This window comes from Halichoerus grypus, chromosome 13 (assembly GCF_964656455.1).
Source record: "Halichoerus grypus chromosome 13, mHalGry1.hap1.1, whole genome shotgun sequence".
NCBI lineage: Eukaryota > Metazoa > Chordata > Mammalia > Carnivora > Phocidae > Halichoerus > Halichoerus grypus.
The window spans coordinates 67,029,039-67,233,291 of record NC_135724.1 but is presented as its reverse complement, the minus strand read 5'-3'; the positions used below and the strand labels follow the sequence as shown (position 1 = coordinate 67,233,291).

The 204,253-nt window shown below is 51.5% G+C and overlaps 11 protein-coding genes and 1 long non-coding RNA gene across 31 annotated transcripts; 6 read left to right on the top strand and 6 right to left on the bottom strand.

Moving 5' to 3' along the window:
- Positions 1-21,453: 21,453 nt before the first annotated feature.
- Positions 21,454-57,847, top strand: CRKL (CRK like proto-oncogene, adaptor protein). The gene is made up of 3 exons (XM_036104342.2): positions 21,454-22,298; positions 35,204-35,669; positions 54,185-57,847. The coding sequence occupies exons 1-3, from the start codon at positions 21,988-21,990 to the stop codon at positions 54,317-54,319; spliced, it is 912 nt and encodes a 303-aa protein (XP_035960235.1). The 5' UTR covers positions 21,454-21,987; the 3' UTR covers positions 54,320-57,847.
- A 7,704-nt stretch (positions 57,848-65,551) lies between these two features.
- Positions 65,552-79,777, top strand: AIFM3 (AIF family member 3). 5 transcript variants are annotated; one of them, XM_036104310.2, is made up of 22 exons: positions 65,562-65,612; positions 67,528-67,590; positions 68,103-68,278; positions 72,112-72,325; positions 72,550-72,659; positions 72,849-72,958; positions 73,054-73,098; positions 73,326-73,422; positions 73,498-73,610; positions 73,903-73,989; positions 74,402-74,493; positions 74,604-74,734; positions 74,845-74,960; positions 75,061-75,132; positions 75,214-75,277; positions 75,884-75,960; positions 76,063-76,180; positions 77,395-77,493; positions 77,779-77,854; positions 78,396-78,500; positions 79,162-79,182; positions 79,410-79,777. In XM_036104310.2, the coding sequence occupies exons 3-22, from the start codon at positions 68,248-68,250 to the stop codon at positions 79,447-79,449; spliced, it is 1,818 nt and encodes a 605-aa protein (XP_035960203.1). In that variant the 5' UTR covers positions 65,562-65,612; positions 67,528-67,590; positions 68,103-68,247; the 3' UTR covers positions 79,450-79,777. The 5 variants fall into 5 exon arrangements, with proteins under 5 accessions (XP_035960204.1, XP_035960203.1, XP_035960206.1 ...); XM_036104311.2 differs by lacking the exon at positions 67,528-67,590 and having other exon boundaries at positions 65,552-65,612; XM_036104313.2 differs by lacking the exon at positions 78,396-78,500.
- On the bottom strand, positions 78,052-80,504 carry LOC118543363 (uncharacterized). The gene is made up of 2 exons (XR_013443427.1): positions 80,074-80,504; positions 78,052-79,074 (listed from the first exon to the last, which is right to left on the bottom strand). It is a non-coding gene; the product is annotated as an uncharacterized LOC118543363 (long non-coding RNA).
- Positions 80,505-80,640: 136 nt separating this feature from the next.
- LZTR1 (leucine zipper like post translational regulator 1) lies at positions 80,641-97,268 on the top strand. Of its 3 annotated transcripts, XR_013443426.1 has the most exons (22): positions 80,641-80,925; positions 81,397-81,459; positions 84,377-84,433; positions 86,107-86,186; positions 86,541-86,649; positions 87,129-87,212; positions 88,213-88,270; positions 89,827-89,966; positions 90,870-91,071; positions 91,363-91,518; positions 91,661-91,771; positions 92,150-92,242; positions 92,424-92,519; positions 92,600-92,765; positions 92,960-93,129; positions 93,315-93,471; positions 94,242-94,368; positions 94,464-94,613; positions 95,224-95,329; positions 95,416-95,496; positions 95,750-96,051; positions 96,131-97,268. XR_013443426.1 is itself a non-coding variant. In XM_036104304.2 (21 exons), exons 1-21 carry the CDS (start codon positions 80,726-80,728, stop codon positions 95,864-95,866), a joined length of 2,478 nt encoding a protein of 825 aa, XP_035960197.1. In that variant the 5' UTR covers positions 80,641-80,725; the 3' UTR covers positions 95,867-97,268. The 3 variants fall into 3 exon arrangements, 2 of the variants coding, with proteins under 2 accessions (XP_035960197.1, XP_035960196.1); XM_036104304.2 differs by having other exon boundaries at positions 93,360-93,471; positions 95,750-97,268; XM_036104303.2 differs by having other exon boundaries at positions 95,750-97,268.
- THAP7 (THAP domain containing 7) lies at positions 97,269-100,542 on the bottom strand. The gene is made up of 5 exons (XM_036104341.2): positions 100,445-100,542; positions 100,193-100,272; positions 99,602-99,757; positions 98,908-99,048; positions 97,269-98,715 (listed from the first exon to the last, which is right to left on the bottom strand). Exons 2-5 carry the CDS (start codon positions 100,270-100,272, stop codon positions 98,151-98,153), a joined length of 942 nt encoding a protein of 313 aa, XP_035960234.1. The 5' UTR covers positions 100,445-100,542; the 3' UTR covers positions 97,269-98,150.
- A 1,271-nt stretch (positions 100,543-101,813) lies between these two features.
- On the bottom strand, positions 101,814-110,313 carry LOC118543355 (tubulin alpha-3 chain). The gene is made up of 5 exons (XM_036104319.2): positions 110,023-110,313; positions 105,686-105,908; positions 104,665-104,813; positions 103,665-104,345; positions 101,814-102,190 (listed from the first exon to the last, which is right to left on the bottom strand). The coding sequence occupies exons 1-5, from the start codon at positions 110,023-110,025 to the stop codon at positions 101,894-101,896; spliced, it is 1,353 nt and encodes a 450-aa protein (XP_035960212.1). The 5' UTR covers positions 110,026-110,313; the 3' UTR covers positions 101,814-101,893.
- Positions 110,314-111,740: 1,427 nt separating this feature from the next.
- LRRC74B (leucine rich repeat containing 74B) lies at positions 111,741-128,447 on the bottom strand. 7 transcript variants are annotated; one of them, XM_036104330.2, is made up of 11 exons: positions 127,995-128,447; positions 127,227-127,369; positions 126,659-126,791; positions 125,508-125,714; positions 121,327-121,436; positions 120,034-120,149; positions 118,775-118,853; positions 117,077-117,172; positions 115,002-115,049; positions 114,780-114,910; positions 111,741-111,870 (listed from the first exon to the last, which is right to left on the bottom strand). In XM_036104330.2, the coding sequence occupies exons 1-10, from the start codon at positions 128,143-128,145 to the stop codon at positions 114,800-114,802; spliced, it is 1,194 nt and encodes a 397-aa protein (XP_035960223.1). In that variant the 5' UTR covers positions 128,146-128,447; the 3' UTR covers positions 111,741-111,870; positions 114,780-114,799. The 7 variants fall into 7 exon arrangements, 5 of the variants coding, with proteins under 5 accessions (XP_035960223.1, XP_077916805.1, XP_077916806.1 ...); XM_078060679.1 differs by having other exon boundaries at positions 111,741-111,866; XR_004921038.2 differs by having other exon boundaries at positions 114,780-115,049.
- A 1,260-nt stretch (positions 128,448-129,707) lies between these two features.
- On the top strand, positions 129,708-139,634 carry P2RX6 (purinergic receptor P2X 6). Of its 3 annotated transcripts, none has more exons than XM_078060677.1 (12): positions 129,708-129,862; positions 130,643-130,793; positions 132,101-132,172; positions 135,085-135,160; positions 135,362-135,455; positions 135,542-135,622; positions 135,708-135,849; positions 135,939-136,048; positions 137,366-137,459; positions 137,549-137,614; positions 137,795-137,872; positions 137,960-139,634. In XM_078060677.1, the coding sequence occupies exons 1-12, from the start codon at positions 129,807-129,809 to the stop codon at positions 138,041-138,043; spliced, it is 1,104 nt and encodes a 367-aa protein (XP_077916803.1). In that variant the 5' UTR covers positions 129,708-129,806; the 3' UTR covers positions 138,044-139,634. The 3 variants fall into 3 exon arrangements, with proteins under 3 accessions (XP_077916803.1, XP_035960216.2, XP_077916804.1); XM_036104323.2 differs by having other exon boundaries at positions 129,711-129,940; XM_078060678.1 differs by lacking the exon at positions 135,085-135,160 and having other exon boundaries at positions 129,711-129,940; positions 130,666-130,793.
- Positions 139,616-144,398, bottom strand: SLC7A4 (solute carrier family 7 member 4). Of its 2 annotated transcripts, none has more exons than XM_036104309.2 (5): positions 144,325-144,398; positions 142,614-143,635; positions 141,494-142,134; positions 141,119-141,227; positions 139,616-141,011 (listed from the first exon to the last, which is right to left on the bottom strand). In XM_036104309.2, exons 2-5 carry the CDS (start codon positions 143,593-143,595, stop codon positions 140,821-140,823), a joined length of 1,923 nt encoding a protein of 640 aa, XP_035960202.1. In that variant the 5' UTR covers positions 143,596-143,635; positions 144,325-144,398; the 3' UTR covers positions 139,616-140,820. The 2 variants fall into 2 exon arrangements, with proteins under 2 accessions (XP_035960202.1, XP_077916802.1); XM_078060676.1 differs by lacking the exon at positions 144,325-144,398 and adding an exon at positions 144,149-144,260.
- A 70-nt stretch (positions 144,399-144,468) lies between these two features.
- Positions 144,469-170,162, top strand: LOC118543357 (tubulin alpha-3 chain). 2 transcript variants are annotated; one of them, XM_036104326.2, is made up of 6 exons: positions 144,469-144,575; positions 158,477-158,741; positions 165,426-165,648; positions 166,521-166,669; positions 166,989-167,669; positions 169,817-170,162. In XM_036104326.2, the coding sequence occupies exons 2-6, from the start codon at positions 158,739-158,741 to the stop codon at positions 170,111-170,113; spliced, it is 1,353 nt and encodes a 450-aa protein (XP_035960219.1). In that variant the 5' UTR covers positions 144,469-144,575; positions 158,477-158,738; the 3' UTR covers positions 170,114-170,162. The 2 variants fall into 2 exon arrangements, with proteins under 2 accessions (XP_035960219.1, XP_035960220.1); XM_036104327.2 differs by lacking the exon at positions 158,477-158,741 and having other exon boundaries at positions 144,486-144,575.
- A 1,337-nt stretch (positions 170,163-171,499) lies between these two features.
- MZT2B (mitotic spindle organizing protein 2B) lies at positions 171,500-179,000 on the bottom strand. Of its 2 annotated transcripts, XM_036104344.1 has the most exons (4): positions 178,772-179,000; positions 178,413-178,561; positions 177,308-177,487; positions 171,500-171,762 (listed from the first exon to the last, which is right to left on the bottom strand). In XM_036104344.1, the coding sequence occupies exons 1-4, from the start codon at positions 178,933-178,935 to the stop codon at positions 171,605-171,607; spliced, it is 651 nt and encodes a 216-aa protein (XP_035960237.1). In that variant the 5' UTR covers positions 178,936-179,000; the 3' UTR covers positions 171,500-171,604. The 2 variants fall into 2 exon arrangements, with proteins under 2 accessions (XP_035960237.1, XP_035960238.1); XM_036104345.2 differs by lacking the exon at positions 177,308-177,487 and having other exon boundaries at positions 178,772-178,993.
- An 875-nt stretch (positions 179,001-179,875) lies between these two features.
- SMPD4 (sphingomyelin phosphodiesterase 4) lies at positions 179,876-202,167 on the top strand. 3 transcript variants are annotated; one of them, XM_036104306.1, is made up of 20 exons: positions 179,876-180,034; positions 182,191-182,274; positions 183,697-183,783; positions 184,376-184,518; positions 184,669-184,744; positions 185,307-185,415; positions 185,523-185,575; positions 186,035-186,186; positions 188,033-188,165; positions 190,628-190,699; positions 193,955-194,041; positions 196,539-196,684; positions 197,422-197,512; positions 198,132-198,232; positions 198,660-198,823; positions 199,262-199,467; positions 199,812-200,045; positions 200,267-200,398; positions 200,526-200,654; positions 200,749-202,167. In XM_036104306.1, the coding sequence occupies exons 1-20, from the start codon at positions 179,960-179,962 to the stop codon at positions 201,076-201,078; spliced, it is 2,604 nt and encodes an 867-aa protein (XP_035960199.1). In that variant the 5' UTR covers positions 179,876-179,959; the 3' UTR covers positions 201,079-202,167. The 3 variants fall into 3 exon arrangements, with proteins under 3 accessions (XP_035960199.1, XP_035960200.1, XP_035960201.1); XM_036104307.1 differs by lacking the exon at positions 193,955-194,041; XM_036104308.2 differs by lacking the exons at positions 179,876-180,034; positions 182,191-182,274; positions 183,697-183,783 and having other exon boundaries at positions 184,386-184,522.
- Positions 202,168-204,253: the final 2,086 nt, after the last annotated feature.

Sequence of the window (204,253 nt, the reverse complement as noted above, 5' to 3'; positions counted from 1 at the left end):
AAGGGCCAGAGAGTCGATGTTTTAGGCTCGTCAGCCAGTCAGTCTGTCACAACTACTCAGCTCCTCCATTGTAGACCAAAAGCAGCCAAAGACAATATATAAATGAGAGTGTGTTCCAATAAAGCTTTATTTATGGACACTGAAATTTAAGTTTTATATATTTTCACGTCACAAAATCTGATTATTTTGATTTTTTTTCAATCACTTAAAAATGTAAAAACCACTTAGTTGGGGCGCCTGGGTGGCTCAGTCGTTAAGCATCTGCCTTCGGCTCAGGTCATGATCCCAGGGTCCTGGGATCAAGCCCCGCATCAGGCTCCTGCTTGGCGGGAAGCCTGCTTCTCCCTCTCCCACTCCCTCTGCTTGTGTTCCCTCTCTCGCTGTGTCTCTCTCTGCCAAATAAAGAAATAAAATCTTTAAAAAAAAAACAAACCACTTAGTTCACAGGAGGTACAAAATATGGTGGACTGCACTTGACCCGTGGGCCGTAATAGTTGGCCATTCCATTTAGAGTGCCACGAGGTACCCCTAGGGGTGGGAGGATGACGATGGCTGGCCACTGTATTCTGCAAGTGGATCCCATCAGGGCTTGTGGCCCCTCTAAACACCATAGTTCACCAAGAAAGGAGAGCAGGCCAGCCTAGCCTTGGCTCCACTCTCTTGCCTCCACATTCATATCTGACCACAGGCATAGGAATTGCTTCTAGATCCGAAAGCTCTTAGAAGGCACCTGGAGCCTGGACTAGGCCATCTTGAAAATCATATCTGTCAGTGGCCTGGCTGCCTGGATCCCAAAGGCCACTCTGGCTTAATGGATATCACCTCTGGGCATCATTATAGATAAGGAATGCTCAGGATCTGAACATAGCAGTAGACCTTTCTGGGAAGACGGTGAGGTGTTACATAGAAAGAAGCAAAAGCAAAAAAATCAAGGTGGCTCTCATTTGGGAGCTGCAGGTAAAGGAACAGCTAAGGTTTGGGTTGTGGGTGGGCAAGACATGAGGGAGGTAGGCAGGTCCCAGATGAAAGGCATTATGGGCCATATCAAGGAGTCAGAGAACACTGACCTTCCTTCCACGACAGGGAGGCACTGACAGAATCTAAGCAAGAGAGTGACATGACCAGATTTGCATTTTGAAAGGACCATAAAGATGAATCACAGCATTATTTAATAGAGCAAAAAGGCCTGGAAACGACCTCATTAAGGAAATGATAGAAGAAATTGTGGCTCACCCCCAGCTACGGTAGACAGTTGCAGTTATGGAAAGTTTCCAGAGCATATAGGATGATGCTTGCAAGATTTACATTATGGGGAAAGAATGGACATAAAATTGATTATGCACTATGGTCCCAATTTTGTGGGAAAAGCAAACCAATATGTATATTTCAAGGGGGGAAATCACCCTTAGGTCAGTGAGGAGAACAAGCTGGGAACAGGCTAAAGAGAACTCTGTAATGGTTCAGGTTCAGAAGAAGGGACCCACACTAGAGCATGACAGGGAGTGAGGAGGGGGGTGGGCCCCAGTGAGCCTTAGGCAGGGCAGGCTTTAGTGATGGATTTGCCAGTGAGGGAGGCATTGAAGATAACAGGTTTCTGACCACAGGAACTAGTAGCAGACGGTTTTAAGGAATACAAAAACACAAGCAAGTCTGGGGTTATGGGCAGAGGAAAATGAATTTGAAGAGCTTTGGGACATCCAGACAGATTGCAGGTGCTGGGCCAATGGTTGTGCACAAAACAGGCCAAAACCCCTATTCTCAGGGAACTCACATTCTCATGGGAGAGAAGATAATACACAAGAAAACAATTAGTATGCTAGAATTCACCATGCAGGACTGGGGCTTGGGAGAGAGGTGCAAAGGACCTGGGAGTTATCAAATTATAGGTGGTGATTAAAGCCGAGCAGGTGAAGGAGAGGGCCCGAGGAGAGTGAGAGGAAGCTATGACTGAGCCCTGGAAATAGACACTAGACGCCAGAAGCCTCGAGATGTTGATCTTTGCACTTGAAATTCTCCCGGAAGAATGACCCAAAGCCTAGGCAGGAGTCGACTCAAAAGTAGGCTCAAAGCAGGGAGTGAAGCAAGTCGTTACAGATGTGCGGGAAACTGCTTACCTGACAGAGGCCCCCAAGGCCAGAGAGGAACCTTCGAGACCAACAGCGCCTACGGGCCACTTAGAAATTAACTTAAAATCCAAGTTCTGCTGTGGGTTGATTCAACTTTTTTTTTTTTTTAACGTGTTTTGTTTTCAAGTTTCCGTTTTTGGAGATAGGCTAATGCTGATCATGTCATCCCACCACTTAAAAAACCCTCTGTTGGCTCCCACTGTGGTTATGACAGAAGTATCATTTAGGGAAGCCAGTTGGCCAGCTGAGGCGGCACATGACAAACCTCCATGGCAGCAGAGATGGTGGCCCCTGAGTCCACAGGCCCAGAGGTGGCTTGTCTCCTGCGGATGCTAACCAAAATCACAGAGACTTTTAAAATGAGAAGGAAGTCCATAATTATTCATGTACAACAAGAAATGCAATCATCAAACCATTTAAGCTAGGATGTAAGCTCTCTGAAGCTGGGACTCAGAGCATTGTGCCTGGCACAGGGGAAGCATTCGGTAGGTTTTTATTAAGTGAATGGTTAAGAAAAAAAAAAAGAAAAAAAGGTAGGAAGGAAGGCAGGGAGAGAGAGCAAGAAAGTGAAATTCTTGGCCAACAAGTAGTGAAAAATGCAAATCAAAACTACAGTGAGGTAGATATCACCTCATGCCTGTTAGAATGGGTATTACCAAAAAGACAAGAAAAAGCAGGTGTTGGCGAGGATGTGGAGAAAAAGGAACCCGTCTGCACTGTCGGTGGGAAGGTAAATTGGTGCAGCCACTACGGAAAACAGTATGGAGTTTCCTCAAAAAATTAAAACTAGGGGCACCTGGGTGGCTCAGTCGTTAAGCATCTGCCTTCGGCTCAGGTCATGATCCCAGGGTCCTGGGATCGAGCCCCGCATCAGGCTCCCTGCTCCGCGGGGAGCCTGCTTCTCCCTCTCCCACTGCCCCCGCTTTGTTCCCTCTCTCGCTGTCTCTCTGTCAAATAAATAAATAAAATCTTTAAAAAAAAAAATTAAAACTAGAACTACCATATGATCTAGCGATTCCACTTCTGGGTATTTATCCAAAGGAAATGAAATCACTGTCTCGAAAAGATATCTGCACCCCCATGTTCGTAGCAGCATTATTTACAACAGTCAAGACATGGAAAGAACCAAAGTATCCACTGATGGATGAATGGATAAAGAAAATGCAGTGTGTGTGTGTATACATGAAATGGAATAGTATTCAGCCAAAAAAAAAAAAAAAAAGGCAATCCTGCCATTTGTAACAACATGGATGGGTATTGAGGGCATTATGCTAAATGAAACAAATCAGACAGAGAAAGAAAAATATTGTATGACCTCACTTAGGCATGAAATCTAAAAAATACCCATAGAGACACAGAACAGTTTGGGGGTTGCCAGAGGTAGGGGTGGGGGATGGGTGAGATGAGTGAAGGTGGTCAAAAGATACAAACTTCTAGTTATAAGATAAATAAATTCAGGGCGCCTGGGTGGCTCAGTTGGTTAAGCAACTGCCTTCGGCTCAGGTCATGATCCTGGAGTCCCTGGATCGAGTCCCGCATCGGGCTCCCTGCTCAGCAGGGAGTCTGCTTCTCCCTCTGACCCTCCCCCCTCTCATGCTCTCCCTATCTCATTCTCTCTCTCAAATAAATAAATTAAATCTTTAAAAAAAAAGATAAGTTCTGGGGATGTCATGTACAGCATGGTGACTATAGTTAACAATACTGTATTATATATTTGAAATCACAAGAAAAACATAACTGTGAGGTGATGGATGTTAACTTACTGTGGTAACCATTTTGTGATATATACATGTATGAAATCATGTTGTACACCTCAAGCTAATACAATGTTATATGTCAATTATATCTCAATAACACTCGGGAGAAAAAAGTGAAATTCTCATCAGAACTGAAAACCCTGTTCTCTGTAGGAATGCTATTGAGGAACCAGGTTAAAATCCGATGATGGCTTAGTTCTGATTCCTTCCCTAGACTGAGCACCACCAGGCAGAGCCATACAATATTCACCCTCGCATCCCTAATCCCAGTTCCCAGAAGATGCTCAGCACACCATGTGTGCTGAGTTTATTCATCACATAAATGTCCATTATCTCAGGATCTTAGACAGGGCTTCTTTTTTTCTGAATTTTAGTCCACATTTGCTGGAATGGCTCCCAGGAGTCATTTTTTCTTCTTCCCAAAGACAAAGCCACAGTCTTGCTTGGTCTAAGTCGGGCATGGCTTGCCCCATTCTTGCTGGTGCTTGCTTTAGGAGTGGACATGTGACCCAATGGGGTGGGGATGGGAAGGGGAATCTCTTGGAAGATTCCTTGAGGAACTGCTCTTTGCTCTTAAAATGGGACACACACACAAAAAGTAACAGTCCTTCTTCCACTGGGCATTGTCATGACTGGGTGTGAGGCCTGGGTGGTTGCAGACATCGAGACACCACTGAGAGAACAAATGAAGCCCAAATCTGACCGTGGTTAGAACCAAGAAAATCAGAGAGAAGCAGACCTAGGGTCTGGAGATCCTGCATCTTGAACTGCCCTACTACAGACTTTGTGTTATGGGAAATGGCAAATGCCCTTACTGCTTATACTATTTTGAATCAGAGTTTCTAATTATTGCAACAGAAAGCTTGCCTGGATAAGATGGTTATAACATGAATGGCTGATGAGTAGACTTTTTTAAGATCCTTGAGTCACTCCAGTGTTACAGATATAGACCAATCGATCTGATTACCTAACCCCAGGAAGGTTAGGCTGACCTAAGTTGTGACTACCTTTTTTTTTTTTTTAAGATTTATTTATTTTAGAGAGAGAAAGAGAGAGCCCACGCTCATGTGAGAGGGGAGGGGGGAGGGACAGAGGGAGAGGGAGACAAGCAGACTCCCAGCTCATGCTTGACCCTATAACCCTGAGATCATGACCTGAGGCAAATCAAGAGTCAGATGCTTAACTGACTGGGCCACCCAGGCACCCTGAGTTTTGACTACTTTTTGAATAGGCTTTGCATGAGGAATGGAGTGGGAGGATCCTAGGTGATCTGGGGGTTTAAACAAAAATAAGGGGTGCCTGGGTGGCTCAGTCAGTTAAGCATCCGACTCTTGGTTTAGGCTCAGGTCATGATCTCAGGATCATGAGGTCAGGCTCCACACTCAGGGTAGTCTGCTTGAGATTCACTCTCTCCCTCTCCCTCTACCCTTCCCCCCATGCACATGCATGCGCTCTCCCTCTCTCTCTCAAATAAATAAATTAATTAAAAAAAAAAAGATACTTCCTCCCTCAAATAGAGATGGTTGATGCAAGACTCATAACATGTAAGCACATGTAGGCAAAGATTTCTAGTTCTGGCTCCTACTATTACAGAATGACCATCCTGCCTCCTGTGATGGTATATAAGTTATATAGCATGAATGCTACGGCTATTCGTTGGAAGTTATTTTATAATGAGAATCAAACTATTAGTATTACTGAAAAGGTGGGATCTCAGCTGTAGCTCAAGTTTTCACAGGGTCAGTCACCACTGTCCTACCAATCATGGAGGGGAAAAGATGTTTCTCTCAGACGGAAAACAGAAACTGAGTAGGAAAGCCCCAGAAGGGGCAAGTCTCATTGTACGTTAATTGTACCATAACTGCCGATGGTGGTCCTTAAATAGATGAAAAGATACTCAATCTCACTCCTAATATGAGAAATGCAAAATAAAACTACTCTGAACATTTTTTTCACCTGTAAGATTGGCAGAGATCTAAAAGTTGGACATATAATTTCACCAATGTCCAGTTCTCCTCTACTTCTGAGGATATGGGGGATCCAAGTCCCTGGTCCCCCTTCACTGAGGCTTGGCATGCGACTCATTCTGATCCATAACTCTGCAAGCAGACTTAACATACTTTCCTCTGGGCTGAAACATTTAATAGCCGGTGTTCTTAAATGAAAGAAATTCTCCAGTTCTGTTCTAAAACTCAACTACCAAGGGAGAAGATCAAGTGTTCCACTTGGTGTAAGCCTCAGGATGGTGGAGCTTCCACCAGCCTGGGTTGCTGAGTTGCTGCTCAGAGGAACACTGCCCTGTCCGCAGTGTCGTGTTAAGTCACTGTTGCATGCGCTCCGCCTCCTCTGAAGCAATGTCAATGAGGCGACGGGGAAGTAGGCATTCTTTAATGTTACTGCGGAAGGACAAAATGGTATGATCTTCAGGGGGGGAAATTTGACCATATGTATAGATGTGCATTTATCCTTTAATCTGCCATCCCACTTTGGGGACTTCATTCTACAGAAATATGTGCTGTTGTAGACTGAATGTTTGTGTCTCCGTAAAATACATGTGATGGTATTAGAAAGTGGGGCCTATGGGAGGTGATTAAGTCATGAAGGTGGAGCCCTCATGAATGTAATTAGTGCCTTTTTTTTTTTTTAAGATTGTATTTATTTTTTTGTCAGAGAGAGAAGGGGGGGAACACAAGCAGGGGGAGCGGCAGGCAGAGGGAGAAGCAGGCTTTTCGTTGAGCACGGAGCTCGATGTGGGGCTCAATCCCAGGACCCCGGGATCATGACCTGAGCCGAAGTCAGACGCTTAACCGACTGAACCACTCAGGCGTCCCTAATTAGTGCTTTTTTCAAAGAGACCGCAGGCAGCTCTCCCCTAAGCCCACCTGCTCCCACATGTCAGGTGTACTCTCGCCTTAATAAACTTTCCTGCCTGCATGGCTCATCCTCAAAAAAAAAAGAGAGAGACCCCAAAGAGCCCCCTCACGCCTTCCTTCGGCCATGTTGAGGACACAGGAACCAGGGAGTGGGCTCTCACCAGACACTGAATATGCAAGTGTCTTGACCTTGAATTTCCCAGCCACCAGAACCGTGAGAAATAAATTTCTGTATATAAGCCACCCAGTTGTTGGTAATTTATTATGGCAGCCTAAACCGACTAAGACACCTGCATATATGTGAAATTATAGGCATACAAAGTTATACTTTGAGGCACTGTTTATAATGAGAGTTTGGGAATGCTCTGAATATCGGCCTACAGAGACAGGTTAAATAAACTATGGTATATCTTCATAGTGGAATAGTATGCAAATGTAAAAACAAACAGCAAAAGAGGTCTCTACATACTGATGTGGAAATGTTTCCAGGATATATGATTAGGTTTTTTGAAAGCCAGATGCAGAAGAGTGGATATAATGTTTCCTTTAGTGGAAGAAAGGGGAAAATAATTTTTTTTTAAGTAGACTCCACGCCCAACCTAGAGCCCAATGCGGAGCTTGCACTCACTACCCGGAGATCAAGACCTGAGCTGAGACCTAGAGTCAGACACTCAACCAACTGAACCACCCAGGTGCCCCAAGAAAAGAAAACATTTTTATTTTTATTTTATTTATTTATTTTTATTTTTATTTTTTAAAGATTTTATTTATTTATTTGAGAGAGAGAATGAGATAGAGAGAGAGCATGAGAGGGGGGAGGGTCAGAGGGAGAAGCAGACTCCCTGCTGAGCAGGGAGCCCGATGCGGGACTCGATCCTGGGACTCCAGGATCATGACCTGAGCCGAAGGCAGTTGCTTAACCAACTGAGCCACCCAGGCGCCCACATTTTTATTTTTAAAGATTTTATTTGTTTGACAGAAAGAGACACAGTGAGAGGGAACACAAGCAGGGGGAGTGAGAGAGGGAGAAGCAGGCTTCCCGCCAAGCAGGGAGCCCGATGCAGGACTCAATCCCAGCACCCTGGAATCATGACCTGAGCCAAAGGCAGACGCCTAACGACTGAGCCACCCAGGCGCCCCTGTTTTGTTTTTTTAAAGATTTTATTTATTTATTCATAAGAGACAGACAGAGAGAGAGGCAGAGGGAGAAGCAGGCTCCCCGCTGAGCAGGGAGCCCGATTCGGGACTCGATCCCAGGACTCTGGGATCATGACCTGAGCCGAAGGCAGACACTTAAGCATCTGAGCCACGCAGGCACCCTGTTTTGTTTGTTTTTACGCCGTTCAAGTGATCAAATGTTCAGCAAGGTTTAAGAATCACTGTTTTATGCCTCAGTCTCAGATGAAACACGGGATCAGAGAAGTACAGTTGACCCTTGAACAACACAGGGGTTAGTCAAAAATTCTGTGCAGTCAAAAATCCACATATAGGGGCAGCTGGGTGCCTTCAGCTCGGGTCATAATTTCAGGGTTCTGGGATTGAGCCCTCCATCGGGCTCCCTGCTCAGAGGGGAGCCTGCTTCTCCCTCTCCCTCTGCCCCATCACTCCCACTCGTGCTCTCTCTCTCTCTGTCTCAAATAAATAAATAAAAAATCTTAAAAAAAAAAAATCCACACATAACTTTTGACTCCACAAAAACTTAACTACTGGGGCACCTGGGTAGCTCAGTCAGTTAAGCGTCTGCCTTTGGCTCAGGTCATGATCTTAGGATCCTGGAATCCAGCGCCACATCAGGCTCCCTGCTCAGCAGGGAGTCTGCTTCTCCCTCTCCCTCTGCCTCTCCGCCCCCCTCTCCCCTGCTGGCTGTACTCTCTTTCTCCCTCGATCACTCTCTCTCAAATAAATAAAATCTTAAAAAAAAAATAAATAAGAAGAAATCATTAGGAAGGGGAGCCTGAGTGGTTCAGTTGATTAAGCATTTGCCTTCAGCTCAGGTCATGATCCCAGGGTCCTGGGACTGAGTCCCACGTCTGCTCTGCGCTCGGCAGGGAACCTGTTTCTCCCTCTCCCTCTGCCCTTTCCCCCCCACCCCCCCTTGTGCTCTCTCTTGCTCTCCTCTCTCCTCTCTCTCAAATAAATAAACAAAATCTTAAAAAAAAAAAACATAAGGAAGAGAAAATACATTTATAATACTGTACTGTATACATCAATAAAGATCCACGTGTAAGTGGACCCCTGTAGTTCAAACCTATGTTGTTCAAGGGTCAACTGCATCTTTTGTGTTGTGGGTGTGGGTAGTTTTTGGTCTTTGCTCTGTGTTCTAGAACCTAACTCTGGTGGCTCAAGTTCCCCCTTATGGATGGAATACTATCCCTAGATGAAGGAGCTCCATCTGGGCGGGATAAATGTTGATGGTGCTGTGGGATGTAGCCAGGGATCATGTGCCAGGCTGTCTGAAATAGGGAGCTGGCCAGACATAGAGATGGAGTAAGATGCAAACAAACACTGAATGTAATTATCAGGGGTGTGAGATGGTAATGATGGGCCTTTTTCAGGGGAGAGAAGGTCTGTAGAGGTTGTGGTAGTGACCCTAAAAAATCCTAAGTCACACTGGGAACAGGACAGAGACACACATTCCATATGGAAGATGGCAAACAATGTCTCAGGGGCCAAATGGAGCCCCCTAACTTTTTGTATGGCCCATGGCCAAAGAATGGCTTTACATCTTTAAATGGCTAGGTGGGGGGCGGGGAATGAAAAGAAGGATATTTCATGACACATGAAAATTATGTGAAATTCAAATCTCAGGGTCCATAAAGTTTTATTGAAATAAATCTACACTCACACCCACGGAAGAAAGCCACGTGTTGTTTAGGGCTGCTTTCCTACTACAGTGGCAGAGCTGAATTGTTGTGCTAGAGACTGTGTGGCACTCTCCTCCCGTTGCATGGCTGCTCGGCTCTGCACCCGACAAATTGCAGTGACGCAGTTTATAACTCAACAGAGCTCCAAATGCCATGTGTTGTCTTTGCGCCACGGCATTTTATTTTTTTACTGCCCATGCACATCCATCGTGAAAAGAAGAAAAGCAAACTCTGAATATCACACTTCCAAGGCAAAGTGGAGGGTGGATATTTTTGGGTTTTGAATTAAATGACAAGGCATCGGATTTATCATACAGTGACGTTGTATCTGTGCTGAAAGAACGCAATATACATATCAACCTACAGTCATCATAGTGTCCCCAACTCACAGGAAAACAACAGTCAGAAAAAGAAAATTTGAGATGGAATGGCTCATAGCTCATCAGAATTTCTTCACAAAAATATATGAAAATGAAGTTGCAATCAAAGTGATTTCCAAGTGGCTCATCTGTTAGCCAAAGAAAGCTCCTTACTGATGCTGAGGTAATTAAATTGTGTCCAGAGAAAATACACTCATTTTAGACTCTTAGTCATTCAGTGAGAACAGTTGCTCAAAGATTAGAGGACACTGGGAGCATCATCAGTAGTCAAAACAAGACAGGTTCCGGTTCAAGATGGTGATACAGGAAGATCCTGAACTCACCTCCTCCCACAGACATACTGAGTCTATAGCAACATATGGAACAATTTCTTCTTAAAAAAAAAAAAAAAACCAAAAAACAAAAAACTAAAGGCTGGTTGAATGACAACTATTCTTCAGGCAAACGAGAAGAAAAACCACACTGCAGTGGGTAGGAGAAGCTGAGAAACAATCTCGCCATAAACCCCACTCCTAGTGCAGCAACCCACAACCAGTAGAAAACTCAAAACTCCCTGAGGAGCAAAGGGTTTGAACCCCATGTCAGGTATCTCAACTTTTAGGACCTGCACCTGAGAGACAAGCCCTCAAAACACCTAACTTTGAAAACCAGTGTGGCCTCCTTCCCAAACCCACAAGATTATAGCAATCTGAGAGACAATGGCTCTTAAAGGACCTGTGTGCAGGCTTGGACTTACCCACCCCAGAGTCTAGCTCAGAGGCAGTCCATAGAGCCCAGACTTAAAGGGAGAGAGGCCCACCTGCTTATATTGAAGGGTAGGCCTGAGGGGCAGGCAACTAAGTAATTTTGCACACACATCTAGGAGCATGCTAGAGTACTCTCTGGGATGGAGACTGGTGGGTGCCATCTTTGCACTCTCCCTTTGCCATGCTCCAGAGTATCCTCCAGAAGGAAGCTTTTACACCTGTCAGGCTCAGGGGACACCTACAAACTACCTGGCTCTGGAGGCCAAGAGAGATTGTGTTCCTGGTCCTATTGGACTGTAATAATCAGGGTCACTCAGAAAGGAGCGCATAGCCCTGTTTGGCACCCTGATTTTTGTGTCTGTTGCCAGGGGACACCTCTACATTGCCTGGCTTTGGTGAGACCTATGCTGCAGGATCCCACAGGACTGTAACCAATGAAGAAAGAGCTCTTAAAAAGCTACCACCCCTGGGCACAGCAAGAGGCAATGGATGCTGGAGCTGTCTTTCTATGAAGGAGGCCTAGTAGCTAATCATCATGGGATTTTTGCAGTGATGCCCAGGAGTCACTGCCAGATCACCTGGCCAGGAGGGCTTATGGATGCAGTCCCATGGGACTGTATATATATGTGCACATTTTTAAAAGCTGCTGCCTGAGGGTCTGGCTTTCAAACAACCTGAGTCTAGGTGCTAAGATCATCCTCAGTTAGGGACACTGACAGGTCTTGACAAAACTTCAACTACTGGGAGGTATTAGAAATATAATACACTGGGCGCCTGGTTGGCTCAGTTGGTTAAGCAACTGCCTTTGGCTCAGGTCATGATCCTGGAGTCCTGGGATTGAGTCCCGCATTGGGCTCCCTGCTCAGTGGGGATTATGCTCTGACCCTCTACCCTCTCATGCTCTCTCTCACTCTTTCTCTCAAATAAATAAATAAAATCTTTTAAAAAAAGAAAACTGTGATCAATTAAAAAAAAAAAAAGAAATATAATACATTGCCTGGACAAGCACAAAGGTTTGGGAGACAACAAAGAGCTGGGGCAGGTTTGAATGACAGACCTACCTCCTACATGAGGCCATTCTTTCAAGACTGGCAGAGGGGGCTGTTTCATCTACCATACAGAATCAAACAGAGTCAAGCAAAATGAAGAAACAGAGGCATATATACCAAATGAAAGAACAAGATAAAACCTCAGAAAAAAAAAACACCTTAATGAAACAGAAGTAATTTACCTGATAAAGAGTTCAAAGTAAGGGTCACAAAGGGCTCACCGAACTGGGGAGAAGAATGGATGAACATAGTGAGAATTTCAACAAAGAGATGGAAAATCTAAGAAAGTACCAAATAGAAGTCAAATAGCTGTAGAATTCAATAACTGAACTAAGAAATACACTAGGACTTATCACCAGACTAGATGAAGCAGAAGAAAGAATCGACTGGAAGATAATGCAGCAGAACTCACTCAATCAGAGCAGCAAAAAGAAAAAAGAAAAAAAGTAAAGACAGCATAAAGGAGTTATAGGATAACATCAAAAGGACTAACATTTGTAGGACTCCCAGAAGGAGTCAAGAAGAGAAAGGGGCAGAAATCTTTTTTGAAGAAACAATAGCTGAAAACTTCCCTAACCCAGGAAAGTAACCAGACATCCAGATCCAGGAAGCCCAAAGAGTTCCAAATATAGTGAACGCAAGGGGAGCCACACCAAGACACATTATAATTAAAATGTCAAAAGTTAAAGACAAGGAAAAAATATTAAAAGCAGCAAGAGAAAAACAACTTGTTTTGTACAAGGGAAACCCCATTAGACTATCAGCAGATTTTTCAGCAGAAGCTTTGCAGGGACACTGACAGGTCTTGACACAACTTCAACTACTGGGAGGTATTAGAAATAGAATACGCTGGGCACCTGGGTGGCTCAGTCAGTTAAGCGTCTGCCTTTGGCTCAGGTCATGATACCAGGACCCTGGGATCAAGCCCCATGTTGGGCTCCCTGCACAGTGATGAGTATGCTTCTCCCTCTCCCTCTGCCCCTCCTCCCCGCCCATGCTCTTTCTCTCTCTCAAATAAATAAATAAAATCTTTAAAAAAGAAGAAGAAGAAGCAGCAGCTTTGCAGGCCAGAAGGGACTGGCATGATATAGTCAACGAAAGGAAAAAAAAAACTTCCAACAAACAATGCTCTACCTAGCACAATTATTCAGAATTGAAGGAGAGATAGTTTTCCTGACAAGCAGAAGCTAAAGCACAAGCTTGCATCACCACTAAAAAGGGGCTTATAAGAAATGTTAAGATGAGGGGCGCCTGGGTGGCTCAGTTGGTTGAGCGACTGCCTTCGGCTCAGGTCATGACCCCAGGTGCTGGGATCAAGCCCCGCGTCAGGCTCCCTGCTCAGCGGGGAGTCTGCTTCTCCCTCTCCCTCTGCCTGCCGCTCCCTCTGCTTGTGCTCTCTCTCTCTGTCAAATAAATAAATAAAATCTTTAAAAAAAAAAAAAAAAAGAAATGTTAAGATGAAAAGAAAAGACCCTAACTAGTAACAAGAAAACATGAAAGGAGAAATCTCACTGGAAAGGTAAATATATAGTAAAGGTAGTGAATTAATCACTTATAAAGCTAGGATGAGGGCTAAAAGAGGAAAGTAGTAAAAATTACCATGATGACCATAATTGGTTAAGGGATACACAAGATAAAATGATGTCAAATGTGGGCCGCCTGGATGGCTGGGTTGGTTTTGTGTCCAGCTCTTGACTTCAGCTGAGGGAATGATCTCAGGGTTGTAAGATCGAGCCCTGCATTGGGCTCCGTGCTGAGGGTGGAACCTGCTTCAGATTCCCTCTCTCCCTCTCCCTCTGCCCCTCCTCCTCTAAAAAATAAATTTTTAAAAAAGTAAAATGTGACATCAAAAACATAAAATGTGGGGGCACCTGGCTGGCTCAGTCAGAGGAGCATGCAACTCTTAATCTTGGGTTTGTGAGTTTGAGCCCCACATTGGATGTAGAGACTATTTAAATAAATAAATAAGAAAAAAAAAAAAATAGGGCGCCTGGGTGGCTCAGTTGGTTAAGCGACTGCCTTCGGCTCAGGTCGTGATCCTGGAGTCCCTGGATCGAGTCCCGCATCGGGCTCCCTGCTCAGGGAGGAGCCTGCTTCTCCCTCTGACCCTCCCCCCCTCATGTGCTCGCTCTCATTCTCTCTCTCTCAAATAAATAAATAAAATCTTTAAAAAAAATAAAAATAAAATTAAAAAATAAAATTAAATAAATAAATAAATAAATAAGTATTTAAAAAACTTGGAAAAAATGGGACAATTATTCACATTCTTGTCATTCTGACAACATCAGAAAACTTTAACACGCGCGCACGCGTGTGTGCGCATGCTATGTTGGTTACAAGAAGGAAAGGCAAAGTCATCTGTAAATCTAGATTATATTCTGCTATAGCAATATTGAAGTCCCTCTGGCCAGAAGAAGGACATAGGTAAGATGTTCCTGACAAAAACAAAACAAAACAAAAACCCAAAACCAATGATTTTGAGTGATTTTCCTTGATGATTATCAATGGGACGAGAGATGTTACCAACAGTGCTCAGTTGCTGTTGTTTGAGGTGCCAATGCCAAGTTTGAAGTCATTGAAAAATAAGGCTCTTTGAGGAATCTGCATGGAACAACAATAGGCAAGAATATTTTCCAAAAAAATTGAGAAAACACTAATTAGATACAACCTGAAGGGGAATCTGCTAAGATGTGTTAATTGATGGAGGTAAAACTTTGTGAAGCAGGAAAAGGCTTAGTTGGATAAATTTATAAAGCTCTAGAAGAGATAAGGCCTTTAGAGCCTATGGTTATTCGTTGGACTCAAATTACTCAGCAGGAACTAATTTGCAGAAAATATTTGCATCTATCATGTGTTATTGAACTAGAATTATCAATAGTGAACTTCATTTGCTCTTGTATTTACCCATCATCAGGTCGATGAAGTTTTGTCAGATAGAAGCTGAATATCATGCCTTGCTCTACTTTACAGCATTTTTTTTTTAAAGATTTTATTTATTTATTTGACAGAGAGATAGCACAAGTAGGCAGAGAGAGAGGGAGAAGCAGACTCTCCACTGAGCAGGGAGCCTGATGCGGGGCTCGATCCCAGGACCCTGGGATCATGACCTGAGCCGAAGGCAGCCGCTTAATTGACTGAGCCACCCAGGCGCCCCTCTACTTTACAGCATTTTGATGGCTTAGCAGTACTAAAGTTTTACTGCAGTTTTTTTTTTTTTTCCAGCTCAGAGCCAAGATTGAAATGTTTCAAAAGAGAGAATCATCCAAACTGTCATTACTGAATAACTGGAAATTAGCTTTCGCTACAGGCTTGATAGTGTTTCTCAATGAATTCAAGCTAAAATTACAGAGCAAAACAGTGCTTGTATGTGAAATGTGTATTGTAGCAGTCATTTTGACAATAATGTTTTGAATCACAAAGAATGTAAAACAGCTTTTTATACACTTCCTGTAATGTCAAAAATTAAAACAAGAAGCAATATCTCCAGACCTTGATGTCAAGTGCAATGGAAATTTCCACATTTCAAAATCCATTTAATTGTGCAATTGAGGAGCTTCCACCTAACCTTCAAATGCAAATGACTAATCTGCAATGTAACAACAAACTAAAAGGCAAGATCGAGCCTTTTATCTAACAGAATCTAACAGAATTCTATAGATGCCTTCCAACAATAAATATGCTCAATTAAAATCATGCTCATGGACTGATAGCAGTATTCATAGTACCACTTGGATGGAGACATTTTCTTTCTTTTTTTTTTTTAAAGATTTTATTTATTTATTTTTTTGACAGAGAGAGACACAGCGAGAGAGGGAACACAAGCAGGGGGAGGGCAGAGGGAGAAGCAGGCTCCCCGCCGAGCAGGGAGCCCGATGTGGGGCTCCATCCCAGGACCCTGGGACCATGACCTGAGCCGAAGGCAGACACTTAACGACTGAGCCACCCAGGCGCCCCTGGATGGAGACATTTTCAAAGATGAAATATGTAAAGTCTCATTACAGATCATCATTCATAGCTCAATATGTGATCATAGGGAATACTAACCTTGATCCTAATCAAGCAAAATATCATCCCAAAGAATTCCATTCTTCTCATTTGCATACCTGGATGATAAAAAAGTTATACTCAATCACTATTCTATTTTGAATTTAACACATTTGTACGAATTTTTTTCTCTTGTTACACAAGTACCTACATAATACTGTTGATTTTCCTCTTGGCCTGAAAAGCCTAAGATATTTACTATCTGGCCCTTTACAGAAAAATCTGGTGTGTCTCCCCCACCCCCTGTGTAAAGAGTTGAATGGAACTGATTTCTCTGAGCTAAGCTAAGTCCTCTAGTGGAAGGATCATCCCGCTCAGAATTTTACTAATGACATTCCAGAATGCTGTCCAGCCCACAAGTAACTAAATGACAGGAAGAACATGACTGCACTTTAAAACACTAGACTAGGGGCACCGGGCTGGCTCAGTCAGAAGAGCATGTGACTCTGGATCTCAGGGTCATGAGTTCAAGCCCCATGTTGGGTGTAGAGATTACTAAAAAGAATAAAAATAAAACTTAAAAAAAAAATCACTAGAATAAAGTGGGCCAATGCTTTCTGTAGTGGCCAGTAGAGCTTCTGGATATGGCAGCTAAACCTAGTTCAGAGAGATCACTCTGGGAAAGAAGTGATTATTAAGTTGATATTTTAGATAGCGTGGTATGAAAAATTATAATGGGGATATGAACATTATTAGTATTGTAGTAGCAAAGTCATAGGAGGGAAAAATCATCAATGAGCTTTTTTGTTTTAAGGAGATAAACTTAGAAATATATGTAAAACAAGGAAGAATAGTGACTGAGAGCAATTGATAAGAGAAAATTTATTGCATAGGAGGAAAAGATCTCAAAAAAATAGGTTAATAAATGCAGTAGAAACTCAACAGGTCAACCAATCCTTGTGGAGAAAGCGTCTGAGAACTGCTGACCTTATGAAGTCAGTGAAGTAAATATATCAAGTATCCACACCTACATGGTCATGTCTCTTCTACTCTCAGAATTATTGCTGGAAAAGGATCAAGGGCAGGAGAAAAGGACAGACACTTGTTCTCATGTCCTTGGTAAGGCAGCAACATAGGAAGACTGCCTGGCCTTAACCGTCACCAGAGGGATTGGACCTGCCCAAATAGGGAAGAACAAAGTCAACAGTAGGTCCCAAGGCTGTGCACTCTCTCCAGAGGCAGCCTCAGGGCCAGGAAGTAAGGAATCTGGACAAGTGCTTGAAAAGCCTTGTTAGTCCTTTGAGTCTAGACTGTAATTTTCTTTTTTTCTTTTTTTTTTTTTTTAGATTTTTTATTTATTTATTTGACAGAGAGAGACACAGCGAGAGAGGGAACACAAGCAGGGGGAGTGGGAGGGGGAGAAGCAGGCTTCCGGCGGAGCAGGGAGCCCGACGTGGGGCCCGATCCCAGGACCCTGGGATCACGACCCGAGCCGAAGGCAGACGCATAACCGACTGAGCCACTCAAGCGCCCCTAGACTGTAATTTTCTTAGAAGAAAAATAAAATGGCATCCGGAAACCCTTGGAATGAGCAAGATCGGGCAGAATTACAAATCTTTATGTTACAGCGCCCCCCCCCCCCACCTTTTTTAAATGCTTCCTTGTTTGTTTTTTCTAAGATTTTATTTGAGGGAGAGAGAGAACACGAGTTGGGGGGGAGGGGCAGAAGGAGAGGGAGAAGCAGACTCCTCACTGAGTAGGGAGCCCCATCCCCATCCCAGGACCCTGAGATCACAACCTGAGCTGAAGGCAGAGGCTTAACCGACTGAGCCACCCAGGTGCCCCTAAATGCTTCCTTGTTGCTTCTCCATTCATTTCCGTTTTGTTATATCTTAGCATCCAGAAACATTTTTTGGATTTTTTTTTTTAAAGCTTGTCTCAGCTGTGCTAAGGAAGAGTAAAGAAAAATACTTAAAAAATTTTATTGTGAAAAATCCCAAACACATACAAAAGTAGAGTACTATGTTAACCCTCCCCACCCTGCCCCAAACACACATCATGTCACCTACCTTAACCTAGTTACCAACACAAGGACATTTTTGTTTCTACCTTTCTCCAGTCCACACTCCATTCCCCAGTGGACTATTTTGAAGCAAAAGGAGAGACATTTTGATCCATCTGTAAGAGAAATTTTTCAAGAGGGGATCATGGCACTTTGGCAGAATGACGGTTGTTATCTGAAATCCAAACTGGGGGCAAATCCAACCACTCTTCTGTATTCTGAGACTGATAATTCCTTCCTGGTGCTAAAATTTACTTTGGAAGACATCAGTTTCCTGATCAGCAAAACAAAGAAAATGGACTAAATTATAGGCAGTTGTGCGACAGTAAAGTGCGACTTCGACTTTGAGTTAGAAAACCTGGCTTAAGAGTGCCAGCTCTGCCCCCTGCAAATTACATAATTTATGGTAGTTTATGTCAGCAAGTCACTTAACCTCTCTGAGCTTCTGGAACATTTATAAAAAAGCTCTTCATGGGACTTTGGTTGGAGTAAGTAATGTATTATGGGAACTTTTGTGAATTGGAAAGCACTATATAAATTAGGTATTATTGAGTTCTGCAGTTAAGTAAAAGATGACTCAGATTTGAGTCTGCAAATTAGAAAAACATTGACACAATTGAAGGGGAAGCTGAAAGGCACAATTTAATCCAAATGGAAGCTTGTCTTGAACACAGGGGTTGATACAGGGCTAACCATCAGGTCCAAATATTTATTTTAGTTATTATGCTAATTAACAGGAAATAGTGACACAACCTCTTTACCTTCACTACAATCAATCTTCATTTTTCTCTGGCTTCTTCTCATCTTTATCCACCTACAGCCAAACACTATTTATTAAGTATATATTATGTGCTGGGCACTGTGTTAGGCCCTGGGAATACAAAAAGTAAGAGTAAAGTAGGCAGGCCTCCAAGATGCTCAGATTAGGAAGGGAGTGAAGCTTATAAGCAATCACAATGGAATGTAATAAGAATTTAGGCTGTGATAAAAAAAAAAAATGAAATCTTGCCATTTGCAACATGTGGATGGAACTAGAGGGTATTATGCTAAGCGAAATACATCAGTCAGAGAAAGACAAGTATCATATGATCTCACTGATATGAGGAATTTGAGAAATAAGATCATAGGATCATAGGGGAAGGGAGGGAAAAATGAAACAAGACAAAACCGAAGAGGGAGACAAACCATAAGAGACTCAATCTCAGGAAACAAACTGAGGGTTGCTGGAGTGGAGGGGGGTGGGAAGGATGGGGTGGCTGGGTGATGAACACTGGGGAGGGTAAGTACTATGGTGAGCGCTTTGAATTGTGTAAGACTAATGAATCACAGACCTGTACCCCTGAAACAAATAATACATTATATGTTAATAAAAAAAATAAAAAAAAATTTAGGTTGGGACCACAGTGTTTGCATAGAAATCATAGGATGTGGTCAGATTTTGTTCTACTTTTAGAATATATGTGTTTCAGAGTCACCAATAGGCAAGTGACTCCTAAAGCCTTCATGATTAGCCTACCAAAGGAGAAGCTGTAGAGAGATTAAGGGATGAGCTTCTTCTACACATAGAGGCTGGAGAGAAAAGTGCTATCAAAAAACGACCAAGAGGGGCGTCTGGGTGGCTCAGTCGTTAAGCGTCTGCCTTCAGCTCAGGTCATGATCTCAGGTTCCTGGGATCGAGCCCCGCATCGGACTCCCTGCTCAGCGGGAAGCCTGCTTCTCCCTCTCCCCCTCCCCCTGCTTGTTTTCCTTCTCTTGCTATGTCTCTCTCTGTCAAATAAATAAATAAAATCTTAAAAAAAAAAAAAGACCAAGAAAGTGTATTTGGAGAGGTAGAAGAAATTATGTTAGTGACCCAGAAGCTTAAAAAAATAAAAGTTAAAAAAAAAAGAATTCCTGAGGCGCCTGGGTAGTTCAGTCGGTTAAGCATCTGCCTTCTACTCAGGTCATGATCTCAGGGTCCTGGGATGGAACCCTGCATGGAGCTCCCTGCTTCTTCCTCTCCCTCTGCCCATCCCCCCTGCTCATGGGTGCGTGCTCTCTCTCTAATAAACAAAATCTTTATTTTTTTATTTTTAAAAAAGATTTTATTCATTTTAGAGAGAGCAATAATAATCTCTTATATGATGTTTAATATATGTCAGGCACTATTCTTTTTTTTTAAAGATTTTATTTATTTGAGAGAGAAAGAGAGAGGTATCAGGCACTATTCTAAGCATTTTACATGTATTAGCTTGTTTAATATATGAGCCATGGAATGATTAAGTAATTGGCCCAAGGTCACCCAGCTAGTCAACTGGGAGCAGGATTTGAATCCAAACAGTTTCAAATTTTGTGCTGTTCAAATTGTACCTGAGAAAAATACAACATGACAGTATTTGGGGGTGGGGATGAAAACCTGCTTATGCTGAGTAACAAAAGGCACTAAACCTTGACACTTCCCCTTTAGTTTACCCTAAGATGGATATCACCCATCACCCTAGAATCTAGTATATGTTCAACCTGAAGGCTGCAAAGGGCCAAAATGAAAGAACATTGACAAAGGGATCTAAGTATAGGTTTGTATTGCCTGCGTCTCCCTTTTTGGACATGCTTTCTTGTCTGTCCAGTTCTGGGAGTGGTGCTACCAATAATCGGTCACCAATAGCCTGGTGGTTTTTCTCAATAGTCATTTATTCAACAAATATTTCAGCATCAGGTCAGGTCCAGACATTGTGCTAGGCCCAGAAGTGAACAAGACAGACAAGATCCCTGCTTTTTAAAAAAAATTTCATTCTACTGCGGGGTGCAGGGCGGGGAAACAGGTTACAAGCACCTGGCGGGAACAAGGCCAGCCAGGGGGAATGCGAGATTAACTCAGAGAAGCAGCAGAATCCGGAACAGACGAAGTCTTCAAGCCACGCCCGGAGGAGTCCGCATTTTACTTGTACCAATTAAGCGCTAATGATGGCCAGATTACACCAGACCGTAGACCTCCTAGACCACTTAATCCTGTCGATCCAACCTTCACAACCCCCCATTTGTGCTTGTCGAGTCTCCTGGCCACTCTGGTTCCCTTAGCCTATCAGGCCACCTCGGGTCTAGGTCAACTCGTCCCTAACTGCTGGTCACCGCAGCCCCTGCGGTCATCTTCCAGAGCCACTTGGACCCATTGAGGCCTGTCTACCCGTAGATTTCCCCCAGAGCTGGTCTCCCTGGGCCCCTCGGCCAGCCGGGTCACCTCAGTGCCACGCCTCCAAGGCCAAAGATTCTGCATGCACATTACGCTTTGTTCGCGGAGCAGGTTTTCGAAAAGCCGCTCCCTCTCGACTCCAGCTGTTTTCCTGCAAGAGCGGGGCGAGCCCACAGCGGCAGCGCCCCCGGCGGCGCACCGCAGCCCAGGAAGGGAGTGGCTGCAGCCACCACCTCCTCCGCCGCCGCCACCCCCGCCTCCTCCGCCACCCCCGCCTCCTCCGCCACCCCCGCCTCCTCCGCCACCCCCGCCTCCTCCCGGAACGCGGGAGCGGCCGAAAGCGGCGCACGCCCAGACCGTCACGACCGTGCTCCTGATTGGCCGCGCCGCGTGACGTCACGGGGAGGGCCCGGGCGGCAGCTGGGAGCCAGAGCCCGCGCGTGCGCAGATCGAGCGCGCTGAGCGGAGGGGGGAGGTGGCCGGCCGCTTCTCCCGCGTCCGCCATTTTGTTGCTGTGGCTGTTGGGAACGGGCTGGGCAAAACCGCCTCGGAGGCGCGACGCTCTTGGGAGTCCGGTGCTTCGTGTGGCGGCGGGGGTCCTTGCAGAGCCGTGGGGGGCGCGGAGTCGGCGCGTTCCGGGCCAGGAGTGACTGGAAGCACCCCCGGTACGCCGGGCAGCCCGAGAACCCCGGGGCGGCCTCCGCTGCGGCTCGGCTTCTCCCGCCCCGACCTCGGGCTGTGCCCTGCATTCCCCGGGCCGGCTCCCTCCGTGAGGCGGCCCCGGAGCAGGCGGGCGGCGGCGGAGGATGCTGCGGGCCCGGAGCCGAGAGGAAGGTGCTGGCTCGGCCCTCTAAGCGCGCCTCGAGGTGTGCCAAGAGGCCCTTCCTTGGCCGCAAAGCCGTCTGTCGGGCAAAGGCGTCCAGAACAGACGAGAGCAGCCGCCGCCCCGACCCGCCGCAGAGCCCCGGTCCGACACGATGTCCTCCGCCAGGTTCGACTCCTCAGACCGCTCCGCATGGTACATGGGGCCGGTGTCTCGCCAGGAGGCGCAGACCCGGCTCCAGGGCCAGCGCCACGGTATGTTCCTAGTTCGCGATTCCTCCACCTGCCCCGGGGATTATGTGCTGTCTGTGTCCGAGAACTCGCGGGTCTCCCACTACATCATCAACTCGCTGCCCAACCGCCGTTTTAAGATCGGGGACCAGGAGTTTGACCACTTGCCGGCTCTGCTGGAGTTCTACAAGATTCACTACCTGGACACCACCACCCTAATCGAGCCCGCGCCCAGGTACGCGAGCGCCCGCGCTGCCCGGGCGCACAGCCCACTCCTACCGCGGAGGGTCGAGAATGGCAGGGGTGGTTCGCTTGGGATCGATCGAAGAGTGGGGGGTGGAGGTGTGTAATTGAACCCTTTTCACCCCATTCTGAACCAAATTCTTTTCCAGAAGGCTTCTGAACGGAAGGCTAGTGTCAGGATCTGGGTCGCTGGATGAGGGGATGCGTTTTAAACATGTTTAACGGCGGTTCATAGTTAAAATGCCCGCTTTTTGCTTTTCGTCACGTTATCTATTTGGGTTATCCTACTAAAGAAGAGTTTTTGTTGTTTTTAAACCTTTTTTGGACCACAGACTTCTTTGAGAATCTCAAGGAAGCCATGGCATTTCCCCCTCCCTAAAAATGCACGTACACACAACTTTACACACCATTCAAGGTTCTTGGGATCCCTGGTCCAGTTTAAGAACTCTTGGACTGCAGTCTTTTGGAACTAACAGCCGACAAGTGAAGATACAAAACTTTTAACAGTGAAATATCAGAACTATATATTGATACCTTGGTGCCAAGTTTGAATTACACCAGACATCTTTTGTTTTATAATTACAGAAATTTTAAAAGAAGATGCACTGGCTTCAGCGAGGACATATTTTTGAGTTTTTATATTATAGTTAACCCCCAGGCTGGACCACTAATAGGCCAGAAATCTATTTGATTAAATTCTGAGAGGGAATAAAGCTAGAATGTTCATTACTAAAGGAAATTTTTGAGCTACACTTTAATTCTATTCTAGTTTAATTTTAGATGTACATTTTGTACATCTGTAAGTCTTAATGATTTAGTAAAGTTAAGCATCCAGCATCCTCTTTTCCAAGTAAAATGCATTATTTTATTCAATTATTTGCTTTAATTTGTCTTCAGTGTTTTATCACGTTTCTTTTATTTAAATTATGCCAAATTTGAACTGAAGAAATTGCCTGGAATTTTTTTAAATGAAAAGTATTTTACTGCCCATTTTGCTTCTTGAACTTATGTTTTAAAAGGATAGGGTGCTCATTTTTGGAATGAGGTGTTTCTGACTTTATAGATTTGCTGAGATGTTCCTCTGAGTTTTAACCATTAAAAGCTATAATAATTAAGGAGCACCCACTGGATGCGTTAAGTGTTGCTTCCATGGAGTAAGAGAGAAGAAACAAAGCCGTGATAGTATAATGACTGTAAGATTAACTGCTGAACTAAATGGACTTTAAAAACTGGGAGAAAGTGATTATAAATCAAATAGTGTATAACAAAGACCTAGGCACCAAGAATCTGATTAGTGAAATCTCCAGGTCCCCAAAGATGCTGGTAGTTGGAGTCAACTTTGAGCACAGTATATTCTGATATAAGGGGTTGGAGAAAATATTAGAACCAACTATAATGAGATTTTTAGTATGTTTAAGTGAATTACTTCTCCAACTCGTGGAGGTGAATTAATATCATTAATTTCAGGCATTTATTAAGTCATGCCATGTACAAGGCATTGTGCTTGCTTTGAGGTGACAGGTATTATAATAACAGCTGTTTCAGAAAATGTTAGTAAATGGTTTGATCTCCTTCTAGAGAGAGAAAAAGGAATATGCTGCAGTAGCTTCCCATTACCAACAAAAACAACTCCACATTTTTCATACATGTGTCTTTCCAGATACCAGACATAACTTTCTGTTTTGGATGCCTATCCTCCCCCCACTCCCCACCTTGTTCTTCCTTTAGTGCAGTCCCGCTAGGCAGTTCATTTAATCCCTGGTAGCCATCCCTGCCTACTTCCTCACACCTTTGTACCTTTGCTCCAGCTGTTGGCTGGGCTGCTGGCTCTAGGTTGACTGCTTAAACCCCCCCCCCCCCATCCTCACCTATTGAAATCGTAACTGCTGTTCCAGGCCCCTCAAATAATAGGGCCTTTCCCTGACCCTCCCACTTACACGAAGCTGTAATTGTTTCTCCTCCTCTTCACTCTCTGCCCCAGGCATGTTGTAATTTAGGTTTTTATTTTCTGTTGGTATCTCGGACGATCACAATTCTGGTTGAATTAGATCCAGACTGGATTTACTTTCTTAATCTTTGGATTTTCTCCCCTGAGCCTGAAATTCGAAGATTGGTTTGATAGGTTTTCAGCCTTTGTAGAAAACTAGAGGTACCCTGTAAAGCCTTGGCCAAATGCAAGTCAGTTTAGTGCCTCTTCACACCCCAAACAAGATATATTAAGTGGTTTAGGCATCAAAACTGAGCTCTTAAGGCCAGAGTTTTGTGCCCTTTAGCTAAAAGTTCGTGTTTTTTTAATTTTGCTTAGTGAAAAATAACTACGACTTCCTCAGAATTTAAGGACTGGTGCTTGTTTTCTAGTCTGATCTTTTTTATTGGAATGTTCCTCAACATTTATATTTTTTTAAAAGATTTATTTATTTGAGGGCGCCTGGGTGGCTCAGTTGGTTAAGCGACTGCCTTCGGCTCAGGTCGTGATCCTGGAGTCCCGGGATCGAGTCCCGCATTGGGCTCCCTGCTTGGCGGGGAGTCTGCTTCTCCCTCTGACCCTCTCATGCTCTCTCTGTCTCATTCTCTCTCTCAAATAAATAAATAAAATCTTTAAAAAAAAAAAAGATTTATTTATTTGAGAGCGAGAACAGGAAGAGAGAGCATGAGCTGGGGGAGAGGCAGACTCCCCGCTGAGCAGGGAGCCCAGCGTGGGGCTCTGTCCCCAGACCCTGGGATCATGACCCAAGCCAAAGGCAGACACTTAACCGACTGAGTCACCCAGGCATCCCTAGTTTTATATTTTTATTCAAGTATTTACAAGAGTTATATCCCAGTGATGGGGACTGAGAACAATGGATGGCAGACGTACTTTCTCCATAATAGAACTTCTATTTTATTGAAAGAGACAAACTAAAAGTAGGAAAATAAATAAAATACAGGATTAATAAATGCTATGAGGGAAATGAAGCTGAGCAGAGAGAATATAATAGGAGGGACCTACCTGATGTAGTGTGGTCAGGGAAAGCATGAAGCTACCCAAGGGTAGGGAAGAGGCAAGCCTTGGGAAGGCCTGGGCTAAGAAGCGGGGGAAGAGCCTTCCAGTCATAGGGAAGAGCTTAGATAAAGTCCTGAGGTCAGGAAGATAGCCATTGGGTTGGGAGTGTGGTACTTAAATAAAGGGGTTCTATGAGAAGAGTTAGGAGATGTAATGGTCAAGATAAGGAAATTGGATTTTATTTAAAGTGCAGTGGGTGCCATGGAAGGAGTTTGAAGCACAGGAGTGATACGGAGTTGTCACTGTTATCTGGGTGCAAAATGATGGTGGCTGATGGCATATATGTCACAGGTCATATAGACTGATGTAGAGCTGTGACTTGGAGGTGCCTGTTTTGGAGTTAAGATTGATGTTGCTGATGGGAGGGGGGATGGTGAGGGAAGAGAAAGGAGGAAACAAAGATGACTTGGTACATTTGTAACTTTGTGTTCTCTCAGTTTATCTTATTAATTGCTTTTTGTATTTGTGGTGTTCCTGTGGTGGGTTTTATTTTTATTTTTTAAAAGATTTTATTTATTTATTTGACAGCGAGCACAAGCAGGGAGAGTGGCAGGCAGAGGGAGAGGGACAAGCAGGCTCCCCCCAGAGCAGGGAGCTCCATGTGGGACTCGATCCCAGGACCCTGAGATCATGACCTGAGCCGAAGGCAGACGCTTAACCGACTGAGCCACCCAGGCGCCCATGTGGGGGGTTTTAAATTTAACCCCCCAAAAGTGTCATATCGTATCATATGGCTTTTGTTGATTTTGAGTGATTCTAAAGGGTTCTCTTTCAGCATGTGGGTGTAATTTTTTTTAAAGATTTTATTTTTATTTATGCGGGGGAGCCAGTGCCGGAGAGGAGCAGAGGGAGAGGGACAATCAGACTCCATGAGGAGCCAACAAGGGGCTTGATCTCAGGACTCTGAGATCATGACCTGAGTCGAAACCAAGAGTCGGACACTTAACTGACTGAGCCACCCAGGCACCCTAGATGTAGGTGTAATTTTTATATTACAGTTGATCTGATAAACAAAACCTGTGGCGGTTTTCACCTCCAATTTATTTGAGTATAAATATTTTTAAGATTCTGTTCATTAAGTTAATATTCAGGTAAGTGCTAGTGTTTTTTAATTTAATGGAGTTGATTTCCAGTTTAACAACAGAATGTTTCAGAAGGTTCCTAGGTGGATTGTTCATTTATTTATTTATTTTTAAGATTTTATTTATTTTTTGACAGAGAGAGACACAGCGAGAGAGGGAACACAAGCAGGGGGAGTGGGAGAGGGAGAAGCAGGCTTCCCGCGGAGTAGGGAGCCTGGTGCGGGGCTCGATCCCAGGACCCCAGGATCATGACCTGAGCCAAAGGCGGACGCTTAACGACTGAGCCATCCAGGCGCCCCTAGGTGGATTGTTTAAATATGAAATCCATTTTCCTGTGGTTTAGAAACTGTTTTGCATAGCTTGCTTTGCTTATATAATTCTCTAGTTTTAGCTTATACAGCTATATGAAGGCTAGGAGAAAAAGCTAAGAAGTAAAGTTTTTTAACTGAGGCAAGTGGACCCTTAGAAAATCTTTGATTTTTGTCAGCAGACAATGCACATCTCATGTACTTAGTAACATGGAACTAACATTGAATCAACAATTCCTGTCATGTTCTTGAGAAGGTTACTGGTGTTGAGATTTTTTTTTTTTTTAAGATTTTATTTGTCAGAAAGAGAGCACAAGCAGGGGAAGCGGCAGGCAGAGGGACAAGCAGGCTCTCCACTGAGCAAGGAACCCAGTGCAGGACTCGATCCCAACACCCTGGGATCATGACCTGAGCTGAAGGCAGATGCTTAACTGACAGAGCCACCCAGGTATCCCTGGTGCTGAGATTTTTTAAAAGGCCATTTCCATGCTATCTGCTTTGGTAGAGTAGTTGAAAAAGGATGCCCAGCTTAACCTGAGTGCCCAGAGGAGGACCCTCCCACCTGTAAAGCAGAAGCCAAGCCCTGCATGGACCAGAGGATGCCATGGGCCACACGATCACACCTCCTTCCACATCCCCTGTTCTAAATATTTGAGGGAACTCAAATCTGGACTTCTAGAATTAGGAGTGGGGGAGAAGGATTACCAGTAATTTTGATTAGCATAGAATTTGGCACTGTGAATAAACCTTTGATTTTCCTCTTACCAGTAGTTTAAATCATCTAAATTTGATTCAGATGAGATACAAGAACATGGTCATTATGCTGGGAATGGAAGCTTGCCCAGTTGAGTGGTGTTCCCATGGCATGTAAAGTACTGGTAGCCATTTGATTTGTGACTTTTCTCTTAAATAATATTTAAGACTCAAATTTTTAACCTTAGAAAGATTTTTTTTTTTTTTAACCTAAAGAGTTGGACTAGATTATTTCTTTTTTTTTTTTTTTTTAAAGATTTTATTTATTTATTTGACAGAGAGAGACACAGCGAGAGAGGGAATACAAGCAGGGGGAGTGGGAGAGGGAGAAGCAGGCTTCCCGCGGAGCAGGGAGCCCGATGCGGGGCTCGATCCCAGGACCCTGGGATCATGACCTGAGCCGAAGGCAGACGCTTAACGACTGAGCCACCCAGGCGCCCCTGGACTAGATTATTTCTAGGTTTCCTTCAGGCTGAAATATTTTAGTTGTTCCTGGTAAGTAAAAATGTACAGTGCTTATTAGTGGGAATTCAGGTTATTTTAGAGTCTGAGCTGAGATCATACCAAGTAAGGTGGGGCCACTAAGCATGTGGCAACTAGTCTGGAATGATGACTGAGAGCATGAATGGAACAGTGGTGAACTGAAGAGGCTTGGACGGCAAACTAAATGGCATACAGGATTTCTTTGTATACAGAATTAAACCAGATATAGGGAATTGGGAGTGCTGAAGTTTTTGTGTTTTCAGAAGGAGGGGGAAAAAAAGGATAGAAACAGGAATGGGAAATGCTTCCCTATGTCTTTGATATTTTATTTTTATTAGCAGGAATTTCACTGTATTGAGCCTACTCTACACCAAAGCCCAATACTAGACTCAAGGCATATAATGGGAGTAAATCAAGTTAAAATAGAATACCTTGGGAGCTTAAAAGCAAGAATGATCAACTGAGGGGTCAGGGAAGGCTTGAAAGAAGAGATGAGAAGGAGGGGAGAAAAGGTGGCAGTGCCTGCTGGGAAAGGCACAGAGTTGTCATTAATGTGAGTGATGGGCAGTGAGGTAGGAAGGAAGAATAATGCTAAATTGTGAAGGGTCTCCTGTGCTTTGTGAATGAGTTTAACAGTGGGAGCTGTCTAAAGCTTTTGAGAAGAGAATTGCCATGGCCAGTTACACTTTAGAAACTGTTCTGGTGTGGGACTGGGTAGGGAGAGAGTCTAGGGTGTGGGACTAATTAAGGGCTGTTAACAGGAGAAGGAATCGTGAGAAGCCAAACTAAGATCACATGCTTTGGGACTATAATGTAAAAACTAACAGTCTTCGCTGGGCAATTGCATGTAGACGGTGAGGAAAGAGGTATGAGTTCAGGGATGATTCAGTGGTGTCTTGAAAGAAGAGAAGAGAATTGATCAGGGTGAGGAGGGATGATTGTTTTCAGTAGGGAGACTCTTTGAGATGCTTACTGGAAGCCAAGTTTAGCAGTCTGATGGGTTTGTTATTGAGAAGAGAGTTGGGGGCTAAATAATGTAGATTTGGGAGTCTAAACTTAGATGGACTATACAGAATGAGCAGAAGAGCTGTGGAATGGGGTGGAGAGGTAGCCACAGGCATAGAAAGAGCTGTAAGTGATGGTGTGAATATCTAGGGATGGAAGGGTGAGGTCCTCAGTATTAAGTGCCATTTCACTAGAGGTTTTTAGCCAGTCTTCTTAGAATTGATTCTCTTATTGGGGCGCCTCGGCGGCTTTTAGTCAATTGAGCATTGGACTCTTGTTTTGGCTCAGGAGAGGGGGAGGAGTGTCCTGTTCCTGCTGGGGGCGGGGGCGGGTCTGCTTGAGGATTCTCTACCTCTGCCCCTCCCCCCACTCATGAGCACTCTTTTTCAAATAAATAAGCCTTTTTTTTTTTTTTAAAGATTTATTTATTTGAGAGAGAGACAGAGAGAGCAGAGGGAGAGGGAGACAAGCAGACTTTCCAGTGAGCAGGGAGCCTGATGCAGGGCTCGATCCCAGGACCCAGAGATCACGCCCTGAGCCAAAATCAAGAGTTGGGCGCTTGACTGACTGAGCCACCCAGGCACCCCAATAAATAAGTCTTTCTTTCTTCCTTTCTTTCTTTCTTTCTCTTTCTTTCTTTCTTTCTCTTTCTTTCTTTCTTTCTTTAAGATTTTATTTATTTATTTGACAGAGAGAGAGACAGTGAGAGAGGGAACACAAGCAGGGGGAGTGGGAAAGGGAGAAGAAGGCTTCCTGGCCGAGCAGGGGGCCCGATGCGGGGCTCGATCCCAGGACCCTGGGATCATGACCCGAGCTGAAGGCAGATGCTTAACGACTGAGCCACCCATGTGCCCCTAGAGAAGTCTTTAAAAAGAATTGATTCTCTTACCTATTTTGTTTTTTTTCCCCAACTTTTTACTGTGAAATATTTTCATACATACAAGAGAGTATGTATAGACATGTGTATAATAAGAAAATTCATCAATACCCATGTGACCCCTTTAAAAAACTAGATTACCAGTACCTTCGAAATTCTCTCAGAAGTTGTATTCCTTCTTTTGCGTGAAGGAAATTTTAAGCTTAGAAGATATTAATGCTCAGGTTTAAAGAAAATGTTTTATCTGTGCTTTATATATGAAGCTGAGAATGCTTTTTACCTAAAGGAGAGGGGGTTCATTGACATTAGGTAGGAAAGGCCAATTTCCAGTTAGTCATCCAGGGCCTTCCTGCTCAGTATGCTGTGGACTATAGGCACAAGACAGGGAGAAGCATGGGTCTTAGAATATTTGAATGGGCTTGGAAAACTCTTTGTATGTAAATTTTATTTTTATTTTTTTAAGATTTTATTTATTTGAGAGAGAGCGCACGAGCAGGGTGAGGGGCAGAGGGAGAAGCAGACTTCTCGCTGAGCAGGGAGCCGGACTTGGGGCTCGATCCTGGGACTCCAGGATCATGACCTGAGCCAAAGGCAGGTGCTTAACCGACTGAGCCACCCAGGCACCCCTCTTTGTATGTAAAATTTAAAGAGGAGTTTACAGGTGCTCTTTTACAGTTTTGATCAAGGAACAAATCGAAATGAGAAACAATGAATTGTTGCAGTTTTATGTTACATATTACTTTGGGCTGTGGGACCTAATAGAAAGGGCAAGATAATCTGCCCTGGCATCATCATGGTTTCATGTCTATAGTGGAACTAATGTGTAATTTGCAGGGAATTTTGATGAATACATGAGTTTGAGGATATGGGGTGGAAGACTTTGAATTTATGTCAGGGATGTGGCTGGGAGATTGGTTTGATGTGAATTTAGGGGTATCTGTGTATGTACTAAATTGGGAAATGAGCCCTACAGTCACTCTAGCAGTATAATGGTGGAGAAAGTATAAGCTATCCTCCATCTTTGTCACATTTGCATACATCTTCCTTACCAGGGAAGTATTGAAAGTTGAAAAGCACCCTCTGCTCTTTTAAGCCAGTAATATAGACAACGAATCAGCAAACTTTCAATATGGGGGCAGATAGTAAATATTTTAAGCTTTATAGGCCGTATATAGTCTCTCACAGTTTCTCAACTATGCCCTTACAGCACAAAAACAGTCATAGACAATACTATAAATGAGTGAGTTTGGCTGTGTTGTAATAAAACTTTATTTACAAAACCATACAGTAGGCTGAATGGCCCATAGGCCATAGTTTGCGGGCTCCTAGGCCAGACTCAGTTTTTGTATAGTGTCCTGAAGCTAAGAATGGTTCTTCTATTTTTGAAAGAGTGTATTTTAAAAAAAGAAGACTATACAACATAGGCCATATGTATAGTCCGCAAAGCCTCGAACATGTACCAGCCTTTTAGAGAAGTTTGTCAACCTCAAGGGCCTCGCCAGCAAAGCTCCTGGTCTGTGCTTATAGGAATGAGTCGTGTGCCCCGTGAGGTATGGGGAGGCTGGGGAAGGGACCGTTTGAACCTTCGGGCCTCTAGTCTTTTTCTGATTTAGAACCAAAATATGTAAGCCTGTCTTCAACAGAATCTTTCAATTCCAAAGGGGGCGAGTCTTCAGCTTCTAGTGCATTGCCTCCTTGCCTGTTCTCCTGCCCCTTAATAGAACTCACGCCTTCCTTTGAGTGCTCCTTGACCGTATCAGCTTCTGTCATGGCATATTAATTACTCGTTGTGCTGTGTTTTTGTCTTCTAGTCTCTATGCTAAATTGGCAGTCTTCTAAGAGCAAGAACTTGGTTTTAATTCATTGTCTGTCTCCCAAGTTCTACACTTGATCTTAGCCAAAAGGCCGAGAAGCGATTGTCTCCCAAGTTCTTAGTGTGTAGTAAGTCTAGTGGATACCTGGGTAGATGAATTTCGTTAGTGTTAATCCCCACTGAAGCTGTATTAGTGTCCTCATGATTTGTATTGTAGAAATAAATGCTTTTAACTTTTTAAGTATACAGATAATGAAATACCCTTGGCTGGGGTCTGAGATGGAACTGATTGTGCTTTTAGTAAAATATGAGATTTATGTAGTAGTACCCAAACTTTTCACAGATTGTCTGTGGCCCTTGAAATAGGGGCAGAGTGTACCTTAAAGACGGTAGGGGTGGGAGCTAATTGGATGCTCAGTAACAACCAGGAACTATTGTGCATGTTTCACATACAATCTGACGTTAATTCCCATGCAACTGAAAGACGCGAGGTTTATTCCCGAGGCTGACTAGCTTAGAGGTTATGAGTAAGTACTCTAGAACCAGACTGCCTGAGTACAAATATAACCCTGTGTTGGCATTGGCTTCCTCATCTGTAAGATGGGGATAATCACAGGATTGCTGAGAGGATGAAATAATTTAAAGTCTATATAGACTGCAAACAGTGCCTGGCATAGGTAGAAAGTGTCAACTCTATTACTGTTGCTACTCCTGCTATCTCTTTTCAAAACGTATTGATATTAAGCAGTTTGCCCCTCAGTATCATGTTGTTGTTAATAAGCAATAAGATCTTAGAGGGTTTTTTTTTTTTAAAGATTTTATCTATTTATTTGAAAGAGTATATTTTAAAAAAAGAAGTTTTTTTCAGAGAAAGAGTGCGAGTGAGCGCAAGCAGGGGGGAGCAGCAGAGGGAGAGGGAGAAGCAGACCCCCTGAGATTTTAGAGGTTTTAAATCAAGCTCCTAATCACTGTGGCATAATACATAGACTGCTGTTAATTCAGTTGTTAGTATACTATATTAAACTAGTCATTTACATTTTAAAGATGTAAGTTTTGCAAATTATGAAGACTGCCTTTTGGAAAGTAGTGTGTCAGTGTGTACCAAGGGCCATGAAAATGTCCCTGTTCTTTAATCTGGAAATCTAGGCTTTACAAAAAATCTAATATTGAGATGGTTCAGTTGGTTGGGCATCCGACTCTTGGTTTCAGCTCCGGCTGTGATCTCAGGATCGTGAGATTGAGCCCCAGATTGGGCTCCGTGCTGGGCGTGGAACCTGCTTAAGATTCCCTCCCTCTCCATCTCCCCCTCCCCCCATAAAAAAATTGAATATCAAGAAACTATATTCAAAATGCTTTGTGATGTTGATGATCGAATAGGGAGAAAGAAAAACTAAATATCCAGAAACACAGGGATGCTTAATTGCTGCAGGCTCACAGAATGAAATGTTATCCTGACATAAAAGTAAATGATCATGTAGACCAGTGATATAGGGAAACACCTGTGGTGTGATATTAGGTAGAAAAACTGCCATGGGCATACACAAGACTCTTTTAAGAAAGGCATAAAGTTTGGGTGCCTGCATGGCTCAGTCTGTTAAGTGTCCAACTCTTGGTTTCAACTCAGGTCCTGATCTCATGGGTCATGAGATCCAGCTTGGCTTTGGGCTCCACGTGCAGCGGTAGTCCACTTGGATATTCTCTCTCTCTCTGCCCCTCTCCCTGCTCATGCAGTCTCTCTCTCAAATAAAAAAATCTTTTTTTAAAAAAAAGCCATAAATTTGGCCAGTGGGAGGGGTGAAAAAGTAGTTATGACGGGGCAGGAGCTGTGGGTTTTTTTTTTTTTTCTCTTTCTTTTTTGGGGGGAGCTGGGTATTGTTTTTGTTTTTTAAGATTTTATTTTATTTTTAAGTAATTTCTGTACGCAACACAGGGCTTGAATTCAGAACCAAGAAATCAAGAGTTGCATGCTCTACTGACTGAGCCAGCCAGGCATCCCTTGTTGTCCTTTTTTGCTGAATGTTGTAACATGGTGATATTTTTATAAAGGAAAAAAAATTAAAATATTTGAACGTAATTATATGCAAACAATGAATCATGGAACACTACATCAAAAACTAATGATGTAATGTATGGTGACTAACATAAAAAAATTTTAAAAATATTTAAACATAAGAGATCGCGTTGTTATATGAAGTAACTTTTTAGATCATTAATTGGAGGAAAGAAAGAGAGTGGACATGAGTTAATAGACGATAAAACAGGGGCACCTGGGGGGCTTAGTCGGTTAAGCAGCCGACTCTCAATCTCGGCTCCAGTCATGATCTCAGGGTCCTGGGATTGAGGCTTGTGTCGGGTTCCCCGCTCAGCAGGGAGACTGCTTGAGGATTCTTACTCCCTCTGCGCCTCCACCCACTTGCACACACTCCCCCCACCCCCAAATAAGTAGGTAAATAAATGATCTTTTTAAAAAAAGATAAATTGGAAACCATAGTCAGTGGTTAAACAGGCATTTCCTATTTTTGGCTTACTCTCCGTCAAGGCTACTCTAGAACGGGGCTCTGGTGATGGATGGTTCTGCAGGCAAAGTCACTTCAGAGGTGCGAACTCTTTGGATGAAGCCCAGGGTTTGTTACTCTGGTGTGGATTCTGTGCTTTAGAAAAGTTAAGTGGTGGAGGGAGCTAATGGTAAAATAGTTTTTTTTCCCCACAAGTTGGTGTATTTGCAACTTCTCAGAACATTTCTTAGGTGAAGAGAGACTGCTATACTTCTTTTGCAGAAGAGGCATTACAGATGGGGTGTTACTGGAGAGCAGGGACTGCACTTTTATAACTGACCCTGGGAGGGCATTCTGTAGCTTGGCAAATACAGGCTGATCATCTTGAGCATAGCAGAGGGGTGTGGTGGTGTCTGGACTGATGCTTTGATGAGAGCTCTTGCCTGTGAGTTCTGCAGTGAAAAGGTCCCTGTGTTTTCATTTTGGTGCTCAGATGGTGATTTCTGCATAAAATGCAATATGGGTTTGTTTCTTTGTTTGTTTGTTTTTAATTTGACAGGCGTATAAACCCTTTTCTGGTTTTTGTATTTTGAAGGACACAGAAACTGAAGCCTTTGTCATTTTCTCTCTGGATGCCCAGGGAAGTGTGCAGGAAGCATGCCATAGATTAGGACCAGGAGGAAAAATGTGATGGCTGTGACAGGGTCCTAAGGAAGGCAGCTACTGAACTTACTCAAGATTTTAAATATAAATTCAGACCAGTTGTATCTCTGTGTAAACAAAAAAACAAAAAAAAACTGTATTCCTGTGAAACAGAGATGGTGTGTGTGTGTATGCACTTGACATGTGATTTAACAAGGTCTATTCAGGCAATACTAACTGCAGAACATAAAATAGTGTGACAGAACCTTCTTAACTACTGAGAATATAGCAAGGGAAATAATTCATTGTAGAGGAGAATGATTTATTTAAAAGTTTGACAAACACTGGTATCGAGTAAGATTTTTCTCTTAGAGTTAATTTTCTTTCTCTCTGAAGGTACCCAAGCCCACCAATGGGATCTGTATCAGCACCCAACCTGCCTACAGCAGAAGAAAATCTGGAATATGTACGGACTCTCTATGATTTTCCTGGGAATGATGCTGAAGACCTGCCCTTTAAAAAGGGTGAGATCCTGGTCATAATAGAGAAGCCGGAAGAACAGTGGTGGAGCGCCCGGAACAAGGATGGCCGGATTGGGATGATTCCCGTTCCTTACGTTGAAAAGCTTGTGAGATCCTCACCACATGGAAAGCATGGGAATAGGAATTCCAACAGTTATGGGATCCCAGAACCTGCTCATGCCTATGCTCAACCTCAGACCACAACTCCTCTACCTGCAGTTTCCAGTACTCCTGGGGCAGCGATCAACCCTTTGCCATCCACACAGAATGGACCTGTCTTTGCCAAAGCCATCCAGAAAAGAGTACCCTGTGCTTATGACAAGACTGCTTTGGCATTAGAGGTAAAATTTACAGGGCTGGTTTTTTGGGTCTTTTTGACATTTGGTTTTCATTTTTAGTTTTAATTTTGTTTCTGCAGAGTAACGACTGCTCACTTAAAGTTCTGTTCAGGGGAATAAGATAACTGGGTGATTTTGGAAGATCCACTGTGAGTGTCCCACATGACTCTTGTCCTTTCCTATCCTTGTTTTTCCCAAGGTGTAGTCTCTCCTAGGTTTAGTCTCACAGTAGTTGGTTTTCTTTCCAGTGAGAAAAGATGATGGTTAATAAAGACCCATGACCTAGAGACGAAATCAGCATACAGGTAGACACAGAGCCACTTGTACAGGTCCATATTTCTGACATCCTGATTAGTTGAGGAGAAATATGAATAAACGTCTTAAAATTCCTCTTCAGCTAGGAAGAGATAAAAGTTTAAAATATCTCAGACCGGGGTGCCTGGGTGGCTCATTCAGTTAAGTGTCTGCCTTCTGCTCAGGTCATGATCCCAGGGTCCTGTAATCAAGCCCCACGTCAGGCTCCCTGCTCAATGGGGAGTCTGCTTCTCCCTCTCCCTCCACCCCTCCCCCTACTTGTGCTCGTGCATGCTCTCTCTCAAATAAATAAATCTTTAATTAAAAAAATATGTATCTCAGACCTTACTTACCAGATTTATTTTTTTTTAAGACTCTTGGAAAGCTTAGCATGTAACTGTGGCTTTCTGAACCAAGAAGTCCTGAAGACCAGTGTTGATAAGCCTGTTGAGGGCGTAAAACTGTGTATCACAGAAAGTAAAAGTTTGATGAGACATCCAATAAACCTGGAGTGACCATAAATGAGCACAAACCCCAGAGGAAGAACAGAAGGATTTGAAAAATACATTTTTTGGGTACCTGGGTGGCTCAGTTGGTTAAGTGTCCGACTCATCACCTCAGCTTGGGTCTTAATCTTAGGGTCATGAGTTCAAGCCCCATGTCAGGCTCCGTGCTGGGTGTGGAGCCTACTTAAGGGGGAAAAAAAAAGATTTAAAAAAAAATTAATAATTTTAAAACAGTCCTATGTATTTTTCATGTTATTTTTTACGAGGTGTAAAATACGTGCAGTGAGATGGGCCCTAAATATTAACATCTCAGAACATGGAATTTGATGCCACAAATCCTAGCTCTTTTATTAGTAGGTAAGTTGTGAAAATGCCTTGTGAGCCACAAACTACTAGGTAAATAAGTATCATTATAATATGATTACAATTGAATACTCTTTGTTGGTATTATCAAATTGCATAAATGTTGGAGAAGCTGAGATTAAGCTAGTGATTGTTTTTTGTGCGTTCACCGCAAGGTCAAAGTAGGGCAGGGTTGGGAGACCGCCCAGGTACATGACAGAAGGATGAAGTAATGGAGCCTGTTGCTTCAAAAAGCAGAACTTAACCCATAGAACAGCCTGTCCACAGATAAAAGCTAGCATTGATTTTTGTGTGTGCTGTTTTTTCCATTGGTTATCCTCCATTTTCCTTGGATGAGGAGTAATGTCCGAGCGAACTACACCTGAAGGTTTGTTGCAGAGTCTGATTACTTCTCCCTCTCACGTTGGCTGTAAAGGAGTAAGTTTCTGGGGCTTGTGGCAGGGACCAGGTCTAGGCAGGAGCCACATGCTTTTAATGCTTCCCAGTGGAGGAACAGGAAAGAAACCAGACTGAATCCTGGCTGAATGGGCCTTCCAGCTTTCTCATCCCCACACAGACCTGCCCCTGCACAGGTGTACACCCCTAGCCTAGTTCACACAGCACCCTAAAATTACGTGGGGTGTTCTGGGCTCTAAAACCTTCCAGTTTGCATAGTGATTCCTGCCTTTTGAGGCATTTTCACATCTGTTGTCTCATCATAGGAGTGGAGAGCTCGGATTCGGAGAGTTGTTGTGACTCACATGTGTTCGACACACGGGGGTTGAGGCACCCAGTCAGAATTCCAGTCCATAGAGGAAGTCAGGAATTGGGCTCCTACCTGAGCTAGGGTTTAAAGCCTCACTCCATTTAGGCCACCTGCCTGTTCACCTCTAGCTCTAAGATGTGTGTGCATTTTAGAAACCTGTATCTCCTGTGCGTTGCTCAGAGTGTGCATAGGGGGGATTGTAGAGTGGAAGACCAGATACTATAAAGGGGATCATTTATTTTCTTATTTTAATAAGATTTATTCATTTATTAGAGAACGTGGGCGGGAGCCGGGGCGGGAGTGGGGGACACAGAGGGAGAGGGAGAATCGTTGAGCAGACTGCCCACCCAGCAGGGAATCCCAGCACGGGGCGATCGCAGAAGATCTCACTCAGATCCCTGAGGTCATGACCTGAGCTGGAATCAAGAGTTGGCTGCTTAACTGAATGAGCCACCCAGGCACCCCTAAAGGAGATCATTTAGAGCTTGGTGAGCAGATATGTGGGTAGGTGCCTTAGACCAGGATGAGGATTAAAAGCCTGGCTAATGATGGATATTGGGGCACCTGGGTGGATCAGTTGGTTAAGCGTCTGCCTTCAGCTCAGGTCATGATTCCACCATGCTGGGATTGAGCCCTGCGTCAGGCTCCCTCTCCCTCTCTGCCCATCTGCCCTGCTTGTGCTGTCTCGCTCTATTTCAGATTTTTTTTTTTTTTTTAATTTATCTGACAGAGCGAGAGAGCACAAGCAGGGGGAACAGTAGAGGCAGAGGGAGAAGCAGGCTCCCCGCTGAGCAGGGAGCCTGATGCGGGGCTTGATCCCAGGACCCTGGGATCATGACCTGAGCCGAAGGCAGATGCTTAACCATCTGAGCACCCAGGCGCCCTTGCTCTATTTCAAATAAATAAATAAAATGATGTATATTTTAAGGTAACCCACATACTTGGCCGTTACGCAGTTCTTGTTTCTCAGACCCCAGAAAGAGGTCTCCACACCTTAGTCTCCTTGTGACACTACCCCAGCTGTGTAAGTCTCATCAAAGGCTTGCTTTGGTGTTTCGCCAAGAGTGTAAGGGGGACCCAAGTAATAAACTTTTGCCAAATTCCACTTAATAGTATTTCTCATTCTGTATATTTAAATGAGACTTTTGGCTATAGCATAAGTAAATAGTTCTATGAGCTGCGTTATCTTCTAAAACTTAGTGCGTGTCTGATCTTGTTAAAAACAACTCTCTTGAGACTTTTGCAATTAGGTTACCAGGAAAAGTATTAAAATTAAAATAAGAAAGGTGAAATAAGTAGGACAAAATGTGCCAGTAATGGAAGCTTCCTTATTTCCCTTGATGGTATTAGTGAGAACGATGAGGGCTTAGGTGAACTTTATTTCATGAATCATTTCACACTTTTTTTCATAAAACTTGATTTTCAAAAGAACATTCCTACAAGTAAAGAGAGATTTTATTTTATTTATTTTTATAGATTTTATTTATTTATTTATTTGAGAGAGCACGCACATGCATGCGCATGAGAGTGGGGTGAGGGGCAGAGGGAGAAGCAGACTTCCTACCGAGCAGGGAGCCTGATGCAGGGATTGATCCGGGGACTCCAGGATTATGACCTGAGCCAAAGGCAGAGACGTCCAACCGACTGAGCCACCCAGGTGCCCATAAAGAGAGATTTTTAAAACAGGTCTGTGTTTAGCCGTTTTTCTCTCTTGCTTACACTCTTTTCAAGTGAGTTGATGCTTGGGATTTAATTTGAAAAGGAATACTTGGTATCTGGGGTGTGGTAAAGCAAGATGGTCAAGGAAAGATCATGGACCTGCATTCAAGTCCTGGCTTTTCATGGTGTGATCTTGGGCAAGCTACTTCAATTCTTTTGAGTCTAAAAGGCACCCTTGTTCTGAAAGTTGATGTGAGTTTGTTCATTAATCATCCATTCATGCAACCAACCTGTGAGGGATGTCTTGTAGGTCCCTACCACCAAGGTGCTTACCACCTAGTGAGAGAATAGAGACAAACCAGCAATGTGGTAAGTGCTGTAATAACACAGAGTAGGAGGGAGAGTGGGGAAGGGCGGGGGTAGGAGATGGGAGTGTGGGTATTTGTCTGGGAAGTCTTCCTGGAGGAGGTGACCCTTGAACTGAGTTTTGAAGGATGAATAGAAGTTAGGTGGGTGAAGTGCAGGGAGACATTCCTGGCAGAGGGAAGAGCTTACATGAACAAGACTTAATACCACCGAGTAGCTGCAGGTTGGTTAGAGTGTGCAGTATGTTGGGCAAAAGCAGCAAAAGACAAAGCAGAGGAAGTGGGCTGTCGCCATGTCATCAAAGGGCTAGGCTGAGGAGACGAACAGTTTTCTTATGTTGCCTTCACTGAGGCATAAAATAGCCAATTTCTCACAACTGATGGAGGTTCTGAAGTTTGCAGGCAACTTACCTTTTTATTGATGGATTTTTAAATAATTTAGAGCAAATGCTTGAATCTCCCTATGATATCATTCTCACACACTTGTATTCCAATATAGTTTCCTGACTAGAAAAAAAAGGGAAGAACTTTCTTCGCATTGTCCTTAACTCTGGGGCTGCATACCTATGATTATTTGCTGTGTGAAAATTTGTATCCAGGCATCTAAATGGAACCTAGGTGGAGCTTTCCCCTGTGGTATGGATTAAGAAAACAGTTGGTGAGGGGTGCCTGGCTCAGTCAGTTAAGCATCCAACTCTTGATCTCGGCTCAGGTCTTGATCTTAGGGTTGTGAGTTTGAGCCCCACGTTAGGCTCTACACTGGCATGGAGCCTACTTAGTTTAAAAAAAAAAGTTGGTGACAGTAGGGATCTGTGGGAATCAGAGTCAGCGGAACAGATTCTGTGGAGGAAGAATAACATTTTCTTGGCCTGCAAGTGAGGCTTCAGGTGACTCAGGATGGGGAAGAAAGGCAAGTTGAGTAATAGTTAGATCATTCAGTCTGCCCATCTTCCTAATGCTTTTAGCTTTCTGCAGCATCTAAATCCATTGGCCCTCTGGTCTCAACTTGGGCTCCAAAAACACTCCTTCAGCAAAGGTTTACTGAGTACTTACAATGTGGCAGACATTGTTAAGGAGTTTGGAGTTCAGTAGTGAGAAAACAAAGGTCTCTGTCCTTGTGGAAGTTCTGGAATATAGTCTGTGAGTGGTTCCTTTTAGCTCTCCACCAGGGAGAAACAACTACGAGTCCCCTTCCTGTATTTGCTTAGCCCGATGTTTGCACTTTAGTATGTGACCATACAGTTATCCCTCTTCAGGTTTGGGGTGGGGGGGGTGCGTTTCTTTTTGTTTTTGTCATACACCATCTGTACAGTTATCTGAATCTTTTAAAATCCTTGTTATGTCATCTGGCATATTGATCACCCCCCTCAGTTTCATGTTAGCTGCAGATTTCATAAAAGCACGATCCAGATCTTTGTACTAAAGTCCTCCTCTGCAGCCTCTCCTGATCTACGTAGCGTATCTAAAAAAAGATAATGAGGTGGTTTTGGCATGACTTGTTCTTGGTTGAGCCTGTACTGCCTTCCAGATACCATCTGTTTGCTAATTGCATTCAGAATTTTGTCCAGGTTTGATTTCATGCTCGCCTTTTACATTTTATAAGATCTGCCATTATCCCTCTTTTAACAAAACCAAGAAACTTGACCCTTCATAGGTCTACCAGTGTCCTGTGTTGTAATGTTCTCTGGCAGGTGACCAGAGTTGGACTCTCATTCCTGCTTGCCGGTGTGTTTGGTCAGTACTTAGATATCTGTCTTATCAGTATAAGGACATCCTTTCATCTTTGGCGCATGTTCTTTTTTATGATGCTCAGAGTTCTTTGTGTGAGTTCACCAGCATTCTCAAGATACTTGCTGTTCACTCCCATTGGGGTATTCTGTGATTGTGTTCATATTTCTTCTTGGATTGTCTTCTCCCCATTTTGAAACCCCTAGTCACTGGATTACATCTGGTTTCTGAATCTTCTGAATCTTTCTAAGGCCCATGGCACCACTTCCTTCACTGACTGGCCTGGAATTCTCAGGTTTCTACTTCAACCACTTGGTTTTGCTTCATTGGTTAGAATTAAATTCACATTAGCAGTTTCTTCACTGATTCTTCTACTGACTGAGATCAAGTTGTGTGCAAAGCAAAACTAGGTTTCAGTAGTACTAGCTGTACTTTTCAGCCTCTCAGGGATCATCTGTGAGTTCCTCTGGCTGTGTCACCCGTAGTATATATCCATCAGTGATGTCAGGTCTGTACATGCTCATCATCAAACATCTGAATCAGCTCTGGAGATCTGTACAGGGTCATAGCCTCCTAACGTGACAGGGCCACTCTGTCTTACCTCCTGTCACATTCCATCAATGATCCCCCTTCTCACCAAGGTTTGTCAGAGATGCCCACAAGCTCATATTCACCTGTTAAGTAAGAATCTCAGGGCTTTTCATCAGGACTGACAGGCTCCTTCTCCATCCCTCTGTCATTGATGTTTGTTGGTTTTGCTTAGCAATATCTAGTTTTATGAATTTGACTTACTCTACTTCTTGTGTACCAAAAGTGTTTTTTTCCTTAATCACAGTGCTTTTTCAAAAGTAGGAATCTTTAGAAAGTCCTTTAGAATTTTTTCTTCTAACATATCATGTTCTCTTTGGGTTGTGAATTAGAGAAGATTATCTCTAAAAGGTTTTTGTTCCTCTTCCTTAATGTGTAAGTTGGGTGAGAATATCATGAAATTGAGGCCCTGGCATGGTTCAGGCAAGGCCTGTCCCAGCCTGGTCATTATGCTGACCATAGTTTTCTGTATGTGGTAATGGTTGTTGAGTAAGAAGAACCATCAGCCAGGGGCTTCACAGAGAGTATTTTAGTTAGTCCTTATGGCTGCCTTATGGGGTAGTTGGCACCAGTCCCATTTTACGTAACCCTTAGAACTTAAGGTTTGTATAAATTTGTTGATAGTCTCACAGGTGGTATGTGGCAGAGCTAGGACTCAGCCCACAGTCTTATTTTTAGACAGCATTATTGAGATATAATTTATATATTACACGATTAACCCATTTAAACCATACAATTCACTGGTCTTGGTATGTTACATTCTTTTTTTTTTTTTTTAAAGATTTTATTTATTTATTTGAGAGAGAGAATGAGATACAGAGAGCATGAGAGGGGGGAGGGTCAGAGGGAGAAGCAGACTCCCTGCTGAGCAGGGAGCCCGATGCGGGACTCGATCCAGGGACTCCAGGATCATGACCTGAGCTGAAGGCAGTCGCTTAACCAACTGAGCCACCCAGGCGCCCTACATTCTTTTTTTTTAATTGTAAAATTGCATAATGGAATTTTTCTTTTTTTTTTTTTAAGATTTTATTTATTTGACAGAGAGAGACACAGCGAGAGAGGGAACACAAGCAGAGGGAGGGGGAGAGGGAGAAGCAGGCTTCCCGCCAAGCAGAGAGCCTGATGCGGGGCTCAATCCCAGGACCCTGGGATCATGACCTGAGCCGAAGGCAGACGCTTAACGACTGAGCCACCCAGGCGCCCCTGGAATTTATTTTTTTAAGTGTACAATTCAGTGGCATTAGTTACATTCATAATTGTGCAACTGTCACCACTATCTATTTCCAAAACTTTTGCATCACCCCAAACAGAAACTCTGTAACCAGTAAGCAGTAACTCCCCATTCCCCTCTCCTGAGGCCCTGATAAGCTCTAACCACCTTTCCATATATATGAATTTGCCTATTCTAGATATCTCATATAAATGGAATCCTACAATATTTGTCCTTTGGGTCTGGCTTATTTCACTTAGTATAATGTTTCGAGGTTCATCCATGTGGTAGCCTGTATCTTCATTCTTTTTATGGCCAGATAATATTCCATTGTATTGATATACCACATTTTATTTATACATTCTTTAATAACATCAGAGTTATTTTCACCTTTTGGCTATTGAGAATAGTGTTATGAACATTCATGTACAAATTTTGTTTGAATACCTGTTTTCAGTTCTTTGGGGTATATACCTAACAGTGGAGTTGTTGGGTCATAATGGTAACCATATTGAACTTTTGGAGGAACCACCATAGTTTTCCACAGTGGCTGCACCATTTTACAGCAGTGCACAAGGGTTCCAGTTCTCCATGTCCTCACCAACACTTACTGTTTTTCCATTTTTAAAATTTTGATTTGCATTCTATAATTACTAATGAAGTTGAACATCTTTTCATGTGCTTCTTGGCCATTTTTTATATCTTCTTTGGGAAAATGCTCAAGTCCTTTGCCCATGTTTTAATTGCATTGTTTTTTATTGTTGAGCTTTAGGAGTTATCTATTCTGGATATTAAATTCTTATCAGATACATGATTTCTAAATGCTTTTTTTTTTTTCTGTAGGTTTTCTTTTCATTTTCTTGATAGTGTGCTTTGATGCACATTTTTTTTCTTGAGATTTTATTTATTTATTTGAGAGAGAGACCATGCACACGAGCAGGGAAGAGAGGGAAAGGGAGAGGGAGAAGCAGACTCCCCACTGAGCAGGGAGCCCCATGCAGGACTAGATCCTAGGACCCTGAGATCATGACCTGAGCTGAAGGCAGACGCTTAACCAACTGAGCCACCCAGGTGCCCTGACGCACATTCTTAATTTTGATGAAATGCAACTTACCTAATTTTTCTTTTGCTACTCATGCTTTTAATGTCATATCTAAGAATCCATTACCAAATTCAAGGTCACAAAGATTTACCCCAGTGTTTTCTTCTAAGAGTTTTATGGGTGTAGCTCTTATATGTAATTTGTTTCTCCATTGTGAGTTAATTTTTGTATATGGTTTGATGTAGCAGTCCAAATCCTTCCTTTTGCATGTAGAAATCCAATTGTACCAGCACCACTTTCCTCATTTGAATGAACTTGGCACTCTTGTCAAAAATCATTTGGTCCTAGGGGCGCCTGGGTGGCTCAGTTGATTGAACGTCCAACTCTTGGTTTTGGCTCAGGTTGTGATCTCATGGGTGAGCCCCATGTCAGACTCCATGCTCAGCGGGGAGTCAGCTTGAAGATTCTCTCTCCCTCTGCCCCTCTCCCCCACACTCTCACATGTGCTCTCTCTCTCTCTCTCATAAATAAATCTTTAAAAAAATCATTTGGTCATAAATGTGTTTACTTCTGAACTCTCAGTTCTATTCCGTTGGTCTGTGTGTGTGTCTGTGTGCCAGTACCACACTGTTTTGATTACTATAGCTTTGTGTAGTAGTTGTGAAGTCAGGAAGTATGAGTCTTATACTTTGTTATTCTTTTGCAAGATTGTTGTAGCTATTCAGGGTGTCTTGCAATTCCATGTGAATTTGAAGATCAGCTTTTCCACTTCTGCAAAAAATGTTTGAATTTTGATAGGGATTGTATTGAATTTGTAGATCTGTGGTTAGTGTTGATATCTTGATAATACTAAGGCTTCCTATCCATGAACACAAGATGTCTTGCCATTTACTTAAGTCTCCTTTAATTTTTTCCAGCAACATATTGTAGCATTCAATGTACAGGTGTTTTACTTTGGTAAAACACACTATTAATTTATTCCCAGTTACTCTTTTTTTTTTTTTTTAAGATTTTTATTTATTTGACAGAGACACAGCGAGAGAGGGAACACAGCAGGGGGAGTGGGAGAGGGAGAAGCAGGACTCCTGCCAAGCAGGAAGCCCGATGTGGGACTCGATTCCAGGACCCTGAGATCATGACCTGAGCCGAAGGCAGATGCTCAACGACTGAGCCACCCTGGCGCCCTATTTTATTCTTTTAGATGCCACTGTAAATGGAATTGTGTTTTGGGTTTTGTTTTGTTTTGTTTTTTAAGATTTTTTAAATTTATTTGTCAGAGCAAGAGCACAAGCAGGGGGAGCAGCAGGCAGAGGGAGAAGCAGGATCCCCGCTGAGACAGGGACCCTGTTGTGGGACTCCATCCCAGGACCCTGGGATCATGACCTGAGCCGAAGGCAGATGCTTAACCAACTGAGCCACCCAGGTGCTCCTGTGTTTTTGTTTTTTAAGATTTTTTTTTTTTTAAGTAATCTCTACATCCAGCGTGGTGCTCAAACCCACAGCTCCAAGATCAACAAGAGTCACATGCTCCACCAACTGAGCCAGCCAGGTGCCCCTAAATGGAATTGCGTTCTTAATTCTGAAGAATTACTGGTTTATAGAAACACAACTGGTACTTGTGTGTTGATCTTGTACCCTGAATTTTATTAGCTCTAGTAGCTTTCTTGTGGAATCTTTGGAATTTTCTATATATAGGATCCCGTCATCTGCAGATGGAGATAAGTTTTACTTCTTCCTTCCCATAGCCCACATTCTCTTGCATCACAGCATACTGGCCTGTGATACCTTTAACCCCTGGCCCATCTTAAAATAAAATCCCTGTTTTCATAAGAAGTGTTAACTGGTAAGCAGCCCTCTTAAATCGAGTTGCTGCCCTGAAGGATAATGTAAATTTCAAGGAACAGAACAAGTCTTCAGTATTAAAAACCAGTAAGTAGCACTGGTTGTAGGGGAGAGTGCATGAGACTACTTGACTGCCACTCAGGGCACACGGACAAGGAGGGTTGTAGCCCTTAAAAGCCTCTTAAGCTCTGGGAGCTTTGATTCAGGTACTGGTGCATGGAGAGCACAAGGGCAGGTGTTAAAACAGGCGACGACCCCAGGCAGCTCCATGAGGGCAGGGCTGTTGTCCTCTTTGTTCTCTGTTGTATCCTTACGGGGCCTGCCACGTAAATAATCACTATTTGTTGAACAAGTAAATGAATGAAAGCCACAAACCACAGAATTAAAACTGCCTGGTGGTTGCAGGACATGGGTTTTTGTTGTGTTTTATACCTTTTTTGGGTTATGGGCCCCTTTTAGAATCTGATGAAAGCTTTCTCCAGGAAAACAACATACATTAATGCACTTACATACAATTTTGCGTATACTTTTGGGATGTTCTTTGATTTCTTTTCTTTTTTTTTTTTTAAGATTTTATTTATTTGACAGAGACAGCAAGAGCGGGAACACAAGCAGGGGGAGTGGGAGAGAGAGAGAAGCAGGCTTCCCGCCGAGCAGGGAGCCCGATGCGGGGCTCGATCCCAGGACCCTGGGATCATGAGCCGAAAGCAGACACTTAACAATTGAGCCACCCAGGCGCCCCTGTTCTTTGATTTCTGAGACACATTCATGTCACCCAAGTTAGAACTTCTGATTCCATTGTAACCCATTGTGCTCCTGATTTTATTTCTAATATAACCAGAGAGTACAATCTGAAAATATCCAATGGGGAAAGGAGACTGATTGGGGAAGCAGAGAACTGCTGTGGCAGCCAGTGCTTGGGCCCTCCAGGGCTTTGACTGCTCTTGGAATCAGGTGCCAGAAGTCAGGCAGTAGAATTATTGCCAGAGCCCTTCTGTTTATGCTCTGGACAAGTAGAGCTATAGGAAACCATCGCTAACATCAGGAAGTGCCCTCTTCCCTTCTTGCATGGTTCTCACTAGACACAAAGAATGGGACTGACTAGTGTCCTACCGATGTGTGCTTAATTTTAGAGTTGATGTGTACACTTCCCAAGTGCTGAGTGCAGCCAGGCACAAAGATAATAGTGTGGCAGTTCTTGTAATGATAAGGATTGTCATGGGGTGACATTTAGTAAGGTATGTGTCTCTTGATCTGTTGATAGGATCAGCCACATATTCCAGGCTTAGAGTGCTCTTTGAACTGAGTTGATATCCATCAACTTTGAGGTCAGTCTGCTCTCTGAAGTGAGTGGTTCTTTGGGCCCAGTCCTACCGTGAAGCCAGAGGAAGGGCATTGTACCAGAATCGGGTGTGATGAGAGGAGCAGCAAGATGGCATTTTAGGATCTGAGTCCAAGCATTCTTTAGTGGAGCCGTGAAGAAGCAGGTCCACAGCCAGGCCTGTAACTGTGGGCAGCCGGCAGCATAACACAGCCAGGGCATCTTTCCTGTGTTGATGTTCTAGGGCTTGTTCCCCATGGGAAGGGCCTTGGACTGAGCTAGCAATAGCATGAGGAATGACATGCTATGTTTTGACATGTGAGAGCTCCTGCAAGGCCAGAATGAGGCATTAATGGTCAGGTGGCCATCAGATGTCTCTCATCCATTCTCTCTTTCTAGCCTGAACCTTGACTTATCTCTACTAGTCAAGGTTCCCTGGGTCAGAGCAATAGCTCTCTGCTCCTGTGCTCTGCAGCATGGACTCTCAGTACTGTTTTTCTTCCACCTGCTGCTTTTTAAACTGTTTATTCTCTGACAAACATTCATTGAGCACCTGCCACATCTGGACAGTAGATTATTTATTGTCTATCCCACAGTGAAGACAAGAGGTTCCTTGAGGATGGGAACTGAGCTGCAATAGATACGCAGTAAATCTTATTAAATTGATGATGTAGAATGGTGTGGAAAGTATCCTGTAAAAACTGTGAGAATCACAAGTTAATTAGAAGGCATGAAGTTTGAATGTTCTTGGCAGTTTTCAATACTTGGCTCATCATCTTCTCCATCTTCCCATTGTCTTCCTCAGCTGCTTGGTATCCATCACAGTAATTTATTAGACCCCTACTTTTCAGGCCTGCCCCTTCTCTCCTCTCATTCTAATGTATGGCATCCTTCCCATCCCATCAGTTTTGAGAGGACCCATGTTATTACTAACAAGGTTGAAACCCACTTTAAGACAGTGCTTCTCCATGCTGATTCCAGTTCTTCCCAGCATGCTTCCAGAGGGCAGTGACCAGCTGGGAGCATGAGCATGAACATGGATGTGGGGGTTGGGTTCTATTCAGGAATCCCCACTCTGATAACCACTACCACTTACTTAGCTGGGTGTCCTGGTTAACAATTCCCATGTAGTACTTCATTTAGTTATTACAAGAACCTTTCTTTGTTTCTTTTTTAAGTTTTTATTTATTTATTTGTCAGAGAGAGAGCGCGCACAAACAGGGAGAGCGGCAAGGCAGAGGGAAAAGCAGGCTTCCTGCTGAGCAAGGAGCCCGATATGGGACTCGATCCCAGGACCCTTGGGGTCATGACGTGAGCGGAAGGCAGATGCTTAACTGACTAAGCCACCCAGGCATCCCTATAAGAACCTTTGAAAGTCAGAAGGAAATTGAGACTTGGACAGCTTGAGCAGTTTGCCATGGTCACATAGGGCATCCGTCTAGTTCCGCCCCGCACCAAAGTTCATAGCACGAGCCACCACAGTGCCACTTTATACCTGTTTTAAGCATACAAGAGATTGCTTACGCCCTGTTGTTGTAGATCTTAGACCTTAGTTTTAGGTAGGTCTGATATTCAAGTTGTATCTTTATATATTCTGAATACACAGTATAGAACCTAGCCCAGTGCTCTGAGTAGAATCAGTGCTCCATCTGTAGTGGCTACTGCCTGGAGATCCTTCCTGCTCTCATTGTCTGCATGTGCAGCTGTATAAGGTGGTTATAAGGCACCTTGGGTTGTCCTTAGGATTTTTTTGATTTTGATCAGGGGGTTGACTGCATGTCTTCAACTGTGAAAGAAGAGCAGAGGTCCAGGGTTGCTTAGGACCAGCTTGACGATTCTGGGCAACAGCATTTTAAGCTGTGCAGTTGTAGAATTGCATTCACATCATGTCCTTGCGTCTGTCATATCTGGGAAAGAGCTCGGCAAGTTTGAGAAACTGAAAGGAAGCCAGTGTAGATTGGAGGGGAGGAGCAGAGAGGCGTGAATCGAGGTCGGAGGTGGGAGGAGTCAGGACTCAGATGAGGCAGAGCCTCGAAGATTGGAGTTTGGATGTTGCTCTTATGCAGAGAATAGGTGTTGGGAGGTTTAAAAGGCAGAGCAGTGACCCAGTTCTGTTTGTCTTTTTTTTTTTTTTTTTTAAGATTTTATTTATTTATTTGACAGAGAGAGACACAGCGAGAGGGAACACAAGCAGGGGGAGTGGGAGAGAGAGAGAAGCAGGCTTCCCGCCGAGCAGGGAGCCTGATGCGGGGCTCGATCCCAGGACCCTGGGATCATGACCTGAGCCGAAGGCAGACGCTTAACGACTGAGCCACCCAGGCGCCCCTGTTTGTCTTTTTTTAAAGGTCTGTCTTCTACTGTCCTTAGACCCATGTGCCTGTCACTTCTGTCCTCTAGCACCTTGCTCCTCTGCTTGGCCATCTGTCCTCAGCAGATGGGGGACATCAACTTACAGTTTTCTCCTCTCTCTGATTTTGCAGACTTCTCCAGAAAGTAGTTTACAAGAGACCTGTGACATGGAGTGCAAAATAAGCAAAACAAATGTCCTCCTTCAGAGAGTGCCATGTGGTGTGGGTTGGGGGCGAGGAGGTGACCATGGTAGAGCAGAGAATGGAGCCTCCTTGGGCAAGTCTGCCAGAATCCTGGAGAACAAGACACCTGACTTCACAGAGCCTTGCTTTCCACAAATGCCAAATGGGAAGTACCCACCTAGTAGTAGTGTTACTTTATAGAATACCACAAAAAAGAAGAGCCGAGCAGCAGGGAGTGAGAAGGATGGGTGAAGTCTCCTCCTTCAGGTGCCATAGAGCATCGGAGGGAGAGAACTGGACTTGCGCTGTTGACTTTCCTTACTGAAATGGTGGGAGCGATAGCCAGAGTGGGGTAGGTAGGGTCTGGATGTGGGAGAGCAGGGTGATTGGGAGTTGGGCTGATTGTGCTGGGGTGACATTAGATGACAGAAGGCAGATCAGGGCAGGATGGCTACACTGGTAGAGCCAGGTAGTAAGAGGCTGGGGAAACCAGGGAGGGGGGCATTAGCAGGGGGTCAGAGCATATTCCTTGCCACCAGGCTGGAGGGATGCGCTCACTCAAGATGTGGGAGAGGGCTGCCCCAGGCCAGGTTTTCAGGAAAGTGAGACTTTGTTTTCTTTCACATTTATCAAACATCAGCCGGGGCAGGCTAAGATTACAGACTTCAGGCAAAATATATGCTCTCTGGGCATCTGGAGTCCAGTTGAAGATAGAGAAAGCATAGATAAAATGACAGAATTCCAAAGTATTTTTTGTAGGACATCAAATGAGTGGATCAAACAAAAACTTAAGTTGCAGGGCCTAGTATCTGTCAACAATACTCATCAGCCCCAAACTGTAGCTTTGTCTCTTCAGTTCCAGCTCATTCTTGCCTTAGCCTTTTTTTCTTCTAACATCTTGGCAGAGTTTGATCTCGCTCTGAGTGCCAGCCTACTACCTACAGACTGCCCAGATGCCCTAAGGCCATCGTCCCTTTTTTTTTTTTTTTTAAAGATTTTATTTTTTATTTATTTGACAGAGAGACACAGCGAGAGAGGGAACACAAGCAGGGGGAGTGGGAGAGGGAGAAGCAGCCTTCCCCGCCGAGCAGGGAGCCCGATGCGGGGCTCGATCCCAGGACCCTGGGATCCTGACCTGAGCCGAAGGCAGCCGCTTAACGACTGAGCCACCCAGGCGCCCCCCCCATCGTCCCTTTCTATAGCAGAATCCACCTGGGTGTTTGCTCACCTGGTTCCCCTTCCCTTTCGTCACAGAATCCTCTCTCCAAATATATACCCACACATCCTCTTTCTTGTCCTTGCCTTGTTGTATGTTTATTTTAATACATTAATTGTATTTTCTTTGTGATTATTAGCAGTAACTAGAAGTTAATTTAGAATGGTATCAGGAGTTTTCTACCCATGACTTTTATTTCCTATTTCATCATTTAAAGATTTATATATTTATTTTGAGAGAGAGAGAGGAGAATGAGTGCACGTGAGTGCAGGGAATGGCAGAGGCCGAGAATCCTCAAGCAGATTGAGTGGAGCCAGATGCGGGGCTCCATCCCATGACCCGTGAGATCATGACCTGAACTGAAACGAAGAGTCCAACACCCAACTGACTGAGCCACCCAGGCGCCCCCCATTTCATTATTTTAAAAATAAAGACAGGGGCGCCTGGGTGGCTCAGTTGGTTAAGCATCTGCTTTCGGCTGAGGTCATGATCCCAGGGTCCTGGGATCGAGCCCCGCATTGGGCTCCCTGCTCAGCGGGGAGTCGGCTTCTCCCTCTCCTTCTGCTGCTCCCCCTGCTTGTTCTCTCTCTCTGTCAAATAAATAAAATCTTTAAAAATAAATAAATAAAATAAAAACACAAATAAAGACAGAGGCAATCTGTTTCTTAGGTGAAAGGGAGATAAGGAAAGAATGTTTTACATTGGAGAGAAAGGCCAGACAGTGAAGCTCCTCATCTCGTTGGCCTCTTTGTGCTCCAGACATGAGACAGCAGGTTCCTGCACTGAAAGGCTCAAAGAGGCCAAGGGTCTAGAGCAGGTGCAGTGCAGAGTGTGAGGAAATTGAGGAATGTGATCCGTCTGCAGGTGTCTAGATTTGTAGCATCCTAGTAGCTCCTGCCCGCAGAAGGTTTTTCTCTTCTTACCTAGACCCGATTTTAATTTGCGTGTTCACTCTCATTATTGTATCTTATGTTTGTGCTTAAACGTTATTTTTTTTAACAGAATAAGATTGGACGTAAACCATTTTTCCAGGTTTCCATCGACTTCAGCTTCCAGCTACATGATTTCTACAAAGTCTACTGTAACTCAAGGTTCTCATTCACATTAGAACTTCCCTTATATACAGATCCGAAAATTTTCATTATCAGAAACAAATATCATAATTAGGGTTTTCCTGTTTTGTGACTTCTGTATGGTAGGAGAAGAATATGTAAATTATAAAACTCAACTCCTTGGGGGGCACCTGGGTGGCTCAGTCAGTTAAGTGACCAACTCTTTTGATTTCGATTTTTCAGTTTCGACTCGGGTCATGATCTCAGGGTTGTGAGATAGAGCCCTGTATCAGGCTCTGCACTGTGTGTGGAGTGTGGAGCCTGCTTAAGATTCTCCCTCTTCCTCTGCCCCACCACTCCCATGCATGTTCTTGCTCTCTGTCTCTCTCTGAAAATAAATACATAAAACTAACTCCTTGGTCCACTTTATAAAACATGAAATTTTTAATAATTATCAATATTTGTATGAGTTTCCCAGGTATGAATAAAAAAGACATTCTCTTTCTACTATCTATAAATTAAAATATTATGACTTGGAGAAAGAGCAATACTTGGGACTCCAAGCATTAATCATAAAATAATCTATTATCAAATCCATTTACTCTGTCCCTCAAGTTGTTACTTTCCTTTTAAGACAAAACCAGAGAAAACGTGTTTTCAGTTGTAATTTTTTTCCACTGAGTATTTTACAAATTAATTTTTTTTACAACTTAAATTTTAATGCAAATCTGAAAAATAGAATGCTCAGTCGTTACCTTTATTTATTTATTTATTTTTAAAGATTTTATTTATTTATTTGACAGAGAGCGAGAGAGACACAGCGAGAGAGGGAACACAAGCAGGGGGAGTGGGAGAGGGAGAAGCAGGCTTCCCGCAGAGCAGGGAGCCCGATGCAGGGCTGGATCCCAGGACCCTGGGATCATCACCTGAGCCGAAGGCAGACACTTAACCGACTGAGCCACCCAGGTGCCCCATCAGTCATTACCTTTAAATTTTAATTGTTCGGGACGCCTGGGTGGCTCAGTCCATTAAGCATCAGCCTTCAGCTCAGGTCATGATCCTGGGGTCCTGGGATCGAGTCCCATATCAGGCTCCTTGCTCAGCGGGGAGCCTGCTTCTCCCTCTGCCTGCTGCTCCCCCTCCTTTGTGCATGCTCCTCTCTCTGACAAATAAATAAATAAAATATTTTTAAAAAATAGTAATAAATTTTAACTGTTCAACCATCAGAAGTGTTTCAGTTGAACCTGTGACATGAGTTTGAAAATAATTATTATAATCTAATCTATAAATACATGAGTTGGCTTTTTACATCCTTTCCTCTATACATATCTAGTACTTGGCATTTTATTTTTGTCTCAGAACGTCTCGTCATAGAAAGTCTAATTCTTGGGGCACCTGGCTGGTTTATTTGGTGGAATATGCAACTCTTGGGGTCATGAGTTCAAGCCGTACATTGGGTCTAGAGCCTACTTTAAAAAATAAAAATGTTTAAGAATTAATTCATTTTTTTTTTAAGATTTTATTTATCTATTTGACAGAGACACAGTGAGAGAGGGAACACGAGTGGAGGGAGTGGGAGAGGGAGAAGCAGGCTTCCCCCTGAGCAGGGAGCCTGATGCAGGGCTCAATCCCAGGACCCTGGGATCATGACCTGAGCCGAAGATAGACGCTTAACAACTGAGCCACCCAGGCGCCCCTAGATTTTTTTTTTAATACACTTTTTTATGTGATTTCACTTTAACCATTCTCAGAGAGTTAAGTGTTCATTTCTATCCTGTTGGAGTTAGTAATCAATATGGGGAGAAAAAAAGGCTGCTTTTGTTCTCAGAAGCTTAATACACGTTCTCACCAGCTGAGGATGACACTGGGCTTACTGGTAGCACCTTGTGTCTTTGGCACTGCTTGATTTTAGGTTTAAGCATGGAAAAAAAATAAATCCTTAAAAAAATCTATAGATTCCTTTAGATAGAACTGTGTGTATGGCTTAAAGTAAACCTTTTTTTTTTTTAGTTTGCAGAGGAAATGCTGACTTTGTCTTCTTTCTCCATCCTTACAGGTTGGCGACATTGTGAAAGTCACAAGGATGAATATAAATGGCCAGTGGGAAGGCGAAGTGAATGGGCGCAAAGGGCTTTTCCCCTTTACGCATGTCAAAATCATTGACCCTCAAAACCCTGATGAAAACGAGTGATTGCTGTTGCCTGTTTCCTGCTGCTTCCTTGTTCTGCCTGTCATAGTCTCCTTTGAAGTGGGAAAGCATTCTCTCTCCTAGGCAGGTCACACTGCATTGCCGATGGTCAGCTTTCTGCAGAGTGGCGGTCTCTCATACACATTTGGAATGCACACAGCAGCTGCCTGGGCATTTGTATCATAGTCGTATTGTCAAAGAGTAGCAGAGTTTAGAGTTCTTTTGGATCATAAACTGGAAATACTGGTGGAAGCACACAAGTGGAGAGAAGTTGACGAGGAAAGGGTCTGTCTTCTCATCACTGCCCTGTTTGTACTTGTGACTGATTCTGTCATGTTCATCAGATGGAGCTTGAGGCCATGGTGAGACATTGCACGTTGCTGTTTCATAAAGCAGTGGCTCAGTCGCCATTTTGTTCTTCCTTTGAAGAACAGAGCAAATGAACCGTAAAGAAGAGGGAATTCTGTCCTAAACTCCCCAAATCTGGCTCTTCTTTTTTCCTTTTTGGTTTGGTTTTGGAAGACTTAATTAGACTTGTGTGTTCTGAACAGGTTTTTAAGTAGCAGGTTGGATTTTTGTGATAACTGTAAGGAATGACACATGCCTCTGAGCTTCCAAACTGACGCTGCTGTAACTAAAGGAATATGGGGGGGAAAAAAAAAAACCACCACCACCACCCTGAAGCAGAGGCTTTTATTGTCTTGGTTGCCAGTTGTACCTGTTTTGCCGTTATAGCGAACAGCCCACAAAAAAATCAGTCATAGTTTGCCAAGCTTGTGTGCGTGGCCTCTTGGATTACGTTGTCCCCAAAAAGCATCGGGGGGGGGGTGATTTGGGGAAGGCTTTGCTTACCTTGTTTGCCAGTGATGACAGGAGCAATGGGGGGAAGCACTTGGCCAGTTTTCTGTCCAGTGTTTCAGTGAATATACCCCTTTAAGGTATAGGAATTAAGTTTCTTTAAAAAGTGAAGTTGTTCATAGAATCATTGAATTCATTAATGAATCTTTAAATCCTACTCACTGAGGCCCACTCCTCGCTGCCGCAGCCCAAGCTCACAGTCCGCCAGAGAAAGATGGTGCTGTTCATACTGGTTCCCCAGGCTCTGTGTCTGTGACGCTCCCAGGCAAAGAAAATGCAAGCTCTGGAAATTGGTTCATGCCTTTGATGTCTAAGATTTTAGTGACTAGGGAGAACCATTAACCATTTAGCAATTTGATGTTAACATTTCCTTGTTAGCTAAAAGAGGGCTATTCATATAAGCCAGCTTGGTACAAAGGTGTGGCTGATCCCTCATCTGGTGCACATAGCAGTCTAGGATTCTGGAACCTTTATGCAGTTCAGGCTGCTCTCCCTTCTGGAAACTGGTGAAGACAGGCCTCTGCTCAGAATGAATACAGCAGACCTAGAAATGTAACAGCCACCTAATGACTGATTGCATCATTTGCTGAGCGGCTGCTTTAGCCACGACCCTGTCTCCCAAGGGTCTTGGGTTTTGAGTTAGAGCAATATATATATGTACCGGTGACCGAACCAGCAAAGCAACCATTTTTTCAATCTCTTTAAATCAGTATTCCATTAGGCAGGTAACTACCATATTAAAGAATCTTGAAAATGTTCCTGTGACAAAGATAATGATCAGTTGGAAAAAATATCACTGTGGCTGCCCGTCTGTGGTTTTCCTGGAAAAAATGCAGCCTGCTCTCCCTAATCAGTGAGCACTGTGGCCACCTCTTGCTCTGAAGGGGCCTCTCCATTGTGTTGCCTCTTATTCTGAGTTCAGGCCCAGCCCAGCTCCCACAGCAAGTGGCACATGCGTGGCAGCATTCCCATGGTCTGCCTGGACACAGCACTCGCCTTGCAGCCGGTGACCCGCTACTGAGGGGGTTGGCCAGCAGAAGGTGGAATACATGCCTTGTTCAAAGAGGGCACAAACCTTGAGGCTTTTTTAAACCAAGTTTAGCTGAGGGGCTTGGCACCTTTTGGTGACAGTAGTTGGTTCGGAGTACAAGAAGTGTATGGTCATTTTGGAAAGCAAGATTTCCCTTCAGCCATCCATGTCTGCTGACCTGTAGCAAGACCCGCCTCTTGTGGAGCACTGCAGAATCAGAGCACCCCACAAACCTACTTTGGCTTCGTAATAAATCTGCTTGTCACTTCAGCCCATGTGCATGTCTCCAGGGCTGCCCAGGAGATTGGGAGCCCAAAATAAGGTGAGCCTTGAGTTCTGAACTCTCGAGATACATGTGCCAAAAGTAGTACCTATTTGACTTAGGACCTTACTAGTTTTTTCATCAGGCAGGGAGATTCTCTTCATCACACTAAATATACAAAAACAGCACCCTCGCCTCAGCTTCGTGCCTGGGTTCCCCAGTGATTGGGGAAGACTTCCTGTTTCAGAAAGCAATGCGAATCTTCCAGAGGAGCTGCCTTCCCTCCTTGGTTGGTCTCCTTTTAGGATTGTTCATTATTGCTCCTTGTTCTGCCCTACTGTGTGTCACTTAAGAAAATATTTGGATGTTAAATTAACTCACTTGGGAACTGAACAAATTATGAACTAAAGGGCATTGACAGTTTGACTCAAAACTTATTTATCCTGAGAAGGACCTCCAACACAGGAGTCATCCTTGTCATTTCTTTGTGGCGTGGTACCACCTGATGGCACGGTGAAAGAGGAGCACGCGTCGACGAGCTGGCATTTGACAACTTTGGTCACCCAGACAAGACACCTGTGCTCATGGATGGAAAATGGAAAGGGGGGAAAGACAGCTGCTCCCTCCTTGGAGCTCAAGGATCGCTGGCTCCGTGCTAACTTTCTTTTACAGCTGTTTACAGACAAGACAGGCCAGGGCAGACGGCCACTGCTCTTGTAACGTTTGCTCAGAGGAATATGACCATTTTATTTTTGAAAAGGGATGATGTGTTTTTGTGCCAGGTGTTTATAATTTAATCCTTTAATATTATGTTCATTAACCTCTTAAAATGAGTGACTTTTTGATTGTTTTAACACAGTACCTAAGACTAATGCTTTCTGTGGACACCACTGAGCTCTGCCTCAAACTCCACCCCCTGGGACCAGAGACCTCTGTCCCTGGTTAACTGCTATCCATGTGGAAACTGAGCTGGTTGTATATTCTAAAGGAGTAGAAGGACAGTTCCTGAGACAGGGTCGTTGTCTCTGCAGGAGGAACAGTGGCCTTGCTTCTAGACGGTCTTCACTGTGTGTTTTAAAATGACAACAACAACACAAAACTTTTGACCTGTAACTTAAAGATCATAAACTTCAGGCAATAATATTTTCTGTGTAAGCTTTTAAAATTATTTTTGGGGATCATAGCTTGTTTTATTTTGTGCTATAAAATTAACAGTATTAAATGACTTATATTCTTAGAACATTGAGTGTCTTTTCTTAACAGATTAGTGCCTTTTTATTTTTGTATTCATTTTACGCTACTGGTCCCGGCATCAGAACCCTTGTTTCCATGGCCTGTTTGTACGTTGTCTCAATAAAACTTGCATCAGCCGGTGGTGGCAGCGGCGGCTTTGGTGTTTCGGTGTGTCCTCAGTGCTGCCTGCAGGCTCTCAGCCCACGGCAGCCTCCCGAGCAGTTCAGCACCTGGCGAACGCCTGTGAAACGCAGAAACAACTGGTGCTCCCCCCCGGGGTGCTGCGTCTTGCAGCCCAGCCCTGTCATTGCCCACCGCAAAATAGGTCTTGGCGTGGGTGCACTGGCCCTTCCCCACACCCGGGGCCCCCCTCCAGAAGAGAAGCAGCTGGCTCCCAGTGTGTGAGCACAGTGGGTGCTGCGGGGGGCTGGTGCTCGGTCTTGGCCTTCGGAAGATGAAGCAGTAGTTCTCACGCTTTACATCACCAAGGAAAACCTGGATGTTTTCCCTTCTAGGCACCTGTTTCTGAAGGCTTCTGTTAAATATTTGTCTAGCACAAGCTCCCCAGGGTTGAAATGGTTTGAAGTGAAAGTTCTGGAAAACAAGCAGCCTCATCCCAAGTTAGGGCATGATACCTGCTTTGTACGTTCTTTGCTGTTCCTCTCTCTATATTGCCTTCCTCGTGAACTCCAGGGACCTGCAGGTAGACAGCTGGGGGGTGAGGGGGGACAATACCGATTTTCCTGACATCCCCTCAGCCAGAGCCCCGTTCCCACACGTATTTATGCGTGTATTGAGAGGTCCACATTTCCTTGTAGTAAAACCTCTGGCAATGAGTTTCAGGAAGTGACACCAATCCCTATGTATATAGAACCATGCTGCTAAAATGTACTCCCTGGCTCCTACTTTCAGGATTCTGCAGAATTTGAAAGAAAAGTTTGTCTTGAAATACTAAAACCGTTAAACCATGCTGGAAGAAACCGTGCCCTAGAGACAGACACCTTTGAAGAATACTTTGAAAAGGTTGTATTTTGATCAGCAATACTGGGCTGGGTTCCTCCGTGGCAGGGAAACCCCTGGAAATGGGGCCTGGTGTGGGGGGCTGCTCCCCCACCTTCCTCTGCCCCGGCGGACTCAAGCCTTGCTCCTATCACAGGCAGAAGATAGACCACAGCTCCTTGGCCCAGGACTTATGAGCGCCGGAGGCGCAGGAGTGAGGGGTTTCACTGGCACAAGTAGTTCTCAAACTTGGCTGCATAATAGAACCCCCCGGAGAACTTAAAAAAAAAAACAAACCCAGCATCCAGATCCATGAAATCAGAATCTGGGATGGGATCCCCAAGGTCTCCACTGTGCAGCGCGGGTGGAGGGCCCTCGGAGTTGATGAGACCAGAGGGATCAAGGAAGGGCAGGTCACTCGAGGTCTCAAGTCAGCAAGGGATCACGGGCTAAGACAAAGCCAGGCACGCTCCAGCCCTGAGCTGCTCCCCTTGGCCTGGATTACATTTGCTTACCCTCCCCCAGGCAGTCAGGAAGCCTTCCCGAACCTGCCCTGGGCTCCACAGCGGCTCCCACTGTCGGAAGCCATCTTTACATCTGCACCACGAGCTTTCCAGGACAGGATAGGGGTCCCCTCTGTGCTCCACCTCAGGTTGCCAACACCCGGGGAACCAGGGCGTGTGCGTAGACTGCAATAGCAGGGTCAGGTCTTGACGGGGCTGTGGCAGAGAGTCCATTGACTAGGCAAGAGAAAGGGCCTCCCAGGACACAGGCCAGGGAGGAGACTGCCTGCAGAGCCCAGCAATATCCCGGTTTTTGCTGTGGAGTGAGGTTTCAAGATCTGGGCAATGGCCTCTGCTGGCCGCATCAAGGCTAGCTTAGCAAAGGGGGGAAGGTGGGAGAGCAGCCCCCCACACCAGGCCCCATTTCCAGGAGTTTCCCTGCCACGGAGGAACCCAGCCCAGTATTGCTGATCAAAATACAACCTTTTCAAAGTATTCTTCAAAGGTGTCTGTCTCTAGGGCACGGTTTCTTCCAGCATGGTTTAACGGTTTAGTATTTCAAGACAAACTTTTCTTTCAAATTCTGCAGAATCCTGAAAGTAGGAGCCAGGGAGTACATTTTAGCAGCATGGTTCTATATGGATTGGTGTCACTTCCTGAAACTCATTGCCAGAGGTTTTACTACAAGGAAATGTGGACCTCTCAATACACGCATAAATACGTGTGGGAACGGGGCTCTGGCTGAGGGGATGTCAGGAAAATCGGTGTTGTCCCCCCTCACCCCCCAGCTGTCTACCTGCAGGTCCCTGGAGTTCACGAGGAAGGCAATAGAGAGGAACAGCAAAGAACGTACAAAGCAGGTATCATGCCCTAACTTGGGATGAGGCTGCTTGTTTTCCAGAACTTTCACTTCAAACCATTTCAACCCTGGGGAGCCTCTGTGAGCACTCCCCGCCCCCGTTTTATGGGTAAGACCCTGGGGTGGAGGGCCCCGGGCGCCGTCCAGCAGTGCGCAGGCGCGGCCGCCACACACCTAGAACTTGAAGGCGTCCTGGACACCAGGCCCGGCTGCAGCGCGTACCCAGGCGCAGCCGCGTCACCTAGACCCCCGTCCACCGCCTCGCTGGCCGGTTCTGGGGACCACTACCGCCGCGCCCTCAAGACCCCTTACATCCGGCCCCACCACTGTCCACGCCGAGCCGCTGCCGTCGGTCCCCGGGGCAGGCGGGCAATCACGCGGGGAGGGATGGAGAGAGGGAGGACCCTGCGCGGGGTGAAGGAGGACGTAGAGCTCTGGAGCCCCTGGAGCCCCTGGAGGCTCCTCCCCCTCCCTCAGGTCCCAGAAACGGTTTGCCCCTTCCCGGACGTTGTCCAGAGCGCATGGCTCCCGGGTGAGCCAGGTGAGTCCCGCTCTGCGGGGCCCCGGCGGCTGCCGAGATCGCGGGCTCCGGGGTCCGGGCGCTGGTCGGGGCTTCCTGGCGGCGGGGGCGAGGGTCGGGTAGGGTGGCGAGCTGGAGCGGGGAGACGGGCGTGAGGCCCGGTGGCCGTCAGCGCTGCCCGTTTCCGGACGGCTCCCAGGGCTCCTGGGCTCTGGGCCCTAGGTAACACCTGTGCCCTGGCGGCTCGGGAGGGGAGGGGCGGGAGCGTCTCAGCCCCGCCCCCGCTGGGATGGGGGCGGGCACTGGCGGAGGGGGCGGGCACTGGCGGAGGGGGCGGGCTGGGGGCGTGGCCGAGGCGGTGCGCTGGGAGGACAGCCCACACCCACCCGCCGGAGAGAGCCCTGCGGAACTTGCCGTGCAGGCTAAGGGTCTGAGGAAGTGGCTCACGGAAGGGCGAAGGCTCTCTGGGCGCCAGGAGCTGCCCAGCAGCCAAGTCCTGGAAGGAGGGCGGGAGGGAGTGGTCTGTCCAGTAACTGCGGCGAGGACGGGCACCAAGAGGAGGGGAGACCTGGGCAGGGGCTGCACCAGACCCAGTGAGCAGAGGAAAGGGACCCAAGCCCCAGTGCCAGCCCTTCGGGAATGGTGGTTTGCAGCCCACCTGAGCTCCCAAAAACAGCTCCAGGAGTTTGGGGAATTCCACTTTGGCATCAGGGTTGGAGGAAAAACATCCATAGGATGCAGCCTTCAAAAGATGGGTATCGGATGAAACGTATCCTTCCACTGTCCAGTCCATTCTCCAGCATCTCCCTGTTTCCAGTTTATTATATATTATATATATTTCCACAGTTATTCTGTAAGATACAAGCATACCGGAATACCTCTGTAAATATCCTTTCTAAATGTTTTCTCTACACAAATGTAGCATAGATTACTTACTGTTCCACACCTCGCTTTATGTCCCCAATCTGTTTTAAAGATTTTTGTGAATCCACATATGGAGGCTTTGTTCTTTTTCACTGCTGTATAGTACTCCATGATATGGATGAACTGCCACTCATTCAACAAGCTGCTAGTGATGGACATGGAGGTCCTTTCCAAGGTGGTCAGGTGCATTAAAATGAGCTGCTCCAAGTGGAACCGCTGGATCAAAGGCTCTGGGCATTTGCAATTTTGAGAAGTGTTCCCAAATTGCCCTCTGTAGGGATTACCTTAATTTACACTTTCGCCAGCGATGTATAAGAAAAATATTTATAACATTTTTACAAATGCTCTGTAGACACCTTTTATGGCTGAACAATATTCCTTCATGTGGCTGAGGGAGCTTAAACTAGCACATTTGTCTTTGAGGGTGTGGAGGTTGTTGCCAATCTTCTGATGATAGAAAACCCACAAGTCTAAGTTAGGGCGGCAGGGACATGGCCCACCTTCCAGCCCTCCAGCTTACTCTGGTCCAGTCTTCACTCCAGGTGTCTCCTGACCTCCTGGTCCCTCTGCCTCATTCCAGTCCAATGCCAGTCCTAGTTGCTGGTATGGTTTTTTACTAAAGACACCTGTGACGAAAATCTCTCACCCAACTCCTCTTTGGGCCTGTAACATACCTCCATGCTATCTGTGCCCCTGCCCAGAACTCAGCACTCATGCCACACAGGACAGAAGGATGCCCTTCTCTCTGGTGAACTCCTAAGGGCCTGTCTCTCCTCAGTCCTTGCCACCTCCTAGGAAAGCCCTTCTGAACTTTCCCTCCCTCCGTGAGGACTGGAATTAGGACTGGTTACCCCACAGCCTGGGAACAGGTCAGTGCTGACAGCAATTCAGCAGCAAGGTAGGGGCTGAAGAGGTCAGTAGGAGCTGAAGCTGGCCTCCCCAGAGTCAGAGAACCCAGAAGGAGCTGAGGACATGGTGTTCAGACACGGTTTGTGTAGACCAAACCGGGCTGGGGGGAGGATGGGTTGCAGTAGCCAGAGCAAGTCAAGAATGAGGTTGGGGTGCGGGGTTTGGTCCAGGCTCCCCAACCTGGGGATCCCCCAACTTCTGCTTCCATATGACTGAATCACTGTGAAGCTGTGGGCACAGCCTGCCTCAGCTCTGGCGTTAGCTGTGCTGTATCAGCCCCCCAATATTTCCTGGGAATCAGTTAGTTAAACTGAGGTCTCTGGATCTGAAAATCCACTTAAGTCTGGCAGGGAAGAGGGCTCTACTGTCTCAGCGGCTGCCCTCAGAATCCCAAAACTCCCAGAGGCCCTGCTGGCCCTCAGACTGGCCTCCAGGGGGCGCCAGTGTCAATCCCAATGTTAAGCGTGGTCGCTGTGTCACGTTCCAAAGGATCATCCTGCACGGGGCGCCCCGGCTTCCAGGCCCTAGGCTGAGGCGGAATGGCGAACAGGGGAAACTGACAGGAGGGGGTAGATGAAAGGAGAACAGAGAGTCTTGGGCAGGGATCTCTCTCTCTCTCTCTCTCTCTCTCTCTCTGACACACACACACACACACACACACACACACAAACACACACACACCTGCTTCTCAAACCTTGGCAACTCCTTTCCATGCCTTTGGAGTGTCTGTTGGGTCTAGGGGTCTCTCAGCCACCTCAGGTCACCTCACTACATCTCAACCTGGGGCTCAGTTTCCCTCTTTAAGATTATCATCCCGGTGGGTATTCTCCAGACCAGATGTTATTGCCTTGTTAGAATCATCCTTGGGGCAAGATCGGGACCTCAGACTGCCCAAACACCCCAGAAACACCACCCCCAAATCTGAGGGCCCTCTATGAGGCAGCACTCCTTTTTTTTAATTTTTAAAATCTTTTTTGGGGGGCGCCTGGGTGGCTCAGTCGTTAAGCGTCTGCCTTCGGCTCAGGTCATGATCCCAGGGTCCTGGGATCGAGCCCCTCATCGGGCTCCCTGCTCAGCGGGAGGCTTGCTTCTCCCTCTCCCACTCCCCCCGCTTGTGTACCCTCTCTCGCTGTCTCTTTCTCTGTCAAATAAATAAATAAAATCTTTTAAAAAAAAACTTTTTTTTAACTTTAAAAACAGATTTTTATTTATTTGTTTGAGAGAGAGAGAGATCACAAGCACGGGGAGTAGCAGGCTCCCTGCTGAACAAGGAGCCCCATGCGAGACTCAATCCCAAGACCCTGGGATCATGACCTGAGCTGAAGGCTTTTGCACAGCCCCCACATTGACCTGTTCCCCAATCTCATCTCTGGCACCGCACACTCAGCAGCCCCCACCCCACTTCCTGAGCACCTTCTATTTCCTGTGGTTCTGCATGGTGACCTGGCAGCCTCATCAGGAGGGCACTGCAGTTACCCCCATGTTTTCTGGGGAGCCTGGGGCACAGGGGTTCACTGACACAAATGGGTCCCTGAGCAGGACTCGAACTCTGCCCTGGAGACTATGGGGCCTTGGCCAAGCTTGGCAGGCCTCGCCCCTCCCACGGCTACCCCTCCACTTGTAAGCCCAGCGCAGCCTAGCCAGCCTGCCAGGATTCAAGTCTCTGCTCTGCCACTCACCAGCTGGTAGCCTGGGGGAGTCCCTAACCTCTCTAAACCTCAGTTTCCCCAACTGTAAAATGGAGATGATACACAGAGAAACTTCCTCCTCAGGCTGTTGTGAAGAAAAGGAATAAATCCATGGCACTGTCTTCCCGGCTAAGGGGGCTGGAGTTGCAAGGTCAGCAAGTGTGTGGAATGGGGGCTGGGTTTTGGAGGCCGAGGGCACCAGGCCCAATACACCATCTGTCCAGTGATGAGGCCTTTCCTGTGGCACTGGCAACAGTCACACTGTGGAAACCACACATGTGGCCACAGGGGGATGGTCTGAGCAGAACCACACGTCCCCTCCAAGGTCTGGGCCCCACATCCACCCGCATAAGTGTGACCCATGCAGGCCCCCCGATCCTGCCCCTGGGTAAGACTCCGCCTTCTGAACTTCTGCATCTGTAAAATGAGGGGGAGTTGTGTTTGTCCCCCTGGGGAGGGTGGGTCATAAAGGACTTCCTCTGAAGGCCAGATCTCCCTGGTGCAGGTGACTCTCTGCTGGCTTTGTCATCCTTACAGGAGAGCTAGGCCTAGAAAGGAGAGAAGTGGCAAAAAAGAGAAGCCAACAGGAGCCGCCAAAGGAGCACTAATAGGACAGAGTTGGTGGGCCCTGATGTGTTTGATGATAGATGTGACATCGCTTCCCTGGAAAGGGTCTTTCATTCATTTCCCACCTACTCACTGAGTCCAGGTTTGCCGCAGGTGCAAGCTCTACCTGAACACACTGCAAAGATCAGGACAATCAGGACAGTGAAACTCCAGGTAACCAGGAGCCAGGGTATTGGGGCCTGATCAACTCTGAGTCCAGGAAGGCTGGTCAGGGAGGGCTTCCTGGAAGAGGGGACACAACACCAGGGTGCATCATGATTTAGAGGGACCCAGGGAGTTCTGATATAATGACAGGTGGGAAAAAGAAAATGTAATAAAATATAATTTAAGATAGACCTTATGAAGTGCGGGGAGAGGGGAGGAAGCTAGGAGACCGAGGAGACTGAGACCCCAAAAGGAGTCAAGGTACCTATGGGGCAGTCGCGAGTGATTCGGGTTTTCCTTCTTGGGGAGGTTACTTCGGATGATTCAATTCCCACCCCCCACGTCACTCCGCCGCCCAGGATTCGAAGACTTCGGAAAGAAAGAACAGGAACAAGAATCAGACCCGGTGCGCAGCTCAGCTTGGCGCCCCTCTAGGGTCCAGAGGATCCCCGGGAACCCAGACCCCGCTGGGGGCGTCCACGACTAGAAGGGCCCCCAAATGCCTCCCCCACACCCCGCCACCCGCATGCGGACTCCGAGGCCACCGGCCCGGCCCCTGACCCGGGACCGACCCCCATCTACCAGCAGGGACCCGGCGGGGCGGTGCTGGGCGCCGCGGGCTCTCCGGCCGCAGTGTCGCCGCAGCGCCGGCCCCGCCCCCGCCCGCTCCTCCCCCCCTTCCCCCTCCCCGCGGCCGCGGCCCCGAGCGGCTCCAGAGCGGAGGCCCGCGCCGAGCCCAGGTGAGCGCCCGCCCCGGGAACCCCAGCCCGCAGGACCCCGGCCCCCGACCCCGCCACCCCCCTCGGCTGCGGGTTCCCGGCCCCGCTGCCTCCGTGCCCCGGGCCAGCGGGCGCGCTCGCACGTCTCGGACCCGTGGCCGGAGGGATGGGGGCTGGGGTAGGCAGCCGGAGAGGGAGAGAGACAGGCTGGGGGCCGAAGCGCCTCTCTTCCTTCTCCCCTCCTCGGCCCGGGCCCTTCCCCGCTCGCCCTGGCGCCCTACTGTGTGCCTGGCCCCCTTCCGGGGCCGCCGGGTTTGGTGAGGACACCTGGACGAGCGGGAAGGCCGCTGGAAAGGTCTTCCCGGATAGAGGGGACTGCACGTGCAAAGACAGGGAGAGTGCGCGGGAGGCTTGCGCCTGAGCCCCGCGGGGGAGCCGGTGAGGGCGGACACCCCTCAAACTTGATTGCCATTCCGAGGAAGGCTGGAAGCCTCTGAGGGCTCCAACTGGACAGCACCCCCCCCCCCCCCGTTTCTGCCCAGCCTGCACTGGCCTGGGGGGATGGTGTCCCCGTGAATCAGGACACAGGCTCCTGGTGGGTAGTTAGCGCTTGGGCACGGTTACAGCTTTTCAGCACTGTGTAGCTTGTGGGCAAGAGACAGCACTCCACCAAATCTTGGGGGTGCCTCCAGCTGCTCCGCAGGCAAGAACCTTTGCCTTTGAGGCGGCAGGGCTCCAAGCCCGCCTGCACACAGTAGGCCTGGAGAAGGTTCAGTCCCCAGCAAATCTCTTTCCAGGCCCAAGGCCCTGGAGGGTCTAGGACCCCTGGGCACCTGGGAAGGGAGAAACTGCCCAGACAGGGACCTGACAGCAAGTGGGGGTCCCACATTTTCAGACATCTGTGGCCCAGCAGGTGAAGCCTGAGGCCAGGCAGGAAGGAGGTGGGCAGGGCTGAGCCCGAGGAGAAGCCGGGATCTGGGGAGGGCCCCCTTGTGCCCAGGGAGGGGCCAGGCAGGGCAGGGGTGGCCAAGTCTTACAGATCCGCCTTGGTGATGAGTGGGGGAAAGAGTATCGGGATGCCCAGGTGGCCTTTGGCTGTCACTGTCTCCTGAACTGTAATGGGTGCCTCTAGCGCAGGTAAGATCAGATGCCAGGCGGTAGATGGTCCTCCCCAACTTTTCCTCTTGGCCCCCTTGTGCTCAGGCACCCACTCAAAGCCCTTGCTGGGATCTGGGCAAGACCAAGTAGACCTCAGCCCCACCTCAAGTTAGACTTCAGGGACAACTTCCAGGGGACACAGGGGGGATGACAGTGGGATGGACTGGGGGGAGGTCATTTGTAAACAAGGCAGCTACACCTTTGTCCCAGGCCTTCCAAAGTCCAGTCTGTAAGCTGCATCTTCTGGAAGGCCCACCCTGTGGCCTTGAGGACTCTTTGGCTGCAGGGATCTCTTTGCTGATCTGGTGACCTCTCCCCCAGCCCTGTGGCTTGCAGGGTGATATGGGGGCTTCCTGGGTCCCTGCTCATCTTGAAACTAACCAAGGGGGGAGGGAGGGAGGAGGTCACCTGGACGCCCCTTCCTGCTGCTTGACCTTGGCAAGCCCTTGGCCTCTCAGTTTCTCCATCTGCTGTTGGATGTGATCGCAGCACCACAGGCCTGGAGGGCATTTGTGAAGTGGGGGCTGTGTACAGGGTGGGAGCTCATGGCTGTTGGGCATGGGCTGTGTGCCTGGCCTCCCTTTCCCCCAACCTCATCAGGCCTGGGCTGGCCGCCCACTTCCGTTCACCATGGAGCTGGGTTTCCCTGGGGACCAGTGGACTGGCCCAGCCCAACCCCACCCCACCCCCCAGCCTCTCCTGGCCTCACTCACACTGGGAGGAGGGGTGGAGGCTGGGCGGCCTCTTGGACCCCTGCCCCCTTTGCCCTGCCTTCCAGGGCTGGGAAGCCTCCATCCACTGCTGGGCTGGGAGGAAGAAGCAGTGGTTGCCCCTGGAGGAGGTGGGTATCCGGGGGCTGCCAGCCAGAGTGGGGGCCAGGGCCCAGGAGAACTAAATGTCACCCCCATTGTAGGAAGGAGAAACCCCAGGATCAGGAGGGCTCTGATCTGCCTGAGGGGACCTGGGTTTGGACCCCAGGCATGGTGGCCTCCCTGAAGAATGGAGGGTCCCAGAGCTCCCAGGCTGCTGGCTTTCCAGTGGGCTGCAGAAATCAGGATTTACCCCACAAGGCAGCTGTGGGGCTGGACCTAAAAGAGAGGCTGAGATCCGGAGCAGAGGGCCCCCTAGGCAGTAGGCACAGCCCACAGGTAAAAATGGGAGGGGAGAGTGAGGGCCTCAAAAGGGAGGTGACTCCAGGGTCCCCTACATGCAGTGGCTCCCAGCTCAAATGTGTGCATCTTCCGGAAGCCCCCCCCCCCCGACCCACCCAGTCTGTCTCTATCTCTCTGTATCTTTCCCCACAACCCCCATCAAAGCCCTGGTCCCTACAGATGCCCCTTGTCTCTCCTGCAGGTCCTGGTGGCAGCTCCAGCCGGGATGGCAGCTCCAGAATCTCTAAGGGCCATGGGGAATCCAGCCCCACCTCCTGGGGCACCCTAGGCCTCCCACAGCCTACCATCTGTGTATCTGCCCCCCATTCATCTGTGGGCCACTCGCCATGGGTGGGTGCTTCTCCAAGCCCAAGCCAGGTACCTCCTCTCTTCTTGCCTCATTTTCCCCCACCCCTTGCCTCATTCTCTCCTCCCTCCCTCCTCCCTCCCTCCCTCCTCCAGCCACCTTCCTCCTCCCCCTCCCCCCTCTGCCTCTGAAGTAGGTCAGGCTGGGCGGCAGGCTGCTCTGAATGTTAATTCCCTGCAGGCAGGAGGGGGTGGGGGGCCTGGAGCATTCTCTTGGCCCCCCTCCAATGGGTCCCCCTCTTTATTTGGGGCTTTGGGTGCTTCTGGTGGGAATAGCAGCTGAACCTTTCTCAGAAAGTAGAAGTTAGGGTTCCTCCGGCTCCAGGATAGGGCAGGGGGGCCTTCCCCTTAGGACTGGGGAAGAGGGACTCCGAGGACACCCTCAGCCACTGGGTGACCCAGGGCATGCAAGTTACCTCTCTGAGCCTCAGTTTCCCTCTCTACAAAATGAGCCTGACCTCTCGAAGTTGCCATGAGGGTGGAGTGGACAGATCACAGCCCTCTTCACCTCTTCTGATGCCCTGTGTGACCTTGGGCCGAGTTTCCCCATTTGTGCAGGAAATCCTGCCCTGCCTGGCCCAAGCGGCTCCAGCCCGAGGTGGGGGCCTCCTGGGTGCTGAGGGAGGCCTGGGTCTGCTCTCCATGGAGACTTCTGTTGGGCTCTCTCTCCAGCCCCTATTTTCCCTCTTCTTTCTTCACAACCCTCAGGAAGGCAAAAGAATGGAGGCGTGTCACAGGGGAAGAAATGGAGGCCCAGAGAGGCCTCTCTAGTGCCCAGTCAGTGCCCCACCCACCTGCCACCCGGGCCACCCTGCCCTGGCCAGCTCCACTTATACCTGATACCCATCGGCTCCATTACCTTGAAACACATGAGCCTTTTCTCCTTTTCCTGGGTCTGAGGGAGAACTTGGGGGCAAGAGGAGACCTTTAATGCCCTGCCAGGCAGAGGGAATGCCCCGCACCTGCCTCGGGGGCCAGCTGTCCCTCCCCCCAGGCCCACGGCGTGGGTACCCAGCCCTGGGCCCGATCCCGCCACCCTTTCTGGCTCCACGTATGACTTGGGCAAGTGATGGCCATTGTCTTGACCTCAGCCTTCCCCCCCACCAGAAGTGGGCAGGAAAATGCTAGCTGGTCTGGGGAGACCAAGAGCAGAGGATACCACCTGCAGCTTCCTTTAAGGGACCTCAACAGGCTGGCCTGCCTGAGACCCCTGGCCCCCAGCTCTCAGGTCAGGAGTTGGCAGCTCTCACCGCCCCAGAGGCAGTGGTAAGAACTTGCATTCTTGAGCCCAAATCCAGCCCTGCCCCTTCCTGGCTGTGTGGCCTCGGGCGGCTGACTTCACCTCTCTGAGCCTCTGTGTTCTCATGTATAAGTGGGGCTAACAATTTTGCCCCCCACCCCAGCCCCATGCGCTTGTCGTGCTTAGTTCAGGGCCTGGCACACAGGAAGGAGGCATGTGCAGAACGTTATTATCCCCTCTTTTGGGAGGTAGGCTCCCTGCTTTCAGGACTCCCCTGTAGGGCTATGACAGGAAGGCAGGAGCTTAGGCCCCAGGCACCCACACTGGGCAGGTCAAGGGTGAGGTTCAGGGAATTTCAGGGTGTGTGAGTGAGAACATTTGCACCATAAAAGTTCAGCTGGGGTCAAGAGGGGCTACAGGGAGACCAGAGCAAGCCAAAGCTCTTTGTGCAAACTCTTTACCTTCTATCTTGCTTGACTCTGGCTTGGAGCACATCAGCACACATTCCTGAGCTCACTCCCCATGTTCCATTGGCTCCGTGTTTGTGGTAACAAGTGTTCCGGGCCAGACCCTGGCCAAGCTCAGAACTAGGAAGAAGTGCAGCTCTCTTGGCATCTAGTCGCTTGCCTTTGATTAGGCCACAGGTGCCACTTAAAGGCTTTCCCTTTTTGCCATGGCTGCCAGGAGGCTCACAGCTAACCAATAAAATGCTACTACCCAGCGTCATCTGTTGAGCTTCTACTCTGAGTTACATATATTAAATCCTTTGGCATTCACTATCACCAAAGAGGTAGGCACTGTTCTCTCTGTTTTATAATGAAAGCATTTGAGGTCCAAAGGGGATAAGGCAGGGGCCCATGGTCACATGGGCTCCTGGGAATCATGAGGCTAGGGTTGATCTGGCTCTGTGGATCAGCAGAGACCCCCTCTCCATCCACCTTTCCACTATTGCATCTGACTTAATGGCTTCCTGTTAAGACTGCATCAGCGAGCTCCTTGGAGCCTTCTGGAAGGAGGTGGAGGATGCAAACAGTCTGGCTTGGCTGTTATCTGGGCCCCTGCCAGGCTGTTCCTGTGAGCTTCCTCTCTACAGTTCACATAGCTGGTGTCAGCTGAGTTGGGAGTATTTTCCTTTTGAATTCTTCTCAAAACATTCTAACACCATTACATAAAGTACGGAAAATGAAGGCAAAGAACCTACCCCACCCTCAACACCCCCTCCCAACCTGACGCAACAGCTTCAGCATGGTGGTGGGCTCTGGGGCCCTTCCTGCCCAGCTGGAATCATGGAGCTGACCTTCACCCCTGCCCCCTGCCGTGCCTGGGCCAGGCTAAGGGCTGGGACTTGAGGATCAGGGGGTGCGGGCCTGCCTTCCCGGGCTCCGGGCCAGGCCAGGGTGGGAGATTAGCATGGCACGAGATGAGGCACATGCCAGGAATGGGCAGCCGGAGGAGGCAGCAGCTGAGTTGTCCAGGTGGATGGGCAGGAGTGAGCCAGGGCTGGGAGGGATGGCAGGCCGAGGGAGCTGCATAGGCAGAGGCCCAGAGGTGTGACTCCGTGTTCTCTGTTTCTGGAGGGTCAGGTCTGGGGTGGAGGGGATCAGAGGTGAAATGGGGAGAGGCCTGGAGGCTCCGGTGCCTTGGGAGTTGGGAGAGGCACCTCTTGCTTCCTCACTGGGCCCATGCTGTGCCAGGGGCTTAGTGTCCATCACTCAGCCCAGGAGGCCGGATTATCGCTGCTAAAAATTCTGTTTATTGTTCCCTTCTAATTAGAAAAACACCCCAGGCACATTGTAGGGAATGTAGAAAATGCAGAAAAATATAAAGACAAAAATGACAGTCTCTGGCTAACTGCCTGCTAGAGTGGGCCCCATGGGCACTCTGGGGAAGTGTCTTCCATGTGGAGGCTTCGAGAGGTGGGCCCCGCGCCCCCTCTGCACCTACCCCTTCAGGTGGGGTTCACGGCCAAGGCCCCAGACCCCTGCACATGAAAACATTTAAAACCCAGGGCTTGGCAAATGATGGATTCTTAAATTGGTGAGCATAGCTATTTTAAGAAGTTGAAAATATATTGTGTACATTTTTTTTTTTTAATTAAAAAAAAAAACAAACCTCAAACCTACGGGAAAGCTGCAAACAGAACAGACTGTCTGTTTGCCGTCACCCAGATTCACTGGCCGGGAAATGAGCCGCACCCAGGTTTGGACGCCCTGTTCTCACTTGAGTCAGACTCTACACGTACCCTGATCCTTCACGGATGTCCCTGCCATCAGGGACCACGCTGTTGCAGTCCGAGCAGGGCTCAGGGCACCAGGGTTCTTTCCCCCCACATAGATTCTTGGAGAAAAGGCAATGTCAGGGTCAGAGTGCCCCCCCTCACTCATTTGTTACTGAAAAAGAAAACATGCAGAGATGAACTCACCCCCCTGCTGCCTCTGTTCTGTTTCTCGCCTGTTTTAAGGCTCTCTGCTGATGGTGCAGGGGCTTTCTGGAAAGGTGGAGGCACGGAGGAGAGCTCACTCAAAGGGCCAGCGCCAGAGCTGGTGAGGTAGGGAAGGGGGTGGCCCGGGCGGGAGGCTCATGGTGCTGCGCTGCCCGCCCACAGTGGAGCTCAAGATCGAGGTGGTGCTACCCGAGAAGGAGCGGGGCAAGGAGGAGCTGCTGGCCGGCGGGAAGGGCAGCCCCCGGGCCTACCAGGGCAACGGCACAGCCCGCCACTTCCATGCCGATGAGCGCCTGCCCGCCCCTCACCCCTATCCCAGCGCTCAGGACTGTGTGGAGGCCGCCGTCTGCCACGTCAAGGACCTCGAGAATGGCCAGTGAGTGCTGGGCCTGGGGGAGGCGGAGGGCCGTCCGAGGGCCCAAGATAGGAAGGCAAGATGCAGGCCTTGGATGGGGTGGGCTGGGAGGCCTGGAAGGGGCCCTGACCGGCGCCCGCACCAGCCCCCACCATCGTGGCCTCTCCCGGTCTGGGCCTGCTCCCCAGAAAGCTGGACTCTGGGAAGGGGTGCCCACCAGAGGTCTGAGTGCAGCCCCTCCCCAGGATGCGGGAAGTGGAGCTGGGCTGGGGGAAGGTGTTGCTGGTGAAGGACAACGGGGAGTTCCACGCTCTGGGCCACAAGTGTCCGCACTATGGCGCACCCCTGGTGAAAGGTGAGCTGTCCCAGGACACACGGGAGGTGGGGCGGGACCTCCCTGAAGGGTGCTTGGGACCACCTTGGACCCTCAGGGTCTCATCTATCAGTGGGGTCTCCTGGGCTGTGGGGAAGAGCCAGCAACTGCTGGGACACAGGAGAGAGGGACTGTTGCTGGTGGCCCCAGCCCAGCACCACCCTCCCCCAGGCGTGCTGTCCCGTGGCCGGGTGCGCTGCCCCTGGCATGGTGCCTGTTTCAACATCAGCACCGGTGACCTGGAGGACTTCCCTGGCCTGGACAGTCTGCACAAATTCCAGGTGGGGCCAGGCGGGCAGTGGGGTGGGAGCCGGGGAGTGCAGGGCCGGGGACGGAGTACCCCAAAACCTGGTCCTGAGCAACACAGTCCTTGCAGGTGAAGATTGAGAAGGAGAAGGTGTACGTCCGGGCCAGCAAGCAGGTGAGGGTGTGGCTTGGGGCTCAAGCAAAAGGGAGAAGTGAGGGGAGCATCTTGGCCCAGGGGTCAGCATGTGCAAAGGCCCTGTGGCTGGGGAACAGAGTAAAAGGCTACATGGTGGGGATGAGGCTGGACTGCAGCGGCAGGACCTGGCCTGCTGGGATGATGGCACAGGGAGGATGTCCACGACTCCAGCTCCCAGCTGCCTTCCGCTCTCCGGCCACCCCCAGGCCTTGCAGCTACAGCGAAGAACCAAGGTGATGGCCAAGTGTATCTCTCCGAGTGCTGGCCACAGCAGTAGCACCAACGTGCTCATTGTAGGCGCAGGTTGGTGGTGGGGTTATGAGGGGCAGGGTGGGGTGGGGGAGAGGTGGTCCCTGACCCACAGCACCCTCCCCTCAGGTGCGGCTGGCTTAGTGTGTGCGGAGACCCTGCGGCAGGAGGGGTTCTCAGACAGGATCGTCTTGTGCACGCTGGACCGGCACCTCCCCTATGACCGACCTAAGCTCAGCAAGGTGGGAGGAGGGGCAAATGGGGCCCAGGCAGGGCCCAGACTCCGAGCCTTCTGGGCACAGTCAGGCCCTCTCAGCATTCTGCTTGTCGCCCCTTGGGGATCTGGCCGGCTGCCCTCTCTGCTTGTGCCAGTCCTATCTGTGGTACCCCCAGAAAGATGCGGGCTTGTTGACTTCTATCCCGCAGCCCCTGTGTGAATGGGGCCCAGCCCTACCCTCCCTAGGCCTCGGGTCCTTTGTTGCAAAATGAAACAATGGCCACCTGGCCTTATCTCAAGATAGCTATCTCCTGCAGTCCCTGGACGCCCAGCCTGAGCAGCTGGCCCTGAGGCCCAAGGAGTTCTTCCGAGCCTATGGCATCGAGGTGCTCACCGAGGCCCAGGTACCGGGCCAAGGCTAGGAAATAAACCTGGGAAGGCTTAGTGGGAACCACAAGTGATGTGAGGCCATGTGGGTCCCTGGAGGTTTGGCAGGGGGTGTCCTACCCTTTTGGCCCTGCTGTCCAGGCACCCCCGGGGCGCTCCAGGCCTGGAAGACAGCATTGGATCTTCTTCCCGGCAGGCTTATGGGCACATGCAGAGATCTGCTCAGGGCTGGGACGGGAGAGCGTAAAGATGGCTTTGAGGGAAAGGTGGTGTCTGAAGTGTAAAGAGGAGAAGCCAGGAGGAAGGACCACCCAGGTGGCAGGACCAGCCCCTGTGGAACCTTCTGTTCGGAGGGTCTGGCAGGAGCTGGGAGGGGCAGCCTGGTTCAAGTCCACGCCCAGGCCCACACTCTGCCCGGCGGGGTTACAGGTGGTCACAGTGGACGTGAGAAACAAGAAGGTCGTGTTCAAGGATGGCTTCAAGCTGGAGTACAGCAAGCTGCTGCTTGCACCAGGGAGCAGGTGGGAAGCTGTCTCCCCGTTGTCCCCTGCTGGACGCTCGGCAGGGCACCAGCCGGGATGGGAGGGCTTGGGGTGCCGGGAGCCCCTCACTGATGCTGGCCACGACTCAGCCCTAAGACGCTGAGCTGCAAAGGCAAAGAGGTGGAGAATGTGTTCACCATCCGGACCCCTGAAGATGCCAATCGTGTGGTGAGGCTGGCCCGGGGCCGCAACGCGGTGGTCGTGGGAGCTGGCTTCCTGGGTGAGCAGCCAGGGCTGGTGGGGGTGATGGTCTGTGATGGCTGGTCCCGGGGCACTAGTGGCCCTGGGAGGTGCAGGGTGCCAGCCTGCTGTCCACCACCCTGGCCCCAGGGATGGAGGTGGCTGCCTATCTGACCGAAAAGGCCCACTCAGTGTCTGTGGTGGAGCTGGAGGAGACGCCCTTCAGGAGATTTTTGGGGGAACGTGTCGGGCGTGCCCTCATGAAGGTGAGCCCACGCCGGCACCCAGCGCCTTGGAACCCCAGGCACCCAGCCCAGCCCCGGCCATGCTCTCATCCATGGCCTTCTTGCCCACCTGCTCTGACAGATGTTTGAGAACAACCGGGTCAAGTTCTACATGCAGACAGAGGTGTCCGAGCTGCGGGCCCAGGAGGGAAAGGTGGGCCCTTCTTCCTGCCCCCCTCCCTCCCCTGTTCCCAGGAGCTGGGCTGACCTGCTCACCCACGCCCCCTCCCCACAGCTGAAGGAGGTCGTGCTGAAGAGCAGCAAGGTTGTGCGGGCTGACGTCTGTGTTGTGGGCATTGGTGAGTGGGTGGGCAGGCGGGTGCCAGCGAGCGCCTGCACATGCTCCAGGGTGGCCTTGGGCCAGTCCCTTCCCCTCCCTGAGCCTCGGTCTCCACATCTACAAAATAGCCCCCCCAAACCGTTCCCACTTCGCAGGGCTGTCGGGGAGTGGGTGTCGCACGTGTAGCCAGGGCTTGGCACGGAGGACGTTCCCAATGACTGCTGCCCACAGATACCTGCACGGCCTGCCCCATGGGGGCTGCAGGACAGAAACAAGCCTCTAACTGGGCCCTGCTCCAGTTGAGGTGCCAGTCTGGGGAGGGACAAAGCTGGGAGGTGGCAGCATAGGAGCTGGGGAGGTTTGGCATGCCGACCCCCCCCTTCCGGGGGGCTTCGTGGAGTCTCTCAGAGGAGGTGATAGCTGAGGCTGGGTGGGAGGCACGGCAGTCTGGGGCGGGGGATCCAGGCAGAGGGGACAGGACACATAAAGGCCACAGGGTGGGCAGCCCGTTGGACGATCGGTCTGGGGCTGGACCGCGGTGAGGGAAGGGTGTGGGTCATGGAGGACAGTGAAGCGGGAGAAGGGAGGGACCAGGGAATGGACATGGTGGCCCCTGTCCTGTCAGGTGCGGTGCCCGCTACGGGCTTCCTGAGGCAGAGCAGCATCAATCTGGATTCCCGAGGCTTCATCCCTGTCAACAAGGTGGGGCTGGGCGGGGCGGGCAGGGTGCTGGGCTGGAGGTGGTGGCAGGTCCGGGCCAAGGCCCCTGTCCCACCCACAGAGCCCCGGGGCCTCTCCCCACAGATGATGCAGACCAACGTCCCAGGCGTGTTTGCAGCTGGTGATGCTGTCACTTTCCCCCTGGCCTGGAGGAACAATCGGAAAGTGAATATCCCACACTGGCAGATGGCTCATGCCCAGGGTATGATCAGCCCCCTGGCAGGATGGGGGCTGAGAGGCTGAGACCCTGGGGACAGCCTCCTCCAGGCCCACCCCCAGTTGTTGGCCTTGGGTCCTGGTCTCTGGGTAGCCTTTCAAGGCTCGGTGGTGGCCTGTCTGACCAGCTAGCTGACACAGCAAGCCCTGTGGCCCATCCATAGACAATCCCCCCGCTCCGTGCCCTCAGGACACCCCCTCCAACTAGCCACAGTGTCCCACCCACCCCATCCTTCCACCCACCTCTCCTTTCCTTTTATCCTCACTAACCTGTGCAGTCACCCAGGGAGAGAAAGGGATTTAGTAGGATATGGGCCACCTTCCCATTCAATGTTTCTGTCTCCTTTGGGCCACTCGACTGGTTCTGTGAACCCAGTTGCTTCATGCTGGCCCTTGGGAGGCAGCCACCTGGGCCTGGAAACTGGGCTTAGTGGGGAACTGAGTGCCCCCACCACACACACACTTGGTGGTCACCAAGGCCTGAAGCCTCACTTACTGTGCATACCTGCTCTGGGTCCCTAAGATGTACATGCCAGCAAGTTGGCTGCCTCATGGGGAGAGCCAGCAGACTCCCCTCACTGACCTCTCCTCCCTGGCTTCACATTATCTGAGCATCTGCTACCTGAAATCCCATTCCTGGTACCGATTTCTGTTCAGGTCCAAGGCCTAAAGTTGTTGCTGGTTGTAAGGAACCAAAGGCCAAGTATAATTAAGGTTTAACTGGGAGGGTCTAGGCGACTCTCACAGACATCCAACTACCAGGTCCAGGGGGGCCTCATATGAACTGGGAAGCCACCCACGCTATTCTCTGGGGCCCTGGGTGTGGCTGTCATCCCTGCTTCCCTGGGTACTTGGGCCCCATTCTCCTGCCCCCCTCTTCATACCTGATGTGTCTGATTAGTTGTGTGCACACCCACAACCCCACAACCCCAGGGAGCAGACCATCCAGATCTGGGGCACTTCATCCAAATTCTCTGAGAAGCGATCTGAGTGACTGGCTTTGAGCCAGGTGTCCCCTCTGCACCGATCAACTGCAATCGAGGGTGGGCAGTGGGCTGAGCAATGATGCATTACTTGACCTCTGGGCAGGAGAAGGAGGGGGAGTAGCCCCACATGTCAGAGGTCCCCAGAGAGCTCTGGCAGGCAGCGTAGGGGTGGTGAGGGCTAGGATCGGGGCTCTCACAACCCTGGGTCCTACAGGGCGGGTGGCGGCCCAGAACATGCTGGCGCAGGAAGCGGAGATCAGCACCGTGCCCTACCTGTGGACAGCCATGTTCGGCAAGAGCCTGCGCTACGCGGGTAACGGAGGGGCGCCGGACAGGGGCGGGGCCAAGAGCATTTAGGGGTGTGGCTAAGGTGTTAGCCGAGTGCAGGGGTGGAGCTTGGAGGTTAGGGCGGGGCTATGAGCATCCTAGGGGCGTGGCCACGTCCGCCGTAGGAAGAGCAAAAACTGGTTGGGGGCGGCACTAAGGACCACCTAAAAGGACAAAGGGAGCGGGGTCTGGCAGGGGGGTTCAGGGAGGATTTAGGAGGGCACAGGGCGCTGACCTGGCGGAGCCCCACCCCCTCCCGTTCGGCCCACAGGGTACGGAGAAGGCTTCGACGACGTCATTATCCAGGGGGATCTGGAAGAGCTCAAGTTCGTGGCTTTTTACACCAAGTGAGAGCAACGGGGTGGAACGCGGCGCGAAGCAGCGGGAGCTCGGTCGGGAAGGGGAGCTCATCCCAGAGGAGCTCTGCTCCAGTGGAGGGGACCTACCTGAAAGGTGGACCGAGTGGCCAAGGGAGGCAGCTAGGCGGGAGACCCTCCAAGGACCAGTGAGGAGGCGGGGTAGTATTAAGTCCAACAGCCACACATTGAGGCAGGACATTTTATCTTCAGGACAGCTCTTTGAGGTGGGTGTTGTTGACTCCCACTTTTACACCGAGGGAAGTCACACAGGTAGAGAGTGGTGATCCCAGGACGGGAGCTCAGCCCTGAACTCCGCTGAGGAGGAAGGCTGGAGCCTCCGTGGCCTCTAGAAGGAACCCCAAGCCCATGTTGGGCCAAGCAAAGCAAGGAGCGCTGGGTGCTCAGGATATTCCTGTTGCCCTGGGTAAGATCCCTCTCTGGGCCCCAGCTGAAGAGGAGTGCGTCAGGGTCTCCAAGAAGGAAGGTCACTGCTGGGCAGTCCTCAGGCTCAGTTACTCTGTCCCTGCAGAGGCGATGAGGTGATTGCTGTGGCCAGCATGAATTACGATCCTATTGTCTCCAAGGTAGCTGAGGTGCTAGCCTCCGGCCGTGCCATCCGAAAGCGGGAGGTGGAGTGAGTGTGGGCTTCAGAGGTCTGGTGTGGGGGGGGGAGGTCCCCCAAGGGACTGGCCCTTGGTAGCCATCCACTCCTGTAGCCCTACAGAGCCTCCCCCTATTCTTGGTCCACACCAGTCTATGCGGCATCAGGACTATGGGGTGGTGTGGGACAAGGGTTGTGGTTTACGAATGGGCTGGTTATTTGTGCTCTTGGGGAGAAAGAAGGGGAAGAGGCTGTGTCCCAGGGCAGGGCCAGTGCTATGGGGAGGGGTCGAAGCCCTTGGTCAAAGCCACTGCTTGGGCAGTCACCTGGCCTGGGACACCCAACTGGATTTGGTTGTGTTGGGACTGGCAAAAGCTGGGGGGGGGGGGCGGGGAGGCAGATAGTTATGCCTCTGGGGACACCCTGCACAGAGATGTTGGGTGGTTGTTTGGTGTTTGGGGGACACTGGATGTCAGCCATTACCCTCACCCCAGGATGGTGCCAATGGGAGTCACCCTGTGGGCTCGAACTGCCTACAGAGAGGCTCCTTCCCCTGCCCAGGGACTGGGGAAAGCTTGGAGGCCACAGTACAGGGGTAGGCCTCAGGCTGGAAACGAAAGAAAACCAAGAGGGAACATGATAAATGACATACTCTCTCCCCGGCCTTCTCTCTCTCTCTCTTGCCTTCGAAAAGGCTGTTTGTGCTGCACAGCAAGTACGTGGTCCTCTGTCCTTCCTTTTGACCATTCTGAGCCTTTCCCACCTCAGCCCAGAGCCTGTACCCCATGGACTTCCCCTCTCTGCCTAAGTACCCATTCCTGCTGGGCACCAGGGCCTGGCACAGAGCAGGCCCCCTGCTGTCCTCAGGGATCACCTGTTGATGGTGCCGAGTGGGTAACCTGCTGTCTTCTACCCTGACTCCTCCTCCCCTCATTCCTGCAGGACCGGCGACATGTCCTGGCTCACAGGGAAAGGATCCTGAGCTCGCATGCAGCAGACTTGGGCAGGCACGCTTGGGCACCAGGGACAGAGGCCAAGCCCTGGGGGCAGGTGCCAACCTCCAATTTCCCAGGATTCCCCAGGGCAGAACCTGAGCCTTCCCAGTGCTTGCCTTCGGTTGCCTGGCTCACCTCCAGAGAGGCTTCTGCTACCTCCAGGAGATGCTTACCCCCCAAGGCCTCAGCTGCCACTGATGGCTGGCAATGGAGGCAGGACAGGCCTATCCTCTTCTCCCTCTCTTGAGACTGGTCCCCTGCAGGACCCTGCAACATATTAGACATTATCTTAAAATTAAAACGCACACATTTGCAGATCTGTGTGACTTCCATTGTAATTGGACAGACACTCACTCTTGAGGGAGAAAGCACAACCACACAATGCTCAGTGCCACACCAGTTTGGCCTATGAGCACTCAGCAGAGGTAGCAACTGATTCTGGCCCTGGGGTTAGGGAAAGCTTCTCTAACCAGTGTCTTGGATCTGGATTTTGAGAGAAGGGCACTCCAGGTAGAAGGGATAGCACGTGCCAAGGGTTTGAGATGGGAAGTGCTTCTTCAGAGGTCAGAGGCGGCTCGCGCTTGGCAGTTCGGGGGCATGTGCCTACTTACGGCTGGAGGGGCTGGGTCCTGAGACAGCCCATGCTTTTCATGGCAGCCACAGCTCCCTGAATCCCCATTTCGCAGGTAAAGAAAATGAGGCTCTGCTATTAAGTAAGAACGAGAATCTAGAGCCTCTGTGCCACTCTGCCTCCCAGTCAAGAGGAATGCCGAGGGGGAGACGCGGGGGGCAGAAGTGGGGGCGCAGGCAGGAAGGGGATAGTCGCGCTCCCTCCTAGGCCGCTGCAAGCCCGGAACCCTCCACCCGGGATCCCAAGAGCGGCGGACGGTGAAGGCCGAGTCCCCGGGTAAACAGGGCATGCCGGGAAGTGTGGCCCATCTCCGGGCGGCGTGGGCCTGGCCGGCGCCGGGGAAGTGCAGTCCGGACGGGGCTGGAGACTGGACACCGCCTTCACTGGAAGGGAAATCTGGCGCGCGTACTTGGTGGGACACGCTTCCCAGAGGGTCACACGCTCCCCGCTTCCCAGAGGTTGCGCTGGCCCGCGGAGTCACGAGGAGCGCTAAGCTTGCCGGGGAGTGCGGCGCAGGCCGGAAGTGTGCCGCGGCGGCACAGGGCTCGCCGGGAAATGTAGTCCCTCGGCGCAGCCCGGGGCGGTGGCCGCACGTCCCGCGGACCCGGTGGCCGATCGGGCGTGGACCCGGGATGGCTGGGCCGGGGGTCTCGGGAGGCCCGATCGGGGCCGGGGCCCTGGCAGGCAGCGCGCGGTCCAAGGTAGCCCCGAGCGTGGACTTTGACCACAGCTGCTCGGACAGTGTTGAGTACCTGACACTCAACTTCGGGCCCTTCGAGACAGTGCATCGTTGGCGGCGCCTCCCGCCCTGCGACGAGTTCGTGGGGGCCCGGTACGGCGGAGTTCAGGGGCTCTTGGGGGAAGGGGGGGTGTCTGAGGAGGTCCCGGGGCGGGGTCCAGGGGCCGAGGCCGGGGCGTGGTGTCCAAGAGTGGAATCTGGTCATAGGGGGTGGGGAGGAAGTGGTGATGTCCAGGATGATGTCGAAGGCAGAGGAGGGGGTTCTGAGGGAGTCACGGAGCGGGGTGGCCTGGGGCAGGGTACTAGAGTTAAGTTGTGTTTGTGGGTCTGGGGCTGGGGTCCCAGGTGCCCTGCAGTGGGGTGGAGAGTCCAGAGAGTCCCAGGGTAATGTCAGGGTCCCCGTATACAGGTGGTCCTGGGGTACTTGTGGAATTTACGGATCTCTCACGATGTTGGCAGTTGAGAGGTGTTACCTCATTTCTGCAGCAGCCTGGGTTCTTAGTGTCATTCCTCCCCCAGGAGGGTCCCGGCCTCACTGCCACCCATCCATTCGTTTTTTTCCAGGCGCAGCAAGCACACAGTGGTGGCCTATAAAGATGCCATCTATGTATTTGGTGGAGACAATGGGTGAGTGAGCATGAGCATCAGGGTATTTGGACCAGAGAGGGAGAAACATGGTGGCTCTGACTGGCTTAGCTAAGTACTCAGCCTCAGTTTCTCCATGTGAGAGTCCCTACCCTCAAGACCGTTGGCACAGCATTCAGTGGGTAGCACATGCTTGGGACACAGAAATGTGCCTCTTGTTCTGAGTGAGTGGACACAGCCTTGAAAGAAACACATCCGCCCTGGCTGCCACCCTCCCCAGACACTTTTCCTTCACTGCACTTCTCTGGGGGCTTTATCAACACGCTGCACATGGCAGCGTTTAGAGGACAGTTTTATTTATTTCCCATATTTTCCACTTTTTGTAAAGGTTTTCCCACATTGCTATAAATTCCTGGGAAACAACTTCCCTGACAATGACCTCGTGTTTTGTTGGTGGGCACACCTCCATCCCATGAACCATTCCCACTAAAGTTGTGGACGGTCTCCTTTGGTGAAAGATAATGGCTGAGCTAAACCTTTCGTTTGTGTAGCTGTTTCCTTCGGGTGGCGTTCCCCTAAGACCCATTCCCAGAGGGAAAGAGCTGTTTTAGCTCTTATCATGGGCTGGGCCATGTTAAGTACTGGGTGTGGGCATAGCAGACATGCTTGGAGAGGAGAAGGGGGCCTCGTCTGGGCAGGGAAGCCTTCCTGGAGGGGTTGATGACCTGAAAGATAAGTCGGAGTGAATCAGGTAAAAGAGGAAGAGTGTTCCAAGCACAGGGATCAGCATGGGCAATGGCCCGGAGGTTGGGGAATGCAGAATGGCACCAGGCCTGGAGTCTGGGTAGGGCTGCCCTCCCTCCATTCATTCATTGATGTGGTCAGGAAAGGCCAGGGTTGCCCACCAGGGCTCTGGGAGTCTTGGGAGCCTGCTAGATGTGGGGCTGAGGCTTGAACTCTGGTGTCCTGGATAGACCGGGCTCAGTTCAAGTTAGAGCTTTGTGATTTTGGGCTCGGGGATGTGGCTTAACCACACTAGCTGCACCCTGGTCTCCTCCTCTGTATGTGGGGTGGCCACATGCCCTGCTTTGGCAGCGTGCTCCTGGGGGTCAGCGAGCGCAAAGCTGGGAAGGGCTCAGGACGGAGGTTGGGCTGTACTGCGGATGCAGTATTTGCACGTGACCGATTCTGCCCATGAGTCCGTCGCTGCCTCTCACTACAGCACTTGGCCTGAAGCCCAGAAGGGCTGGCCTCTGATTGGTTCTGCAGCCTTGGTCTTTCAGGACTCCCTGGGGGGGCTGACTTGGAGCTGGTGGGGTACGCAGGACCCCATGAGGACCTGCAGACTGGGCAGGATGGTCTCCTCCGGCATGGACGCTGGCTTCCAGCCTGTCTCCCCCACAGCGTCTTTCCCCATGAGCAGTCAGAGGGATCCATTTGGAAATGCAAGTCTCAGTGTGTTCTTTCTCAGCACATAACCCCGGGATGGCTCCCCTCCCTCTGATTAGGAGCCCGAGCTGTCCTGGTGGTCCGCGGGGCCCTCTACACTTGTGCCCGTCCTGCTCCTCTGCCCTTGTTTTGCACGGCGCTGGGCCACACCAGCGCCTTGCTGTGTTCTGAGTGAACCAAGCGTCCCCTGCTCGGGCCCTTGTACTGGCTGTTCCGTCCTTCCCACCCCTTCCTGCCTCTCTTCGGAATTTGCTGTGAGTGAGGCCTTCCCGAACGCCGGGGCCAACTGGACCAACCGTCGGCCCTCCCCTCCCCTTCTGCACCTCTTGCTGGCTCCATGGTAAGAGCACAGATCGCACGGATCATCTCAGGGTTATCTCAGAGCACACGATGTTTGTTACCACCAGGGCAGGACCTGTACCCAGCACACGGACAAGTCAATAAATGCATGTCCCATGAAGGAATGAACTAGGAAGAGGCATCTGCCCACAGATGTCCACTGCAGCCTTGATGACAATCCCCCAAACCAGGAAAGGCCGGGGGTCCAGCCCAGGGCAGGAGGCGAGCATCCCTAGCAGTGTTCTGTAGCAGGTGCAGTTGGCATGTCAGCTGTATAGCAACAAAGCAGCAATACTTTTGCTACAATGTGGCGCCAAGAAACAGGATACAGATTTGTCTCACTCTGGGTGCAACTTCGTAAAGGTGGACTGCGTACAAAGAAAGATGGCTTCCTGCACTATCCGGGAGGGGGAGGGGGGAGAGGCGGAGGGGGAGGAGGGGCAGATGGGAGAGGGGAGAAATTACAGTCACAGCTCTGCTTCCCAGCTCCTGGCTTCCTGACCGCATGGTCTTAGGCAGGCCCGTTATCTCTCGGGCCCCTTCCTCTTCTGTAAATGCAGGTGGGGAGCGCAGCCCCCTGATGCAGACTGAGGGAGAGGCCTGGCCTGTAAGGGGTGCTGGGCTCCTGTTGGTTGACTCCCTTCTTCCTTCTTACTGACAAGGGCCGGGTGGTAACATGCAGGTCCTGGTAGGTGGCCAGTGGAATTTGTTTTCCATTTTATTGTATCTTGAATGTAGTTACGTTGGCTTTGCAATAAAGAGGCGGAAGGAGGATCAGAGAGGAGGAAAGGAGCCTCCCCTGAGATGTGGGAAGCTCTGCATTGTGGTGGCAGAGCCTCAGAGAAGGGGGCGCTGAGACATGTGAGTGGAAGTGGGAGTAGCGGTTCTGGAGCCTGCCGTGAGGTGTGCGCCCTCAAGCAGCCAGGATCATGCTTTGGACCTGACCCCAGGCAGGTGGCTCCCACGTGCGTTGCCGCCCTGGTACCCGCACCAGTTGGGGAGCGTCCTTTGTGGTCACTCCCTGGTCCCTCGGGCATCAGCGGGTTGCCTGGCCCTGGCTGAGTCCCCACAACCGCCCCACCCCCGGGCTGCAGTGTCTGTCTCCTGGGTCCTGGAGAGCAGACCGGGACCAGCCCAGGACCGACCCCACCTGTCCCTGGCTGTCTTTTAGGAAGACCATGCTCAATGACCTCCTACGGTTCGACGTGAAGGACTGCTCCTGGTGCAGGTGGGTGGCCTCTGAGCCCCAGCACCCCCCCCTCCCCCGGTCCTCAGATTCTGCCTCCGGAGAGCCCTTCAGTCACCCAGCCAGTCTCCTGGGCCAGGAGCTGCTATGGGAGGTGACACGGGGGCCGGGGTGGGGGGGGCATCGGCTGATGGGTCCTTCCAGGACCGACCCTGTGCTGCTGCAGGGTGCTGCCCAGGGGCTGGCAACACTGTCTATCCTCCCCTCCGTGCCCCTGTGGGGCCCATCCTCTGCCCGGGTAGTACCCCACATGGGTAGTGGGCCGCGTGCGAGCCCTGGCCGCCTCCCACAGATGGCCCTCCCGGCTGTGTGGCCTTGGGCGAGACACCTGCCCTCTCTGAGCATGGCATATTTGTACCCATCTGCTCCAGTCTCCAGCCCTGCCCACGGGGCAGCTCTCACTGAGGGGGAGAAAGGGATCCCAGGATTAGGAGGTACTGGGCTTCCTCCTGAGCTCTGCCATCTGCTTGTGCAGGAGGGGCGCAGAACCACCGAGTCACCTTGGGTGCCACACTCTGGGCAGGAGCTCTGTGTGCATCCGCCAGTCCCCTGAGTCCCCCGCTGTGGTGGGGTCTCACTGCCCCCCTTTGATGGAGGCGGACGTAACTGAGTGCTGGGATTGCCATAGAACTTTATGTCTCATTCCTCTCATACTTGCTTTTTTTTTTTTTTTAAGAGTTTATTTATTTATTTGACAGAGAGAGACACAGCGAGAGCAGGAACACAAGCAGGGGGAGTGGGAGAGGGAGAAGCAGGCTTCCCGCTGAGCAGGGAGCCTGATGCGGGGCTCGATCCCAGGACCCTGGGATCATGACCTGAGCCGAAGGCATACGCTTAACCGACTGAGCCACCTGGGCTCCCCTCACACTTGCTTTTATAATATAGACAGTAGTTACAGATTAATTTTAAACATCACCTTAAAGACTGTACAATCCTTTACTAATAATTGCTTAAGGACAAAACACTGAAAAGGAGCCGCTCCAGGAAAGCGGTATAAATGGGTTTTTAGTTCAATAAGGAAAGCATGTGGCCGGCTGCCGCAGGTGGGACCCAGCGCCGCTGAATGCGCCGTGGTGCGGCTCAGTCCAGAGCAGCGGGAGGCCCGAGTCCCTCTCTGCTGTTGAGTTCAAAAAGCAGATGTTACAAAATACCTACCGCATGACTCCATTTACAATACAGAGGCATCAATATGCATAGGAGAGGTGTGTGTGTGTGTGTGTGTGTGTTGGGGGGGGTGACCTAAAGGTATAGATGGTGCTTTCTGGCAAGTCTTAGTGCTGGTTTTGTGCTTTTTCCTTATCAGCAGTTTTTGTTCAAAGTTTCTATAACGAGGGGCGTCTGGGTGGCTCAGTCAGTTAAGCATCCGACTCTTGGTCTCAGCTCAGGTCTTGATTTCAGGGTCGTGAGGTCAAGCTCCATGTTGGGCTCCACACTGGACCCACGTGGAGCCTACTAAAAAAAAATAAAAATAATATAAAGGTTAAAAAAAAACGCTTTCTAAAAAAATTTCTATAATGAGATAGATATTGCCTACAAAATACAAAAATGAAAGGAATCCTGGGGGTGGCAGGGGCTCCCCTGTGTGGCGTGGACTGCACAGCTAGCTGACCCCTGCTGACTGCCCCCCCCCGTGCCTTGTTTCCCCCCGCAACCAGGGCCTTCACCACCGGCACCCCGCCGGCCCCCCGCTACCACCACTCAGCCGTTGTCTATGGGAGCAGCATGTTTGTCTTCGGTGAGCTGCCTCATCTCCAGGGCCTCTGGGTTCCTGCACTGGCCTGGGGACCCCTTTCCCTAACTGTCCCGATGTCGCAGGGTTGGAATGGTCCCCCGCCCCCGTGACTGGGCGGGAGGGTGGCGCACCTCCCTCCTCTGTCACTGCACCAGGGGCAGGGAACAGGGTTCTGCTCATTTCTGTGTCCCCAGAGCCTAGTACGGAGTCAGGCAGGCAGGAGGTGCTCCCCAGGGTTTATGGAGGGAGTCCCTGAATACATCTTAAATGAGGCCAGATTCTGCCCCCACCTCCTGGGGTTTGAAGCCTCTGAGATGCTACCTTTGGGTATGACAGTTTCTCCCTCTCTCTACCCAGGGGGCTACACTGGGGACATTTATTCCAATTCTAACTTGAAGAATAAAAACGACCTTTTTGAATATAAGTTTGCAACTGGCCAGTGGACGGAGTGGAAGATTGAAGGACGGTGAGAGGCTTCGCTGAAACCTTTGGGGGTGTCCCAATGGCTACTGCACTGGGTCCCCTGTAGCCTTACAGAAGAAGAGCCCGAGGCCCAGAGAGGCCTGAGTTGTGCTCACTCCCAGCTGTGCCTGTCTGAGGCGTCCTCCCTGCCCTTAGATTCTCTCTTTTCAAAGAGCAGAGGGGGCCCCAATGGACTGCTGATGGGTGCTTCTCTGGTCCTGTTTTGCCAGGACTCCCTCCCCCCCCACTGTTTGATATTTTGGTGTGGCTGGGAGGGGGCTTTACCCCGTGGACATCTGAATTCCTCATCCCCCGGCGCCGCCTCGCGAGCTCAGCCTCATGACGCCCAGCTGGCATCCCCAGAGCCCCGGTGTCAGCAGATGTAGGCGCAGCAGCCCTGGGGTCCCGGCCGGCCTTGTGGGGCTGTGAGGCTCCCATCTGTGCTGGGTGGCCTCGCTCCTCACCCCCCACCTCGCGCTACAGGTTGCCAGTCGCCAGGTCCGCCCACGGCGCCACGGTGTATAGTGACAAGCTGTGGATCTTCGCTGGATATGATGGCAATGCCAGGTAGGTGGTGCCTGGCCCCAGCGCCCCCCCTCTGAGCAGCCCCGCCAGTGTCCTGAGGCCTGCAGCGGGCCTTCCTGGCGTGCACGGGAGTGAGGGGATGGAGGTGGAGGGCACCTGAGCAGAGCTCCCGCCCAGCCCCGCGGAGGTCAGAAGGATTGGCACCCCGGAGGCCCCTCCTGGGGGTGTCCGAGGGGGCGGCAGGCCTGGCCCACGTCCATGCAGCTCTCTACGGCTGTGCTGGTCTCCATGGCAACAGGTGTCATAGCTGGGTGTCGTCAGAGCTGTGGGGTGGGGGGTGGCCCCCTGAATTGCTGGGGTGAAAATACTCAGGCCCACAGTGAGGAGGGACCCTGAGGGGCTGTGTGAGCAGGTGGCGGCAGCCGCAGGTCTCAGACCCAGCCCCTCCCCTGTAGACGACAACCTAGGGCTCCTGCCCGTGTACCAGGCCTTCTCCTCATTTTAGGAAATTGGCTTTGCTGCATTTTTCTGATTATAAATTCCCCAACATCTCAGCGGCATAGAAACTTCAAGGGGTGGGGCGCCCGGCTGGCTCAGTCGAAAGAGCGTGCCACTCTTGATCTCGGGGTTGTGAGTTTGAGCCCCATGTTGGGTGTAGAGATTACTAAAAATAAATTAATTAAAAAAGCAGCAGCAGCAGCAGCAGCAGCTCCAAGCGGTGGCAATGTTAGTGGTGGTTTCGGCGAGTGTTGCCTCTTTGAAGTCCTCTCCGAGCCCCAGGGGTCAGCCGAGTGAGATGGACCCTGCCACACTGGCTGGACACTGGGAATGAGGCCATGCATTCCTGTCTGGGCTGGGGGGGCACATAGCAGGGACATAGCCCCCCTGCCCTGAAGCTCCCACCTCATGGCTGCTCCCTAGGCCCCTGATCAGAGTCATGCGCGATGTGTCCTTCCCTGGAGCCATCCCTCCTGGCTGGGCCCAGGCCCACCCTGCCACCAGCCCCAGCTGCAGAGCTCCTGACTCCCCCGTCCTAATGCAGGTTGAATGACATGTGGACCATTGGCCTCCAGGACCGGGAGCTCACATGCTGGGAGGAGGTGAGGGGTTTGGGATGCCAAGGTGGGGCAGTGGAGACAAGGGAGGTGAGGGGTTTGGGGGTCAAGAGTGGGGTGGGGGAGGCAGGGAGGTGAGGGGCTTGGGGGGCTGGGGTGGGGCAGGGGAGGCAGGGAGGTGAGGGGATTGGGGTCCCAGAGTGGGGCGGGGGAGGCAGGGAGGTGAGGGGTTTGGGGGTCCAGAGTGGGGTGGGGAGGCAGGGAGGTGAGGGGTTTGGGGGCCCAGAGGGGGGTGGGGAGCAGGGAGGTGAGAGGTTTGGGGGTCCAGAGTGGGGTAGGAGAGGCAGGGAGGGGAGGGTTTTAGGGGGCCGGGGTGGGGTAGGGGAGGCAGGAAGGTGAGGGTTTTGGGGGGCCGGGTGGGGCAGGGGAGGCAGGGAGATGAGGGTTTTGGGGGGCTGGGGTGGGGCAGGGGAGGCAGGGAGGTGAGGGGCTTGGGAGTCCAGAGTGGGGTGGGGGAGGCAGGGAGGTGAGGGGTTTGGGGGCCCAGAGTGGGGTGAGGGGGCAGAGAAGTGAGGGTTTTGGGGGGCCAGAGTGGGGCAGGGGAGGCAGGGAGATGAGGGGTTTGGGGGTCAAGAGTGGGACAGGGGAGGCAGGGAGGTGAGGGTTTGGGGGGCCAGGGTGGGATGGGGAGGCAGGAAGGTGAGGGGTTTGGGGGTCCAGAGTGGGGTGGAGAGGCAGGGAGGTGAGGGTTTTGGGGAGCCAATGTGGGGCAGGGGAGGCAGGGAGATGGGGGTTTGGGGGTCCAGAGTGGGGCAGGGGAGGCAGGGAGATGAGGGGTTTGGGGGTCAAGAGTGGGACAGGGGAGGCAGGGAGGTGAGGGTTTGGGGGGCCAGGGTGGGATGGGGAGGGAGGGAGGTGAGGGGTTTGGGGGTCCAGAGTGGGGTGGAGAGGCAGGGAGGTGAGGGTTTCAGGGAGCCAGTGTGGGGTGAGGGAGGCAGGGAGGTGAGGGGTTTGGGGGTCCAGAGTGGGGCAGGGGAGGCAGGGAGGTGAGGAGTTTGGGGCGCCGGGATGGTGCAGGGGAGGCAGGAAGATGAGGGGCTTGGGGGGGGCCGGGGTAGGGACTGCTTTGTTCCCCTTGCCAAAGCCCAGCCTTGTCCTCAGCCTCACCCTCCTTGCCGACTTCCTGCCCGATTCCCGCAGCACTTACCTAGTGACTAAAGGCTCTGGGCTTCTGATGGCAGCATGTCCGGTGACTGGTGCAGCTTGGGTAGAATCCACCCTTATTTGAACACCGCGAGTTGAGCCTGCTGGCGGGTGTCCTGCTCGCTGCTCTTTCTGGGCAATCTGTCTGACTGCTCCATTGTCTCCCCCCTGGGGTGTCTTTCCCTTGTAGTGATGATTTTTAGCCTCAACTGTTAGAAACTGGGCCCATGTTGGTTGGGCAAGGTGGGGCTTTACGCTGTTCTACAGAAATTAATCTGTGAACCCTCACTCACGGAAGAAGTTTCAGGAGTGAAAGTAGTCCCGATTCAGCAGGGTAAGTCTCGGCCCCGAGCACCGGGTCCCGGGAGGCTCTGGCTGAGCTGCCTTCCCTACCGCAGGTGGCTCAGAGCGGCGAGATCCCGCCGTCCTGCTGCAACTTCCCGGTGGCCGTGTGCCGGGACAAGATGTTTGTGTTCTCGGGGCAGAGCGGAGCCAAGATAACCAACAACCTCTTCCAGTTCGAATTCAAGGACAAGACGTGAGCACCCTGGTGGTGGGACCCGTGGTGGGCACCCGCGTCTGTGGCACAGCAGGGCAGGCTGGGTTTGGGGGGCCGGGGAGCTAGGAGCGAGGAGATGTGGGTGCCCTCAAACTGCACAAGCAGGCCCCTTGGGGTGTGGCTGCGGCTGAGCAAGATGGGGCTTGGCTGGCCTCTGTCCAGTGTGGAGGATGGCTCCTGCCCGGCGAATGGCCTGTTCAGTGCCACCGGTCACAAATGTGGCTGGTATAGATCTCATACCGTGGCAGAAGACAAGGGGGGTGCTCAGGCCCTGACAGCCTCCAGCCTGTGCTGTCCTTAGCTGCAGGCCAGCCCTCGTGATGGGGACCAAGCCCCAGCGGTGGCGCAGGCCGGGCATTGGCTCTGGGGAGGGAACAGGGAGCTTCTGCTGCAGGTCAGAGAGGCTCGGGAGGGGACTTGGAGGTGCCCTGGAGGCCAGAGGTGTGGGCTGGGAAGAGAAAGGTCAGGACATCCCAGGCAGGGGGAGTCCCGCTGCCACCCACCCACCTCTCCTGTCCTGGGCTGGCCGGGCCTGAGAGGAGAGCCACGCTGCATGCAGGTCTGCGTCTCCATCCTGGCCTCAGTGCTCACAGCAGTGGGCCACAAAGAGGGCTCAGAGACAGCGGGAACAGATGTGGAGAGGTGGCGGACATTGGGCCACCGCTGCTGCCTGCTTTATGGCTGGGGGACAGAAGGGGGCTCAGGCAGGGCTGGTGCCAGAGCGAAAGGGGATGAGGGGCATTGGGCGTATGCACTCTGGCCCTCCTTTGAGCCGGCTGGTCGGCCCGGGGCCTGCTGTGGGGAGGCCTCAGGACCCAGGTGGAGGCCGTGGGGGAGCAGGAGCCCCCACCCTGGCACTGGTTCACTGTCACGGGCCCCCAGGTGGACGCGCATCCCCACGGAGCACCTGCTTCGTGGCTCCCCGCCCCCCCCACAGCGGCGCTACGGGCACACCATGGTGGCCTTTGACCGCCACCTGTACGTGTTTGGGGGCGCGGCGGACAACACGCTGCCTAATGAGCTGCACTGCTATGATGTGGACTTCCAGACCTGGGAGGTCGTCCAGCCCAGCTCCGACAGTGAGGTGCGTGCTGCCAGGCACGGTGGCCACCCTGGGCCCCTGTTCTCCATTCTCGCAGCCTGCGGGCTTGTAACACTTCCCGTCATGTCTGCACGGTGCCGAGGATGTTCTCCCAGAAGCCCACCCTGTTCTCCCTGAAGCTCCCCCTCTGAGCCATGCCGCGAGGGCCCTCATCCTGTGGCTCCGCCCCTCCCAAACCTCTCGCTCTTGAACAGGGTCGGCAGGAGGTTGGTGTCTGCTGCCTTGCCTGGCCCTGGCGGACTGGTCCCACGCCCGCATGTCTCTCCCCTCCAGGTCGGCGGGGCTGAGGTGCCAGAGCGAGCATCTGCTTCCGAGGAGGCGCCTGCCCTGGCCTCTGAGGAGCGCGGTGGCTTCAAGAAGTCCCGAGATGTGTTTGGCCTGGACTTTGGCACCACCACAGCCAAGCAGCCTGCCCCGCCGGCCTCCGAGGTGAGGGTCGGCGCCCTGACCGCTCTCCATCACCCCCCCACCATGCCAGTCCTGTGGTCAGCCCCTCTCACAGATGGGGAGACTGAGGCTCAGAGAAGTACTTGTAGGGGTTACTTATCTGCCCCCCCTCCTTTCCACCCAGCTGCCAAGCGGAAGGCTCTTCCATGCGGCCGCTGTGATCTCGGACGCCATGTACATCTTCGGGGGCACCGTGGACAACAACATTCGCAGTGGGGAGATGTACCGTTTCCAGGTGGGGCTCATGGGCTGAGTACAGGGGGGCCAGCCAGGGTGGACGGGTCCCAGATGATGGAAACTGAGGCCCAGTGGGGGTGGGGGGTTTGTCCGAGGCACCAGAGTCAGGGCTGTCTGGGCAGAGTCTGGGCAGCCCGCCCGAGGAGTCTGGCAGACGGGATGGGGGACTCTAGGCCGAGGGCAGTCTGAGGAACCTCCGTGCAGGGAGGGGGGGGCGGCATTGGGGGCTCACAGTGGAGTCCGCGGAGGCCTGGGAGCAGGCTTGGGCCAGGGGTTGGAGTCGGGCTGAGCTGGGCTGGAGATGCGTGGCCCGGAGGAGGGCAGGGCCTGGGCCAGTGGTGGCTCCCTGTGGCAACACTGGGGTCTCCTCTGGCAGTTCTCCTGTTACCCCAAGTGCACGCTGCATGAGGACTACGGGCGTCTGTGGGAGAGCCGCCAGTTTTGCGACGTGGAGTTTGTGCTGGGCGAGGTGGGTGCCCTCCCCATGCCCAGCCTGCCCGCCATGCTGCAGGGTGGGGGCTGTGCACCGAGGTGCGCCGGCCTCCCGCTCGTGCCTGGAGCCCCGGACCCCCTCCGTGGGCTGGCCGGGCCTCCGTCCCTGCCAGGAGGAGGGTCCCGTGCTCCCTACCGAGGCGTCGTTCTTGCTACAGAAGGAGGAGTGTGTGCAGGGCCACGTGGCCATTGTCACAGCTCGAAGCCGCTGGCTCCGCAGGAAGATCGTGCAGGCGCGGGAACGGCTGGCCCAGGTGAGGTGCTGCCCAGCCCCCTCCGGCCAGGGCGGCGGCATCCACGGGGCGCCCCTGAGCTCCCCTTCCTCTCCCTGCAGAAACTGGAGGAGGAGGCAGCCCCGGCTCCCAGGGAGGTCCCTGGGGGGGCCGTGGGGGGGGCCCGGCCGCCCCTGCTGCACGTGGCCATCCGCGAGGCTGAGGCCCGGCCCTTCGAAGTGCTCATGCAGTTCCTCTACACGGACAAGATCAAGTACCCGCGGAAAGGTGCACTGAGGGGGGGGGAGCGGGGAGGGGGGGCAGGTGGGCAGCCCGAGGCTCGGGGGCCACGACCACCCATGGCCACTCGTGTGGTGGAGTTGCTGCCTGATGTCCCAGAGCCCCGGACCCTGTCCTCCCTCCTGCCCTGCACCTTGTCCCCCTCCCCACGTCCCCGAGGCTCAGGGAGCTCTTGGCTGCAGGCCACGTGGAGGACGTGCTGCTCATCATGGACGTGTACAAGCTGGCACTGAGCTTCCAGCTGTGCCGCCTGGAGCAGCTGTGCCGACAGTACATCGAGGCCTCCGTGGACCTGCAGAATGTGCTGGTCGTGTGCGAGAGCGCCGCCAGGCTGCAGCTGGGCCAGTTAAAGGTGCGGGCCCGGGGGGCACGGCCCGCCCCGCCTACCGCCGCCAGCCCCTGTCCCCCGCTGCCAAACTCCCCCCCCACCCCCCGCGGCGGCCCCCTGTGCCCCCTACCGCAAGCCATCCCAGCCAGGCCGCCGCCCCGTCGGCCAAGGCCTGACCCTGCCTGCCTGCTCCGGCTTGTGTGTCCCAGGAGCACTGCTTGAACTTCGTGGTGAAGGAGTCCCACTTCAACCAGGTGATCATGATGAAGGAGTTCGAGCGCCTCTCTTCCCCACTGATCGTGGAGATCGTGCGGCGGAAGCAGCAGCCGCCTGCCCGCGCCCCCTCAGAGCAGCCCGTGGACATCGGTAGGGACCCAGGCCCCATCCCTGGGGGCAGCACACGGGGATGGCATTCGTCTTGGGTGGAGACGGGAGCCACGGCAGTACCCGCCTGGCCTCCAGCGTGGGGTCTGGGCGCAGGGGACCCGGAGTGCTCCTGGGGCTCGGGCAGCCAGCCAGCTCACTGGAGGGAAGATGCCCCGCCCCACGGGCACCGACCGCGGCTGTGCGCCTGAGGGCGGGCAGTCTCCTGAGCCCGTTTCCGGAGGCCGGCACGGGGCCCCTGTCTGGCAAGGGTGGCTGCCCTGACTGACCTCAGCTTTGAGGGCTTCCGTCCGGAGCAGCGTGCTCAGGTCACAGTGACTAGTCGCTGAGCTGCTCTTCTAGGCGCGCCCGCCCTTGGGGGCCTGATGAGGGGTAAGCGCAGTCCGAAGACTTCAGACGTTCCTGGTGCCTCCCTTGTCCCCACCTAGCCCGGGAAGGGACAGCACTGTCTCCTTCATCCCCTGACTCCCCAGGCCCTGTGCTGCCTCTGGCTGTGGGCCCTGGGTGACACGTGGCGGGACACAGTGTTTGCCAGGCCCAGAGGGGGCTCAAGCGCAAGGGTGGGGAGAAGGGCTCACAGATCAGACTCTGGGGGGCGGGCCGGAGTAGGGCCTCTGGCCCCGGGGGCAGGTTTGTTCAGGGCAGCAACATGGGCAGATGTGCAAGCAGCAGTACGGTGGCTCAGGGTCTGCTGGGGGGCGGGAGGCATCTGCTCAAGGCCCCTCCACACTACCCCCTGGCCTCCCCACCAGGCACATCTCTGATCCAGGACATGAAGGCGTACCTGGAGGGAGCAGGTGCGGAGTTCTGTGACATCACTCTGCTGCTGGATGGGCACCCGAGACCGGCGCACAAGGCCATCCTGGCCGCCCGCTCCAGGTGGGTGGGTGGGGGGTGTGTGGTGGCGGGCCTGGCCAGGCCCCCGCCCTGCCTGCATTTGCTGAGAGCCAGGACTCCCCCGCCCCTGTCTGCAGCTACTTTGAGGCCATGTTCCGGTCCTTCATGCCGGAGGACGGCCAGGTGAACATCTCCATTGGGGAGATGGTGCCCAGCAGGCAGGCCTTCGAGTCCATGCTGCGCTACATCTACTACGGTGAGGTCAACATGCCGCCCGAGGACTCTCTGCATCCTCCCCGCCAGGGGCGCTCCCAGGGCCCACCTCAGGCAGCTCTGGAGACCGGCAGGCTGGTCCTGGCTTCCCTGGTGCCTGGTGCTCTCCCGGGGCTCCCTGAACAGATTGGTCGGCGGGCACAGAGGGGTCTGCAGCCAGGAGGGGTGGGTGGGTTCTTGACCCTCATCACTGCCCAGACGAAGGGGTTGGTTAGCGTTGTGTGTGACAGGTGAGTAGCCGCCATGGAGGGATTCCTGATCGTGTCACTTCTTGGGGGTCTGAACTGGTGCGAGATGCCTTTCCGAGCTCTGTGAGGCCATGGTCTGTCCTGCGAACGGGCACGTGGGTGTTTTCTTGGGAGAGGCTTCCTGCGTTTTCTTCGGGTCTGGACTAGGGTCTTCGACCCCGAGTACTTCAGAGTCTGTGTAGAGAGCGAGTTGGATTGGAGCCCCAGGCCAGTCCCTTGTGCTGGGGTGGGTTTCCTTGTTCTGAGCAAGCAGGAGGGGCTCAGGTTTCCTCGGCCTCTGCTGGGCCTGGGGCTCCAGCTGCACCCTCCCAGGGGAGACGGGCAGGTGGCGGGAGGACGAGCTCCTTGGGCCGGCAGCTCCTTAACCAGCCCCCAGCTACCTGTTTGCGGCCCCCTACTATTACGGCTTCTACAACAACCGGCTGCAGGCGTACTGCAAGCAGAACCTGGAGATGAACGTGACGGTGCAGAATGTACTTCAGGTAGCTCACTGGCGCCCACGGGCCTCCCTGAACCTGGGCGGGCGGGTGAGAGAGGGAGCAGTCCCTCAGGGAACCTGCCGTTGCAGATCCTGGAGGCGGCTGACAAGACGCAGGCGCTGGACATGAAGCGGCACTGCCTGCACATCATCGTGCACCAGTTCACCAAGGTCAGGGCCCTCCCAGCCCCGCGCTCGCCGCCCACCCCTCTTCCGGAGCCGCTTCCCCTTGGCCTTGCCTTGGCCAGGTGCGGGGTGGGGTGCGTGGAAGCTGCTCATCTCCTGCGGCAGGGGGCCCACCTCCTTCCACTCGGAGTCAGCCGTGCCTGGGCTTGGTGGAGCTCCGGGGAGACCCTGAAGCCCACCCCGGCCCTCCCATGAATCCGGTCCCATCCCGTTTGGGCCTTCTGCTTGCCTCCTGCAGGTTTCCAAGCTGCCCACACTGCGCTCGCTGAGCCAGCAGCTGCTGCTTGACATCATAGACTCCCTGGCTTCCCACATCTCCGACAAGCAGTGCGCGGAGCTGGGCGCTGACATCTGAGGGCCCACGCGGTGCTGGCCCACTCGAGAATAACCATGCCTGCCCTGCCCACTGCAGACTACGCTGGCCATGCTGAGGCCCGAGGCAGAGTGCTTGGACCTGCCGGCCAAGGGGCAGGCTGCCCAGAGCCTCCAAAGGGAAAGGGGACACGGGGGCTCTGCCCCATTTCACTGCTGAGGACACAGGTCCCACAAGGAGTGGATGGTGAAACAGGCCCCCCAGGTGGAACCCTCTCCTCGGGTGGAGGCATGGGTGGGAAGCCAGGGCCCAGCAGTGGGAAAGCCCACCACGGAGCTGGTGTGGGGCCGCCCATCCGGCAGGGACTGTGCATGGCTTGTAGATCTGGCCACTGGGTCCTAGTGCCAAGGTCCCTCTGACGGGAGGGGGGGGCTACACAGTACCCCCTCACCTTCACCGAGGTTGCTGTAAGGGCCCCTACTATCACCTGGAGCTTGTGGGTGGGCAACAGTAATGGGCACGTGGAATCTGACTCCAGATGAATTTTGGGGCGTGAAGGGCCCTGAGTCAGTCAGCTCCTAGCCTGAGGGGCCAGCCAGTCTGGCCTGGGCCAGGCTTCTAGAGGGGCTGCAGGATCCCACCCCACTGTGTGCACATCAGGGGCCCCCAGCTGCGCCAGGGAGAAGTCAGTGAAGATGCCCCCAGGTCCCCATCTGTCCCTAAGTATTTATTCTTTGTCACAGACATGCCATTAAGACCACAGTAGTGCTAATCCACTACACACACCTCATGGGCATAGTCCCTCCCTGAGCTGAGGACGGATCAGGTGGCCCAAGTGCTTGGGACCGGCCAGTCCTGTCCAGTTCTCTACCCATGTCAGCAACTCCTGGCCCCATCTGGGGTGACCCAGTTGTGGGGGGGTGGGGGGAAGACTGGGGGGAATCCAGGCTAGCCCCTCCCCTTCGAGGGGAACCCTGGAGCCCCAAGGCTGCCTTGCCCCCGCATCCTTCCCCATCCCCCAACAGAAGGCCCTAGGAGTCCACCCTAACGCAGAAAGCACTGTTCTGCCTCCTTCCTGGCAACAAGAATCCCAGGGACCCTTCTACCCTGGCTACCAGGAGGCTACTTTGGGGGAAACAGTCCTTCACATCCTCTTCCCAGTTGTGCCCCCACGCAAACATGGCACCTGCCTCTCCTCGGCCCTTGAACCCCAGGTGCTGTGTACAGACGGATGGGGAGCCCCAGTGGCAGGTGGGCACCCTCAGGCAAGGGGAGTCCATAAAGCCGCCAGCAAGCTAGGAAATGGCCCAGCGCAAGGTGAGCCTCTGTGAGCCTGGAAACCCCAGTGAATGATCTGCAAACCCTGCTCTACAGTGGACCCTTGTAACCGGTCGCTTGACTTTCTCTGATAAACATATGAATAAATGAACTTACACACCAAGGATCCTAGAAAGCCAATTTCAGAACATTGTGTGGCACTTTCCAGGACTAGGGAGAATTCAGCTATGCTCTTGGGGCTACTGTGGCTGAAGCCCAGCAGGGAGGTTACGTGTGCAGTTAAAACCAGCCCGCACCGAGCCGTTTGCCACCATCACAGACACAGGGAAGCCTACGTTCCAGTCAATTTGAAGACAGTGGGGACTCAGGGTGAGGCCAGGATTGCTGCCCCCAAGGCTGCCTCCAAGCTTCCCCACCTCTTCCCAGACCTCTGGGGACTAGAAGTGTCATTGCTGGGCCCTGACTACTTGCCAAGCATACAGCGCCAGGTCAAAAATTGCTGTCTTTGTCCATTTTTCAGATAAGCCAGGCCCAGGGGTAAGGGGTAGCTGGTCTGCAGGCTGGGGTTGAAGTGCCGTACCGTACTGACTTCTGGGCAGACCGGGCCAGTGGATGGAAGCCATGCAGGTGTCCTTGCAAACAGAGTCTAGCCTGGGTTTCACGAGTGTTTTCAAAAAGACGAGACTGCGGAAGTCTGGGCTGTTTCAGGTACCAAGGAGAGGAGGGTTCCTGGTGCTGCCCCTGGCCTCTGCTCACACCATCCTGTCCCTCAGAAAACCCTGTGGGGCCGAGAGTTGCATGAGGAGGGGCGGGCAAGAGCTGCACTTCTTGCTCTCCACAGCTGAGAGCTCAGACTCCAAGGGAGGGGCCCCAGCCGCAGCTAAGCCAGATAGCAGGGCCTCCTAGAATCCACTTTATTATGGCATCTGGCAGGTCTGGTGGACACAGCTCAGATTGAGTCCTTTTCCAGGCAGATTCCGAGGGAGGAAGAGGCCGACGCCCCGACAGGCAGCCCTTCAAGGGAGCCCTGGGGCCAGCAGCCCCTCCCTCACGCCATGCTGCTGCTCAGCTGCATGGCGAAGTCCTGCACGTGCTCCTTCAGAGTCTGGCGGGCATCTGCCTGTGCCCGCTTCTCCCGGGCGCGCTCCTGCTGCAGCTTGCTCAGCCGTAGCCGCAGGCGCTGCTCTCGCCGCTTGCAGGCCTGCAGCTGGCGCTGGGCCTTGTCCAGGGCATCGAGTGCGGCCTCAGCCCGCCGCTTCCAGAGCAGGGCGCTGCCCACCTGGTAGCTGTGCTCATTCTGGATGTAGGCGCCGGCCGGGGGGGGCAGGCGCAGCATGTAGGCTGAGGGTGAGACGGGCCGTGGCTCGAGGGGGGACGGCTGTCTGTCAGGCTCCCGCTCCGGCGAGGGCTGGGCGCTGCAGCCTGCTTCATCTGCCTGGGCACCCAGGGGCCCCAGGAGGTCTGCGAAGGGGCTGCTGAGGCCAGCCTCCAGCCTCCCAGTGGGGGAGGCAGGCAAAGCAGCAGGGGCTGAGGCCTCTTCCACGGGAAAGCAGGTGACATCAGCAGGTGGAGGTGGAGAAAATGGAGTCGTGGGCCCTCGGCCCTCAGAGCAGCTGAGAGAAGAGAGAGAAAGAGACTAATAGGCCAGGCCAAGGCCTTGCCAGACCCCACTTCACCAGCCCACTGAGCCCACTCTACCAGCTCAGAACCCTGTCCAGCAAGATTGCTGGCAGACACCCTAAATAAACCCCAGTCTCTCAGACCTGGGGTGGGAGCAAGGCACCCTCCACCCACAGCACACATACCGCTTCCTGCATCGCCGGAGCCGGCTGACGTCAGGGGGGCCAGGTGGATAACTGTGCCCCTTGGTCTTGGTTGTCCGACGTAACTTGGAGAAAGATTCAAATATCGTGGGAACTGCCCCCTCCTTCAGCCTGTGATACCCACTGTGGGGGAAAGCAGCCTGGATGAGATGGAGAACACATACTGCCACCCAGGGCAACCTGCAGGGCACAGAGCTAGCATGCCCCCAGCACCCTGGACCAGGCTCTCCCATGCTAGCATTGTGGGAGGTGGGTAGACATGCTGCAATCACTTAATTTAGGGAATACCAAGTTAGGTAGAGTTACACCCATTCTCTTCCCTGCAGGACTCCTCAAAGTGAAGGTGTGTAGAAAGGCTGCACCGGAACTAGGCTGACCAGCCAAAAAGAAAAATTTCATTGTGGACTTGCTGGGAGGACTTGGGTTCTAAGGAACAGCCTCTGAAAAAGCTAATGTTTTTCTCCCTTGTCACTGGCCCAGTTATCCTGAGGGGATGGGTCTTCCTGTCACTGAGGTACAAAGCTGGGAAGAGGCAGCAACGCTGGGAACCAGGTCTGTCTTGTCCCCCAGCCAGTGACTGCAGGACCCTCCTCCTCTGGTCCTACAGCTGCCCCAATCGGCCAGCTACTCTGATGCTTCAAACCCTGCCCCAGCGATGGCCGCCAACGGAGCTCACCTGATTCCCACCAGCTCAAAGCAGTTTTCCTCGAAGTGTTTGGAGCAGAAGTAGATGTACTCGGAAGCCGGGTCCCACAGGCCCTGGCCGCTGGGGTCCAGCCGCTGGCAGTTGGCCAGCCACAAGCCTCGCCTCGGGTTGTCCTTCTTGGGAAGTCTGCGGAGCCACAAACCAGTGAGCACCAGGGTGTCTGCAGCCCTGGGCTCCAGCTGCCCAAGCTCTCCAGGAGGCAAGGGCTGGTCCTGCACATGCCGCCACCAGACCTCCCTTCAACTCCGGGTAAACACCGTCCTCCCAAGCCCAGATGACGAAACTGAGGGCTCAGGGAGAGCAACTTCCTTAGTATCACCTAGTAGGTAAGAGTCACAGAACAGAAGGCCCCAGGCTCGTGGATCTCCCGTGCTTCCTCTCCCATCTAGACTCAGTCGCACCGGCACCGCCCCCTTCACCCTTTCCCACCTACAAGTACAAGCCTCGCGCCAAACAGAGGAAGGCGCACGCGCAATCGTGGCTCCACGGGAGGGGGGGGGAGGAGGGGGACGGGCGCATGCGCCCGTGAACCTTCGCGCGCCAGCACGCACGCGCGCTGACCTGTGGAAAGAGATGCCGCGGTTGCGCGTCTCGCGCGTGTCCCGTGTGCAGCAGCCGGCGGCGGAGCAGTGACGCGGCATCTGGGGAAGAAGCAGGAGCTTGTTCGTGGGCGGCTGTCCAGGCCCGCAGGGGCCTCACGCCCCCAGCCGCCGCTCCGCTCCAGGCGGCCTTGGCCTGCCGGGTCTCCCCCGGCCCGATCTCGCCCGAGCCCCGTCCCAGCCCGTTCTCCTGACTCCCGTCAGCGGCACTCACGATCTCGCCATTGCTGCGCCGCCGAAGTCTCGCGAGGAGTGGCGCGCGGTGGAAGTTGGTACCATAGAGACTCGGAAGAGTGAGGCGCTGGCCGGAGGGGCGGGGCGGGCCCCGGAAGCGGCGGGAGCGTAAGGTCGCCGCCGGGTCTGCGCGGTTCCAGCCTCCCTGAACGCCAGCGCCGTCGCACACGTGGGTCCCTCTTTGTCTTTCGGGGTAACTCCTGGCACCCAAGCAGCGGCCTCGCTTGGCGTCGCAGAGTCCCGGCCTGCGGGTCTGGCGGCGCGGCAGCGGGAAACCGGCAGGGTCCTGGGACCCATGCTGGCTCCCGGGAAAGACTAGACTGCAAGAAAGGAAACTCCAGCGAGAACAAAAAGGGGCCAGGGTGCGTGATCAAAAGAACCTGACAAAGTCCAGTGCTCACAGCTTACTCCGGGAGAGGTGCCTATAAATTGGATGGGTGGGCGGTGGGCACAGATCACATTTTGGGAAAATGTAATGGGCAGAAGGCTCTGTTGTAGTTCCTTCCGGCAGGGAGGCGGCCGAGTTAGGGATAAAAACAAAGGCCAAGGGCTGCCTGGGTGGCCCAGTCGGTTGAGCATTCCGCTCTTGGTTTTGGCTTAGGTCATGACCTCAGTCAGGGTCCTGAGATGGAGCTCCACCTCGGGCTCTGCGCTCAGCGCAGTTGACTTGGGATTCTCCTTCCCCCTTCCTCTGCCCTTTCTGCTTGTGATCAATTTTTCTCTAAAATGAAGATGAATAAATCTTTTTTAAAAAACCAAAGAGGGGCGCCTGGGTGGCTCAGTTAAAGCGTTTGCCTTCGGCTCAGTTCATGATCTCGGGGTCCTGGGTTGCCTCAGTTTGGGCTCCCTGCTCAGTAGGGAGCCTGCTTCTCCCTCTCCTTCTTCCCCCCACTCGTGCTCACTCCCTCGCTCTCTCTCAAATAAATAATAAAAGAAAAAATTAAAACAAACCAAAAAAACCCAAAAACAAAGGCCTTGCTGGAAACAGCCTCAGTAAAGGAGTTTGCACTAGGGTGGGGCTGCCTCCCTGGGCCCTCCCACAAGACTGGGTCAAAGTAGCCACTCCACATTTAGAAAAACAAACCAGATTACTATTCCATTTTCCAAAGGAACATCAAGAATAAAAAGATTTAAGAATAACCAAAGCATTTTTCCTAATTCCCTCAGCCATGCCTTTTGAAGCCGCCTTTCTAGAGGTAAAGGGGTAACTAAACATAGACAAACATGCTTGGCTTTTTCTGAGAGGAAACATGTTTTTCCCCCTGGAAATGCACTTGGAAAAAGCAGGTATCTGTATCGAGAATTCTGTCAAGGTGCAGCACAAGGGACACGATGCTTCAATACAGAAACTTTAATAGGTAAACATATCTTGTAATGTTACAGTGGGGGCAATGCGATACAAAGGGATGGTTGCCAGATGCACTCCCATTCAGTATTCTTCCCCTTCTTCGGCCTCTGCTTCCACGGAATCCACACCCACCTCTTCATAATCTTTCTCCAGAGCTGCCAGGTCCTCCCGGGCCTCAGAGAACTCCCCTTCCTCCATGCCTTCCCCCACGTACCAGTGCACAAAGGCCCGCTTTGCGTACATGAGGTCAAACTTATGGTCCAGGCGGGCCCAGGCCTCGGCAATGGCGGTAGTGTTGCTCAGCATGCACACAGCCCGCTGCACCTTGGCCAGGTCACCCCCGGGGACGACGGTGGGGGGCTGGTAGTTGATGCCCACCTGCGAGAGAAAGGGAACATGTGAAGATTATAATGTGACCTCAGAAATGGTAGTGTTTTTTTTTTTTAGATTTTATTTATTTATTTGACAGCACTAGCGGGGGAGCGGCAGGCAGCAGGAGAAGCAGACTCCCCGCTGAGCAGGGAGCCCGATGCGGGGCTCAATCCCAGGACCCTGGGACCACGACCTGAGCCAAAGGCAGATGCTTAACTGACTGAGCCACCCAGGCACCCCAGTAGCTTGTTTTTAAGTCACTTTAAACCCATCCAATTTTATGCCCTCAGAGATGATCTGTGTCAAGGTATCCGACACAGACAAAAGTAGGGGCTGACAGGGCCAGACAGGTTCAACAACAACTGTGCAGTTACAGGTTAAGCTACAGCCATTCCAAATGGGACCAGATGACACACATTTCTTCTGCTGCTCATCATTTTCAATCTGGAATGACTGGAACATACAACTCTCCAAACACCTCAGGAAATCATCAGGACGTACAAATGCAGGGTCCAAACTTTGTCAAGTGCAGAAAACCAAGGGTGAACAACCACTTTTAACTAAAAAGAGGGCACAGAGTTCTCAAACTCAGGCGTGGTGAGGCACTTAGCTGCATAATCACAATAGGTCAAGAGCCTGACATTCTGTTATTTGGCTTCCAATTTTTCTTGGCAGACGTTTCATTGTGACACTAAACATAGTTGAAGGAGCCACCTATTATCAATGTGATTTTATGTATGAGGCAGCATTCCCAGTGTGGTTTAGAGAAACAGGAGTGAACTCTTCAGCCCCTATAGTAAACACTGTGTGACCAATTTAAAATTCTGCTTACAGACATGTAAGTTTTGCCTAAACTGCAGTGAATAGAAATGTCTTAAGTTGGGCACCTGGGTGGCTCAGATGGTTAAGCATCTGCCTTCGGCTCAGGTCATGATCCCAGACTCCTGGGATCGAGTCCCGCATCGGGCTCCCTGCTCAGTGGGGAGCCTGCTTCTCCCTCTGCCTCTCTCTCTCTCTCTCTGTCTCTTATGAATAAATAAATAAAATCTTTAAAAAAAAAAAAAAGAAATGTCTTAAGTTATGTAAAGTCTAAAAAACACTATTTCTAATACAAAACAACACCACAGACCTAACGAACTTATGTAAGCAATAGAGAAATGTGGAGAGACCAGGCCTACAGTCAGACTGTCTCTGTGCTCTCCATCACTTGCTGCCCATGGGGCCTTTAAGATACAAAGAGCTATCTCAGCTCAGTCTTTAAACTGTAAGATGTTAGTAATACTACCCCGGGGAACTTTATAGGGTGTTTCTAAGAAATAAGGGTACACGAAGTAGTTGATAGGCCCTTAGCAAATTAATTACTAAACTTTTTTCCTTTCAGCCTAGCTGCCAAGAAACAGGGGTATTCTCCACGAAGGGCATTCTGTGCTTGGTCTGCTGCTGCTGATAGGTAAAACCACACCACATTACCCAGTCCTACCTTAAATCCAGTCGGGCACCAATCCACAAACTGGATGGTGCGCTTGGTCTTGATGGTGGCGATGGCCGCGTTGACATCTTTCGGGACCACGTCCCCCCTGTACAACATGCAGCAGGCCATGTACTTGCCGTGCCGAGGGTCACACTTGACCATCTGGTTGGCCGGCTCGAAGCAGGCATTGGTGATCTCGGCCACGGACAGCTGCTCGTGGTAGGCCTTCTCGGCAGAGATGACCGGGGCGTACGTGGCCAGGGGAAAGTGGATGCGGGGGTACGGGACCAGGTTGGTCTGGAATTCCGTCAAGTCCACGTTCAGGGCCCCATCGAATCGCAGGGAGGCCGTGATGGAGGACACGATCTGCCCAATCAGACGATTGAGGTTGGTGTACGTGGGCCGCTCGATATCCAGGTTGCGCCGACATATGTCGTAGATGGCTTCGTTGTCCACCATGAAGGCACAGTCGGAATGCTCCAGGGTCGTGTGGGTGGTCAGGATGGAGTTGTAGGGCTCCACCACGGCCGTGGACACCTGGGGGGCTGGGTAAATGGCAAATTCCAGCTTGGACTTCTTGCCGTAGTCCACCGACAGCCGCTCCATGAGCAGAGACGCGAAGCCAGAGCCGGTGCCGCCCCCGAAACTGTGGAAGATGAGGAAGCCCTGCAGCCCCGTGCACAGATCCGCCTGAGAGAAAGCACAGACCGTGAGTCAGTGCCTGCAGAAGCCACACCGCCGACCTCCAGCGAGCCACGGTCACTCCTCTTTTCCTCTGCAGGACGCTACGCGTTCGAATCGGCCGCAGCGCACACACGTGACACTCAGAAGCAAAGCAAGGCAGACGTGAAGATGGGTGGACGACGGATGCACTGAAGCCACCCGTGAAGGAAGACGTGGACTCAAGATTCTGGCCTGGGGTTTGGCCAAAATGACCTCCCGGTCCCCATCCCCGCCACCCTCCCGTCCAGGGCAGCGTCCACAGGAAGCCCTCTCGGCGCCCCCTTACCAGTTTCCGGATCCGGTCCAGGACCAGGTCGACGATCTCCTTGCCGATGGTATAATGGCCTCTGGCATAATTATTGGCTGCGTCCTCCTTCCCGGTGATCAGCTGCTCTGGGTGGAAGAGCTGCCTGTAGGTCCCCGTGCGCACTTCATCTACAAAGAGGACGCGTGGGCCACGGGTCTTTAAGGCCTGTTGTTAACTCACCGACGGGGAGGGATTCGGGGACCCTTCGGGGATCTACCACGCACGGGCTGTGCCTTGGGGGTCGGCAGCATCGGCGTCTCACAGGAAACGTCTCTGTGTGACATGCAGACCACAACTGCGGTCTGTGGCTCTAGCAGGGCAAGTCCACTGGAGGTACAAAGTCCAATCTGACTGGTTCCCAAAGAAGGGAAAAAGCTCACACCCGCACACACGTGATTATTTCTTCCCATCTGTAGCTACACACAAGGAGTGTGACTAAAAAGCCCTGACATACTAGACAGTCACCAGGTCAGCATGACTTCTGATAGGCAGTCCCGTCAGGGCACCCTAGGTGGCCTGCGGCTCACACGCTTCAGGCTGACGTTCTGTCTTCTCCCGGGTGGCCTCTGAAAGGTGCCCTCTCTTGGCAGCTCTCCCTGGCCACCCCCTCAGGCTTCTCAGCTGGAGGATCCCAAGGAATGTTCTCTATTTACCTTCCGTGTCTAAGACGCAGGTCACGACTCTCGTGCACCAGCATCACCACGTGGGCAGCGTTAAGGAGGGACCCGAGACCCGGCACCGGGTCCACACAACCACCTGCCTGGGTCTGAGGCGGCCACGAGTGAATCTATTACCAGCCCCTCTTTTCTGCACATTAGGTTCTCCTAAATGAGGAGCCTCGGTGCCAAAGACACTTGAAGCACTAACCCTGTAGTTTCTCACCTAACACAGCCACAGGCATATACTTGCACGTCCCATCCTTTCTGTGGAAGGAGTCAAAGGAGCACAGGGAGGCCCTCCCACTGTCCCAGGAAAGCCGCCCAAGTGCCCCAGGACCTACCGACCACGGTGGGTTCCAGGTCCACAAACACCGCTCTGGGCACATGCTTGCCAGCCCCAGTCTCGCTGAAGAACGTGTTGAACGAGTCATCCCCACCGCCGATGGTTTTGTCACTTGGCATCTGACCATCAGGCTGAATTCCATGTTCAAGGCAGTACAGTTCCCAGCAGGCATTGCCGATCTGGACACCTGCCTGCCCCACGTGGATAGAGATGCACTCGCGCTGGGAACCAGAACATAAACGTTGAGACCTCCTTGTTTTCAAGGCAATGAACACTATATAGCATGCAAAACATAACATATATATGTATGTTTCAGTGTCTAAAGCTTTTACAAGTCTTTCCCAGAAGGCTTATGTGACTCTTTTGTCACTGTGAAAACTGAGGTGCTCTAAACCACCCTAGCTACTAAGTGCCAGACTTAGCCCCTGTACAAAAGCATTTGCTACTATATATGTACTGTCAATAGTAAACTCCGCATTATGGCTAGTCATAGTTATTCTCTAAAGAATACTAGCTTTTGATGGTGTCCTGTCCAAAAACAGGGTAACAGGTAATATAGACTCAGGGAAGGAAAAGTGTACTAGGACACAGGTCACCACGGCTCAGGTGTCACTGTATGTGTGTCTTCTATCTACCCATCTACATCTACCCTCTATTTTTCTCCATCTAGGTTTGTGTTCACAGAGGCTGACCCATGTGGACTGCATTAAAAGGGCTTCCTCACCCCTGGCTTCTGGTTGCTTTAGCCAATGGCAGGCATCAGCAGGAGACTGGGAGGTTGGAGGACAGTGTGGTCAGCGTGCTCACTCCTTGGCTACCCCCTGCCATACTGCCATGGGTTCCTTGAGTGTAAACACAAAGCCACAAACTTTCAGCAGTCAGTGCTCTTCATAAAGCTACCTTCTCAACTTCTAGTAACTACTCCCTCACTTCACCTTCAAAGCTAGGAGTTAAAGGCTACCAGACATCACAAATGCTACAACACCGCACTGTCCTTTGGTGGTTTCCTTAGACCCGACCCTGCCCATAGCTTTATACATAGTACCTTTTTAAAAATTTCCCTCAAAGTACATATTTTGCATCATACCTTTCCTGCCCGGAACCTAACTGCACAGTCATTAATCATTTGTTCTATTTTAGACACATTATCCTTACAAATACATAGAGGAAATCAAATGAAATTCAAGGTGTCCCATCTACCCTAAATCCTAATGTATATAATACACCAAGAACTTGAAGTCCTGTTTTCTATTACACAAGCATCAAGTCTCAAATCAGGGGCACAGAGATTCACACTATGCTGCAATCCCCCAAGAATCTACCCCAGAAGGAAGCATTCAGTTCCAGAAAGAACTTCTCCAATGACAAGGAACTCACTCCTTCAGAGAATGATGTCAACACTCTGGGAAGTCTTGGAATCCAACCAATCACATCCTTTGCAAATCCATATTGTTCAGTTTGCCTTACTTAAATCCAAGCAGCCTGTACTTCACAAAATGCCTGATTTGGTTTTCTACTCACTCAGTCCCACTATGATCTCTGTAAGCTCTGTATCCTGAGCAAATCCCTCAATTTCTTCTTTTACAAAATTGGGACTGACGTGGGATGCCTGTGAGGTTCAGTCAGTTAAGTGGCTGCCTTCGGCTCAGGTCATGATCCCAGGGTGCTGGGATTGAGTTCCACATCAAGCAGGGAGTCTGCTTCTCTCTCTCTCCCTCTGCTGCTCCCCCTGCTTGTGCTTACACTCTGACAAATAAATAAAATCTTTAAAAAACATGGGGACTGACGTGCTAGGTGATCTGCAAGGCCACTTTCATCTGATTATCTAACCAATGAAACAAATCAAAAGCAGTCAGGAAAATCATTCCTAGCTTTCAACAGAAAGCCATTATAAATTCATGGCCAACCTCACCTGGGTCATTAAAATCTTGCATTTCTGGGTAGGAGGATGGGTTAGCCTGGTGAAGGGTATTAAAGAGGGCATGTTCTGCATGGAGCACTGGGTGTTGTGCACAAACAATGAATCATGGAACACTACATCAAAAACTAATGATGTAATGTATGGTGATTAACATAACAATAAAAATTTTAAAAAATCTTACATTTCTTTAGTCAGGTTTATCTCCTCTCTGAAAAATTATTTGAAACTTCCTCTGTTCTTTTCAAGCTCCAGCCCAACTGCTCTCTTCATATTTGTGGCAGATAACCTTGTTCCCTAGTTACCAAGTAGTTTCAACTTCCAACCAGCAAATGTGCAGACTTTCTGCTCTCCTCATTCTTTTACAATAAAGCTATGCTTCCTGTCAACGATCTATTGTTTCTATTGATCCCCTACCCAGCAACAGTCCTCAAAGTTATCTGGAGTTCCCAAGCCACTAGAGATCCATACACCTGTTCAGGATACATGGAAATTAAAGCAATTTCATAGTCAGGACTGCTGAGGTGACCAGTCCTTCTCACCATGTTCACAACTGCATTGATGGTGAATAATTAGAGATGGGTAAAACTGCTGGTGCTTGAGCACAAATCAAGGTAGTGGCACCAAACTGTACCAGTGTTCATTAGATTCTTCACATTTATGCACTCACAGTAAAAAGACAAAAGGAAAAAAACGTCAATTTCATTTAAGAATGTTCATAATGAAGCAAAAGTGATTATTGATTTTATAAAATCTCCAACCTCGGGGCGCCTGGGTGGCTCAGTCAGTTAAGCGTATGACTTTTTTTTTTTTTTCCAAGATTTTATTTATTCATTTGAGACACAGAGATACACAGAGAGAGAGAGCATGAGCAGGGAGAGAGGCAGAGGGAGAGGGAGAGGGAGAAGCAGGCTCCCTGCTGAGCCAGGAGCCCGATGCGGGGCTCTATCCCAGGACCCTGGGATCATGACCTGAGCCGAAGGCAGACGCTTAACCATCTGAGCCACCCAGGTGCCCCCGTATGACTTTTTTTTAAGCAGTTTTTAAATTTTTTTAAATTTGTTTTAAAAGATTTTATTTATTTGTCAGAGAGAGAAAGAGCACAAAAACAGGGGGAGTGGCAGGCAGAGCTGGCAGAGGAAGAAGTAGGCTCCCCGCTGAGCAAGGAGCCCAATGCGGGACTCAATCCCCGGACCCTGGGATCATGACCTGCGCCAAAGGCAGCCGCTTAACCGACTGAGCCACCCAGTTGTCCCAAGTGTCTCTCTCTCTTTTTTAAAGATTTTATTTATTTGACAGAGACACAGCGAGAGAGAGGGAACACGAGCGGGGGAGTGGGAGAGGGAGAAGCAGGCTTCCCGAGGAGCAGGGAGCCCGATGCAGGGCTCGATCCCAGGACCCCAGGATCATGGCCTGAGCCGAAGCCCGACTCTTAATGACTGAGCCACCCAGGTGCCGCCCAAGCATCTGACTCTTGATTCCAACTCAGGTCATGATCTCAGGGTCCTGGGATCAAGTCCTGCGTTCATCGGGGAGTCTCTCTGAGGATTCTCTCTCTCCCTCTCCCGCCCCAACCCGCTCACACGTTCTCTAAAATTAAATAAATATATCTTAAAAAAAAATAAAATCTCCATCCTCAAGAACTGTGACAAAATGGAAAATATTCATAAAGTACTTGTGTACCTGCTAAAATACAGCTGTCTTGAGAAACGGCACTTGTGTGTTTTGAGTTGCCAACTGAACTAGCTGCTTTTGTCATGGCATGTTATTTTCCTACAAAGAGTTGACAAACTATGGCTATTCTGACTTGGATATTTGTTATTTATATTAACATGTGTTGCCTTAAAGTGAACAAATATTTTTAAAGTTTCTCGTTTTAAATTTCTAACATGACAAATGCCTATAGATGTAACCCACATAAACAGAAGCTTCTTGGAGTCCTGGATAATTTGTAATACTGTAGGGATGTCCTGGGACCCGAAAGTTTGAGAACCACCCTCGTCTTCAGGAACCCAACACTAGGGCTGGTCTTCTCAGAGACTGAGTCGAGGCCACCCAACAACCCAGTTGCCAGCCTGGATCGTTAAAGGCACAATTTCTGAGGAGCCGCCTGCACCTGCCAACCCCCCACCCCCTTCACCCCAGAGACTCCCATGATGCAGGTCGCCACACACCCAGAGGACAAGCGAGAGGACGACCATCTGCTCGTCCCCGCAGCCCCGGGCCTCCCGTGCCCACCCCGGCCCCCTCTTCCAGCTGATGCCTGCCCCCCACGGAACCCTGGTCCCGGCGTCCGTCCCAGTCTTGCCCCATCCTGTCGCCTCACGTGGCGGGCTTCGCCCACCCTCCCGCCTGGGCGTCCACGGAGCAAGAGTGGCCGGGGTCCTGCCAATGCGGGCCAGGCCCCGGGGCCTTACCATGGTGAGCTCAGCTGCTGCCCAACACTGCTACTTGACCTCAACTGCCACCACAGACGCCACGCGCCCAACTGCCGCCGCTGCACTGCGCACACTGCCAGCGATTGGCCCGCTGCTGCCCAGGCGCCTATTGGTCCTCAGTGCCTCGGGGCGGACCAAGGCCTGGAATCCCGCTTCCGATTGGCCATTGCTTGACTCTCGGAGTATGGCGCTTTCTGATTGGATGGGGCTTTGGCGGGAAGGCGGCCGCCTAGCCAAAGGCGGAGCGTTCTGGGCCATCCTCGGCCTTTAGAAAGCTGTAGCGGTCGCGGTTTTCCCTGCACGGGGCACAGGACATTTTCATGCATGTAAGTCCCCAGTGTGCGAATGGCTTCAAGTCAAGATTGTGTCGCCTTCTCGCTTGGAGCCTCAAGTCCACTCATCTGCCTGTTCCTGATTTAGGTCTTTGCAAACATGACCACCTCTCAGAGGTCTGCCAATCTTCTACCTGTAACCCATCCAAAGGAGAGTTGCTCCACCCCATGTCCAGCAAGCCAGTAAAAGACTGGCACCGAGCTTTTGCCGTGAAGGTAGAATATTTATTGGTGTGGTGCCACACAGGAGAATGGGAAACGAATGCTCAAAGTCCCGAACTTCCTGATGCCTTATAAGTGAGGACTTTTAAGGGCAAAATTTGGGTCAGGGGTCTCCTGACGCTGTTGATCGGAGGCCCATGAAATCATGTGCACAGATGCTACTTTGTTACTTGAGGTGGCTTCCTCTGGTCCATGGAATTGTGCTCTATCTTGGGAGACTTGGAATCTGAAAAACATATTTCTTAGGTTAGAGATTTCATTAGGTACATCTGGTGATTGTGTGTTTGGAATAGTGCTGATCAGCTGCTTTTAAGTGCCTGTTTGTTCCGTGGGTAAACTAGTGGGGTCATGATCCTTTGAATAAGTACGCATTCCTATCTCTTGGGCCTGGCCTACTCCATTCCCTAGCAGGTCGAGCTGTGCTTGCGGAGGGTATGACCTCTAGTGTTCATTCTTTCATCTGAACTAACAAGATGGATGCCAGCTTTATGCCTAAAGTCTGCACCCCCTTTCTTGTCCACCCCTTTTCTGGTGCAGAAAGGCCTTTGCCATCCAGCACCTGAGAACCAGGCAGGATTTGATTACTTCTTTAATGTGAACTGGGTTTCTGGAGATAAGGGAGTGGAAGGGTATACCCCAGCCTCCCCCCAGCCCCCAAGAGCTGGGTCGGAGCTTAGTGTCCATTTTGGGGGACTTTGGAACAATTACCCGATTCTTCCATTCTGTAAAGATTGACTCAACTTTCTTTAGGATCCAATGTGTATTTATTTCTGAGAAAAGCAGGGTAAGAGGAATTCTGGCATACCCCCAGTTTATCACCCCAAAGCAACACCCTTTCTGGTGATTCCCTAGAGTGTGTTGGAGGAGACTCTTACCTTCTTCTTAGAGAAGAATGGAGAACTCAACCCCTGCAATGGGACACACCAGATAGAGGCGCTGGAATTTTTCTGTAGGCCTTGGGAACATATGAATAGTATGATTAGGTCTGCCCTTAGGCAGCTTTGGCAGCAGGGAGGAGGGAGATGGAAGTTAGGTCAGGGGAGAGCCAGGAAAACCAGGAGAAACCTTCCCTGCTTCTTCTCTCCAGGAGAGTGAATCCTTCTATCTTAGCTAACCTGCCATAACAAAACACCACAGACTGGGTAGCTTAAGCACAGTTTATTTTTTTCACAGTTCTGAAGGCTAGAAGTGCAAGGTCAAGTTCTGGATGGGTCGGTTTCAAGCGAGGGCTCTCTTCCTGACTTGCAGAAGGCCTCCTTCTTGCTGTGTCTGCCTATAGGGGTAGGAGGAGAGAGCAAGTTCTCTGGTGTCTCTTCCTATAAGGGCACTCATCCTATCAGATCAGGGCCCCACTCTTATGATCTCATTTAACCTCAATTACCTCCTGTCTCCAAATACAGTCACATTGGTGGTTAGGGCTTCAACATAGGAGTTGGGGGGGCACCCAATTCAGTCTGTAGCACCCTCCTTTCTCAGGGCTCAAAACATACCACACACATAATTTAATTGAAGCCTGCATCACATTTTATTTTTATTTTTCAAAGAGATTTATTATTTTAGAGAGAGAGAGAGAGAACACAAGCAGGGGGAGGGCGACAAGCAGACTTCCCACTGAGCAGGAGTCTGACGTGGGGCTCGATCCCAGGACCCTGAGATCATGACCTGAGCCAAAATCAAGAGTCAGATGTTCAACTGACTGAGCCACCCGGGCACCTCTCACATTTTAAAGTACTATTTATTTTTCTGGTTATGAAAGTAACACATATTCAGAGTAGAAAGTGTGGAAAATGAAGAATAATAGGAAAAAAATTAAAATCATTCCCAAACTCACAACTTAGAGCTAAACATTATTAATATGTCAGGGTTTTTTTAGTCCTTTCTCCTGCATACATATACTTATACATGTTTTTTTACACAATTTGGATCCAACAATATGATTTGTTTTGGTAACAGCTTTCTTGAGATATAATTCACATACTATACAATTCACCATTTAAAAACATTTTTTTTTTTTTAATTTTTAAGTAATCTCTACACCCGATGTGGGGCTTGAACTCACAACCCAGAAATCAAGAGTCACATGTTCTACCGACTGAGCCAGCCAGTCACCCCACAATTCACCCATTTAAAGTGGTATACAATCCACTGGCTTGTAGTTTATTCACAGAGTTGTGCAACAATCACCATAATCAATTTTAGAACATTTTTGTCACCTCCCAAAGAAACCCATGCTCTTTTGCTGTCAACTCCCAGTCCCTCCCATCTCCCCAGCCCTAGGCAACTTCTTTATTTATTTTTTTATTTTTTTTATTTTTTTAAGTAATCTCTACACCCAAGATGGGGCTCAAACCTACAACCTCGAGATCAAGAGTGACATACTCTACGGACTGAGCCAGCCATGCGCCCCTGCCCTAGGCAACTTCTAATCTACTTTCTGTCTCTATAGATTTGCCTATTCTGGACATTTCATATACACAGAATCATACAATATGTGGTCTTTTGGGAATGCTTCTTTCACTTAGCATAATGTTTTCAAGGTTCCTTCATGTTGTAGCATGATACATTCCTCCTGATACATGGGACATTCCTGTAGTAGCATGATACCTTATTCCTTTTTCTTTTTTTCATTTCTTTTTTTTTTCTTTTTAAAGATTTTATTTATTTGAGAGAGAGAGAATGAGAGACAGAGCATGAGAGGGGGGAGGGTCAGAGGGAGAAGCAGACTCCCCGCTGAGCAGGGAGCCAAATGCGGGACTCGATCCAGGGACTCCAGGATCATGACCTGAGCCGAAGGCAGTCGCTTAACCAACTGAGCCACCCAGGCGCCCCCTTATTCCTTTTTCTCGTAAACAGCTTTATTGAGCTATAATTCACATACTATACAGTTCACCTATTTAAAGTGTACAATTCAGGGGCACCTGGGTGGCTCAGTCAGTTGAGCGTCTGACTCTTGTTTTTAGTTCAGGTCATGATCTCAAGGTCGTGAGATCAAGCCCCATGCCCAGCTCCGTGCTCAGCAGAGAGTCTGCTTGAGATTCTCTCTCCCTCTTCCTATGTCCCTCCCCACCTCTAAAATAAATAAACAAATCTTTAAAAAAAAAACAGTGTACGATAACTACTTTTGGTATAATCAGAGTTGTACAACCATTACCACAATCAATTTTAGAACACTTTCATCACCCCAAATTTCATGCCTTTTTATGGACAAATTGTAGGGGTGTTCCATTGTATGGGTATACCATATTTTATTTATCCATTTATCAGTTGGTGGACATTTGTACTTTGTGGATATTATGAATAAAGCTGTGAACATCTGTGTGCAAGTTTTTGTGTGAACATATGTTTTCATTTCTCTATGACCGGAAGTGCTGGGTCTATGATAAAGTACATGTTTAATCTTTTGAGGAACTACTAACCAAACCATGTGATTTTTTTATCTGATTTTCTCACTTAACATTAATCATGTGCATTTTCATAAATTATTAAATGTTCTTTGAACACTTGGCTTTTAATGTTTGCAGACTTCCAAATCTTAGTTAACCCCTGTTAGTGGGCATTTAGATTATCTCCAATTTTCATATTATAAACAGCATTTCAGTGAACATCTTTTTTTTTTATTATTAAGATTTTATTTATTTATTTGAGAGAGAGAATGAGATAGAGAGAGAGCATGAGAGGGTCAGAGGGAGAAGCAGACTCCCTGCTGAGCAGGGAGCCCAATGCGGGACTCGATCCCGGGACTCCAGGATCATGACCTGAGCCGAAGGCAGTCGCTTAACCAACTGAGCCACCCAGGCGCCCCTCAGTGAACATCTTTGGGCATTAATCTTTTTATGCAGCTCTGGTTATTTCTGCAGAGCAGATTAATTAGACCACTGAATCAAAGAGCACAGGCAGTTTTAAGGCTTTTGGTGCATAATGATAAATTGCCTCCCAGAAAAGTTGTGTCAGTTTGCATTCTGGCAAGTTGAGTTCGTACTTTCATTGTCTCCTGAGGTCACCAAAGCTGGGACTTTGGACATCTCTGACCCCATACCCAGCTCAATATGTAGCACATAGTACAAGTTACACAAGTTAGTGTGAGCGAAGGAAGACCCAGTCTCTGCATTAACAGAAGCCATGGGATGGAGAGGAGGGTACAGGTGTCTGAGACTCCATTAAGACAGGCTCCATAGGACTTACCACCCGGTTGACATGGGGACTCACTGCAGACTCAAGTGGTAATAAGGCATCGTGAGGCCAAGAACCCTCGACGTTGAAGTGGCCAATGTGAGATGAGGAAGCCACCCACCGCAGTCACTTAGGGACAGACGCTGGTAGGGATGGGGTGAAGACTGGCAGTAACTCTTTTTTGTACTCTACTCTGTGGGCAGCAGTCTTTACATGGAGTGCTGGAAGAAGTACCTTCACTGAGCAGGCGAGGTCATCAAACTCTCTGTCCACTTGGATCTCCTGAGGAGAAACCCGTTACAAGGCAGTATGTTATCACTGTCAGAACGTCAGTTTTTCACTTACACAAGGTTTTGAAGAAACACCTTAGGGCCGCTTCTCTCCTATGGATGACAATGTCATTACTCCCCAAACCATTAAAGAAACCATTAGAGAAGAGAAGTGGCTCCAGGGGAGCTCCTTGGGGCCTGCACTATTTCTTGATCTGGGGGCTGGTTGCGTAGGTGTGTTCTGTCCGTGGAAATTCACAGCCCTAACCCACGTGCACTTTTCAGCATAGACGTTATTCCTCAATAACGGGAGTCAGGGGAAGAATACTAGCACTAATGGGGTCTTTCTCTACACAGGCCTTTCCTGTGGGGTCTGCTAGCTCATCCCCTCTTCTCAATGAGCCTGGCTGGAAGATTTTAGCCCCGTTTCACCTGAAGACAAGGCTGAAACCTGGGAAGGGTTTTACATGAACTGTCAGGATTCAAAGGCATTTCTCTTAGGGGCGCCTGGGTGGCTCAGTCGGTTAAGCGTTTGCTTTCAGCTCAGGTCATGATCCCAGAGTCCTGGATCAAACCCTGAGTTGGGCTCCCTGCTCAGCGGAGAGCCTGCTTCTCCCTCTCCCTCTGTCTGCTGCTCCACCTGCTTGTACTTGCTCTCTCTCTCTCTGTCAAATAAATAAACAAAATCTTAAAAAAAAAAGAAAAAGAAGTATTTCCCTTAAAGCTGAGGAGAAAATCTAGGCTGGGGAGATTAGACTAATAACAGTAAGGAACAGGAAATTAGTACATTGCATCTAGACTAGTGTTATTCTTCAATTCAGAAGATGCCATGTTGATGACTCAGGATTTGGTCCCAGGCCTGTCTGATTCTCACCTCTGTTTCCACTACATTAAAAGCTCCTGATAATAACCATAGGTTATATTGAATAAGCACATAGTTTTGCAGAAGAGTTTCATATATCATTCCTTTATTTTTTAAAAAATACTTATTTAAGTAATTTCTGCACCCAGTGTGGGACTCAAACCCACAACTCTGAGATCAAGAGTCACATGCTCTTCCCACTGAGCCAGCCAGGTGGCCCCCCCTCCTTTTTTAATGATAAAAGCTAATGCTAACAGGAATTCTCAGAGCAGGAAGAACATGGTCAAGGCAAGTTAATCTCTGGTTTTGGAGCTGTAGAAGCTGGGCAGGCAGAAGGAAGCAATAAGCCTGAAGGATTGGAACTGTAAAAACACGTCTCTGGAAGGGTTTTGACTTAAATCTGGGTTGACATCGACCAGGGTTAGAATAAGCAGTGATTTGTGACTAGACTTCCTTTCAATAACTCATATTTGGGGATTCTCTCCTTAATGTTTAATTTTTGCTTTTAATTTTCTTTTTTTTAATTTTTTAAATTATTTATTTATTTATTTAACAGAGAGAGAGAAAGCGAGAGAGGGAACACAAGCAGGGGGAGTGAGAGAGGGAGAAGCAGGCTTCCTGCTGAGCAGGGAGCCCGATGCGGGGCTCGATCCCAGGACCCTGGGATTATGACCTGAGCTAAAGGCAGACGCTTAACGACTAAGCCACCCAGGCGCCCCTGCTTTTAATTTTCTATATCAAAAAGGCACAATTGAATGAAAAGGAGTCTTAATCTCCCTCAAGGCCACATGAGTGAATCTTCCAGCACCATGATCCACCTGCAGACAGAACAGGCCAGGGGGTGGGGCAGGGCCACCTTGCAAGTACTGAACCTGCAAATCCAAACATCAGTGAACAGCGAGCTTTGTGTCCTCTGAGCCACCTAGTCTCTCTCAGCCAATGAAGAACCCAGGCAGGGGTTGGAGGTGAGACCATGGCGGGACCCCCCAATCAGGAGTGGGAATAGAGCCAGAGTGGCACTGTGACCTTACAGTCCGGCCTGGGGTGGGACTCAGATTCAGCCACACTAAGTATCTGGGCAGGGCACTCTATTTCTCTGATCCCCACTTTCTTCCTCTAAATGATAACTCATGGGGCTGTGGGGAGGATCACAGATGAGATTTATGAAAAGCTCTTACAGAGAAATCTAGGAGTTCTAGGGCAGACATTGGATTATCCCGGACAGACTTTAGAACTCCAAAGCAGCCTTCGCCTCGCATGGGATTCCTGGACATCTGAGAAACACACACACAATTGAGAAAAACCGAGCCCAGGGAGGCTCGTGGAGCATCTCCAAAGGGAGGGAGGGATTCTTCATATCTGCTGAGTGGCTCAGGACAGCCCCACTGTCTCAGCTCAGAAGTTGTCTCCACTGACAGAATGCCCTTGGTGAGCCTGTGGGGCCAGGGAAGAGAGGAAGAGAATAAACACTGACTGAGCACCCCACCACCACCATGCCCAACTCTGTGCTGGGTGCCAAAGATACAGACACACAGGGCACATCCCTGTCTTTAAAGAGCCCACCCATCGTGGGGAAGAGAGGGAAAGGAAACATGATGAAAATGCAATGCAATGACAGTGTGCATCAGCTCTCCTTGGGAGGTAAAGGTTAGGCAGGGGATAAAACACCAGCCCTGAGCTTTACAGGTGAGGTGCGCAGAGCTGGGTATTTCAGCAAGAAGAGCAGGAGGAGCAAAACAGAGGAGAGAGAATGCACCATGTGCAAAAAATTCAGAGCAGCTTGGGGTGAGAGAATGAGCTTCACAGGTGGAAGGCAGAAGGGTTATGGCAGAGCCCGGAGCCCAATGTGTAGTGAATGACGTACTACTAAGCTTGGATTTATCCAGAGGGGAGCCACTGACAGGTTTAAAGCAAGGAGGGACAGGAGCATGTTTCTGGTTTAGAAAGATCACCTGGTAGGTAGGAAGGAAGGGCCAGAGATGGGAAATTAGCAGGTCCACAGAACTTGAGGGGAAGTGAAAAGGAGGAGCAGGAAGCCTGAGCACTCTGCAGGAAGTAAGATGAAGGATGGAAGGCATGGGAAAGAGAGGGAGGGGTGACTCCATGAGGAGGCCCCTCTATCCCCCGCCCACGGGGACAGCCCTTAGAGAGAGATGATGTTTTCAGGTTGTGCTTTGTGCCCATGGGACATCCAGGGGACCATCCAGCAGGTGGCTGGAAATGGGGATCCAGAGCTTAAGAGAGGTCTGGGTTGCAGCGAGGGGCGGGGGTGGAGGAGTGGGTGGGAGAGGAGTGAGCCTCAGGCTGGGGATGGGAGGGCTACACGAGGCTCCTCTGCCAGTTGAAGGAGCTGAGAGCCAGGCAGGGCTGGATGCCCCCTGGACCTGGCAGTGCTGTCCTCTGAGCACTTGCTGTTGGCACAGTGGCCCTCACGGGCCTGCTCCACCCCCGGTTGCACCCTCCCTTCTCTGTCCTCTGCTCTCAGCCCTGCCTAGCCACTCCTAGCCCACTGGCAACCCTGAAGGAAGGGAACCCTGGTGTGCACACGAGGCCTCGGGTAGGTCTGAGCATGGCCAACAGTACACCTGTGCTGACCGGGTGGGCTGAGAAAGAGGAAGGACAGCTGGGAGGTGGGGTGACACTGCTGGGAGGGAAGGAAGGGTAAGGGAGGAGTCTGAAGTGTATGGGTCGGGCCAGAGATGGGTGAGTGAATGGCAAGGGAAAGAAGTGGTCACAAGAGGAAGCCAGGAGACCCCTGCCCTTATCTGGGCTCCAGAACCTGTGTACCCCACTGCCACTGGAGTGGAGACATGTGGCAGGGGAGGGATCTGTGTGGATACGTGCAGGGGGGTCTCTCCCAACAGGCTAGCACTCACAACAAGAATCCTCAGCGTCTGGTTGACCCCGAGGCCCAGGCCCAGGCTCAAGGCTCCCACTGCAGAGATGCGGTTGTTGCTGCAACAGAAAGACAGGAGCATTTCGCTACCTTCCGAGCAGCTGTGCAGGTGCATCCACCTGGTCGAGCTTCATGTTCCAGCCTCCACTGATGCTCCAGGGACCCTAGGCAGGTCAGTGTAAAGGCTGGATAGTGACCCTGGGGGGTCCCGGTGTTCAGGGAGAACACTCAGCAAACATACCTAGAGCACCCCTACCCCCAGTGGAGGCCAGCTGCTGTTCCCAGGCCCTCCGAGCTCTGCAGGTCCTCCCACATGTTCCGCGCCAGCAGCACCCCATTCCTATCACCATGACAGCATCTGTTCTGGAAACCACCCAGCTCCATCCTCACGTCCTCTCCTCCTGCTTCTCTAGACGGACCTAAACTCTGGCCCCAGCACCTCTCTTGGCCACTTTATCTCGGAGCCAGTCCCATTTCCCTCTGACCTCTCAGACCCCAGCTCTGGCCTTGAATTCCAGCACATCTCGTAGCCTCTTCTGGCCTTAGTTCCTTCCACGGGAAGGACAGAATTGCAGCAGGCAGTCCCTGATCACTCCAGCAGGCCCCCAGGGGAAGTGCTCAGCCACAGCAGTCCAAGACCTGTTGGGCTTCTGCCTCTTTCTTTCCCTGTGGTTTGTGGCCTCTGCTCTGGTTACTTGCTGAGGGCTGGGATGCTGCCTGAGCTTGGAACAGCAAATCACACACGGCAAGCACCCAGCAGTCATATGCTGAGCAGAGCATGAGCACTCACCCCACACCAGGCTCTGCTGAAGATGTTTTTTGTTTGTTTGTTTTGTTTTGTTTTGTTTTGTTTGGAAGTAGGCTCTACGTCCAGCAAGGAGCCCAATGTGGGGCTTGAACTCACCACCCTGAGATTGAGACCTGAGCCGAGCTGAGATCAAGAATCAGACACTTAACCGACTGAGCCACCTAGGCATCCTTCTACTGAAGATGTTTTACATATGTGTTTTCAATTCCCAGCCCCCGTCTATGCAGCAGGAATTATGAGATCCAAGGTATAATGCTGAAGTTGAGTGAGGAGGACGGAGTTGGGCACTCTTGGATTGTGGCTCAAGCCCCATCATTGGTGACTGTGGTAGGTTTGGGAGTTAAGGTGGTAAACAGCAGGAGGATCGTGGAGTCCCTGATCCCTCAGGTGACTTTGGACGTGGAGGCTGTGACCCACCCTATGCCCCTCACCTCATGTTGAGTTCCTCCAACACGTTGTTGGTCTTAAGTGCCTCACCCACCGCGGCTGCTCCAGGATCTCCAAAGCCATTGTATGAGATGTCCAGGACTCTGAGGAAGATGTTTGCCTGGAATGCAAAAGAGTGAAGCCAGGAGACCTCCCATGAAGGTGGCCAGGGACCACAGCCTCAGAGCCCAGGAGGCTCGAGGTGCAAAAAACACAGACTGAGAGCAGAAGGTCAGAGGTTCCAGGTAAGAATTTTGTGGCTTGGGGCACCTGGGTGGCTCAGTCGTTAAGCGTCTGCCTTCGGCTCAGGTCGTGATCCTGGGGTCCTGGGATAGAGCCCCGCATCGGGCTCCCTGCTCAGTGGGAAGCCTGCTTCTCCCTCTCCCACTCCCCCTGCTTGTGTTCCCTCTCTCGCTGTGTGTGTGTGTCTCTCTCTCTCTGCCAAATCAATCAATCAATCAATCAATCAATCAATCTTTAGAAAAAAGAAAAGAATCTTGTGGCTTGAATGATGGCAACCAGGAGAACTGAATGAGTGGAAGCATAGCACCAAGGGTGGGTGTGGTTGTGGATGACCCTCAGAGACTGATGCAGTGATCTGGCTCACGCTCACTTGGGGACCCAAAGGCAGGTACTCTGAGGCACAGAGCAGGACTCCAAAGGGTTGTTGGGAGACTGTGATGGGGAGAAGGGCAGGAGCTTGTGGCTGCACTGGGAAGAAAAAGCCTGACCTACGACTTGTGGAGCAGGATCCCTAGGTCAGCCTCAGGGGAGTGGGCCAAGCAAGGCAGCTGCTGACGTTTCCTGAGGAGAACCCCACAAAGGTAGCCGGCACCAGGGGCATCCTGGCAGGGGCTAGGAGCCACCCATTCCCGAGGCCTACGAACCACAATATCCAAGGAAGCAAGTGGGATGTTTGAGAGTATGTGCTGGGACCCAAGGGTGCAGGGTGTCACCTCAGGGAAAAAAATCTGCATACGCCCATTTAGTGAGCATGTTTCACCAAACCACATGATGTCCCCCACCAGCCATATGCCTATAATATCTATAATATCTGGAGAAGTTATGCAACATTCAACTGTAGACCCTTCAGGAAGTGTCTCGAGAGTGAGCATGGTGTTTTAGTCATGAAATGGGGCTGGGGAAATTAAAGTCACCAAACAAAATATTTTTTAAGCTCTTCTTAAAAGATCCAAGGCTCATTTCTGAAGAGCTGTAAAGTCAGGGAGCTGGCACCTGGGAGACCTGTCCCCACAGGTCAAGCTGGATGGGTAGACAGGCTGCAGGGCTGTTCATACCTCCAGTCCCCTGGCAAAGGCTACAGCTCCTGGTCCTCGAAGGTGATTCCAGCTTATATTAAGCTCGGTGAGTCCTGTATTTTCTGCCAGGGCTGGTCCAAGGATCTCCCCTTCAGAAACACCAAGACAAGCCTTATTTATTCTGTTCATTCCTTCAAAAAATGATACTATGACCACAGTGTGCCAGGGTCTCTGCTGGGCGCCAGGATCACCAAGTTGAACCCAATATGGGTCTGCCCTGTCCTCAAGGGATTCACATTTAATGGGGGAGATACAGTTGATCTGTGAACAACATGGGGGTTAGGGGCACCAAACCCTGGTGCAGTCGAAAATCTGCTTGTAACTTTGACTCCCCCAAACTTCAACGACTGATAGCCTACTGTTGACCAGAAAGAAGACCTTATCAAGAACATAAAGTGTTGATTAACACATTTTGTAAGTTATATATATTAGATACTGTATTTTTTATTTCTAATTTAATTTAATTTTTAAATTTAAATTCAATTAGATACTGTATTCTTACAATAAAGTAAGCTAAAGAAAATATTATTGAGAAAATCATGGGGCACCTGGGTGGCTCAGTGGGTTGAGTGTCCGACCCTTGATTTCGGCTCAGGTCATGATCTTGGGGTCGTGAGATCAAGCTCCACCACTGTGGAGCCTGCTTGAGATTCTCTCTCTCCCTCTCCCTCTGCCCCTCCCCCTCTGTGTGCTCCCAATTTCTCTCTCTCTCTCAAATAAATAAATCTTAAAAAGAGAAAATCATAAGAGAAAATATACATATAACTACTGTATTGTATTTATTTTAAAAATTACATATAAGTGGACCCATGCAGTTCAAATCCATGTCCAACTGTAAACACAAATTAACGGGATATGAGCTATTATAGATTACAAGCAGGGATGTGTTGGAACAGGGTAGGGACAAACCCTGCCTTAGGAGGGGTGCCAGGAAAGTGAGGACAGAGAGATAACCTTGAAGACTGAGGGTCTCACCACCTGTATATGCACGCACAGCGGAGAACACACACAGGAAGGAGCAAATGTGCGGAGGCATGAGGGAGCTTGGAGCACTTGTGGAAATGCCCACAGGCCTGGTGAGTGGGGGAAAGCCACTGAAATGAGGTAGGAGTGATGGGCACTGGAGAGATGCTGAGAGGGCTTCAATGCTGGGCCAAGGCTTTGGGGCACCAATCAGTTAGTGGTGAGTAGGCAGGGAGGGCTTTAAGAAATGGCAAAGCTGGGCTCCTTAGCGACAGGTGTAGGGTATGGACTGAGGTGAGCAGGGGCATAGATGAGAACCCAGGGGACCAGTTGGAAGGCTTGTGCCATAGTTTATAGGCAAGAGGTGACGAGGCTGGTGCAGCTGTGTGGAGAGAAGGCACCTGTGGCAGAGAAAGGAAGGAGGGAGCAGTGCAGGGTAAGAAACCTGGAGAGATCTTTAGCATGCAAAAATGGACAGAAGCCCTACCCACCCATCATGTTCTCCACTCTGTCAGCATTCAGCCAGTCTGACCTACTCCCAGTGCTCAAAAGCACCAGCACCAACATGACTCTGGGCTGTCCCCCTGGGTAGAACTGTTGACCCCCTTCTTCACCTGGCTAACAGCTCCTCATCCTTCTAACCTGGGTTCACAGCATCAGAAAGTCTTGCCTGCCCAGCTGGGCTGTGCTGCCTCCGGCCCCATGTCCACTGTGCTTCCATCCTTCCAGGCCCTGGTCTAATGACCTCTCTTTGCCTGGTCAGTCTCTCCCACCAGCCCAGGAGTACCTCAAGAATTTGAATTTGATCCCTCTCCATGGTCTCAACTCCTCATGTGGTTTAGTAAGGCTAGTTTGAAGAAAGGCACAGAGGAAAAACAGATGCTCTAACTGAGCAGAACTAGCTTGCTTGGGAGCACCTGGCTGGCTCAGTCAGGGGAGCATGCCACTCTTGATCTTGGGGTTGTGAGTTCAAGCCCCACCTTGGATGCAGAGATTACTTAAAAATAAATTCTTTAGGGAAAAAAAAAGAAGGAAAGAGAGAGAGAAGGAAGGAAGGAAGGAAGGAAGGAAGGAAGGAAGAAAGGAAGAAAGAAAAAGAAAGAAAGAAAGAAAGAAGAAAGAAAGAAAGGAAGGAAAGAAAAGAAAGAGAAAGAAAGAAAAGAAAGAAAGAAAGAAAGAAAGAAAGAAAGAAAGAAAGAAAGAAAGAAAGAAAGAAAGAAAGAAAGAAAGAAAGAAAGAAAGAAAGAAAGAAAGAAAGAAAGAAAGAAAGAAAGAAAGAAAGAAAGAAAGAAAGAAAGAAAGAAAGAAAGAAAGAAAGAAAGAAGAAAGAAAGAAAGAAAGAAAAGAAAGAACGAACTAGCCTGCTTGGCCAGAACCCACTGCAGCAGGATGCTTTTAGCACCTTGGAGAGCTCCCTGCAAGGCAGCTGGGACTCCCTGTGCTGCCTTCCCTCTGGATTCCAAACCCTGCACTGGGTCTGACACCCAAAGATTCTCAGGTACAGGTATGCACTTTCCCCGTTCCTCAGACACTTCTAGGGCTGGGAGGAGAGGGTGGTGGTCCCCACTTTGTAGGGAAGCCCCTTCTTTGCTGAACAACTTGAGGGTGAGAAGGTTTCTCTACGTACATGAATTGGCCTATTGAAATTCCAATGCTTGGACTTTACGACCTCTGTGGCCAACTATGAGGTAGGTGCTACCTTCACCTTGGGTCAGATGGGGAGAATGAAACCCAAGCTCTTCACCCTTCAAGGGAGTCAGGCCCACCCACAGATTCCCACTTGAGGAAACAAAATGATCCTGCTGAGTTTGTCCTTTTCTGAGCTGAAGACCTCCCTACCACATATTTGCGCAGCTTTCACAGGGCCTTAGCTTCCTGCCCTCTCCATCCTGGCTGCCTCTCTAGTGTTTGCCTTTTCACCGTGAAGGCCCAGGGGGACATCTATACTCAGTTTGTTGGAAGTCTGAAATGATTTTATTTATTTATTAGAGAGAGAGACAGAGAGAATGAGCAGAGTGAGGAGCAGAGGGAGAGGGAGAGGGAGAAGCAGACTCCCCGCTGAGCAGGGAGCCTGACAAGGGGCTCTATCCCAGGACCCTGGGATCGTGACTGAGCCGAAGTCGGGTGCTTAACTGACTGAGCCACCCAGGCGCCCCTGAACTTCTCTTTTAATTTCACAGTCTTCTCATAATAATTTTCTTAGAAGGTAAACAGGTTCTCTGGCAGTTAAATTCTAAGGCTGATCCTCAAAGACCAAGGTTGGTACCACCCCCACTCTAAGCTGCTTGAGACAGGACAGCGATTCCCAAACTTCCTTGATCAGACAAATCTCCTAGGGCACCCATTAAAATGTAGATGCATGGGCCTCGCTCCACCAAGATTCTGGTTCAGCAGGTCCAGGGCCCAGGAATCTGTGTTCCTAACCCAGGATCCCAGGTGATTCCTGTAATTGATTGGAGTGGTTGAGGTCAGACAGGTAGAAGTGCATGCTCCTAGCAAAGCAGATAGCCTGTGCAAAGGTCCTGGGACAAGAAAGTGGTGAGATCAAGGAATCCCATCAATGTCTTCCACAGTGCTTGCAATAAAATCTTCATGCCTTTTGCCAAGATTTGTAGGCCTGCAGCCCTCCGCTGCCTCTTCAGCTCACAGCGTAGCCCCTCTCTCCTGGCTCATTAGCCCAGCCACACTGGTGTCTATCAGTCTGGGAAATAAGCCTGCATGTTCACTGTTCCTCTGCTTGAAATGCTCTCTCCCTGGTCTTGCTATGGCTGATTCCTTCCCACCCTGCACATTTCAGCTTAAATGTCATCTCACAGAGCCCTCCCCAGCCACCCGTCTAAGGCAAGGGTCCCCATTCATCTCTAGAATCATGCCCTGTTTGTTTATTTTGTTGCACCAATAATTATGGAGAATTATCTTGTTAAAAGGTGTTCCTTGAGGCCAGGGACTCTGTTTTGTTCACAACCAGGTCACTAGTGGCTAAGTGAGCACCCAGCACGTGCAGTAGCAGGCAATGGCAATCTGTGGAAGAGATTAAGAGTTCTGTGTGGAGGGAGTGGGAGAGGGGCAGGCCGAAGTGGGACATGGGAAACAGGAGCCAGAGTACGAATGTTCAGAGCGGTGCTGCCATCCTCCACCCGCCCCTGCCCCAGGAAGATGGGCTTGAGTGCCCCATGGTGACCCTGGCCGGATGTTACCTGCATGGTCAGTCAGCTGGTTATAGCTCAGGTCCAGGGATTTCAGTCCCGTGTGGGCCAGCAGGAGTTCAGCAAGGTACTGGGCTGCATGCTCCTCCAGGCCGTTCCCTGCCAGTTGTACCTTCTGCATGGTTGGGTTCACCATGAGGGCAGCACAGATCGCCTGCGCTCCCACCACTCCCATCTGGTTCTCTGACAGGTCCACATCTAGGGGTTGGCAGCACTCCTCCATCAGTGGGATCCAAAGCCAGGCACCACCCTTTTCCACCTTCCTCTGTCCCCCAAACCTCCAGACCTGAGGCAGTGGAGGAGGCAATACAGCTGGACTATCCTGGGGTTGCACGGTGACTCTGCCTCTCATCAGCTGCATCCATCCCCTCAGGCCCCAGGCAGCTTCTCTGATGCCCACACCCTCTCCATGCATCCACAAGCTTCTTTGTCTAGGGGCTCAAACCGCCTACTTCATGGTGCTGTATAGGATACCTGTGATGGCGAGGCAGCCACCCCGTGGATGATTCATGCCTGGCAGCAATATAGCACACCCACAGAAGTCTTCACCGATGAATTTCTGGGAACTAGCAATGACAGCCCAGGTGGCCGTGCACAGAGCACGTACATGAGCCAGGCACCTTGGTGAGCCCTTCATATGCGGTTTCATTTCATACTTAGCACAGCCCCAAGGGCTAAGTGCTACTGTTGGGACCATTTCACAGATTGAAAACTAAGGCTCAGCAAGGTGGAGCAGCTTGCCTGGGGCCCCCTCGCTCATCAGTGGTAGAGGTGGCGTTTGCATCCAGCCCCACTTCATATCCACCCAGCCTTCCGCTGTCTCACATCGCCCATCCCCTGCCTATCTGTTGGAGGACTCTCTCATCCAGCATTTAGGCAATAGGAGGCCACCATATGCACGGGGTTGCTGGCCAGAAGAGAAGGGGAGTGGGGGGCGGGCCGGGTTAGGAGAGGAGTAGTATCCAGCATTGGGGGCACCACAGAGAGTCTACCTCCACCCGCACCACCCCACCCTGTGATGAGGCCCCTGCCCCAGCAATGCCAATAGGCCCCAGGTGAGAAGGCCCAGCTGTGGGGGAGCCCACACCCCCCAGGAAACGGAGGACTCAAATCTGCCCACCTGCTCCACGCTCAGCACCTACCACAGATAGTGCTGCTTTTGCTCAGGGCACCTGCCAGGGCCTCCACGCCGGCCCCACAGAGCCCATTGTCTCGAAGGTCCAGCCGCTTGACATAGGGATTGGAGGTCAATGCTGAAGCCAGAGCCCGGGCACCCTGGGACAAAGAGAGACCTGAGGGACCTGGTCCTTCCCAGGGGTGAAGGCCCCAGACACAGCTGGCCAGTACCCTGGGTCATTTCCAGAATTCAGCCCACCCAGTGCCCTCCAACTAGAAGGCCCTCCCCTTCCCACATGCCCAGGGGACACCTTCTTATCTTTCTAGGCTCCACCCAGATCTTACCTCCTGGAACCTTCCCTGACCGCCCCCTCCCCAGCAGGTTAGGGGCCCCCTGCAGACCCTCCAACCCTTACACTGGATTCTGTCATAGCCCTGATCTCACCTGTCACCCAGAAGTGGGGATGGGACATGTCTGACACAGACCAAGGCCAGGGAGTATGTGGTATGGGCTCAGGAAGGGGCCACTCCCATGGCTGCTGCCTCCCAGGTCCTGTCACTCCAAGCCTGGCCCCAGGGTCTCTCCAGGGTTACCTGGGGCCCCAGGCCATGGTGCCTCAGGTTCAGCTCTGGGGTGCTCCCTTGGCGCAGAAAGCAGGAGGCAGGCACAACACTATGGGCCTGGCAAGACCTCAGGTAGAGGGTGTCCTTGACCAGTCCTCCAGGCCCACGGATACCTGATAGGAGAAAGGGAGATGATGAATGTGGATCCCTCTCCAGACACAGTCGCCTACTCCCCTGCCCTGTGTCACCATGCAGCCTATGTTCCCCTCTAGAGGCATCTCTTCCTGTGCTAGGAGGGACACTGAAAGTCAGAGAAAGCAAATCCTTTCCCTAAAATCACACAGCTAGTAGTAGTTAATCCTGGCATAGAACCTTTCCTGTCTGACGCCAAAGGGCATGCTGTGTCTTTTCCACTGGATTGCAGAACACATGTTTTGTGACTATTTTATGGGGGAAGAAATTGAAACAATTCTAAGTTCTATACATTTATTAGCTTAGTTGTTCCTGTGGGTTGGGAAAACCCAGCCCTGATCCTATTTCGGGGTGGGACACCCCTTCTTACATTGTTTGGCGGGGTTTAACATCACTCACTTTGGAGGCGTTTTCTAAGGTGCAACTCCTGATGCCCCCAGGAGCATTGTGGGGAGGGCACGGGGTCGGCTGGAGGGGCCGCCCGCTGTCCCGAAGGTGTCCCACGGAGGGGTGCGCTCCCTGCTGGACAGGGTTCCCTTGCCCGCTTGGCCCCAGCCTGCCCCCTCCAGCCCTGCGGGAGAAGGGCCCTAGGTGAGGAGACAGCACCTTCCATCTCCCGGTCGGAGTCTGAATCAACGTCCGAACACTCCTCGGCCTCCGGGGCCCCTGCAAGACGCCCAGCGGCCGCTGCCACCTCTTCCTCCTGCACTTCCTTCTCCCCGGACCTCTTGCAGGGAGCCCTCATGGTTACGCCCATTTCTCAGTCGCTGGCACTGAGGCGGCAACAGGGCGGCCAGCACCTAGAGCGTTGCCCGGGGATATGGGCGGACCCTCCGGCTGCGTTGACCAATCGAATGTGGCGCACAGCGAACAGGCGCCCGCTGCAACCAATAGAAACGCGCCTCCCCGTAGCCGTCGCCCGGGCAACCCGGTGTTGTTGGTTGCTGCAGAAACCGCCGCTGGCGTGGGCCGACCTTTCGTCTACTCAGTCTGGGCAGATGAGAGCTTGCGCCAGGGTTCCAGCATCGCCCCCACACCTTCCACGGACTAGGGAACATGGCTGACTCCAAAGCCTGTGCTTTTTGTCCCTATGGCCTGCGGGCGCGCTGCGCAAGAGAGCCTGGGGAACCTTGCAAAGCCCGGTCACCCTCCCCTCTGGAACCAGAGTCACGCTCTCACTCCGTGGCTGCCAATTCTCTCTCATGCTCTAGCGTCGCATATGCTGCTTGCTCCACCAGGAACATTCCTCTCCAACTGTGCTTGTTGAACTTCAGAATCTGCAAGTGTCAGCTCAGAGGTCACTTCTTCTTGAAGCTTTCCTTGACCCCTCCTCCGGGCTCCTGCAGCCCCCAAGCTGCCCTCTCACTGTACCTACTGATGAGGGAACAGAAGGCAAGCTGAGGACCAAGCCGAAGCTGGCACCCTACAACCCCCCACCCCTCTTTGGGGTATATGTGACATTCCTCAGGCACTCCTGGCTGCCCAAAAGGAAAAACAAATGGTTAACTGATAGAGATCACAGTCTTGCAAGACAGGAGTCTCCCTCAGTTTACAAAAGTCCTAGTGATTTACAAGGAAGAGGCTTTCAATAGCCTAACTTCCAAGAGACCCATAACTCAGTTTCCTGAAGCCCTAACATCACCCTCCCCTCCATAAACTGAAGGGAGACTGAGATGCAAGGAAATGTAAATAAAATTGAATTTCTTTTGAACCTAAAGCCCACTGACAAGGACTTGTGATAGGAGGAATGTAACATTCCTCCAGGAAACTCCCAACTGTCTTCATGTTAGTGCCTCATTAGAGGGAAAAACAGCAGTGGCTTGACAATAACCAGGCCTCCAGTATCCTGAGAGTCTTTAGCAAATGACAGTCCTTCTGGGCACCCCCTTTGTCCTCACCTCCCCAACTCCTGAGTATGTAATCAGCCCCTCTTCAAGACCACAGGGCAGCCCCTCTCTCTGCCCACGGGGCCTGTCCTTGTGCTTTAATAAACCACCATTTTGCACCAAAGACTCCTCAAGAATTCTTTCTTGGTTGTCGGCTCCGGACTCCACCCCACTGAACCTCACCTATACTCCCAAACTGCATCACCTATGACACTTGTCATGTCCTCCTCCCTCCCTCCCCCAGGGAAGTGAGGCCAGAGTGGAGTGGACCCTACCGGGTTGCAGAGGCTTCTCCTCTCTGCGGGGGCCCTGGGCCCCCTCAGAAGGAGAGGGTGGGAGGTCCTGGGCAGCCAGGGGTTGGGACTGAACCCAGGGCTGGGGGGTGGCGGCTGGATCCTGTCCCCAGTGGAAGTGTCCCTTTAATAGCTTGCTGGCCTGGGCCAGCTAGGGCGCCTGCTTTACTTCCCATTCAGCGGTGTTTGCAGCTGCTGTGCTGACTCATGCACCCCAGCAGCCCACAGGAGCTGGAAGCATGGGCTCCCCAGGGGCCTTGGCAGGCTGGGGGCTTCTGAATTACAAAACGGAGAAGTATGTGATAACCAGGAATTGGCGGGTGGGCGCCCTGCAGAGGCTGCTGCAGCTTGGGGTCATGGCCTACGTGGTAGGGTAAGAGAAAGACTCCTGGGCCACACTTGGCTGGGGGGATAATGACTGGGCCTGCTGGGCTGAGGGTTGACGGTTTGACTCTTCAGGGGCTGAGCTGGTGGTAGCAGAGGGGAGCAGGTTGGGACAGGGAGGAAGTAGGCAGAGGGAGGATCTTTGTCTGTCTAGAAGCCAGGGGATACAAGAGCAAGCTGTGGGCCTGGGTCCTCCTGTGTGCCCACCTCCTTCCTTTCCTGGGCCTTGTTTCCAGGCCCATATTGATCTCTGGGCACAGAGCAAGATGCGTCCCTATCTGTACCAGGAGGCCCCTGGCGGGGCAGGAGGTATAGTCCTTGATGCTTGGGAGAGCTGGGAGACCATCAGTTTTAGCTGGGTCAGGGGAGTCTTTAAGGAGGACTTGGGCCTAGCCAGGGCAGGGGGAGGGTGTTGGCTGGTGAAAGAGGTGGTGGTGGGCATCTCCAAGCCCATGAGTGCCTGACAGGGGACACCCATGAAAGGCACTGGCTGTCTGATCATGGTTGGAGCTTCTGGCCTGTGCAGGGTGTTTGGGGTGGGAAATGAGGCTGGAGGGGAGGCAGGGGCCCCGCATGCTGGGCTGGGAGCCTGGAGGGTGTGTGAGGAGAGAGGCCGAGAGGGTGGGGCCCGCTCTGCCACTGCTCACCATGGACCAGAGACAGGCCACACTGCCCATCGCTTCTTCCTAAGGTGGGCTCTCCTCGCCAAAAAAGGATACCAGGAGCGAGATCCGGACCCGCAGATTTCCGTCATCACCAAACTCAAAGGGGTTTCGGTGACCCAGATCAAGGAGCTGGGTCACCAGCTGTGGGACGCGGCGGACTTTGTGAAGCCACCACAGGTAGGGGCCTTGGTCCTGCTGCCAGGCAGTGGCAGCCCTGACACCACCCTTGTGGCGAGTGTGTGCGTGAGGGGCACGTGAGGCCCGAGCGGGGTGCTGGCACCGCATAGGGTCGGGCCTGGGAAGGGCCTTACAGAGGAGCGGTGCCTGGACGGGGCTTTCCGGGAGGTGTAAGAGGTTTCCGGGTGGACAGAAGCCAGGCCAGAGGAACTGTCTTTATAAAGGCTGCCCCTGGAAGAGTGCAATGTTTAGGAACTCAAGGCTGGAGCTTGAGGATGGGGCGGGAGAAGCGGAGGGGACCAGGGTCTGAGCTTCCTGAATGCTCCCCTCCCTGACCTGGGGCACGGCTCTCAGGTGCTCCTCCTCTGCCCCTCCCATGCAGCATTTCCAGCTCCTTCTTCCCCCACCCAGATTGTCCACAGCTTCGGTTTCTACCTTTATCCTGCCAATGCCAAAACTGTAGCCCCAGTGACTGCCTGCCCCAAGTGCCACCTGCCTCCTGGGTGCACACCCACCACGTCCAAAGAGGAATCATCTCCCTCTCCCGGCGTGGCCTCTTTTCATCCAGTGAGGGCCAAAGCTGGGCCTGTGCCTCCCTTCTGTGCATATTCCGTCTCCTAGCAGTGTTCACTGCTGCCTGGGTCATACCTGGATGAGGCCGTGAGCTTCTAGTGGGTCCCCGGTGCACGCCGCCCAGCAGCCAGCCTGAGCTTTCCTATGTGATATCAATCAGAGCCTGCCAAACCTTGTTTCCACTCTGGGAAGGCTCCTTTTCCATGGTGGTGGCCACCAAGTCCAGATCTTGACCACTGTCACACCCGCTGCCTTCTCTCCTTCCTGGGTGTGCATTGCCTCAAGCTTGCAGAGCTCACACACGCAGCACTTGGGTGTCAGCCACCCGGCCTGTCCTTAGCCACCCTTTGCCCAGGTGGAACTCATCACCTGCTCCACTCGGCCCTGACCATGCGTGCAATTGAGGGGTCCACCTCCCCTTTACCTTGGGCAGGTCCCCAGTCCCACTCAGCTCTGGATCTTCAGTGCCTAGAAGCAGGAGGCGCTTGGACAATTCTGGTTGAGAGAATGAGTATGAACATGAAAAATACATTTGTCTCAAAGAGGCAGCTGTGGGCTTCTCGAAATGGCCAGAAACCCAGCCAGCTTCTTATCTCTACTTCAGCTGGCTTCACTGGAGCTACTTTCCTGACTTGATCAGGCCAGGACCCTTTTCCCCACCAGCCAAGCTGCCAGTTCTGGCCTCTCCCTTTGGGGGAGGGAAGCAGGGACCAACCCTGACACTTGCTTTCTAGGGAGAGAACATGTTCTTCCTGGTGACCAATTTTCTCGTGACACCAGAACAAGTTCAGGACAGATGCCCAGAGGTAAGCCTGCCCAGGAGCTTCCCAGCAGGTCCCTAGTTCCTCTGCCAGCCCTGGGTCACCAGCCATGTCCCCCGTTCTCCTTCCCACGTAACTGAGGGTTCAGTATGTGCTCCTGTATCTCAGGCACTGAGCTAAAACCTTTTCGTGAATCATTCCACTCAATCTTCACAAATACCCTGCTGGTAGGAATTACTGCGATCCCATTTAAGATGAGAAGACAGGGTCTCAGCAAGGTAGACTCTCGTGCTCAAGGCTGTCCAGCCTCTGGACCTCTGAGCTGTCTTCTGGAGCCTTCCACCGTAGCCCTCTGTGAGATGTCCTGGCCCTTCCCGCCCTGGTCCCACCTCTGGGCACCCTTCAGGTTGTCAATGTAACACCCAGAATTGGGTACAAGGCTCAGGTGAGCTCTAATAGCAAGAGGCTAGATCACCTTCTCTTTTCTTCTTTTTTGGTAAGATTTATTTATTTATTTTTAGCAAGAAAGAGAGTGGGCAAGCGTGAGCAGGGGTGTGTGTGGGGGTAACTGGTGCAGAGGGAGAGAAAGAATCCTGAAGCAGACTCTCTGCTGAGCGAGGAGCCCCATGTGGGGCTCGATTCAAGGACCCTGAGATCATGACCTGAGCCAAAATCAAGAGCCAGCCTCTTAACAAACTGAGCCACCCAGGCGCCCTAATCACCTCCTCTTTTCTATGCGCAGTCTCTATTAATGTGTCCCAAGTCAGCTTCCATTTTTGTGGCCAAACACAGCACACTCCTGCTGATGCTGAGCTCAGGGTCACTTATGATCTCTGGATATTTTTCACTACAACTGTGGTCACACCAGAGTCTCTCACCCCCTATTCTTGTCTATTTCTCATCCAGAATCACAGGTTTTCCGCCTGAAATCTCACCTTTTCCCCTTGCCTGAGGATGTCCCACAGATCCAGTGTCTGTCACAGAGCACATTTACTTTTCTCTCCAGCTGTGGGGTTTTTTCCAAAAATTTTTTTACTGTGATAAACTACATGTGACATAAAATTTACCTTCTTACCCATTTTTACGTGTATGGTTTCCAGCTGTGGATTTTGTTTGAGCAGTTGGCACCCGACACATAGCCCTGGAAGCCTACCTCCATGGTGACCTCTTTTTAAAATCCAGCCTAACATTTAATTGCTTACGGGGCTGGAGAGTAACTGTGTGGTCACCTGTCCCCTATGTCCTGGTTGTTGGCACCACCACAGATGCCGGGGGTGTCACATGTCCCAGGCTGGCCCCGTCCGGAAAGGAGGTAAAGCATGTGTACAAAGGATGTGCAAATGCACATGATGTCTTTCTTTTACTAAATGTTCAGAAGACATCTAATTAATGTTGAGTGTGTAGGCTGTCCTGAAATTTCGCTGAAGCCATCATTCTGCGTTTTCTGGAATCCATGTGATTCCTCTTTGCCTCATGTCCCGGCTTTGAGCTCTTCCCATGAAACTTCCGGGGCTGGGAAGGAATTCATCAGATCTGACAACATGACTTCCTGAGACTAGCCAGCGTTCCTGCCATCTCCTCTCGGGGGTCCTGGTCATCCGGTCCCTCCCAACACATGCACTGTTCTTCTTGGAGAGTCCAGCCTCCAGCAAACACCTGCTGAGCCTCGGGGCGGGTTGTGTGTGTGTGTGTGGGTGGGTGGGTGGGGGGCAGGCCCGATGCTGGGGATGCAAAACTCCGCCGCTTGTATCTCAAGCAGCTCCTGCATAGGCAGCCCAGCCAAGGAGGCAGTTCCTGGGATGTGGGCAGAGCCCATAGCTGGAGACGCAGGGAGGCATGTCTGCCGGCCCAGGGCCTCAGGAAGGCTTTCCCACAGGACTGGAGACTCAAGTGGGATCTTGAGAATGTCCAAGCAGAGGGAGCTATGTGAGCAAAGGCCCCAAGCTCTGTGAGATGAGGCACCTCCGGGGTCACCTGCTTCAGAGTGGGGTTGGAGCCTAGATTTGGATTGAGGTGGCGAGGGGGTAACCCGAGATCTCAGGGGCCCTGTGAATTCTGCTAAGGAGCTGAACTTGATCACAGGAGTGTGGCGGAGGCCGAGATGGTCTCTGCTGAATGAATGGAGGCAGATGACACAGGGACCAGGCCCTGTGGTGGTCATCATGGGGTCCGACTGGAGGAGATGGCAGCCCAGCCGGGGGGGGAGAGGAGGGGCGGACTCAGGACACAGGTGGCCCTACTCTGTCCTCTGCCCACTTATCACAGTCCCCGCCCCTCACGGTCCCACTGTCTCATTTGGCCTAGAGTCCCCGAACCCTTCTTGCCACCGTGGCACTGGGCTCGTGAGCCAGGTGACCCGAACCATGGCGTTCATTGTCAGCCTAGGGCGGAATGTATCTGTGAGAGTGTGCTTTCCTCTCCAGGCTCTAGGGCCCCCAGAAAGCTTGCCACCTCCCCCTTCTGACTGACCCCTAGAATAGTGTGAGCATGCAGGCGCTAATGTCCCTGTTTTACGGAAGAACAAACAGTGCGTGTGGTCCTACCCACTTCCCTACCCAGACCCCTCCAACCAGGGCCCTGCCCTTTGTTCCCCACACCCAGTGCCTCCACCCTGGCATGAACTTGCCCTTCGCAGAGTCCCTTCACCTTCCCTGTTCTGTCATCTGAGTTGGACCAGAGGATCTGGGCCTCCGGCGGGGAGAGAACTATCAGGAAGGAAGGAAGCTTGCTCTGCCTTGGAATACAGCACCTGAATCCCTAGCTGGCCGGGGGGCTGCTCGCTACCCTCCTCTGACCACCTCCTTTTATTTGTACCCTCCAGCTTTTCCATGTGCCCCCCAAACTCAGGCATCTCTATGGGGCTAAGGCAGTGGGGGCCGCACCTGCAGGCTTCAAGGCTGGGTCATAGAGGGGAGCCATACCCCGGGCCCTTGGCAACTCTGCTTTCCCCACCTCAGCACCCCTCCATCCCGCTGGCTAATTGCTGGGCCGATGAGGACTGTCCCGAAGGGGAGACAGGGACGCACAGCCACGGTAACTGTGGGCCCTGTCTTCCAGTGCCTCCCCTGGGTGGGGGCTCCAGAGGCTGGGCTGGGACCCTGGGTGGCTCTTGAGGGCAGGCCTGGTGGTGCCTCTGCGTCTCTCCTTTCTGTCAACGGCCCCCTGGTCCTACCCCCGCCCCTCCCCTGGCCCTGTGGAAATTTGAGGGCCTGGAGTTTGTCTTGTTTTTTCAAGGCATAAAAACGGGCCAATGTGTGGAATTCAACGGGACCCACAGGACCTGTGAGATCCAGGGCTGGTGCCCTGTGGAGAGCAGCACTGTGCCCGAGTAAGTGTGTCTCCCCCGCCCCACCCCCGCCCAGGACAGGGCCCCAGAACCGCAGAGCCTGCCCTTCACTTCCCCTCTGCCCGCAGGAAGCCCCTACTGTTCCAGGCAGAGAACTTCACCCTGTTCATCAAGAACACTGTCACCTTCAGCAAGTTCAACTTCTCCAAGTAAGCGTGGGTGGGTCCTGCTGGCCCCAGACCCTCCTGGTCTCCTACCTGGCCTGACCCCCCCGTCCCATCCCCCACCCCCCAGGTCCAATGCCTTGGACACCTGGGACGCCACTTACTTCAAGCGCTGCCGCTATGACTCACGCTACAGCCCCTTCTGCCCTGTGTTCCGCATTGGGGACCTCGTGGCTGCGGCTGGAGGGGTCTTTGAGGACCTGGCACTGCTGGTGGGTCCATGGGGGGCAGGGTTCCAGGAGGGCTCAGGGAGAGGGTCCGGAGCCTATGTGCCAGTGAAGCAGCGATATGCCGTGTGCAGGGAGGTGCCGTGGGCGTCCGAGTCCACTGGGATTGTGACCTGGATGCTGGGGGTTCCGACTGCCGGCCCCACTACTCCTTCCAGCTTCAGGAGAGGAGCTACAACTTCAGGTGCGGCCCCCACTGCCCTCTAGCTGCTCCTTGGCCAGGTCACCCCTCCACCTGTCCTCCTGTGGCAGCCAGGACCCACCAAACAGCGGCCCACCCGTCCGGGCACTCCACTGTGTGTGCAAGGAGGGCCCCAGGCCCAGGAGGGGTGTTCTCAGCCTCTCTCCTGATCCAGTCCCCCCTCTGTCCTCTGGGACTCCTCACCCCCAGCGCCCCCCCCCCGCACTCCCCCCCCCCCCCCCAGCATCTCCCTCCTCGGCACAGGGGCGTTTCTTTTTTACTTTTGCCTTAGGTCTTATCTAAAAATTCTCAAAAACCTATAGAAAAGTTCAAAGATTAGTACTGTGCACACCCGTACCCATACACCCTTTATCTGGGTTCTCTAGGGTTTTTTTGTTTTGTTTTGTTTTGGGTTTTATTTTTTACCATTTTGCCACATTTGCTTTCTCTCTCCCTCTCTAGAGTGAGCTGGATTTATTTATTTATTTATTTATTTAGATTCATTAAAATATGTATTGAGCAGCTAGGGAGATACAAAAGTGATTAAAACATTGTCAAAGAGGTGAGGCAAATGCCCGTATCATAGAAAGCCAGTGTAAGGGGTCACTGAATCACAGCAGTCAAAAGAAAAGTGCTTTAGGAGATCAAGAATGAGATTGCTTCCAGCCGGATATATGTAGATAGATTTCAAAGGGAACTATTTGAAAGTGAGTGGCAGAAGAATGAGGACCTCCCCCACGTGACTGCTGTCCCCTTGTCACACTCAAGAAATTTAACATTGGCAGAGGATATTTAAATTTCCCCAACTGTGCCAGTAATAGTCTTGTATCTTTTTATCTTCCAATCCGGGATGCACTCAGGGATCTTGCATTGCATTTACTGTCGCATCTCTGAGTCTGCTAAACAGACCTCCCCCCCCACCCTGCCAGTATCCTCCTGTCACTTCCTGGTCATTGTCATGAATATGCACACAACAGCCACCAGGCCTGGAGGTGATGCCCCTTGACGTCCCCTTCACCCTTTAGACTCACACAGCCCAGGGCTTGCCTCCCTACCTGCCCTCACCCCCACGACCAGTGCCTGTGTAGGGACCCTTCTGTCCCCTCTGTCCCCTCAGCAGGCAAGGAGCTTCCAAAAGGCAGGTAGGTCCCAGTTTGCCTTTCCCCTGTGTTCCCAGCAATGACACAGGGTTGAGACAGCTGGGGCTGGGGGTTTATAGAGTCAGTGGATGTTACCCATCCAGGCAGGAGGCCTGGAAGGGCCGGGCCAGCCCAGGAGTGACAGCAGCGCAAGCCACCACACTTTCTTTCCTGCTCTCAGGACAGCCACTCACTGGTGGAAGGCCTCAGGTGTGGAGGCCCGGAGTCTGCTCAAGCTCTATGGGATCCGCTTCGACATCCTCGTCACTGGGCAGGTAAGAGGTGCTAAGTGAAGGCAATGGGGGGTGGGGGTGGGAGGGGGAGATAGTCACAGCCCCAGAGGCTCAGTCCAGGTCGGTCTCAGGCAGGGAAGTTCGGGCTCATCCCCACGATCATCACTCTGGGCACCGGAGCAGCTTGGCTGGGTGTGGTGAGTCTGGCCAATGTGGGCTCCCTCTGGCTACAGCGACTGTGTACCCAGGCCGGCCCAAGTGCACACCGAGCACCCCGACCCCCACCGTGCATGATGTTGAGTGTGGGGGTGAGAGCTGGGGAGGTGGCCGAAGGGCAGCCTGAGGGCCGAGACACAGGTCTGCCCCGCCTCTCCCAGATCACCTTCTTCTGTGACCTGCTACTGTTGTATGTGGATGAAGAAGCCCATTTCTACTGGAATACCAAGTATGAGGAGGTGAGCTGCGGGCCTGTCCAGGCCCTGGGCTCTGCTACACTTTGGAGGATACTGACCAGAGCCCTGATCTGATGTTCTCATCTGCAGGCAAAGGCCCCGAAGGTGACCGCCAACTCTGAGCAGACAGAGCCAGCTTCTACACCCCCGCACGTGGCTGCCCAGGTGTCTTAGAGGGGGCCCAGTCTGAGAATCAGACACCAACACCAGAGTGGCCCATGCCCAGGCTCCGGCCCCCACTCACTGGCCTGTTCCTGAGGCTGTTTCCTGCTGGTTGCCGGGTGGGGACCCCGTCTTGGGGACCTGCTGGATAAAGCCCCAGCCAGACCAGGGTGGGAGGTTGGGGGAGAATTCCACCCTTCCACTCCCAGACAGACTGACCCTCTCCTGACTCCAGCTTCAGCAGGGTGCTGCCTGGGGGGGCCAGAGAAGCCAGTTTTGTATAAGGACCCACAGCAGAACAGGAACCGCGGAGAAGGGGAGACCCTGGGGCACCCACGTGGCAGGGTAGTGGGCCAGTGGGGCTCTTCCTGTGTCTAGGTCTAGAGAACTCTCTCCTAGTCTCCGTCAGCAGTGTTCCCAGCGGTGGCCTGCTCACCAGCTGTCAGCACCGGCCCTCCCACTGGCTGTGGCAGACTCCAGCCCTCCTCCATCTGCCAGCACCCCTATTGTAGGTAGAGCCCCTCCCTCTCAGCTGCGCTGCTCTGGGGGCCGTGCAACCAGAGTCTGAAGCAAGGTAGAAAGAAGCCTGACAAGAGGGGTCAGGCTGCTCTGGTGTTGGGTTGCCTGGGGCAGGTTCCTACCCAACTCTGAATGAAGAGTGGGTAGGCAGGTAATCCAACCCCTAGGGACACCCAGGCAAGGACACAGGCACCCTTTCGTCTCACACCGGCCCAGTTAATGAGCATCAGCCCCTCCCTGGTGGTGGCCCTCAGGCTATGGGGTTTGGGATAGGGAGGAGAGGGGGGAGGGCCTGAGATGGTGGTCACTGGGTCCTTTGGGATCTTCTATAAGGCTCCTCATTAACCATCCCCCTCCCCAGCCCAACCCCTAGAACCTGCTCACTGGAGCCATGGGGGTAGGGAGGCTGTACATCTGGAATTCACTGCTACTCAAGGTCATAGCCAAGAACCTGTCAGGGCATCTGCTTGTCCCAGACTGAGGCAACTGCATGCAGGAGACCTTGACTATAACCCCAGGTAGAGCCCAGTGGCTGGAAGGAATTTCCCTCACAAAGGACACAAAGGTGCCCCGCAGGCTGGCTTGGCATCTTTCTGGAGTCTGATTCCTGACTGCTGGAGAATTTCCCCTGCCCCAGAGTCCCACAGTCAGGAGGGGAGGAACAGGGGCTGCAAGAGCCAAACTCCCTGTGGTCCCAGGGCAGAGGCAGGAATTTGGGAGTACCCACCCGAGGGAGGCAAGGGGCTTCTCTCTCATGGGTCCCTGGTGACCAGGAGTGAGCTGGCAGCTTGGCGGCGGAGCCACAAAGACCAGTTGGGGAGGGCCAGGGCTGGGGGCTCAGGCTGGGCTAGCATCTGGAATCATCTGGCACCTGGAGCCTCAGCAAAGCCTTGGGGTCTCTGCTGCTTCTCAATCCCCAGAGCCGTGTCCATGGGGAGGCAGGTTCAGGAGAGCCAAGGTGAGAGAACATGGCTCTGAGGCCTGGTTATTGGAGTGGGGTCACATGTACCTGGTTGTGCTCAGGGCTCAGAGAAAGCGGTCATAGCTGCAGAAAGTCAAGGAGTAAAGCCTGCTCAAACCAGCAGCTTCCTGTGTAGTCCTTATAGGCAAGAACGGGGAGTTGGAAGCATCTATGATGGACATAGCGTGGCTTCAGGGAGACCAGTGGGGAATGGGGAAGTGTGGGCCTGGGGATCCCCCAAGGACTGGGGCCTCACAGCCACCAGCTGGGCTCGGCGGTACTTGGAGCAGGCCCAGGCCTTGTGGGCATCCATACGCAGGAGTGTATACCATACATGTGTGTAATATCCTGAGCCTTTATCGCAAAGCCCTTGAGGGAAGGGGGAGAGTACCAGCTGTGACAGCCAGACAGCTGTGGCCAGGGCCTGAGGCTGGAAGCAGCTGTTGCCTCAGTCTGCATGTGGGTGTGCATCGTCAAGGTAGCCATGCAGGCCATGCGGGCACATGCCCCAGAGGAGCCCTGGGCAGGCTTCGGGGACATGCTATGCTTTCTGGGAGCCTTGGGAACCCAGGAGGACCCTGCAACTTCACTGCCCTTTCTAGGCGACCTTTTTGGGGCCCAGGTTCTGCTCTCTGGATCTGCCCCCTCCAAGGGACATGTGGGGAGCCTGTGGTGGGGGCAGCCTGACTCTGCCCTTTTCATGGACCCCTCCTCTCCTGGTGTGTGTAGGGGTGTATATAGCTCCCCTCTGAGCTGGGCAGAGGGCACCAGCCTGAGGGCAGGACTCCAGGACCCAGGCCGGGTGGTGTCTCTGATTCAGGGTTGTCCCAGAGCTGGTACCTCCCTCTTGCCAAACCTTGGCATCTTTGCTGTGGTTTGGGGACAATCTCCTGGTTCTTGGGATGGGGGGCAGGAAAGCACTCAGCTCCACAAGGAATGAAATGGTGGACACAGCAGCAGGGCACGTGGCTGGCCAAGACGTTATTATTGTGGATATCTGGGGGCTGCGGGCCTCTCCCCCGCCCACCCTCACCCACCCCAACCCACCCCACCTGCCCAAATAGCTGGAGTTGCTCATGAACAGGAAGGCGCTGGACAAAATATTCACCCACCACCAGCACTGGCCATGGCCCACTCCCCCAAACCCAAAACTAGGCACTTGGGCTAAGGCCCCCAGGTCTCGAGGACCCCTCAGCATGAGCAGGCCTGCAAACCTGAGCTGGCTCAGACAGAAGGGACTCCCAGCCCCTCCAGGCTCCTGAGGACGTGGGGGAGGGCAGAAGGCGCATGGACAGGCCTCCAGCTCGATTCACGGACTGGCGGGCTGCTCTGTGGGGCTGGGCTCCCGGGCGGGCACCTGGCTGGTGGGCTGCACCGTTTGTACCGTCTCCTCCAGGCTGGTGCTGGGGAACACCACGTAGCGTGTGGTGGTCAGCTCGGGCGCCTCCCGCTGGTTCTCTTTGCTGTGCCAGATGCCATAGCCAAAATACACGGCAAGGCCTGCAGGAGTTGCGAGAGACTGAGGGCCAGGTCCCAGCCCTGCTTGCCCTCCTTGCTTGCCTTCTTCCTGTGGCCCACCCAGGGCCCCCAGCCTGGCCCCCACTCACCGATCAGCAGCCAGATGGAGAAGCGCAGCCAGGTCAGGTAGCTTAGCTTCAGCATGAGGCAGATGTTGAGGAGGATGCTCAGGGCTGGAGTCAGGGGCACCATGGGGATCTGAGGGGGCAAGAACGGGGGCTGGGCGGGGCTGCAGGGAAGGTCGGCTGGCTCAGGGTCTGATTTCTCAAGAGTCCACAGAGCCTTTCTCCATCTCTGGAGATTTGGGAAATAAGAGCCCACTTGCCATGCAGGAAGAGAGAGGGATGGGTGTGTGGGCCTCCCCCCACCCTGTGAACCCTGGTTCATCCTGGCACAGCAGAGGAGGAAAGGGCAAAGAGAGCTAGCTGGGCTGAGAGCCAGGGGGCACTGGCTGGGGGAGGTACCTGGAAGGTGTCTTGCTGGCGCTGTTGCTGGTGGGCCCCCAGGACGAGGAGGCTGAGCAGAAATGCGACGGAGCTGAGCAGAAGCAGCAGGATGTAGCCCCAGTATGGGAGGTGCAGGGCCGAGTCCCCGAAGACCAGTACACAGGCCAGGGTGATGGCCGAGGCCACCAGGATGCTTAGTGCCCAAGCCACAGCAGCTCCAGGGCTGCCCCTACCTAGGAAGCCCAGGTAGGGCCTCAGAGCTGGCCGCAGCTGCCCAGGCTCGGGGCCTGAGGCCTGTTCGGTGCCTACCAGCTGTATGTGGTCTGAGAAAGAGTGGTACTCTTTGACCCTGGAGCCAGGGCTGGCTGGGCCTGGGGAACTGGATGCAGGGGCCTTCTGGAAGCGTAGCACAAGAATACTGGTGGCCACGAAAGTGTAGGCCAGCAGCGTGCCAATGGACAGGAACTGGACCAGTGCCTCGAGGTCCAGCAGCAGCGCCAGTAAACTCATGAGCCCCCCGAACACAACGATGCCCGCCAAGGGCACCTGCGTCCGGGGGTGCACTCGGGCAAACACCTGGAAGAAGAGCCCGTCGACGGCCATGGCATAGACGATGCGTGGCAGGGAGAAGAGGCTGCTGAGCAGGACAGTGTTCATGGCTGTGGCAGAGGGTGGGGGACTGGTCAGCATGGTGGAGAGGCCCATCAGGGGCCCCTGCTGGGAGCCAGGGCATGCACAACCGCTTGGGAACACGGGCATGAGTTTGTCTGGGATCTCAGAGTGAGCCTGAGTGTATGTGGGGTGTTGGATTGTTACCCCACCACTCCCACCCCCGCCACCAGGAATGGGACACCCCAGTTTAGGTGACAGGCCCATCAGAGAATCTGATGAGGGCTGAGTCCTTCTCCCAGGAAAGGACCTGGAAGTGCACGCTCAGAACTGACATTTCAGGTACCACTGGGAGGGGGCAGTGAGTAGGGCCCTTCCAACAAGCCTGGGTGGAGAGTCAAATGATTAGCACCTTCCTGGACCCATTGTGCAACTGGTAACAGACCCAGATGGAGACGTGTTCCCCGGGAAGCTTCGGGCAGGGCCCCGCTGCCCTGTTCACTCCCACCACGCGTGAAAGGCGCCTTACCGCAGATGGAGCCGGCCGCCACGATGAAGCCAGCCCAGCTGTAGCCCCGCCGGTAGAAGGCGTCGGCGAGTGCGGAGTCAGGGTTCAGGCTGTGCCACGGCACCATGAGGGTGAGCACGGTGGAGACGAGGATGTAGGCACCAGCTGCCAGGCCGAGCGAGATGGAAATGGCTATCGGCACAGCCCGCTTCGGGTTCCTGGCCTCCTCGCTGGAGGCGGCAATGACGTCAAAGCCCACGAAGGCGTAGAAGCAGGTGGCGGTGCCAGCCATGATGCCGGAGAGGCCAAAAGGCGCGAAGCCCCCCTCCTCGGCACTCCAGTTGTGCGGGCGGGCCAGGATAAAACCCAGGATGATGATGAAGAGGATGAGGACCAGGCTGACCACGGAGAACGTGTGGTTGAGCCAGGAGGAAACTCGGGCTCCGCAGGAGATGAAGGCGGAGGCCAGAAGTATGATCCCAGCAGCCAGGAAGTCTGGGTAGTGGGCCAGCAGCGGCACCTGCCAGGTTCCAATGTGGGCCTGGGTGAAGTTGTGGATGCGGTGGTTGAACATGGAGTCCAGGTAGCCACTCCAGGCACGGGCCACAGCTGCACCACCAATGAGGTACTCGAGCAGCACGTTCCAGCCAATGAGGAAGGCCCACAGCTCACCCATGGACACATAGGTGAACAGGTAGGCAGAGCCCGTGCGGGGCAACCGGGCCCCAAACTCTGCATAGCACAGGGCTGACAGCAGGGAGGCCACGGCGGCCACCGCGAAGGACAAGAGCACCGCAGGGCCGGCCATCTCCTTTGCCACAGTGCCTGTGAGCACATAGAGGCCGGAGCCCACCATGCCACCCACGCCCAGCAGGGTCAGGTCCAGCGTGGACAGGCAGCGCCGCAGTGACGTCTCCATGGTAGACTCCTCCAGTGGCTTCAGCCGGTTCAGCCTCTGGCAGAAGCGTGCCAGGCTGGCAGGGCTGGGCAGCCCCCTGACCATGATGGGCAGCTGAGAGGAGCACCACGCCAGCTGCCAGCACCTACCGGGGCCAGAGGGGAATGACAGGTTGCCCAACCAGGTATTGATCAGGCTTCAGTCTGCTCTGTTTATCCCCCTGGGGACCCAAGTGCCTGCATAGCTAGCTTTGCCTGAGGGCTGGGATCAGTCAGGAGTGGGCAGGAGGTCACAGGGAAGAATGGGAATCCTGTCTGCCTCTGGGCAGGTGAGGGAGCCTTGTGCAGCTGGACCTGGGCGCTTCTGGGGAAGCGGGGGTGGTAGCTGAGGGTGAAAAGGGTGCAGCTCCAAGAAGCGCGGTTGGGAAACGCTCCTTGGTCTGGCATCCAAGAGCAAGGTGGAAACCCCAGGCTTCCCGGGAGCTGGGCCAGGCCTCCAGGACCCGGAACAGGAGGGGCTCTGCTGTCCTGGGCGTGAACCAGGTGGCCACCTGGCCTCAGACAGTGGCACTCACCACCACACACACACACACACACACACACACACACACACACGCACACACGCACACATCGCCCCAGGGCCTTGGGTATCTGCCTACCCAGCGGCCAGGAGGCGGGGCGCTCTTGGCCCGGCACCCCGAAGCCAAAGCTCCGTGCCCTGCCCCCGCCCCGACAGGCCACCGCCGCCACCGTCACCGCCACCCTCGGCCGGGGATCCGAGGCTTTGCCTCCTCTCCGGCTGGAGCATGTCCCTGCAGGAGTCGCTGAGACTCACCTGCTGTCACTGCGGCCGCCGCTGCGCACGCTGTGGCTGCGCTGCCTGGCTGACGCCGCCCGCGCGCAGAGCCCGCCCCCAGCCCTTCTGCGCCGGAGCCAGCGCGAGGCCCCACCCACCTCGCTGTCACACAAGCACCCAGATCGCCCACCGTACCCATACCTCACACGACGGAGACCTGAACGTTTCCCAGATCTAGGGAAGTCCTGTTACTGTGTCTGGTTCACAGATGAGGAAGCCCAGGCCACCAGGTAAGTGACTAATCCAGATCACTGGGGTGGCCTTGGGAGGCAGGCAAGTTTAAGGACGGGGTCTGGAGGGATCTGAAGCCCACCCGCTTGCCACTGCTGCAGTAACCCTCCTTGATTCTTCACCTCCGCACAGCTGGTCACCATCCAAGTTCCCCTCCCCCAACATTGGGGCGTTTGGGGGGCTGCAGGGAGTCAGGCAAACCTCTGGTAAGATGAGGGTGTGGGTCTGGCTGAGAGGCCCCAGGCAATCCCTGACCTGTCCTGTACAGGTGGGGGTAAGCCACTCTCATACATTGGTGAGGGAGTGCAGAGCTTTTGGGAGTGTTCTGTGAGTTGGAAAAATTCATACTGGCTGCTCTGAGCCTTGTCCTAAAAGGCGGCAATCCAAAGCCTTCCAGCTCAGGGCACCCCTGGGGCCCTTCAGATGCCAGTGACAGCCCCTCCTGGCCTAGGAGCTCCTGTCAGGCTTAGAGAATCCTGGGGGACCCCAACAGCAGCTTCCCACTTGTGGGTATCCATGAGAGGTCATATGCTGAGCACCTACTCCATGCCACTCCCCACACCACAGACAGTCCCCATGTCCCATCATATAGCCATTGCAAATTCCCCTCAGGCTTACTTATTCCTGGGGCTGAGGGGTCTTTGTCCTTCTGCTCTTTCTACTTTTTGAAAGTGAAAAAGTTGGGTGTGACATGGTGTTAACTTGTCAGCGAAATGATGACAATCCATGCAAGCAAAGCAAAACCAAAACGGATTTTAGGGGTACCTGCAGCCACTCTGGATCAATGAGCTAGCGACAGGATGGTGGACTCCCAGACAAGATGGTGCCACTTGGAACACTCTGCCTTGGCCAGCCCCCTTGATCCCTTCTGATATTCGGCTGATGTTGTCTTGAAGAGCTTCAGATGGGCTCCCACTTCCTACAGGGATGACATCTCCCTTACCTTGCTCCCCCTTGGCCTGAACATAACCGAGCAGATGTTTCTTGTCCTGAGATGCCTCCACAAAAATCTAGGAAAATGCATTTCAACCCAAGAGACTGGGGCAGGTTTGTAACAGAAGCTCCCCCAAGGCCTTGAGGGAGGCCTGAGAGCTGGTATGCAGTGTTTCAGAGAAATGACTTTTAATCCATCCAGAGAAGGCTCTCGCCACATACATGAGTACATATTTGAGGGCAGACATGGTTGACACAGTGAATTGTAACTTTCGGGGATATGACTGGGCCAAGTTCTGGGACCCCATTGAACAAGGCAGTTACAAAGAGCAACCTGATGAAGATGCAGTGAAGCTAAAGCACCAAAAAGAAAAAAGAAGGAAGAGGAGGAGGAGGGGGAGCACAGGAGGGAATACCTCCTAACTTATTCTACAAAGCCAAAGGCATCACAAGAAAGAAGAACTACAGACTACTACCTGTTATGTATATAGATGCAGACTTCCTCAACAAAATACTAGCAGATTGAATCCAGCAACATATAAAAAGGGCCAAGTGGAATTTATCCCAGGAATGCAAGTTAACATAGGAAAATCAAGCAATGTAACATGCCATACTAATAGAATAAAGAACCAAACCACATGATCATCTTAACATATACAGAAAAAAAGCACTCAACACATGAGGAATAAAAGGGAACATCCGCAGCCTGCTATGAAAAACCTTTGGTGGGGCGCCTGGGTGGCTCAGTCGTTAAGTGTCTGCCTTCGGCTGGGGTCATGATCCCAGGGTCCTGGGATCAAGCCCCTCATAGGGCTCCCTGCTCTGTGGGAAGCCTGCTTCTCTCTCTCCCACTCCCCCTGCTCGTGTTCCTTCTCTCGCTGTGTCTCTCTGTCAAATAAATAAATCTTAAAAAAAAACAAACAACCTTTGGCTTATATACTCAATGGTGAAAAACTGAAAGCTTTCCTTTATGATAAAAAAACAACATAAGGATATTGGGGTGCCTGGGTGGCTCAGTTGTTAAGCGTCTACCTTCGGCTCAGGTCATGATCCCAGGATCCTGGGATCAAGCCCTGCATCGGGCTCCCTGCTCGGCGGGAAGCCTGCTTCTCCCTCTCCCACTCCCCCTGCTTGTGTTCCCTCTCTCGTTGTGTCTCTCTCTGTCAAATAAATAAATAAAATCTTTAAAAAAAAAAAAAGAACAACATAAGGATGTCTACTCTCACCACTTGTACTCAACATTTTACTGGAGGTAGTAGCCATAGCAATTAGGCAAGGACATGCAATTAAAGGAATCCAAATTGGAAAAGAAGTAAAACTATCTCTAGTCACAGATGACATGATCTCATGTATAGAAAATCCTAAGGAATCTACCCAATGAAATAACTAATAAACAAGTCCAGGAAAAGTGCAGGATACAAGAGCAATATACATAAATCAGAGGATCTAATGTATAACATGGTAACTATATTTGACAGCACTGTATTACATAATTGAAATTTTCTAAGAGAGTGGACCTTAAATGTTCTCACACAAAAAAAGTAAATATGTGATGTGATGGATGTGTTAATGAACTAGATGGGAAGAATCCTTTCACAGTGTTTAAGGAAATCAAATCATTGTGATGTCTGCCTTAAATATCTTACATTTTTGTTAATTATATCTCAATAAAGCTGGAAAAAAATTCCAAAGTCAATTGTATTCCTATACACTAGCAATGAATCTCCAGAATGAAATTAAGAAAATAACTCTGCTTACATAGTCTCAAAAAGAATAAATATATTTAGGGGCGCCTGTGTGGCTCAGTCGTTAAGTGTCTGCCTTCAGCTCAGGTCATGGTCCCAGGGTCCTGGGATCGAGCCCCACGTCAGTCTCCCTGCTCGGCGGGAAGCCTGCTTCTCCCTCTCCCACTCCCCCTGCTTGTGTTCCCTCTCTCGCTGTGTCTCTCTCTGTCAAATAAATAAATAAAATCTTAAAAATATATATATATTTATAAAGACATTTAGAATAATATGTCAATTATATCTCAAAAAAGCTGGGAAAAAGGATGCTTAGAATAAATTTAACAAAAGAAATGCAAGACTTGGACACTGAGAACTACTAAACGTCATTGAAAGAAAGTAAAGAAGACCTAAATAAGTGGAAAGACATCCAATGTTCATAGACTGGAAAACAATATATATATATTTTTTTCTTTTTTTTTTTTTAAAGATTTTATTTATTTGACAGAGAGAGACACAGCGAGAGAGGGAACACAAGCAGGGGGAGTGGGAGAGGGAGAAGCAGGCTTCCTGCTGAGCAGGGAGCCTGAGGCGGGGCTCGATCCCAGGACCTTGGGATCATGACCTGAGCTGAAGGCAGTTGCTTAATGACTGAGCCACCCAGGTGCCCCAATATATATATATTTTTAAAGATTTTATTTATTCATTTGAAAGAGAGAGAGAGAGCACAAGCAGGGGGAGAGGCAGAGGGAGAGGGAGAAGCAAACCCCCCGCCGAGCTGGGAGCCCGACATGGGGCTCAATTCCAGGACCTGGAGACCATGACCCAAGCCAAAGGCAGATGCCCAACCATCTGAGCCACCCAGGTGCCCCTGGAAGACAGTATTGTTAAGATGACAGTACTCCTCAAATCTGTCTGCAGATGCAATGTAATGCCTATCAAAAGCCCAACTGCCTGTTTTGTAGAAATTATCAAGCTGATCCTAAAATTTATATGGAAATGCAAGGGACCCAGAATAGCCAAAACAATTCTGAAAAAGAACAAAGTTGGAGGGGCGCTTGGCTGGTTCAGTTTGTGGGGCATGTGACTCTTAATCTCAGGGTTGTGAATTGAAGCCCCATGTTGGGTGGAGAGATCACTTAAAAAAATAAAACAATCTGGGGCACTTGGGTGGCTCATTTGGTTAAGTGTCTGCCTTCTGCTCAGGTCATGATCTCAGGGTCCTGGGATCGAGCCCCGAATTTGACTCCCTGCTCAGTGGGGAACCTGTTTCTCCCTTTCCCCCTGCCTGCCCCTCCCCCTGCTTGTACTCTCTCTCTTTCTGTCAAATAAATAAAATCTAAAAAATAATAAAATAAAATAATCTTTAAAAAAGAGAACAAAGTTGGAGTTCTCACACTTCTTGATTTCTAAACTGACTACAAAGCTACAGTATTCAATACAGTGTATTACAGAAAAAAGGGTAGACCTATGAATCAATGGAATACGATTGAGAATCCAGAAACACGACTAATTAATTTTTAAAAATTTCTGTCCAATTTAAATCTATGGCAAATTGATTTTTAAAAAATAGACTTTATTTTTTAGAGCAGTTTTAGGTTCATAACAAAATTGAGCAGATGGTGGAGTTCCCATTCACCCCATATCATCACACATGCACAACCCACCCCCCAACAATCCATACCCCCTACAGGGTGGTACATGTGTTATAATCGGTGAGCCTACATTGACACACCATTATCACTCAGGGTCCATAGTCTACATTAGGGTTCACCCTTGATGTCCTACATTCTATGGGTTTTGACAAATGTAAATGTGTATCCACCGTTATTGTATCATACACAATTGTTTCACTGTCCTAAAAATCCTCTGTGCTTTGCCTATTCCCCCTTTGCTCCACCCTAACCCCTGGCAACCACTGATTGTTTCTGTCTCCACGGTTTTGCCTTTCCCAGAATGTCATGTAGTTGGAATCATATGGTATGCAGCCTTTTTAGATTATTATTTTTTTCATTTAGTACTATGCATTTAAGATTCCTCCATATCTTTTCATGGCTTGATAACTCATTTCTTTTCAGTGCTGAGTAATATTACATTATCTATTTATAAATAATGTAATATTACATTACATTATTTATAAATAAACCATAGTTTATTTATCCGTGCATGTACTGAAGGACATCTTGGTTGCTTCCAAGTTTTGGCAATTATGAATAAAGCTACTATAAACATCCATGACCAAGTTTTGGTGTGGACATAAGCTGTCAACTCATTTGGGTAAATATGGGCATATCTTGGAGATATTGCAGGTTGATTCCACTGAATAAAGCAAATAGTGCAATAAAGCAAGTCAAATGAAATTTTTGGTTTCCCAGTGCATATAAAAGTTATGTTTACACTATACTGTAGTCTATTAAGTGTGTAGCAGCATTATGAAAAACAATGTACATACCCTAATGAAAAAGTACTAGGGGTGCCTGGGTGGCTCAGTTGGTTAAGTGTCTGCCTTTGGCTCAGGTCATGATCCCAGGGTTCTGGGATTGAGCCCCACATTGGGCTCCTTGTTTGGTGGGGGGGGGTCTGCTTCTCCCTCTGCCTGCTGCTCCCCCTGCTTGTGCTCTCTCTGTCAGTTAAATAAATAAAATCTTTTTAAAGAATGAAAAAAAGAAAAAGTACTTTATTGCTAAAAAATGCTAAATATCATATGAACTTTCAGTGAGTCAATCTTTTTGCTGGAGGAGAGGGTCTTGCCTTGATGTTGATGGCTGCTGACTGACCAGGGTGGTGGTTGCTGAAGGTTGGGGTGGCTGTGGCAATTTCTTAAAATAAGACATGAAGTTTGCCACATCGATAGACTCTTCCTTCCACAAACAATTTATCTGTAATGTGCAATGCTGTTTGACAGCATTTTATCCCCACTAGAACTTCTTTCAAAATTGGAGTCAATCCTTTCAAACCCTGCCACTGTTTTATCAACTAAGTTAATGATATATTCTAAATCTTTTGTTGTTATTTCAATAATTTCTTTATTTTTTATTTTTTTAATTTAATTTAATTTTTTAAAAAGATTTTATTTATTTATTTGACAGAGAGAGAGAGAGAGCAAGAGCAGGAACACAGCACGGGGAGTGGGAGAGGGAGAAGCAGGCTTCCCGCCGAGCAGGCAGCCCGATGCGGGGCTTGATCCCAGGACCCTGGGATCATGACCTGAGCCGAAGGCAGACGTTTAACAACTGAGCCACCCAGGCGCCCCAGTTTTTTGTTTTTTTTTTTTTAAGATTTTATTTATTTATTTGAGAGAGTGAGAGAGTTGGAGGGGGGAGCAGAGGGAGAGGGACAAGCAGATTCCAAACTGAGCTTGGAGCCCAACGTGGTGTTCGATCCCATGACCTGGAGATCATGACCCCAGCCAAAATCAAGAGTCCGCCACCCAACCAACTGAGCCACCCAGGCGCCCTGTCATTTCAACAATTTTCACAACATCTTCACCAGGAGTAGATTCCATCTCAAGAAATCACTTTCTTTGCTTATCCATAAGTAGCAACTCCTCATCCATTCAAGTTCTATCATGAAATTGTAGCAATTTAGTCATGTCTTCAGGCTCCACTTCTAATTCTAGTTCTGTTGCTATTTCTACCACATCTACAATTACTTCCTCCACTGAAGTCTCGGACCCCTCAATGTTGTGCATGAAGGTTGGAATGTACTTCTTCTAAACTACTGTTGATATTTTGACCTCTTCCCATGAATCAGAAATGTTCTTAATGATATCTAGGATGGTGGGTCCTTTCCACAAGGTTTTCCATTTACTTCACATAGGTCCATCAAAGGACTCACTATCTATGGCAGTTATAGCCTTATGAAATGTATTTCTTTTTTTTTTTTAAGATTTTATTTATTTATTTGAGAGAAAGCATGAGCAGGGAGAGAGGCAGAGGGAGAGGGCGAGGGACAAGCAGGCTCCCCGCTGAGCGGGGAGCCCAATGCAGGGCTTGATCCCAGGACGCTGAGATCATGACCTGAGCCAAAGTCAGATGCTTAACCAACTGAGCCACCCAGTCTCCCTTATGAAATGTATTTCTTTTTTTTTTTTTTTTTTTAAAGATTTTATTTATTTATTTGACAGAGAGAGAGATAGCGAGAGCAGGAACACAAGCAGGGGGAGTGGGAGAGGGAGAAGCAGGCTTCCCGCCGAGTAGGGAGCCCGATGTGGGACTCGATCCCAGGACTCTGGGATCATGACCTGAGCCGAAGGCAGACGCTTAACGACTGAGCCACCCAGGCGCCCTGAAATGTATTTCTTAAGTAAGACTTGAAAGTTGAAATGACTCCTTGATCCATGGGTTGCAGAATGGATGTTGTGTTAGCAGGCGTGAAACCAACATTAATCTCATTGTACATCTCCATCAGAGCTGTTGGGTTACCAGGTGCATTGTCAATGAGCAGTAATATTTTGAAAGGAATTCTTTTTTCTGAGCAGGAGGTCTCAACTGTAAGCTTAAAGTATTCAGTAAACCACGTTGTAAATAGCTGTGCTGTTACTGAGTGCAGAACCCCATGTGGGGCCTGATCTCACAACTTGTGAGACCACAACCTGAGCCGAAACCAAGAGTCAGATGCTCAACTGACTAAGCCACCCAAGCGCTCCACTTCTTTCTTTCTTTCTTTCTTTCTTTTCCTTCCTTTCTTTTCTTTCTTTTTCTTTCTTTCTTTCTTTCTTTCTCTCTCTCTCTCTCTCTCTCTCTCTCTCTCTCTCTCTCTCTCTCTTTCTTTCTTTCTTTCTTTCTTTCTTTCTTTCTTTCTTTCTTTCTTTCTTTCTTTCTTTCTTTCTTTCTTTCTTTCTTTCTATGTAATTCTTAAGGGCCATAGGATTTCTGGAATAGTAAATGAGCAATGGCTTCCATTTAAAGTCACCAGCCGCATTAGCCCCTAATAAGAGAGTCAGCCTGTCCTTTGAAGCTTTGAAGCCAGTCATTGACTTCACCTCTCTAGCTATGAAAGTCCTAGAGGTCATTTTCTTCCAATAAAAAGCTGTTCCTTGTTGTTTAGTGTAGCCACCTTCATGAATTATCTTAGGTAATCTTCTAGAAAACTTGCTGCAGCTTAAGTTATAGAGCTGACTTCTTTCCTTAAACCTCATGAAGCAACCTCTGCTGGCTTTAAACTGTTCTTCTGCAGCTTCCTCACCTCTCTCAGCCTTCATGGAATTGAAGAGAGTTAGGGGATTGCTCCGGATTAGGCTTTGACTTAAGGGAATGTTGTGGCTGGTTTGATTTTCTATCCAGACCACTAAAACTTTCTCCAGATCAGCAATAAAGCTGTGTCTTTTCATTTCTCTATCATTCGTGTGTTCACTGGAGTAGCACTTTTTTTAAAAAAGATTTTTATTTATTTATTTGAGAGAGAAAGAGCACGCACACGCACAAGAGCATGAAAGGGGGAGGGGCAGAGGGAGAGGGATAAGCAGACTCCTGGCTGAGTGGAGAGCCCAATGCATGGCTGAATCCCAGGACCCTGGGATCATGACCTGATCTGAAGGCAGACACTTAACTGACTGAGCCACCCAAGTGCCCCTGGAGTAGTACTTTGAACTTTCTTCAAGAACTTTTCTTTCGCATTCTCCGCTTGGCTAACTGTATGGTGCAAGAGACTAGGTTTTGGCCTATCTTGGCCTTGGGCATGCCTTGCTTACTAAGCTTACTCATTCCTTCCTTTTGATTTAAAGTGAGATACATGACTCTTCCTTTCACCTGAACACTTAGAGGCCATTGCAGGGTTTTAATTGGCCTAATTTCAATATTGTTGTGTCTTACGGAATAGGGAGGCCTGAGGAGAGGGAGAGAGATAGGGAAACAGCCAGTTGGTGGAACAATCAGAACACACACAACATTTATCGATTAAGTTTGCCATTTTATATGGGCATGGTTTGTGGCACCCCATAACAATTACAATAGTAACATCAAAGATCACTGATCACAAATCACCATAACAGATGCAATAATAATTAAAAAGTTTGAAATATTATGAGAATTGCCAAAATGTGACAAAAGACACAAAGTGAGTAAATACTGTTGGAAAAATGGCACTGATAGACTTGCTCAATGAAGGGTGGCAATGCTCAATGCAATTTATAAGATTTATAAAAAACTCAATAAAGTGAAGCACAATAAAACAAGATATGCCTTTACCAAGGAGTGTGATTCTTGAATCATATGGTAAGAATATGCTTAGTCTTTTAAGAAGCTGCCAAGCTGGGACAAACACCATGAGAATTCCGCAGCCCACACAAAATCATGAAATAACTTGAAGCAAAGTTGAACCTTTCTGAACTGGAATGGGGTTTGAATGAAACTAGCAGTGAAAGCTTGGTATGTGTACTGCTGGCTCCCCCTCGCTGAGGTCAGCTCTGTGTCCCTGGGTGTGGCCAGAGCCCCAGGCATCTTAGCCTCACAGAGCAGGGACAGATAGACTCAGGCTGCGGTTCCTGCTGTCACCATGGTGCAGCCTTGTGATGCCGTCGGCAGGTAGATGACCGGGATGCACCTGTCTGCCGCCACACCATCCTGTGAACTCTCGTCAGCAGGAGCTGGGGATGGGCCTCAGGAGCAATGTGCTGCATTAGGCTGCCTTGTATGCCAGAGGCTTCCCCGAAGATGCCGTGCAATTCACTCCCTACGTGTTTTTAGACTGAATTGGTCAAAGAAGGCTGAGTGTACTGTTTACCAGCTAAAAGTTGCTGCAGCTGTTTGCAGGGACTTGGCCTTCTAGTTTTGTAATTAAACATTTTATGGATTTTTAAGATTTGTGACATTCAACTAATTTTCACATTTTTTGCAAAGTGAGGGTTTAATATGTTATTTTAGATTTGTGTAATTCAAACTGATGTAAAATGCAATCATGCTATGTTAGGGAGGAGAAAGGAAACGGAAGGGGCGACCGGTGTAAGATGACAGCAAGTACTACAGCTTGGGGTTCCCTTCAAGCATGGCTGCTAATAAAAAGTCCCCTGAGACTTGCAAAAAAAAAAAAAAAAGAAGCTGCCAAGCTGTAACATTTTGCATTCCCATCAGCAATGAATGAGAGTTCCTATTGCTCAGTATCCTCAGCAACATTTGGTAATGTCAGGATTTTGATTTTTGCCATTTTAATAGGTGTATAGTGGTATCTCATTGTTTTTTTAATTTGCAATTCCCTAATGACATATGCTGTTGAGCTTCTTTTCATATGCTTATTTGTCATTTGTATATCTTCTTTGGTAGGTGTCCGTTCAGGTCTTTTGCCCATTTTTATTTGGGTTGTTGGTTTTCTTATTGTTGAGTTTAAGAGTTCTTGGTATATTTTGGATAACAGTCCTTTATCAGATATGTCTTGCAAATATTTTCTCCTAGTCTATGGCTTGTCTTCTCATTCTTTTGATGGCTAATTGATTTTTGGCAATCATTGCAAACTAATTCAATGTGGGAAAAGAATAGTCTTTTCAACAAACTGTGCTAGGACAACTGGTTATCCACATGCAAATGAATGAAGTTGGACCCTTACCTCACACCACACACATAAATTAACTCAAAATGGACCAAAGATCTAAATGTAAGAGCTGAAATTATAAAACTCTATTGTGACTTTGTTAAACTACATTTTAAAAAAAAGATTATTGGGGCGTCTGGGTGGCTCAGTCGTTAAGCAGCTGCCTTCGGCTCAGGTCATGATCCCAGGGCCCTGGGATCGAGCCCCGCATCGGGCTCCCTGCTCCACGGGAAGCCTGCTTCTCCCTCTCCCACTCCCACTGCTTGTGTTCCCTCTCTCGTGTCTCTCTCTGTCAAATAAATAAATAAAATCTTTAAAAAAATAAAAAAAGATTATTTATTTGAAAGGGAGAGAGAGACAGTGGGTACACGAGCGTGGGGCAGGGAGACGGGCAGAAGGAAAGGGAGAGAGAAACTTAAGCAGACTCTGTGCTGAGTGCAAAGCCGGACACTTAACTGGCTGCACCACCGAGGCACCCCTTAACATTTGTTAAGTAGAGCCCTGGAGGCACTGGATGGTGAGCCTAGGTTCAAGAAGGTCATAAAAAAATTGAAATAGAGAAGTTTATTACTCACAGGTCCTAGAGGGAATACATAGCATACCTTGAAGGGCCACACCAGGAGGTTAAGGCAGGGTCAGGCAGAGAGCTCAGCAGAACCCGGGGTACATGCCTTTATTAAGATCTATAGGTGGAGTGCTTTGAGGTTCCCAGGCTAAGGCTGGATTGGTCAATTCAGGTTTTGGCAAACTTTGCAGAGGTCTTATCTAAAGAGTGCACAAGGGGAAGGCCCTGGGCGATGCCCGGAGAATGCTTATCACAAGGACAATTAAGAGAGTCGTATCAGGAACTTACATTTACTTGTGACTCTGTGGGCTGTTATCTAGAGCATATACTCTTGGGAGGGATCAGTATCAGTTTAAGGCCCCTGCAGGCTCCTTAGCCACACAAAATAGTTGCTGAGGCAGCAACATTATGGACTAGTTTAGATAAACTCTCAACAAACTCTTAGAAGAAAACAGAGGTGTACATCTTCATGACCATGGGTTAGGCAATGATTTTTTATAAAAATATGACACGAAAAATTCAAGCAACCTAAGAAAAGTATAGATAAACTGGACTTCATTGAAATTTAAAACTTTTGTCCTTCAGAGGACACCATCAAGAAAATGAAAAGGCAATAATCCACAGGATGGGAGAAAATATTTGCAAATCATATATATGATAAGGGGGTTGTATCCAGAATATATAAAGAACTCCTACAACCCAACAATAAAAAGATAAGTAGCCTAACTTGGGGGGAGAGGGCCGCTTGGGTGGCTCAGTCAGTTAAGCGTCTGCCTTCTGCTCACTCATGATCTCTGGGTCCTGGGATCAAGCCCGTGTGCTGCCTGCTCAGCAGAAGTCTGCTTCTCCCTCTCCTTCGACATCTCCCCCCCGCTTGTGCTCTCTCTCTCTCACTCACTCTCTCATTCAAATAAATAAATAAAATCTTTTTTTTTAAATGTTTAAAGGTTTTATTTTTTTATTTGACAGAGAGAGAGAGCGCAAGCCAGGGGGAATGGCAGGCAGAGGGAGAGGGAGAAGCAGGCTCCCTGCTGAGCAAGGAGCCTGATGTGGGACTTGATCCCAGGACCCTGGGATCATGACCTGAGCAGAAGGCTGATGCCCAACTGACTGAGCCACCCAGGAGCCCCTAAATAAAATCTTAAAAAAAAAAAAAAAGGCATGGGGGGGTAAAAAATGGGTAAAGGATCAGTAATGGAACAGATAGATGGTAGATATACTTGTGGTGAACATAGCATAATATATAAACTTGTCAAATCACTAAGTTGTACACCTGAAACTAATGTAACATTGTATGTCAACTCTACTCAAATAATAAAAAAATATATATAAATATAGATGGGTAAAGGATCTAAGTAGGCATTTCCCCTAAAGAAAATATACAAACATCCAATAAGCACATGGAAAGATTCTTGTCATCATTAGCCATTAGTGAAAATAAATAAATACATCTTTAAAAAAATATGTATAAAACAGAAATATTTACTGAGAGTTAAGTCCAGGAAAAGATAGTGACCTCCACCCTAACCACCTTATGAATAATAGGTGCTTGCTACCCTGCTCTCTATCTCCTGCTGTTTTGTGACCCTAGACAGAAGACTTGTCCTTCCTCACCCCACACCCTGACCCTGCCGCCACTCAATTGCACCTCTGCACTTCTGGAATCTGCAAGTATATATATATATATATTTATTATTTTTAAGTAGGCTCCCTGCCCAATGTGGGGCTCGAACTCACCACCCTGAGATCAAGAGTTACATGCTCCACTGATTGAGCCAGCCACACACCCCGACATATTCTTACGTCAATACACTCTTCTCAACACACTAATTCTTCTTACCCCCAGACCACACTCTATCTGAAATCTGCCAAAGCAACGGAGGAGTGTGGAGCCAGAAAGTTGTTCCCACTGAATGCATGGTGGGTGTGTTGCTCAAACCCAGACCATTTGAACTGCCCCTGTGAACATTACCTCATACCTCAATTGACCTAGAAGTGGTAGGTAGGGCAGGAAATCTGCATTTTGCATCTGTGTTTTTGAAAATTTTTACATTATATTTATAAATTATTATAATGTAATCTATGTTTATATTACTATATATATTTTGTATTTATTTATTTATTTATTATATTCTCAATATTTAACTCCTTTTTGGTCCTGCCTTCTATATGAAAATTCTAGTTCATTCAGGTAGTACTTAGAAGAGCCAAGAGAAGCAGCTCTTTTCTTCTGTAGGGTAAACATAGACTCTCCCATGGACCAGCAGCAGGAATGGGGTAGTGAATGGAGGTCATCAAACTCCTTTCCTCCTGTTTCCTTTAACCAAGGTGTGAGAGTGGGTGGGTGGGTAATTCTTTGGCTTTCTGCAATGTGGGGTCTCTTGCCCCGATCCTCACCCTGCGGCCATATGCACTCCCTAATTGGCCAATGCAATTTGCATCTGTGGCTGGTTTCCAACCCACCCAGTAAAGCCAAACTCCTTGGTCTGGCCACGGTCATGCCGGCCCCACCCAGAACCTTCAATGTCACCTTCTTCTCCGCAGTCCATGTGCTCCTGGCTGAATCTTGCAGCTCTCAGACCTCCCTGTCCGCAGGCCCGCTCTGCCCACGCCGTCTATGCCTCTTTGCTGCTTGGAAAACTCGCAATACTTACCTTTGAGACCTCGGTAGATCCTGTCTCCTAGAAGGCGGAACTAACCTTTCCCGCTTTCCTAGAGCTCCCCAGCCACTTCTTGCAGAGAACCTGTCACGTGGTCCACATCATATCCTCTTCTTGCAGAAGTCCTGTTACATCTGGTCCTGAGACACCCAGGACTTAAAAATTCTTACCAGTCCAGGATACTAACATCAGCACCAGTAAAAGGCTACTAACGAAATAACCCCTAAATGTATCTGCTCAAGCTTAAGTCTGCAAAACTCTTTCACCGTTAATAGCCCTTGTCACTTCCAATACACCTGTACAAGTAAAAACTAAAAATGTAGGAAGACTACACTTTACAGACGAACATATGGGGCTCGGGCGGGGTAAGCTATGGTAGCATGGCCTCCACCCCTAATCAGGGGCGCCCTGCGGCCACCCCTCCCTAAGCGGCATTAGTCCCACAGCTTCCAGCCAACGTTCCAAAAGACGCTCAGCCTCTGCATTCCCACCACCAGGTCGCCACTTCCCGCCCAAAGTGATGACCAATCAAAAGCGATTTCGCCGGTCAAGAAAATAGCCAATCACGATTTAGGTCCCGACCTGGGACCTGCCCCCTGAAGCGGTCGGAGCCAATGGCATTCGCGAGAGCAGCGAGCCAATCAGGACGCGGGACGCGTCTGGGCGCGTGCAGGCAGTTGGGCGCGTGGCAGGCAGTTGGGCGCGTGGCATTGCACTGAGAGGAGGTGAAATCCGGCGTGCAACTAGGAGGCGACCACCATGGTATGACGGGAGGTCTCGGGGGGTGGTGAGGCCGTGGGGGACAGACCCAGGTGGCAGTGGGGGGCGCAAGGGTGTCCCTGACTCCGCAGCTCCGGGACGCTTGTGCCACCTAGGAGCGTGCGGGTCAGGGGTTGGCGCCCGCTGCCCTCGCCCTTCCAGACTCTTCTTTCCCTAAGCGACACCAGGTGCTGCACTCGAATTCTCTCCGACTTGTCTCTGTTACTCTGTGGGCTCACGAGGGCGCTTATATATAGATAGGCAGTATTTACAGCGTCTTGAATTAAGAATGGTAGAAAATGCAAATATATGCAGAAAAATCTTGCTTCCTTCATTAGATAAGGTGTGTGTGAATTTATTTATTTATTTATTATTTATTTGGGTTGGTTTATACTTAGAGTTTTCTTAGCGCTAAACCAAGCAAACAGTAGATATGCCTATATTCCCCTTTCTTGCACCAAAAGTAGCACACAGTATACACCCTTGCACCTTGTTTTTGCATTGTAGGAAAAATTCAGCACCCTCCGTATCTGCAAAGATCGGCATTGTTGTTTATCGCTGCATAGTATTCTAGTGTATGGCTGTAGATTATTCAGCCTGTTTGGGGTCGCTGGATACTTGGATTTTTTTCCAGTCTTTTATACATGAAGCTGCAATGAGTAATCATCTGTGCATGTGCCCTTTCTTACTGGTGTAGGTGTATATGCGATGCCAGAAGTGGATGGCTGTGATTTTGTAGATATTGTCAGATTCCCTTTTATTGGCAACATATGAGAATTCCTGTCTTCCCACAGCAGGCTAGGCTTCTGCGTTTAAGTCATGCATTTTTATATCCTCAGGTCATAGATCTACTAGGTAGTTGGTTGAATTCACACATTAATAGTTTAAACATCAATTGAACCTAGCCAACACCTCTGTCATTGTGCATTTCTAAATAAGCAGTGCCCAAGAGGACAGCCTTAGGTGGAGAGCAACCAGAACAATCTTCTGACAGGACTTCACGTGGTCCAGTTCAAGTTTCACTTGTTCCCACTTAACTGAGGCTGAGAGCTCATCCTGTTTCCCCTGCTGATTACTCTGGCAGCTTCCAAACTTTATATATATGTGTGTGTGTGTGTGTGTGTGTGTGTGTGTGTATAGATATATATATACACAAACCATATAATAATTCACTATATAATAATTCATACTAACCTCGGCATTCTCCCTTTGTAAAAGTTGGTTTTGAGGCTTCTCTTATTGGTCATTGCACAGCATGAAATCAAGCTGCTCAAATAAATTACTTGTAGAGGTGAATTATTCCAAGTATAAAGAAAGGTATCTTCTGTTACCATACAGGTAAAAGGAAGCTTCAAGATTAGAAGATATTTGTGCATTTCATCATTTTCAGGAGCTGTTATTTTTAGCAAAGTTTTCGTCTTAAGAAAGAAAAACACCGTGATTTTTTTAAAAGATTTTATTTATTTATTTGACAGAGAAAGACACAGGGAGAGAGGGAACACAAGCAGGGTGAGTGGGAGAGGGAGAAGCAGGCTTCCCGCTGATCAGGGAGCCCAATGCAGGGCTCGATCCCAGGACCCTGGGATCATGACCTGAGCCAAAGGCAGACGCTTAATGACTGAGCCACCCAGGTGCCCCAAAACACCATGATTTATTCTTTCAGAAGAGCTTTTCCACCATTGCTGCTTGATATGATAGGTTCTTCTCAAGTTGAAATGCCTAAATTTTGATTTTTAAAGTTCAGAGTGCTTAGTTGAACAAACTAAATTAGGAAACTTCTGGGGAGGGGGAGGTGGTGACAAGTTGGTGTGAATATATGTTGGCCATTCTAGGTACTTTGTCTTTGTTAGAAGGGTTTGTGTCTGAGGATGAATTTAAAGCGAATCCCAGCAGCAGAAATTTTGCTTAAAATCCAACTTTGTGCATCCCTGAGCCTTATCATAAAGTTGAGTACCTTCTGGAGAATTTGTCCCTGCCTCTAAAGGTAATTTTTTTTGGGGGGGGGTGCTCAGTATTGCAGTCTGGTTGAATCAGAATTAGACTATCAGCTGTGATTTAGTCCCTTGTCTTTCACTTATTAAAAACAAGGCCAGAAGCTGAATTTGGGGGCTTTAGACCATCAGTCCTAAAAGCTAGGAGATTACAGTGTGGGGTTAGGAAATTAGAAACAACTTGAAGTAGTTTGAGATTTCTTTTCTTTTTTCTTTTTTTAGATTTTATTTATTTATTTGACAGAGATGGAGAGTACAAGCAGGGGGAGCGGCAGGGAGAGGGAGAAGTAGGCTCCTGCCGAGCAGAGAGCCCAACTCGGGGGCCGATCCCAGGACCCCGGGATCATGACCTGAGCTGAAGGTAGACGCTTAACCGACTGAGCCACCCAGGTGCCCCTAGTTTGAGATTTCTGAACTGTAATGTGATCATAATTAGATAATGGGAAAATAATACCCATGGTTAAAATGGTCTGGGCTTGTTGTCAGAGTGCTGGAGGTTGAGGCAGCTGAGGGTCTTGGCCTTGCTGTTCAGGGCTGTGGTGATGGTGACTGGTGGCAGGAGCAGGGCTGCTCAGGGCTCTGAGATCCACTCTTCCCTCCCACTACAGATCAAACTCTTATTTGAATAATTTGGAATTCATTTTGGTGGAGAATATGGTCTGCTTGGCAAATGTTCCCTGTGCATATGAGAAGAATGTGTATTCTGCTGTGTGGGGTGGAGTATTTTCTAATGTAACTTAGGTCAGTGTGGTTGATAGTGTTGTCCAGGTCTTCTGTGCCCTGACTGATTTCCATCTGGTTGACTCAGTTATTGAGAGAATGTTGAAGTCCTTGATTGTAGATTGTCTATCTCACCCTTCAGTTCTGTTTTTCTTTGAATATTTTGAAGTTCTGTATCAAGAAGCTGTGACTCTAATGATACATAACCATTACGGATTGTTCCGGCTTCCTGTTGAATTGGTCCCTTTACCATTATGAAATGACCCCTTTCCTTAGTAAAATACTTTGCTTTGAAAGCAACAGTGTTAGTCCTGGCCTGCTCTGTCCCACACTGTCCACTACCAGGCTGAGTGCCCTCTTCCACCTGGCCTCCTGTGAGCCGTGTGCTGTCAGCCAGGTGTGACCCAGGCAGTCCCCTCACCAGGGACAGTGCCAGGAACTTAGACACTCTGTGTTCCCGCCCACTGTGGTGCGCTTGGAGGAGTGGGAGACAAGTGGCGGAGTGGGAGGCTCCAGGCTCACCACCTTGTCCCTATGTGCCCAAGTGACGTCACTGCCCTGCCGTGTGCTGGTGCACTCCTCCCAGCCCTTCTGCCCTGCCTCATCCAGGGTGGTGTTTCCTCTAAACCTGCTTGGAGGAACACCTGATGGGCCCATCCCATCCATTCCAACTCCCTTCTGCTAGACCAAGGTCAGTCTGTATGCTAACAGCAAGCCAGTGTCAGGAGAAAATAAAATGAAATCAAAACCATACTGTTCATCTGGCCACTCCAGCTTGCCTTTGGTTTAGCCTTAGCGTGGTATATCATTTTCCATCCTTTACTTTTGAACCTGTCTCTGGGCTTCTTGTAGTTAGCTTATAGTTAGGTCTTGCTTTTTCTCTGACAATCTGCCTGTTAATTAGATATTTTCATTTAATTTTTAATGATGTTTAATGTGATTATTGGTATGGTTGGGTTTAAATCTACCAGGTTGCTATTTGTTTTCTGTTTATCTCCTGTTTGTTCCCTTTTTCCTCTTTTGGATTATTTTTATGATTCCATTTTATCTTTTTTTATTAGCTTTGTGGCTATACCACTTCGTTTTATTTTTTTGTGGTTACTCTGGGGATTATAGAGCACATCTTCAGTCAGTCACAGTCTGCTCTCAGGTGATATTATACCATGTCCCAGCAGTATACTTCCATTTCTCCTCCTTGGCCTCTGTGCTACTGTTGGTCGTGTTTTAATTTTATACGAGCTATAAACCCCACAGTAAATCATTGTTTTTGCTTTAACCTTCAATTATATTTTTAAAATACAATAAAAAGTCTTTTATGTTTGCCCACATGTTTAGCAGTTTTGGTATTCTTCATTGCTTTGTGTAGTTCCAGTGTTCCGTCTAGTGTTTTCCTTCTGCCTGGTGTAATTCTTTCAACATTTCTTGTAGTAGTGATCTGCTGATTATTAATTCCCTCAGTTTTTGAATGTCTGACAAAGTCTTTATTTTGCCTCTTTTTTTTTTAGTTTTATTGAGCTATCACTGTCATAAAGTAAAAATAAATTGTATAATTTGACAAGGTTTAACATTTATGTATTTTTAACTCAATCAAATCTATTGTATTATAATTATTTACCAGTTAGTATTTCTGTAAAGTTTTTAATTTAGACAACTGCCAATTACATGATTAAACTTATGAATGCAGTAAAATCTAGACAGAATTAGAACAGGTCTTTCAGGGGCGCCTGGGTGGCTCAGTCGTTAAGCGTCTGCCTTCGGCTCAGGTCATGATCCCAGGGTCCTGGGATCAAGTCCCCCATTGGGCTCCCTGCTTCGCGGGAAGCCTGCTTCTCCCTCTCCCACTTCCCCTGTTTGTGTTCCCTCTCTCACTGTCTCTCTCTCTGTCAAATAAATAAAATCTTTAAAAAACAAAACAAAACAGGTCTTTCAGGGGCACCTGGGTGGCTCAGTTGTTAAGTGTCTGCCTTCGGCTCAGGTCATGATCCCAGGGTCCTAGGATCGAGTCCCCCATTGGGCTCCCTGCTCCGCGGGAAGCCTGTTTCTCCCTCTCCCACTCCCCCTGCTTATGTTCCCTCTCTTGCTATGTCTCTCTCTGTCAAATAAATAAAATCTTAAAAAAAACAAACAAAAAACCAGGTCTTTCAAAACACTGATCTTTTAGCAGTGCAGAGGCTCTCCCTTGGTTAGTTTTTTTTTTTTTTTAAGGTTTAACTTTTATTAACATATTGATAATTCATGAAACCATCACCTCAATAAAGATAATAGAACTCCTCTTACTCCAAAAGTTTCCTCCTACCCCTTTGAAAATCCTCCCTCTTGCCACTCCTGCCCCACTAATAACCTTCTTAAATATATTTTCTAGAATTTTATAATATGGGATTATTGAGTTCATTTTTTGTTGTTTGAATTCGTTCATACACTAAGTTGCTTTGAGATTCATCCATGTTGCTGAGTATCACCTTTTTTGTGGTAAAATACACATGGCACCAAGCTTACCATTTTAACCATTTAAGTATAATTCAGTTGCATTAAGTATAGTCATATGTTCCATAAATATCACCACTTCTATTCTAGAACTTTTCTGTCATCCTCACATTTTTTTTAAAGATTTTATTTATTTATTTGACAGAGAGAGACAGAGCGAGAGAGGGAACACAAGCAGGGGGAGTGGGAGAGGGAGAAGCAGGCTTCCCGTGGAGCAGCCCGATGCGGGGCTCGATCCCAGGACCCTGGAATCATGACCTGAGCCGAAGGCAAATGCTTAACTGACTGAGCCACCCAGGCGCCTCCCCCCAACCTTTTCCTCTGTAATATATAATCAGCTGTTAATTCCATCCAGTGTATTTTGCATTTCAGGCATTCTTTTATCATTAGCAGTTTGATATAGGTCTTTCTTACCTCTCTTCATTTTCTCTTCTACCTTCCTGAGATATGGATACATAATACTATTTTAATGTTCTCATGTACTAGTTCTGTCATCAACTAGTTCGTCAGTTTGTATTGATTACTTTTTCTTTTCATATGGTCATATATTCTGTGTGTGTGTGTGTGTGTGTGTTTATACCTGTTAAGTTTAGATTGACATTATGAATTTTAAATTGTTGGGTGCTAGGGTTTGTTTTTTGTTTTGGGGTGTTTTTTTTGGTATTGCCTTAACTATTTTTAGGCTTTCTTCTGGGATGCTATTAAATACCTAGAAATAATTTGATCCTTTTGAGGCTTGCTTTTAAGCTTTAGGTGAGTTCCAAACAGCCTTTAGTGTAGGTCTCATTTGGCCCCACTACTGAGGACTCCCTTCGGTGCTTTGTGAGTTAGAAGGCCTTTCCTTCATGGCTAATGTGAGGTCAGGAGTCCGTCACACATGGGTGCTGAGTGCTGTTCCACTGTAGACTCAAGTGGGACTCTGCTGATGTCCACAGGGTTCTTTCTGTGCAACTCTCTCCCCTCCACTATTAGCACCATGGTTTCTATATGCTTTGGCCTCCCTGAACACTGAATTCTCTCTCAACTCGGGGAGGTCCCTGGGCTTTGGGTTTCCTCCCCCACCCCCCCACCCCCTGCAGCCTGGAAACTTCCCAGCAGTCTTCCGGGACAATGCTAAGGGCTACATTGTTTGAATCACTGTCTTGTGCTGCCTGTTTCCCATGGCTATAAACTTATTTTATATATTTTGTCTGATTTTCTAAGCCGTTGTTTCTATTAATTTTTAACATTACTTACTGATGGCTTGGAAGACTAACTTATAGTGAGTCTATTGCTATTCATAGTTTAAGTGTATGTACATCCATGTTGGATAGATAAGTGTTCAGATATAAAATTATCATGGAAGCTCATGGGATGTAATGTCTGAGGAGATCTTAAGACAACAAAATATCTTACAAATACTAACTTATGATTTTGGGTCTCATTTGCATGCCATATAATGTCAATTGCCTTGAAAACAAGGAGGTCTCAACGTTTATGTTCTGGTTCCCAGCGCGAGTGCATCTCTATCCACGTGGGGCAGGCAGGTGTCCAGATCGGCAATGCCTGCTGGGAACTGTACTGCCTTGAACATGGAATTCAGCCTGATGGTCAGATGCCAAGTGACAAAACCATCGGCGGTGGGGATGACTCGTTCAACACGTTCTTCAGCGAGACTGGGGCTGGCAAGCATGTGCCCAGAGCGGTGTTTGTGGACCTGGAACCCACCGTGGTCGGTAGGTCCTGGGGCACTTGGGCGGCTTTCCTGGGACAGTGGGAGGGCCTCCCTGTGCTCCTTTGACTCCTTCCACAGAAAGGATGGGACGTGCAAGTATATGCCTGTGGCTGTGTTAGGTGAGAAACTACAGGGTTAGTGCTTCAAGTGTCTTTGGCACCGAGGCTCCTCATTTAGGAGAACCTAATGTGCAGAAAAGAGGGGCTGGTAATAGATTCACTCGTGGCCGCCTCAGACCCAGGCAGGTGGTTGTGTGGACCCGGTGCCGGGTCTCGGGTCCCTCCTTAACGCTGCCGACGTGGTGATGCTGGTGCACGAGAGTCGTGACCTGCGTCTTAGACACGGAAGGTAAATAGAGAGCATTCCTTGGGATCCTCCAGCTGAGAAGCCTGAGGGGGTGGCCAGGGAGAGCTGCCAAGAGAGGGCACCTTTCAGGGGCCACCCGGGAGAAGACAGAACGTCAGCCTGAAGCGTGTGAGCCGCAGGCCACCTAGGGTGCCCTGACGGGACTGCCTGGCAGATGTCATGCTGACCTGGTGACTGTCTAGTATGTCAGGGCTTTTTAGTCACACTCCTTGTGTGTAGCTACAGATGGGAAGAAATAATCACGTGTGTGCGGGTGTGAGCTTTTTCCCTTCTTTGGGAACCAGTCAGATTGGACTTTGTACCTCCAGTGGACTTGCCCTGCTAGAGCCACAGACCGCAGTTGTGGTCTGCATGTCACACAGAGACGTTTCCTGTGAGACGCCGATGCTGCCGACCCCCAAGGCACAGCCCGTGCGTGGTAGATCCCCGAAGGGTCCCCGAATCCCTCCCCGTCGGTGAGTTAACAACAGGCCTTAAAGACCCGCGGCCCACGCGTCCTCTTTGTAGATGAAGTGCGCACGGGGACCTACAGGCAGCTCTTCCACCCAGAGCAGCTGATCACCGGGAAGGAGGACGCAGCCAATAATTATGCCAGAGGCCATTATACCATCGGCAAGGAGATCGTCGACCTGGTCCTGGACCGGATCCGGAAACTGGTAAGGGGGCGCCGAGAGGGCTTCCTGTGGACGCTGCCCTGGACGGGAGGGTGGCGGGGATGGGGACCGGGAGGTCATTTTGGCCAAACCCCAGGCCAGAATCTTGAGTCCACGTCTTCCTTCACGAGTGGCTTCAGTGCATCCGTCGTCCACCCACCTTCACGTCTGCCTTGCTTTGCTTCTGAGTGTCACGTGTGTGCGCTGCGGCCGATTCGAACGCGTAGCGTCCTGCAGAGGAAAAGAGGAGTGACCGTGGCTCGCTGGAGGTCGGCGGTGTGACTTCTGCAGGCACTGACTCACGGTCTGTGCTTTCTCTCAGGCGGATCTGTGCACGGGGCTGCAGGGCTTCCTCATCTTCCACAGTTTCGGGGGCGGCACCGGCTCTGGCTTCGCGTCTCTGCTCATGGAGCGGCTGTCGGTGGACTACGGCAAGAAGTCCAAGCTGGAATTTGCCATTTACCCAGCCCCCCAGGTGTCCACGGCCGTGGTGGAGCCCTACAACTCCATCCTGACCACCCACACGACCCTGGAGCATTCCGACTGTGCCTTCATGGTGGACAACGAAGCCATCTACGACATATGTCGGCGCAACCTGGATATCGAGCGGCCCACGTACACCAACCTCAATCGTCTGATCGGGCAGATCGTGTCCTCCATCACGGCCTCCCTGCGATTCGATGGGGCCCTGAACGTGGACTTGACGGAATTCCAGACCAACCTGGTCCCGTACCCCCGCATCCACTTTCCCCTGGCCACGTACGCCCCGGTCATCTCTGCCGAGAAGGCTTACCACGAGCAGCTGTCCGTGGCCGAGATCACCAATGCCTGCTTCGAGCCGGCCAACCAGATGGTCAAGTGTGACCCTCGGCACGGCAAGTACATGGCCTGCTGCATGTTGTACAGGGGGGACGTGGTCCCAAAAGATGTCAACGCGGCCATCGCCACCATCAAGACCAAGCGCACCATCCAGTTTGTGGATTGGTGCCCGACTGGATTTAAGGTAGGACTGGGTAATGTGGTGTGGTTTTACCTGTCAGCAGCAGCAGACCAAGCACAGAATGCCCTTTGTGGAGAATACCTCCATTTCTTGGCAGCCAGCCCCTTGGTTATAAATTAGGGAGCCAGAGTGATAATTTATTCATTGGTGCCTTTTGAACTTCCTTCCTGAGGAATCACACTATATATCTGTGGTGAGAATTTTTTTTTTGACAGGAAATTTTTGGAATGATTTTTGTTCCTTCTTTTGGGTGGTGAATTAGTGTGGGGAAATGTAGTTTGGATTTAGAAATGTAGAAATTTTCAAAGCATTTTGACAATTTATGTGGATATATGAAATTGGGGCATTATTATAAACATTGCTGTCACTAAAACCCACTTTATTCCACAGGCATTTAGAAATTAAACCCAATTTAAATGTTCCATGCAGTGTTTGATTTAAAGAAAAACTTTCATGAATATTTTTGGGATAAAATGGCAACATATTTATTTCTCATTTGGTAAGCTCAACGATTTTGGCCTGAGTTTGCCTCCATCATAGTTTATACCAGCCTTCCATTCGATACAGGGTAGGAAACTTGCTGTCGCTTTGCAGCTTTGTCCAGTACTTGAATACTAAACCCTATCAATGCTTTCCATCTGGGAAAATGGGCTTCTCTCTGCCTTGCTTTTCATGCCGTCTCTGTTGGCTCAGAACTCACCGCTTCTGGTGGGCTTGCTGCACTGGGTCCTTTTTTTTTTTTTTTTAAAGATCTTATTTATTTATTTGAGAGAGAGAATGAGATAGAGAGAGAGAGCATGAGAAGGGGGAGGGTCAGAGGGAGAAGCAGACTCCCCGCTGAGCAGGGAGCCCGATGCGGGACTCGATCCCGGGACTCCAGGATCATGACCTGAGCCGAAGGCAGTGGCTTAACCAACTGAGCCACCCAGGCGCCCGCTGCACTGGGTCCTTAACCAGCACTTTCTACTCTGGGTTCAGGGGTCAGCACGGTTGGCAGACCAGCCACCTAGTTTTGTAAATAAAATTTTGTGTGAACACAGCCACACCTGTTAATTGGTGTGTCATTGTGGCTGCTTTTGTGCTACAAAGACAGAATTAGTAATTGTGACCGAGACCATGTGGCCTGCCCAGCCTCGGATATGTGCTGTCTTGCCCTTTATAGACAAAGTTTGCTGAGCCCAGTTCTAATTGACCCTATGTATTGCTGCCCAAATCTCTGGTCACATTGTCCCCTGGTTTGGAAACTATTCTAGAATGCCTCCCCTTTGGTCCCAGCCCTTGAATATCACCCCCATTCTCCTACTTAGCACACAAATAGGCCATCTCCTGTTGCAGCAGTAGCAACAGTCTTCGGACCTCTGACAGCGTTCCTGTCATCCTGTGATGCACAGACTGGCTCACTCGATGGGAGTCGGGGGTATGATCTCCCCTCGTGATAAAACCATAGTGCTCTGACTTGAGTGGAAGAGGTTTCAGCTACAGAAATGAATCCCCAACTGTGGAAGCCTATGGAGAAAATAATATCTGAAGAATAGAAAGTAGTATCTATCTATCTATATATCTATGTATCTATCATCTGTCTATTTATTTTATTATTTATTTATTTTTAGGATTAACTTTAAGTGCCTTTTATTCCAGTAGTATCCCTTTTTAGAAGAAACAGTCCTGGGGCGCCTGGGTGGCTCAGTTGGTTAAGCGACTGCCTTCGGCTCAGGTCATGATCCTGGAGTCCCTGGATCGAGTCCCGCATCGGGCTCCCTGCTTGGCAGGGAGTCTGCTTCGCCCTCTGACCCTATCCCCTCTCATGTGTTCTTTCTCTCTCATTCTCTCTCTCTCAAATAAATAAAATCTTTAAAAAAAAAAAAAAAAAAAAAAAAAAAGAAGAAACAGTCCTGTTACCTGAGCACCTCACAGGGCTCAGGTGCTGGGACACAGCCCTTCCGGCAGCTTGGGCCCGAGCCAGGCTGGCCGGCTCCAGGGCTCCTTTTTCCCCATTGTCCTTGTCTACAAACCAGCAGCTTACTCACCTGACACCTCGCCTGGCACGAAGAAGGCACCTACATGTCTTCTGTTTCCATGAAAGCAGCCACCATTTCTGGGTTTGACTGAAGCTTCACAGACTGTTTTCTTTTCTTCCCCTTCTCTCGCAGGTGGGCATCAACTACCAGCCCCCCACCGTCGTCCCCGGGGGTGACCTGGCCAAGGTGCAGCGGGCTGTGTGCATGCTGAGCAACACTACTGCCATTGCCGAGGCCTGGGCCCGCCTGGACCATAAGTTTGACCTCATGTACGCAAAGCGGGCCTTTGTGCACTGGTACGTGGGGGAAGGCATGGAGGAAGGGGAGTTCTCTGAGGCCCGGGAGGACCTGGCAGCTCTGGAGAAAGATTATGAAGAGGTGGGTGTGGATTCCGTGGAAGCAGAGGCCGAAGAAGGGGAAGAATACTGAATGGGAGTGGGGCTGGCAGGGGTTCTCCTCCCCCCACCCCCTCCTGCCACCCTGCAGCACATCTTGTTTCCAGTTGTTTACAATTAAAGTTTCTCTAAAAGCGTCTGTCTATGTGATGCACAACGGGACACACATCTCTGCCGGCAGGGATGGGTAGGACCCCAAGGCCTGCTGGGCCTCGTGGAAGGCTGTCCCGGGCTGCACTGTAGGAGTGCGGTGCAGCCCTACTTACATCTGTAAGGAGCCACTGTTGATGTGACATGACCTGGGGAAACCCTCCAAATCGAGGTTTCAAAGCACAAAGATTTCCTAGATTCTAGGAAAATGGAGTTAGATTTTCAGTTGTGTTTGTCATTTTTCAGGCTTCTCTGTTAATGGCACATGGTCAGAGTTTGGAACGAAGTTTGAACATCTGAGGTCCATGGAAGGGGGCTGTTGACAAAGTCCCTAACACTGTGGGTCACGTGTAGGGTGAGGACATTTTTTTTTTTAAAGATTTTATTTATTTATTTGACAGAGACACAGCGAGAGAGGGAACATAAGCAGGGGGAGTGGGAGAGGGAGAAGCAGGCTTCCCGCTGAGCAGGGAGCCCGACGCGGGGCCCGATCCCAGGACCCTGGGATCACGACCCGAGCCGAAGGCAGACGCTTAACCGACTGAGCCACCCAGGCGCCACGAGTGAGGACATTTTTAGGGGGGAAAGATCTTACTGGATTTTGCATGGCATTCACAGCCCACAGGGTGAGCTCTAGGTTACAACACAGTTCATCTTTGACTTCGCTGTGCACGTACCCTATATGACAGCATCCCCCCTCCATACTCAGGCGCTTACAGCTGAGCACCCTAGGAACAGTCTCGGCAAAAGCACTGTACCTTTCCCTTTAGCAAAACACATTGACGCCCATTTATAGAAGATCTAGGAATACAGTTGACCCTTGAACAACAGGAGTTTGAATGGTACGGGGTCAATTGTATAGATTTTTTACAGCATGGTAGTGTAAATGTATTTTCCTTTCTTTAGCTTCCTGTTATGGTAAGAAATACAGTCTGTAATACATATACGAAGTATGTACTAATCGGCTTTATATTATTGGTAAGGCTTCCTGTTAACAGTAGGCTACTAGTAGGTAAGCTTTGGGGATTCAGAAGTTATACTCAGATTTTCAACTATGCAGGGGGTTGGTGCCCCTAACCCTTGTGTCGTTCAAGGGCCACTGTACAGATATTTTCTCTCCAACCTGAAAATAAGGTACAGGAGGGTGCAATCACTGGTTTAAGTCAGTCAGTTCAGCTGTAGCACAGCCAGGCCCACCAGGCAGAACAGATTCTAAATCTTTGTGTCTTAATATATTCAAAAGGTGATAGAAAACAGCTTGGATGGACCCTTGGTTTTTCACAAAGCTTTATTACCAACTGGGGGAAAGCTCAGGTAGCCTCTGCTAGGGGACTGGCGAAGCCCAGAGCTGGATGGTGTGAGAAGTCTGCCCATCTCAGGTGCTGCTCCGAGTGGGGCTCTTCCCCGGCCCGCCCCCCTTGGGCAGCCTGGTGGCACTGGGTTGTCGGGGCATCCTTTGGCTGGATCCTTCCCGGCCACCGCGCTCTGCCAGTGCTGGGCCTCCACTCAGAGCCGTGCTGCCTTTGTTTCTCCCTGAGCAGACACAGAACACAACCATTAGGAACCAGGGCAGACTCCACAGTCGGCACGTCGACTAATTTGTGTTCCTTGCACATTACGTCTAGCACATCTCTGTCCGAGCTTTTCAGCCAGGAACCCCCTGTCAGCCCTGAGCCCTGAGGCTGAGGACTGCCTGGAGATGGCACATCCAAGAGAAGTCCTGGGCCGAGTCAGGAGGCCCTCAAGCATGGGTCCTAGGACAGAAGCAGTGCGAGGAGCAATGGGGAAAGTCCGCAAGGCCCATTTCGGGAAAGGTGAGCTCAGCTGGTTGACTCCTGCCCTGGAGAGGGAAAGGACCCGGCCGACCACCAGCAGTGCAGGAGGGCTCACCAGCTGGGCTGCTACCTGCCGCCTCCCCCAGCATGCCCCGCTCCAGACTGCCCACAGCGGAGCTGCGTGCACTCATGGTGCAGGAGGCACAACCATCAGAACGGAAGTCAGGCTTTTGGATTTGGGTCTCGGAAACTCCTTCACAGGCGTTGCCCTACCCACCTGTCAAGCCTCTTGCCCTCAAGTTCAGCTTCCGGATCCTGTGATTGGGCTTCTGCCAAGGCTTGAGTGCTCAACGAGACTTGCCCTGACCACAGGTAGTCACATTCAGATGGAGACCACTGGTGCAGATGTCCCTTGACTTGTAAGTTACTTACCTTACCCTCTTTCTGTGAAGACAGGAAAATCTGCAACCACACCTAGGCCAGAGCTTTATTTTAAAGGAATGGCTTCCCTGGCCTCAGGGTGTTGACAGCATTCATAAGACTGACAGGACACCACAGTGGACAAAACGTATACTCAGGGAGCAGACTCACCCACTGGGTCACAGTCCCTCCCCATTGGGCCTCCCTCAGCCAGGGCTCTTCTCCAGCCTGGCAGAGTCCACCCTGCAGGCTCTGACCAGGGTATGTGTCCCGTGTTTGACCCTTAACCTCAATGTCTGTTAGTAGTCAAATAGCCTGCACTGGGGACTTGTAGGTTTTTGGAGAAAAGACACCATGAGGTTTCTTGGGGGGCATGTTAAGTCATTCCTGTTTTCCCATCTGTCATCTTGAACAAGGGGAGGCACCTGCATTTGCAATACTGCAGACCCTGGCTCCTCCAGGGCATCAGACTTGCTGTCCAGGCCCCCTGATACAACTACATTCTCCCCAGGATTCCTGCAGAGCTAGGACAGACCTCCTACAGAGCATTTCTGAACAGCTCCTCTCCAGAGAACAGGGGGTCTCTGCTGCCCAGTGGGCTGGAAAGGGTGACGCAGTGGCACACTTGAAATTCTGACAGCTCAGATTTTCCCTTGCTTTGCTACCCTGGGCTTCACACTCAAGTGCTTGCGTACAGTTGATTCAACAAAGATGTAATAACAGGTTACCCAGGGCGGAGGACATGTGGTGGGGTGAAGCTGGGCCAACTCAGCCTGCCAGTGACTCATGGAAAAGACAGATACAAAGTAGAGAGCTGTCACCACACATTTCCTTTTTCCTGTTACCAATGCTGATATTCTGGTCCCCACTGACTGGTCAGTGGGCAAGGATCCTGTCTCCTACGAGTGCATGCGCCCCACCGCCTTGCAGCTCCCAACATGCTCTTGCCCACTCTGAGGCCATGTCCCTCTCCAGGCTGGGCCAGGCTGACAGAATCATCTGTAGCACCTGGCCTAATCCGGGATACTTAGGTGCCCCGCAAACTCAGCTCAGGGCACTTCTGAAGGACTTGCAAGTACAGCTCACCCCCAGCAAATGGCAGGGTGGATCTCAGATGTGGGCCTGAGTCTGAATGGAGCTTTTCTTCAGCGTGCCACGCACTGGAATTTCCTCTCCCTCTCAGTATAGTGACCAGGGCCCTTCCGGAAACTCAAGGATGAGAGAAAAGGAGAAAACAGCAAATAATGTTCATCTTTAACCTTGATGAGGCTGATAATCCCTGGAAATAAGATACCAATGTAACTTTGAGCCATAAAAAGCATTAAGAGCACCATCTAACAATGAAAGTAGACCATTTATCCAGCTCTGTGCAATTCTTAGAACCTTCAGGAATCATGTGCTCTCAGTTAGTGGGGAGACTCAGGCAGGCCTCATTTTATGCAGAGCTGGGGAGGTTGAGGAGAGTGACATTCTGGACTCAGGAGAATGGTGTGCAGGGCCTGTCAGTGGTCAGACCTGCTCTGTTAAGCCTGGCTCAGCCATGCGCCCCTGGGCCCTGCAAGACTTTCTGGAGCTGGTCCTATCTGCCCCAGGTCCCTGTGTGGGGTAATTAGGGTCAGAGGGAATGGAGGATGGAGCTGAGCCAAAGATGGGAGGGGTGATATGCCCCCAGGCCCAATACCTGAGCGGCCCTCAAACAGTTGAAGACAATGACCACTGAAGGTTAAAAAGTCTGTTTCCCCTTCCCCGCCCCGAAACAAAACCCCAAGTGCAACCTGAAACACACACCCTACAGCTGGGGAGCTGGCCGACCCCAGTGGGACCTACTGTGCCATCTACCTCTGGTGTGGCCCGTGTGATCCTGACTCCCCATCCCCGCGAGCCCTGCCGGCAGAGCTGGGGGGATCAAGGGTTGACAGAAAGCCTGAGTGCGGGTTGCTGCTCCCATCCTGCCTATGGTGCCCAGGAGCAGCCTTCCTCCTTCATGGTGCCAGTGCTCCCTAGTGCTCAAATGGGCTGTGGGGCTGCTGAGGCCAAATATTAGTGACCATGAGTGCATACCAGATGCATGTTGTGTGAGGAAGGAAAAGAACAGGGGGTTGAGGCAGCACAGCAGGCACCCCGATATCCTCAAGGCTGGCTGGCAAGGTTGGTGGCCAGGATGAGTGAGCGGCCAGGACCGTCCATCACTGCTACCACGGGCAGGTCTACACCCACCAGCCAGTCCTGCTGCCCTTTCTGGCTGAGTACACAGGAGGGGCTTATTCAGTGCTTCCGGAACACATACAGACGTAACGACAAGGACTCATGTGCACCGTGGACATGCACACATGCATCTTTAACCCTTACTGTAGCCTATGCTTCTTGGGAGGTGTGACCCCTCCTGCATGTGTACATACAGCCCTGACTCAGTGTTTCGGGCAAAGTGTCGCTGTAATTGTTCTTGAGCAGCGCTGTCCAATAGAAATATGATGTGAAAAAAAAAAAGAAATACGATGTGAGCCACATGTGTCACTCATTTTCTAGTAGCCACATTAAAAAGTAAAAAGAAACAGGAAACTTAAATAATGTATTTTAATTAGCCCAAATGTGCAACATTATCATTTCAACATGTAATCAGTATAAAAATTACTCGTGAGGTATTCTCTTTTTGTGCCAGTTCTTTGGCATCTGGCCATCTGATGCGTACTTAACCTTGCAGTGAGTCTCAGCTGCACCAGCCCTGGGGGGCCCATGGCTTCCATATTGGACAACGCAGCTCTGTGTCAGGCTCACAGCTTCTGCACACCAAACTTCATCTTACATGTTCTGGAGGAACATCTTTTTAAAGTATACAGTTTCCCGGGGGCCTGAGTGGCTCAGTTGGTTAAGCGTCTGCCTTTGGCTAGGGTCATGATCCCAGAGTCCTGGGATCAAGTCCCGCATCGGGCTCCCTGCTGGGTGGGGAGTCGGCTTCTCCCTCTGCACCACGCCCCCCCACGCTCATGCTCTCTCTCTCTCTCAAATAAACAAAATCTTAAAAAAAAAGGTATGCAGTTTCCCTAAACTTCAACAGAGAACACTCAACTGAATTTTATTTTTCCTCAGTGACCACACCCCTACCAAGACAAGCATTTACCCCCTCTGTGCTCTTAGGGTCTTCTGTTTCTCCATCTTCTGCCTAGTAAAGGCAGAAATGAGTGAGCTTATCACTGACAGTCCCCACAAGCCACCTGGATGGCCAGGGGACAGGAACCCAGATGACCCGCTGTGCCTGCTGCAGCTTACCGGATCAAACTCCTGAGTGTGGGGTGGGGGGGTCCAGCCCTTGGTCTGCAGCAGCTCCACACCCCAATTCCATGGGAAACCTAAGGCCAGTTAGCCCCAACAACCCCAAGCCCCCATCACAATCCTAGTACTACCACAGTCCCCCAGCTGATCACTCTGACAACTCTCCTTGTTTTCTCCATCCTAGACTCCGCCCAAGTTCTGTGTGGACAGATTCCGCACACGTGGCCTCAGAGCTCTTGGTCTCTGACAGCCTCTGTCTCTTGGCCACCGCACACTCCTGGCACGGGCCCTCACGTGCCCTGCTCCTGTGCCCCGCTCCCCTTCAGTGCCTCCCCACCAAAGCCTCTTTCCAGGCTGCCCTCTACCCTCACTGGGCATCTCCCCAGGGTGTCCATGTCCTCATATCCTGGTTGCTGGCTGCCCAACCCAGGAGACCCAAGGCCTAAGCACTTGAGAAAACCTCACGGGGCCCAGCACTCCATGCCACTTCTATCCCTGTGCTTGGGGCTTCCTCCCCACCTCCCTCAAAGCCCCTCTATGCCAGCGCTCCCAGCGCCAAACCCACATTTCCTCTTGACTCTCTACCCTCCCCCACCCCTTTCCCCCCTCCAAACTTGGGTCTGCTCCCACCAGGGGCCTAGGCCTGCATCTCTGGCTGGAGCCCTCCCCACTCCCTCTACCTCAAAGGGCTGCAGGGCAACAGGACTCTGAGTCCACTTAACACTTGCTGCCCCAGCAAGGCCGGCTACACTGGCTACCTCCCGTCTCTGTCACCACTGATTGATCTAGCCATCTCCCTCCCTGGAAGGAGGATGTGTCCATCTCAGAGTGCCCCTGAGTCCTCAGCCCTGAAGCCAGCTGGGTACCCAGTCACTGGGTGAGCAAGCGGCAACGCCCCCTCAAATGAGGAGGGCTGTTCCCAGTTTCTCTCTCCTGCCCATTGATTCCTCAATTCAGCCTTGTAGTCTACCCACCTCTGCCCTGACCTGTCCCTTGGCCCTCCCCCACCCGGCCGGCCTGAGCTCCAGGTGGCACCCAGAACAGCGAGGTAGGTGATGGTGGGGAGGGACATGGAGAGGACAGCCAGGGCACCTGTGGGATCTCAGGCCCTCACACACCCAGCTGGTTCTGGGGCTCCAGCCTCATCACACGTGGCAATCCCTGGAAGGTACCCTTGGTTCAGGAAGCAGGCAGGAAAGGGTAATCACAGCTTATCCTCTAGGCTACCTGTCCAGGTGGGTGACAGCATTTAAGGGCGAAGGCATATCTCACACCTAAGGCTTTATTCTCAACATCAAAGTAAAGGCTCTCCTGTCCCTCTGCCTATTGTCCTCTTCTGGGGTGAGGGCACCTCCACAGAGTACAAGTCTCACCTAGCAGAGCTGGCCTCTGAGGAGCAGAGGGTGTTGGTCCCATTCTAGAAGAACTGCAGGTTGTCTAATAAACTGAGCCATGAAATCGTGTCCTGACCTCTAAGCTGTGTGGCAGGAATGACCCATAAGGTCCTGCCCTTGCAGCTCATCTCGAAGCTGCTCTGACTTTCTGGGGCCACAGCAGTTTCCACAGAAACAAGAAAGAGCACCAACCCCCAGAGATAAACCAATAAACGCAACCTGCGAAAGGAGAGAACAGGCAGCAAGAGAACCGGAGGGAACCGGGGGGCCCTGGAGAGAGAGGCGAGTGCGTGGCAGCTGGGCCGTGGAGCAGAACCGGAGAGGCCGCAGGCCGCGGGGCCGAGGAAAAGGAGGGCCTTGCAGGGGGACTACAGTTCTTGGCAGAGAGAAAGGAGGCCTCTGGAGGTCAGAGAGAGACACAAAGAGAGTAGATAGAGCGTGGATCAGTTAGGAAGCCTGCGCTCCAGTGCCCAGGGCCTCTCAGGACAGGGGGCGTGGGTACCCAGGGCCCTGGCACTCCCACCCACGGGGGCCCAGCCTGCACCCAACCCCAACACCAGCCCCTTCTCAGGATGTCTGTGAGTGCCTGAGCGCTTCTGGCCAAGCATTCAGAGCGTTTCTGAAATTGGGAGCAGATGCGACACACCAGGAGGCCGCAGTTGGAGCTCTACTGGACACCCTTATAGCAGCGCCTGCTTATCCCCCAGTCGTGACTCTCAAGAGTGAGGAGGCCCCTGAAACTTGAGCCCAGTGCTGTGCCCACTCAGGCCTCTGCATCCCGTGTGTCTAGGGTAGCCCGGGGCTGCCACACTGACCCCTGTCCTGCCATCTGAGGAAGGAAGCTCGGCTGGCTATGTTCCTGAGCAGCACCTGGACCCCGGTCGGGTACAGACGAAGAGGGGGCAGGAGGGCCTCTGCCTGGCCCACTCCCTGAGCACTTTCCTGGACGCTGTACACACTGTGAGAACAGGAACCAAAACCACCTGGTTCCTGTCTTTGTGGAATGAAAGCACTCCTACCCAAGGAGGTAGGCAGAATCCTAGATGAGGCCTAGCCTACTTGGGCCACCCTGGACACCCATTTTGCATCCGCCTGATCTGGACTTGCACATGTGCACTCTCAAGGGTAGCAACGAAGCCAAAGCTGGGGACTGGAAACCAAGAGGGGAGCCCTTGGATGGTCCCTGCGGGTCCGGGGAGAAGACCCACAGTAGAACCGGGCCACTCAGGGCCAAGCCTGCGTTGTGCCTGGCGCTGCCCACTTCCCTCCCCTGCCACCCACCGCCTGAGCCACAGGGGCAGGGCGCACCGGGCCCAGCTCTGACCTCGGGTCTCTGGCACGCTCGATGTGGGCAGAGACACGGCTGCGGGGTCCTGGGCCTCGCCCACCAGCCTCTGGCCAGCACACATGGACTTGAGCATCTGGAAGACGGCGAGGGGCGCCACGTTCAGCTTCAGCAGGTCCACCAGGATCCTGGAGAGAACACAGGCGGTGGGCAGTGAGCCCTCCTTGCCCGGGCCTAGGAGGGCCACCTCCCTCAGGACCCCAACTCTACTCTGGGCGCCCAAAGGGGTCCGAAAAGGGCGGGAGGGCTCCCCCAGACCAAAGGCCGGGGCAGGGGAGCGGGAGAGCAGGGGCGTCTGGGGGTAGGACGAGCGCGCACTCCCACCCGCGCGCGCTCACTTGAACACGTCGGGGTCAATGGCGCCACCCGCCGCCTGCGCCAGCTCGTACAGTTCCATCTCCTCGGCGCTCAGCACCTTCTTCCGCCGCAGCGCGAGCTTCTGCAAGGCCGCCTCCAGCCCCGGGGGCGCTCCCGGCCCGGGCCCTGCGCCCGGCGCCGCCATGTACCCTCCCAGCGAGGTGAGCGCCGCGCTCGCCCCTCTGCCCCCGCCTCCGCCGCGCCCCTCCGCCGCTCCCACAGCGCCCTCTACTGGCCCCGCCGGCACTTCCTCTCCCTGCCGCGCGGCAGAGGGCAGGGACCGGTTTGTCTCGTCTCCGCCTTTTGGTCCGCATTTACCTGCGGCATGAGACGTGATAAAAGCAGAAAAATGTTCATCTTTAGCCCCGAAGGCTGACCTATAACCTGCATAGTTTTGATAAGGATCAATAAGTACTGGCTGCTACATTCTTAAAGGGTCTCATGACTGCCAGTTAATATCGAGCTGAATGATAAGCACCAGAGAAATCTTGCGAAAATAGCTTTAGGACTAGAAATTCCGAGAAGACATTTATGATCCAATACTCCCTGCACGGCTTCTCCGCCTTTTGAACACTAAGCATATAACCACCATCTTCATACAGCAAAAGTGCAGCAGTTTCTGCCTACAGGTCCTTCCCTGTGCTACTTCAATGAACTTACTAAGTTGCACCAAGAGTCTCAAGAATTCTTTCCTGACGGTTGCACTCAGTGATCCACAATAGGGAGATGTGTTAGGCCTGGGGGATACCGAGGCGGACGGCAGAGACACGTTTCTGGGCGATCAGGGTCAGACTGCATTGGTCATTCTCACTTGGGCAGCAGCCCCAGCGCAGTGCCTGGCATATAGTAGGCGCTCAATAAAAGCCTGTCAAAAGATCGTCATTGCAGCGTACAATTATTCTGTGCCCGTTCCCCATTAGGGGGCGCGCCTCCAGGACCATAATAAACAGCTTCTCTTTACGCGCACGCGCTCTTCTTACAGCTCCTACAGTCCGAGAACTCAGGGTTAAGGGACGCTGCTGCCCCCACTGCGCACGCGCCTTCAGAGATGTAACCCATAAACCTGGCCGGCCTTCACTTTGCGCACGCGCCTTTTGAGATAACTGCCGGCCGAGTTGGTGGTGTGTTTCCCGCCAGGCCAGGGGAGGCGTGACGCCAGGCGCAGCTTGATGACGACATTTCGGTGCCGGGTAGCCGAATGGCGGTCTTCGTCCCTTAGGCGAGTGACTTCATGGGTCCCACAGGTGAGTGGTGGGAGCCGCGTGCGGGACGGTCTCATGTCCCCCCGAACCTCCGCCGAAGCCATCTCCGTTCCTGCACGAGCCGCAGGCCTCGAGCCGGACGTTGGTGTCTGTGTTCCTTCTCTGGCCGGCCGGCTGGGAAACCAAGGGCCCGGCTGCGCCCTCATTGCCATCTTCCTGGGCTGCGCCCTCATGCCACCTTCTCGCGCATCTCGCACACCCCGTCCTGGTGGGTGCCCGGTTTACGTTCGTTGAACGAGTTGGCGGAAGGAGAGATTCGAGTTGAAGTTGAGCCTTAGGCTCAACAAGCTGTGTGGGAGGAAGAGCCGGGTGTGGATTCTCACCCGGCTCTTCTTCCCTGTGTGGGCCGACCTTCCTGAGCCTCAGTTTCTTCATCTGTAATATGGAGATCCCGATGCTCACTTCACAGGGCAGTTGTGAGCAGCAAATGGGAGCATCCTCTGCTTCTCAGAGCGCAGCCAGAGGGAGGCCTTGGCAGTAGTGTGATTTGCTTGGCGTGATTGGCGTTGCCACTCTGAGAAGAAACCTCAAAAACGATCCGAAGCAGCCACTGAAGAAAGTGGCTGGAAAGTGGCAGATGAAGGGAACACTTGGTACACAGTGGAGAAGGGTGTGATGGAGGAGCCTGGCTGGGGTAGGGTTAGAGAACAGGGCGTTAGGAGACACTGCCCTCTCTCGGAAAGACTCCTCGGTTTGGCACCTCTGGGCCTCAGTCCTTGAGCTGATGCCAGGGCAGGCTTCCTCTGAACAAGGAGGTACTTCCACCTCATCATCTCCAAAGCTTTGCCCTTTGCAAACAGGCCAGGATTTTATGCTGCTTTGATTATTTTGCTTTGGTCATTTTAATCACAGTGTTCTCTTGGTTCAGGACTGAGGCCTTTGAGGTATTCCTTAAAACTGAGTTTGATAGCCAGTGTCATGCAGAGAATTGAAAAAACCCTGGAGGTGTTTCTATTGTCAAGAGGCAGAGATTCACATCTCCTCTCAACTCCTCCACTGCCTCACAGCTTCCTTGCGCCTAGTCTTTCCTCATCCACATACACTTCTGTTTGCCACCTCAACACTCTTACTCATGCTATGGGCAGAGCTGTGCCAGGAAGACCATCGTCAGTGGGACTAGGCAGGCTCCCTTTCTGTTCAGTCCACATCTGGCTATTTTCAGTTTCTGACCTGGGTGGACAGAGAGATAGGAATCTAGAGAGTTGCTCCTGATTTTCTGATGGCTTGTTCAAAAGCTCTCTCAGCTGAGCTTGCTCATCCCCTCCATTCATTCCATTCATTCTCATAGAGCACAGGTGACATACCTGTCTCTCTGGAAGATGTGTTCGGAGGTCTGTGTATTAGAATCTTGGCTCTGCCATTCACCAGCTAAGTGAGGGCAAGTGATTGTCTCCTCTCTGCTTCCACTTCTTTTTATCTGTATTGACCTCACAGGATTGTTGTGAGGATATACGTTTTCTATGCTTCCTTAACAAACTTAGCAGCTTAAAACTGCATCCACTTATTATTTCAGAGTTACATAGTCCAGAAGTCTAGCAGGCTCCACTGGGTTCTCTGCTTAGGATATCACAAGACTGAAATCAAGGTGTTGGTTGGCTTTGTTCTTACCTAGAAGCCCTCGGAAAGAATCTTTTTCCAAGTTTATTCAAGTTGCTGGCAGAATCCAGTTCCTTCGGGCTGTAGAACTAAGGTCCCCATTTCCTTCCTGGCCGGCAGCTGGAACTGCTCTTATCTTATGGTCCGCCCCCTTGAGACTTCAGTCATATCTGCAAAATTCCTTCATAATACCTAGATGAGCGTTTGATTGAATACCCAAGGATAGGAATCTTGGAGGGCTGTCTTTAAAATTCCGCCTACCCCTGAGGATTAAACGGGGAAATATACGGAGGGTCCTTAGAAGCAGGCTAGCTTCTAAGGCACCCTTCTAGGCACCTAGCAAGTGCTGTACAAGCGTTACCAAGGATTCGCCACTGCACACTTGGCTCTGAAGCTGGCCATTGTGGACCCGGCATTTCTATAAAACATGGAATTTGGCAGTGCAGAGTGTATTGAGTTATACAAATACTCCCCTGGGCATTGTAAAGCAATATAATCTGTTGTGTGGCAGATGTTGAGATGTCGCCTTTGTTTTCTCACAGTGGTTTCCTAAGACGGCCGTTGTCAGCGGCCCCCAGGAGGCTGCCATGGCATTCCCTCACCTGCAGCAGCCCAGCTTTCTGCTGGTAAGTACCAGCTGCCTTTGGGAATGTGAGCATGATGATTGTTCTACAGCTCAGGGACTTGCGAGTTCTTTCCCCTGACCTGAACTTTCTGCTGGGGGTTTTTTGAGGGGATGTGAAGGAAGTTGGCCTGGGGGTTAGAATCCTTAGACTTGACCCTGGCCTCTTCCGGTGTAGGACATTGGGTTTACTCGAACCCCTGAGCCCTGGTTTTCTCATCTACAAGATGAGTTTCTCACCTACAAGGTAAGTTGATTGAAATCCATTTTCACTACTTGTGAAAGGATATACATCACAATTTTCACATCTTGTATACTTTACACACTTCATGGGGTATTCTAGTAATCGTAACTGTCATCATTGGAAAATGGTGGGACTGCACTCTCAGTATTAAACATGACGCCGGGAAGTTACATGTGAGGCAGATAGCCATGGTGTGAGGATTCCTTATTTCAGTTCCCAGAAGATACTTTCTGTAAACGTTTATTCAGAAGGATATCCTTCCTTCGTGCTCCTTCTAGAGCCAACACATGCGGTGCTATTGGCATTCAGTGCGTAGAGGCCAGGCATGCGGGGAACCTTCCCACAGTGCATGGCTGCAACAGCCCAGATCTTTATCTCTGATTGAGACACCACGCTCATTTGGAGGTGGCTGAGGCCTTACATAGCCTTGGGCAAAGCCATCTTGGTTCAAATTCTGGCATTTTCTCCTGATCTTAATCCACACCCCATGACCTTGGGTAGATTTCCTTCATTCTTGTCTTGAATGTTTCCTGGCCTATCCATCGCCTTCACGATTAGTGTCAACGTTTGGTTAAAGCCATCTGTCATTTCTAGCCTGCCTTGTTTCTTAAGGTAATGAATTCATTTGGCTCGTTACCTGCTGAACAGAGGATAGCTTGGTTAAGAGGGCTTCTGCTGTCTCCCTTGTTTTGTTGGGCATCCTCACTGATGATCACAGTGGTGTCATCACGGGTGGTCATCACAGGGAAATTTCCAGTTCATGTGTATACACTCAGGGAGTACTCTGTGGTCTGTGAGGGGTGCCCTACACAATAAGGGTCCTCTTCTGGCTGCAGGGCTGACCCCGGAGCTGACCCCCTGCTCTGGATTGGGTGGAAGTCACTTCTGTCGTGAAAATGTGTAGTACCCTGCCGTACCTGGGGATACCTGACAGAGGGTGCAGGGAAGAAGCCTGAGAATTGGCTGTCTGGGGAGCAAAGGATCCCTGCCTCTCCTAGTTGCATCCTTTAGGCCACTGACACATGCATGACCTGACGCACAAGATGCTGGGGAGCCATGCCCATAGTGTGTCTGACTCTTACCTATCACTTGGGTTTCTGTTTTGATTCGAGCCAGAATAAGAGCAAAAGCTGCCAAGTGAATATGCTCATAATTTTTTTGTTTGTTTGTTCTATCTTCCAGGCTAGCCTGAAAGCTGACTCTATAAATAAGCCCTTTGCACAGCGGTGCCAAGACTTGGTTAAAGTCATCGAGGATTTTCCAGCAAAGGTACAGTTCTGCTTGCATCTCTTTAGGGCATGTCTCATATACTCTTTGAAAAACATTCTTATAGCCCCTGATTCCCAACTCTGAGCACTGCCCTGCACAGAGCCTGACCCAGTATTGGACACATTTATGGACACATTTAAACATGTCAACATGTAGACCAGGGGTTCTCAGCCACAGGTGCTTCTGTCCTGCATGGGACACTTGGCAATGTCTAGAGACATTTTTGGCTCACACAGGGGAGGGTGTTACAGGTATCGAGTGGGTAGAGGCCAGTGATGCTGGTAATTTTCCCAAATTGCACAGGACAATCCACCCCAACAAAGAAGTGTCCAGCCCAAAAGATTGAGAAACCCTGGTTTTCACACTGAAAATATATATTTTATTTAAGCCATACCCAGAATTATCAAGTAGTAAGTGTAAGCCCAGGAAGCCAGCCTGGACAAAGATTCTCACCCTGAAAATTTCCAGTTCATGTGTACACACTCAGTGAAGGAGGTGGACAAGGGTGTAGCGCTGGACTGGGCAGGAGGCCCCCGTGGCACACAGCCCAGCAGTGGGCACTAGTCAAAGCCTCCCCCACACACCATTTCAGGAGCTGCACGCCATCTTCCCATGGCTGGTGGAGAGCATCTTTGGCAGTCTGGACGGTGTCCTTGTTGGCTGGAACCTCCGCTACTTACAGGGACGCATGAGTCCTGTGGAATACAGCATTGCGATGGAATTCCTAGACCCTGGGTAGGTAGGTTTGTCACCTGAGAGGGGCTGGATGTTTCCTCATGGTGATCCCATTCTTAAAGCACTATATTTCTCAAAGTTAAGAAACAATCAAAGCAAGATGGTTTACAGTTCATTGCCTTGTTTTTGTTGGTTTAATTTCATGTTCAGTGGCCCAATGATGAAGTTGGTTTATAAGCTTCAGGCCGAAGATTATAAGTTTGACTTTCCTGTCTCCTACCTGCCCGTAAGTAAGCCGTGGGGTGAGCGTCGTGCTCAGGGCAGAGCGCCCTGCACAGCGGCTACGGTGGTGGGTGCTGGGCAGGGCTTGGGGGGCTGCAGCCGTGGGCAAGAGAACGCGCCATGGTGTCTGCTCAGGGTCCAGGAGGCATCATTCCCAACTCTGCTCATGGAGAAGGCACCACGCGACCTGGTTTGTTCCTGGCTGAGTGGCAGGCAGGGCTGTGTGACCAGTTGCTCTGTTTTTCTGAGTTTCCAGTCCTTCAGTGGTAAATTGAGGGGTGACTTGCTTGGTGGATATCAGAAGCAAAGAAGATGGGGAACCTGAAGCCCTTGATGAGGCTCAGAAACACACAGCTGCTGCCCTTGCTGTTTGGGGGTCTTCCTGAGGATAGTGTGAGCGATTCTGAGTGGAGGCCCTCTTGCTCCAGCGCTACCCAGAGGACAGCAGTGCTCCCCCAGGCAGGGCCCATGTGCTGGTCGCCTCCGCAGCAGCCCTTCCCAAAGGCTGCCCTGCATGGGGGCACCCTGCGGAGCCTGCCCACAAACCCAACTCCCTGTCTCTGCAGGGCCCTGTGAAGGCATCCATCCAGGAGCGTGTGCTCCCCGACAGCCCTCTGTACCACAACAAGGTCCAGTTCCCCCCGACAGGGGGCCTCGGCCTGAACTTGGCCCTCAGTATCCTTTGTCAGCCCTGCAGGGCTGGGGAGGCCATGGGGGGCCGGGACACAGTGCTGGGGGTGGCCCAGTAGCCCTGCCCGTTTGCCCCCTGACGCTGCCATCAGATCCGTTCGAGTACTACATGTTCTTCTTTGCTTTGAGCCTCATCACTCAAAAGGTACAAGAGGGGTGCCCCTGAGCAGCTTTTTACCAAAGCCCCCCGTGGAGGGTGGGGGCTGTGGCCTAGGACTTTCTTTATCGTCCATGTCTTTTCCTTTCCCACCTCTGGGAATTTCTCCGGCTCGTCCTCTGCATCCTCCTCCAGCCTTTGCTGCTCAGGCCATCCTCACTCAGGATGACAGGCCGGTGGGCACACTTGACCTGGGCACCCCGAGTAGTAGTTGGGGGGCTTCCTGTGGGAAGTGGTTGCATGCTGAAAAGGACTCTGGGGTCTAGTCAGGCCCCCGGTGGTGGGAATTTGTCTCCCGGTACTGCCCAGGGTGCTTGTGGTCGGGCCCCTGGGATGTGGCCCATGTCCCAGGGCTCGTGTGCGTTGATTTGAGCCCTGAGGCTGCTGGGGTCCACAGCCAGGGGACGGCACCCAGAGCCACACACCAATGCAGATTTGCTTTTCCAGCCACTTCCTGGGGCTCTCCACATACGAACTTCAGACTGTGCCTATTTCACCCTCGTGGACAGGTACCTGTCATGGTTCCTGCCCACAGAAGGCAGTGTGCTCCCCCCGCTCTCCTCCAGTCCCGGGGGGCCCAGCCCCTCACCAGCTCCCAGGTAAGGCTCTCTGGCTGCCCTGGCTCTTGGCATCCCTGCGGCTAGTCTGTAAAGTCTGGCGCTGCCACGGGGGAGTGGCCTGGGCAGTGGGCATTGCTCACAGGGACAGTAGTGCCACTCTTTGTCCAGGGTGCCCCAACGTTTCTTAGGCCTGAGATCCCCCAACCCCAGCTTCCCTGGCACAGACTGGAGGGCAGGGGTGAGGAGGATGTCTGTGCCTGGGTTTGCAGTGAGCAGGTCCTGTGGCCCCATGGACAAGGCCTGACTTTGGTTTGGGAGTGGGCTGTGTGCTGCCCATAGCAGCCCTCCCTATGTGTGGCATCCAAGCCCCACACCGAAGCGGTGGCGGGGGTTTCAGAGCGATGTTACCAGAGCTGATCGGTGGCACTGGGCAGGTGGTGCTGGAGGGAAAGGGCCTGTAGGCAGGCCACAGCAGGGCTGATGTGGGGAGGAATAAGAGCAGGAGGAATCCGTGTAGGCTTCCAGACCAGGTCTTAGCCTGAGCCAGAGGTCTTGGGGTAAAGAGCCTCTTGTGCCAATCCAAGCAGGCTGGGCTGTGGCTGGACCGTGCAGGGAGGGAGTGTGCAGCCAGCCTCAGCCTGAGGGTGAACTGGGGCCTTGGGAGGCCTTTAGCCAGGGGCCGATTGGCCGCCTCTCCCCAGAGACACTCGTGACCCGGGAGCTGCCACCCATGTTCCTCACCCTCCTCAACCTTGCTGGTGCACCTTCTTCCCTGGGAGGTGGGGGTCTTTCCTGCCGGCACAGGAAGGCCCCCGAGGAAAGGGGATTGAAAGGAGGAGGTGGGGGCGTGGAAGTGGGGAGAGGCTGCGCAGGCGTTGGTAATGCTACGGCCGAGAGGCGCCCCGGGCCGGCCAGCTTCACGCCCTGTCAGAGGCAGGTTTCAGCTGCCAAGCTGTTTGCTGGGCCCAGTTGTGTTGGCTTATTTTAACCTAGAATTTCAGACTTAAAACTTGCCATGAATAACAAAAAACTTCCATAGGTCCTTCAGCTACATTTCTGAATTGTTTTATTCTGTTTATCTGTATGTGTTTTTTCTAGGCCATTTGAGTAGGTTATAGACCCAACGCCTGCTATTTTTTAATGTTTTGGAGTGTATTTCCTAAAAGCGAGTGCATTCCCCTACACAGCCACTGTGCTTTTATCTGAATCAGGAAATCGGTATCGCTGCCAGGCCGCCGTCTCATCCTCAGACCCCACTCGGGCTGCCCTGGCTACCCCCCTAACGTCTGCTACCCGGCTGGGGTCCAGCGCAGGCACACTCGCTGCGTGCGGCTACCTCTGGTCCCCCTTCAGTGCGGAACAGTCCCACCGTCTTCCCATCTTTCCTGACCTTGACGCCTTTAACTGGTGCAGCCCGGGGGTGTGCAGAATGCCCTTATCTTGAGTTCTCTGGTGTTTCCCAGCGATTCGGCCCAGCAGCCGTGGAGTCTGTGTGCCGGTGACATTGTCTTGATCACTGGGCCAGGGGGGTGTTGGCTAGGTTTTCCTACTGTAAAATTAAATGGGTATTTTGTGCCAAGTTAATTAGCAAGAGGGATTTGTTGGGAAGATACGTTGAGACTATGTAATTATCAGCGGTGTTAGTGTCCCTTGATTATCGCCAGCCAAATCAGTTATTAATAGGATGGTTGCCTAAGGGTGGTTGTTTGCTTTCATCCCTTACATTGACCAGCGCATGCTCTGCGGTAGGGAAGTGGATTTGGGGGCCGTCCTGTGATTCAGCAGATGGTAATGGCTACAGTTGCCACCGATGTTCACGTTCAGATTGCCCCTGGTTGTGCCAGCAGGACCCCCTAATGAAGGCCTGTTTCTGTGTGTCCCTCAGGACGCCAGCCATGCCCTTCGCTTCCTATGGCCTCCACCACACCAGCCTCCTGAAGCGACACATCTCTCATCAGACGTCTGTGAACGCAGACCCTGCCTCCCATGAGATCTGGAGGTCTGAAACTCTACTCCAGGTGAGAGTGAGGAAGCCCTTCTCGTCTTCTGTTTCAAAATAAACTGTCCGACCACCTTCCGCCCCAGGGGGCAGAGGCCTAAACACTGCCCTCAGCCTGAGAGTGCTTCTAAATTGTTGGTGTTTTCCTGCTGTGACATGCCCACCTCTCGAACATGGATGTCATTGGCAGTGCTGTTCATCCCAGGATTCACTGTCTGTGGAGTTTTGTCTCGTGGTGGTATGAGCGCTGCTCAGTTTCCATTGGATCCGTGTACGTGCAGGCTTGCCCCACACCGCACGTCTCCGACCTGCTCCCACAATGCTGGAAAGGTTTCCTGTGATCCCCCTCATTTGGGTGGATATTAAGCCCCTGCCCCAGTAGCGTTTGTATAACACTGGCCAGAAAAGGCTTACAAAGCCTCTGACCTTGCTTGGCCGGCAGCCCCTATCCCTTCCGGGTTGGGGGATCCACATGGGAGGTGGTAGGGCCCCTTGTCTGCACTCGTGCAGGCTCCAGCCTCTCACGCAGGCTTGGGCTGGCTCCCTCCCAGGCCAGGCTGTCTCTTCAAGTACACCTTGGAGAGGTTCAGCTGGTTCTCGACGCTGGGGCGGAGTTGGTAGCCACGAGCATCACTTACTGACAGCCTGACGCATCGATAAGATGGGGTTCTGTCCCTCCTGCCTTGTACATAACTCTTGGTGTATGGGCTGCTGCACTTTCAGCGGCCTCCATGTCGTCGTTGAGACCGCACCGGGAGATTGGATGGCTGGACTCAGCCTCCCTGTTTGCAGAGGGGCCCTGGTGCTTCAGATGCCCCCAGCTAATGTGGATTCTGGGCTGTGCCAGCCCATGAGGAGGGCTGGTGGCCAGGACACGGGCTTATGGGGCAGAAATGCTGGAGGGTTGTTTTCTGGACCAGAACGCTAACGTTCTCTCTCTTTTTTTTTAATTATTAAAGAAAAAATTTCTTTGAATTACGGTAAAATACACATGACATAAAATTTACCATCAAATTATGCAGTTCAGTAGAATTACATATATTCATATTGCTGGGAAAGGAATTTCCAGAACTTCCTCATCTTGTAAAACTGAAACTGCACCCATTAAACAGACGTTTCCCATACCCCCTCCTCCCAGCCCCTGGCCCCCTCCATTCTGCTTTCTGCGTCTATGATTTTGACTACTGTAGGATCTCATAGAAGCAGAATCATATGGTAATTAACACTTTTTACGACTGACTTGTTTCATGTAGCAGAGCGCCGTCAAGGTTCGTCCATGTGGTAGTACGTTGCCAAGTTTCTTTTCTTTTTAAGGCTCAATAATACTCTGTCATATGGATCTACCACTTTCTGTGTTTCCATTCATCTGTGGATGGCCACTGGGGTTGCTTGCACGTTTTAGCTATTGTGAATAGTTTTGTTATGAACACGGATGTACAAAAATCTCTTAGACACTCTGATTTCAATTCTTTTGGGTATATACCCTGAAGCGGAACTGCTGGATCGTGTGGTAGTTCTGCTTAATGCTCTGAGGAAGCACCGTACTGTGTTCCTCGGCGGTTGCACCGTCAGACGTTCTCACCAGGGGTGCATGGCCGTGCCGACGCCCATGATGTTCTGGGTTTGATTAGAGCCCCTCTAATGGATGTGAGGTGGTGTCTCCCGGTGGTTTTGATTTGCACTTCCCTCATGGTTGGTGATGTTGAGCATCTTTTTGTGTCCTTATTGGCCATTTGTATGTCGTCTGGTGAAATATCTGTTCAAGTCCATTGCCCATTTTTGAATTGAGTGGCTTTATTTTTTTATTTTTATTTTTATTTTTTTTTAAGATTTTATTTATTCATTTGACAGAGATAGATACAGCGAGAGCGGGAACACAAGCAGGGGGAGTGGGAGAGGGAGAAGCAGGCTTCCCGCAGAGTGAGGAGCCCGATGCGGGGCTTGATCCCAGGACCCTGGGACCATGACCTGAGCCGAAGGCAGACACTTAATGACTGAGCCACCCAGGTGCCCGAGTGGCTTTATTTATTTGTGTTTGGGTTGGTTGTAGGAGTTGTCTATATATTCTGGATATCCATTCCTCCTCACATACATGATTTGTAAATACTTTCCCCCATACTGTGGGTGGCCTTTTTCACTCTGGATAGTGACTTCTATGTGCAAAATTTTTTTAATTTTCATGAATTCCGATTTATCTCTTTTCTTTTGTTGCCTGTGCTTTTAGAGTCTTAGCTAAGAAATCGTGGCCAAATCCAATGTCATAAAGCTTTGTCCTCACACTTTCTTATAAGAGTTTTATAGTTTTAGATCTTACATGTAGGTCTCTGATCCATTTTGAGTTATTTATTGTTTCTGGTGGGAATTCATTCTTTTGCATGCAGATACCCAGTTTTCCCAGCACTGTTTGTTGAAAAGAACTGCCCTTTGAATGTCACAACATCCTAGATGAAAATCATTTGACCACCCAATGCTCTCTTGCAGGTTTTTGTGGAAATGTGGCTTCATCATTATTCCCTGGAGATGTACCAAAAAATGCAGTCCCCTCACGCCAAGGTATGTTGCCGAAGTTTTTCGTCCCTGTCTGCTCTGGCCCTGGTGTGCCTGGTCCACCTGCTACTTCTTGTCCTTAATCTCAGCTAGTTTTCAAGGGCTAGATGGTGGGAAGCAGAAACTCACCACCACCCCTTACTCCAGTGCTGGGCAGCAGGTGGGTTTGGTTCGTGGTGGGCTTCCATGGTGAGGGCTGGAGGCCTCTCCTCTCTGGGGTCCTCCTCTTGCTACTTCCAGAGCCCCCTCCCTGGCAGCCGGAATGGATGAGGTTGTGGCATTGTGGGGGGGCAGGAGAGTCGTGGATGCCTCTGGGAGTCACAGCCAGGTCTGTCCCCTCTACTGTCACAGCACCTCCTGCTTTCCTGCTGAGGTGGCACCCGGCAGCCCTCGCTCCCCTTGGTGCCCACGCTGCCCACCCCCCTCCCCGAGCAGCGGCAGGCAGCCGTCTGTGCAGCCGGCGGGGTCTGATGCCTTCCTGCACGCGGCCCGGCCTGTCTCCTCCTTCCCTTCCCTTCCCTCACTGGGCACCATGCTCATTCGCAGAGGCGTGGAGGCAGCTGTGTCCCCGAAACCTTCCCTGGGTCGCCATGCCCAGGGCCGGCTACCCCGTGGACTCGTCAGGGTAGAATGGCTCTGTCCGCTTAATAAGAGGCAGGGCGAGCACCTAGGTTCACACTCCATGAAACAGCCTGAAACACACGAACCGGGGCCCTGCTGGGGGCAGCCTCGGCCTAGGACCGACTGCGCCATCCGCAGCTTCTGGGCCGCCTCTTAGATGTTGCTTTTATCGACACCAGACAGAATACTTGAGAGATTCCTTAAGAATTAAGACTCTCTGGGCCTGAAATTTGTACGGGTGGCCTGTGACCTTCCCTCTGCGATTCCAGCATGGAGCAGTTCTTTTCCCGCTGCAGAGTCTCGGCAACCAGCTCTGCGTCCCTGCTCTCTGCTGAGTACCGGTTTGGGGAGCACCCCCAACTGTTGCTCTCTTAAAGTGCAGTGCAGAGTACCCCAAATCTCTGTCCTTGGCACCACATGGGACGGAGGGAAAGCCAGGACTCCTTCTTGGGCCTCTCGTGTCACTGAGGACCTGTGCTGCCATTCCTGCTTCCAGAGTGGACTTGCATGTTCCTGGCTAGTGCACGGTGGTCAGGGGGCCGGACTTCCCCCTTAGGTCCTGGGGGGCTCACTCAGCCCCTGTGCATGTGGCTTGGTCTTGAGAGGCAGAGGCTGCTTTGCTGCATCGCCTTCCTGGCTGTTCCTTCTGTCTTCTGAGCTAGTGCGGGCACACTCGCTGTAATCTTTAGCAGATCTGCCAGTCACAAAGGTCCTCTAGGCTGTCTGTCACCTGGGAGGAGTGGTGGGCTGGACCTGCTAGGGCAGGGGGGCCTTCCCCTTCTTCCCCACGTTTGCTTCCTCTTGGCCAGACCAGAGGGCAGGTGAGAGCTGCTCAGAATGGCTAGTAGTGGGGGGACAACCGGGAAACCCCCACCAGGCACTGGGAGAGGGTTTGTGGTTTTTTGTTGTTTGTTTGGGGTTTTTTTTTTTTGCCTCCTACTGAGGCTGACAACAAAACCTTAGTAAACCTGGTGTGTGGGAAGTGGAGAAAGCAAGCTGGGGAGGTCTCCTTCTTCTGAGGCTCCTTACTATCTACCCAGGCCTATGCTGTGCCATGTAGAATTCTAGCCTTGGGGTCACTGTTTCCTGACGTTAGAGATGCAGGAAGTGCAGCTCTGAGAGGTCCCGCGGTGCTTCCATGCCTAGCCTGGGTCCAGAGTGGATGCCTGCTCCATAGAGCCCGGGCCTCTTCTCCGCCCCAGCTTACTGAGGAGGGCTTCTGGAAAGGCAGTTGGTCGCTGAAGTCCGCACATTCCTGCAGGCCACTGTGGGGCCTGCCCGGTGTTCCTGTAGACTGGGCAGGTCCCCAGCAGGGAACCATGGGCTCCCCGATTCCCACTGAGCTGTGGCTGAGCCCGGGGTCTGGCCCAGAGGAAGGCCTTGAAGGGCAGACCCCTCCTTGCTGTGCTCCTTCCTGCCCTTGCTCTGCGTGTCTCTGGCTGCGCCTGTCTCCTCAAGGCCTGGCACACGCATGCTGACCTCTCCTGCGTGCAGCATGGTACCCAGTGGGAGGCGTGGCCCTCACCAGGCAGGACGTGTGCCAGGGCTGGCTCTGGGCTGTGCTTGGCTGAAGGGGACTGCTTTAGCTGGCCTTGTCACTGCAGGCGGGGAGGGCAGACGGTGGGGTGGGAGTGGACAGCTTTGCCAACTCAGCTGTCGTCGCCCATGTCCCAGGCTGTCCCAGCCTCAGGGTTCCAGCTGCCTCTGGGTGCGTGTGGCCATGGCCAGATTCTCAGGGCCCATTGAGACTAGTGAAGGGCTCTGTGTGTCCGGAGTTGGGGAGTCCTGGTGAGGTAGGAGAGGTGGATCTCCCAGAATTTGAACCCATGAGTGTTTGCGCCACCTTTAACGATTTCCGGAATGTGGGGTGTGGAGGGTGTTAGGCCTGGTGGGCTGAGCCTTGCTCACCTCCGTGCCACCCTGGGAATCAGCCCCCACAGAGAGAACCATTCAGGAGGGGCCACCGATTGGATCTTTGATACCTAGGAAGTGACCATATCATATATCAATTTGGTAAATTTCTCTTTGGGACAACCCAGGGAAGTCCAATAAATGACATATTTTTCTTTCCTGAGCAGAGGTCTCAATTAGGAATGGGCTTCTCAAAAATTTCTTTTCTGAGCCTCAGGGCCTTCAGGGCCTTGGTGGCTGGCAGTATGTCCCAGCAAGGCCCCCGGGGTCCTGGCGGGGTGCAGCATGCACATGCTGTACACACGGAGGTTGGGGAGGGCAGGACCCTCTGGCAGGAAGTGAGTCAGGCCGACCTCAGGGAGCTGGAGGGACCTTCAGGCCCAGTGACGTGGAGGAGGCTGCCCAAGTGACCTTGAGCGTCTGTCTCTCTGCCTGGGAGGTGGAGGAGCGGCCCTCGGGCCTGGCTCTGGTCTGCCCGCCAGGCAGGGCCCCTTAGGGCTGCTGAGAGGGTGGCGTCCCACTGGCCTGAGGCTGCGGGGCTCTGACGGTGTGGATTGTCATTGACGGGCTTTTGTTTTGTTTTTGTTTTTTGTTTTCTCTCCTCACTTCTGGGCTCATTTTTGTCTTTCTCTCCCTGCTGTCCCCTCCCCGGTCTCTCCCCTCCTGTCCCCTGCCCTGCCCTCTGCCCTCCCTGCCTCTTCTCGGCTTCTCTGTTTTGTTGTCTCTCAGCTGGAGGTTCTGCACTACCGACTCAGTGTGTCCAGCGCCCTCCACAGCCCCGCCCAACCCAGCCTCCAGGCCCTCCACGCCTACCAAGTATTGGCTGCTCTCCTATTGTTCCGTTTCACCCCTGCCCTGTGGTGTGAGCCATGGAGCGCATGGCAGTGCAGTGGTAAAGCGAGGGGCCTGCCGGGGGCCGGCTGGGATGACACAGACCAGTTCCAAACAGAGCAAGGCCAGTGTGTGTTGGGGATGGTGGCAAGTGGCCATCTTTAGCCTGCCTTGGCCCTCAGCTTGGCAGACTAGCCCAGGTTTGGGGGGGTGGGGCCCCCAGATCTGCCTGGTCAAGCCCCAGGCCAGCCGGAGTTTGCAAGCTCTTGGGAGTCGGTGGCTTCTGTGCTTGGCCCTGGTCGGAGGAGTGGAAACAGTGCGGCCTTTGCAGCGGCCCTCCCCACCCACAGTGCAGGCCTGGCACTCAGGACCTCACTGAGCACAGGGACACCCCACGGCTCATGGTGGCAGGCTCTGTTGGCCCCAAGCCTCTATGAGGCCAAGGGACGGGGAGGACAAGGGCTCGGCCCCCCAGCCTGGAGAGGCTGTCGATCCCTGAGCACGCCGGGCCCTGGCCTCTTGTGGACTTGGGCGCTCCTCCACAGGCGGGCAAGAATGGGTGAGGGCCTCGAGACGGGTCTGCTTTAGGCAGGGATGACCGGTGTGGACGGGTTTGAGGTTGATAGGTAGGGTTCAGAGCTGCAGGCTGTTTCAGGGCTGATGGAGTCTGGTAGCTCACGATTCACAAGATGAACGCCATGAAGTCTGGGCAGAAAGCATGTGTCTAGGTCCGTGCTCAAGGCCAGGGGTCTGTCCGATTGCCCTCGGTGGGAGCACATAATCACACTTAACCGGATACTTGAGCACAAGATGAGAAATCGGGTTTGCTGGGATGGGGTGGTGAGCACACACAGGGGTTCCCTCGCAGAAGCAGCAGCTGCTGGGAAGAAGGAAGAGAATGGTCCCGGAAGGGCCGGCAGGGGCGGGCTGAGCACAGAAGCGGGTGGCACTCCAGCCTGTGTTGGGGAAGGTCTCACCTGGCTCAGAGCAGGATCCCTGGAGAAACGTCCATGGCAGGAGATGTTGCTTAGCTAAGGGCTGGGCCCAGTAAGAAGTGCCCAGGCTTTGGGAAAGTGTCCCTAAAGGGCATGCAGCTGGAGGAGGCCACGTGCAGCTGTGGCCAGGCTCCCGTGGGGATTTGGCTCGGTGGCAGGGGCGGGGAGAGAGGCGGTCGGAAGAAAGGTTTGGCTTCCCCCAGCGGGAAGACGGCCCGAGGGGCTTCCAGTGTGACGGGAAGGGCCTGTGCGGATGAGGAGGGGGTGCAGTTCTGGTTCAGCGCGGATGTTCTGTCCTCTGTCGCAGAGACAGTGGCGGGGTCAGCAAGGGCCCAGGAATGAGAAAGGGCAAGGCCCCCGGGGGCGCGGGGGGTAGATTACAGCCTGGCATCAGTGCCCTCTGAAATTTCGTTATTATGAAAGTATCTTACACTTTTTTCTGCAAATGATGCAAATTCATCACACAAAGACTTAAACACACAGAGAAGCAGCAGCCGCTCTCACGAAGCCCCATAGCTCCCTGCACAGGCGCACTGGGCGTGGGGTGCGTTGCCTGGGCCCGCGGAGGTAGATCCGTGGCGGGACGGCGGCTGGGTGCCCGGGCCGTGCCAGGAGGCATGGCCTCTGCCAGCCGCAACATTGTCGGGATCCGGACTAGGCTTCGGAAAGTTCCTCTGTCGAGTCTGTGGAGGCCCCAGAGGCCTGGGGTTGGTGAGTGTGGGGAGAGGAGCATGTCTGGGCACCCCAGAGCTGGCAGGTAGCCGGGGCCTGCTGGTGCCATCCTCTGCCAGTCAGGGGACCACCCTGTTCTCCGTCACGGCACAGCCAGCAGGCAGGCTGTCCTTTCAGGTCTGAGTCTTAAAGAGCCTACGTGAACTTGGTGAATCGGAACTTCAGCCCACCAGATTGAGAGTGCTCTTGTCTTGGGGGTCGTGCTGACCACAGGTCCGTTAGCAATAGAAGGGCCACCCTGGGCTGAGCCCCCAGCTGGCGGGTCCAGGACGGGGAGTGGAGGGAAAGGTGGGGGTTGCAGCGGGAGAAGGAACTGGGGAGCGTTTCTGCCTGAAAAGGGAAGCCAGGCCCCCAGGGAGCTGTCTCCACACACCCGGGGGGCAGGCAGGAGACCCAGAGTCTAGATCCAGGGGGTGGGGGGTGGGGATGCCGGCCTGCCTCGCCCCCTCCTGCTCCTCTGGCTGGCCAGGAGGTGGGGACCCCTGAGGACTTGGATGGGCAGCAATGACCCGAGTCAGCCACGGAGGGTACAAAAGGGTTTGAAGCCCACAGTGAAGCCCTTCGCAGGTGTGTTGCCTGGGCCTGCAGGTGCTCTTAGCAGGTCTCAGGGCCAGCGAGCGAGGCACGGGGAGGGCCCTGGGGGTGGCCCACGCGTCCTGTGGGGGAGAAACGGTTCTGGGCGGGACATGGCCAGACCTGGGGGCCCCACCCCAGACTGGCCTGGGTCCTGACACTGCCCCCCCCCCCAACGTTAGGAGTCGTTCACGCCCACCGAGGAGCACGTGCTGGTGGTGCGCCTGCTGCTAAAGCATCTGCACGCCTTTTCCAACAGCCTGAAGCCCGAGCAGGTCTCTCCCTCCGCCCACTCCCACGCCACCAGCCCCCTGGAGGAGTTCAAACGGTGGGTACAGGGCCGTGCACAGGGTTCCCGTGCCCCTGGCTGCCTCGTCCTGCACGCACGTTTCCCGCAGTGACCTGTCCCTGGGGTGTGAGGGACGGCCTGTGAGGCCTCTGCAGGGTGGGGCAGGTGGGACATCCCCGTGGGTTTATCTCCCCACCCCCACTCAGGCCTCTCATTCGAGGCCTGCCCTCTTTGGTGGAAAGAGCCAGACTGGCCAGAGAGGCCCCGTCTTGCTGCCCTGTCTTGTCCCCTCCTCCCCAGCAGTGGGCAAAGTGGGAGCTCTACAGTGACCGCGTTCCTTGGAACGCCCAGGAAAGCCAGTGGGCTGGGAGCCCCTTCACCGCAAAGTGGCTCATTTGTCACTGGAGACTGAGCTCTGTGCTGCACCCTCCCCCCCCTTCTTCCCCTCTGCTCCTCCTTCCCTCCGTCAGAAGAGCTGGGATGGTGGCCTGATTCCTAGGCTGACTGGGGCCAGCAGAGCAGGTGACTTGCGTCTGGCGAGCCAAGCAGAGGTGGTCACAGGAGCCTCACTAGATCATCCACATGTGTGCTGTGTGACCTTGGGACCTTACCTAACCTCTCTGAACTCTGGTTTCTTCTTCTGAAAAATGGGCCCGAAAGTAGGAGACCTTACTTCCAGGGAGTGCCCCCCGTTCGCCCTGGCAGAGCTGGCCCTTGCAAGCAGGAGACACTGGGCTCGCCTATGAGGGGACCCTCTCCCCTCCTCTCCCCTGCAGGGCCGCCGTCCCGAGGTTTGTCCAGCAGAAGCTCTACCTCTTCCTGCAGCACTGCTTCGGCCACTGGCCCCTGGATGCATCGTTCAGAGCTGTGAGTGTCAGCCCCATCTCGCCGCCCTTGCCCTGTGTGTGCCCCGGGGGAGGTCCCGTGGGGTGAGCGCAGGAGGGATCAGCTGTTACTGCCAAGGCCTGGTGAGGAGGCCTTGGGGGCTCTTGTTCTGCTCGTTTGAATTTCCAGAGCCAACCCTCAGGTACAGAAAAACTCTGTGCGCCCTGACTTTGACCCCAGGTGTCCATGCCGGGTGGGTTCCCAGCCTCAGCGAGCTGCACCTTGCCCGCTCAGCGGGGGGAGCACTCCATGTTCCGTGTTTCTGGAGGGCTCGACGTCACAGGGGCTGGTACTAATGTAGCATTGTGTGTCAGCTATGTGCACGTTAGAAAATCGTTCTAACCAAATAAAAATTAAAAAAATAAGCATCGTGGGAGGGTGTGTGGAGTTCCCTCCTGGACCCTCTGAGGGCAGCAGGTGGGAAGAGGCCAGAACCTGGTGGCACCCCCAGGGGAAGCCCCACAGTTAGACTCATCCCTGCTCACCCGAGCTGCCTCCCGGGAGCTGGGCTCCAGGCCACCCCTGGATTTGGCCCAAAGCCACAGCCCCACAGCTCCCCGGAGCGCCGGCTGCAAGGCCCTCAGCGCACACGTGTCACCAGGTCCTGGAGATGTGGCTGAGCTACCTGCAGCCCTGGAGGTATGCGCCCGAGAAGCAGGTTCAGACCAGTGACTGCCAGCCCCGGTGTGTGTCGGAGAGATGGTGAGCCCTGGCACGCTGTCCTCCTGGCAGGTGGGGGGGTGGGACAGGCCACCCCCTCCTTGACCCTTGACTGGGCTGTGTTGCCTGGGCCCCAGGATTGATCTCCCGCAGAAACAGCTGGTGGCTCTCTCCTCTGCGCTGTCCCCTTGCTATTCTTGTCCACTCAGGTGTCCGTTCACACCCACCCCCAAACTGCCCCTCGGCCCCCTCCACCCTTCTTCACTAGCGCTCTGCCATAGAGGCCTTGTCTTCTTGGGAAGGGCCTCATCCTGGGGAGGACTGTGTCGTCCACAGGAGGCCTGGTTCTCCCCCACCTCCCTGGTCCCTCAGCCACCAGGAGGTCATAGTTGGGGAGAGTCTGGAAGCCAAGGAAGAGCAGGGGGCGCAGTGGGAGGTGTGGCCCCTGACGCAGCACCTGGGTCCCCAGGGCGCCCTTTGTGCAGGAGAACCTGCTCATGTACACCAAGCTCTTCGTGGGCTTCCTGAGCCGCGCGCTCCGCACCGACCTGGTCAGCCCCAAGAACGCACTCATGGTGTTCCGAGTGGCCAAAGTCTTTGCCCAGCCCAACCTGGCTGAAATGATCCAGAAAGGTAAGCCCTTCGCGAGAGGGGAGTGGTACTTAGAGAGGGAGCCCCGGACCCCGCGTGTGCCTCCCAGGCTTGCGGCGGCCTGGCCAAGGTGGCGTGGGGGCTCCTGGTGCGCGGTGGCGGGGGGCAGGGCTGAGGCCCGGCCTGCCGGGCGGGAGCTGTGGGGGTGCCAGAGGGAGGGGAGGCAGCGTGCAGAGCTCCCATCTCCCTGGTGACTCTCGGTGGTGGCATCAGAAAGCAGTCTTGGTTCCCGTCACGCCTTAGATGCGTCTGTCGGGCGTTAGCTTCTCTGGCTTTCCTTTGTGAACGTCGGCCTTCCCGTGGAGACTGGCGGGGGCTGCAGGGGCCTCGGGAGCCTCCGCGGGCACCCAGGAAGCCTGCCAGCGGCGACGGTGTTGGGTGCCGTGGAAGCTGAAGCCAGACTCGTGTCGTGCCCTCTAGGGGAGCAGCTGTTCCTGGAGCCCGAACTCGTCATCCCGCACCGCCAGCACCGCCTCTTCGCGGCCCCCCCCTTCGCCGGCAGCTTCCTGTCCTCGTGGCCGCCGGCCGTCACCGACACCTCCTTCAAGGTGAAGAGCCACGTCTACGGCCTGGAGGGCCAGGACTGCAAGTACACCCCGATGTTTGGGCCCGAGGTCCGGACGCTGGTGAGTTGGGGCTCCCCTGGGCCACACGGCCGTCCGGAGGCTGTGGGAACCGCAGGGGGGGTTGGCGCGCACGCCTTGCAGGGGGAACTAAGGTTGGGTGTCGCCTGGACGCTGCTTGGCTCCTACCCTTTTTTTTTTCACTGAGGTCTGATTTTTCTCTGATAATAAAGGTAGCATTTGTTGGAAAGCTTTCACATTTAGAATATGCATGTCTTAGTCTTAAAAACTCCTCGGCCCATCCTGAGCTGCTGGGGGCTCCCGCAGGGCCACCTGCCAGTCCCCTGGTGGCCAGGCGGCACGAAGCGGCCCGCCGATGCTGGCTGACGGGCCCGCGCACCCCGCAGGTCTTGCGCCTGGCTCAGCTCATCACGCAGGCCAAGCAGACCGCCAAGTCCATCTCCGACCAGTGCGGGGAGAGCACACCGGGCCGCCCCTTCCTGTCGTGGCTGGGCTTCTGCTCCACAGACGCGAACGGCTGCTACCCAGCCAACGACCTGGACGAGATGGGGCAGGACAGTGTCCGCAAGACAGACGAGTACCTAGAGAAGGCCCTGGAGTACCTGTGCCAGATGTTCCGAGTACGGGCCGTGGGGGCCGCCCCCTCCCTGGTGTCCGCTCCCACGCCCCCTCCCTGCTGTGGGGGCCCGTGGGAGGTGTAGCCTGTACTGGCAGTGTCCTGTCTGGGTCCCCTCGCGGTCGCCGTTCGAGGCCCAGGGCCGAAGCCCCATGTCCTCCCTTCACCTGGAAAGTGAAAGCAGGAAGCAGCGCAGCCTCCTCAGAGCGCATCTCCCCCCAACAGCTTAGCGAGGCCCAGCTCGCCCAGCTCACGCTCGCCTTGGGGACAACGCGGGATGAGAACGGGAAGAAGCAGCTCCCGGACTGCATCGTGGGAGAGGACGGGCTCATCCTCACGCCCCTGGGCCGGTACCAGGTAAGGCCCGGGTCCAGGAGGGCTCCTCCCGTCCCCCGTCGCCTTGGACGCGCCTGCACGGGTGTGTTGGCGGGCCTGCCCGCTTGGCCCGGGCTCCCCTGGGGCTCGCCTCTCATCCTGCTTCTAGATCATCAATGGGCTGCGGAGGTTTGACATCGAGTACCAGGGGGACTTGGAGCTGCAGCCCATCCGGAGCTACGAGATCGCCAGCCTGGTCCGCATGCTCTTCCAGCTGTCGTCCGCCATCAACCACAGGGTGAGTGCCGGGGGGCGGGCGGCCCTCGGGGAGAGGCCGGGTGAGCGTGCGGCCCTGCCCGCGCCCACCACCCCCGCCTCTGTCTGCGCCCCAGTTTGCAGGCCGGATGGCAGCCCTGTGTTCCCGGGCCGACTTCCTCGGCAGCTTTTGCCGCTACCACCTCATGGAGCCTGGGCTGACGGGCAGGCACCTGCTGAGCCCCGTGGCGCGGGGGTCCACAGTCAGCCGTGCCCGGGGCCCGAGGCTCAGCCTGCGCTTCCTGGGCAGCTACCGGACGCTGCTCTCGCTGCTTCTGGCCTTCTTCGTGGCCTCCCTGTTCTGTATCGGGCCCCTGGCCTGCACCCTGCTCCTCGTGCTGGGCTATCTCCTCTACGCTGTGGCCATGACGCTGCTGACCGAGCGGAGCAAGCTGCACCAGCTCTGACCTCGGCCTGGCGCTGCCCTGGCCCAGCCAGCGAGAGGGCCCACGCGGCCCCTCTCTTGAGCCTGCGGCTACCTCTGAGCGACGGGGCATTTTCCTGCAGCCACGGAGGCGTGTGTAAGAGAAGCTAAAACAGGAGGCGTGTGGTCCAGGCTTGGCAAGGACGAGCATGGCATCAACGGGCCTGTTAGTCTCACAGGACAGCCCTGGACCCGGCCGCTTGCTCCTCTCTGCTTCCCTCGGCCCTGGGCTCTGCAGTGACATGGCTCTTGGGGCCTTTCTCTGCTCTGACCGTCCTGGGTCGAGCTGTGTGAAGCTTGGGAGGCAGTGCTCCCCGGGTGGGGCCTCGCCGTCCGTCAGGTTGGCAGGGTGGTGCGAGTCTCCTCTCCCTGGCGACAGCAGGACAGTAGCTCGGCCTCTGGTTCCAGAGAATCCAAAACCCTGGAGGTTCCTGAGAAAGTTAGAGCGTGGTTCTCTGATTCCTAACTTCCCATCACATTTGGCAAATGAAGGTCATTCCTCCACGCGGTCCCAGCAATTCCGAGGCTGGGCCATACAATTCAACTCTGTAGGAGAAAAGATCCTCCAGGAGCACAGATGCTCAGTGGGACGGTGCTTCACCTCTGACCCCCTCCTCATCCCCAAGCCATTAAGCATGTCGCTTTGTGGTGGCCCAGCCTCACTGCCTCGTCGGGAGAGGCACTCATACTCCATGGGCGGAGGGGACGCAGCAGGAGTCGGGCATCATCTGGGCTGCAACCAAAGATGGTCACAGGCATTGTTTGTATCTTCAGTAAAATCAGGTGCAAAGGCCCTAACTTTTTGATGACATTTAAATGTTCAGTTACACATTCACGGTCAGAAGTCCTCCCCACCGGGTCTCAGGCACTTTCGTTCATCATCCAGGTGACGCACCAGGGAAGACATCTCAACAGCGATTTTAAACCAAGCCTTTGTTTCTGTTTTTAAGTTTTCAAATTGTACATGTCGAGTTTTATATTTCCATGTAAACTGAGAATAATGGCCTTCTGGGGCCTGTGACCAAGTTTGTAACCAACCACGGATCTGAATAAAGCCTGTTTTGGCTCCTGAGTCTTCTGGTGCTGGGGCTCAGCCCCCAGCGCAGTCGCCTTGATGGTTCCCCCAAATGGTTGGGATGGCAGCGACCAGGGAGGTGCCACAGTCCCTGCCCAGGGGGACGGCGGGTCGGTTTGTTTACAGTGGCAACAGACCAAGGCAGATGGAAGCGGTGAGGTGGCCGTGATGACAGGGCAGCTCCCGGGAGCTCCAGAAGCCAGGCCCAAGCGGAGTCGAAGCTGGGAGAATCTTGCCTTCCATTCGGTGTATCAGAGTTGGCCTTGATACAAACAGCAACACTGGAACGTGAGTCGAATTTTCTGTGGCTTCCGGAAGCTCAGAGGGTTGTGAGTGCCGCTGGGAACTGAAGTGCGCCCCCACCAGCCCCATGTGAGCACCTTGTTTAGGGTGCTTAGCCAGATGCCAGTGTCCCGTGTTCCCCTGTCCCTAGACAGGATGGTTGCTTTTGTCAGATTGATGGAAGTAAGATGACATCATTTCTACAAGTTCAGTGGTAACAGATGAGTGGCTTTCGTCCCCAGACTTGTTAGAGGATGTGAGCACACAGAAATGATGGTCTGGGGTCCGCCGTCAGCGGCCCCGTCTGCCCACGAGGACGTCCACCCTGCCCCCGGGGATGGGGTGTCCCCCCACCCTCCACTTTTCCATGGCTTCCTTTGTCCACGTTTCTCTTGTGCCCTGTTTTCACCTGAAAACATTCTCTAACACCCAGAAAGCACAAACGGAACGCTCCACCCGTGCACCCATGAACTCTGAAGCAGCCACCTGCTGTGTGCAGCGTGCACGGCGCTGGGCGCCCGGAGGGAACAGGCCGGAGCTCCCGTTGGCCCAGGACCTCGTGGTGCGGTCCAGCAGCCATAAGGAAGGTCAGGGAGGGGCTGGTTCCCGTGGCCGGGGCTCGGGAGGTGATGTCTGGAGAGACCACCGTGCCCTGTGCCTCCCCCTGCAGGAGCGGAGCTGCGGGCTGGCCGGCGGCTCTTCCAGGCGAGGGCAACGCGGACTTGCCTTCACGATGACCCACATCAGTTTGCGAAGAGCTCTCGCTGCACAGTTTGAGAAAGGGCTGGGGGACAAGGGCAGAGGTGCAGGAGCCCTGGAGTCACAGCTGGGGGGACAGGAGCCTCGGCGGGGGGCAGCAGGGGCAGCAGTTCCCGCAGCACAAGGAAAGTGTAAATAACACCCGAGGGCAGAGGCTACAGGGCCTGGCTCGGGGGGGTCAGACGGGGTTCACTCCTGCCTCCTGGAGCCTCGCCTCCCGCTAACTGGCTTGCCCCCGCTGCTCCTGCTCACTCCTCCGCCCCAACTCCCACCAGAGGGCCAGATCCAGACCCCTCGGACCACATGGCCCGGGCCTTTCGGTGGCATTCGGCACAGGAAGCACAATGCATAATGCTCTGGAGGCTTCGCTCAGCCTCTCGCGCCTCTGAGACTTGCCAGCCCCTCGGTGGACATTGTTCCCAGGAGCCCATGCTGACCCCACTGCCTTTCGACACCAAATCCCTCAGACCCCGAGGCTTCAGCCAGCCCCACCCCTGACCCCAGCTGGCTCAGGCTCTGATTGCTCAGTGTAAGTGACCCAAGGACTACTTCCCCCTCTTTGATGTCCAAGAGTAGCTCAGACCCTCTGGATGACCAACCCTCAGTGATAAGCCTGACGTTATCAATAGAGGTGAGCGGTGACTCGTGTAGCTTTCACTTAAAAAATTTAGCTAGCTTTGTTTGACTCTGAAAACCAGAATTCCTAGCATAATTTTCTCAAACATCTAGTGACCAAAATAGATCAAACCATTTCCCAATCTCTCCCCCTCAAGAATTCCTACTGTTCTCCCAATTGATATTCCAGCTATGAGAACAGCCAGTGACTTTAATATCCACGTGAGTCGCTATTGCCTTTTTAAGACTTTATTTGAGAGAGAGTCCACAGGCACACGAGCAGAGGGAGGGGGAGAAGGATACTCCCCGCTGAGCAGGGAGCCCAACATGGGGCTCGATCCCAGGACCCTGGGATCATGACCTGACTCAGCTACCCAGGTGCCCCTGCCTCTTTTTCTCTCTCTCTTTTTTTTAAGATTTATTTATT

Excerpts from the sequence above, each read along its gene's own strand:
- LOC118543355 (XM_036104319.2), bottom strand. Across the intron at positions 104,814-105,685 it reads CCTGGAACCCACCGTGGTCG|ATGAAGTGCGCACGGGGACC; the intron begins GTAGGTCCTGGG and ends TCCTCTTTGTAG. Across the intron at positions 102,191-103,664 it reads GGTGCCCGACTGGATTTAAG|GTGGGCATCAACTACCAGCC; the intron begins GTAGGACTGGGT and ends TTTCTCTCGCAG.
- LRRC74B (XM_036104330.2), bottom strand. The coding sequence starts at position 128,145 with ATGGGCGTAACCATGAGGGCTCCCTGCAAGAGGTCCGGGGAGAAGGAA. Across the intron at positions 125,715-126,658 it reads CAAAAGCAGCACTATCTGTG|ATGTGGACCTGTCAGAGAAC; the intron begins GTAGGTGCTGAG and ends GCCAACCCCTAG. Across the intron at positions 121,437-125,507 it reads CCAGCTGACTGACCATGCAG|GGGAGATCCTTGGACCAGCC; the intron begins GTAACATCCGGC and ends GTGTTTCTGAAG.
- SLC7A4 (XM_036104309.2), bottom strand. The coding sequence starts at position 143,595 with ATGGTCAGGGGGCTGCCCAGCCCTGCCAGCCTGGCACGCTTCTGCCAG. Across the intron at positions 141,228-141,493 it reads GCCAGCAAGACACCTTCCAG|ATCCCCATGGTGCCCCTGAC; the intron begins GTACCTCCCCCA and ends TTGCCCCCTCAG. Across the intron at positions 141,012-141,118 it reads CTCCATCTGGCTGCTGATCG|GCCTTGCCGTGTATTTTGGC; the intron begins GTGAGTGGGGGC and ends CAACTCCTGCAG.
- THAP7 (XM_036104341.2), bottom strand. The coding sequence starts at position 100,272 with ATGCCGCGTCACTGCTCCGCCGCCGGCTGCTGCACACGGGACACGCGC. Across the intron at positions 99,758-100,192 it reads CGCGGCATCTCTTTCCACAG|ACTTCCCAAGAAGGACAACC; the intron begins GTCAGCGCGCGT and ends GTGGCTCCGCAG. Across the intron at positions 99,049-99,601 it reads TTTGAGCTGGTGGGAATCAG|TGGGTATCACAGGCTGAAGG; the intron begins GTGAGCTCCGTT and ends TTTCCCCCACAG.
- AIFM3 (XM_036104311.2), top strand. The coding sequence starts at position 68,248 with ATGGGTGGGTGCTTCTCCAAGCCCAAGCCAG. Across the intron at positions 68,279-72,111 it reads CTTCTCCAAGCCCAAGCCAG|TGGAGCTCAAGATCGAGGTG; the intron begins GTACCTCCTCTC and ends GCCCGCCCACAG. Across the intron at positions 72,326-72,549 it reads AAGGACCTCGAGAATGGCCA|GATGCGGGAAGTGGAGCTGG; the intron begins GTGAGTGCTGGG and ends GCCCCTCCCCAG.
- P2RX6 (XM_036104323.2), top strand. The coding sequence starts at position 129,807 with ATGGGCTCCCCAGGGGCCTTGGCAGGCTGGGGGCTTCTGAATTACAAA. Across the intron at positions 135,456-135,541 it reads GAGAGCAGCACTGTGCCCGA|GAAGCCCCTACTGTTCCAGG; the intron begins GTAAGTGTGTCT and ends CTCTGCCCGCAG. Across the intron at positions 137,873-137,959 it reads GGAATACCAAGTATGAGGAG|GCAAAGGCCCCGAAGGTGAC; the intron begins GTGAGCTGCGGG and ends TCTCATCTGCAG.
- MZT2B (XM_036104344.1), bottom strand. The coding sequence starts at position 178,935 with ATGGCGGCGCCGGGCGCAGGGCCCGGGCCGGGAGCGCCCCCGGGGCTG. Across the intron at positions 178,562-178,771 it reads ATTGACCCCGACGTGTTCAA|GATCCTGGTGGACCTGCTGA; the intron begins GTGAGCGCGCGC and ends TGTTCTCTCCAG. Across the intron at positions 171,763-177,307 it reads CCTGTTCTCTCCTTTCGCAG|GGAGAAACAAAGGCAGCACG; the intron begins GTTGCGTTTATT and ends GTGTCTGCTCAG.
- CRKL (XM_036104342.2), top strand. The coding sequence starts at position 21,988 with ATGTCCTCCGCCAGGTTCGACTCCTCAGACCGCTCCGCATGGTACATG. Across the intron at positions 22,299-35,203 it reads CTAATCGAGCCCGCGCCCAG|GTACCCAAGCCCACCAATGG; the intron begins GTACGCGAGCGC and ends TTCTCTCTGAAG. Across the intron at positions 35,670-54,184 it reads AGACTGCTTTGGCATTAGAG|GTTGGCGACATTGTGAAAGT; the intron begins GTAAAATTTACA and ends CCATCCTTACAG.
- SMPD4 (XM_036104306.1), top strand. The coding sequence starts at position 179,960 with ATGACGACATTTCGGTGCCGGGTAGCCGAATGGCGGTCTTCGTCCCTT. Across the intron at positions 197,513-198,131 it reads TGGATGCATCGTTCAGAGCT|GTCCTGGAGATGTGGCTGAG; the intron begins GTGAGTGTCAGC and ends ACGTGTCACCAG. Across the intron at positions 200,399-200,525 it reads CGCCCCTGGGCCGGTACCAG|ATCATCAATGGGCTGCGGAG; the intron begins GTAAGGCCCGGG and ends TCCTGCTTCTAG.
- LOC118543357 (XM_036104326.2), top strand. Across the intron at positions 165,649-166,520 it reads CCTGGAACCCACCGTGGTCG|ATGAAGTGCGCACGGGGACC; the intron begins GTAGGTCCTGGG and ends TCCTCTTTGTAG. Across the intron at positions 167,670-169,816 it reads GGTGCCCGACTGGATTTAAG|GTGGGCATCAACTACCAGCC; the intron begins GTAGGACTGGGT and ends CTTCTCTCGCAG.
- LZTR1 (XM_036104303.2), top strand. The coding sequence starts at position 80,726 with ATGGCTGGGCCGGGGGTCTCGGGAGGCCCGATCGGGGCCGGGGCCCTG. Across the intron at positions 91,772-92,149 it reads GGGAGATGTACCGTTTCCAG|TTCTCCTGTTACCCCAAGTG; the intron begins GTGGGGCTCATG and ends CTCCTCTGGCAG. Across the intron at positions 93,472-94,241 it reads AGAGCAGCCCGTGGACATCG|GCACATCTCTGATCCAGGAC; the intron begins GTAGGGACCCAG and ends CCTCCCCACCAG.